Consider the following 264790-nt stretch of genomic DNA (forward strand, 5'->3'; position numbering starts at 1 on the left):
AGCCAAACGAGGAGCTGGTTTTTTGAAAAAATCAACAAAATTGACACCCCATTGGACCAACTAACTAAAAAAAGAAGAGAAAAGACCCAAATCAATAAAATCAGAGATGAAAAAAGAAACATAACAACAGACACCACAGAAATAAAAAGAATCATCAGAAATTACTACAAGGACTTGTATGCCAGCAAACAGGGAAACCTATCAGAAATGGATAGATTCCCGGACACATGCAACCTACCTAAATTGAACCAGGAAGACATTGAAAACCTAAACAGACCCATAACTGAGACAGAAATTGCAACAGTAATAAAGGCCCTCCCAACAAAGAAAAGCCCAGGACCAGATGGATTCACTGCTGAATTCTACCAGACATTTAAAGAAGAACTGACTCCAATTCTTCTCAAACTATTCAGAACAATTGAAAAAGAGGGAATCCTCCCAAATTCTTTCTATGAAGCCAGCATCACCTTAATTCCTAAGCCGGAAAAAGATGCAGCATAGAAAGAGAATTACAGACTGATATCCCTGATGAACATAGATGCAAAAATCCTCAATAAAATTTTGGCCAATAGAATGCAACAACACATCAGAAAGATCATCCACCCAGAACAAGTGGGATTTATCCCTGGCATGCAGGGATGGTTCAATGTGTGCAAAACAATCAATGTGATACACCACATTAACAGACTGCAGAAAAAAAGCCATATGATTATCTCAATAGACGTCGAGAAAGCATTTGATAAAATACAACACCCTTTCATGATGAAAACTCTAAGAAAACTGGGTATGGAAGGAACATTCCGCAATACAGTCAAAGCAATTTATGAAAAACCCACGGCCAACATCCTATTGAATGGGGAAAAGTTGGAAGCATTTCCACTGAGATCTGGTACCAGACAGGGATGCCCACTCTCACCACTGCTATTCAATATAGTTCTGGAAGTTTTAGCCAGAGCTATTAGGCAAGAAAAAGACATTAAAGGGATACAAATTGGGAAGGAAGAACTCAAACTATCCCTCTTTGCAGATGATATGATTCTTTACTTAGGAGACCCAAAGAACTCTACAAAGAGACTATTGGAACTCATAGAAGAGTTTGGCAAAGTAGCAGGGTATAAAATCAATGCACAAAAATCAACAGCCTTTGTATACACAGGCAATGCCACAGCTGAGAAAGAACTAAGATCAATCCCATTCACAATAGCTACAAAAACAATCAAATACCTTGGAATAAACTTAACCAAGGACGTTAAAGATCTCTACGATGAGAATTACAAAACCTTAAAGAAAGAAATAGAAGAAGATACCAAAAAATGGAAAAATCTTCCATGCTCATGGATTGGAAAATCCATATAATCAAAATGTCCATTCTCCAAAAAGCAATTTATACATTCAATGCAATACCAATCAAGATAGCGAAGACCTTCTTCTCAGATCTCATAAAAATGATGCTGAAATTCATATGGAGACACAGGAGACCTCAAATAGCTAAAGCAATCTTGTACAACAAAAACAAAGCCGGAGGCATCACAATACCAGATTTCAGGACATACTACAGGGCAGTTGTTATCAAAACAGCATGGTACTGGTACAGAAACAGATGGATAGATCAATGGAACAGAATAGAAACACCAGAAATCAATCCAAACATCTACAGCCAACTTACATTTGATCAAGGATCCAAAACCAATCCCTGGAGTAAGGACAGTCTATTCAATAAATGGTGCTGGGAAAATTGGATTTCCACGTGCAGAATCATGAAGCAAGACCCCTAACTTTCACCTTACACAAAAATTCACTCAACATGGATTAAAGACTTAAATCTACGCCCCGACACCATCATATTATGAGAGAGCATTGGAGAAACCCTGCAAGATATAGATACTGGCAAAGACTTCTTGTAAAAGACCCCAGAAGCACAGGCAGTCAAAGCCAAAATTAGCATTTGGGATTGCATCAAATTGAGAAGTTTCTGTACTTCAAAAGATACAGTCAGGAAAGTGAAGAGGCAACCGATAGAATGGGAAAAAATATTTGCAAGCTATGCAACAGATAAAGGGTTGGTAACCAGAATCTACAAAGAAATCAAGAAACTCCACAACATCAAAACAAACAACCCACTTAAGAGATGGGCCAAGGACCTCAATAGACATTTTTCAAAAGAGGAAATCCAAATGGCCAATAGACACATGAAACAATGTTCAAGATCACTAGCCATCAGGGAAATTCAAATCAAAACCACAATGAGGTTTCACCTCACCCCAGTTAGAATAGCTCACATTCAGAAATCTACCAACAATAGATGCTGGCGAGGATGTGGGGAAAAAGGGACACTAACCCACTGTTGGTGAGAATGCAAACTGGTCAAGACACTATGGAAGTCAGTCTGGAGATTCCTCAGAAACCTGAAGATAACCCTACCATACAATCCAGCCATCCCACTCCTTGGAATTTACCCAAAGGAAATTAAATTGGCAAATAAAAAAGCTGTCTGCACCTTAATGTTTATTGCAGCTCAATTCACAATAGCTAAGACCTGGAATCAACATAAATGCCCATCAACAGTAGACTGGATAAAGAAATTATGGGACATGTACTCTATAGAATACTATACAGCAGTCAAAAACAATGAAACCCGGTCATTTGCAAAAAGACGGAGAAATCTGGAAAACATCATGCTGAGTGAACTAAGCCAGTCCCAAAGGGACAAATATCATATGTTCTCCCTGATCAGCGACAACTAACTGAGCACCAAAGGGGAAACTTGTTGAAGTGAAATGGACACTATGAGAAACAGTGACTTGATCAGCCCTTGTCCTGACTGTTGATGTACAATGTAATACTTTATCCATGTTAGTATTTTTTTTTGTTCTAGTACCATTGGTTGAACTCTGTAATTAACACACAATTATTCTTAGGTGTTTAAATTTTAACTGAAAAGTGATCCCTGTTAGGAATTTGGAAAACATTATGCTGAGTGAAATAAGCCAATCCCAAAGGGACAAATATCATATGTTCTCCCTGATCAGTGACAACTAACCGAGCACCAAAAAGGAAACCTGTTAAAGTGAAATGAACACTATGAGAAACAGTGACTTGATCAGCCCTTGCCCTGACTGTTGATGAACAACTTAATATGTTATCCCTCTTAGTATTTTTTGTTTGTTTGTTCTACTTAATACTTTTGGTTGAATACTGTAATCAATACACAGTTATTCTTAAGTTTTGAAACTAACTGAAAAGTGATTGCTGTTAAATGTAAGAGTGGGAATAAGAGAGGGAAGAGATGTGCAATTCGGGACATGCTCAAGCTGACTTGCCTCAAATGGTAGAGTTAGAAACATACCAGGGGATTCCAATTCAATGCCATCAAGGTGGCATGTACCAATGCCATCTCACTAGTCCAAGTGATCAATTTCTGTTCATAATTGATCATAATGATAGGACTAAGAGCCAAAGGGATCACATAAACAAGACTAGTGTCTGCAAATACTAGCTGATAGAATCAAAAAGGGAGAGAATGATCCAACATGGGAAGCGACATACACAGCAGACTCATAGAATGGCAGATGTCCTAAATAGCACTCTGGCCTCAGAATCAGCCCTTAAGGCATTTGGATCCGGCTGAAAATCCCATAGAGTATTTTAGGCATGGAAAGCCAAGACACTCTGGCAAAAAAAAAAAAAAAAAAAAACTAAATGAATGATTTCCTGAGTGAGATCCCAGTGGAAAGAACAGGTCATCAAAGAAGGAGGTACCTTTCTCTGAAGGGAGGAGAGAACTTCCATTCTGACTACGACCTTGTCTAAATATGATCAGAGTCAGTGAACTCAAAAGGCTTCCACAGCCTTGGCAACTCATGACAAGAGCCTAGGGTGATTACTGATGCCATAAACAAGAGGGTCAATTTGTTAAGTCAACAACAGGAGTCACTGTGCACTTACTCCTCATGTAGGATCTCTGTCATTAATGTGCTGTACATTGTGATTTAATGCTATAACTAGTACTCAAACAGTATTTTTCACTGTGTTTCTATGTGGGTGCAAACTGTTGAAACCTTTACTTAATATATGCTAAACTGATCTTCTGTATATAAAGAGAACTGAAAATGAATCTTGATGTGAATGGAAGGGGGGAGGGAGCGGGAAAGGGGAGGGTTGCAGGTGGGAGGGAAGTTATGGGGGGGGTAGCCATTGTAAGCCATAGCTGAACTTTGGAAATTTATATTCATTATGGGAGACCAGGATAAGTACCTGGCTCCTGCCATTGGAAGTGCGGTACACCGGCCACAGCGTGCCAGCCACCGGGGGCCGCGGCGGTCATTGGAGGGTGAACCAACGGTAAAGGAAGGCCTTTCTCTCTCTCTCTCTTTCTCTCTTTCTCTCACTGTCCACTCTGCCTATCAAAAAAAAAAAAAAAGTTAAAAAAAAAATGTTAGCCGGCGCTGCGGCTCACTAGGATAATCCTCTGCCTTGCGCCGCCGGCACACTGGGTTCTAGTCCCGGTTGGGGCACCGGATTCTGTCCCGGTTGCCCCTCCTCCAGGCCAGCTCTCTGCTGTGGCCAGGGAGTGCAGTGGAGGATGGCCCAAGTGCTTGGGCCCTGCACCCCATGGGAGACCAGGATAAGTACCTGGCTCTTGCCATCGGATCAGTGCAGCACGCCGGCCACGGTGGCCATTGGAGGGTGAACCAACAGCAAAAGGAAGACCTTTATCTCTGTCTCTCTCTCTCTCTCTCTCTCACTATCCACTCTGCATGTCAAAAAAAAAAAAATCTTCTTCTAAAGCATCTTTGTAGGATAGATGGGAACAATTTAGAAAAAGAAAATGTTGACTGCCTACCTGTGTCTGTAACAGTTTTTGTTGTTGTTGCTTTTGTTTTCTTTTTTTTTTTTTACTCTTGTTGTTTGTCACAGATCACCTGCAACAATTCTAAAAAAATGCAGTTATCAGAAACCGTCCTCTGAGATTATCAATAGCTTAGTCGGGGGTGGAACCTTGGCATGAGTTTTTCTTTCCTCATGTGATTCTAATGCATAATCTTAGATGTGAACTGTTGTTTTATATTCAAATAAATTCCAAATAGATTCAAGAACTGATTGTTTAAATAAAATGGCCCTCATGAATTAGTAAAAAACATACATGATGAGATCATCTTGGCGTACTGGAGAACACCAGAGACAGCAAACCAAAGGGGTTCCATACATTTCATTCAGACTTTAAATTTCTGAATGTAAAAAAAAAAATTATATACGAAACAAGAAAGCAAATCCCAAAGTAGGAAAACTATTTCTTGTGTGGGCAAAGCTCCTAGAAAGTATAAACGAAAAGCCTAATTAATGGAAAAGGTCAAGCACAGGCAAATCACCCAGGAAACAAGTCACTTTATATACGGAGATGAAAAGCCTGTCCTTAGTAAATGAAAAATGAGACAATCCCGACTTCAGAAGGCTCCTCCCTTGCCCCCGCCCCTACTCTCATAACGCGGGATATTATGCAGTGTTTACTCTCCTGCCCTGAAGCCTCACCTCATTAAAACAAACCAAACTCAAAGGAAATCTATTAAAACTAAAGCCTGAATGCATAAAGGGGAAAGTCACAGTGACACATAAAGCGCTCATAAAATCAGACGCAAAGGGACCTCGCATCACTTTATTATAGCCCGAGTCCGGCTCTGCACAGGTTCAACTTGCAATAAAAGCAAGTCTTTTCAATCTACTGCAGTGACTTTACCCTCATCAGAATGCATACTCATTATTTTCTGATTACTCCTCTACATAAAACACACCGTTTCATACCTTGGTTCCCACACCCCTTGTACAGTATCCACATTTTATCTCTAAAGATGGTAATAAATCACTTCAAACACAATCACGCATTGAAGAACGGATTTCCTAGCAGAAAGCACACCTTCTGTGACGTGCTTGCAACCATCAGATGAACAGTTCCTTGTGCACGGATAGACCGTGGGAGTCAGCTCAGCCCACTGTGTACGGCCTCCTGCCGGAGGGCTCCCTTTGCAATGCTCTGTGTTATGAACCTGGTTCCTTTCTAGCTTTCATCAGAGCCAGTGCTGCAGACAACACATCCAAGACGTGGAGCGCCTCATCAAGAACCAGACACCCAGCAACACCGACGAACGGCAGAAGTGCTGAAAACACGAAGGCGACCGGCGGGAAGTGCGGCCTTGCAGACTTTCAGTGGCCGGAGCTCTGCGGGAAACATCAGGTTTGAACAAGCCGGAGTCTCCCAGGCCGGGGCAGGGCGTGCGGAGTGAGGCGCGCCGGCCCTGGGCGCTGGCTCCTGGAAGCTGAGCGCCGGCCCTGAACCGCTCTCTGGTGGGGAAGCGGTGCTGCAAGAGGCCAGAGACCCATCACCCTGGAAGCTAGGGAGGGGCCATGGTCCAGTTTTTGCCCTGTGTTTACAACTTGACTGTACTATGTCAGGAAAGCTTTCCTTCTTGGAATTGGCAGGTTAACTCCATAAACTCTACATGGTTTGCGGAACAATCAAAGATGGAATTTACAGGGGTTTAAAAGGATTGTTAGAGACATCACATTTGAACAACTATCAAATATCATTTATTTCCGAAAATCACAATGTCTTTAAGAAATGATGTGCATTGTGGTCTACTAGTTTGATAAGAGAAACATAAGTTATAGCAATTTGTGATGCACCCGGGATGAAGTTACTTTGTGCTTAAAAAAAAAAAAAATCCATCCTCCTCCGGCCCTGCACATAAACAAAACAATAAAAACCCTTTATAAACACCGAGTTCTGGGTAAGTCTTAAAAAGTAATCTCTGAAAGATCTACACGGTTCACAGGCTAGGACATTTAAAAGTTTGTTTTATGTGGGAGTAAGCTGGAATGCAGTGGTTTGTGAATTAGGGTCCTGGACGTCGTCCAGTAACACCTACTTTCTGTGCTAACCACATGTGTATGATTATTTAGAACAAACCTCTCATCTCGCGGACACTGAAATATTATCTCCGGGAACCGGTAGGCTGGGAGGTACCTCAGGTTCGCGGGAATTCTCACACCACCTTTGGGCCTTCCGGTGGCGAGGTGCACACTGAGGGGCGCATGTGCCGTGTGTGATCGCGCCAGAATCCCGAGCTGGGAGCCACAGACCCTCCGCTCAGAGAGCGCTGTTCCTCCCTCGCTCCTGGAAGGCCCCTTTTCTGTGCTGGACTCGCACTGCGCTGAATGAACCGGAGTTCAGATGAGAAAACCCTTGGAAAACGGAAGAGCCAGCATTTGGAATCAGGTCTATGCTGCCACAAAGTGCGTGCTCTTTCCAGTGTATCGTAACGCCTTCCACACAGGTCGCACCTAACCGGCCACGTTCTAGAGCATCTACGGGCCATAAATCCGAAATGTAACTGAGGTAGAAAGCAAAATTAAAAATAACACAGCTGATTTTAAATATCCTGCTTAGAAAAACACACGTGAGTCTTGTCCTCCCATGGATGATCGCCAGGCATGAGTGAATCTGAACATCCCATTCACCAAGCTGCTAACGTGCATTCCTTGTAAGCAGCCCACTTTCTTAATGTCATCAGTTTGGGATGAGAAAACTTTCAAAAATGCGTTGAATACCACATTGGACATCAAGAAATTTTTCAATATTTATAGAACAAAAGAGAAAAATCATATCCTCATATTTCATATTGGCAGCTGTTGAAAGGCAATTGATAACACCCAACATCCACTTTTTTTTAATTTTTTTTTTTTTGACAGGCAGAGTGGACAGTGAGAGAGAGAGAGACAGAGAGGAAGGTCTTCCTTTGCCGTTGGTTCACCCTCCAATGGCCGCCGCGGCCGGCACGCTGTGGCTGGCGCACCACGCTGATCCGATGGCAGGAGCCAGGTACTTATCCTGGTCTCCCATGGGGTGCAGGGCCCAAGGACTTGGGCCATCCTCCACTGCACTCCCTGGCCACAGCAGAGAGCTGGACTGGAAGAGGGGCAACCGGGACAGAATCCAGCGCCCCAACTGGGACTAGAACCCGGTGTGCCGGCGCCACAAGGTGGAGGATTAGCCTAGTGAGCCGTGGCGTCGGCCCAACATCCACTTTTAAAAGTTATTTTATGCTAAAAATTATGATAAACTGACTTTATTGTATCAAAGTAGGTTTATAACAAACGAGGTGATAACTAAATGTCCCATAAGCTGTGTGACAACAAATTGCATTGTGAACTGTGTGACAGCGATGTACATGGTATATGTCTTTTTTTAAAACTTTTATTTAATGAATATAAATTTCCAAAGTACAGCTTATGGATTACAATGGCTTCCCCCCCATAACGTCCCTCCCACCCGGAACCCTCCCCTTTCCCACTCCCTCTCCCCTTCCATTCACATCAAGATTCATTTTCAATTATCTTTATATACAGAAGATCAGTTTAGCATACATTAAGTAAAGATTTCAACAGTTTGCTCCCACACAGAAACATAAAGTGAAAAATAATAGATGATTTTTTAAATGATGATGAAATCCAATCAGACCTATTGTCATGTTTAATCCCAGTGAGAGTCAAGTTGGGAATTGATAATTTCTTTTCTTTTCTTTTCTTTTTTTTTTTTTACAGAAGATCAGTTTAGTATACATTAAGTAAAGATTTCAACAGTTTGCACCCACATAGAAACACAGTGAAAAATACTGTTTGAGTACTCGTTATAGCATTAAATCTCAATGTACAGCACACTAAGGACAGAGATCCTACATGAGGAGTAAGTGCACAGTGACTCCTGTTGTTGACTTAACAAATTGACACTCTTGTTTATGGCATCAGTAATCAACCTAGGCTCTTGTCATGAGCTGCAAAGGCTATGGAAGCCCCCTGAGTTCACTGACTCTGATCATATTTAGACAAGGCCATGGTCAAAGTGGAGGTTCTCTCCTCCCTTCAGAGAAAGGTACCTCCTTCTTTGATGACCCATTCTTTCCACTGGGATCTCACTCGTGGAGATCTTTCATTTAGGTTATTTTTTTTTTTTTTTTTTTTGCCAGAGTGTCTTGGCTTTCCATGCCTGAAATACTCTATGGGCATTTCAGCCGGATCCGCATGCCTTTAGGGCTGATTATGAGGCCAGAGTGCTATTTAGGACATTTGCCATTCTATGGGTCTGCTGTGTATCTCACTTCCCATGTTGGATCATTCTCTCCCTTTTTGATTCTATCAGCTAGTATTTGCAGACACTAGTCTTGTTTATGTGATCCATTTGGCTCTTAGTCCTATCATTACGATCAATTGTGAACAGAAATTGATCACTGGGACTAGTGAGATGGCATTGGTACATGCCACCTCGATGGGATTGAATTCGAATCCCCTGGTATGTTTCTAACTCTACCGTTTGAGGTAAGTCAGCTTGAGCATGTCCTGAATTGCACATCTCTTCCCTCTCTTATTCCCACTCTTATATTTAACAGCGATCATTTTTCAGTTAAGTTTCAACACTTAAGAATAACTGTGTATTGATTACAGTATTCAACCAAAAGTATTCAGTAGAACAAACAAAAAAAATACTAAGAGGGATAACATATTAAGCTGCTCATCAACAATCAGGGTGAGGGCTGATCAAGTCACCGTTTCTCATAGTGTCATTTCACTTTAACAGGTTTCCTTTTTGGTGCTCAGTTAGTTGTCACCTATCAAGGAGAACAAGTGGTATTTGTCCCTTTGGGATTGGCTTATTTCACTCAACATAATGTTTTCCAAATTCCTAACAGGGATCACTTTTCAGTTAAAATTTAAACACCTAAGAATAATTGTGTGTTAATTACAGAGTTCAACCAATGGTACTAGAACAAAAAAATACTAAAATGGATAAAGTATTACATTGTACATCAACCGTCAGGACAAGAGCTGATCAAGTCACTGTTTCTCATAGTGTCCATTTCACTGCAACAGGTTTCCCCTTTGGTGCTCAGTTAGTTGTTGCTGATCAGGGAGAACATATGTCACGTCTTTGAATTTTAACACATTTATTTAAAATTTTTAAAAATGTATTGGTTTTCATTTTATTTGAAAGGTAGAAGGACAGAAAAAGATCTTCCATCTGCTGGCTCACTCCCCAAATGCCTACAACATCCAGAGCTGCGCCAAGCTGAAGTTCAGAGCCCAGAACACTACTCTGTGTCTCCCAGGTAGGTGGCAGATACTCAGGTACTTCATCCAGCATTTTCCGCCTCCCAAACTGCACTAGTTGGAAGCTGGATCAGAAGCAGAGGAGCTAGGACTCAGACCCAGGAACTCTGCTATGGATTGCAGGCCTACCAAGCAGTGTGTAATGGCTGTGCTCAGAGGTAGAAAGACAGGGAGACAACACTCACCATAGTTTGAATTTGCATTTCCCTAAAGGCTAATTATGTTACCTTTTCATGTGCTAATTTGCTATCTGTACATACTCTTTGGTGAAATGCTTGTTCAAGACTTTGGCCCATTTTTTAATTGGGTTGTCTTTTTTTAAACTTTTATTTAATAAATATAAATTTCCAAAGTACAGTTTATGGATTACAATGTGGGTTGTCTTCTTGCTGTAGGGTTTTAAGAGTTTCTCATATACTTTTCATACAGTCATTTCTTGGATATGTGATTCACAAATATTTCCTCCCAAACTGTTGCTTATATCTATTCATTCTTTTAACAGTATCTTTTGGGGCCGGTGCCATGGCACAGTAGGTTAATCCTCCACCTGCGGCGCCGGCACCCCATATGGGATGATTCAGCTCTCTGCTATGGCCTGGGAAATCAGTGGAGGATGGCCCAAGTCCTTGGGCCCCTGCACCCATGTGGGAGACCGGGAAGAAGCTCCTGGCTTCTGGTTTTGAATTGGTGCAGCTCAGGCCGTTGCAGCCATTTAGGGAGTGAACCGATGGAGGGAGGACCTTTCTCTCTGTTTCTCTCACTGTTTGTAACTCTACTTATCAAATAAATAAATAAAATATTTTAAAAAACAGTATCTTTTGCAGAGCAAAAGTTACTTTTGATGAAGTCAACTTTATCAATTTTTCTTTTGTGGATTGTGATTTTCATGTCTAGGAATTTTTTAAAAAATAGTTATTTATTTATTTGAAAGGCAGAGTTGCAGAGAGGCAGAGGCAGAGAGAGAGGTCTTCCATCCACTGGTTCATTCCCCAAATGGCTGCAACAGCCAGGAGCCAGGAGTCAGGAGCTTCTGGGTCACCCATGTGGGTACAGGGTCCCAAGGACCTGGGCCACCTTCCACTGCTTTCCTAGGCCATAGCAGAGAGCTGGATCAGAAATGGAGCAGCCGGGACTCGGACTGGCACCCACATGGGATGCTGGCACTGCAGGTGGGGGCTTTACCTGCTATGCCACAGCACTGGCCCCTGAGAATTCTTTTTCTAACCTCAAGTCACAAAGACCTCATCCTATCTATTTATAGTTTTGTGTGTTACAGTTAGATCTATGATACATTTTTATGTGATCCCTGTTAAACATAAGAGTGGGAATAAGAGAGGGAAGAGATGTATAATTTGGGACATGCTCAAGCTGACTTGCCCCAAATGGTAGAGTTAGAAACATACCAGGGGATTCCAATTCAATCCCATCAAGGTGGCATGTACCAATGCCATCTCACTAGTCCAAGTGATCAATTTCAGTTCACAATTGATCATAATGAAAGGACTAAGAGTCAAAGGGAGCACATAAACAAGTCTAGTACCTGCTAACACTAACCGATAGAATAAATAAAGGGGAGAGTGATCCAACATGGGAAGTGAGATACTCAGCAGACTCATAGAATGGCAGATGTCCTAAATAGCACTCTGGCCTCAGAATCAGCCCTAAAGGCATTCGGATCTGGCTGAAAAGCCCATGAGAGTATTTCAGGCATGGAAAGCCAAGACACTCTGGCAAAAAGATCTCTGTGAGTGAGATCCCAGTGGAAAGAACAGGTCTTCAAAGAAGGAGGTACCTTTCTCTGAAGGGAGGAGAGAACCTCCACTTTGACTATGACCTTGTCTAAACAAGATAAGAGTCGGAAAACTCAGAGGGCTTCCATAGCCTTGGAAACTCATGACTGGAGCATAGGGAGATTACTGATGCCATAGACAGGAGTGTCAATTGGTAAAGTCAACAACAGGAGTCACTGTGCGCTTACTCTTCATGTAGGATCGTTGTCCTTAGTGTGCTGTACATTGAGATTTAATGCTATAACGAGTACTCAAACAGTATTTTTCACTTTGTGTTTCTATGGGGGTGCAAACTATTGAAATCTTTACTTAATGTATACTAAACTGATCTTCTGTAAAAAAAAAAAAAAAAGAAATTATCGATTCCCAACTTGACTCTCACTGGGATTAAACATGACAATAGGTCTGATCGGATTGCATCATCATTTAAAAAAAATCATCTATTATTTTTCACTTTATGTTTCTGTGTGGGAGCAAACTGTTGAAATCCTTACTTAATGTATACTAAGCTGATCTTCTGTATATTAAGATAATCGAAAATGAATCTTGATGTGAATGGAAGGGGAGAGGGAGTGGGAAAGGGGAGGGTTCCGGGTGGGAGGGACGTTATGGGGGGGAAGCCATTGTAATCCATAAGCTGTACTTTGGAAATTTATATTCATTAAATAAAAGTTAAAAAAAAAGATCTATGATACATTTTTAGTTCTTTGTAGAGTATGATGTGAGATTTAGGATGAAGTTTATTTGTTTTGCATATTAATATCCAATAACTAACACCATTTTTTAAAAGACATTCATTTCTTCACAGAATTGCCTTTGCATTTTTTTCTTCTCCTTCACTTCTTAAATAGATTGTTTAGAATGACTAGTATTTCTTCTTCATAAAAATTTGATAAAATTCACCAGTGAGGGCTGGCACCGTGGCTCGCTTGGTTAATCCTCTGCCTTGCAGCGCCAGCATCCCATATGGGCGCCGGGTTCTAGTCCCAGTTGCTCCTCTTCCAGTCCAGCTCTCTGCTGTGGCCCGGGAAGGCAGTGGAGGATGGCTCAAGTGTTTGGGCCCTGCACCCGCATGGGAGACCAGGAGGAAGCACCTGGCACCTGGCTTCGGATCGGAAAAGCATGCCGGCCATGATGGCCATTTGGGAGGTGAATCAACGGAAGGAAGACCTTTCTCTCTGTCTCTCTCTCTCTGATTATAACTCTACCTGTCAAATAAAAAAAAAAATTCACCAGTGAAATAACCTGGACTTGTAGATTTCTATTTCTGAAAGCTTTTAAGCAAGAATTCTAGGTGCCAGTGTTGTGGTGTAGCAGTTAAAGCTATTGCCTGGGATGTCAGCATCACGTATGGGCACTGGTTTGTGCCCTGGTGGCCCCACTTCCAACCCAGCTCCCTGCTAATGGCCTGGGAAAAGGAGCAGCAGATGACTCAAGTGCCACCCACATGGGATACCCGGATGAAACTTCTGGCTCCTGGCCAGCGCCGTGGCTCACTAGGATAATCCTCCGCCTTGCGGCGCCGGCACACCGGGTTCTAGTCCCAGTCGGGGTGCCAGATTCTGTCCTGGTTGCCCCTCTTCCAGGCCATCTCTCTGCTGTGGCCAGGGAGTGCAGTGGAGGATGGCCCAGGTGCTTGGGCCCTGCACCCCATGGGAGACCAGGAGAAGCACCTGGCTCCTGCCATCGGATCAGCGCGGCTGCAGCGCACCGGCCGCAGCGGCTATTGGAGGGTGAACCAACGGCAAAGGAAGACCTTTCTCTCTGTCTCTCTCTCTCTCTCTCTCTCACTGTCCACTCTGCCTGTCAAAAAATAAAATAAAATAAAAATAAAAAAGAAACTTCTGGCTCCTGGCCCAGCCCTAACCATTGAGGCCACATGAGTGAGCCAGAAGATGGGCGGTCTCTCTCTCTCTGTCTTTCTCTCTCTGTGTCTCCCCTTCCTGATCCCTTAACTCTTAAAACAAATAAATCTTTAAAAAGAAAATAGAACAAAATTCTCCTGAAAGGATAGATGTGCCCCCCACCCATAAACAAGAATTATATTTCCTTAATAACTATAGGACTGTTTTGGATATTTATTTCTTCTTGTGTGGGTTCTAAAAGTTGGTGATGTTGGAAGAGGCATTTCACCATGGGCTGTATGTATCCCTGCATGTTCTTGAAGGGTACATCAAAAAGTGCAAGGCCGCAACTGCTCTATCTCAAGGTTATGTACACAGTAAGAAGGATGAAATAATGTTGACAAAGAACCAGTTCTAAAGGAGGCAAGTTATAAAGAACTTTGCCAAGTTCAGTGTTCAATGGGTGCATTTGCGACACTGGTGTAGTCTTGCCTGTACTGCCCCCATGAACTTGGGATGTGACCTTGGACATATGCATAACCAATGCAAAGAAGCATGGAGCTCATGATGCTAGTTGTAACAGATTAACTAGTTAGCTTGTGAGTAGGAGAGGGTCTCAGCTCCATATTAATTGACATATAATTGTCAAGGAATTGGTTATTTCATCTAAATTGTCCTATTTATATTAGTAGAGATTTTTTTTGCAGTATTTCTTCATTGTTCTGTTAATGTCTGCAGAAGCTAGTATCCTGTTTTATTCTTGGTATCAACAATTTGTGTCTTCTTTTTTCCTTTGCCAGTTTTGTTAAAAGTACATAAATTTTATTGATTTTTTGAAAGAGCAAACTTTTGGTCTTATTGATTTTTCTGTAATCAACTTCATTGAAACTTGCTTTTACCTTTCTTTATTTTTTCCTTCTTTCTACTTGTTTTGGGGTTTTCAATTTTTGTTTCCATAAGTTGGATGATGCAATCTTTCTCTTTTTTCTATATAAGAATTTAAAGCTATAAGTTTTCTGCTAAGAAACACTCTATGTGCCCCTCACAAATTTTGATTTGCTGTATTTTCATTTTCAGTCAGTTCAAAATGTATTTGTCAAGCCATGGATAAGCTTTAAAAGTGTTTGATTTTTCAAATCTTTGTAGGCTTTCCAATTATCTTTCTGTTGCTGATTATGATCAGAGAACATGTTTTGTGTGATTTCAGTTCCTTTAGATGTGTGATGGTTTACAATCCAGGAAATAATCTTAGTGAATGGCTCATGTGCACCTGGAAAGAAAGTACAATCTGCTGCTGTCAGTCTGAATGATCCATAAATCTAAACCAGATGCAGCTGGTTGATAGTGCTGTCCGGTTGCTCAGTATTCCAGCTAATTTTATGTCTACCAGTTCTGTTACATCCTGAGAGAAGAGTGTTGACATCTCCAGCTACAATTAAGGATGTGTCTATTTCTCCTTTCAGTTCTGTCGATTTTTGCTGCGTGTAGGTTGAATGTCTGTTGTTTGGTGTGCACATTTATGGTGGTAATGCCTTCTGGGTAGATGGACCCTTTTAATGCTCCTCTATCCCTATTAATTTTGGTTACTTTAAGTCTACTTTTAAAGGAATACAGATATTAAAGTTTTTATGTAATTATTGTTAGCATGTTATAATCTGAATTTTGACGTCCCTGAAATTCATATGGTAGAACTTGGTACCCAGTGTGATAGTGTTGGAAGGTGGGACCTTGGAAGGGGTAAGTTATGAGGACTGAGCGCTCATGAACTGAGCCAAGGACCATATAGAAGAAGCTCAAGGGACTCCCCTGTGCTCCTTCTGCCTTGAGAAGACGCAGCAGGAAAGCACCATCTTTGCAGTACAGAACAAGCCTTCGCCAGACACCGAGTCTGCTGGCACCTCAATTTTATACTTCGCAACTTCCAGAACTATAAGCAGTACATTTCTGCTGTTTATAAATTGCTCAGTCTAAGGTATTTTATTATAGCAGCCTGAAGAAGCTAAGATATATCTTTTTCCTTCATTCTATTTTGTATATTTCTCTACCATTATACTTGAAGTGAGTTTCTTTCAGACAGGCTATGGTAAAATCATTAAAAAAAAAAAAAAAAACAAACAAACCACTATCCTGACAATCTCTTTTCATTGGTGGTGTGTTTGGAACATTTATATTTAATATAAGCATGCATTTTAATTTAGGCCTACCATTTTATCTGTTTTCTGCCTGCTTTCCTGTGTTTTTTTTTTTCAGTTTTGTTTGAGCTATTTGATCATTTTTTTATGATTCCAGCATAAGATTCCTATTGTATTTTTTAAAAATTATTTGAGAGTCAGAGGGAGGGAGAGAGAGAGAGAGAGAGAGAGAGAGAGAGAGAGAGAGACAGCAAGAGCGCACTACTAGCCACTAGTTCATTTTCCAAATGCCTGCAATGGCTACAGCTTGACCAGCCTAGAATACCAAAAACTCAATCCAGGTCTCCCATATGGGCGACAGGAAGCCAGTTACTTAAGCCATCACTACTGGCTCCTAGGGTCTGTTTTGGTAGGAAGCTGGAGTTAGCAGTCAGAGCTGGGACTCTTGGCATTCTTGGAGCCGGTGCTGTGGTACAGCGGGTAAAGCCACTGCCTGCAGCGCTGGCATCCCATATGGGCACCGGTTCGAGTCCCAGCTGCTCCATTTCCAATACAGCTCTCTGCTATGGTCTGGGAAAGCAGTGGAAGATGGCCCAAGTCTTTGAGCCCCTGCACCTGTGTGGGAGACCCAGAAGAAGCTCCTGGCTCCTGGCTTCGACTGGCACAGCTCCAGTCATTGCAGCCATCTGGTGAGTGAACCATCAGATGGAAGACCTTTCTTTCTCTCTGCCTCTGCCTCTGTAACTCTGCCTTTCAAATAAATTTAAAAAAAAAAGGCATACTGATGTGGAATGCAGGCTTCTTAACCACTAAGCTAAATGCTTGCTTTCTCCTATTGTGTTTTTGACCATAACTGTTTATATACCCTTTTTATGTTTTTAGGGATTACAAAATACATATTTAACTTTCAAAGTCTACTTGGAACCATTATGTGTAGAATGTAGAAATCTTATCAGCACATACATTTATCACACCTATTTAACAATGTTCTGGAGGTACCAGGATTAAGGAACAAAAGTGAGAAGTGTAAAATGGAAAGGAAAAGATAAAAATGATCATTATTTGTAGATAGCATGATTGTTTACCTATAAAACATAAGAGAACTAGTGAGAAATGTATTACAAATCCTAGAAAAATTCAGGTGAAGGGCAGGAAAATTAGGGTACAGAAATTAATAATCTCCATGCATAAAGCAATACCCAAATACAAGGTAAAATGAAAGAAACATGAAAATATCAGGAGCATCAAGAAATTTGTAGGATCTCTATAAAGAAGCCTTTAAAAGGTAACTGACAGAGACCTACATTGTGGCATAGCTGATTAAGCTGCTGCCTGTAACATTGGCATCTTATATGGGTGCCGGTTAGACTTAGCTGCTCCACTTCCGATCCAGCTCCCTGCTGATGCTTCTGGGAAAGCAGAGGAAGATGGCCCAAGTGCTTGGGCCCCTGCATCGGTGTGGGAAACCTGGAAGAAGCTCTGGGCTCCTGGTTTCAGCCTGGCACACCCCTTGCTGATGAGGCCATTTGGGGGAGTGAACCAACGAATGGAAGATTGATCTCTCTGTCTTAACCTCTCTCTCTGTAACTCTGCTTTTCAAATAAATAAAAATAAATCTAAAAAAAAGTGATTGACAAACATATTTACATTATAAAAATAGAAAGATATTTCATACCAGTTTCATATTAGAGGTCTTCAAACAGTTCATGGAAAAATACATATTATGAAAAACGTATGATGGTTTTAAAAATATTTTGCACCAAAATAAGCATCTTTTCATTTCATTTTCCCCACAGACTTTTTAAAGAACTCATGTACTTGGCTGAAGAATAAATGGGATGAAGTTACCCTCTCTGGGTTGAACACTCAACATGTTAAGAAAATCAAATCTCCCTAAGCTGATATGGAAATGTAATTCACCTTACAAAAATATTAAATAGGTTTTTTTTAATCAGAAAAAAACTGACTCTAAGATTCTCATGAAAATCTTAGCAAGAGTAATTGGAAAAATTACAAAAATGAAGAATACCAGCAGGAAATTATCCTTAGCAGAGAGTAAGGAACTTCTTAAAACTACAGTAATTACCGTGTGGTACTAGATTACAGTTCATTGATGCCCTTAAAAGTCTGGAAATTTATTATCAACAAATCAGTAAAGACAGATTATATAATATATGATATTGCAATAGCTGGGAAGCCATCTGAAAAAAATTAAGTTGGATTGCTAGTTCAAATTTAACAGCAAAACAAATTCTAGGTGGATAAAAAACTTAAACATAAAAAATACAGTTATAAAACTACCAGAAGAAAATATGGGGATTTAACTGTAGTTTTACAAGGTAAGGCTTTCCTACCTCTGAGACAGGTGGAACACAGAAGACAGAGAGGAAAAAAACCCGATAATTTTACCAGTATTAAAAGTCTGCAAGAAAAAAGTCAGTAACAAAAAAGAAAATTAGAAACTGAGTAACACATTTTAAACTCCTATCATAATGAATAATTTTTTAAAGGTTTATTATTTGAAAGGTAGAGTTAAAGAGAGAGAGGGAGAGGGAGAGCACTTCCGTTTGCTGGTTCACACCCCAAATGGTCGCAAAGCCAGGGCTGGGCCAGGCTGAAGTCAGGAGTCAAGAGCTTCATCCAGGTCTCCCACGGGGTTGCAGGGGTCCAATCACTGTGGCCATTTTACGGTGCTTTCCCAGGTGCATTAGCAGGCAGCTGGATCAGAAGTGGAGCAGCTGGGACTGGAATTGGCTCCCATTTTGGATGCCTGCATCACAGGTGGTAGCTTAACCTGCTAGGCCACAATGCTGGCCCCTGAACCATTTGTTTTATAAAGAGCTTCAACAAATCAATGAGAAAGACAACAAACCCAACAGAAAAGTAAGTAAAAGATATGGACAGATGATAGAACTGGAAAATGGTTTTCAAGCATGTAAATTAAGAACAATACAAATGCAAATTCAAACTCTTAATGGGATGAAAGTTATTATCAGAATGCACAAGGATATTTGTACACCAAGAGACCCCAATTACTTAGAGTTAAGTCAAGCTGCAGGTTGAGGACACGATCTTCAACACGACTGCCCTTACCTGGGACACCAGCAACAAATTTAACATTTCTAGGGCCATCCTCACTTCTGACCACTGGCTCCAAGTTCAGGGGTTCTCCCCAGTCCCTTCAGCTTGGTTAATTTGTGAGAACAATTTGCAGAATTCAGAAAAGTGCTATACGTAGTTAACAGTTTATTATAGCGAAGGATACAAATCAGAATAGCCAACAGGAAACATGCACAGGGTAAGGTCTAGAGTTTCCCAAACACAAAGTTTCTGTGTTGCCTTCCTGCAACACTGATGTATGACAACAGAGTACTGCCAGCTAGCTAAGCTCAAACTCAGCCTCATTGTCCAGATTTTTTATTGAGGTTTCATTACATAGGCATGATTGATTGGATCATGGTTCATAAGGTTGAACTCCATCTCCAGCCCTTCTCTGTTCCCCAGAGGTTGGGTTGATAAGATATTTTGTAAGTTGAAGTCCCAGTTGTCTAATCAGATGGTTGGTTGCTGTCTCTGGGGTGGTCATCCTCCATCCTGAGTCATCTTGACAACACAGCTATTAGGGCTTTTCACAAATAACAAAGACACTCCTATCACTTAGAAAACTCCAAGGATGTCCACCTGGGAACTGGGGTGGGGATGCAGGATCCTTGGAGGAATAATAAAGGCAAATTCTTGACTACGTAGCCTCAATTTCAGCTTTGTCTATGAAAGCAAAGACCAGAAACCAATGATGTCCAGTATCAGAACTGTTAAAAAATTTTTTAAACTACACCCATATAACAGAGTTATGTGCAATAGATGACAAGCACAAGGCAACTCTGTAGGCAGGGCTGCAGAATAAACTGTTGCCGGCGCCATGGCTCACTAGGCTAATCCTCTGCCTGCAGCGCCGGGATCCTGTGTTCTAGTCCCAGTTGGGGCACCGGATTCTGTCCCGGTTGCTCCTCTTCCAGTCCAGCTCTCTGCTGTGGCCCGGGAGTGCACTGGAGGATGGCCCAAGTGCTTAGGCCCTGCACCTGCATGGTAGACCAGGAGAAGCACCTGGCTCCTGGCTTCGGATCGGCGCAGCATGTTGGCCGAACACACTGGCCGTAGTGGCCACTTGGGGGTGAACCAATGGAAAAAGGAAAACCTCTCTCTCTCTCTCACTGTCTAACTCTGCCTGTCCAAAAAATAAATAAATAAATAAACTGTTCAGTGTACTACTAAACAATCTGCCTGGTATGCTGTAATTTGTTTCATACTTATGTAGAGATGGGCCCAAGGCCATCTCTAGAAAGACTAAACTCCTAAGAGGTTGGATGGAGGGAAGGGAAATGAGGGGTTGGGAGAGCATTTGCAATAGTGTCCAATCTTCTATGTTGTGAATAATGTGTGTCTATCATCCACTTACCAAGAATAAAATATGATGATGCATCTGTGCCTTTCTCTGAGGATGCTGAACACAATTTGTAACAATCTTTTCTTGATTGCAGGGCCAACTGTCGTGACTGATAGTGAACAATAAAGTTCTACGTTTACTGAGATACACAGGACTGTTTTCACTCACCCTACAGGACACCAGGCTACTTTGATCCAATCGTTTACGTTTTCAGTTTTCCTGCCTGTTCCCGGCTGCTTCTGTTGCTCACATTCGTTCCTCGAGTGGACTCCAAACTTCTCTTTGAGATCGGTGCTTCTAGCTGTGGTGGCCTAGGAACTATCAGGAAACCGCCTCTGTGGCGGGTCTCATCATGGGAAAGTTCAAGAGATCAGACTTTATGATGAGCACTTGACTACTTCCGATTTTTATGAGCTTCCAAGTTCCAAGTAATTGAACAAAAAATCGGTAAAACATTATTGAAGCTACTAGGGCGAGTTCTGTTATTTAAGTAATGCTGCCTTGCTGAGTATACACATGGTATTTTTTTTTTCAGAATTGCTTCCATTCATTCACTCAAAAATATTTTTGAGCATTTAGTGTGCATGAGGGAATGTTCTGAGTGCTGACAGGCATACAGCAATGAACAATACAGACATGACCACATTTTTTTAGAATTTGTATTCTAAGGAGAGAGACAACAAACAGGACAAGGCAGTTAAGTATAACACAGGAAGACGAGGCTAACTGACAGAGCAGTTAGGCTGGAAAGTAGCACTAGATAGCATGGTCTACCAGATGGTATCTGATCAAAAAAGGACCAGTGGGATGTAATTCACTTCCCACCCCCTAAACACCCCTTTGGTTTTTAGGATAAGAGACATTATGGGGATTATAGGAGACTGTTTCTCTTGTGTCTAGTCATTGGGAAGGGAAGATGGATGTGAAATTGGGGAAGCAAGGGATCTGCTAGGGTGCAAAGAACCCATAGAGACTGCGCAGCATTTACGAGGATGGGCTGGAACCCATGCAGGTCTGTTTCTTGCCTTTCTTTTTTTAATGTTTATTTTATTATTTGAAAGGCAGAGTTACAGAAAGACAGAGGCAGAGAGGTCTTCCATCTGCTGGTTCACTCCCCAGAGGGCCACAGCGGCCACAGGTGTTTCTAATGCTCCAACTCAAATGGCAGCATTGTCCGGCAGAAGCTGGCACCCTTTTTTGGAATAACACACACACTTGGCCCAGTAGTTTGAGCAAGTGGGGGAGGTGCTTCGGCAGGAGCTGCGGTTGCTGCATGCCGGTCTGTCCGTTGTCCACAGGCCAATATGAGCCAACAACACGGGGAAGTTGCAACAACACTGCCTCGTGCCTTGCTTGGGCCTTGAAATTAAAAAAGAATCTGGATCTGGCTGCTCCTTTCCTGCTGCCTTCTAAAGCTTGTACCAAACATTTCTTGTGGCCCACACTGTCCTGGAATTATGCAGGAAAGAGGATTCTGGGTAACAAATCACTAGCTTTACTGAACTGGCACCACGTAAGTCTGCCACAGATGGCCTCAGGCCTCTGAAAAACGTTTGAACTGAGAACCCGAAGGATGAAGACTTAGCCATGCAGCTGTGCCAAGGGAGAGAATATCCCAGGCAGAGGAAATGGCTCGTGCCAAGGCTCTAAGGCAGTGATAGGAGACAGGTAATGTTTGATCAAGAAAGGCTAATAGGCCCACTGTGTGGTAGGAAGAATGGTACAGTGGTATAAATGTTGCAGACCATGGCAGTGAGTGGAACTTCCTTTCTAAGTGCAATGGGAGGCAAATGGAGTTTTATCAGGGGAGTAGTTTGATCGTATTTATATTTTTAAACTTGTTTAATTTTTTTTTTTTTTTTGACAGGCAGAGTGGATAGTGAGAGAGAGAGAGACAGAGAGAAAGGTCTTCCTTTTGCCGTTGGTTCACCCTCCAATGGCCATCGCGGCCGGCGCGCTGCGGCTGGCGCACCACGCTGATCCGAAGCCAGGAGCCAAGTGCTTCTCCTGGTCTCCCATGGGGTGCAGGGCCCAAGGACTTGGGCCATCCTCCACTGCACTCCTGGGCCATAGCAGAGAGCTGGCCTGGAAGAGGGGGAACCGGGACAGAATCTGGCACCCTGACTGGGACTAGAACCTGGTGTGCCGGCGCCGCTAGGTGGAGGATTAGCCTATTGAGCCGTGGCGCAGAATTACAGAGAGGCAAAGGCAGAGAGAGAGAGGTTTTCTATCCGCTCATTCACTCCCCAGATGGCTGCAACAGCCGGAGGTGCGCCGATCCAAAGCCAGGAGCCAGGAACTTTCTCTGGGTCTCCCATGAGGGTGCAGGGGCCCAAGGGCCTGGGTCATCGTCTGCTGCTTTCCCAAGCCACAGCAGAGAGCTGATTTGGAAGTGGAGCAGCCAGGACTCAAACAGCGCCCATATGGGATGCTGGCAATGCAGGCAGTGGTTTTACCCACTACGCCACTGTGTTGGCCCCTAAACTTTTTATTTTGGAATAACTTCACCCTTGTAAAAAAAAAAAAAATTAAGCACAAAGAATTCCTGTGCACCCAGCATTCAGATGACTTATCTTAAGAGGCTGTCCTGGCTGCACAGTGGAGAACGGCTGGTGTAGGTACAACTGCTTCTTTCAACTTCTCCAGGGTTCGTGCTCTCCTGCGGCAGCGGGCACAATGCCCCCGATGCTGTGAGGACGGCTGCCCAAGTGTGGAAGCTGCAAGATTACGTACAGAGCTACTGCCAGAGCACAGGTGACACTGCTTCCCCACTGGCTTTCAGATCTTATACAAAAAATTAAACTATCTTCGTCTCAATTTACAAACTCACATTGGAAGAAAAAAAAACAGTATTGGCTCTTCTATGTTATCAATTCGCAAAAAAAAAAAAATCTCAATTATTTGATACCACAAAAGCTATTTAACATAATGTTTCACAAATAATGCGGATTTCCAAAGATCTTCCATAGAATGTGCAGTCATGTTCAAGGTGATGTACAAGTTCTAATCATATTGCTATACAGTTGACCTTAGATTTGTGTAACTTCTGTTTTCACTAGACTTGGCTTACTGAAAGACTGTGAAAATTCTCCCTAAAGCAAGCTCTTCTGCCTGGATTGACTCTCCCTGCTAAAAATACTGTTTGGCCAAAAGCCAGATTCAAATACTGAAGTGTGCTGAGGTCCTGATATTCAAGCTCATTTCTGATTTCAGCACAATTCCAGTTTTAATCTTCAAATCATCAGCTAACATTAAGCGCGGGCAGTTCTGTGGCTTGAATGCCTCCCAGAGGTCCAGGCGCTGGCTGAAGGCATGGTTCCCAGCAAACTGGTGGGGACTCTAATCGCTGAGGCCTGGTGAAAGAGGTAGGGCACCACTCTGCAGATGTAAATGCTGGGCTGGCAGAGTGGGTTGGTTCCTGTGAGTTGGTTGCTATAAAGTGAGGATACCCCAGGGGCTCGGCCCTTACTACACATATTTGTTCTCCTTTTTACTTCTCTATGCTGTGACCATAGCCAGAGGGGCCCTCAACAGAGGCCAAACACATGAGCCTGTCTGATCTTGCACTTTCACTCTCCAGAACTGTGAGCTAAATAGACATCTTTTCTTTATAAAATACCCAGCATCAGGCATTCCGTTGTTGCAACAGAAAGACTAATACAGATAGCCACTCAATCTCATTAATATACATACCTAATGTGTGCTCATTAAATCATGAGAGTAAAGTAGAAAAAACTCAACAGTTGGGTTGCCTGCAGAGGTGGGGAGCTTTTCTCTTGCCAAAGGCCTTTGAGGTATCTAAAAAATCATTTGCAGCCATATAAAATTATCAACTTAGAAATCAGCATGTTATAGATTTATTGGGCTGGACGTTTCCCACCCCTGCCCCAGAGGAATCATCAGTCCCTGCTATATGCGGTTCAATGGGAGTTTCTGTGTTTGCAGGAGGACTTAGTGATAAGAGGAAAGGCCAGATGCTTGGTAGGCATTCATGCTGACCAGTTTTCAGGCTTTTTAAGGAAAGGGGAAAAAAAAAAAAAAAACACTTGTAAAGAAAAACAAGTACTACACAGACCATTTATCTTAAGAAAAATTGCAAAAACAAATTTTTAAAAAGCATTATTTAACAGAGAAAGGAAAGTAGAAAATTTTAAAATCTTTAATTAGAGTTCGCAGCATACACGTGTCTCTGCAGTCTGCAGGGCTGAATCTCAGTGGAAACACAATGGATGTCGTGTCATGACTCGGGAACTGGAACTCATGTCCCTGATTGCCAGTCACAGACAGTGCACTACATTTATTAACAACTATTTTCCTTCACTTAACAATGGCTCTTGAGTAACAAAATAAATTATCAGCAATTTCAACCATAAATTAAAATATAATTAAAGTAAACAAAATACTGTTTTAAGCTTCGTAACTGCATGCATAGTATTAAATGTCATGTATGTTGATGACAGCGACTGTTCTCTGAGGAAAATAACAGAACGTTATTTCCTTCTCATTGCTGCAACTTCACAAATTATGAAAAGGCTTCATTTTTTTTTTTTTTTTTTTTTTTTTTTTGCTTTGTAGGTTAATTAATTGCCTCGGTTGAACACAACACACAAGAACTGGGGTACTGGTGAGCCAGGGTAAAGCTAATGGTTCTGACCACCTAGCAAACATGTAAGCTGAAGTCCATCTCAGACTTCCAAGTATTCATCTTTGGCTCTCGTTGACCAAATGATTTACAAAAAACTATTAGAGAGATGATTTAATGAGCAGGCTGAATGCCGTTGCTTTCCCATTTTGCTAGTCCTCTGCACATGTATTTTGCCTTTAAATTGAAGCAGAATGCTGTTCATTTCCTGTGAGTCAAAATGGAAGTGAAAAACAAAGACAAAGCCATAGATATTCTGAAATTGTACTACATTATTTTAAGTATTTAAAAGTATAATTACCAGATCAGAGTACTACTTCTTGCTTAAAAATGTAATAAATAGATAAAAAAAATTTTAAGTAAGCCAGAGGTAAAAATGAAAAGGCCTGAACGACTTGACAAACAGCAATGGAATGATTGCCAATCAGTGACTATATTAATGGGATATTCACACACAATAGGTATTGACACCCATTTGGCAAATTTTTATCAGGCACTTGATAAAGTACATTTTAGTGAGTATACTCATAGTGGGTAAGTAATGGAGCATTTCTCTTTCTCTCCCTCTCTCCCTTCTGGGGCATCTCTCTTTCTCTCTCACCCACACCCACCCACCCACCCACACACCAATATGGCTTTATTACAAAGGATTCAAGATGGCAACTACTTAAAATCCAGTGCCAACACGGATTATAGCAAATCCAGTGAGTATTTTGTTTTTCAATTATTCATAGGAAATTTAATCCTGATTAAGCATCCTTGGGCAGGAATTCATGGGTAGTTGAAGACTGAAACCAACATTTATGTGAAATGCTTCTGTTAACTTAATCTTGTATACGGCTTAATTATGATTGGGGATTCAATGTTAGAGAAACGAATTATATCGGGATTAAAATTTTAGTGCCATATCACACAGTACCTTTTCCTTCTTTCTTTTTAAACACAAAAACCTGCTTGCCCCTTCAGCCAAGTACTTAAATTTTAAAACTCCTTTTCTTTACCACCCATGTAATAAATCTCTAAGTTTTATTTTTCAGGAACTATTTGTCAAAAGAACTTTGCTAATCAAGCTAAAACCTGAACTAGAGCCCCAAAAGACAGAAAAATATACAAGAACAACCCATCCCATGAAAAACAAAAGCTCATCCATTTAACTGTGAACATATTTTATATTCATTCCCTGAAGTAATTTCACTTTCAGTTCTTTCAAATGCATTTTCCTTAAAGAAAAAAAGAAGCAGTTTTTAAAATCAGTCTATTACACTGATTTCCTAACTGAACCAGTTTAGATATATAAAAGCAAGTAATCATTTAACTGATTACTTTTTACAAGACTATCAAACCTGAGTTAGCTATGGATGTAGGATGAGGCATTGCAAGGGGTACCTTACCAAAATGTCATATAATTCTGTTTCACGTGTATTTCCATATGGAAATTGCTTCAATCACCTTATAACAACAGAATTTCCTGAAAGTTTATTGTTTACATGTATTTTAAAACATTTCAGTTATTACCTTTTTTCAGTTTTGGTACTGCTTAAATGCAGTTATACAGAAACATGCTCTGCTTTTGCTATTCGATTTTTCATACCAAATGTATGAAAAAAAAGTCACTGTATTTGGGTCCTTATTGCACTCTTTTAACCCCTTCACTTTTCTTTTCCACAGAAATCAAGTATCAGAAATGAGGGCGGCTTTTGTGTCCAGACGATACGGTCAGTGGTAGTGTTACTGAGGAAAGGGAAGAAACTTCCCAGTATAGACTGTGGGAGAGAAAGAGTCTGTAGAGGATAACCATGGCAACAGACTGGCCAAGGATAACACCTATTGTAATAACCTGAAAAGAGAAGAAAGGAAATGCTTTTACTGCACACAGAAACAGAGGAATTATATTCAATTTCTCAGGAGCCCGTATATACTTTTTACATAGGGCCAGGACTCCACCCTTCATTTCATGGGGGTATGGGCCATCAAAGGAGCCATCAGTAGGAAAACTGTAACTGCTCACGAGTTTATAGAAGCCAAAGGGAAATGCAAAAGAACAATCTGCTAAATCGTTCTTTCCTAAGAGTACATGCACCACAGTTTCAGTAATAAGAGAAACCAGGGTCTGGCTGACTCAGTCACAGGAATAAGGCATGCCCCTGCCCCCGGCTGTGCGGACCCTAAAAGCTCTTTCAGAAACTCTCAAGTCGCTTCTCTGCTTCTGTAGACAACCTTCTACCTTCCCGTTTGCCCTCTTGCCGCTCAGGCTCCATCAGCGTCTGTGCGCTCCAGCACAGACTGCCCTGCTCCTCAAGGGCTCCCGGCTGAGCTCCCCCTTCCGGGGATGGAGCCGACACTGAGAAGGGAGGGACGCAGGCAATCACAACGTGGCGGCCTCGTGTGCTCAGCCTGCAAAAGCAGCTCAACCGCTTTTTGTGACTGTCTTCATTTTTGATTATATGGCAAAATGATTGTAATTGCTTTTTCTTAGCAAAGCCGTGTTATAAATTACATAATTTGGCTGTAAAACAGTATTCTGCAATAGGCTAAAAATAAGAACAAAATCAATTCCAATCATTTTGCTTATACACAAAATGTTAAGTACTTTTTAAAATATTTTAAACTTCTAATTTATATTCTCTTCAGCTTAAGTTTTGTTTCAAAAATTCCAAAAACTTCCACAGACAGTCCCCCTCCTACTTTAATATTTTACCAATAAAGACTATGTTTTCCTAAAAAAAGTAATCACATATATTACTTACCTTATCTCTTTGGTAGTCATTAAAAATGACAGAAATGCATGCCAGACTTGGATGGCACAAAAACCATAAGATACAGCCCTGAAACGAATCAAGAATAAGCCAAATAAGTATAGCTGTGCCTTTATTTTCAGGATGTAGCAGAGAAAGACGTTATTAAGTGTATTACTAATAAATATAACCTCAAGTGGCCTTCAGAGTAGAGCTTGCAAAAAATGGAAAAATAAATTTGCTGTTGCTGAGACATTAATACTTTGTTTCTGACCAAATGAGGTTTTTTGGAGTATTCAGAAACTTTTATTTGTAAATCTGTTAGGAACACACATTTTGACATACTATAAAACATGAACACAAGTGACAGATTAATAACGTGAGAGGAGCAAGGTGCAAATACGTAATATAATTGTAAAAATAAAAAAGAATGCACACGCATATGTGCATGCACACACACAAAGAGATGCTACAAGAAAACACAAAATAATGGATTGACAGTGGCTACCTGTTTGAGGAGTAGCACAGAGGGAACTGAGTGGGCAAGAATGGGCACCAATTTACATGACACTTCTCAAATATCATTTTCAAGTTTTTCTTGAACCATGGGATGGTAACATACTCTGTTTTACGAAATTAAATTTGAGTAAACAAGTTAATGAAATAGTAGCTATTGAGGTGTCTGGTAAATAAGGAAGATTCTGAGGGAAAAAAGATGTAGAAAAATATGCTATGTTTCTATCTGTATAAAAATAAAAGCAAATATATAGGCATAATAAGAATTCTCTAGCAGGCTACAACAGAAACTCCCAGCAGTGATAAGAAATGAGTAGACAGATGGCAGAGAGATACTTTTTAAATACTTTTGGATGTTTGACCCTATTCAGAAAGTTAAAACATAAAAAACCACCTTTTCTTAAGCTCCAGAAAAAAGTTTGGTACTGTTTTAAACAAACCAAAACCGGAAAACCACCTCAAGCACACTAAGTTATCAAACAGTACGCACTCCCGTCCCTGTCCAAATTCAAAAGCAAAATGGCACTTTCTTGCCTGTTTGGGCCCGAGGCTCCTTCCTGGTGTCACAGCAGCAGCTTTGCGGAGCTCAGCTAGAGACAGAAGGAATCTGGCCCTCCTGCCCCGGCTGCCCAGAACGGCCCGGGACTCTGAGGGCAGGCTGGGAGACTGATCAGAACCCTGCTCCCAGGTGCCAAGGCGAAGCGACCTGGATTTTCTCAGAGTACCAGATGCACAGAACCTTCCCAGGAGGGAGGCTTCCATACTGTACTGCTCCTGCCCCCTCGTCTTTCTTTAGTTTAAGAATCTAACTAGCTCTGGGATCTCTCCAGTGTGAGGAAGACACAGAAAGGGGAGGTGAACCTGCTCCCACTCCCAGGGGACGGGGGGGCGGTGGCTGACGCACATACAATGCTGGCACTGCAGAAGAGCACCCACCTCTCACAGCAGCACTCCCTCACTCCCTGGGAATCAACAGCTGCAGACGCGGCAACCCGCACTCTGCTCTAGAACCAAATGATGATCGAGGCAAAACTGACCTGCCAAAGATTACATGGAAAACACCGCTCCATGGGTTCTGTGAAATGGGGCTAACAATGCCTACATCATGTAGCTGGTGAGGACTAGATTTGAGCACTTACAGGGCTCAGGGTGGTGCCTGGCGCACAAGAGAAGTTTAAGAAAGGCTAGCAGCAGTTGCTTATTAACTTCCCAACGCAATCAGCCTGAAGCTCATGTCCACCCTTCCACCCCATTTCCACTCCAACTCATACTTTGGCAAATGTGATGTAGAACTCCCTTTTGAGTGTGCTCCTCTCCACTGTGATGATCTGATAGAGTCCACAGCCTAATGACAATGCCAGGCAAATTCTTAAAACGATCAGAAGGATCCCTGCTAAGTTGTGGTGTGAATGGGAGCTATGATGACCGGTATCTTCAAACTGTTCCCAAAGCAGCAAAACACTCTGCAAAAAACAATATCACATTTAGAGAACAAAATCCGTATTCACTTACAATAAGAGTACTTTTAAAAAACTCTTTTGTGCACGTGCTCTTGAACATGACACACACATTCCTAAGAGGCTCTAAGACTTATCAGACTATGAACACCGTCAATTAAGAAGTGCAGGCACAGTCTTTTCCTTGCTCTGATACTCTAAGCTAGAGAAAAGGGAGTTTTATCAAGTGAGACCACACTCTGAAGATTTTAAAAACTGCTACTGCGCTAACAATTCAAATAAGACACCTCTAAGGATAAAGCTAAATTGAAAAGGTTAAGAGAACAACTAATACTTCTTCTAAATCCATCTGCTTTTCAGTTCCACACCATGGTTAGAAATCAAACTATTCTGCATTCAAGCCTACCATCTCAGGGTAACTTTCAAATATCTCAGATAGCTTTTGTAATCCAGAAACTAACAAGCCACAGTGGCTGACTTTAGACCTCACTCTTTTTTGTGGTAACCTCTCTAGGTAAAGGAGACAGTATTTTAAATATTCACCTTCTGGGGCCGGCATCTGTGGCACAGCAGACTGGACTGCTGCCTGTGATGCCAGCATCCCAGATGGGCTCCAGTTCAAATCCTGGCTGCTCTACTTCCAATCCAGCTCCCTGCTAATACGTCTAGGAAAGCAGCAGAAGATGGCCCAAGTGCTTGAGGCCCTGCACCCACTTGGGAGACCTGGATGGAGTTTTAGGCTCCTGGCTTGGCCAGGCCCAGCCGTGGCCCTGGCCTCTGTGGTCATTTGGGAAGTGAATCAGCAAATGGAAGACCTCTCTCTGTGTCTCTCCCTTTCTGTCAATTGTGCCTTTGAAATAAATATTAAAAAATAAATAAATAAATAAATATTCCCCCTAAGGGCCCAGGGCATTGTTACTCTTCCTTGTTTGTTGACCTTTTCTCCCACATTGCTTGGCAAGTTTTCATTAAGCTGTTCTGTTTACTGTTACTTAATAGATATCAGTGTCCATGTTTCCTCTGTCCTTACTGAATTACAGTCATGTTTTTACCATCAAACATGCAGAAATGTGTGTAGCCCTTTGGGCTTCCTTTGTCAACCCCACCCTCATCACAGTGACATCCAAAGCCTTCAGATCCAAAGTCAATGTCAAATCCAATTCTTAAACTTCATGGTGCTGGGCAGCAACTTCGCCTTTCTTCATTTTCACATCTTCTACCCAAATTTCTCTCCTCTTAGTGTGCTTAATAAGTAAACCCGTTTGTCATCCTGTACTCGTGAAGGATTCTTCTTGGGATCAATATTTGCTAAGACCGAAAACGCTACTCCTTCCTCTACCAAATTATTCCCATCAGACTCCTTCACCTGTGTTTCTAAATGTAACCTCCACAACAAAGAAGCACTCTTCTAGAACTACCATTTCCCATGATTCACATCCTTAAATATTTGAGCCTATTTTCATACACATGTTAGTGTATGTATATATATATATACACATATATATATGTATATATACACATATATATATGTATATATATATATTCATGTAGTCTTTGGTAGTTTTTCTCAAATGCCTTGACCTCGCTATGTCTAACGTATTCTTCCAAAAGTGCATAAGCTCTACTATAGTATATTGTCATAATCTCAATTTGTATTTATCTATGATAATGAATTAAAATTATAATGAAGTGATAATGAGAGCTGAATTTTTAAAGGAGCTGTGAATTGAGAAATGAGAGTTTAAAGTGATATTCACACTACTCTCAATTCCTCAGTCAAAACCATTAAGTTAGATTCTTGCTTATTTTAATCACTTCTGATTTCAATTCTTTTCATTAGCCCCTTTCCTGTACTTTTTTTTTTTCTAAATATCACTACCTGTGATATGGTCGTTTTCTCAAGTCAATTATGCAAATTCAAGTAGTCTAACTTCACTTAGCACCCATGGAACTAAACAAACACTAGAGGCATATAAACAAACAAAGCACTTGCCGCACCTTCATTAATATTTCTTTCATTACAGTGTCCTTCACAGAGCCCAGGTGCAATTGCAGCTACAGCTAATGCTGGTCACAAACTCTATATAAAGTTTTGTGGTTATAGCTTTCTTTCTTCTTTGTTTTCACAAAACCAGTGCACACAGGCATACGGATATCCTAGAATTATGTCAACACTACCACCATAAAGGAAGAGAAAAAAAGGCAGAGAGGACCTTTCTAAAAGACCAGATCTGTTTCTGTATTTGCTCTGAAAGCAAGATCCCATTCTTTTTTATTCCATATTTTGTCTTTTAATTACTCTCACATAATGATTCAAATTCTTTTATGTATAGACAATTCTAAAGATCCTTGCCAATGGACGAATCTCAAATTCACTGATTCCTGATTCAATGTTGAGTACCATATACCAGCAAATATGCAAGAAGACACTTGTTGAACAGAAAATGCCAATCAAACCCAACATTAACTATATTGGCCGGCGCCGTGGCTCACTAGGCTAATCCTGCACCTTGCGGTGCTGGCACACCGGGTTCTAGTCCCGGCACACCGGGTTCTAGTCCCGGTCGGGGCACCGGATTCTGTCCTGGTTGCCCCTCTTCCAGGCCAGCTCTCTGCTGTGGCCAGGGAGGGCAGTGGAGGATGGCCCAAGTACTTGGGCCCTGCACCCCATGGGAGACCAGGAGAAGCACCTGGCTCCTGCCTTCGGATCAGCGCGGTGCACCAGCTGCAGCGCTCCGGCCACAGTGGCCATTGGAGGGTGAACCAACAGCAAAGGAAGACCTTTCTCTCTGTCTCTCTCTCTCTCACTGTCCACTCTGCCTGTCCAAAAAAAAAAAAAAAAATTAACTATATTATACTTTAAAAAGTTGGTGGGCAGTATGTGCTTGGCACAGCGTGTGCGTGGCATAGCAGTGATGGTACTACTTGAGATGCTCACATCCCTAGTCAGAGTGCCTGGTTTCAAGTCCAGGCTCCAATTCTGATCCAGCTTCCTGTTAAGGCATATCCTGGGGTGGCAGGTGATGGCTCCAATATTTGAGTCACTGTCACCCATGTGAAAGACCTAGATTGAATTTCCAGTTTCTAGCTTCAGCTTTCTCCAGGCCCAGCTGGGTGTTTGGGGAGTGCAACCAGTAGAATCAGTAAATGGACAATCTCTCTGTCTCTCAGAAAAAAGGCTGCTAGAAAGCTCACATTCAGACAAATTACAATTAAATTCTGCAGTGTACATATATTAGCACACAGAGGATTTTTTTTAAAAGATTTTATTTATTTATTTGACAGGTAGTTACATACAGTGAGAGAGAGAGACAGAGAGAAAGGTCTTCCTTCCGTTGGTTCACTCCTCAAATGGCTGTAACAGCCGGCGCTGCGCCAATCTGAAGCCAGGAGCCAGGTGCTTCTTCCCGGTCTCCCATGTGAGTGTAGGGCCCAAGCACTTGGGCCTTCTTCTACTGCTTTCCCAGGCCACAGCAGAGAGCTGGATGGGAAGAGGAGCAACCGGGACTAGAACCAGTGCCCAAATGGGATGCCGGTGCCGCAGGCAGAGGATTAACCTAGTGCGCCACAGCGCCAGCCCCAGCACACAGAGGATTTACAAAGCTATTTACTCTATCACCATTTAAATTCCTACTTCAAAACGACCCAGATTCCTCATGTGTCCCCAGTATGTTCCAGTTTGCATTTCTGACTCTCACTAAGCAGAAACACTGGGTGATCAATGCTCACCTGTGTCAGGACAATAAACACAGCAATGCCAGTGGAGGCAGGGGTCGAATCCCACTGGAGAGGTCTGCTTTGAGACTTCTTCATCCTGACTATGGTCCAGCCCATGCACAGACTCAGAAGCAGGTATAACATCTGAATTTGGGAAGCGATGTCAAAAACTAAAGGGAATTAAAAACCAAAGTCAACCAAGTCTTTGCAATAAAAATAATTTGGTATTTTTTTGCATTGAGATGAGAATATCACTTTTTTTAGCCACAAAAAGATAGGCATTTCCAAAGAGAAGCTGAGGAAATCCAATGAGATGTTCAGGTACAATTTTATTTATTTTTCCCCAACTTATTTTTAATATTAATTAGTTTTTAACAGATTCAATGGAGTTTGTGGATATAATTCTTTTTTATAGAAAACTTTTATTTAATAATTATAAATTTCAAAAGTACAACTTTTGGATTATAGCAGTTCTTCCCCCCCATAACCACCCTCCCACCTGCAAACCATCCCTTCTCCTACTCTCTCTCCCATCCCATTCTTCATTAAGATTCATTTTTAATTATCTTTATATACAGAAGATCAACTCTATACTAAGTAAAGATTTCAACAGTTTGCACCCACACAAACACACAAAGTATGAAGTACTATTTGAAGACTAGTTTTACCGTTAATTTTCATAGTACAACACATTAAGGACAGAGGTTTTATATGGGGAGCAAGTGCACAGTGACTCCTGTTGTTGGTTTAACAATTGACACTCTTATTTATGACGTCAGTAATCACCCTAGGCCCTTGTCATGAGCTGCCAAGGCTATGGAAGCCTCTTGAGTTCATCAACTCCAATCTTATTTAGACAAGGCCATAGTCAAAGTGGAAGTTCTCTCCTCCCTTCAGAGAAAGGTACCTCCTTCTTTGATGGCACCTTCTTTCTGCTGGGATCTCACTCACAGAGATCTTTCATTTAGGTCATTTTTTGCCACAGTGTCTTGGCTTTCCATGTCTGAAATACTCTCATGGGCTTTTTAGCCAGATGTGGATATAATTCTAAGGATATAATGATATTTCCCCTTCCTCTCTCCCTTCCTCTCTCTCCTTCCTTCCTTCATTTTTGAGATAACATATTTAAAATTTTCATGTACAATTTTAAAGAATTAAAATTTTGCCATAAGACTTGTAAATGTTAATAAAAGCATTTAAATGGCAATTCTTCTATTTGAAAATATACAGACATGCCCATATCACATCTCTTTCAAGTCCAGCCTTAAATATCTTTGCTATTTTCCTTAGCTTTTCTAACTACATTATTTTATTTTCTGTAATTTACTGCTTATTGAAAGAAACAATTTTAAATATAATTTCGGCAACGCAAAGGATATTATCATTGTACTTTCTGGGTTGTATTCTGAAACTATGAATGAGAAACAAGACCAGAAAATGCACACCCACCCTAAAAACCAATAAAGTGGGCTTTAGTGCCAGACCCTGCGCACAGATGAGCCACTCCACTCCATGCATTAGTGTGATGTGCCACCAGGTGGCCGCCGCCCACACTGCAGAGCAGAGTAGCAGGCTTTAGAAAGGATGCACCAAAACTGCCCGTATACAGTTCACCATTTCCAGAACACCTATAAATGTTTCAAGTTCAATGGGTATTTTATTTTAAAGCTCCTATTTATCGATTTTTTTAAAAAGGGTTTTATCACTTTTTTTCCTATCATCTGTGTAGTTTGAGGTAGATTTTGGAATAAACTTGTGATCACAAATTAACAAAATAAAAACTTCCTTCAAAGTGCCACCCATAATTTTGATGTTTATAACTTTTACTTCTTTTACATAGGATATTCTTACAGAAACAGAAAATGATCTGTGGCACATAATTTTTATATTCAAAAATTGCAAACCAAAAACCTAATGCTATACCCTTTCAGAGATATGTTGACTCAAAACTCCCATTCTGTCTTGGATTTTAATCACTTAACTAACAAAACCTTTTGTTGTTGGAACCACCAAGAACTAGCAACAATGACTTATTGCAGTTGTTAAAAAAAATCTTTTTAATCTTCAGTGAAAATGCCCAATACTATAAAACAGTATTTCTATATGCAGCAGATATTCCCAAAAAGTCAACAATCTTTGATTATGGCTCTGAGTTCTATGCCTCTTTGGACCTGAATTTCCTTATCTAAGATGCATGACCTGAATGATTTTAAGGGCTCTGTTCAGCTTTGACATTCATATTCTATTAAACACCCACAAGTTGTCTGAAAGAAAAGAGGTGAGGCAGGGCTCCCAAAAATGGTTCAGAGAGGATAAGCTCCCCTGGTTCATGGCAAGGAATTGAACTGTACATTTCCTCTTCACAAGGAAAACAAAAGGTTCGTGAAGTTTCAGGCAGCAAGCCCCAGAGGAGTGGGCCCTAAGATGACCAACAATAGTACCACAAGACATCCTATTAGACAGTGAGGAGGCTAGAGGAGAAGTATCAAAATCTACAGAAAAGTAAATCCTGAATATTTTCATATTCAGAATCTGCTTTTTAGAACAAATATTAAATAGTTTTCCAGGATTCTGGCTGAAAAGCTCATTAGAGCATTTCAGGCATGGAAAGCCAAGACACTGTGGCAAACAATGTCTTACATGAAGGACCTTGGTGGAAAGAAATGGTCATCAAAGAAGGAGGTACTTTTCTCTCAAGGGAAGAGAGAACCTCCACTTTGCTTCTACTTCCTTGTCTAAATACTGACGGAGTTTGTGGATTCAAAAGGCCTCCATAGCCTAGGCAGCTTAAATCAAGAGCTGGATGATAACTGACGTCAAAAATAAGAGTGTTAATTGTTAAATTAACAACAAGATTCACTATGCACTAACTTCCCATGCAGGACCTCAGTCCTCAAAGAGTGTATTATAACTATGTCAAAATGTTCCCAAAAGATGTATCATTCTTGGGTGCTTCATTAAAGTTAATCTAGCTTCTAAAAAAAAGTGAAATTAACTTCAAGATGCAATGACTTTGAACAGCCCTTGTTTCGACTATTGAGGAACATTTTTTTTGTTGTTTGGGTTTTTTTTTTTGTTTTTGTGTTTTTTTTTGGTGCAAACTGTTGAACTCTACTTGGTATTAGGTTGGTCTTCTGTGTATGAAGTTAATCTAAATGGATCTTAGCAGATAGCAAGAGGAAATACCTAAATCCTCCTTGATGCCCACATGCCAGCTTCGAAGAAGTTACAGAAAACGGAACTCCATCCATAATCCCAAGGAAGAATTTTGAGTATTGCCTCTTGAGGGGGGAATGTTAGGTAGGAAGTTAGATATGAGCTTATGTGTGTATGACAGGCCTAAAGAGAAGACTTCTATGTCCAGCATATGCATCTGCATCTCAAAGTCATCCCGATAATGTTTCAGGGGCAGCCCGGCATTCGCATCCTGCCCTGCCCCCTTCTACCTGATAACCTGCCAGGTGGAGGTCCCCGCCCCTTCTGCCAGACAAATCTTCCACAATCTCCCAGATGCAGCCCAGTATCTGCATTTCAAATACCCTGCTCCAGATCCCCATTCTCTAGGGGGTCCTGCTCTCCCTTCCTCTGAACCCAGGATGGCGCCAGCTAGGCTTCCTCCTGTCTGATACCTTCAAGGGAAAACTCAGATAGGAGCTTCTTAATATTTACAGCCATAAAATCCTTTGTTTTAGGAGGAGATGTGTGAAGACAAAGACCCATCTCCTTAAAAACCCCCGGCCTCAACCGGACTGCCTATCTGCTGAGCCGCCGCCTGTCTGGCCAGGTGTAGTCTCTCTATTCAACCATGTAACCTTGTTTCCCCCTCCCCCCAGTCAGAGGTCCTGTCTGGAGAGGTGCCCATCCTGTTCTTGCAGATGTCCCTACCCTAATAAACTTTGCTACTCTTTTTACTTTCCAAAAAAAAAAAAAAAAGAAAGAAAAGAAAAAGAAAATGGATCTTAGTGGAGAATGGGACTGGGAATGGGAGAGGGAGAAGGAGCAGGAGTGGAAAGGCGGTATGGTGGGAAGAATTACTATATTCCTAAAGTTGTACTCATGAAATGCAAATAAATAAATAAATTTATTAAAAAATTAATTAGTTTTCCAGGTTTAAGAATGTCATACAACTTGATGTCTCTGAAGTTCACTTTGAAATGTCATGATTATAGGATGATTAGTGCTTATCGTATATAACTTAAAAATTACTCCATCAGAGTTCCTATTATCAACAGAAGAGTAAAAATCTGAGGTTAGCTCAATTATGAGTATATGCTATAGGTCTTGGTCAGAAACAGAGAAAAATTGTGTAATGGAAAATGCAATAAAATAGAGGAAAAAACTTCAGCTCTGGAGGCATAAATTTTGGGTCTGAGTCTGGTTCACCACCTCAGTGGATGACACTGGGAATGTGCTTCATGTCACTGAGCTCAGATTCTTTGTTTTTAGAGAGACAAAGAGAAAAAGAGGGAGAGCATCCATCTACCGGTTGGCTCCCCAAATGCCTGTAACAGCCAGGACTGGCCGGGCTGAAGCTGCAACCCAAGAATGCAATCCAGATCTCCCACATGAGTGATAGGGATCCAAATGTCACTCAAGCCATCACCTGCTGCCTCCCAGGGAGAGCGTTATCAGGAAACCAGAATTAGAAATGGAGACAGGACTCAAACCTAGGCATTGCAAGATGGGATGCAGGTGTCCTAACCACTAATCAACCACCTGCCCCAGGAGACCAGAGTTTTAATGCAAAGCAGGATGAAAAGACTTACTTTTCATTTTTTTTTTGAGGGATAAAATGAGAAAGTATATAAATATGCTCTAAAAAAGTAAGAGCCGCACACATTATCTATCAATAAAAAGAAACTAAATAGAACAGATGCAAACTAAACCTGTAATCCTATTTTGAGCTGAATTCTAACCAACTTTGTGCAGAAAAATTGTACTATGACAAAAATATAATTTAAGAAAAAAAGGAAACAAGCAAGAAGCATAGAGTAAGTTCATGTTTAAAACGTTTTGAGAGAGATACTCACATTCTGCCAAGCTTCCCATAAAAGGTACCCCGATTCCATCTTTGGAGTAACTGAGGAATTGACGAGGACAGTATTAGTGTAAATTACAAACACAGGGGGAAAATTGTTCACAATCAAAGCAAGCATAATTTGGGTGGACTAATTAGGATTAATTAGATGTAACGATGAACACAGTGGTAGTGGTTTTGCCTTACCTGGAGAAATGGATGTAATTAGCTACAGCTGAACCAGCTTGCAACAGCAGTGCAGTTGTCAGCACCTTTAGAATCATGTGCATGGGTCCTCCTTTCTTAAGAGCCTGCCACAATGACTGCGCATAAATGCAAGCAGTCACAAAGTACACTAGGACTAGGAGGAAAAAGAACTCATGTAACCCTGTGAAGAGAAGAGAGGGAGTTTGCTTCAGTAAAACACAGCCAGCTGTAGTGTTGGGTTGCTTTCACATCTTCCTGTCGATATATTTCTACTTGTTTTTCAACTGGAGTCCTAGAATTACTTTTGTAAACAACAGCAACAAAAAATTATTAAAACAGAAACAATTTTCATTTTGGAGCACAAATTTTAACTCTAAGAAGGCAGAGTAAACCAAACTAGTTAAAGTCAATCTTGTAGGCCAGCACCGTGGCTCACTAGGCTAATCCTCTGCCTTGCGGCGCCGGCACACCGGGTTCTAGTCCCGGTCCGGGCACCGGATTCTGTCCCTGTTGCCCCCCTTCCAGGCCAGCTCTCTGCTGTGGCCAGGGAGTACAGTGGAGGATGGCCCAAGTGCTTGGGCCCTGCACCCCATGGGAGACCAGGATAAGTACCTGGCTCCTGCCATCAGATCAGCGTGGTGTGCCAGCCGCAGCGGCCATTGGAGGGTGAACCAACGGCACAAGGAAGACCTTTCTGTCTCTCTCACTGTCCACTCTGCCTGTCAAAAAAAAAAAAAAAAAAAAAAAGACAAAAGAAAAAAGTCAATCTTGTGAAACAAACAAAAAAGCACAGTGATCAGGGAAGCCTAAGGACTCAACATAAAATCAGTTTTGTTTGAAAGCAGTAAATGAAAACCATGATGTGAATGTTCTGTCAGATACACACTTTACCCCCACAGTGGATTTCTTTTGTAAGAAGTTCCGTCAGTATCCCGACAATGTTTCTCCAAGTGCATCCCCAGGGCCACGGCATCACTAGGTGACTTGTAAATGCAAGTTCTTGGCCCTCCTCCATCAGATCTACTGAATCAGAAACTGTGAGTGGAGTCCAGCATCTCCACTTCGGTGAGCCTAAGGGTGACCCAGAGACAGCTCACGGGAGACAACTACTACTCTGGGATGTCCCTTTACCTTCAATTTCCATTTGGTCAGCTCTTCAAGACACCTACCACTGTCTGAGCTCCCTTCCATAGTTCTTGCCACAGAGGAAAGTCCACAGAAGCCACGTGATCCCACTCCACAGCTGGCTCATCCCTAACCAGACAGCTATGGATCCAAATGGTCAACACCACTTGCTACTCAGAGATAAGTTAGCCTAACCATGGTGGGAACTGAGACCACACAGCACGTAGAGGTGGCAGGGCAGGCCAGAAGAGGGAAACCAGACCATGATGGGATCAAGGTCTGTTGTTCGTGAACGGAAATTACAACTGAGCAAAGGGAGTAGGTTGGCAAAGATACGAACACTGTAAGAATGTACAGATCTGATGGTAAAAACAGCACCTGCCATTTTAGGGGCCTCCTGTTCCGATTAGTAGCTTTTCAGTGCAGTCTTCAGGTAATCTCAAGCAAAACACTTTTTCTGCTTTATCTGGAATCTTTTGACTGCATATTCATTGTCTAGAAATTTTTTTATAGTAAGCCAGAAAGCTAGCTTTGACTTTAAGGCTTAAATTTCCTTGGTTACATCTCAAGACAGTCCCTTATATTAGTGCTTCTAAGCTTTCTCTAACACTGGAGTGCAGAGGCAGTGGCTACGAATGAATGGTAACCTCCAATCCCTTCATTCCAGCAGTGAACACTGAACCGGCTCCAATTTCCCAGCTGTGGAGAACTCCAGTTAACACGCAGGGGAAGGACTACTGCCAAAATGTGGAAAATAGTTTTGGAAAAGCAATGCAGAAGATAAAAACTGTGGGAAAAGTAGTCAATAAATAGTTCTACCTCAACCACGTTTTTGGCATGGTTAAGGTTAAAAAAAAGCAGGAAGTGTTGCAGCCACTGGGTGTCTCCCTTGTTCTATGTATAGAAACATGGACCGCTCACTTTTCCTGTACTAGTTAAAAAAAAGCATTCAGATTTCAGGAAGAGATCAAATAATACTAGGGATATACTTTCTTTGTAAACTCCTTACATAGAAAACTATTCTAGCTGTAGGAATAATGGAACCATAATCCTGAGATAATTATAGCACTGGAACAAGATGGGAACACAGACACAAACACAAGCAAGCGTGGGTCAGTGCAACTCCTTGTGCTATTTTGTGTTTTGAATCTTAATTTTTATCTTTCCTTCTTAACATTAAGTAATCCTGGCGCTCATTTAAATTTTTTTAATAACAGTTTACAGAATATCTATTGCAAGATAAAGCTTCAACCTCCACCAGGTTACAAATCTACCATGGAAAGAAAACCTTCAGATGATTGACTAATGGGTCAGAAGGGTAAAGGAGGCAGGAACCCTGGAAAGACAGGTCCCACCAACAACAGTGTTTTAGGATTATTCAAAGCTAAATGTATCTTCCAAGGTAATTAAATATTATAACCAACACAGAAAATCATTATATTGAGATAACATATTAAAACATATTGAACTAGGACATTTGTCCTACCTTTTGTTCACTGAATTTTAGACTAAAGATTCTTACTTTAACTCTATCCACAAATACTTCAAAGATAAAATGGTGGTTCTGCTTCAGCTATCAATTTTACTTTTATTTTGCCACCAGCCTCATAAGAAGAAAGCAATACGTAGTTTGCTCACTTGGAAATTAAACTGTAATTTTTTTAAAAAGATTATTTGAGAGGCAGAGTTACAGAGAGAAGGAAATAGAGAAATGACTTCCATCTGCTGGTTCATTCCCATTATGGCCTCAACAGCCGAAGTCGGGCTGAACCAAAGCCAAGAGCCAGGAGCTTCTTCTGGGTCTCCCATGCTTCTTGGGCCATCCTCTACTGCTTTCCCAGACCATAGCAGAGAGCTGGATCGAAAGTGGAACAGCAGGGACTAGAACCGGCACCCACACAGGATGTCGGCGATGCAGGTGGTGGCTTTACCCGCTATGCCACAGCGCCGGCCCCTGAACTCTAATTTTAAAACAGGTAGACACTAAATGTTAAATCTTACTTCAAACTTAATATGCACTAAAGAAGAAAAACACTCTTAAATGTGTATGCAACAGTTGCTGACTACTTATGAAGAAGTGTATAGACTTCAAGGCAAGCTTACAGGAAGCAGCACTGGGAAAATTAAGTAGAAGAAAACTTGCAGGTCAGCTTTAATAAATTCAAACCCTGCTAAATGATGGCAGATGGGAGAAAAGAGGGCAGGAAAGGGGAAAGAGTCCTTGGGTCATGTGGGGCAACATTGGGGACAGTAGTGCCTGTCCACAATTCTTGTTATCTTAGGGCCCAGTAGCCGCCAGCCTTCCAGTGCCTCAACACAGCTGGATTGGTCTCCATCAATCAAACCTCAGTATCCTTGCCAGCAACTCTTTTGACAGAATTGGCTACCCTTGTCCTCTTTCTACCGCCTTTGGCTAACATTCTTCTTACAACGCTATACAAGTGTATGTGACCCAGTTCTGACCAGTGAATTTCTCAAGGAGCTTCTGGGAAACATTTCCTAACTCTTAAAAGATACTGAGTTTTGAAGTCACTTGAGACGTGATACCCACAACTACCCCCAGTGAGTTGCAAACTAAAGGGAGCTAAGCTAAGGACAAAGCTAATGGCAGAGGACAGCAGGGTGGAGAGATGCTAAACAAACTACCTTAGAAGAGCCCCAGAACATCTTGTGTAAAATAATTTTCTCATTATCTATATCTATCGCATTAGGGTTTCCTGTGACTTTAAGCCAAAAGCATCCCAGTGTGTTACCAGTAACATGTTTCCTGAGCTTTTAAATGGGAGAGCCAACTCATTATCTTGGGACATGCAGGAGAAAGAGACAACAGTGAGATGGAGGTGCGGTAGAGCCTATTATACTGTGCCAATGAAAACCAGCCTGAATGCCTTTAGGAAATAATGCTCACGGGATTCTGGGGACTTGTTTGGCTTCTGAGAAGAGCACAAATACAGTTAACAAGGATTCTAATCTTTTTTAAAGGCAGTTTCATTTTATCCTATCTTAATACATTATAATTCTATTCAGTACTCTCTCAAGTAACATCAAATTTGCCTTAGTTTTTTTTTCCATTGTTGTTATTGTCTTTTTTTTTTTTAATTTAGACCAACTCTAAAATAGAAGATTAACCAAAGTCTGGTGGAAATAAAATATATAATTGGCTTGAAAGAAAACAAATTATAAAATTTAACCAGAATAACATGTAACATTGTTGCAATTTATAGCACATTATTCTAATTCAAACCTCTTCAATATATGGCAACAGTCAATTCTCAGTAAGAAGCATAGCAAATCAATTTTCTCTACTCAGAGCAGATAATTAGACAAACTTGCAAAAATTTCTAAAGTGAACTAATTGGAGATTATTCCCTGGAAACAAATTCCATACCCAAGGCAACAGAGTAGAAGAATCCCTCCGAAGCCTCTTTAAAACTACCATGTTCCACAGCACACGGATTTTTTGACCAGTGTCTCTGCACTTCAGAATCAACTTCAGAGCTCTGATTGACTGCCGATGCTTGGCTCCCACTCGAAATCAAATCTACCTAAGTCACTGGGGGTGGACATCTGGACTTAAAAAAAAAAAAAACAAAAAAAAACTCCAGCTACATACGCAGTGATGGGTTGAGAACCACGGATTTAGACTTCAAGGCAAAATTACTCTCAAAGGTTTTCAGGTATCTTAACCAATACAATGATGTGATCTTTAAAAAGGATGAAGACTGGTTACTTCTGGCACAATCAATCCTCACAGAATTTCATGCCCAATGAAAATACATATTACAATGAGATTTTGTCCCTCATTTAAATATTGTTGGTGACGTTACCAATGTAACTCTTCCCATCTCAGTATTAGATAGCTTTTAGCTATCTAAATCAAATCAGTTATAATAGGCTGGCTTTGTGGCACAGAGGGTTAAGCCACCCCTTGCACATCAGCATCCCATTATCAGAGTGCAAGTTCTCATCCAGCTCCCTGCTAATACACATGGAAGGCAGCAGAGGACGGCCCAAGTGCTTATGGGAAACCAGTATGGAGGCTCTTGGCTCTTAGCTTCAGCCTGGCCCAGACTGGTTGTTGTGGCCATTTGGGGAGTAAATCAGCATATGGAAGATCTCTGTCTCCCTCTTTCCGTCGCAAAAAATTAGTCATAAAATCAGGAATGGGTCAGAAGGAGTCAGAACTAAGAATTAAATCAGAATAGCTGGCCTGAATCCTAAAAGAAGCTTGCCATAACTGAGATGTTGAGGAAAACACCAGAAGATATGGGCAAAAATATGATCGTTTAATACGGTCAAACTTTAGTTGCTCAACTAGGGATGAGCAAAGAGACAAAGAATGGAACCCTGGACAAGGAGGCAAGGAAAAGCAGATCAGAGCCTCATGGATCCACACAACAAATAAAATCTCTTGAGCCAAACGCCTATCCAGGAGGGCAGAGAGGAGAAAGCTGGTAGATGTCGCCTTGGCTAGGAGCAGCAGGGTGCAGTATAGAGTGACAGTGAGCTCTGACCTGTCCTAAAATTAGCCAAGTGTCACATGAAATAATGAAGTCTTATGGTTAAAGTGGATCTTGAAAGCAATTCAGTCCAACCATTCAAGCCAACTAATGCCATCAGTAGACCTGGTTTACTCCATGCCTTTTCTTTTTTTTTTTTTTTTTTGACAGGCAGAGTGGACAGTGAGAGAGAGAGACAGAGAGAAAGGTCTTCCTTTTTGCCGTTGGTTCACCCTCTAATGGCCGCCGCGGCCGGTGCGCTGCGGCCGGCGCACCGCGCTGATCCGATGGCAGGAGCCAGGAGCCAGGTGCTTTTCCTGGTCTCCCATGGGGTGCAGGGCCCAAGCACCTGGGCCATCCTCCACTGCACTCCCTGGCCACAGCAGAGGGCTGGCCTGGAAGAGGGGCAACCGGGACAGAATCCGGCGCCCCGACCGGGACTAGAACCCGGTGTGCCAGCGCCGCTAGGCGGAGGATTAGCCTAGTGAGCCGCGGCGCCGGCCTTACTCCATGCCTTTTCAAAATATGTGTGTGAGATAAAAATGTCAACATCTTTTTAAACAAAGATAAAAGATATGCCAGGACTAAATTAACTTCCAATAATGATCTACACTGACCCAAGGTTATCATTAGTGAAATTCAACTTTAAGTTCACCTGCATTCAAAAATATCTCAAGTAGCTTATGTTATGGTTCTGCAAACAGAAAGGACTTTTAAAATTAACTCATTAGGGGCTGTCTCTGTGGCGTAGCGGGTAAAGCTGCCACCTGCAGTGCTGGCATCCCATCTGGGCACCAGTTCAAGTCCTGGATGCTCCACTTCCAATCCAGCTCTCTGCTATGGCCTGGGAAGGCAGCAGAAGATGGCCCAACTCCTTGGGCTCCTGCACCTTCGTGGGAGAGCCAGAAAAATCTCCTGGCTCCTGGCTTCAGATCAGCGCAGCTCCGGCCATTGCGGCCATCTGGGAAGTACATCAGTGGGTGGAAGACCTCTCTCTTTTTTTGCCTCTGCTTCTCTGTAACTCTGCCTTTCAAATAAATAAATAAGCCATTAAAAAAAAAAAAAAAACTCTTTAAAAACTATTTAAGCTCTGTCACTTGTACAAACTTTTTGAACCCAAAGGATTTTTAAGTGCTTATCCCTTTATATAATAAATTAGTTAATTATTATTTTTACATTAAATTATCTATAACACATGCTTGTTGAATTGCTTTTCTAAGTGACAAATTTATACTTTGAACCTGACACTTGGTTTAATCTAAAGTGGCCTTCCTCCTGTTTCCCTTCCTTCAAGGCCAGTAAGGTGCAACAGAACTGAATTTGTTCTTGTCCGAAAGAACAGTGAAGTAATGAAGAGGTAAACCCCTAGGACTTTTTATTTCTTTTAAAGATTTATTTATTTACTTGAAAGTCAGAGTCACACAGAGAGAGAAGGAGAGGCAGAGAGAGAGAGAGAGAGAGAGAGCTCTTCTATCTGCCGGTTCACTCCCCAGTTGGCTGCAAGGGCCAGAGCTGTGCTGATCCGAAGCCAGGAGCCAGGAGCTTCTTCCAGGTTTCCCATGGGGCAGCAGGGGCCCAACGACTTGGACCATCTTCTATTGCTTTCCCAGGCCATAGCAGAGAGCTGGATTGGAAGTGGAGCAGCTGGGACTCGAACCAGCGCCCATATGGGATGCAGACACAGCAGGCGGCAGCTTTACCCGCTAAGCCACAGTGCTGGCCCCAGGACTTTTCTTTGATAGATGACCTACAATTCCTGTCCCCAGGCTAATTTAGAAATCTGTTACACTTTATAATAAGTTTATCATGATCACAAGAAGACATTTGTTTCTGTTGGGATTAGGAATATCACTTAGTGGGATAGGACACAGTCACCTAAAATCTTGATGAAACACTCTAAGGAAGTAAATCTGATTCTCAAAAGCATCATGGACTTTGATCATTCCTAACTGGCTGCAAGCTTCAATGATAGGAATTCCTGTCTTTGTTCAAAAAACCCAGTGACAGGACAGCCAGACAAGTAGTGCAGTTTCCAATCTCACATAACCATTCATTGGGGTACAAATTTAGACTGTTCAATTTATTAACATTTTCCTGTTGATGAAAATAATGCAGAGGTATTAGAAAAACAGCAAAAAGATTTACAATGTATAGAGGAAATGAAAAACCACACAATTACCATGAGGAATAAGAAACCTACTTTTGTGAATGTTTTTGTTCTTCTGTTGGACACTTGGCTACTTTTAATTCAGAATTCTAAAAATGTAACATGAAGATATTTGTACATAAATCTTTGTCTGGATTTAGGATATATTTAAATACTTCTTACCAGATTCTCCAGCACCAAAATGATCAAACGGATTTCCTTCAGCATCTGGGTTTAGTAACACCATTTCAAATGGGATATCTTCCACTTGCCAATTCTCCTCGTCAACTCGGCATGTATACTTGTCTGCATAAAACACGTGCCACGTTTGTGGAGATGGAATCTGGGACACTGTCATATTATGTTCACTCTGGTTCATGGTCACTTTAAAGAGAAAGAAAATGGCATCTTTCAAAGCAAAACCCTCAAAGGTGCTCATTGTTTCAGAGACAAAAATCAATCTGAGGATGGAATCCTTTGTTTAGTTCTTACTGCTTCAGAAATCCTACCATGACCAGGGCAGGTAAACTGTAAAGTAGAGAGAAATACTGCATCTTAACCAAAGGAACTATCATCAAAATATTATGAACCATTACAAATGAGTAGAACTGTTTTGCTGAAAATTTTGAGTTTTAATTTTAAATGTTTTCAAAGTAGGTTAGCAACATTAAATGTTTTTTTTTTCATTATGGTAAAATATGTGCAACACAAAAAATCATTGCTGCATCATTTGTAAGTGTACAGTCTGTGGCAGTAAGCATATTGACAATGCTGTACAACAATCACAGTGACATTTTTGAAAGTTATTTCAGTTAAATTTACAGTGGAACATTCGACTTAGAAAATCTTATCTAAAAACTATGAATGACAAATACGCTGAAAAGATTTTCCAAAATCTTTTCCTGTTTTTTTTTTTAAATATGTACCAAAAGTAGTAGAAATAGAGAAATTACAGGAATATAAAGGTTATTATACTAGATAAGGCCTATACACAAGGCAGTGTGACAGAGTAGTTGGGGAAGGGGACTCAAAAATGTTGGTATCATACAGATCTCTATCTGAATCCAGGCTTCAGTGGCTACCTGCTATGACCTTGGGCAAACTACAGAAGCAATACCATCTTCTTCATCTGTAAAATGCAAGTAGTATAGGAAAGAGCTAATGCATGGACTAAGCCACCTGCATGAGCCACCTTGCATGCTCTCAGTCATAGAGTACTTGCTAAATTATTGTGACTCTCCTTTTCCTTTCTCTAACACAGGGTGGTTAAACTAGTAAGTCCAGTCACTCCAATCCAGAGTGATCTCGCTCCCACCAGTGCACTTGAAAACATGTGGGAACAGTTTTGTTGTCACAATGGCTGTGAGCATACTTGGAGGGGAGCTGTGCTGAACTTCACATAATACCAGGTAAGTCTCAACAATAAAGCGCTTTCTTTCTAAAATGCCAACAGCACTCTCTTTTAAGAAATACTAAATGATACTTCAGATCTAAAATGGGATCCTGCTTAAGAGGCACTGACTAATGTGATGAAGCTGTGGGAATACAGTGTCTCAAACTCTAGGGAAAATGAAAAGAGCTGTAGAATTAGAACAAGTTTTAGCCTTGCAAATCAGCAAGTACACAACATCCTCTCTACATTTGTTTCTTCAATAGTAAAATGAAGACACTTGCCGTGCCTGGCTCAGAGTGGAGACAGTCTAATTCCATAAAAAAACCCAAGATGACAATTGGCCCAATTCCCAGTGCGAGCCTGCTCCCACAACATGCTGGCAAAGGGGGTGACCATTTGCTCAACTGTAGAAAAACACTGTTATATGAAAAAGACCCTTCTTGAGGTAATTGGAAATGTGCTTATGGAATAGACTTTAGAAGACATAATGAAAGTATAATACTACATATAATAATGGTATTGAGTTTATGGAAAAAAAATGTCCTTACTCTTAGAAGATGTATGACATACAGGGGCAAACTGTTCACAATACCGACAGATTATGTTTATAGGGTCCAATTCAAAACAAACTCATACAAACAGAAAATGTAACAAAGTATTAACAATGTTACCATCTTTTAACTCTTCTCTGTGTGTGAAAATTTTCCTAATATAAAATTGGAAGAATGTTATTTATAGGATCTTTATGAATGAGATACAAAGATATCCAATCTAGATTCAAATTTTGTGGACCTTGGTTTTACATTCAGGAATTTCACTCATTCATAGTTAAACTGGTGGCTGGCGTGGCTTAAGTGAAGTCGGGTTAAGGCCCTGCCTGAGATGCCACCATTCCATATGGGTGCCACTTTGAGTCGTGGCTGCTCCACTTCCAGTCCAGCTCCCTGCTAATGTATCTGGGAAAGCAGAAAGGATGGCCCAATTACTTGGGCCTCTGCTACCTACATGGGAGATCTGGATGGAGTTCCAGGTTCTTGGCTTTGTCCTGACCCTATCCCAGCTGTTGTAGCTATTTGAGGAACGAACCCACAGATAGAAAATCGATCTCTCTTTTTCTCTCCCCCCACTCTGTAATGCTTCCTTTCAAAAAAACAAAAAAGTTATACTGAACAAGATGATTAGAGTAGCACCAGCACAACATTGCTTTTATTGACTATTGTTAAGTTCACTGGCATTTAGATTATTATTATTATTTAATATACAGTTTCTGGGAAAGTATAGCAAAGACTATAGTTTCTGTTAACTATCTGAAGGTCTTAAAGATTTGATACATAATCAATAAACGGTTCAGAAATAAGACTGCTTAAAAGTACAATTTTCAATTACTGAACTGGGACTTCATTATCTGAAGTCTTTACTGTGTTGCTGTCTTATCATTTGTACTTTTTCTCTTAGAAAAATATTATAAAAGTCACCATTATATTTTCATCAATACACTTTCACATGTTGCACCTTAAATTATGTGTATTTACATAAAACATAAACAGAAGTGTGCTTCAGGAAGTGGTACTAGCCTTCAGTCTTTGTTTCACTGTCTTTTTCAACAACCCTCTTGACAAAACTGTGGATTCATTGTTTTTGAGACAAAAGACTACAGCACAGCACACATATTCTGTGCTGGTGTAATTAGTACCTCAAATAGTAACAAACTTGAGTTGCAGCAAATGCTGCTGAATTGCTAATTGCCCAATCACATTAAAGAAGCAAATGATTACTGCTAACCAACACACACAAAATAATACTATCACCCTTAAATGATTTATAAAATTTACCAAGTATACAAAAGAAATGATATATATATATATTGTAAAGCAAAAATATCAAAAAGTTTTCTATACACATTTAGCTCCCATAATCTGACAGCAAACCTCTCTGAATTTGCTTGTTATATATTTCTTAGATAGAAACAGATTATTTTTAGTGCTTTTAAATGTTTTCTTTGCTTGTTCTAAAAACCTATAGTTTTGGGGATGGCACTGTTAAAGCCATGGCCTGAAGCGCCAGCATCCCATATGGGCACCAGTTCAAGTCCTGGCTGCCCCTCTTCCGATCCAGCTCTCTGCTGTGACCTGGGAAAGCAGTAGAAGATGGCCAGAGTCCTTGGGCCCCTGCACCCGGGTGGGAGACCCGGAAAAGGCTTCTGGCTCCTGGCTTCGGATTGGCGCAGCTCGGGCTGTTGCAGCCATCTGGGGAGTGAACCAGTGGATGGAAGACCTCTCTCTCTGTCTCTACCTCTCTCTGTAACTCTGTCTTTCAAATAAATAAAATAAATCTTTAAAAAAAAAAAACTATAGTTTTTAGGGTTTTTCAAAAAATTGATGCTTTATGACATCAGAAACAAAGACTGAAAAGGAAATTCTCAAACATTAATTTGGGAGTCACACAACATTTGACACTAGGGACTTTACAAATCTGCTCATCTTTGCAGAGTGCACAGCAGCAGGAAGGCCATACATAGGAGCGGGGCACAGTTAATGGGTTCATTAACAAACAGGTCAAGGCCTATGAATTCTTAGTCTCATTAACAGCCAGGAAGTATACTTCTTACAAGGATTTGCATACTTGTGGCACTATGACAGCATCATTAATTTAGGAATATACTTTTTGTCTCAACGCATCCAAGCTACTAAATCGTAGCATAAGATAAATAAGACCACTAATGTATAAAGGAGACAGGAGATGTTCTTAATGTGGGGAGCAACTCGGACTAGACTAAGTTACTCGGATTAAGACTTATTCTATGCATCTGCTCTCCCACAATATGGCGCTGAGAAGGGAGAAACAGCTTCTACACAGCTGCCTCCAGTTCAACCAATAAACTGTAGGACCTGCTCCTGATTGGAGGAGAGCAGCGTACTCGGCGTGTGGGTAGCAGAGTTGGGATTGGTGGAAGAGGACTATAAAGGAGGAGAGAGACAACATGCACCAGGAACATCTAACGGGAACATCTATCTGAAGGAACACCTGTGCAGCCCCCGAGAGAGCCGGCCGGCGGTGTGCCACTCTCCTGCGGAAGTGGGGAAAGTGGCTAGGGGGAACCGCCCTTCCACGGAGGTGGAAGGGACAGTAGCCAACCTGGGAAGAACCAGCAGCAAACCCGGGGAGGGCCGAGCAGACAAAAGAACAGCGCAGGGTCCTGTGTCGCTCCTCCACAAAGATGGGGAGCGACATAATGGTGCCGTGACTCGGATATGAAGCCTAGGCAGGGTTTAGTGTCGTTCCCCCACGAAGATGGGGAGCGACACTTAACATTTGGAATTTGTTATTGGAAAAAGAATTGGTGAAATATATAGAAAACAGTGTATATTTATATATGTGTGTATATTTATATATGTATTTATTACTTGGTTTCAAGCTCCAAAACTCTTTATTTCACTGAAATTTCTGTTTATTGATATATTCTGTTCCCTAATTCAAAAGAATACCCTTGCAATCAACAGAATAGAAGAGAGGGAAAATAATAAAAGCAATGGCAGCAAGAAGTTTCATCAAGTTATACTCACATACCCATAAGTGACTGCATCCTAGAGAATTCTATTTAGAATCACAGCACTGTAGGACTATGAGGAAGCTGAAGAAACTTAGTACAACTTGCCTGTTGCACCAAGAAGAAAATTGAGGCTCCAAGACAACAAGCCCTTGTCAGGTCACTGGCACTGACTTACTTTAGTGGCCTTCCTATTGTACCATTCTGGCTCCCCACGCAGAACCTCTGGGAATGCAGGAATGTGACTGAAGCCAAAATGACATATTTGCAAGTGTAGACAGTATGTGGTAAAACACTGACCATGCGATACAAGACGGCAAACCAATATTACTACAACTCAAAGCTGCCCTGCAAGATTTTATTGGAAAAAGAAAACATCTTTGAGGTGCCAAACAAAAAACAAGCAACCTACCAACCAATAAACCCCTCAAGCACTGAGTTCTATGCTTATTCTTCCTAAAATGATCAGTAAATAACTAAGCACGAAAGTACCAAAAATCCTCATTCTACAGTGTCATCTATTTAGCACTCATCATACTTATCACAGTTGCAACTCCACATTTATTCTCACTGATCCGATACATTGCTGTCACCCGTAACCAGCCTTAAGGATACAGCTCACCAGTGCCTAGCATAGTACACAAAATAATGCAAGTACTCAATGAATGAATCAATGAACAGACTAAAAGAGCCTTACTGTAGCTCTACTTGATTGATTTTATAATAAATAAATATAATATAAAGTAGTAACTGTGATCAGGGCTTTGCAGGAAAGCCAGAAGCTATAAAGACTTAGGCGTTACCTTAATAGGATGCCAGAGAACATGTGCAATGGCCCATAAAATAAATAATAAATATGAAATAAGTAATAAATATGGAATAAATAAATAATAAAATGAAATGAGAGGGGGCAGTGCTGTGACATGACTGGGACAAGCGGCAGCCAGTCTGTGCTGGCTTGGTTGCTCAGGTCCAGGAGGCCTGCTGTATGCTAACAGGAGTGAGAAACCACTCAGAATTTTTTTTTTTTTTTTTGACAGGCAGAGTAGACAGTGAGAGAGACAGAGAGAAAGGTCTTCCTTTGCCATTGGTTCACCCTCCAATGGCCGCCGTGGCCTGTGCGCTGTGGCTGGTGCACCACGCTGATCCGATGGCAGGAGCCAGGTGCTTCTCCTGGTCTCCCATGAGGTGCAGGGCCCAAGGACTTGGGCCATCCTCCACTGCACTCCCGGGCCACAGCAGAGAGCTGACCTGGAAGAGGGACAACCTGGACAGAATCTGGTGCCCCGACCGGGACTAGAACCCGGTGTGCCGGCGCCGCAAGGCAGAGGATTAGCCTAGTGAGCCGCGGCGCTGGCTGAGAAACCACTCACATGTTTTAAGGGTGTGCTGTGTATAACATGTGATCATGCTGTTTCCAAAGGACATTCTCGTTACAGAAGGGAACTGGCATGACTATAGACTGGGCAGCTAGGAGGCTATTGTAACAGTACAAAGAGATGACAGCAGCTTGGGAAAATACAGGAGGCTAGAGAAAAAGAAAAATAGATGAATTCAAGAGACATTCACACATAAAATCTCACACCCACTGATAGACTGGAAGTAGGTAGAGAGGTCAAAGTGGGGAGTGTTAGAGGTCTCCTTTGGCTTCTTGCTTGTTAATTGGGTGGATGGAGGTGCCAGTTCCTGAAACAGGGAACAACGGAAGAGAACCAGGTTTGAATGCAAATGGCAGTGGGTTCAGTTTGGACATTATTAGAGCTGGGATCCAAAGGACCTGAGCTTTTATACATACGTAGAACACTTGGATGAGCAAATTGGTGTGGAAAGGACAAGATAACTGATAAATAGCATCTGCACAAACGTCCCAGAGTTCTGAAATTCAGGGTTGAAGTAAATAACTCTAGGTAATTGTCTCTCTGAGGTCACTCAGCATTCTGTGATACCATCTCACAAAGCTGGCGGAAGGGCCCCCACGATGGGCGGGTGGCAAGGATCCAGGCCCTCTACTTTCATTCCTGTTCTAACAGTCTTATGAAGGAAGCAAACAGCTGCTAAGAATAAGACTGAACATCTAGAAATATGAGTGTTTTCCTAAAAGTGGAGCCTTCCACGGCCTACGTGAGTCTCTGAACAATGGGGCAACAAGAGAAAGGAGTAACTCTCATATTATCTCACACATACTCCAAAATGCCAAGATTTCCTACAATCAACTAAACTTCCAAAGGGTAAGATGGTACGTGTTCTTTGCATTCACTCTGAATAGCTAAAACCCTAGTGCATGGAACACTGTTGACAAGAATGAGATCAAGGATTCAAGCCACTAGGTTATGGTATATGTAGGCAAACCCAGAGGTGCACAAATGATGTGGTCCTGGTTCAGCACTTTGTCTGTCTCATTTCACTGAGTCTCACGTCCCAGTGAAACAGCATCACTTGGGCTAAGTCACACAATTAACCGAGATGATATATGTTTAGCATTTAGCTCATTGCTAGAAGATGTTATGGCTACTGTACACCACCACTGGGTCAAATGTATCTGCATATTGGCATGAAAGATGCAAAGTGTAGAATCGTGAATGAAGGAAAGGACCCCTTCATAAACGATCTGGACTTTTTTTTTGTCCAAAAAATTTGAATAAAGGGGGGGAAAAGTATTCTTTTGAAACAGTGTACTTAAAATCCAGCATAGAACACACTAGACAAAGTATTATCAAAGTGTAATACATACTATTATGGAACAAACTGGAATGCACAAATGGACTACACTATACGTTGACATTAAAAATATATATATTTAATGGTCAAAGAAGAAAGGATATACTCACTTGTCAATTGGGCTTTGGATAATTTTTCATGACAGCTGTAATCATGACTGCTTTCCTGCAGCTTCAGCCATTCCTGGGCTTGGAACAGGTAAAGTTTAGCTTCTTTTCCTACAGCTACTGCTATGTTGTTGATTCTGACACACAGGAGAGCATGGTCACCTTGATATCAAAACAAAAAACATCAGCGAGTTTGATCTTGTATGGAGCTGAGATGGTAAGGCAATTCAACACCTTACTTATCAACACGGGAATTTAAATGGCAGATTTTGGGGTGGACATTTGACACAGTGAGTAAGATGCTGCTGGGGACACCTACATCCCAAATCATAGGACTCCCAGCTCCTCCGCTTCTGATCAAGCTTCCTGCTAGTGTGCATCCTGGGAGGCAGGAAATGATGGCTCAATTACTTGGGTCCCTGCCATGCCTATCGGAGACCTAGACTGAATTCTGGGCTCCTTGCTTAAGCTGGGTCCAGCCCTGGCTGCTGTGGGCATCTGGGAAGTGAACCAGTAGATCGAAGATCTCTCAGCCTTTCAAATAAAATGAAAATAAATACATTTTTAAGCACAATTTCTCTTAAAAATCCAAGTAAGTAAATCATGTTAGAATGACCATCACATTCAAGTGCAAACCATGTGATCAGTCAAATTAATGTGTATGTTTCTTTATAATTCAGCTGATGACAGTTAACAATTCTCTAACTATCATCTGGATGGTCACTAATAAAATTTCTGCTGCATTTTACAGAAACTACTCATGTCTTTTATGTTTATCAGAAATAATCTATAAACATTTCCTACCAAAGTTTGTTTTATAATGTAACATTGCCACTATTATACTTTTAATATAAAAAAAGTATAGGTAATAGCAAAAAAGTTTAAGTAAATGTGGTTTGGGGAAGACATTTTATACCTGAAACAAAATCTGATATCTGTGACTTTCACAAAAGGACTTTGAGAACAATGTACACTGTGAATAAACAGTACAGGCCTACTTGCACCCAACAGCTACGTTTAACGCCCAGATCAAAAGCAGCAAAGAGTAGTTGTCTCCAGGGAAAGGGATTCTGTTTTCAATTCTCTGTCTTCTGATTTGTTTTCTTTCATTACAATAATTACTTAAACATTTTAAATGAATTTAAAAGTCTATGACAAAGAAAGCCTAAGTCTCGTACACAAATCGATCACAATTATCAACAGCCTTAAAAGCAACTCTAAAACTCCGTTAACATCTTAAATTGAATATGAGTCAGAATTCATCATTTCAGTATTGTTTTAGTATTATTTTACTGAGTTGGAATTCACTGAAAGTTGGTAGTAACTAAATATATAGGTCTATATGTATGTTATATAAATGAGTATAATTCTATATATGAGGAAGAATTTACTTCTAACACCACATCCTCAATCTGTCTTGTGAAATCTGAATTTAGTATGTTTCTCCTCTGTACACAGAGTTTTATGAATTTTTACAGAGAGGCCTACTCTATGGCACAGTAGGTTAAGCCTCCACCTATGGTGCTGGCATCTCATATGGGTGCCAGTTGTGTCCTGGTTGTTTCTCTTCTGATCCAGCTCCCTGCTTATGGGCTGACAAAGCAGTGGAAGATGTCCCAAGGCCTTGGGCCCCTGCACCTGCATGAAAGACCCAGAATAAGGTCCCAGCTCCTGGCTTCAGATGGGTCCAGCTCCAGCATTGTGGCCATTTGGGGAGTGGACCAGCAGGTGGAAGATCTTTTTCTCTGTCTCTCCCTCTCTCTGTCTGTAACTCTACCTCTCAAATAAGTAAATAAAATATTAAGAAAAAAATTTGCACCAAAATATTTATTTTTTAAAGATTTATTTATTTATTTACTTGAAAGGCAGAACTACAGAGAGGCAGAGGTAGAGTGATTTTACATCAACTGGTTCACTCCCTAAATGGCCACAACAGCCAGAACTGGGGCTATCTGAAGCCAGGAGCTTCTTCCGGGTCTCCCACATGGGTGCAGGGGCCCAAAGACTTGGGTCATCTTCTACTACTTCCCCAGGCCACAGCAGAGAGCTGGATCGGAAATAGAGCAGCTGGGTTTCAAATTGGCTTCCACATGGGGCGCCAGCATTGCAGGTGATGGCTTTACCCGCTATGCCACAGCATAGGCCTCCCAAAAAACTTACTTAATTCTATTTCTCATAAACTTTTTTTTTTAAAAGATTCATTTATTTATTTGAAAGGCTGAGTGACAAAGAGAGGGGACAGAGAGCGCGAGACAGAGGAAGAGAATCTTCCACCTACTGGTTCACTCCCCAAACAACCACAACAGCCATGTAGGAGCCAGGCTGAAGCATCTTAGACTGCCTTCCCAGGAACATTAGCAGGAAGCTGGATCAGACGCAGAGTAGGTGGGACTTGAACCAGCACTCCGATATGGGATGCCAGTGTTGCATGCAGCAGCCTAACCCACTGTGCCACAATGCTAGTGCCTCGCATAAACTTTATGGAGTATCCTTAAATGTTTGGTAGTAATCACGAACTGCCAGGGGCCTCTAAGTCTCTCCGCTGGGCATTTCGAATAACCCATGTCATGGTTGCCATACACCCCGGACTTCCCAACACTGTCAGATTCCGTCACTTATTCCCGTGAGATTACTATCACTGCCTATACAGTATTGTGACAGTCAGTTGATTATGAAAGTGAAAACGCTGACAAAAAGTCAGAATAAAACTGTGTCTAGTGTTTCCTCTTCATTCACCCAAGGTATAGTCCACGTGGGATTCTGGAAAACTAAGTTGCATTCCTTTTCTATTTTAACAATTTCAGATTAAAAAGAAAAAAAAAACTGGTTTCCCTTCTTTTATTTATACTATCAATTCTGCAACTTCCAATACTTCAAATTCCCTTCCCACACCCCAGTCACTTCCGGTTTCTATTATCTTCTCCTATGAATTCTTTTCAGGCCAGCGTTCTTATCTTCTTGGCTGCATCTTTAAAAGACAATAAACCAGAGATCCTCGCTTCACCAAGGAAAATAATCCTTTGAAATAGAATATTAGTACCAAGAAAAACATTTAACTTTGCGGGATGTACCCTGATGAGGCAAAAAGTAAGAATGAACTCCAAATTCATTCATTCGAGATGTAACTACTGACTGTTGAGGGAGACCATAACGCTAGAGTCAAAGGCAGCTCTGGTTCCCTAAGGGCCAGAATCACGAAGCGGGTCACTCTCAACACGCATCTGTCAGCCGGATTCTAGGCCTCCTGGTGCGCCGTCCGTCAACAGCACCCTGTCCCGGTAGCCACTTTCCCGGCAGGAATGGAGGCCACACGCTCCGGTGTTCTGCTTGGGTTCTAGAACCCTGCTGCTGCCGTCTGGATGAGTCGGTCTTAGAAGCACACAGACCCCAGGAAATCGAAGTTCCCGGGCTTCTCCCTAAGGACAGCACGTCCGTGTTTGCAGTGTGGCCGAGCCAGGAGTGTGCCCACGACGGACCCTGGGGGCAGGCTCGCGGAGCAGACGTCTGTGCAGCCGTTTGCACGGAGGGGCTGGGGAGAGGGACACTGGGTCCAGCCTCATCGCCGCAGGGGCAGCCCGGGGCCTGGCCAGCGGCAGCGGTGCGCTCGGCTAAGAACGCGTCCCAGAGTCCGGGCGGCCGCGGCGGGGCAGGGCGGCGGCGCCGCCGGGAGCCCAGGTGAGGCGGCCGGGGCGCCGGCCCGGCCCTACGTGGCAGGGAGGGGCTGGGCGCCGCCGGGAGGCGGGGAGGGGCGGCCCGCGGGCCCCGCAGGCAGGACGGGCCCGCGCGCCTTCCTCCCTCTCCCCGCCCCCGGACCTACCGTGGAACTGGAAGTGGCCGATGCGCTGGCCCTGAGCGTCTCGGGCCGCGGCGCTGCTGAAGCTGCCCCTTAGGGTCTTGCTCTGGCTGCCCTGCGGCCACCAGCAGCAGGCGAGGGCTACTGCCAGCAGCCGCACCGGCCCCATCCCCACCTCCCGCTCCGCACCCACCCCGGCCCCTAACCGCCCGCGGCCGCCGGCCCCACGTCGGCAGCGGGGAGGAGACGGAGCCGGTGCGGCGGACCCCGCCTTAGGAGACTAAGAACCAATGACACGATCCCCTTGGCCAAGAGCTAAGGATATCCACCAATCAGGGTTCGGAGAGGGCGGGACTTGGAGATCCACGCGTCCCATCACTCCCCAGCCTTTAGGCTAGTTCCCGCCTTTTTTTAATGGAGAATCGGGAGGATGTTGCTTCAGGTTATGGCAAAGTGATCGCCCTGGTTGCTCCTGCGCGTCCTGTCATTGCGCATGCGCGGACGCCCTGGCCCCTGTGCGTGAGGCCTTTGAGCGCCGTGTGGGTGTCATAGATAACTGAGCAACTCTTGACAGGACCATTTCTGGTCCAGAGAGGGAAACTCCCTCAAAGGGAGAACCACGTTCTTGCTCACTTTCCTCCTTGGTGCCTCCCACTGGCTCGTCCACTTCAGCGACTCAGACACTTTCCATGCCCTAATGCGTTTTTCCTCCTAGGTTCCCTGTCTTCGTGACTCGCACCGCCCAGCAGATCAGACATCTGGGAATTCTGTAACCACCCCCTTACGCCTTCACAGCCTGTAGGTCCGATTACAAATGTTTTCACCCCTCCTCTGGTGATGGCAGAAAGTGGCAGCCACAGTCCGACTCACGCCGTCACCTACACGGCCTGTGACAACCAGCCCGGTCTAGTCTTATTTCTACCTGTCCACAGTCCATCTTTACCTCAGAGCCACGGAAAGATGCAGGAATCCAATTTGATGTCTCACTTCCCTTTGCCACTCTCTGTTGCCCGCAGTGCACAAATCCCCACCCGTACCACTGTCAGTTCGCTGAACACTCAAACTTCTCATCTAGCCCGGATCACTTGCAGAGCCTCCTGGCTGCAATACTTATGCTTATCCTACCACTCAGCCTCATGTCACCTCCCCTTTCTTTACTCCTCATTCCCAAGATAAAAGAAACCTTTTTCAAATCTTAAGTCCGGCCTGAGATTCCATTACTTCCCTAGCAGGGCAGGGCCCAGGAGGTACCGTAAATGCGAATTTTTGTGAATCCTCCACTGTGTTGTAAGCTCCAGTTGGTCAGAAACTATGCCCATCTTGAGGTAAGTAGGAGGTCAAAATTACTTCATGAATAAACAGATATAGATTATTTTCATTCAATGAGATTTTATAACATGTAAGTAAGTTCTCACAACAGACTTCACTGTTCAGAAAAGCACTCTTGAAGGAGTACCTCCTATCATATACTCGGCAGTTTCAGTATCTCGCTGACGAGGAATAATTAACCAAGCTGTGTCTGAAGGGCACTTCCTTTTTGGCTATTAATACTGCCTGCCAGGTTGTTGGTCGGAGCTCTGAACCTCTCCTGATTCTGAGTGCTGCCCAGGTCAGGAGTTGTTCTTTGCACAAGCAAACCCTGCTCACTTTATCTAAAGGTTTTCTTTGGACAGTGGTAATTGTAAACCAAGTGCTATTCAATTGGAGTCTTTTCACTTGAGGTATCACCAAGTGACCAGCCTGAAGCAAGAGTTCCTCAGAACAGAAAGCTTTATTTACTTTTGACAAATAAAAGAGAAAGTGGGAAGGACTAGTTCCCTAAAGAAATCTGCCCCCACAGTTGGCCAGGGCTTTTATACAAGGATTAGGGGAGTTCCCCGGATGTAGAAAAGGGAGAGCAAAGGGGCATTTGCTGCTCTAGCAAAGCACATCTTCATTCAGAAATCTGACTCAGACTGATCTCTTGCAAGCTTCCTTGCCAGTGGTGGTGGTGTGGGGTCCCGTCTGACTGCCATGTTGTAAGATAAGGCTTCCTGAAAGATCCTCTGAAAAACAAGCTCAAGTGAGTCAACCGGTTCATCCTCTGCACACGTTCTTGTGGCCTTCTCTAGCCTAAATCCTACACTCCTGATTGTGCAAAGATGGAATAAAATTGGTCCTGAAGGAAAACCTGAACACAGGCCTGGAACTCCATGAGACCCCTCCTCTCTCCTTCCTTGCCTCTCTCCCTTCCTTCCACAGAGAAAGAGAGAAACAGAGTTTCCATCCACAAGTTCACTTCCCAAGGTGGGAACTCAATCCAGGTTTCCCATATGGGTAGCAAGAAGCCAATACCTTGAGCCACTACCGCCCACCCCATAGCCTGCAATAGTGGGAAGCTGGAATCAGGAATCCCAGCTCAGATGTCAAACCTAAGCACTACCATATTTTATCCACTGGGCTCAATGCTCAACTTTAACCACTAGGTTAACCTATAGGCTAAATGGCCAGCTTAACCACCACGCTCAACATCTGGCTTCCACCCTCCCCTTGATTATTTTTGTTTCTCTCTTTTTTATTTTACTTGAAAGGCAGAGTTAACAGGGAGAGACAGAGAGAGAAAGAGAGACATACTGGTTCACTCCCCAAATGGCCCCAATGGCCGGGGCTGGGCAAGGCTGAAGCCAGGAGCCTGGAACTCCATCTGGGTCTCTCATGTGGGTGGCAGGGGCCCAAGCACCTGGGCCATCTTTCACGGCTTTCTCAGGCACATTAACAGGGAGCTGGGTTGGAAGTGGAGCATCTGAACCTTGAATCATCCCTTACAGGGGATGCCGGCATTGCAGACAGAGGCTCAACCATTGTGTCATGTTAGTTTTCCTCTCTTGAAGAGATGCTTTTTGGTTCCCTGGTTCATTTGCAAGAATATTGTCACCAACAATAGTCAAATTTGTAGGACCTCAGACTTCAAGAAGGGAAACTGGCCATACTAGAATCTTGGTCTAATTTAAAATCGCAATAAATGGCTTTCAAAAGCCCTAGGATAAATCAGGTGCCCATCCTGTGGCCTGCCTGGGAATCATGGGTCAACTTGGGGACGTGTCGAAGGCTGGGAGTCTGGTCAGAAAAAAGAGTAAGAACACACCACAATCTATTTTGGTCCTCATTTCATGTTGGTACATTCTTTTTAAAGGTCTATTATGTTTTAAAATTTAGAAAATATAATACACATTTAGATTGCCTGTTTTTCATTAGCAAGTAGTAATTTAACGACAAATAATTATCTACATTATACATTGTGGAATTTGTGGGTCATACAGTAAGTATGTATATTTAAGATTTCATACATATGACCACTTTGCCACCAAGAAGGGTTGTAACAGATGAGCGATCCATATAGACGTCATTCTAATTCTTTCTAGGCTTTACTGAAACACACATGTGGAAAAAAAAAGATATTTTGTTCTTCTATTCTACAATATTTATTGTTTGGTGTATACTGTGCCAGGCCTGGTCTTGGGGACTTGGGGTTACAGAAGGAAACAAAATGAAGACTTCATGGAGCTGTGGGAGCAATTACATCAAGGTATAGTTCAGAAGTGCTATGCGTAAAAGTAAAGAAGGCTAACACGGTCTGGCCCGGCTGGGTAGAGCTTTCTATTTGACTTGTGGTTGTGAAGGAACGAGTTTCTAGTAGGATGACATTCAAGCCGAGAACTGAAGAAGTGAGGGCAAGGGAGATCCAGACTCCGGGGGGCGGGGGATTAGTGTGCTTGGCCAGCTGACGGCGGAGCTAGGGGTGGGAGGCTAGGGCACCGTGAGCAATGAGGAAGTCACAGGACAGGCTATACTAGGTGGGCTCCAGGAAAGAGTCATGACTGCCAGCAGCCTGAGCTGACAGACCAACAGCACATTATGAAAGCTCATTTTGCAACGGCAACCTCCCATCTCCACACCCTGCAAAAAGAAAACTGCCCCAAGTACAAGAAGACGCTCATTCACAACTCTAGCCTTCTAGAGCCTTATTCATAGAGGCGACACTTGCCGGAAAAACTTTCCAGATTCAGAGCCCCAGTGACCCCACATGCTCTCCCCAGCCCGGACGGTCACGGAGCAGAGCTGCGCCTGCGCAGTGGCGCTGCGCGGCCCCGCCTAGCCCATCCGTGGGCGGGGATCGCTTCTCCGGAAGCCGCCTGTGACTTCCCCGTTGACGCGTCGGGAGGGAGGCCCGTCGCAAAAAGTCGTGGTGGACCTTCCCTTTCCGTGGTGGACCCAGCGCTTTACGGTGCTGAGCTTTGCCGAGCTGGGAGATGTCGGCGGCGGGCTGGGTGGAACCTTTGGGTCTGCCCTGCAGCTTTGCGAAACGGGTCCTGGTGACCGGGGGTGCTGGTTTCATGTAGGTAACGGCGCCACTGGCCGAGCAGTGGCTCCCTGGAACTCCCGACCTTTTCCTGAGCTCTGCTTGCCACTGGCAGTTTGGGTCCAGCTTTTGCGGGGGAGGGGTCTGACATGGGGTCCTGATGCACGAACGGGATCCTCCTCCCTCTCTCCTCTCCCTGGCCTGCGATGACGGGTTCTTTTGAAACTGCGACCTCTTGTAAACGCCTCCCTCCCAATGCAGAAGTGCTGTGCCACTGTCCCATTCTGGTTAGCCCCAGATCCTTGCCACCTGGCACCTCTCCGAGTGCGCACGCCAGACATAAGCTTCCCAGCCCGGAGCCCCCTACCATCACGAGGACGATTTGGGCACTGAGATGGGGCTTGTATTATTTATTTATCAAGCAGGCTTGATAACGAGTCCTCTGTCTTGGTGCTTGGACCTGTGCTAGACTTGCGATGTCCTTTTCTCTCTCACACTCATTTGGTCAGCACGAACTCTGTCCACTTCCAAAGCTGTCACTAAGGGGACTTCTCGGCCTCTCTTCCTCTTCCTCACCTGGATCACGGCCGTAGCTTCCGGCTTGACCATCCTGCTTGCACGCTTGGTCTTCCTCACACAGAGGCAGTGTTTCTGAACGAAATCAGATCTAGTTGCTGGGTGAAGTTTTGCTCCATCAGGCTTCCGTCCGAGGTAGAAGCTTCCCTGATGGAAAGACTCGAGCGCTCACGCCCTGCTTTCCCACTCGGATCCCTCGGTTTGCCACACCTGCCGCCCAAAAACTCTTGGAGTTCTTGGCACACACTAGGCTAGTTCTTGCTTTTGTCCGGAGGCCCTAGCCTTTGCTTCGCCTTTACTGCGGGTCGGTTTCCGCCCCTCAATTCATGTTTTTTTTTTTTTTTTTTTTTTTTTTTGTATGCAGAGTGGACAGTGAGAGAGAGAGAGAGAGAGAGAAGGGTCTTCCTTTGCCGTTGGTTCACCCTCCAATGGCCGCCGAGGCTGGCGCACTGTGGCCAGCGCACCCCGCTGATCTGATGGCAGAAGCCAGGTGCTTCTCCTGGTCTCCCGTGGGGTGCAGGGCCCAAGGACTTGGGCCATCCTCCACTGCACTCCCTGGCCATAGCAGAGAGCTGGCCTGGAAGGGGGCAACCGGGACAGAATCCGGTGCCCCGACTGGGACTAGAACCCGGTGTGCTGGCGCCGCAAGACGGAGGATTAGCCTAGTGATCCGTGGCGCTGGCCTCAATTCGTGTTTTTACTCACATATCACTGCCTTCAGAAGCCTTACCTAACCACTCTTTAAAATAGCCCCCTCCCAACTAACACACTGAGCCCCACTTGAAATTCTATGGCGGATTTGTGTTTGCTTGCTTACTGCCCGTGTTCCCACTCTAGATTGTAAACTCCCTAGAAGGCAGACTGGTGCGTACCCAGGAGTGGAAGAATGGCTGACCCGTTTTATGAAGGTCCTCAGTAATTGCTGAATGGAATGACTGTATGAGTGACTAATAAACAGGAAACCCCCCTGCCCTCAGGAAACTCTGTGTCTAGTGGAAGAAGAGTGAATTGGAGGTTCTTGCTCATTAGCACGTGAAATCACCCCTTGTAATCTGACAGTCACTTGGCCAAGGGTACCAGGCAGCCAAGTTTCACTTAACGAGGAGTGGAACACGGAAATGAAGTAGTGCTTGTGTGAGAGCTGTGGTCCAGCCAGGGTATGTCCCAGAAAATGATGTGAAAGGGCTTCCAAGTACAAACTGCATTCATAATTTGCTCAAGGTCTCCCCCTGTTCCTGGGGGACCGTTGTTTTACGTCTGTAGTGACAAAACTATGGTCAATGATCTCATGGAGTGAGGCCCTGCTAGGCTACTCCGAAGCCAGGAGCCACTAGGGCCAAATAACTTAGGGTGGTTTCCATCGTATTGGCCTGGGAAACCTAGGTTCAGTCGTTGGATTCTGTGTCCCCTCCTCCTCCCCACCAGGATTCTGGTTCATACAATCAAATTCTCCTACCAAGAGAAAGCAGTTGTAGAAATTACTTTATAAGCATAGACAAGTGACCATGTTCATACTCATCTAATTTTTGCTTAATTACATCTGCAATTCCTGAAAAGGCACATAGTTTCAGTATGGTTGTGCGGACTGGTACCCATTGTACTTACCATCCTGCTTGACTCTCACATGAGAGGCACATGTGAACAGCATCATTTGATTAAACAAATATTTCTCCTTATATCCAGAACAGTACATTCTCTGTTCTACATAGACTAAAGGGAGCATAAGACTTTGCTTATAAATATTGCGAAGTTTGGGGAAGGTATGTGTGTGTGTATATAGTGTAGTTATATTGTTTCTGGTATCTGAAAAATTTAGAGTTATCTTTGAATGATTTCCAAGTATTTGATAGTTTAGGAAAACACTGTAGAATTTAGGAAGATTGACATTTTCCACCAACATAATTTTCTTTTCTTTGTAGTGCATCACATGTGATTGTCTCTTTAGTAGAAGATTATCCAAATTATATGATAATAAATCTAGACAAGGTGAGTTTTACAAAAATGAGCTTCATGCACTGAAATTGCATTTTAATTCTGTTAAAATATTTAAAACTACTAGAATCCTGTTTATATTTTCGTTTTTACTTAGTGGTTTTAGTGACGTAGAGGTCTGTGTAACCATGTGCTCATGCTGCATTTGATCTTATATAAAGTCTTCTGAAACTTTCACTTATTATGCTACTCTATAAAGTAATAGTTATAAATGCTGTATTTTTACCAAAAGAAAACCTTCACCCATTCTGAATTCAGTAGTTAATATAGTGGGATAACTCACATTTTTTGGTCTTGGGCTACTTTATTTTGTAATGTTGCATTTGTTTTCAAACTAATTCCTTTTCTGTAAAAAAACCTTTCTAGTCTCTAGTGGCTGGAGGGAAAATTGGGCAGGTACTTTTTTTAGAGTAGAAGTTTATAAAAAGTTTCTTTGTGTATATTCTGACAAAGAAACAAAGTTACTTGTTTTTGGCTTTTAAGATGTCAGGATCTTAAAATTTTCAAGAGATGATATGTTCTTCTATGTAATTATTAACATCTATGATCTTTAAAATAAATTAGTATTTTATGGGAAGAGCTAATGTTATCACTTTTTGTGTTGTCCCACCTTCCTGCTCCCATACTCTCTTAAGCTGGATTACTGTGCAAGCTTGAAGAATCTTGAAACCATTTCCAACAAACAGAACTACAAATTTATACAGGTATGGAATTCATATATAGCATCTCTTTAGTCATGCAGAGTTTATAAGATCTTTCTCCTTTATAAACTTGTGTAATATGGCCTTGGAAGGCATATTTTCAAAGACCTTTTGAAAGATCAGGTAATTTTATTTTTAAAGATTTATTTACTTATTTGAAAGCCAGAGAGAGAGAGAGACAGAGAGAGAGAGAGAGAGAGAAATCTTCTGGTCTGCTAATTTACTACGTGGATGGCTGCAATATCCAGGGCTGAACCAGGCCGAAGCCAGGAACCAAGAGCTCCATCCTGGTTTCCCTCAGGGGTAGCAGCAGAAGCACTTGGGCCATCTTCTACTGCTTTTCCAGGCACAGCGGGGAGCTGGGTCAGGAGTGGACTAGCAGGACTCCATCTGGCACTCTGATTTGGAATGCCAGTATCAAGCATAGTGACTTAGCTCACTGTGCTATGGTACCTACCACTATAACTCTATTTGTATCCATAAAATTTAAAAGAACATATTAAGCAACCATTTCATAATTCTTTCTGTATAAGTATGTTCATTACTAAAGGATTGTTGAGAAGGTGTATTTGTAAAGCAATTAAATGCTTAAAAACATCAAAAGCACAAATATTTTACTTAATTGTGGAAAATACAGTTTCCTTTTTTTAAAAGATTTATTTATTTATTTGAAAGTCAGAGTTACACAGACAGAGAAGGAGAGGCAGAGAGGGAGAGAGAGAGAGAGGTCTTCCATCTGCTGGTTCACTCCCCAGTTGGCCGCAACAGCCGGAGCTTGGTCGATCTGAAGCCAGGAACTAGGAGCTTCTTCTGGGTCTCCCACATGGGTGCAGGGGCCCAAGCACTTGGGACATCTTCTGCTTCTTTCCCAGGCCATAGAAGAGAGCTGGATTGGAAGTGGAGCAGCCAGGTCTCGAACCGGCGCCCATATGGGATGCTGGCACTGCAGGCGGCAGCTATACCCCTTACACCACAGCGCCGGCCCCCAATACAGTTTCAAAATATCATTTCAGTTGTTACATTTACTTTAAATATATTTAAGTAATGGTTATTTCATAGGATTTTTCTAAAGCATTAAAACTTTCCCTATTAATATTCTGCTTGTAAGTTGGCAAGAATGTTATGAAAAAACTAGCACAGTTCTTAGTAGTAATTGGTACTCAGTAAAATACTGTTTCACATGTACTTGGGGAAATATTTTGAATTGAAATGCTGGAGAAACACACCATTACTATATGTTCTTGACCACCTGATTAAACTTTGAAGATATTTGCTATTAAACTGGGAGGTGGGAAGGGAGAGATGCTGTAGTAAAAGTGATTTTTGTGAATGAGAGCACTCAGTGACACTTAGTGTTTTCATGTCCGCTTTTTCCTACAGGGTGACATATGTGATTCTCACTTTGTGAAACGACTTTTTGAAACAGAGAAAATAGATATAGTACTACATTTTGCTGCACAAACACATGTAGGTAAGCATTGTTTTATGTTATAATTAGTAGATTTTCCGCCCGTGGTTACCTAGCGTAAATCTAAAGTCCAGTAATGGGGCTGAATGAGTAGATACTTAGTACAGATCCTTGAAAGAGGATATACCTTGATGAACCGGAAAGTCAGGCCCGTGGTCACCATGTCATTAATATACCTGGCATTTTTACATTGTTTTTGTTAATTAGGTTGAAATACGTCTTTGAATGTTATCATAATGCCTTGAATTTAAACAGATTCAGCTTAGTGACTACTTCTGAAGGAGAGCAATGGGCAGATGAGCTTTCAACTGGGTATTTTCTATTGTTTTTCTTAAGTTGGGTAATAGGATACATAGGTAAACATTGTATTTTTATTTATACCACCTTATACAGCTGAGATATTTTCTAATAATGAGTCTAATATTTTTGTGACATATGTATTGAGCAGAATTTAGAAACATGGTTAAATAAAAGGTGGTGATGTGAGTAACCATGTAGCCATCACCTGAACAATAGACTGAATGTCAGAGAATCCTCTTTAGTAGTCATGCTACTACTACTTATGGCCTTGTTTCAGGTTATAGTTCCTTTGCTTCTAAATTTTCCTATTTATATATTTATTCCTGAACAATGTGTTGGTTGTGACTGCTTTTAAATTTTATTAACATGTATGTATAAAATTACATGTACGGTTTTTTTGGTCTTAATTTTTCAAAACCCATGGATATTCATCCATGTGGTTGAGTGTATGTAGTTTGTTCGTTTTCAGTGCCATACAGTATTCCAGTCTAAGGGTGCACCACAGTTTACTTACATATTTTACTTTTGATGGACATTTGAGTTCTTTACACTTTTGGACAATTTTGAACAGTACTATCCTGAACATTGTTAATCATGTGTTATTGCACACATTGGTACACAGTACTCTTGAGTATATAACTAGGGTTATAAGATCTGCCTACTTCAACATTGAGATCATGGCAGACTGCTTCCCAAAGTAATTATATCAGTTGTACTTCTCCAGGAATATATGAATTCCTATAACTCTAGATCTCAGTTTTGTCCAATTTTTCCATTTTTGCCAATCTCAGCACCATGTAGTAATCTCTCATTGTGCCTGTCACTTGTATTTTCCTTGTTTATTAACAAGATTGGATACTTTTAATGTGTTTTGTAGTTAATTGAATTCCTTATTTTGTGAAATGCTGTTGAAATATTTTGTCCATTTTTAAATTGGTTTACTTTTTTCTCTTGAAAAGAGGAGTTTCAGTGAGAAAAATGAGTAATAGTTTTTTTTAAAGATTTATTTATTTATTTGAAAGGCAGTGTTACAGAGAGGCAGAGGCAGAGAGAAAGAGAGAGAGAAAGAGAGAGAGAGATCTTCCATCTGCTGGTTCACTCCCCAAGTAACCACAATGGCCAGAGCTGGGCATATCTGAAGCCAGGAGCCAGGAGCTTCTTTCAGGTCTCCCAGGTGGGTGCAGTAGGTGTAGTGGCCCAAATTTTCGACTGCTTTCACAGGCCATAGCAGAGAGCTGGATTGTAAGTGGAGGTGCTGGGTCTTGAACCGGCGCTCATATGGGGTGCCGGCACTACAGGCAGAGGCTTAGCCCACCATGACACAACTTCAGCCCCAGTTTTTATCTATCTATCTATCTATCTATCTATCTATCTATCTATCTATCTATCTCTGTCTGTCTGTCTGTCTATCTATCTATCTATCTATCAAGGCAGAGTTACAGAGAGAGGAAAAGACAGAGAGAGAAGTCTTCCATCTGCTAGTTCACTTCCCAAATGGCTACAACAGCTGAGCTGGGCTGATCCAAAGCAGGGTGTTGGATTGGAAGTGGAGCAGCCGGCACTCAAACTGGTGCCCACATGGGTTGCCGACACCATAGGCAGAGGCTCAACCTACTGTGCCACAGCCCCGGTCCCCATGACATTGTAGTTTTTATACATTGTGGACATGAGCTCTTTATTATGTGTATTACAAATGTCTTTTCACACTCTGACTTCTCATGTTTTTGGTAGTATGTTTTGATAAATGGATGTTCTTTATTTCTTTTTATTTAAAGAAAATTTATCTGAAAGGCAAGGAGAGAGAGAGAGAGAGAGAGATATCTTCTATATGCTGGTTCACTCCCAAGTGGCTACAACAGCTGAGGCTAGGCCAGGCTAAAACCAGAGCCAGGAACTCCATCTGGGTCTCTCACGTGGGTAGCAGGAACTCAGTTGCTTGCGCCATCATCTGGGGCCTAGGCACATAGCAGGGAACTGGATAGGAAACAGAATAGCTGGGACGTGAACTACTACTCCCATTTGGAATATGGACATCCCAGGCAGTGACTTGACCTGCTGCACCACAATGCCTGACCTGATGTTCTTAGTTTTAATGTAGCTGAATTTGTGTATGTCTTTTTCTTTACAGTCAATGCTTTTTAGTTTTAAGAAGTTCTTTCCTACCCCAAAGTCATGAAGGTACTTTGTCCTGTATTGGCTTCTAAAAGATTTATAATCTTGCCTTTTGCTTTTAGTTTAGTAACCCATCTGACATTTTTTTTAAGATTTATTTATTTATTTATTTGGAAGTTAGAGTTACACACAGAGAGAAGGAGAGGCAGAGAGTGAGAGAGAGAAAGAGAGAGAGAGAGAGGGAGAGATATAGGGAGAGAGTGAGAGGTCTTCCATCCGCTGGTTCACTCCCCAATTAGCCGCAACAGCTGGAGCTGTGCTGATCCAAAGCCAGGAGCCAGGAGCTTCTTCTGGGTCTCCCACATGGGTGCAGGAGCCCAAGTACTTGGGCCATTGTCTACTGCTGTCCCAGGCCATAGCAGAGAGCTGGATCGGAAGTGGACCAGCCGGGACTCGAACCAGTGCCCATGTGGGATGCTGGCACTGCAGGGAGCAACTTTACCCACTGTGCCACAGCGCCGGCCCCTGAAATTTATTTTTATATGTGTATGAGGTAGGGGGCTAATTCCATTTTATCCATTTGAATACCAAATATTCCTATTCTATTTATTGAAAAGTTCACTGGTTTTGTCACATGTCAAGCACTCTGATTCGTGTTTCTCTGTCTCTGTTCTTTTCATTTATCTGTTTGTCTATGTTGATTACACTCTATATGGATGAACATAGTTAATTCACATCTGGTAGAGTAAATTCTTTTATGTTTTCAATGATAAAGCACTTGGGCACTCCAGCCAGCGACTGATGAGATACTTGCCAACGCTTGTTGCCAATCTTCTGTGTTTTTTTTCCCCTTTTACTGCTGAGGTTGAAAACCTTTGCATTTTTTTATTGGGTTATCTTCCTCCTTTTCTTATTGGTACATCCTCTCTAAAAAGTTCCTGTTTAAGTTTCCTGTCCATTTTCTATTGAGTGTCAATTTTTTCCTTACAGATCTTTTTGAGTCTTTTAGCATTGATTCAAGCCTTTTGCAATTATCTTTTGGTTTGCAGTTTGTTTTTTTACTTTCTTAATGGTGTCTTGTGATAGGTGAATGTTCTTTATTTCAATGTAGTCTATATTTATTTATTTGAAAATCGGAGCTACAGAGAGAGGGAGAGATAGAGAGATCTTCCTTCTGCTGGTTCATTCCCCAGATGACTACAACTGCATGGGCTGGGTTAGGCCAAAGCCAGGAGCTAGGAGCTTCATCCTGGTCTCACACATGGGTGCAGAGACCCAGGCACTTAGGCCATTTTCCTCTGCTTTTCCAGGCTATTAGCAGGGAGTTGCATTGGAAGTAGAGCAGCTGAGACCTGAACTGGTACCCTTATGGAATGCCAGCACTACAAGCTGCAGCTTTAATTGCTACAGGACAACACTAGCCCCATCAATCTTTTCTTTTATGGGTAGTCTTCTTGATACGCTCTGTAGGATTTCTTTTCCTACTTCCAAAATCATGGAAATATTTTCATATTCTTTTCTTGAAAATTATTGTTTTACCTTTTGCAATTTGATTTTTTCCCCCATATCACTATCAGTTTGACTCAACATTGTTGAGTGTAAAAATTTGACCTTCCCCTATTGCCACTTCATCATAAATCATGTGTCCAGTGTGTTTAGCTCTATGTTTTGGGCTCTACTCTGTTCTATTGGCTTTTGTCTCTCCTTATGCGGGTATCACTCTGTCTTATTACTGTTACTTTATAATTCTTGATACCAGCAAAGCAAACCCACCTACATCTTACTCAAAAAAATTATCTTTGATATTGTTGATCTTTTCTAGTTATGTTTGTTTTCTATGTAATAAATTTCTGCTGTTACCTCTACTAATATTTCTACTTTGTTTGAATTTGTTTTTTTCTAACTCTTGTGATATATCTAGCCTACTAATTTTAAGGTTTTCTGTAATGTATATGTTTAGGCTGTGAATTTACTTCTAAGTACTGCTTTACCTGAACTTTACAAATTTTCTTATGCTATTTTCATTATCTTTTGTTTTTAGGATTCTGATTTCTTCTTTAGTCTGTGGATTACACAGACACGTACATCTTAATTTTCACATGTGTGAATTTTCTTTCTGTTATTGATTTCTAGCTTAATTGTATGTGGCTAGAAAAAATACTGTGTCATTCCAGTAATTTGTGCTACAGTCTGCTTTTTGGTACAGTATATGGTCACTTTCAATAAAATGTTATATGTATTGAAAGGAACGTTACTATGAAAACCTTGGGTTCACTGTTCCTTATACTTGCATTAGGTTAAGTTGGTTAATCATATTTTTTAAAACTCCTGTTTATTTCTGGTGGATTGAACCTCTTATTCATATAATCTTCTTCCTTGGTGATGTATACTATCTTGAAGTCCAATTTGACGTTAATATAGCTCTATCACTTTCCTTTTGATTCGTATTCTTACGATAGGTCTGTTTTCATCCTTTTATTTCCAGTCTTCATCTAGCTTTATGGTTTAGCTGCATGTCTTAGAAGCCACATGTGCTTGGATTTTGTTTTTTTTTTTTTTAATCTGTTCCAACCATCCTTGGTATTTGCCTTCACTCTTGAGCTTGTTGATTTATTTGGTTTTATTTCTACCAGTTCATCATGTGCTATTCTTACCTGTTCTGTTCTCTTGCTTGCTTTCTAAACTTTTTAAAAATTCTTCCTTGTAGCCGGCGCCGTGGCTCAATAGGCTAATCCTCCACCTTGCGGCGCCGGCACACCGGGTTCTAGACCCGGTTGGGGCGCTGGATTCTGTCCCAGTTGCCCCTCTTCCAGGCCAGCTCTCTGCTATGGCCAGGGAGTGCAGTGGAGGATGGCCCAGGTGCTTGGGCCCTGCACCCCATGGGAGACCAGGAAAAGCACCTGGCTCCTGGCTCCTGCCATCGGATCAGCGCGGTGCGCCGGCTGCAGCGGCGGCCATTGGAGGGTGAACCAACGGCAAAGGAAGACCTTTCTCTCTCTGTCTCTCTCTCTCACTGTCCACTCTGCCTGTCAAAAATAAAAAAAAAAAAAATAAATAAAAAAATAAAAAAATAAAAAAAAAAAAAAAATTCTTCCTTGTATTTTTGGTTCAATTCTTTTTTTATTTTTAGATTGATGCTTGCTTTATCAAAGACTCACATGAGCAATTTTTCTTACTCTCTTTTTCTTCTACTAATTTGGAACTTACATAACTTGTCGGTATTCTTTAAATGGTTACCCTACAAATTGCACTTGTGTCATTAGCTTAGCAAAGTGTAAAGTCCTTCAAAACCTTTGCCCTCCTCCTGTGTCATACACTTTAACTCTGTTTATTCATTCCCACATCTGTTTTTAATCTAGAATTCTATCTGGTTTTGTTTTCCAATCCTACTAGACATTATTACTTTATGTAGCTGGTATTCATGGTTATTAGGGATTTGCAATATTCTAATTATATCATTTATTTATTTTCCATTTATGTCTACAAAAAAGCTAGATTTAATTTTTTTAAAGAATTATTTTTATTTATTTTAAAGACAGAGTTACAGAGAGGTAGAGCCAGAGAGAGAGGTCTTCCATTCCGCTGGTTCACTCTCCAGTGACCACAACGGCCAGAGCTGAGCTGATCTGAAGCTAGGAGCCAGTCGCTTCTTCTGGGTCTCCCACACACATGCAGGGGCCCAAGGACTTGGACCATCTTCTACTGCTTTCCCAGTCCATAGCAAGGAGCTGGATAGGAAAAGGAGCAGCCAAGACACAAACCAGTGCCCATATGAGATGCCAGCGCTGCAGGCCGGAGCTTTAACCTGCTGTGCCACAGTGCTTTCCCCTAGGTTTAATTCTTGATTCATTTTATTTATTTACTAGATTCTATTGCAATGAATGAGTTTCATAGCATCTTCATTTTCTTTGTTTTTGGGGGGTATTATTGTGAATTCATGGATTCTTTAACACATTAGATTTTATTGTTTTAATCAATTACAGTTACTTTTCTTTTTTATATTCAAATTGGCCCACCTTTAGCCATTAAGAGCTTCTTGTTGCTTTCTGTGTCCTTGTTGATATCACATTAGTAGTCTTTGATGTTTACCCTCTGATTTTAGCTTGTTGATATGTTTGGATTTAATTCTGTGTACAGTAAGAACACAGGATGCTCCAGGCTCATCTTCAGTGTTTCTTCCCAAGATCTAAATCAACCCTTTGCCTGAGGATCCCTAATTCTTTTGAATGGGAAATGGTATTCGGAGGTCACAATCTGGACACTAAGACTGGTCGTTGCTGCTGGTTGGATATTTCTTCTAGGCTTTTTCAGTTGATAGAAATAGGGAATATTTATTTATTGGTCTGTTTGTTTAAGAGTAAATATATCCTGAGTTCATACTAGGATGTCTAATTGAAGTTCAGAGTTTTTATTTAACCTCATTGATCTTGCTTCTGTATCTTCTTTATCAGTTCTTGACAGCAACATTATCATTACTCATTTACTTTATTCCATAACACACAAAACAGTGCAACATTACCAGCATTATTTCTGACATTATGATAGCTGAAAATCCTTTTAAGAATCGTAAGAGTGATATTTGGCCTGGTGTTTCTTTCTTTCTTTTTTTTTTTTTTAAAGATTTATTTGAAAGTCAGAGTTACAGAGAGAGGGAGAGACAGAGAGAGCTCTTCCATCCGCTTGTTCACTCCTCAGATGGCTGCAATTGCTGGGGCTGGGCCATGCTGAAGCCAGGAGCTTCTTCCAGGTCTCCCACATGGGAACAGGGGCACAAGCACTTGGGACATCTTCCACTGCTTTCCCAGGCCATTAGCAGGGAACTAGATCAGAAGTGGAGCAGCCGGGACTTGGACCAGCGCCCCTGTGCAATACTGGCATTGCAGGCCACTTTAACCTCTGTGCCACAACGCTGGCCCCTGCTGTCCTGGTGTTTCTGATGCCTGCATCCCATATCTGGGGGCCTGGGTTTGAATCCTACTCCCAGTTCCACCTTCTTGCTAATGTACACCCTGACACAGCAGGTGATGGTTCAAGTCTTTGGGTCCCTGCCACCACGAGGAGATATGGATTAAGTTCTTGGTTCACAGCATTTGGGGAGTGAACCAGCAGATGGCAGCTCTCACTGTCTCTTTCTTTCTGTCTCTTTGCTTATTAAGTAAATAAAAATTTAAAAACAGAAAGTTTTGCATGAGGCGTTTGTCCTTTAATAGTTTCCTATTAGGTATGTGGTCAAATTATTTTGCTTTAAAGAAACTTGAAATAATTCCTTGTATAGTTATATAACCAAGTAAATATGTAGTTAGAGCCATTTGTCTGATTTTGCTTCTGATGTATAGCAACTGCTGCTTTTTCTTTTTGATTTAGTTCTGTTTTTCAATTATATAAGATATGTATACAGTTCCAAGATTAAATCTACCAAATAAGATTTATTTAGAGAAATCTAATTTTGAACCCTATTCTTTCTACTGTATTCGCTGCATTGTCCTGTAGATAACTTTCTATGCTTTAGTTTTGTGATCTATCCTTTTTTAAAACAAACAGTATCAACAATCCTACTGCCCTTCTTGGACAAGTGGTAGCCTATAATACACATTTTATCTTTTTTTTTTTAAGATTTATATATGTATGTGTGTATGTATGTGAAAGGCAGAGTGGAAAGAGAGAGAGAGAGAGCTTCCATCCTTTGGTGCACTCCCCAGATGGCTGCAACAGCCCCAGCTGGGCCAGGCTGAAGTCAGGAGATAGGAACTCTATCCGTGTCTCCCACACGGGTGGCAGGGGCTCAAGTACTTGGGAAATTTGCTGCTGCTTTCCCAGGCACATTAGCAGGGAGCTGGATTGGAGGTGGAATGGCTGGTGTTGGAACTGGCACTCATCTGGGTTGCCTGCAATAGCGTAACCCACTGCACTACAAAGCCAGCTCCCATATTGTTAAGTTTTTGAATTTTTGCCAGTGTGATAAGCAAGAAATTCTATCTCTGAATTTTTAATTCAAATTTTCTTTCTATAAGTGAAGTTGAACATCATTAGCTTAGGGACTGTTTGTATTTCTCTCTCTCTAAATGATTTATGTATCCTACTCAGTTTTCTTTTTTGGGGGGGTTATTCTTAATATTTTTTAGAAGTTATTTGTAGATTGAAGAGATTAACTGATAAAATTATCCCTGATAGTGAAAATATTTTTCCCAGTTTGTTGTATGTCTTTTTACTTTGTTATTTAACATTGTTTTCATTTGTGTTTAACCATGAAAGAATTTTTACATAGTCAGAATTTTCAAGTTAAGACAATTAAGAAAGGCTCCTACCCCCCTGCCCTTTCCTGGCTAGAGAGGTTATTTCAAAGTAAATTTATTTTTAAATGATTTATCCAGCACTTATTGATCTGAAAAGCCTAGCCCTCTAATATCAGAACCTAGTAATTTCAAACTTTTTAAAAATTTAACAACATTTTAAATTCAGGTGTATCTTATCTTATTTTCTTCTTTTCAGAATAAGAAAATATTTGCTGTACACTTAGCACTGATAATTTTTGAAGGCTCTAGGAATTTACGTACACTATGTGATTTAGATTTAAAGAAATGATAAATATGTTATTTTTGAAATTATTGCAATAAAGGAAATGAATAGCACTTTCCTTGTACCTGAGTCCCTCCTTTGTTATTTGTTTTGTCCCTTAGGTGGAATCATTCTAGCTTTGTTTCTCTTCCTTTGTAGATCTTTCATTTGTCCGTGCTTTTGAGTTTACATATGTTAATGTTTATGGGACTCACGTTCTAGTCAGTGCTGCTCATGAAGCTGGAGTGGAAAAATTTATTTATGTCAGCACAGATGAAGTGTATGGAGGTAGCCTTGACAAGGTAAGCGTAGAAAATGTGTGTGTCACCTCTTACCACGAACCATGAAACAGATCTGTCCTCTTACCTACACTGGCACTCTCCAAAATGTTATTCCATTGTCTCTTCTGTTCAAATCAAATGATGCTGCCCCAAATGGGAAATGACAGCCTAGTGTTGCACAGATTAAACATCACTGGACTGTTTGGCAGGAGAGCACCAGCTCTCCTACCTTTTTGTCTTAACAAACATGATGAATGTTATTCCCATGGATGAATGCATAAGTGAGTCAGATGGCAGTGTCCCTACCATCTGCTCACCTTCCTCTTCTCGTAAGGAAAACACTGGAATGTCGAAGAGAGAGTGTGCAGTTATTGTAGACATTGAAATTGTAGACATTATATTTTGTCCACAAAAATATGACTCTATTCTCCCGTCTCCATTTTTCATAGTCAGTATTTCAGTGACCTCATTTTGTTTTATTTATTTTATTTTTAAATAAATTTTTATTTTACTAAAGCACAAACATGCTGAAAAAAATCACATTGTTCAGAAAGACTTTACCGTGAGAAGTGAGAAGTGGAGACCCCAACTGTTTCTTCTCAATCCCTAGTCTTGCTTTTGAGAAGCAACCATTGTCATATCTCTGTAATTTTTTATCAGATAAATGACTTCCTTCCTGCACCCTTGTTACCGTCTACCAGATCTGACACAGAAGCCAGAATCATGGCATTACGCTCCTCAGGCCCTCTCTGTGTTTTTACCCTGGCTTCAAGCTTTGACAGATCCTGGCCTCCCACAGCCCTCTGGTCTCATCTCCCATCTGTTTTCCCTCACAGTCTCTTTTTGGGGTTCCTTTGGAGACCTTACAAGGCCTTGGCACTTGCTGTCTCCTGTGCTAGCCTTGTTGGGTTGTTGTGAGCACTGCATGCCGGCAGGGTTCAAGGAATGGCTTTTATAACACAGTGATTGACATTTCAAATTCGTAATAAGTTTTCTGAAGTTCCTACTTAGAAAGTGTGCATAATACTTTTCAACTATTTTTTTTTAATCAGGAATTTGATGAATCATCACCCAAACAACCTACAAATCCATACGCGTCATCCAAAGCGGCTGCTGAGTGTTTTGTGCAGTCTTACTGGGAGCGGTACCAGGTAAGAAGTGGTCTCAGTCACTCTTGATGCATTTTCCTTCGGACTTAGGTATCGAAACTCCCAAGTCGGCATCCATTTTTAGAGTAGAAGCACAACTTCAGACAAGGTATGTAGGAAGGAATTTGAACAACTGATGTACTGTATTGTGTGGACAAAATAAGACCTACCTGACTTGTAGAGTTCATAATTAAAAGCATAAATTGAATATACATTTTTTTTTCCTATTTCAGTAACTGGTTACAGCTACAGTGTTACAGCCATAGTGAAAACTCTGTTGGAATCCTATGAGATGGAGGTGGACAGATTCCCCTTCCTGCCACGTGCTTCCATCTGCATGATCAGTCCCTCGGCTCCTCACGGAGGGGAGGTCGACTTGCTTCTTTGGTGGCTCTGACAGCCTTACCCAATATTAGTCTTCAGTCCAGATCTCCTGCTTTGGCTTCCCACTGACTTGGGGCGTTATTAGGAACAGGGTCAGAAAGCCAAGCCAGGCCTGCGCCGCGGCTCCCTAGGCTAATCCTCCGCCTTGCGGCGCCGGCACACCGGGTTCTAGTCCCAGTCGGGGCACCAGATTCTTTCCCGGTTGCCCCTCTTCCAGGCCAGCTCTCTGCTGTGGCCAGGGAGGGCAGTGGAGGATGGCCCAGGTGCTTGGGCCCTGCACCCCATGGGAGACCAGGAAAAGCACCTGGCTCCTGGCTCCTGCCATCGGATCAGCGCGGTGTGCAGGCCGCAGCGTGCGGGCCGCAGCGGCCATTGGAGGGTGAACCAACGGCAAAGGAAGACCTTTTTCTCTGTCTCTCTCTCTCACTGTCCACTCTGCCTGTCCAAAAAAAAAAAAAAAAGCCAAGCCATGGAAATCCTTATGATATTCTTGCCTTTTGTAGCATTGGTCCTTTCCCCTTTCGTGGAAGCTCTTTATATTTTTAAGGGTTAGGACAATGTGGACAGTCCACTTTGAAGTTTTATAGCTAACGAAATGGACACTCTTAGAAGTGGTCTCTGAAGTAATCAAGTGGAAAGTCCTTAGTGGTCTGCTGTCAGACTCGCAAGCCCACCTCCACCTGCATTCATCCTCGCCTTGTCCAGACAAGGAGCTTCCTTACAGAATCTCTGCCATCCCTGAATGCCATCCTCCGCAGTACTTTTAGGAACCTTACATTAGAAAAAAAATCTCTTCACTCTCTGCTTGAAATGTGTGAAATTGTCTAGACAGAGGCGCTTGTATTTGAAAACTTGGTTATTTTTAAAATGATGATACCAGACTTTTCCATTACCTTAATGTTGAATACTCTTTAAGTTTCCAGTTGTCATCACAAGAAGCAGTAATGTTTATGGACCACATCAGTATCCAGAGAAGGTAAATTTTACTTCTGAATGCATAATGATGTTTTTATTGGCTATGACATATCCTTATTTAAAATAATCTCTCTTGAGTTTTTCTCTAAAATAATTTGTTATATTTATCCATAATGATAGATGTTGTAAAGGCCACATCCAAATCCCATTGACTTAGAGTTTGAGGACTTCACTTGAAGTCTCAACTTGACACCAACTGGTGTGACCTTAGGCCGTTTGATGATCATTACCTTTAAACAAGGGATAATGAAAATACTTAAAATTTTGGTGGATCCACTGAGACAATGTGTGTGAAAACGCCTTGTGTTTTCCAGGACCCTAAAGAGCCATAGAGGCCTCCCACCACTGCCAAGTGCAGTTAGAACTCTGAGTTTGCGGTCAGACTAATATATGTCAGCAGAGACAGCAAGTTAAAAGCCAGTCAGATAATGATGCATGAAGCTTGTACCATGTTTGACTTCTACCAGCTGTCTAACTATTCTCCAACTCATTTTTGTTACTGTAGGCTTGAATGGCTTCCAGAAAGTAATATAAGTAGTGCACAAGGGAATGTAATTAAAAGGTTAAAAATGCCTGCACAGTTGGTTTTGTATCATTAAGTGCAATTTTCGGTAACTGTTGCCTGCTCTGCCTACATTTGGAACCTGGTTTTCTCTCTTGCCAGTTGGTTATATTGATCTATTTGCCCAAGGAAAAGGGTAAATGGTAATAATAGCTACTTTGCTTAATTTTCAGAGTATTCTTAACAGGGTTATTATAAATTTAGTAATTTCTTTGATTCAAGGACAATGACTTTTTTTCATAACTCCACAAGCACTTAGTAAGTAGGTAGTTACATATAAAGCAATATTAAAGTATGATTCCTGGCCATATGAAATCCACCCAAAGGTGAGCTTTTTATGAGAACAAACTTTACATGAGGGCTTCTGAATTTTTCCATTATTAGTTTATCTTAGGGTAACCCATTTTTACAAAATATCAAACTGTCTGAGTTGTTTAAGTTCATTAAGTATTAGATTTTTTATAAACTCTTGGTGAAAGGAATTTAAATTTAGCCATATGTATATTTCTTAATAATTTAATTCTATGATGAGTTCTGATTCATTTTAATGAGTTAATTTGCCAAGTCTGAAATGGTATTTAAATATTCTTTTAGGTTATTCCAAAATTTATATCTTTGCTTCAACACAACAGAAAATGGTATGTTGTTATTTACCGTGATCCCTGGATGCTTTTCTGGTGTGTCTTTTGGTAGTATTTGGTGACAGTCTTTTCTTGAAAGTGAAAAAGTTTTAGAATTGGAGGCCATGGAATTACCTGTCCCATCAGATTTAAGAATTTTTTCTTCATACATTGTCATAGTTTTCAAAATAATTATGCTATGTAAGTCATTATAATTTACTTACTAAGATAATTTCAGTTCGCAAATGATCTAGCATAGAAATTGGAATTACAGCATTAGAATGTGTATCTTTATATAATTTTACTTTCTCAAAGGATTTATCTGATAGTAATGAATTCATGGATAAAGTTAATGAGTAGATATTTCTCAGGGATCATGTGTATTTGCCACTGTCTTACTGAGTACCCTCAGGAGGCTTGGGGATCAGGTACAGTTAGGAGAATTTGGATTTTCAGTCAGCAATTCCTGGAACCCTTGGGGAATTGGATTTTCTTGAGTTGAATGGGTCATTTCTTTACCGTGATGTGGGAGAGCTTACTCTTTTTTTTTCCCCCACATTTTGATTCTGCTTCATTTCATCTTTTTAGCTGCATTCATGGATCAGGGCTTCAAACAAGAAATTTTCTTTATGCTACTGATGTAGTAGAAGCATTTCTCACTGTCCTCAAAAAAGGAAAACCAGGAGAAATTTATAACATTGGAACCAATTTTGAAATGTCAGTTGTCCAGCTTGCCAAAGAACTAATACAACTGGTATGTATCTCTTGTGATACTCTCAGAATTGTCACTAATTTAGTCCATATCAAGAGTTTGTAGTTTACTCAATTTCAAAGCAAATGAGTAGAAAATGAAGTTCTGAAGTTGTATCCCTTATTTTTCTTCATTCACTGTATATATCTTAATTGTAAGAAATACCTTAATTTCAGAAATATAAAATTGTGTGTCCTAGAATCAAGGAACAATGCTGTTCCTGTATAAAATAATTATGGTTATGCGTGCATATCAGTGTTAGCAAACATTGGTTGTAAGTGTTATGGTTTGCTAGATGAGGGACCCAAATAGGTAACCAAAAGTTGAGAATATTCATTTTCTCCTGAAGTTTATGCAATGTGTATTCTTTCTGAGCTTCGGCTAGAACTTGGATTGCAGAGTGTGGCAGGCCTTAGGAAAGTGATGCTCATTTCCGCCGTCTCCCCCGCTTCGAGGCAGTTGTTCCTCTTGTCTTTTTAATCAGCTCTGAAGCACCATTGTTATTCTCGGCTCTCATTTTATAATTTGGCTTAAAAACCTCTTCCATTTTGACAGATCAAAGAGACCAATTCAGAGTCTGAAATGGAAAATTGGGTTGATTATGTTAACGATAGGTGAGTAACAAGTTAAAACGCTGGAGGAAGGTTGCGAAATCTTTAGTACTTATAAAACTATAAATTATAGAGACTTAACTGAAAATAGTTTATCTCGAATTTTTTGGTAACATATTGCTTTCCTAACTATGAACGCCTATGGATTAGGTGTAGCACTATTACTTACTAGCTATGTGACTTAAAGAAAGTTAGTGATCCTTTCCAAGTCTGAGGTTAATTATAAAGTATAAAAAGCATGGGACCCAGGTCTTGGCACTGAAGAGTTCTAATAAGGTTGTATGTATTCATGTCTTCATGTATCAGACATTTATGAAGGGACTTCTGGGTGCCAGCCACTGCACGCATACCTAGCTTATGACTGAAGGTAAGAACAGGATAAGGCACAGAGTGGGTTAGGTGTCAGGGATTGTAGATGACATTTTTTATTTAATTTGCAGATTTTTTGTGATAAGCGTGTCACCCGGGAGAGAATCACTTTACAAAAATAAATTGTATTATGGTGAAGATCTCTGAGTTATATCTCTTAGTACTTAAGTTTGTAAATATTTATCTACAATGTCATTTTAAATCTGTTCTGTTTTCCAAGACCAACCAATGACATGAGATATCCAATGAAGTCAGAAAAAATACATGGTTTAGGATGGAGACCTAAAGTGCCTTGGGAAGAAGGAATAAAAAAAACAAGTATGTTATAAATTGACCTTTTAGAGGGAGATTCAGAAAAACTTAAATGGAAAGAAGTTTATTTTTAGAACATCGTGTGAATTCAGTAGAATATTGTGATGAATCATTTGTAGTTTTCAAATTGTTACATTCACTATATTTCTAGTTATAGTACTGTGATTCCTAAACATTTTGAATTTCATAGGCTAACTTGTGATCAGTTTTCTTGTATCTTACTATCATTAGTCAGTTTCCTATTTCATTGATTCTGAGGTACACGTCTTTTCACTTTCCTCCCACCTCTGAAAGATGGGTGTTTTGTAATCCCTAATTTTTTGTAATTCCCATTGTACCTTTCCTCCTTAGTGGCATGTAAAATTACAGTCTGTCTTAAGATCAGTGCATCTTAGATCACTGAAATATAGATAATTGCAGGCTCTGAGCATGTTAAGTCATTTTGTATTGAAACAAACTGGTTGGCAACAAACTCAGTGTGCACCAATAAATCTATTAAAGTAAGTGCATATAAATTTGCACATTTATATATATATACATATGTTAAAGCTTTATTTATAAATATACTTATGAGGAAAGATATATCCAAATGCAGGAAAAAAAGTCTTGATTCAGAGCTTGAAGTATAAATACTTGTACTAAATATTTAAAAGCAAAATTAAAGATAATCTAAAACCATCAAGTTTCTTTTAACTAAAAAAGTGATATATTGATAGTATAGCAACATAAAATAATTTTATGTTAATGGAGAGAAATTCACATGTCACTATGCCTCTGATGCAGTAATATCATATTTATATGAATATATATTATACTTTTTTCTATAACCTTAAAAGCAATGCAAATGACTTATCTCTGCTTCTTTTAATTCCTTAAAATCAGAATGTCTTAAGTAGTGAAACCAACAAATTCAGCATTGAAGGGGATTTTAAGTTCAGAGAAGAAAAACAATAAGGTTGATTTTGAATTCTAAGTTTTTCAGGTGGGGAAATATCTTCTGATTAACTTCATTATAAGTTCAAAATCAAATTGCATATGTCATTGAATTACCCTCGCCTGCTGATTAACTGATGGACAAGACTTTTTGTACTTAGCAGGGACTCAGGAAATGTTAGTTAATTGATATTTAGTTTTTAATTTTTAATTTTTGTCTTTTATGTTTTTCTATTAGTTGAGTGGTACAGAGAGAATTTTCATAACTGGAAGAATGCGGAAAAGGCATTAGAACCCTTTCCAGTACAACCGCCATTTATATAACCAGGACAGTTTCCAGATAAAGAAGAAGATTATCCTACCTCAACAAATGATAGCAAATCAAGTGACCAAATGAAGTGTCCTCTCTTCATCTGGAATTAGATTCATGACTTTCTGTGTGAAAGTCTAGTGCAAAATGCTTCAGTCTTTGGAAGAGTTTCAGTGTTGGCACACGATTTCCTTATCAAAATTCTCTCAGAAATTTTTTTTCTCCTAGAAATTAAGAAGAAGTAGACAAAGAAAGACTGTCCCAAGGCATGGGCCAGAAGTAGTTATCTCCTGTTCTGAGAACAAAGACAGGATGTGGTGCTGGGAAGATGGCCATGAACTCAGTGGGCTTCCCAACCATTCCCAGGACCTGGGGAATCAAGTTGCCATTTGTAGGCAATATAGGATGAGTCTCACACCCTAATTTACTTTTTTTTTTTTTTTTAAATAACAAGCCTGAAGTTCTGCTATAATTGTTTTAAAAACAGAACAAAATGGAAGCATATCTAGCACTTTTTAACTTTTGATGATTCTAAAAAATAGATAAGTTAAATGCTTTTTAAAAGAAGGTTGTAAAGTTTTTATGTTTTCAAAATTAGGTGTTGATCTATATGTAACCTCTGTTGGAGAAACTTTATCATGTGGTAGCCATTTAAAATGATTTTATTTATGAAATTCTCAATATTGTAAGGTATTTAATGTAGAATGTGATCTTTTTTTAGTAATGTATTTTTATGTTGGTATAGAAAAATTAAAAGGAAAATTTGGAGGGAGGGTGTTGTGGCTCAATGGGTTAAGCCACTGCTTGGGACGCCTGCATCTGTTATCAGAGTGCCTGGGATTCAGACCCTTCTCTGCTTCTGATCCAACTTCCTACTAATGGGACTGGAAGGCAGCAGTTGATGGCCCAAGTACTTGGAAGACCCAGATGGAGTTCCTAGCTCCTGGCTTCAGCCTGGCCCAACCCAGGCCATTGAGGGCATTTGGAGAGTGAACCAGGAAATGAAAATATCACCCTCAATCTCGCCCTTGCTTTTGTCTCACTCCCCCTCTCCTTTTCCCCTGTGTCTCTTTGTCAGTCTGCCTTCCAAATAATAAATATTTTTTAAAAACCCTAATTTCTAAAAAATAAAAATAAATTATGTATTTGTAATCCTTCTTTGCCCTAAAGAATATTTTTTAAAACTTGAAAAAGTAACTGATTGGATTTTGGGTTGAGAAAGGGAAAGGAAGCTGGGTGGCCCTTTATTAAGAGTGTGGGTTTTCATATGGAGGCTTTGAAACTCTCCATTAAAATGTCTTCATTCACTTTTTAAATATGATTGGTACTAGACATGCACTGTCCTGACTGAGGGTAAGAAGGACAGTTACGTCAGCTGGGTCTTGCAGGAAGCAGATGCCTATACAGATGAGAAGGAGGAAGCAACACTGGGCAGTATAGAGTTGCTGGCACTGGCAAGGCAGGCAGAAAGGCCAACCAATATGGAAAAAGGTCTGTTGTGCAGATCAACTGCTGGCCCCTTCAGGATGGAAAGGGCCTGGTGACATCAGCTTATTACCAAGTAATTTGTTGTTTTCTTCAAGGAATAATTGCTAGAGTGGGGGCCAGGGTTTGTCTCTTGCCCACAAGTTGCCAGTAGCTAGTTTAATCATAGTGAGAATATATGCTGTCAGCCCCAAGAGCGGGTTTCTCTCTGCAGTTATGCATACTTCTTTCAGGGGTCCAGCATAGTTCTGGGGTGGGTGGTGATAAAGGCTGGCCAGCGTTAACCAACTAAATCATTTTCTCTGCTGGAATATTCAGCGCCTCTTCCACCATGGTTACTTTCCGGTGGGCGTTAACATGCAGGTGACCTAACTTGTGTCAACCGCTAGGTCAAACGCTTGTTATGGAGGATTCTGGCACATGCTGCAACATGGCTGACGTGAGGACATTCTGCTCAGTGAGTAAGCGAGACACAAAGGGCAAATAGGATGTGATTCCACTTAGGTGAGCTACCTAGAACAGGCTAATTCCTAGAGCCAGAGGACTTCCCAGAGGCTAGGGGCAGGAACAAAGCAGAGTTATTGTTTATCATGTTGAATTTCTATTTGGGGTGATTAAAAAGTTTGGAATGTGGATAATAGGAATAGTGTTACAACATTGTAAATATATCTAGTGTCTGAACTGTACACTTGAAAGTGGTCCAAATGGTACATTTTATGTCTATTTACCTCAATAATAATTTTGAAAAATGTGTTTCCAGGCCAACAGTGTCTGTATTACATGTGAACTGATAGAAATGCAAGTTTTTGAGCCCTGCCACTGGCTTACAGAATCAGAAACTCAGGTATGAGGTGTAGCAATTCTGTAATAAGAGCTGCTGCTCTACAATGGGAGATGGGAAGATGAGGCTGGAGAGGAAGGGGGTGGCCTGGCAAGGGAGGGAGGGCCTGGTCTGTTACTCTCTGATACATGGACTTTATCCTGCTAGCAAACAGCTAATTCAGGTCAGATGTCTAGAATTTATCTGTTAGCTGTTTCAAAAACAATACATGCTCATTGCAGAAAAGTTGGAAAACTAAACCAATCTTAAAAATTATCCATAATTGGGACTGGGGCTGTGGCATAGTGGGTTAAGCCTCTGTCTGCAGTGCTGGCATCCTATATGGGCACTGGTTCGAGTCCTGGCTGCTCCACTTCTGATCCAGCTCCCTGCTAATGTGCCTGGGAAAGCAGTGAAAGATGGCCCATGTTCTTGGGCCCCTGAACCTGCATGGAAGACCTTGAAGACACTCCTGGCCTCTGGCTTTGCCTGGCCCAGCCCTGGCTGTTGCAGCAATTTGGGGAGTGAACCAGCGATGGAAGACCTCTGTCTCTACGTCTCTCTCTACAGAACTCTTTCACATAAATAAAATAAATCTTTTTAAAAAAGCACTCTTGTCCTGTGCCAGCAGCAGTGTCAGTATCTGATCTCTCTCACCATTTTACCTTCTCTTTCTTACTGGCTTCGTGTTTCTCTGCCCATTCCTTTAGCTGGGAGTTCTCTGTCTTGGCACTGTTGACATTTGGGGCTGAGTGATTCTTGCTGTAGGAGGCTGTCCTATGCTATCTAAGATGTTTCGCAGCATCCCTAGCCACTACTAGCCATCCATCACACCTGTTGTGACAACTATAAATTCCTCCAGCTGCCGGTGCTGGTGGAAATCACTGCCCTAGGTGACAATGTCACCCAGCACTGCTTCCTTGGCCCCAACACTTACTTGGCTTTCTGGATGATTCCATTCATTCCTGAACCCTTACCTTCCATTCTGATGCTGACCAGGACGCCCACATCTCTTTTCTCTGGCACACGCCTTTTTTTTTTTTTTTTTTTTTTTTTTTTTTTAATGAGGTTCTAGGCACATAGTATCCATGGCCTGCTAGATCCCCTCATCTAGATTCCAAAAGATACCTCAACTTTTACGGATATGTAACAGAACTTACTGTCTTCCCCACAGCCCCAAATTGTTCTGTCTCCTGTGTCCTCAGCCTTGAATTGTGTAACCACTCATGCTTCCGGAAGCCAGCAGCTCTGATGCCGTCGTTCCCTGTTCTTTCTCTCACTGCTCAGGTCCAGTCATGAACCTGATAGAGCCTCCCTTAGCAACCCTGGCAATCTGGCCTCTCTTCTGTGGTTCTTGCTGCTGCCCGTTTTGCTACTTTCTGTACCACTCTCCCCACTGCTTTCTCTGCCTCCAAGACCCCCTCCCCTTGCAGGGTTAGGGTTACATTTCACATCTTCCCTTTATTTTTCCCCAGTCTCAAATTCTTGTAAATCTAACCACTCCTTGACATTAACAATATTTTTTGGTCCCCTGTTGCTCATGCTTCACACTCCGCAGGGCAACTCGCCCAGCTCCATACACGCCTTTCAGCTCCATGTACAGCCGTTCACGCGTGGCCACAGCAGCCTTAGGACGCCCAGGCCTGCCCAGGCCTTTGAGTTCTCAGTGCCTCTGGGTGGCTAAATCCATCTTTCCAGAAGTGCACCTTCTTCCTTGAAGAACTCCTGACCAATCTTCAAAACCCCACCTCAATGTCACCTGCTTACCAGAGCTGACCTTGCCTGCAGATGTGGAGGTTCTGCCTTCGCTTTACTTACAGGATTTATGTGTGTGTAGGTTTGTCCCCCCCCCACACACACTTGGACTCCTGGGAGTGGAATCACCTCTGTGTCTCCGGGCATCTTTGTAGGGTTTCAAAGGAGAAGGAGGTCGGGCCTGGGTTTGTCCTTGGCCTCTTGCTCCTGACTCCAGCTTGGAGTAGGCAGTGGTGATGGCTCCAGTGACTGAACCCCTGACACTCACGCAGAAGACCTGGACTGAGTTCCCAGCCTCCAGCCTGGCCTCAGCCCAGCTCTGGGCTTTGTGGGTATTTGTGGAATGAACCAGCAGATGGGAGCTCAATCTCTGTGTCTGTCTGCCTCTCAAATAAATAAGTACAAGTTTAAAATCCATGTAGAATGTGGTGGAGTGAGAAGGCCATGCCAAGGTGGCCACTGGCAAGCGAGCGTCAGTTACTCAGGAATGGCTTTGAAACCCGCCTGGCAATGGAAACTGCCTGGCAACAGGCTGTGATTGGATGGCTTTGGAAACTGCCCAGCAACAGGCTGTGATTGGTTGGGGCATAGACTGCCCCTTGACCAGATTGGCTGGTCTTGGCTATATAAGATGTTGTACCAACTGAAATAAACGAGTCTGCAGGCTGCTTGCCTCAAGCCCGCTTTCACCCGACTCCCAACTCCCGGGGTCTGTGTGGTGACTCTGCGCCTCTTGCCCCCACCATGCTCCTCCTCTCAGAAACAAATCCACTGCAACATTGTTGAGAAATCAACTGCAACAGTAGTTTTAAAGGAGCAGGTCTCTGTCGCTGTCCCTTTGTCTCTGAGCTTCTCTCCACCCTTCCTCTCTCTCCACACACACACACACACACACACACACACACACATCACCCCATCCATCTCCGTCGCCAGGCAGAACCCCTGCCTTTTTCACACTCCATTGTCTGACTACATGATGCCCATTTCCCCCCTGGAATTCCACCCTTTAAGAAAGAGGGCAACCAATCTTGCAAGTCTTGTGCTTGTTTCTGATGTTGTTCATGTTTTGTAGTTGTTATTGTTTAGAAAGGCAGATGTTTGATCCTCAAATGCCAGTCTTTAAGGGATTGTTTTTCGAATCGCTCATAGCTTTTTCACAGTATTTCTAATACAGCTGTGTTTATAGCTAAACTCTGTATATTCCAACTGACACACTTCGAGTATTACCCAGTGACAGAACACACTGTTTTTCTTTAGTTCCAATATAACTTGTTTATCCCTTAATTCAGAAAATGGCAACTCCCTTGCATCATCTTGATTTAATAAAGTCAATTTTGAGGAGAAAATGAAGCAATTGTAACTCTCACTCCTCTTATTCTCTCTCTAAGCTACTGGAAAGTCATCCAGCTAAAGGTCTCATAAGCTCTGTACTTGGCTTCATCCCTCCTCTGCTGACTTGGAATGAAAGCAGAAAATAGTTGTGAGTCAACTAGACGGGAACAGGGGAAGTGCACTCCCAGATTAAAAGGCTGAAATGCTAAATAAAGGAGGCCAAAAAAGCCCTTGAGAAACACCTTTCTATTTCTAGAAAAATTCTAAACTTTAATTAGTGGCCCTGGAGCTCTGGTCTTCCTTTGTTTGTTTTTGTTTGTTTGTTTTGTTTTGTTTTTGAAACAATAAACTTAGGTGAAAATATAAAGTAATTTTTCTTTGCCAGGAAAAAAAATCTCCACAGCAGAAGTCTTCATTTTAGTTAGTTGGATATTAGAAATCAAATGAAAATTCCAAGTGTTAATATTTAGAAAACGCATGTTTCTTTTAACCTTATCTACAGTTCAGAGTTTTAAACCCTTGCAACATTCCAAATAACAGCACTCCCTTTGCCTCCACAGATATTTCAGCTCTCATAAAAAAGAATAGTGTACCACACAGCTAGAATGAAATCCATTTAACATTCTCAGGAGTTGAAATTGTGGTTGCTTAAGTTAATGGACTAATCAGACCATAGTTTTAGATGATGTTACGGCAATATTCTAATTACCGCAATCTGATTTTCCTTAGTAATTGTGAAGGTCAAAACTGAAAGCCTGATTCAAAAGGGAAATTAAAAGTTAAGAATAAAAGACAAAGAGGACATTTTTATCCCTCAACATATGTCATGACGGATTATTAAGTTGACCTTGTAAAGTTAAAGATTGGACTGTAAATCTCATTGGAGTGGAATACAAGGTAGGGTAACTGTATTCCAAGTCTTTGAAACTGCAGAATTTAACTGTTCATTTTCAACAAAGGTGAGTGATTGTATACTATGTATTAAGCAAAATAAAAAGTCGTATTTACACGCTTGATTTTTATGCTTTTGTAAGACTGGCAGCTGAGTAGAAGCAGAAGCAAGAATAAGATGGCCACTGCACACAGGCCTCTCTCTCCTGGCCTTTTTTTTTAGCCACTGAGCACTGAACACCACCTTGTGCACCTCCACTGGGGTGAAGGAAAATAGGGGTTTATTTATGGTTTCTGAATTTTTTTATTGTCAAGGGGTTCAGGAGACTCCTGTATTAAATTTATTTCCTCCGATTTCTTTGGGTGAATAAGCAGGCATTATCCCTAATTGCTGGATACGGAAGGGGTGGGAAAATGGGAAAGGGGGACAAGGATAGAGTTTGGAGGCTGGCACAGTTCATCAAAAGACAGAGGGAAGCAATTAAGCTAAGAAGTATCTAAAGAGCACCCAAACCCCTGAAACTCATGTTCTGGGATCCAAGTTTTCTGGCCTTTAGGGCATTGTGCAAAATCCACATGGTTAGGTGTTTGCTTGATGGATGTGGGAGGATTGGATTAGAACATATAAAAAGCCTGGTAGGTTGTTCTTGAGTGTAATTTACTTAATTGTTTTTGGCCTGGTGAGTATACCCAAAGGCTTTATATTGATGTATGTGATTCAACAAAAACAAAAAACAATAAGGGCTTCATCGACTTGTGGTTTAATGGCCTTAAATAAATTAACTTCTTTTGGATCAATTCAGCACACTAGTGATATTTGCAATCTATTAGCTTTTTTTTTTTTTTTTTTACTTTTCCCTTAAGTCAAAACTTTATATATAACTTTGGAGAAATCATTTTATATCCACCAAGAAAAGGTATTATTTTCTACACACAGAAAACTTCAAAATGCAAAGACACACACACACACACAAAGTAATACAAGAAAAAGCTGGGCCCTACTGCCAACCCTCCCCCATTTCGGTTTTGACTTTAGATGACCTCATGCCAATTTTTTTAAAGATTTATTTATTTATTTGAAAGAGTTACACAGAGAGAGGAGAGGCAGAGAGAGAGAGGTCTTTCATCCACTGGCTCACTCCCTAAATGGCCAGAACTGCACCGATCTGAAGCAGGAGTTAGCAGCTTCTTCGGGGTGTCTCATGTGCGTGCAGGGGCTCAAAGACTTGGGCCATCTTCTACTGCTTTCCCAGGCCATAGCAGAGAGCTGGATCAGAAGTGGGGCAGTCTGGACTCTAACTGGCGCCCAAATGGGAGCCACTACACCACAGCGCCGACCCCTCTCATGCCAATTTTTAATTGAAATAGGATCTTTATTTTTTAAAAAGAATTAAGAGCATTTGATGACAGATAGAGAATATGTTTTATAGGTCAGCAGTGAGTTCTGTACCAAACTGTGTAACTGCCTTGGATCCAATTATTGTCCCTTACCCACACCCTTGAATTCATAGGTCGAAGCTCTAACCCTCAGTGTGACTGCGTTTAGAAATAGGGCTTTTGGAAGATAATTGAGATTAAAGAGGTCGTAATAGTCCTAACACAATAGGATTGATGGCCTTACTGAAGGAGGTCATTCTCTCTACCTCTCTGCGAGTGTGCACAGAGGAGAAGCCATTAGAGAGAAGGCAGCCCTTGCAAGCCTGGAAGGCAGATCCTGTACCTGGAACCCAATCAGCCAGCACCTTGATCAGACAGTTCGCGGTCTCCAAAGTGTGAGAAATCAATTTCTGTTGTTCTAGCCACACAGGCTCTGGGATTCTGTTATAGGCGCCAGAGCAGATGAATATGTGCACAGTAGACTTGAGCAAGTTACTTACCGTGTTTCTGGGCCTCAGTTTCCTGATAGGAAAACTTGTGGATTAGGTTCACAAAATTCCAAGTTCCCTTCTAACACCAGCATTGCTATGGTTCTAACTGAAGCTGGCTTAGCTCCAGAAGGTTGCCAAAAAAATTTTTTTAAAAATATGTTTCAAATTTTTAAAACAGCTACAGAATGGTACAAAGAAGTTATAAATAAGTTCCATTTCTCTTTTACTCAGATTCAAGAACTTTTAATGTTTTTCATTATTTACTTTTTTTATACTTTATATGTGTATATATGTATTCACATAGATAATATGCACATTATTATTTTTAGAATTGTTTGAGTGTAAATAAATCCCTTATCCCTTAATACTTTAATGTGTATTTCTTGAAAACAAGGATACTCTCTTACCCATGTTTGCCAACTTCACGAAACTTAACATTGTCATAACACTTTAATCTACAGCTATTTGACAATTTTATTCACTGTCCCAATAACATCTTTTTTTTTTTTTTTTTTTTTTTTTTTTGACAGGCAGAGTGGACAGTGAGAGAGAGAGAGAGAGAGAAAGGTCTTCCTTTGCCGTTGGTTCACCCTCCAATGGCCGCCGCGGCCTGCACGCTGCAGCTGGCGCACTGCGCTGATCCGATGGCAGGAGCCAGGAACTTATCCTGGTCTCCCATGGGATGCAGGACCCAAGCACCTGGGCCATCCTCCACTGCACTCCCTGGCCACAGCAGAGAGCTGGCCTGGAAGAGGGGCAACCGGGACAGAATCCGGCGCCCCCGAGCCCCGACCGGGACTAGAACCCGGTGTGCCGGCGCCACAAGGCGGAGGATTAGCCTAGTGAGCCGTGGCGCCGGCCCCCAATAACATCTTTTAAATCAGTTCCCCTGTCCAGAATAGGAACCATCCCAGGATGACACATGGTATTCAGTTTCCATTTTTATTTAGTCATTTTGCATCTGAAATTATTTCCCAACTTTTTCTTGATCTCATGAGTTTAAGAGTTTTGAAGACTACTGGCCAGTTGTTTATTAGAATGGCTCTTTATTTGGGATTTGTTTAATGTTGCCTCCTGAATAAATTCAGGTTATTCATCCCTGGCTGGAACACTATTCAGGTGTGTTGCAACCTGTTCAGGCTGTCATATGAGGTGGCACAGGATGTCTGAATGTCATTCCTTGGTAATGTCAATTTTGATGACCTGATGAAGGCATTTTCCAGGTTCTTTATTTTTTAAAATATTTATTTATTTATTTTAAAGTGCTACAGAGAGGCAAAGGCAGAGAGAAAGAGAAGAGAGGTGTTCCATCCACTGGTTTACTCCCCAGATGGCCACAACAGCTGGAGCTGAGCCATTCTGAAGTCAGGAACCAGGAACTTCTTTCTGGTCTCCCATGTGGGTGTAGGGGTCCATGGACTTGGGCCATCTTCTATTGCTTTCCCATGCCATAGCAGAGAGCTGGATGGGAAGTGGAGCAGCTGGGACTCAAATTGGCACCCACAAGGGATGCCAGCACTGCAGGTGGCAGTTTATTAACTTGCATAGCTGATATTTTCCTCATTGCAACTTGTAAGCAATCTGTGGAGAGGCATTTTAAGGACATGCACTGATGGCTTAACAGAAATTTTTGGGCTCATTGAATGTTCTCCTAGAATTAGCATCTGATAATTTTCCTCTCCCCTCCCCTCCTGTCCCCTCCCCTCTCCTCCCCTCCCCTCACCTCCCTTCTCCTTCTTTCTTCTTTCCTTTTTAAATATTTATTTATCTGTTTGAGAGGCAGAGGCAGAGAGACAGAGAGTGGTCTTCCATGGATATAGGTCTTCCACCCACTGGTTTACTTCCCAAATGGCCACAATGGCTGGCGCTGGGCCAATCCTAAGCCAGCAGTCAGGAGCTTCTTCCAGGTCTCCCAAGTGGGTGCAGGGTCCCAAGCACTTGAACCATCTTCTACTGCTCTCCCAGGCCATAGCAGAGAGCTGGATCAGATCAGTATTTCTCAAAAGTGTTAAAAAATAATAATGGGGCCAGAGTTGTGATGCAGCAGTTTAAGCCACAGCCTGTGAAACCACATCCCCTAAGAACCCTGGTTGGGGTCCTGGTTGCTCCACTTCAGATCTAGCTTTTCTATGATGCTTGGGCATTGGTGATTTCCAAGGCCACCATCCTTTCCATTCTTTATCAGTCAGCACAATTAATTCAACTATAAGCAAGAGTCCTCACTCCTCACTCTGACCTGACCACCATACCCAATTATTGCACTCACAGGGTTTTTATTATATTGCACCTGTTACTCTATGTGCATGCTCAGATTGCCCCAGTGTTGGCCAGTAAGAGCCCCTTCAAACACGCTCCTATGTCTTTTTGACGTAACCCTCACCATTTTTTTTTCAAAGATTTATTTATTTATTTTTATTTGAAAGGCAGATTACAGAGAGAGAGAGATTCTTCTATCCACTGGTTCATTCTCCAAATGGCTACAACATCCTGGAATGGGCCAAGTCAAGTCAAAAGTGTGGAACTCCTATTGGTCTCCCACATGGGTGGCAAGGGACCAAGCACTTGGGCTATCATCTACTTTTTTCCAGGTACATTAGCAGGAAGCTAGATCTGAAGTGGAGCAACCAGGACCCCAACCAGGGTTCTTAGGGGATGTGGTTTCACAGGCTGTGGCTTAAACTGCTGCATCACAACTCTGGCCCCATTATTATTTTTTAACACTTTTGAGAAATACTGATTAAAATCAGAGGCAAATACAAGAAAAATAATTGCTTGTTTGGTTTTGGTGCTGTGGGGTATTGGGAGTAAAGTTAAGGACAGAAATCAATTGACAGTGGTTTTGAAGTGTAAAAGGTACCCTAACTCCATAAAACAACCTCTTTAGTTTTATTATTTTTAGATCTGCTAGTTTTCATAATTAGTTTTCATAGTTATCATAGGTAATTAGGCTGGAGTTGGCCACAATCCCCAGGCTAATTTAGAAGACAGGACTGCAGCCCACGCAAGCTTTCTTTTTCCACATGGTGTCTTCCACATTGTTGTCCTCATTTTGCCAACTGCTTTGTCACTCGTTCCTTCCTCCGGCAACATGTTTGCACAGATTTGCACTTCACTGTAGCCGATGGTGCTTGGTCTCCACGGTGCTCTGACGGTTCGCGCCTCTGCAACCTTGCTGAGTAAAGCACAGTTTTCTCCCAAAGTCATTAACAATTTTCATTCACAAACTTTCTCAATTCACAACGTTACTAATGTCTCAGCCATTTTTTCCAGTGCCCACAGGCAACAAGAATTACTGAGCAGTTCCTTTTATTAAATACTCAGGCCCAAACAACTTAATAAGTACTTATGTCCAACAACTTTGTAGCCACTTGAAAAAAACTATACACACAAGTGGAAAGAGAAGTTGTATTTTCACTTTATTCTTGAACAACCACAATGACCAACAGGATGTGTGCTCCTTGGGCAGTGCACAATTTCTCCAACCTTGGAAGAAGACTGGACACCTCAGCCCTGATATCCTGTTCCTCATTGATTTTCACAGGCACTTGCTTTTTTTTTTTTTTTTTTTTTTATGACTGCTGTAAAAACCTAGCTTTGCAAAGAGAGGTTTCCCTGAAAAAAATTGCAGGGTGACCTACTAAAATAGGACAAATTTCCTTCAAAAATGTAAACTATTCTGTAGTGTCCTTGTGAATTTGCTGCAGCAAGCTGTGTAGTGCAGGAATCATGGTACGAAGGCCCAGAAACCTGCAGGTTTTCTGTAATACAGCAACAGCTAATATTGGGCTGGTGTTCAAAATCTTTACGCTAAAAGTGGGACAAGTGGCATTCAGCAAGGTTAGGCTCTTTTTCTCCAAGTGGATAAATTGGGTGACCATGTCGTTTCTCTTCCAGTCATTTCGAGACACTTCTCACTTTTAACAGGGAAAGGGGTGTTAACCATGGTGGATTCTGGGACAGCATTCATAAACGGCTGGCTTGAGCAAACTGGGGTGTGTGGCCACCCCACTTATCCAAGTCTCGTATTTTAAAATCGGTCATAGTCAACAAAGGATCTGTAGTGTAATGCAGTTTCAAGGATTTCACAATTTGCTGAGAAATCTTTTCACTTTAAGTTCTGAAATGTGCTGTCCTTTGGTTGCAGTCTTCTTTCCCTCCTCTCTTGCTCTCCCCACCTCCTTCATTTCCTCGTTGACCCAAGACCTTTTCTTTTTCCCCTTTCCCACCCCAAATTCCACCAAAACGTACCACTACCTCCCTAATCATCCAGGTTTTGATTTTCCAGGTGACAACACGTGGAGCCACTGGTTTTCACTTTGACTAGCAGGAAAGGTGACCATAATGCTCCAGACTCCCCATTCACCATGTCACCCGATCACATCTTACATAGCTTGGGAGAGGCCTCCTAGATTTTAACATGGGGACATTTGTACAATTTTAATTTTTTAAAAAATTTTATTTATTTATTTTTGACAGGCAGAGTGGACAGTGAGAGAGAGAGAGAGAGAGAAAGGTCTTTCTTTTGCTGTTGGTTCACCCTCCAATGGCCGCCGCGGCCGGCACACCGCGCCGATCAGATGGCAGGAGCCAGGTGCTTCTCCTGGTCTCCCATGGGGTGCAGGGCCCAAGCACTTGGGCCATCCTCCACTGCACTCCCGGGCCACAGCAGAGGGCTGGCCTGGAAGAGGGGCCACCAGGACAGAATCCGGCGCCCCGACCGGGACTAGAACCCGGTGTGCCGGCGCCGCAAGGCGGAGGATTAGCCTAGTGAGCCGCAGCGCCAGCAACATTTGTACAATTTAAGAAGTCGTGCTATCTTATGATTCAGCCCACTAAGAGTTACAGTACATCCAGCCTACTGGGCAGCCCAAGGAGTTATTGGCAGAAATTCAAGTTTCCCCTGCAGTGTTTTGAGGAGAAATATAGAAGGCAACTGTATTCACAACACACAAGAGAGCCTGTCGAAGTCCTCTTTTCCCATCTCTTTATGTATGACACTTAAGGGAGTGGCTGCCCCAAATTTCTCCTCCTGCCACTCCAAACCCCTGGAACTGTTCTCCGAATTCTGTCCAACCAAGAACTCTCTTCATCTCCCCTGCCTAGCCATCGACTTCTTTTAAACTACAAACACTTCATTTATTTGGATTCAGCACAACAAAGAACTCTTTTGAAAAAGAGATTTCCTTTGGAAGCCAGAAGCTTGCGTTATCAGTAGCTATGCGAACATTTCTAATTTTGTTTCACAGTTTCAGCCAGCCAGCCAGCCATCCGTCCATCTATCCTTCCTTCCATCCACTCACCCATCCATTCTTCCATCTATGCACCCACCCACCCACCCACCCATCCATCATCCATCCTTTCTTCTATTCATCCACCTGTCTACCCATCCACCCACCTGTCCATTCTGACTTCTATCCACTTCCTTCCTTCCTTCCATCCATCCAGAAGCTCTAATGAGTATTTTTTTAAAGATTTATTTACTTGAAAGAGTTACACAGAGAGAGAAAGAGAGGCAGAGAGAGAGAGAGAGAGAGAGAGGTCTTCTTTCCAATGGTTCACTTCCCAGATGGCCGCAACGGCCGGAGCTGTGCTGATCCGAAGCCAGGAGCCAGGAGCTTCTTCTGGGTCTCCCACGCAGGTGCAGGCGCCCAAGGACTTGGGCCATCTTCTACTGCTTTCTCAGGCCATAGCAGAGAGCGGGATCAGAAGTGGAGCAGCTGGGACTCGAACCGTCGTCCATATGGGATGCTTTACCCACCACGCCACAGCACGGGCCCCTAATGAGTGTTTTTAAAGGGCTAAGGATCCTCGACTTTAATTCTAACTTAATTGAAGGGAAAGACGAATCCACTAGAATGCTTGCGCACTGTGGATCGTACGCGGCTGGCTCGTCACAGACACTTGCCGGCGCAGGAAGCGGCAGGGACGGCGGGCCTTCGTGGGCTCCCCGAGTACCGGCCGGGCAGAGTCCCTGCGAGGCTGCCAACCGCGGCGGGCATTTGCAGGACCCAGGGGCGCAGCGAGGCTGCAGGCTGCGGGCTGCGGGGCAGGGAGCGGCCCGGCGACCCGGCGACCCGGCCCTGCCTCTGCTTCCCCGCTCGGCGGCACGGGCGCCGCGGCAGGCAGGCGGGGGCCGGCGGGTCGCAGCCTCGCCCCGCTGGGGCTCGGACCCCGCCGGCGGGGAGCCCGCGCGGCCGGTGACCAGCGACGCGGTGGCCGGCCGAGTGGGTGGCCCGGTGAGGGAGGTCCCCGGGCAACGGTCGTGGATGGAACCGGGCGTTCCCGCCTCCTAACACACAGACAAAAGCTCTGCAGCAAACCACCGCCGGAAAGTGACGGCGTTCAGGCGGGGAACCCTCAGTGATAACCTCTTAAAGAACGGCCAAGTTGCGAGCCGAAATAGCTCAGTTGGGAGAGCGTTAGACTGAAGATCTAAAGGTCCCTGGTTCGATCCCGGGTTTCGGCAGTACGTTTTAGTTTTACTCAGAAAAGACTCAAACTTCCTAAGACCCTCCGTCTATGTTACTCCTGGCTCACTCATTCCAGCCCAAGTAAAAGCTGGGCTTAGAAGAGCGAGCGACATGTCCAAAGGCGCGTCCCAGCCGCCCGCCGAAGAGCGGCGGATGCCCACCGCCACTTCCGGCGGCCCCGCCGCGCATGCGCCGTGAAATCCCGCCGCGCCGCCGCGTTGAGCGCGGGTGTGGGAAAGGCGGCTGCTGTGGAAAGTTCTGGAGTGTAGGGGATGAGGAAGACTACGTCTACCAAGTACCACTCGGGTTCCCCAGAGCGCCAGAGACTTAAAGGGAAGGCGACAGCTTGCTGGGTGGTCAGCTGAAGCCCACCCGGCCCCGCACGCGTGGGGGACCTGGTGTGTGGCGCTTGCGGACCGGCTCCGGGCTTGGTTCCGGCGCCATTAACCAGTTTGCCTTGAGCTCCCCTAACCTTGGAAACAGCTGTATTGGTTCTCAAAGTGTGGTCCCCGGGAGCTCGTCAGGAAGGCAGGTCCTCAGTGTGGAACTGCGGAAGGCCTATCCTGGGGCGCTTGAACAAACGCTGGGGGTGCGCCGGTGCAGCTCGGGGCCGAGCCCCCTGGTCCCCACGTGCTGGGTGTGCAAGAGCCCTGTCCCGAGACGGTTTCTGTGAGACCTGGGGTCTTCCCTGCAAGGGTGAACTCCGACTTCCACACATGCGCGAAACAGGCTTCCCTGAGCGCCTTTGCTTTCACGCCGAGTGTCTGTGTGTGAGAGAGGACACACGAGAGGATCCATTTCCCGAGCTACCCGTGGGAGCCCACCTGAGGCCAAACCGGGTGGTGCCGTAAAGAAAATGAAGGTGCATTTGGGGTATGTGTTGTCTAACTGGCCAGGGCCACAGCAAGCAGGGATGTAGGTTTGCAAGATGGGAAGAAGGAATGTCATCTACGGGACCCCTGGAGAATGGAGCAGGCAGTTTCTTGCGGTGGTAAGGTGCTGGCCGGTAGATGAGACGGTCATTAGTGGGCTTTCTGCCTTAGGTCTTGCTTATGTTCTCGCTTAGTGTTTTGAGAGAGAGAAGCAACTCATTTATTGACAGTGCTGTGTGTGCTCAGTTATTCATTCCTTTAGTAAGTGGACATTAAACACTGACCACCCACTAAGATCCAGGCATTATTCACTCTCCGTATCCACTGTATGAAGTACGTTGTCATCCTTCTCATGTTATGCCTAATAGCTCTTCTTGGTTTGCAAGAATAAAATGGAATGCATGGCCAGCATCTACCATCTGCGGCCTCCCACGTGTTACTATATGGGAATATTGTGGAGATGTGTCCTTAAGATGTCACACACATGAGGGCTGTTTTAGGAAGGAACTAAATGCTTTTGTCTGATTAATCAAGAGGCTCCGTGGGGGTAGGGGTGCTTGACTGGCTCCTTGCCAGAGGACAGTTTTGTGGATACAGACTTAACCTGGGTGGAGTGCAACTGGCTATGAGGTGTCTAAAGACCTGGGTGTTGATGGTAAGAGTGGCTGTTCATTTCAGACAGTCCTGGGGGTGCTCAGTAGACCAGGTGCAGGCCTCTGGGGGAGGGGTAGTAGAAGGCTGGAGACTCATGCCTGCTTGGAGTGAATGCTAAACAAAGCCAGACACTAGTTAAGAAGGTAAGGACAGTTTTCATTATTTTAATAATAATTGCATAAGTAATGATGCAGCAAGAAAGAGGGTCCGGCATGAACTGAACTCAACTCCGACTTGTCTGGAGGTAACTGGGCTTTTTCCAGGGAGACTGAGGGAGGAAGGAGAAGGACCAGCATGGAATTGAGCAGTTCGGGGAAGAGAAAAATTACAAAGGATTGGTCAGTATCGATGCTCATCTGTCCAAATCTGTTAGCCAGCAAATACGGAAGTTAGTATTCTTTTTCTCCCACAGAGCCTGGAAGTCAGAGGTCCTGTCCTCTGACTGCATTCAGCGACTCCATTTCAAGTGAATGGCTCTCAGGTTCTTGAGAAAAATGCTCATGAGTTGTTGGAATTACAATGCATCTCATAGAGACTGAGGAAGGATTTGCAATTTTAGGAGTGTGGTTTGGGACCTCAGATGTTGGATGGGAAATTTTCTGCAGCTTTGAGCTTTCTCAAGTAGGCTGCTAAGAGGGACTAGGCTTAGCCTAGGGATGCAGCCTTGAGCTATTAGAAACTAGTGTTTTCTTAAGTCTCTTAATGAGGAAGAGGTGGGTAGATGAAATCATGTGTGCTGAGAGTGGGTAGCATTTACAGGGCAGGGTTGAAGCCTAGTTGAGAAAAGAGCTTGGAGAAGCCTGGCTGGAGTTTGGTCAAGGACTGAACCTTTGTCCTGAAAAGTCTGGGGGTGGGGGTGTGTGTATGAGGGAATGGTTTAGGCCTTCACTGGAAGTGTAGTTGTGGAGGCCTTGTGGCATGCAGGGATGATCAGGACATAGGTAGGCGGAGGTAACCGCACACACACACATACATACACATGCACACACATGCACATAGGTGTGTGAAATAAGGGCCAGCCAAATGAGAGAATCAAAGGCTATTTATTCACAGCTTGCCACAGAAAGCCACCATCACTGTGTTTGGCAGAGACTCAAAGGCAGCAGAGGAGTGGGAACACTTTATAGAGGGGGAAAGGAGGGCTTCTGGTAGGCGTGGGGAAGCTGGAGACAGCTACCTAGGAGCAGCGTAGCCTGTGGATTGGTTGGGGTCATGTCTGACTTTCTCCCCTTGGCCCAAATTTGGAAAGGGGGACAAAAATTAGGGAAGTTGTTGATAATTAATCAAGCCTGGCAATTTGGAGCCATTGTTATAGAAGTGATTTTTTGGTTTTGGATTGTTATAAGAGACAGTCTGACTTTTTTTGCAAGTCTTAGGGCAGCCTGGCCTCCTGGACTTTGTGCTGCTGCTAAGGGGTTGGTTCCCTGGGCAGGCTATTATAGGCTGTGGGTCAAAGTTCCATTTATATGTGGTCCAGCCATTGTCCATTTGTATATTCAGTCTCTCAATATGTAGTTACCTTTACAATAAAGTCTAAAAATGCCACCTGGCCATTATGATTGTCTGCCTTTGAAGTGTGATGGGCTCTAAAAGATGTCAACACTGTGACTTCCCAGGAGTGGGGAACACTGCACATCAATCAGATTTCTCCTGACATCTCTTTCTAACTGAGGTGGCCATGAAGGGTGGGGAGTGGAGGTGAGGAGTCAGCCCTTACTTGACTAAAGAAATGTTCTAAATGGAAAGATCACATCATCGTAAAACATTATAACAGCTGGTGCTCAGGCCAGCTCTTTGTCAGCAGAAAGGCTGTGAATATTTCCTCTTGCTTTGGACAGTTTATTCAGGGTGGGTCGGGAAAGGCATTCTCTTAAATTCCTTTGAAATCAAGAAAACTTGGTCATCTGGCTAATCCGAAGAAATTTTAAGGTTAAAACACACAAACATATTGCTGAATAAAAATTTACAAAAATTTGTTTCTCAGTTGATCTGGATAGTATATTCATTTTAAACCAGAATTATGACTTCGCAAAGCTGTTGTAATTGTTATACACCATAAAATTAGATGAGCATTGACTAATTCATTGAGGCCCCTTATGTAATCAATGTGTACATACATGAATGCTCATTTTACTAGTCTTGGATCACATATCCATTCGTTTATATGTTTATAGTTTACTTTCATGTTATAGTATTTGTCATAGCTCTGATTTATTTGATAGGGAGATCTTGGCTGGAAATACAAATCCTGTTTGGATTTGCCTCTGGTTCCAGCAATATATGGATTATGTGCAGTCATTCTTTACATGTGGTGTTGGAGTGGATGAACCTAGCTGACTTATCAGACTGGTCATCTTGGAAGATTGTTTCAGACTCTGGCTGATGGCCTATGAAATAAGAGAGTCTGAATGAGAGCCAGGGTCTTCATTCCGAAACAAAAGTCACATACTAGTTATGTAATTTCTAATTTTCATATAGTGAGTTGTCATAAAGCAAGGGGTACAGATATTTTTACTATAGAGGATGTAAATATATTCACAATGCATTTTAAACAAACACTATTGCTTCACTGATTCTGAAGTCCATAGCATCAAGAATAACAGGGGCAGTGTTTGGTGTATTGGTTTAGCCACTGATTCGGATGTCTACATCTCAAATCAGAATGCCTAGGTTTGAGTTCAGCTTCCTGTTAATGCAGACTCTGGGAGGCAGCAGTGTTGGATCCCTGCCAATAGTGTAGGAGACCTGGATTGAGTTTCCAGTAGTGGGCTTCATCCCCAGTTGTGGACATTTGGGGAGCAAAGCAGATGATGGGAGCTCTCTCTTCTTCTTCAATGATGATGATGATGATGATATAAAATAATAATGATAGTCACCACTCATGGAATGCCTTCTGTATGCCAGACATTCTGATGAGCACTTTTCATACATAATCTCATTAAACTTGTCAATCACTTTTCAGTGTGGTAGGCATAGTTGAATATAAATAAATGAACAAACTACATTTTACACAGGAGTGCTGATATGAGAACCCAGAACAATTCTGAGATATATTGAAATAGACCATGAACCATAAAATGAAACAGTAGTTTTTCTTTCATACATTGCCTTAGTGAGACCCATTTTGTTTGGATTTGATTAACTCAAATTGAAAAGGTTAATCAATAATGGAAACAATTAATAAAGATTCATTTTTATTTCATCATTACATTTTAAAAATATTTGTTTATTTGAAAGGCAGAGAAATAGAGGGAGAACGAGAGACAGAGAGATATCTCCCTTCTGGTTTACTCCCCAAATGCCTGTGGGGCTGGACCAGGCCAAAGATAGGAACCAGGAACTCACTCTGGGTCTTCAACATGTGTAGAAGGGACTCAAGTACTTGAATCATCACCTGCTACCTTTTAGGGTGCGTATTAGCAGTAATTAGTGACATTAGAAACAGAGCTGCGACTCCAACCTAGGCACTCCAATATGGAATGTGAACATTTCAAATGGTGTCTTAATGGTTGTACCAAATGCCTGCCCCCTCGAGATTAATTTTTTAAAAAACAATAAAGGGGTATGAAGTAGATTGGCTTGGAGATAAGAAGGGCAGACTGATTATTGTTTTCAAATTATAATTTCCAAGGAAATGCTATGAGAAGAAATGGGCTTTAGGGATCAGGAATAACTGGCCCACAAAATGGTTTGGACTGGCCCTGCCAAGGTAACCGCAGATGGGACTTAAAATTTGATAAATCTATAGCAGGTTAATTTTTAACATAATTTTGTATGGCCTGCCAATGACATTATAAATATCCAATTGGCCCTTGGCAGAACAAGTGTTCCCCATCCCGAATAGATTAAAGTAGGAGAGATTTTTGACAAAGCCAGGAACTATGTGGCAGGGGTGAAATATTTGGCTGAGTTTTGTGATAAAAAGAAATGTGTTTACCTAAGATTGGGTCATCTAGATAATTGCTGCTAGGTTTCAGATAATTGCTGTCTTGTTTCAGAAGGTCACCTGTCAAAATTCTCTGAGTTATAGTTTATTTGTGGTTGTTACTGCTGATGGTTCTGGGAGGAAACAGATGGGGGCAGAGATGGCAAAAAAAAAAAAAAAAAAAGTGGTGGCTTCACTGGAAAAAATCCTATTACCCCATTGTCTCTGCACACTAAATACAGTCATGTGCCACATAATGAGATTTTGGTCAATTGCAGACCACACATACAACAGTGGTCTAACAGAAAACTCCCATAGGATCATCTTGTGTGGTTAGGGTTTCCGTAATAAATGAAGCTACAAGCCCTTTCCTGATTGATTCTGTATAAAAACACTTTATCCATGACTAGTTCAGTGTTGATGTGTAAAGATGAGTGACAGCCATATAGATCAAATAATCTGACAAAATGGCTGTTTTTCCTACCATGAGTAGACTCTCAATGCAGTGACATTGTTCATCTTGTGCATAGATGTGGATGTGTTTTGTGTGGGGAGCAACTCGGACTAGACTAAGTTACTGGAATTAAGACTTATTCTATGCATCTGCTCTCCCACAATATGGCGCTGGGAGAGGAGGAAACAGCTTCTACGCAGCTGCCTCTTGCCAACTTGAGTGATGACCTCCAGGAGCTGATCCTGCTCCTGATTGGAAGAGAGCAGCGTACTCGGCGTGTGGGCAGCCGAGTTGGGATTGGTGGAAGAGGACTATAAAGGAGGAGAGAGACAACATGCACGAGGAACATCTATCTGAAGGAACACCTGTGCAGCCCCCGAGAGAGCCGGCCGGCGGTGTGCCGCTCCCCCGCGGAAGTGGGGAAAGTGGCCAGGGGGAACCGCCCTTCCACGGAGGTGGAAGGGACGGTAGCCAACCCGGGAAGAACCAGCAGCAAACCCGGGGAGGGCCGAGCAGACAGAAGAACAACGCAGGGTCCTGTGTCGTTCCTCCACGAAGACGGGGAGCGACATAATGGTGCCGTGACTCGGATACGAAGCCTAGGCAGGGTTTAGTGTTGTTCCTCCACGAAGAGGGGGAGCGACATTTTGATTTTTATTTTTTTCAGGGGTTCCTGGTTTTTGTCTTTTTGTTTTGTGTTAAACTGGTTTTTCAAAAAGCTTTGGATTCCCTTCTGTTTTATTTTTTATTTCATTTAAAAATTATTTATACAAGTTTTATGTATTTCATATACACAGATTTAGAAACATTGTGATAATTCCCCTCGTCCCCCCTCCTGCCCATGCTCCAACCCTTCCTCCTCCTCTTCCCTCTCACATTCCCACTCTTAATTTTTTTTTTTTTTTTGACAGGCAGAGTGGACAGTGAGAGAGAGAGAGACAGAGAGAAAGGTCTTTCTTTGCCGTTGGTTCACCCTCCAATGGCCGCCACGGCCTGCACGCTGAGGCCAGCACACTGCGGCCAGCACACTGCGCCAATCCGATGGCAGGAGCCAGGTACCTATCCTGGTCTCCCATGGGGTGCAGGGCCCAAGTACTCGGGCCATCCTCCACTGTACTCCCTGGCCACAGCAGAGAGCTGGCCTGGAAGAGGGGCAACCGGGGACAGAATCTGGCACCCCGACTGGGACTAGAACCTGGTGTGCCGGCACCGCAAGGCGGAGGATTAGCCTAGTGAGCCGCGGCGCTGGCCCCGACTCTTAATTTTTAAAAAGCTCTATTTTTGGCCGACACCGCGGCTCACCAGGCTAATCCTCTGCCTGCAGCGTCAGTACTCTGGGTTCTAGTCCTGGTCGGGGCGCCGGTTCTGTCCCGGTTGCTCCTCTTCCAGTTCAGCTCTCTGCTGTGGCCCGGGAAGGCAGTGGAGGATGGCCCAAGTGCTTGCCCTGCACCCGCATGGGAGACTGGGAGGAAGCATCTGGCTCCTGGCTTCAGATTGGTGCAGCACACCGGCCATGGCGGCCATTTGTGGGGTTAACCAACGGAAGGAAGACCTTTCTCTCTGTCTCTCTCTCTCACTAACTCTGCCTGTCAAAAAAAAAAAAAAAAGCTTTATTTTCAGTTTATTTAATGATTTTTTAGTTAACCCTATATAAGTAAAAGAATTCAACAAGTAGTATGAAGAGGAAATAAAAAACCCTACTGTTCCTTAATGGAAGAGAATCTCAAAATGTCTATTTTACTCCAATACATTACATTTCAGGTACTCTATTAGTTACCTCAGATCAGGAAAAACATATGATAATTGTCTTTTTGGGTCTGGTTTATTTCACTAAGTGTAATGGCTTCCTGTTGTGTCTGTCTTGTTGCAAAATACAGGATTTCATTTCTTTTTTGTAGCTAGTGTGTATATACCAGAATTTCTTTATCCAGTCAATGGTTGATGGATATCTGGGTTGATTCTATATCCTAGCTATTGTGAATTGTGCTGCAGTGAACATGGGGGTAGCGATAACTCTTTCATATACTGATTTCTTCTGGTTTGGGCAAATTCCCAGGAGTGGGATGGCTGGATCATATGGTAGGTCTATATTCAGATTTCTGAGGTATCTCCATACTGTCTTCCACAGTGGCTGCACCAGTTTACATTCCCATCAACAGTGGACCAGGGTATCTTTCCCCCCACATCCCTGCCAGCATTTGTCGTTTGCTGATTTCTATTGGAGAGCCGTTCTAACCGGCTCATTCTAACTGGAGTAAGATGAAACCTTGCAATGGTTTTGATTTGCATTTCCCTGTTGGCTAGTGATCCTGAGCATTTCTCAAGTGTTTGTTGGCCATTTAAATTTCCTCTTTTGAAAAATGCCTGTTCAAGGTCTTCAAAGAGGGAGGTGCCTTTCTCTGAAGGGAGGAGAGAACCTCCACTTTGACTATGACTGTGTCTAAACAAGATAAGAGTCGGAGAACTCAAGGGGCTTCCATAGCCTTGGAAACTCATGGCTGGTGCATAGGGAGATTACTGATGCCATAAACAGGAGTGTCAATTTGTAAAGTCAACAACAGGAGTCACTGTGCACTTACTCCTCATGTAGGATCTCTGTCCTTAATGTGCTGTACACTGAGGCTTAATGCCATAACGAGTACTCAAACAGTATATTTCACTTTGTGTTTCTATGGGGGTGCAAACGATTGAAATCTTTACTTAATGTACACTAAACTGAGCTTCTGTAAAAAAAAAAAAAAAAAAAGAAATTATCAATTCCCAACTTGACTCTCACTGGGATTAAACATGACAATAGGTCTGATCTGATTTCATCATCATTTAAAAAAAATCATCTATTTTTCACTTTATGTTTCTGTGTGGGAGCAAACTGTTGAAATCCTTACTTAAGGTATACTAAGCTGATCTTCTGTATATTAAGATAATTGAAAATGAATCTTGATGTGAATGGAAGGGGAGAGGGAGTGGGAAAGGGGAGGGTTGTGGGTGGGAGGGACGGTATGGGGGGGGAAGCCATTGTAACCCATGAGTCGTACTTTGGAAATTTATATTCATTAAATAAAAGATAAAAAAAAAATAAAGACAAAACAACCTCTTGTTATCCCTGATAGGTGACAACTAACTGAGCACCAAAAAGGAAACCTGTTAAAGTGAAATGAATACTAGGAGAAACGGTGACTTGATCAGCCCTCACCCTGACTGTTGATGAGCAACTTAATATGTTATCCCTCTTAGTATTTTTTTTGGTTTGTTCTACTTAATACTTTTGGTTGAATACTGTAATCATTACACAATTATTCTTAAGTGCTGAAACCTAACTGAAATGTGATCGCTGTTAAATATAAGAGTGGGAATAAGAGAGGGAAGAGATGTGCAATTTGGGACATGCTCAAGCTGACTTACCTCAAATGGTAGAGTTAGAAACATGCCAGGGGATTCCAATTCAATCTCATCAAGGTGCCATGTACCAATACCATCTCACTAGTCCCAGTGATCAATTTCTGTTCACAATTGATCATAATGATAGGACTAAGAACCAAAGGGAACACATAAACAAGAATAGTGTCTGCAAATACTAGCTGATAGAATCAAAAGGGAGAGAACGATCCAACATGGGAAGTGAGATACACAGCAGACCCATAGAATGGCAAATGTCCTAACAGCACTCTGGCCTCAGAATCAGCCCTTAAGGCTGATTATGCTCTAGACACTCTGGGGAGAAAAAAAACCTAAATGAAAGATCTCCGCAAATGAGATCCCAGTGGAAAGAACGGGTCATCAAAGATTGAGGTACCTTTCTCTGAAGGGAGGAGAGAACTTCCACTTTGACCATGGCCTTGTCTAAATATGATCAGAGTCATGAACTCAGGGGGCTTCCATAGCCTTGGCAGCTCATGACAAGAGCCTAGGGTGATTACTGATGCCATAAACAAGAGTGTCAATTTGTTAAGTCAACAACAGGAGTCACTGTGCACTTACTCCTCATGTAGGATCTTTGTCCTTAGTGTGCTGTACATTGAGATTTAATGCTATAACTAGTACTCAAACAGTATTTTTCAGTTTATGTTTCTGTGTGGGAGCAAACTGTTGAAATCTTTACTTAATGTATGCTAAACTGATCTTCTGTAGATAAGGAGAATCGAAAATGAATCATGATGTGAATGGAAGGGGAGAGGGAGTGGGAAAGGGGAGGGTTGCGGGTGGGAGGGACGTTATGGGGGGGAAGCCATTGTAATCCATAAGCTGTACTTTGGAAATTTATATTCATTAAATAAAAGTTAAAAAAAAAAAAAAGAAAAATGCCTGTTCAAGTTCTTTGCCTGTTTCTTAACTGTATTGTTTTGTTATTGAATTTCTTGAGCTCTTTATAGATTCTGGATTTTAACCCTTTATCAATTGCATAGTATGCAAATATTTTCTCCCATTATATCAGTTGCCTCTTCACTTTGCTGAGTGTTTCTTTTGTAGTACAGAATCTTCTCAGCTTGATGTAATCCCATTTGTCAACTTTGGCTTTGATTGCCTATGCTTCTGGGGTCTTTTTCAAGAAGTCTTTGCCTATGCCAATGTCTTGCAGAGTTTCCCTAATGTTCTCTAGTAATTTGATGGTATTGGGTCATCCTCAGTGTGTATGTATTGAATGGAAAATACTATACTTTCTCCTTTTTCATCCTCACCATGGAGGTCCACCACCAGTTTGTGGCCTCTGGATTTCCTAACAAAAGAATTAACTCGTAGGATGATCTAAACCTGGGTTCCTGTTCCTTTTCTGTCTCACCTCACCGGGCACTGTGCCAGGAACACTTTAGGTGTTCAAGAATTGCTTCTTGATACCTATTGCTTTGACAATAAGCAACTCTTCAAACAGATTACAAAGGTTGTGTGATTAATTTAAAGTTATGGATAATTTTCAGTGCTTTCTTTTTGTTTATCTGTATTTTAATTTTTTTCTGGCTTTCATAATTTTAAAAAGGAGTGGAGAAAAACAGCTGCACTTCTGCTTCAACATAGAATAGGAGAGCAGGAGACTGGAACTTCTGGTTAGTTCTCTAGAAGATCCTGAGTGGTCTTAGCCTAACTTAGACAAGATGCAGCATTTTGGAGGCCAGGGTTTTCCAGGGCACTAACACAAATTAATTTAGGTCATAAACCCACGAATCAGGATCATAGTCCTTACATGGTTGACATTCAATAAAAATCCTAACAACAACAATAACAGAATTCTCACCATCTTTCAAGTTACTTAAGATGCTCTGACTGATTTTTTTTATTATTTTATTTATTTGAAAGACTGAGTTACAGAGAGGTAGAGACAAAGATGTCTTCCATCCGCTGGTTCACTCCCCAGATGACCGCAATAGCCGGAGCTGTGCTGATTAGAAGCCAGGAGCCAGGAGCTTCTTCCGGGTCTCCCACATGGGTGCAGGGGTCCATGGACTTGGGCCATCTTCTACTGCTTTCTCAGACCATAGCAGAGAGCTGGATTGGAAGAGGAGCAGCTGGGGACTAGAACTGGCACCCATGTGGGATGCTGGCGCTTTAGGCCAGGGCTTTAACCCGCTGCGCCACAGCACTGGCCCCTCTGATTTTTTTAATGTAAAGTTTAAAGAGTTTTCTAGATGAAAACAGATTATGGGAAACCTATAACTCATAACTGAGACATTAAGAACTAAATGAAGGATTTTTGTTCTTGTTGGTTAGAAAAATCCAAAGAAACTAGGCAGTCCAACACAAAGAGGAATATGCCGTAATCGAGACACTTTACTTAATCTGCCAAGTATCAGTTCAGTTATTGTGTAAAGTTAGCACAGACGTGTTGGTCTTCAGCAATTGCGATTGGTAGGTCTCCTTTGAAGAGCACCTGCTGGATGTCACAGGCCCTGGCAGCTAGCTTGAATGATTCTGTCTGGTGTTAGTGCTAACTCATTAGGACTTGGATCTGTTGATCCTGGATCCCAGACTATATTTGCCATTGGCCCCCTGGTTGCTGCCACATTGCTGAGCATATCCTTTGTTACACTGAGTCTTAGATAAAAAGTTCAATTTCTCTAGATCTGGGAGGATTAAATGTCATTTACCAGCTTCTGAGCTGGCTCTTAAGACCATTTTGGAAGCATAGCCAAACTTCCATGGAGTTGGAGGTTAAGTTATTTCTAGATAACACTCTATTAAGATGCCTCCCATTTTTGCAGTAAAGCTCAACTGGAGGTTTAAATATAGAGTGAACTGAGTTTTTTCCCTTTTAGGCTAGGGACAAAAAGGTCTCTGATCAAAATGGTGCTGCTTAGAAATGCTGAAGTTACAATACCTCAGATAGAGATTTAACCAGGGGAACGTTTAACAAAGGCATTGCTGTTTTGCTTCTCTAATCAGTGAGTCATCCCCAGTAGAAACTGTAATACACTTGCTTTGAGGTTGGAGAGCTCAGGGTCTCATTCCATGGATTACATAGTCTCTAGTGGCTGCATTTTGGGAACAAGTGGACAAACTTGTGTCTTAACACTGTGGATTTTCATATGCTAATCACTGTGTGGACAGGTTGATGCTCCCTTCAACTGAATTGTATCAGGACAATCACAGACTCAATGAGACCCAGCTCTGCCATGACAATGTCACTTTTGCCTAGACTCCTAACTTCTCTTGGTTCATCTACAAAGTGAAAAACAACACCTGTCATTCAGAATTGTTTAGAGCTGCAAATAAAATCACTCATATTTGGATGAAATGACATATGTCAATACACCTTTCTGGCTAGAAAGCAGCTCCACAGAGATACAAGTTAGAGCTGTGTGTTGTTTTTCTTTTAGTATTTAACACTGAATTTACAATTACTCTATCAGAAAAGAATAGCAATGGATAAGCAAAATGTAGCATGTTCGTAAAATAGACTGTAATTCAGTCATAAAAAGGAATGAAATCCTGATATGTGCCACAGTTTGGATGAACCTTGAAAATTTGTTAAGCGAAACAAGCAAGTCACAAAAGATCACATCTTATATGGTCCTATTTATATGAAATGCTCAGAATGGGTTAATCTACAGAGACAGAAAGTAAAATAGTGATTATTTTTATGGCCAGGAGGGAAGGAGTGCTTGAGAAAGAATAACTAATGGGTATGAGGTTTCTTTTTGCTGCAATGAAAATGTTCTAAAATTAATTGTGGTAATGATTGTACAGTTCTGTGAATATACTAAATATTCATTTGCACCTTTTAAATTTTTTTAAAATTTATTTTTATTTGTTTGAAAGGCAGAGAGACAGAGACAGAGACAGAGAACTTTGATCTGTTGATTCACTCTCAAAATGCCCACAACAGCTGGAGCTAGGCCATGCCAAAGGCAAGAGGAGCCTAGAATTCCACCTTGTTCTCCACATGGATGACATGCACCCAAATACGTGAGTTATCATCTGCTGCCTTCTGGGATATGCATTAGTAACGATGCTGGAATCAACACCACATCCAAACTGTAGTGTGAGCAATCAGTTTCATCCTTTAACACAGAGGTGCATAGCAGAAGGTCAGATATTAAACAACACATCTTAGATCACCTAGCCAGGGAATTACCAACCATAGGACTCCACAGCCTTCACTGTAACCATTATTCAGGTCTGCCCCATGTTCTCTTTTCTTTCTTTCTTTTTTTTTAAGATTTATTTATTTATTTGAAAGAGTTACACAAAGAGAGAAGGAGAGGGAGAGGGAGAGGGAGAGAGAGAGAGAGAGAGAGAGATCTTCCATCTTCCATCTGCTGATTTGCTTCCCAATTGGCTGCAACAGCCGGAGCTCCACCTATCAGGGGCCAGCAGCTTTTTCCTGGTCTCTCGTGCAGGTGCAGGGGCCCAAGGACTTGGGACATACTCCACTGCTTTCCCAGGCCATAGCAGAGAGCTGGATTGGAATAGGCGCAGCCGGGACTCGAACCAGTGCCTGTATGGGATGCTGGCACTGCAGGCAGAGGCTTAGCCCACTACGCCACAGTGCCAGCCCCTGCTCCTGCCCATGTTTTTATAGGGAGCGTATGTTGAAATACTTTTGGCTTCCAAGGACTGAACTCTATTCTGTCCCATGAGATTTCAGCTAAGTTTAAAAGGATATGGCTAATTCTGTTTAACTGTTTATCTTTAGGAAAAACAGAAAACACAATCTAGCTTTTTATTTAGGGAATGATTTTTTAGAAAAAGGCATAAAGTTGGTGCCAGTAACTCTGACTTTCCTGCTGGGCACCTGTTCGATCTACAAGTCATGCCAGGAAGCTGTGGATATCCCAGCCTTTCCTTTCTCCACCCACCTTTCTGGAAAGCCAGAGCTTCTGACACTATTTAATGCCCATGCATATAGCTGATCTCAGAGGGAAAAGAAAGGCAGTGAGGTTGATTAATTCTGGGGAGCCATTTAACTTTTTTGTAAGATAATTGGGAGCCAATATTTGTGATACAACTTGCTGTGAATTCGAAAAGCCCAACTAACCCGCAGATTCCTGACATGCTGGAGATTGCTTTCCCCTTTGATGCGAGGTCGAACGCTGTTTTCTAGCCCTATGGCAGGCCTTGCCACCAGAATAGATTAATTCTGTCATTACCCTTTCTCAATTTCTGCCTTTGACCAGAAAAAAGAGGTTAATTGTGTGCCATTTCTCAGGAGAATGAAGTATCAGCATTTTAATTCCTGATATTTTATGAATTGCGGGCAGCTAATTAAAACTTAAAGATTAGAGGAACTATTTTGGCTAAGAGGCCATTTGCAGGGTTGTGAAATGAAGAGAACAAAGGGTTGCCTTTTCTTTTTATTCCTGCAGCTTAAATGAAACTTCATGCTGAAATAGAGCCTGGAATTGTTTTGCATACTGAGTGTTCGTGGTATTGATTCTAATTTTAATTTTGTAGTATCTGAAAGCAGTTGAAGGGTTAATATTGGGAATGTTGAATAGCAAGATTTGTGTTTTAAGGCTCTGTTTGAACCTTCTTGACCTCTGGGAGACATCTTCTAGTAAGATAGGAACCACTTAAAGAAAGATTTTATTAGATGTCCTTAATTGTCATCTCAGAACTCACACATATTCAGATCATCCCTCTGTTCTTCCTCACAGTTAACTGTTTCAGTTACTCCATCATAGATTACTGTACCTGGCTCAAGCTGTGGGCTTTTCCTTGGTTCTTCTTCTACCTTGTTGGCTTTCCAGCTATTGCATTTCTTTGAACACTACCAAAATCAATAACTCATGTCTCTGGGATGTGAATCAGGGCAACCACTAGCCCCTACTATACCCTTGTACAAGTTAGTAAAAGGATACATTTTCAGTTACCAGCGTTCCCACAGGCATGTAGCTGGGAAAGCTGTGCATGGTTGGAATTTAGCCTCCACTCACCTCCTGACAATATTTCGTTCTGCTGCATAAAGCCACAATAGTGGCCATGGCTCAATCAACCCTTTCCACATTAAATTGCCTAGGCACTCATCTCAATGTACTTCTTAATATCAAGTCATTTCTTATTTCTGAGATTGAATTAGGTGAAATGAGATTTGAACAAGTCCAAATGTAGTCTCCTAAAGCATAAAATTAGCCTTCGCACATCTTTTATAATCTCTAAGCTCTTGGTTATTTCCTTTTACCTAAAATTGAATGGGCACCTACTAGGGACCGTGAACCATTCTGGATGCTGGAATTTTACCCATAATGCTCCAGGCATTATAGAAACTACAAGCTAGTGGAGTGAGATACACTAAACAAATAACCACACAAGCAATTAATTTCATCTGTGTGTGTGTCATGACAGTGAAGTACAGGGGGTTTGAGGAATATGCAACTATCAGATCTGACTTACACAGACAGGTCATCAGAGATTTCTTTGAGAAGATGACATTTGCACTAGCACGTAAAAGATGAATAAGACATAAACAGGCTGAGGGGAGAAGTGAGGGAAAGAACATCCCATCAAACTGGAGGAGTGTGAACAAAGACCCTGATGCTGGAAAGAAATGTGGTGCATTATAAGAATGGGAATAAGGCCAGCAAGAATGAAACTTATAAGGATTAAGAAGAAGCATGAATCAAGATGATACTGAAAGTAGAGGAAAGAGGTCAAATCCAAAATCCAGGGGTCTTATTGTCCATGCTAAGGATTTGGGACTTTTATCTTATGAAGAACTACAATCTGTTAAGATATTTGTTTGTTTGTTTGTTTGTTTGTTTGTTTTTAATGATTTTATTTGAAAGCATAGGGAGGGGAGAGAGAGAGAGAAAGAAATCGATCTTCCATCTGGTGGTTTACTCCTTAGCCAGGGCTGGACCAGAACATGGCCAGGAGCTAGGAATTCCATAGGGGTCTCCCACGTGGGTAGCAGGGCCCAAATACTTGGACCGTCTTCACCACTTTCCCAGACAGATTAGTAGGGAGCTAGATGGGAAGTGAGCAACCAGGACTTGAATTGGCACTTCCCTACTTATGCCTCTGCTGAATTGCAATCCCTCTCTCTTTATCTCTTTCATAAGGAAACGTATGTTTTCATGTAGTACCCACCTGATAATCCAGGATAATATCCCCATATCAAAATACTTAACATTATGAAATTTAAAAAGTCTTTGATAAATATATTAGCAGGTTCCAGAGTTTAGGACCTGGTCCCTTGGGGATCATTATTCAGCTTATTATATAGAGTCTTTGTGCAAGGAAGCTGGAACGGTGGGAGGAAGTGGTCAGAGTTGGGTATTTACGTGTTCATGCAAGTTAACCTTTAGAATTACAAATTTTACAAAGTTGACATCTTTGAAAATGACAGAGTGTAAGGTAATGATAAGCAAGAATGGGGCCCTAAGAATGGTAACCAAGATAAAGAAAAGGGGGCATTCACTGGACATTGAGACCACAGGATATTGGATGGATGTACATGTGGACCTTGAAGTCACTCTGGAAAATGGCAGAAATTGCAGTCAGTGGACAATCATCAATATGCAGAAAATGAGGAAACAAACAGAAGAATAAAAACCATATGATTATCTCAACAGATGAAGAAAAGGCATTTGATAAAATACAAATCCTTTCTTGATGAAACCTTAAGAAAACTGGATATAGAAAGAATATTCCTCAACACAATCAAGGTAATTTATGACAAACCCACAGCCAGCATCTTATTGAATGGGTAATGTGTTACTTAAGTTTTTATTTAATGAATGCATTTTTCATAGATACAACTTTAGGAATATAGTGGTTCTTTCCCCCATACCCCCCCTCCCACCCGGACTTCCATCCCACCTCCCTCTTCCTCTCCCATCCCCTTCTTCATTATGGTTCTTTTTTAGTTTGATCTTATATACAAAGGACCAATTCCATGTTAAGCACAGATATTAACAGTTGCATGCACACCCCCCCCCCCCCCCCGATACACACCATATAGAGTAAAGTTTAAGAACAAGATTTGGAGTTAATTCTCTGGCCGGCGCTGTGGCTCACTAGGCTAATTCTCCACCTGTGGTGCTGGTACTCTGCGTTCTAATCCTGGTAGGGGCGCCGGTTCTGTTCCGGTTGCTCCTCTTCCAGTCCAGCTCTCTGCTGTGGCCCAGGAAGGCAGTGGAGGATGGCCCAAGTGCTTGGGCCCTGCACCCTCATGGGAGAACAGGAGGAAGCACCTGGCTCCTGGCTTCGGATTGGTGCAGCGCGCCGGCCGTAGCGGCCATTTAGGGGGTGAACCAACGGAAGGAAGACCTTTCTCTCTGTCTGTCTGTCTCACTGTCTAACTCTGCCTGTCAAAAAAAAATTTTTTAGTTAATTCTCATAGTACAACTCATTAAGGACAGAGATCTTACATGGAGAGTAAGTGCACAGGACTTCTCTAGTTTCTTTAACAATTAACACTCTTGTTTATGAAGTCAGTGATCATTCTAGGCTCCTGCCATGGGCTGCCAAGGCTATTGAAGCCTTTTGTGACCATAGACTCATTCAGTATTTGGACATAGCCATAAGCAAAGTGGATGTTCTCTCCTCCCTTCAGAGAAAAGTACATCCTTCTTTGATGGCCCTTTCCACTGAGGTCTCACAGAGATCCTTCATGTAGAATATTTTTTGCCACAGAGTCTTGGCAGGGAAAGCATTTCTACTAAGATCTGGAACCAGACAGGGATGCCCACTTTCACCATTGCTATTCAATATAGTCCTGGAAGTTTTAGCCAGAGGCATGAGGCAAGAAATAGAAGTTAACAGGATACAAATTAAAAAGGAGGAAGTCAAATCATCCCTTTTTGCAGATGACATGATTTTATATATAGAGGGACCAAAGGACTGCACTAAGAGACTATTGAACTCATAAAAGAGTTTGGTAAAGTGGCAAGATATAAAATCGACACACAAAAATCAATAGCCTTTGTATGTACAGACAATGCCTTAGCTGAGAATGAACCTCTAAGGTCAATCACATTCACAATTGCTATGGAAAAATTAAATACCTTGGAATACATTTAACAAGGAGGTGAAAGACCTCTATGATAAAAATTTAAAACATTAAGGAAATAGAAGGCACAAAAAATGGAACAATCTTCCATTTTCAAGGATTGGAAGAATTAATATTATCTAAATGTCCATACTACCAAAAGCAATTTACAGATTCGTTGTAATCCCAATCAAAATAACAACAACATTCTTCTCAGATCTTGAAAAAAATAGTAAAATTCATATGAAATCACAAGAGACCACGGATAGCTAAAACAACCTTGTACAACAACACAAAAAGCCAGAGGCATCACACTACCAGATTTCAAGGCATACTACAGGACAGTTATAATCAAAACAGCTTGGTACTAGCAGAAAAATAGATATGTATATCATTGGAAAAGAATAGAAACTACAGAAATCAATCCACATATCCACAACCAACTAATCTTTGACAAAAGAGCTAAAGTCAATTACTGGAATTAGGACAGTGTTTTTCCACAAATGGTATTGGAAAAATTGAATTTCCACATGTGGAAGTATGAAATAAGACCCTTCTTTATACCTTATACAAATATCAACTCAGAATGGATCAAAGATCTAAGTCTATGACCAGATACCATCAAATTACTCAAGGGGAACATTGGGAAAACTCCACAAGAGGTTGGCATAGGCAAAGACTTCTTGAAAAAGACCCCAGAAGCATCTGCAATCAAAGCCAAAATTGACATGTGTCCCACATCAATCTGAGAAGCTTCTGCACTGCAAAAGAAACACTCAGCAACGTGAAGAGGCAACTGATAGAATGGGAGAAAATATTTACAAAGTATGCAGTTAATAAAAGGTTAAAATCAACAGTCTATAAAGAGCTCAAGAAATCTAGTAACAGCAAAGCAATTTAGTTAAGGCATAGGCAAAGGACTTGAACAGGCATTTTTCAAAAGAGGAAATTCAAAAGGCCAACAGACACTTGAGAAATTGCTCAGGATCACTAGCCATCAGGGAAATGCAAGTCAAAACCACAGTGAGGTTTCACCTCATCCCAGTTAGAATGGCTCTTATAGAGAAATCAGCAGATGACAAATGTTAGTGAGAATGAGGGGAAAAAAGTTACCTTAATCCACTGGTTATGAGAATGTAAATTGGTGCAGCCATTGTGGAAGACAATATGGAAATACTTTAGAAATAATATAGACCTACCAGATGACCCAGTCTACACATTCCTGGGAATTTATCCAAGGGAAACAAAATCTGCACATGAAAGAGTTATCTGTACCCCCATGTTTATTGTAGCTCAATTCACAATAGGTAAAATGTAGAATCCACCCAGATGCTCATCAACTGATGACTCAATAAAAGAAATTATAGTATATATACACTATGAAATACTACTCATTTGTAGAAAAGAATGAAATTTGGCCAGCGCTGCAGCCCACTAGGCTAATCCTCCTCTTGTGGTGCTGGTACTCAGGGTTGTAGTCCTGGTTGGGGCACCGGTTCTGTCCCGGTTGCTCCTCTTCCAGTCCAGCTCTGTGCTGTGGCCTGGGAAGGCAGTGGAGGATGGCCCAAGTGCTTGCCCTGCACCGGCATGGGAGACCAGGAGGAAGCATCTGGCTCCTGGCTTCAGATTGGGGCAGCGCACCGGCCATGGTGGCCATTTGCGGGGTGAACCAACGGAAGGAAGACCTTTCTCTCTCTCTCTCTCTTCTCTCACTGTCTAACTGTCAAAAAAAAAAAAAGCGCTCTATTTTCAGTTTATTTAATGATTTTTTAGTTAACCCTATGTAAGTAAAAGAGTTCAACAAGTAGTATGAAGAGGAAATAAAAAAAAAAGACTATCATAGACTTGGTGCCTTAAAAACTACAGACCTTTATTTCTCACGGTTGTAGAGGCTGGAAGTCTGAGACCAGGATGCCAGCACAGTCAGGTTCTTGTGAGTGTTGTTTTTTTTTTTGAAGGTTTTTATTTAATGAATACAAATTTCATATGTACAGCTTTTAGGGATATAGTGTTTCTTCCCTCATTCCCTCCCTCCCACCCCCACTCCCATCCCACTTCCACTCCCTCTCCCATTCCATTTTCCATTAAGATTCATTTTTAATTGACTTTATGTACCACCGCCAGCCAGGTGCACCTGCTCCTGAGACGCCGGCCCCGGCCCCGAGCAGCGAGGGCAGGGCGGCTGCGTGCACGGCGAGCGTGCCGGTTTCCAGACACTGAAACTTTTTACCTCAACTTAAAGAAGATTTAAGAGAAAAAAAGAAAAAAGACTTTTTTTTGTAAGGCTCAGCAATTTTCTACACAAGTCCAGCCCCGTTGTGTCCCCAGCTGGGTAGCTCGCTGCCGCCGCCGGAGCCGCGTCCCCAGTTCTATGTATATATAAATACTTTATTTATTAACATCATTGGTCATTTTTAAAAAAGAGAAAAATTAAAAAAAAGAAAAAAAAGAAATGCACGCGCCAGGAAGGCGTGGGGGCCGCGGGCCTGGCGGGGTGGCGGGGGCTGGCGGGGGCCGGCGGGGCCCCCCCCCCCAGGTGCTAGTGCCTGCTCCGGCCCGCTGGGCTCTGCCTCGCGGAGTGGGTGGGCCTGGGCAGTGCGGAGCTACAGCACATTCTGTTTTTTTATTTTTTGTCTGTTTTGTATTCCCTCCTGGTCTCCCCGGGTCTGTTTTTCAAGGAAATCAGTTTAGGGCACCCCCTCCTTCCCCCACCCCCCAGTTATATAAACTTTGTAATCTGAGATAGAAAATGTATAGTAAAGCTGTCTCGATTTGTAACTTGCAATTGTAAAGATAATAATAATAATATACAGAGTTTAACGGAAAAAAAAAAAAAACCTCTATACTAAGTAGAGATTTCAACTTTTTTTTCCCTACATAGACACACAAAGTATAATGTACAGTTTGAAGACAAGTTTTACCATTGATACTCTTAGTACACCTCATTAAGGACAGAGGTCCAACATGGGGAGCAAGTGCAAGTGACTCCTGCTGTTGATTTAAGAACTGACACTCTTATTTATGATGTCAATGATCACCTGAGGCTCTTGACATGAGCTGCCAAGGCTGTGGAAGCCTTTTGAGTCCACAGACTCTGTTGGTATTTAGATGGGGCCACATGCAAAGTGGAAGTTCTCTCTTCCCTTCAGAGAAAGTTCATCCTTCTTTGATGGCCCCTTCTTTCGACTGGGGTCTGTGAGTCCTCTTTTGGGGTTGTAGATAGCTGTCTTCTTGCTGTATCCTCACATAGTGGAAAGAGGGTTAGAGAACTCTCTGGAATCCCTTTTATAAGGGCATTAGTCTCGTTCCTAATTATCTTCAAAGGCCTTGCCTCCCAATACCATCACATTGGAGTTTAGGATTTTAAGATATGAATGTGGGTGCAGTGTGAGTGCATATTCTGTCCATAACAAGTTATCTTCCCTCCACTGTCACCAGATTAATCTTTATGAATATTTACACATAGCCTACAATTCCATAAGCTCCTCACTGTCTTCCGTATAACTTCCACACGTTGTCTGCCATAGGGGGCCATCCATGTTCCTAGGTCTCCTTCTTTGTCTCTGCCTTCCTCCCTCACACCCTGTACTTCAAGTACTGTGGTACTGAGGATACATCTCTGGCCTTTCTGCACACTCAACTCTGTACCTCTGCGCTCCTAGCTCTGCCTGGTCAATTCTTACTTTCTTTTCCAAGTAAGCACAGACTCTTCAATGCTGTCCTGAAGCCTGGATCCTGGGCTCATCCTGTTCCCAGCTAGTGCCTGAACATACAGAAACTTCCAGCGCCCTAATCCGGCAAAGGTGTCCCAAAAAGCAGCTTCTAGGGAAACAGCTGTTACCTTTGCTTTCTCCCCTTTGACTCTGCAAGTGTAGCAAAAACTATGGTCTATTACAGTTTTATTGGCATCTGTGGGATAATGTTGAGTTTAGAGTAAGTTTTGGTACACCAAGCAGTTTGTATAACAATCTGCAATCACTGATTCAGGAATAATATACAAAATGATGGGTAGTACTTGTTAGGACCTTACTACAGGACAAGAAGGGAAACAGGGGATATGGTTTAGAAAGTGGGCTTGAATTCAAAATATACTGAGATCCTACGTCCCCCTTCTGTTCTGGGAGTCCAGTCTGAGCATCAGAGGTTTGTCTCAAAATTCATGTTTTTGCTACCTCCTCTTTTTCTGCCAGGAAATTCTCAGACTGTTGCTATGATATCTGCCTTTTTCCAGATTTCATCAGGGTGATCAGGGTAGAAATGGTCAAAGCGCCTGGCGCAGTGGGCAGTTACAGTTTGCCCTTGCTCTGGTTTGAATGTGTCCCCCAGAAGTTCATGTGTTGGAAATGTAATCTCCAAATTCATATATGTGAATGGGAGGTAATTAGGATTAGAAGAGGTCATGAGGATGGGGCCTCTGTGATGGCATTGGTGGCTTTACAAGAAGAGGAAGAGAAACCCGAGCTAGTCTGCTTGCTGCCTCTCTGCGTAATGTCCTGGGCTATGTGATGACACCCTTCACCAGGTGGCACGGTCTTGAACTTAGCCTCCAGAACCACAAGCCAAATGTATTTCTCTTCTTCATAAACTACCTGGTCTCAGGTATTTTGTTATGGCACTTGGACTAAGACAGCCCATTAAGCTTGTACTCAAGGTAAGTGTTGGTGGCTTTTACTTTGCACCTCTAGACCAATCAGCCCACCCTGTGATCCCAGTCCCAGTACGCTGGCTGCCCTGTTGTGGGAGGCAGGGCCCGTCTCCCACAACATGGCGCCGAGAGGAACGCGCGCTCAGCGCCTGGAATGAAGAACACCTGATTGGTGTGATGACTGCAGGAACGCCAGCAAGGTACGGATGGATTGGTGGGAGAGAACTATAAAGAGGGGACAGAGACAGCACGGTTCGTCCGCTCCTTTTTTCTTATTGTAATAAAAACCCTGTTGAAGGGGGATCAACAGCGTCCGGTGTCGATCATCCGCGGGCAGAGGAGCAACACCTGTCTCCTATCCTAGACTGTTAAAATCTAGGTCACAAGAGAGATAGTTATAACTCAGGGAGATCTTGTTCTGTCCTCCAGCCTGGCTACCTGGGAGCTGGATGAAGTCTTTAAGGTCTGTCTAGTCTTAGTTGGTCGGTATAGAACCAGGCCTTGCCCATGCCCTGCTGGGTTGGTCTCTGTATTATAGGACATCCTCCAGCATTCTCAGAGGCGTAGTAAATTCCTAACAAGTGCTACCCATCATTTCATGTGTTATCTCTGAATCAGTGATTGGAGATTGTTATAGAAACTGCTTGGTGTGCTAAAATTTACTGTAAGCCCAGGATTATCCCACAGATGCCAATAAAACTGTAATAGACCATGGTTACCTCTACACTTGATAAATTCTGGCACTCAACGATGCACTGTGAATGGAAACAGTAATTTCTATGCCCAGGAGGAGCAAGTACGCAAACTCCCTAACCAGCTGGAGAGCGCAGTGTAAGTGGGAAGTAACCTGTTAGGATCTCAAAGGAGATAAAGTAGGATACATGCATTGTTTCCATCCCTGACAGTGCTGTGGCTTTCGGAGTGACTGGCAGTCATCAGAAAGGCATGTTCTTTCACTGGCATCACAGTGACACAATAGCACAGACAAGAATCAGGAGGAATAAGAAAATCAGCTCTCTGTGGATTTTAAAGATGGGTAGCATTGGACCTAAAAGAAGAGTATGTTCTCTGAACATGCTTGTGACCTTTCCCAAGTGTTCATTCATGCTGTTCTCCTTGCCCTTCTTTTCATCCTCTGTATAATATTCAGTCCCCCATAGTCCCCTCTGCAAATCTTATTACCTACATGAAGGCTCCCCTGGTTGCAATGAACCATAGGAATGTCTTCCCTATTCTAAAGGTCTAATGCACTTGCATGTTCAGTTTGGCTTTGTTGTCTTAAATGTTTCCTGTGTTTCATATCTGGCTCTTGCTTATTTTCATGAACATACACATACAGATGTGTGTGTGTAGTGTGTGTATATGTATAGGTATATATGTAAGGAAATATCACATTCAATATCGTATTTGTTGTCATGCCTTATTTGAATTAGTACATAGATTTGTGATTTGATAAACTAACCGATTATTTAAGATTGGGTAGAAATATCATAAGCTTAGTAAATGTTTTGGTTGACAGTGACGTATTATTTGTAAGGTTTTTATTTCTTTTTAAATTATTTAATGTTGAGGGAGGTAAGCTGGGAGGAGCAGAGAGAAAGAGAAAGAAAGAGAGAGAGAAACAAATGCCAGTCTGATTTACTCCTCAAATGCACACAGTGACCCAGGTTGGGTCAGGCGCCAAAGCCAGGAACCAGGAACTTAATTCAGCATGTGGCTCGAAGGAATCCAATCGCTTGAGCTATACCACTGCCTCCTAGCATCTGTACTGGCAGGAAGCTGCTGTCAGGAGTCAAAGCTGGAAACAAACCAAGGCATTCCTTGTGATGTGGGATGTGGGCATCTTTTTTTAATTTTTAAATTTTGTATTGTTTCAACCAATTTTTATTTACAGAATAGAAATCTCTTCAAAAAGATACATTCCTTCATTTAATCAATGGTAAAAAGCCTTATTAAACAGAAACAAAGCCTAAACATCATCATTTATATTTAAACAGAAATACAGATCGTTAAAAGTGTATGAACATAGAATACAAAATGTAGTTTTTACTTAAGCAGTTACATGAATGAGGCTGTTTTTAAGTTTCTTCACTGACAACCCCATTTTAACCATTGAACAAATTGCATTTAAATTAGCAGTAGTAAAAATGTAAAAATTCAAATTTAACCATGAAAATATGGAACAACAACAACAACAACAAAATAACAGGGAGTATATTACTGAACAGATTAACACATTTGCAGACACTCAGATACTTTCTGAGGCATATTAAAACACCTACATCAAAGGTTGCATTCATTTGAGAGATATCAATACCTGTTCAGTGCTGAGACTATTTGTAGCACTTATGGTAGATTCAGAGCAGCATTAGGCTACTGTGGTTCACATTTGAGAAACACAGATTTAAGCTCTGTGCTACAACTTGCCAGTTTAACATTATAGCTAACACAGTAACAATTACTCATATTTTTTTCTTCTAAAACTCAATAAGCAAGTTAACATTCAAGTGCATGGAATAATGCCATGTCTTCTCCCTTATAATAGTAAATTTTAAAATCCAAGTAGTTTGCATCATGAACACTTTACCTAGCTGTACAAAGGCTCCTAAATACAGGATAGTTATAAAGTTCCTTCTTTGTAGATTTCATTAATTTATAGTTATCTTTGTACAAATAAATGCAGAACACTACTCCAGATTATTGAGCAATAAAAATGTCAGTGTGTCACTACCTGTATTTAAGTACAAACGCACTACAACCACAACCATGGCAAGTAAATACCCTCACATGGCCTCCACTGCTTCTGGGGTTCCTTTCCACATCACAGGAGCTAGTTTAATGGATACCATTGGGTCTCAACCTATCTCTGAAAGTTCCTTTATTAAAACTTTTGAAATTTAAGTTATGGAACATCTACAGTCTCAATAAGCTAGTTTTTTTTCTTACACTTTACTAACTGTTCAAATACAATATGTAACATTTAAAATTTTTAAAGATAACTTATTAAAATGATTAAAGGTCTCTAAAATACCATTAGTGGGTAAAATATTAAAAAAAGACACTAAGAGTGTTTTTGAACTATTTTTTTTTACTAACTAGAAAAGCTATGGGATTCAGAATGTGGGCATCTTAACCTGCCTGTTAACTGGTAGGCTAAGTACTTGCCCCTAAGATTTTGATTTCATCAAGTAGTTTGTATCCTCTTTTTAATTCTTGTTTCTCAACTCTTCATAAAGGTTAAAACCACATGATATATTTTTATATTTTGATGCCAGCAATAGCTAACTCTTTAATAAATCAGAAGCCATTTGAAAGATGTCTTTTTTTGGGAGGTATTTCTATTTGTATGAATCATGCACTATAATTGTTAACTGATAATATTTCCAATTATTTTTATTTATTTTATTTTCACTGCACACGAAAGGTACTAACAAAGAGAGTCACAGAGAGATCTTCCATCTGCTGATTTACTTCCCAAATGCCTGCATCAGCCAGGGCTGGGCCAGGCCAAAGCCAGGAACATCAGACTCAATCAGGATCTCCCACATGGGTGACAGGGAACCAAGTACTTGAGCCATCACCTTCTGCTTCCCAAGGGTACACATCAGCAGGCAGCTGGATGAGAAAAGGAGTAGCCAGCACTCCAACCAGTATCTCTGATAAGAGATGTGAATGTATTTAACTGCTATGTCAGCTCTTTAGGTTGAAGAACATACATACTTCTTAGTGCTTCTTGGGATGTTTCTCACATACACAAAAGAGGCAATACATGTAGGGCAGAAAGCATAGTGGTTGTTATTAAGGTTGCTATTATTATTTTTATTGCTGTGATAACTATTATCATGTACCTGGCACTGGGGGAGGGACTGAGGATAAAAAGACAAATCAGGATACAAAGTCCTGTCAGGATACAGGAATGGCTACTGCCTGCATGCTGTTCATGGGATATGGTAACCATGTAGGAAATGGGAATAGATAAAAGCTAGAAAAACATTATTAGGTGTTTAGATTTTAATCTCAAGGCCATGAAAATATTTTTAAGCAGAAGGGGAGTTTGTAGTTTGAAAGAACCATCTGTTGATAGATGCCTATAATAGATTAGAGGGGACACAGGGAGACCATCTGAAGAGGGCAAGGGCAGTAGTGGTGGAAATGGAGAATAATGGAGGAGTTTTGAGAGACATTTACGAAGAAGCATGCACAGGAGTCAGTCCATCTGGTTTGAGCGAGATGTGGAGGAAAGGAGGGAATTGAAAGGCATTTATTTGTTGAACAAGCAGATGCTGATGCTACACAGGCAGCAGCAAGAGTACGAAGAAGCACTGTTGTGTTTGATTTGGACACAGGAGCCTGGAGCTCAAAAAAAGAAGTTGGCATTCCCACGGGTCATAACTTTCAGGTGGGGAAAGCAGGAGAAAGTGTGCTGTCCATCAGTGGGAGTGTCTGGAGCAGCTCTGTCCAGTAGGAATACATCAGTCTCAGATGGAATTTAACATATTACAACAATTGCACAAAAATTTTAGCATGCAGAAACAGGTAAAATTAACTTTAATGCTGTGCCATTTCAACATGTGCCCAATATAAAAATTGTAAGTGAATTAGTTCACATGTTTTTCTTCATATTAATCTTTTAAATCTGTATTTTACACTTATAGTACATCTCTATTGGGGCTTGTCACAGTGCAAATGCTGAATGGCCACTTGTCACAGTGGTCATTGTGATGGACAGTGCAGTAGTTCTCCACTTTGGCTACACATGAGGATCATTTGGGGGAGATTTTAAATATCACAGTATCTAGGATGTACCCTAATTTAGATATAACCAGATTCCTGGGGAAGCAGGTTCATTGATGGCCTATCCCAAGAGAGGAGAAGAGCAAAGATTATCACTTTGCCAGCCATCAGAACAAGAGTCCATAAACTCATCCCTGCTGTATCCTGGCCTCCTGTCTAGGTCCACCACACACCAATACCTGAGTCTAAGTCTGGTGAAACAGAATACATGCACATCAAGTTACACAAAGTGGATTTACTGATTAAAGAGAAGCAGCAAGATACAGAAGACTCAGAGACATTGTATACCAGTCCTCAAGGCTGAAGAAAGCTGCCCAGGGCAAAATCTTGACTGCACATGCCCCAGTTGGCTCCACAGCTGACGGACCATGAAGGATATTTCATCCTGGTTATATCCCTCGGGGGCATCATGAGTCACTGGACAAAGCTTTGAAGGACATCTTGTTTCTAGGGAATGGAGAAACAAAGCTCAGGCTGTCCTAGGGAGTTCCTTTCTAACCCAAGATGTTTCATTCCTTTGGCAGGACAGGAGCAAGTCCCAGGCTCTCCCAGACAGTCCCAGTTTATCTCAGTATATTGTATTCCCAGCACATTCTATAGTTTTTCTTAAGAATGATAAGCAAAAAAGTGGAGAGAATGCAATTGGTTCAAGGCCAGCTGGGGAACTGTCTTGCAGGACCCAGTGATTCTGATGTGAAGAGGACCAAAGACATAACACTGGAAAATGCTCTTGGTCATATGGGAGTAGAAAGAGGAACCGTAGAAAGGATCAAGGAGAGGCCATAGAACTAGGAGGAAGCCAGTCAAGAGTGGCGTCTTACTTGAATGCAGTTTCAAGAAGGAAGCTGCTACAAGTAAGCTTACAACTGAATATTGTTCACTGGGTTAGAACCAAAGTGGGAGGCATCATTGACATTCCTGTCAAGAACAACTTAATTTACTTTTTCAACCAATTGTTATTGGCTGTCTTCTGTGTGCAAGACACATGATTCTTGACCCAGTAGTGCTTCTGGTGCAGTGATGATGGTAGACAATACCTTTGAGCACTTACTTATAAGCCAGGCATTGTTAAGTACTTTGTATGCATGAACTTTCACTTGATTCTCACAGCATTGTAGGAGATGGGTGCTGTTATCATTCCATTCTATGGGTGAGAAAGCTGATATTTAGGCACATTAGATAACTAGCAAGAGGCCTGTGGATCAGTCAGGGCAGGCTAAGTAGAGCTGACAGAACACCTCCTACTCGAAGAGGCTTGAAATGAAGATTTCTTTCTCACTTTTATTGCACATCCACCAAGCTTGGCCAGTGCTCTACTCTGTCCTGGCTTGTGTGTGTGTATTTAAGGGGATGTGTAAACCTGATATGGAAGAGAAATGATCCAGAAAGTCTTGGGTGAATAGTACCACCGACTGCCACAACCAGGAAATGAAAGTTTGTGCCCAGGCAGGCTAACTCCAGAGTAACATCTTCACTCCAGATCCTGCCTGGCTTCCTACTTTATTGGGTAACAGCTGACCAGGATAATCAGGGAGAATAGTCCAAGAAGGTCAGAGTCTTCCAAATTTTAGATCTCACACAAGTCTCTCTGAAAGATTCAACCCACTGGTCATCTGAATCAGCCTCTTAACCCTGTACCCCCCATCTCTGTACCCAACATAGGAAGAGCCTAGAGCTAGGACCCCAGGGTGCAGGGAGCTGCACACTGCCACTTCTCAGATGGATATGATCCCATAGAGAAGCAGAAGCTCAGAATCCCTCACAGAGCTTCCTGGACATTCAAGGTCATCCCGTTTAAGCACTAGTCCTAACCTTTGTCCTCGTTCTTCTTCTTTATCTCTGGCCTCCTCTGCAGCATGCCTGAGACCAGCAGCTCACCAAACTCTCTAGCAACCTCTTTGTAACTGGACTATCTGCTCAGCAGTGTTTCTTGATAATGAGCTAAATGTGTCTCTGTCAGCTTCTACACAGTAGCCCTATTTTTTCTTGCCAGTATACATGCAATTCTAATCCCCTTTTCCCCTAACAGCCCCTTAACATTTTTAGAAATGTCTTTCATAGTCCTCCTGGGTCTTTCTCTCCAACTTGTAACTTCTCTAATTTAACACAAAACAAACTGAAAGTTCTTTTGTGTGTGACAACATTGAAATTCTTCAAGTAATTTGACATGTTTCTTTCCCTCCTTCTTTTCTATTTCCCCCATGCTAACAGAGTAAACTGATTTAAAAGACACAGGCAGGGGCAGTATTTAGCTTAGTGGTTAAGTTACCAGTTAAGATGTCCATATCATGTCAAAGTACATCAGTTTGATCCCTGGTTCTGGCTCCTGACTCCAGCTTTCTGATGATGTAGACCCTGAGAGGCAATGGTGATAGCTCAAGTAATTGGGTTCCTGACACCAACATGAAAGAACTGGATTGAGTTCCTGGTCTGTGGCTTCATCCCAACCTGGTGTAGCCATTGTGGGGATCCGGGGGCATTTGGAGAATGAACTGGGAGTTGGGAGTACTCTGTTTTTCTTTCTCTCTCACACAAATACATGATAGCATCTCTGATGCTTACTATATGTATCAACACATTAATTTATTTTAAAAAATGTAAAAGAAGGGAATTGATCAATAGTTGACATTGCTGTGGTAACTCAGTCACTGCTCCAGCACAGATCCTGCCTAGGGCTCAGTGTAACCAACCCAGCTCTTTCTCTGAAGCCAGGCATAACTGGTGAATGTACATTTGCCAACTCATCTGTGCTTAACTCAGGGCAAATGAAGGAGTAAAGGAAATAATCCATAAAGTGGTCTGCTCAGTGCCTGAGACATAGCAGGAATAAAATTCAAATTATTACAACAAATAATCAGGACAGTTTCTGCCAGCAACATCCGTTATAATTACAGACATCACCTTTTCCTGATATCATCATAAAGTACAGAATGCTGTGCATGTTCTAGACACATGATGGGTCTTGAAAATGTTCAAGGAAAATGAATATTGAAAGAACTTTGCAGATATATCAACATTTCTACACCAAAATAAACTTACATTTTCTACAAAATTTGTGAATTACTCTTGTATTGGCAGATAACTGAGCTTTGACTGTGTAAGTCATGCGAAAACATGTCAAAACATGACTAAAAAAGGACTGTGTAAGGGCCCTTGATGTGTATATTTTTTTTTGCTAATGATTCAGGTGAGCAATTCCTTCCAGCATTAATGATGTAAAGGATAGAGTAAAACCTGTAGACTCTTGACTCTATAAAGTGAAAAGGGATTAATTAAAACTGAGCTAATGTCTTATAGGAGTTTAAATAAAAATAGTCAATACAGCAGAACTGCCAACTCCAGCTGTTGTTCAAAAGCAGGGCATCCTTTGATATGAGTTGATAGATATCTACTAAGAAGAGACTCTTGCGTAGTGTACATCAAAGGTCTTGCCCGAGTAATGCTCAGTGTGAGACTGAAAGGCCATCAGGACTGTAGCCAGATGCTCTTTGTTTTTAAGCTCTTCATTTTGAGTTAGCTTCGGATTTGCAGAAAAGTTACAAAACAGAGTAGAGAGCTCTCACCCTAAGCTTTCTCTTATGTTAATAGTTTACATAACCATAATCTAATTCTCCAGGCTAGGAAATTCACAATGACACAATGATGTTAACTAATCTAGGGCTGAGTTTTACTGGTTTCCCTGTGACTGTCCCATTTCTGATCTAGTGGCACCTTGTCATCCTGTCCCCACAGTCTGCTCTTCTCTGCACAGTCCTCAGTTTTCATTGTTCATGACTTTGACACTTTTGAAGAAGAATAATGGGCACTCCAACTTTCTCACTTTTTGGGTAAAGAAACCAAGGCCCAGAGAGCACCATACAGTGAGATAAAAGTGAAACTTTTGGTGTACTTTTTTCTGATTTTTTTCTTTCACAAATAGGTGGAAGTTAAGCATTTTTGGCAAAAATTCTACCAAAGTGCTTTGCATCAGTGGGTACATGATGTTGGTATGTTATGGCTTATCATTGGTTATGTTAAATTTGATTACTTGGTTAAGGTAGTATCATAGATTTATCTATTTTTTTTTAAATGTTTTTATCTTCATAATTAATAAATGCATGAAGGCATTTTGAGACTATGCATACATATTGTCTTTCAACATGCAACAAAAATGTCTACAACGGACATTTAATAGTTGTTTGCTATTTGCATCATCCCTCCTGGGTTTATTAATTAAATACTGCTGTCTGTTCTTCCATGCCTACTTATCAATTTGGTTATTTATTACAACAGTATGGATTCAATTATTATTTTGTGGTTTGTAATACATTACTATCATTATTTATTTTCTTACTTAAATTTTTCCAGATTTGGCCATTGGTTCCTCTCTCTTGTGTCCTTTTCACTTGCCCCATCATTTTGGGGGGCACTTTCCTACTTTCTGGAATTGCAAAATATTTCAGGCTTTGCTTCTAGTTCCCCAAGAGTCCTAGTTTGTTTCAAAGGAGAATGGTTCTTAGAAACAAAGAGCTGGGTCGTAGTTGAACAGAGTTTTAAGCAATAAACCCCAGAGGGAAGAACAAAAGATAATCAGTGATATTTTTTCTCTGTGGTGGCAGATAGCAAATTTTATGTGAGTTCTTGCTATATTAGGTAACTACTGCTATGCAACAAATCACCACCAAATTTAGCAGCTCAACCCCAACACACTTATTATTATTATTTTTTTTTGACAGGCAGAGTGGACAGTGTGTGTGTGTGAGAGAGAGAGAGAGAGAGAGAGAGAGAGAAAGGTCTTCCTTTGCCATTGGTTCACCCTCCAATGGCCGCTGCGGCCGGCGCGCTGCAGCTGGCGCGCTGCAGCTGGTGCACCGCGCTGATCCGATGGCAGAAGCCAGGTACTTATCCTGGTCTCCCATGTGGTGCATGGCCCAAGTACTTGGGCCATCCTCCACTGCACTCCCTGGCCACAGCAGAGAGCTGGCCTGGAAGAGGGGCAACCAGGACAGAATCCGGTGCCCCGACTGGGACTAGAACCCTGTGTGCTGGCGCCGCACCAACACACTTATTATGTCACAGTTTACGTGATCAAAATTCCAGGCATGGCTTAACTAGATCTTCTGTTTCAGAATCTCTAACAGGCTGTATTGAATCTGACTGGGCTTTAGTTATCTGAATGCTGAACAAGGGGAGGATTCATTTTCAAGCTCACCCGGTCGTTGGCAAGATTTGGTTCCTTGTGGGTTGCAGGACTGAGGACCTCAGTTCTTCATGGGCTGTTGGTCAAAAAGGGCTCTTAACTTCTTGCCACATGGGTCTCCTCAGCAAGGCAGCTTGGTTTATCAAATTGTTTAAGCTGAGAAGACAGTTGAGAGAGTCTGCAAGCAAGACATAAGTCATGTTTTTGGTAACAACATCACCAAGTGGTGGCCCATCATTGTTGTTGTACTCTCATCTCTCCATTTTGACACTAAAGTCATTCTCCTTCAGCTCTGAATACAACCCTTTCTTTTTCAAGGGCTGACAAGAAGAATCCACTGCCATGGAGACAAAAAAGTCATGTGGTTTATCCTTGTGAGTTAGACATAATCACGTTCTGTGATGTAGCTTCCACAAATGGATGTTTGACCAAATCTAGGGTCTCATCTTGAATAACATTGTGATTACTGTTAGGGATTAGGAGAGAATTTGGAAATCATTTACACCTGGCTATGCTATCTAGTTTTGTTGTATTAGAATCTTTATTTTGCAAAAAAAGTAGAATGTTTGAAGCTAAATGAAACCAAGCCCTAATATTCCTTATTTTGTAGATAAAGAAGGCAAGGTCTAATAAGACAAATGATGGAGCCCGTGTGTCAAGTGTCCAGGCCAGGATACCACATCCTATGTAGAGCTCACAGGATAATAAAGAGTATTTATATAACAAAAGGTATTGTTATTTCTTTTTTTTTTTTTTAAAAAAAAGATTAATTTGAAAGAGTTACACAGACAGAGAAGGAGAGGCAGAGAGAGAGGTCTTCCATCCGATGGTTCATTTCCCCAACTGGCTGCAATGGCCAGAGCTGCGCTGATCTGAAGCCAGGAGCCAGGAGCTTCTTCTGGGTCTCCCACGTGAGTGCAGGGGCCCAAGGCCTTGGGCCATCTTCTACTGCTTTCCCAGGCCATATCAGGGAGCTGGATTGGAAGTGGAGCAGCCGGGTCTCAAACTGGCACCCATATGGGATGCTGGCTCTGCAGGCAGCGGCTTTACCTGCTACGCCACAGCGCCAGCCGCAGGATTGTTATTTCTTACAAACATTTTCTGATCTATTTGATAATTCTTTCACACATCAAACCTAATTAACCACTAACCCTGTTTCCAGCACTGTGCTGGGGATATGGAGATGCATTAAGTAGCATCTCTGGTCCGAGGCAGCATAGAGCCTACAGGAAGGTGGGCAGTGAACGCTCACAGTCAGTGAGATAAAGGTGTAATGGAATTATGCCCAAAGTGCCTTAGATAGTGTGGGAGGCATGTGGTGCAGCAGGTTAAGCCCTCACTTGGGACACTTGTGTCCCATATGGGAGCACCACTTCAAGTCCTGATCGCTTCCAACCCAGCTTCCTGCCAATAGGGCCAGTAGGCAGCAGGTGATGGCACCTGCCACCCATGTAGGAGACCAAGATGGAGTTTTAGGATCCTCATTTTGGACTGTCCCAGCCCTGGCTGTTCTACCTGTATGAGGAGTGAACAAGTGGATGGAAGATTCATTCATTCTTTCACTGTCACTCTGCTTTCAAGTTGATGGAAATAAATAAACATTTAAAAAAGTGCCTCAGATACAGATAGAAGTCACTTCTGATTTTTTTTTTCTACTTCTGATAAATTTTCACACACCTGATGACACATGGCATCACAACAGCAGGTCACATCGTTACTGGAAATGCTTAACAGTATTTTTCACGTTGGTGGTTATGAGTATTTTATAGAGGACAGTTTGGTACCTGCTCATTGCATGCCTGCAGCAAATAGCACGTGGGGTCAAGACCAAATGCTCCAGCACTTGGATGCCAAGGTTGTGCAGTGTATTGGTGGAGAAGCTCTGCCTAGGCTAACAGCCAGCAAGAATCTGTCTGTGGTCAAGCTGCTGAGTTCACCCTGAGAAACAAATAGAAACAGAATGCTGCTTTCCAGACACTTTAAAGCCTTGAAAATATAGTGTAAATTTGGAACAGATAAAGATTAATTACATTAGCCAAACATGAACATCACATCCTATAAAAATAGCAAGGATTGTGCCATTTTACAGCAGCATCTTATTAATTCCTCGTCTCACAGATTTGACTTTGAATTAGGATGGACCCATGTTTATTTTTGCCTTGACTTTGATAAATGAGTTCACTAAGCCATGGCATAAACAAGAGAGAGAGATAAAATGTCTTCCTCACTTAGAACAACCAACACCATTCGTTTTATAGGTAAAAAACAAACATGTAGTTCATCAAGGACTCTAATAGTTAGGAAAGCCAAGAAACCACTTGATAATTATATGAGCAATTTTTAAAAACAGAGTAATGGCTATGAACCTGTATTCATTTCCCAGGGCTATTGTAGCAAATTTCCGTTAAATTGGGTGGCTTAAAACAATAAAATCATTGTCTCTCACGGTTGTGGAGGCTGGGAGTCTGAGATCAAGGTGTAGGTAGGGCTGCACTGCCTCCAGAGGCTCTAAGAGAGAGTCCCCCTACCCCGTTTTCTCACAGATTTTTGTGGCTCTAGACATCCTTTGGCTTATGGCAGTATACCCAAACCTGTGCTGTCTTCAGTGGTCTCCTTTTCTCTCTGCTTTCCTGTGTCCTTTCTCATATAGGGACAACAACCATCAGGTTTAGACCCACCCTAGTCCTGGATTATGTTCCCTTGAAATCCTTAACTACATTTGCTAAGACCGTATTTCCAAACAACGTAATGTTCACAGATAGTAAGGGTTCATGACTCAGGCACTTTTTTGGGCACATCCACTATGGTCTTCTTTAAAAGCAGTTTATAAATCTGCCTCTTCAGTAATTAAACTGGACTTTCTTTGCAGTGGTCTGATTTTTGGAAGCATCGTGAACCACTAGTGAGGAGGGAACTTGGGGGAACTGACCTTTTGGGAAGTCAAGGATTTGTCTGCAAGAGGAGACAAGGGCTGCATATGCTCACACAGATTTAGGGGAAAGCACAGTGAGAAGAGGAGTGGACACAAATATACAAATATATAGAGGAAAGAACACACATGTATGGAAGGGCTGGGAGATGGGGATGAGCTATGACTGATGGGGGCTGGTACTGTGGTGTGGCAGGTAAAGTCACTGCCTGCAGTGCTAGCATCCCGTATGGGTGATGGTTTGAGTCCCAGCTGCTCCACTTCTGATTCAGCTCTCTGCTATGGCCTGCGAAAGCAGTGGAATATGCCCCAAGTCCTTGGGCCCCTGCACCCACTTGGGAGACCTTGGCTTGGGATCAGCGCAACTCCAGCTGTTGTGTCCATCTGGGAAGTGAGCCAGCGGATGGAAGGCCCCCGCCTCTAACTCTGCCTTTCAAATAAATAAGATAAATCTTGAAAGGAAGGAAGGAAGGAAGGAAGGAAGGAAGGAAGGAAGGAAGGAAGAAACCAAGAAGGAAGGCAAGATGGAGACAAGTGTGGAGAGTAGGGAAGAAAGTTTGCTTTCTTTGTATTGTCCACTAACTTGTTGAATCTTCCCGACAACCTGATCAGACAGGTATTAACAACACTATCTTCACGTTATAAAGAGTGAAAATAGAGATTTAGAGAAATGAATATGTCCAAACTCCTTTAAAACATTTATGGAACAGTTACTTAGAAAGTAAGAAACTAAAAATGCCTGTGTGAGTTTGCAGTGGTAGAAAAGTCTGCAAAGCTAATGAGTGTTGTGGTACAGCGGTTAAGCTGCTGCCTGCGACATCCATAACCCATTTCAGAGTGCTGGTTCAAGTCCCAACTGCTTTGCTTCCATCCCAGCTTCTTTTCTATGCATTTTCTAAGGCAGCAGAAGTATTTGGGCTCCTGCCACCCATGTGGGAGACCCAGATGGGGTTCTGGGCTTCCTGGGTTTGACTGATCCAGCTCTGGCTCTTGTAGGCATTTGGAAGTGAAACCATGGTGGAAAATAATTTCTCTCCCCCACCTTCTTCTCTCTCTCCCTCCCTATTCCTGCCTCTCCGTCTCTGTTGCTCTGCCTTTCAAGCAGATGAAAAATAAATATTAAAAATTACAGGTGAGGAATGGGCATTTGGTACAGTGGTTAAAATGCTGTTTCAGACACCTGCATATGATATTGGAGTCCTGGACTCACTTCCAATTCTGTATTCCTGCTTATACATACTTGAGAGGAAGCAGGTGATTGCTCAAGTACTTGACTCTCTGCCACCCACATGGGCATCTTAGATTGAATTCTGGGCTCCTGGCTGTGGCCTAACCTAAGTTCAGCCACTGTGGTTCATTGGGAGAGTGAACCAGAAAAATGGAACAACACTGTCTTTCTCTCTCTCTCTCCCTTTCAAATAAATAAAAATTTTAAAAGATGCTAATGGGGTTATCTCTATGTAGTATATTGTGATATTCAATTTTCTTTTTGTTTATCCGAATGGTTTTTTAAAAATGAAAATGCACTTTTTAAAAGTGAAGTCGCATGTTCATCACAGCATTGTTCTCAATAGTCAAGACATAGAAACCTTCTAAATGTCCATTAATGGCCTGGCCAGAGTTGTAAAGTGGGGTCCATTTCATCTTCTCCATGTCTTGAGTCTGAAGCTAAATTCAGCAGTCAAGTGATGTGAGCTTCACTTTTTCTTTCTAGTGTAAAACTGGAAGGGTGTTTAGACCACTGATGGTACATTTTGTTATTTGTCCAGGAAGAATCTGGTGATATTTTCTATTGTTAAGGTTAGGCCATCTAGTTCATGTGGCCAGATTCTCCCTCAAATATTTTCAGGAAAACGAGATACTCTCTTTTACAGTGCCATTAGCAGATGTATTGGTGGGTACATCAGAGGGAAAAACATCATCTCTCAATACTCTTACAGCTTCTGGAGTAGGGGTAAATACCTCTGTGCTTTGAGTTTTCTTTATGCTGAGTTTCTTTTAGGAGGGCAATGTGTAACCCCTGTGTTACTTCAAATGCTGTAACTAATTGCTCTAGACTGCACGGCTTGAACCACAGACATTGATTTACCTCTTCCGCTTCTGTCTGGAGGTTAAGAGGATGAGACCAGAGTGCCAGCAGGGTCAGGCTCCTGGTAGGACGCTTTTCTTTCTGTGTCCACACATGGTAGAAACCAAGTTACCTCCTGGGACTCTTCTCAAAAGGGCACTAACCCCATTCAGGTGGGCTCCAGCCTATAATCTCATTACCTTCCAAAGTCTTTACCTCTTATAGCATCTCAGTGTTTTTAGGGTTTCAACATATGAATTAGGTGGGATGTGACACAAACCCTCAGGCCATTGCAGCTCCCAAAGTTTCTCTGCTTAGTTCTGATTTATTAGTTCATGTTTCTTTGACAACTTTGTGTATTTAAACAATAAATCTACACCATTTTTTTCCATTGTGCTTAGTCTTCTTACTTTCCCTCACTGATGAATTTAGCAGTGTCTTAGTTCTATGATGTCTTAGTTCTATGATGATAAAAAGGTACCCGCACCTGGGTAATTACAAAGAGACTTGTTTAACCCAAAGTTCTGAAAACCCAAGAGAACAGTATCAGCACTTGTTGGTCTTCTGGTGAGGGTCTTTGGCTGAGGGATCAGGTGGAGAGAGAGTAAGCAAGAGAAAAGTGCAGGAGCCACCTGAATCCCTTCATGAGGGTAGATGCCTCTTTTTTTTTTTTTAATTTTTTTTTTTTTTTGACAGGCAGAGTGGACAGTGAGAGAGAGAGAGACAGAGAGAAAGGTCTTCCTTTTGCCATTGGTTCACCCTCCAATGGCCGCCGTGGCGGGGCACCGCGCTGATCCGATGGCAGGAGCCAGGTGCTTCTCCTGGTCTCCCATGGGGTGCAGGGCCCAAGCACTTGGGCCATCCTCCACTGCACTCCCTGGCCACAGCAGAGAGCTGGCCTGGAAGAGGGGCAACCGGGACAGAATCCAGCGCCCCAACCGGGACTAGAACCCGGTGTGCCAGTGCTGCAAGGCGGAGGATTAGCCTAGTGAGCCGCGGCGCCAGCCATGAGGGCAAATGCCTCTTGATCAAAAGGCCTCCTAAAGTCCCCACCAACTCTCAATGCTGTTACGTTGGAGACCAGGCCTCAACATGAGTTTTAGTCATAACAAACCACATCCAACCCCGTGGCAGGCAGGGTACTTAATGTCTCGTGGGATTCCTCATATGTTTTGTCTCATCCAGCCCTTGACAGATCCATCTTTGGGGTCTCCAAGATGACTCCCTGCCTGGGAGAAAGAAGGCTTAAAATTCTGTCTTATGTGTGTCCTCAGTCTTGGTTTGCTTCTTTCTGAGGATAGCAGTTCTTTACTCCCCAATGAGTAAGCTTGTTTCTGTTTTGTTTTTGTTTATTATTTTAGATCATTCTCCCCGAAAAGTGCACAGCAGGTGTGTTAGTTATCATTCTCCAGAGAAAGAGCCAGAAGGATATATATCTATGTGTATGTGTAATTTTTTCATATACATGCAAGCATCTATAAGTATGTATGTATATATCTATCTAGAGGTTTGTTTTAAGGAATTTGCTCACGTGATTATGGAGCCTAGCAAACCCAAGTCTGCAGCTGCAGACTGGAGACCCAGAGCAGAGTTCATGCAGCACTTGAGGTCTGAAGGCCTTGTCTCAGGGAAGGCCCGACTTTGCTCTACACGGGCCTTCAACTGATTGGACAAGAAGCTCCGACATTGTGGAGGGCAGTCGGCTTTCTTCAAGAGCTACTCTTTTAACCATTAATCCCATCCACAAAACACCCTCAGAGAAACATCCAGCATAATGTTTAACCAAATGTTTTGGTTCACAGTCCAGTTGACACACAAAATTAATCATGACAGTAGGTTTCCCGGACACCAGACTAAAAATCATTATGCTCAAGTTGGTTCCATTTTCAGCATGTTCCTTGTGGATCTCGAAGGAGATCCAGGACCTGGGTGGCGACAGCAAGGGGTGCTGAGGTATGAACCTCTTTGGTTGCTAGTTCAGGTATATAGGAGTGTGTTGCATCCTGCGGGTCTGGATTTCTTGTGGTGAAGATACATGCTAGGCCGCCATGGTGACCTACCTCTTGCACAGTATACAAATTGTTTTTTGAGGCATACAGGGATTCTTAGAATGGGAGTTGGCCTTAAAAAATGTGGATACTAATATCTGAGGGCATTTGCATTTGGCTTCAAAGTGCTCCAGGAGAGCTATGGTGAAATCTCACCAAAGTGAAAGAAGCAAAGATGTAGAAGGTGACCCTCAGTTTTAGGAGTTAAATATTTTGCTAGGTTACTCTAACAATGCTCATTTTATGGGGGAAAGAAGAATAACCAATCTCATTAATTAAACTCAAAGACTAACTGTGCCACCCCAACTTGCTCCTGGAAACCAATCTATTTGTGCAACAGAATGACTAATACTCATAAATGTGGGAGAAAGCGTATCCCAAGAAACAGTAGTACAATGTTTATCAATGACTTTGGGAACTTGATTCTTCAGAAGACTGGGATAAAAGCCATACAGTACATTATCTGATGGTTTTAGAAATACACTACAAGACGTGCATTAAAACTACTAAGTCCTTCATCTTTTGCAGAACACCTGGTACTTCATGTGGCCATAGCTCTAAGCATTCAGTTGACTGAGAAAGGATAGGCAAATATCTTTGTAAGTGGTGTTTTAATTCTAAATTTATGTACATTTAGCTTAAGATATCTGCTTGAAATGAGGGAAAATTAGCATTTTAACCTGATTTTATATTCCATTTTGATGGACTATTTCAAACTAAACAAATATGCCAGTAAATAGGAGATGCAGATTGATGGGGAGATTAGCAAAACCCAGGAAGGGGGGCTGGCACCGTGGTGTAGTGGGAAGTAGCTCCACTTCTGATCCAGTTCTCTGCTATGGCCTAGGAAAACAGTAGAAGATGGCCCAGGCACTTGAGCCCCTGCGCCCGCATGGGAGACCCGGAAGAAGCTCCTGGTTCCTGGCGTCAGATCAGTGCAGCTCTGACCATTTCCGCCATTTGGGGAATGAACCAGTGGATGTAAGACTTTTTTTTTCTCTCTCTGCCTCTCTCTAACCCTGCCTTTCAAATAAAAATAAAAAAATTTTTTTTAAAACCTAGAAAGGTATATGTCTCCTTCTATGGGCTTCCACAGAGCTTCCAATTTCCCCTGCTTCACAAACTTGCCACCTCTCTTTTGTGTTGTCTGTGTTTTACTCTGTCATCAGACCTAATATATCATTGGGCACATAGCAGATTCTATATGTGTGTAAGTTGAGTGAATAAGTGAGTGAATAACTAGAAAGGGAGCAGAGTTGACCAAGATAAGGACAAAACTCTGGTGAACACTGAGAAGGTAAGGGAAAGAGAGTCCTCACCTTTCCTCTGACTTAGCAGTAGAGGTTGTCTTGGTGGCTTGTGGCAGATTGCAGTTGAATTTAGTTTTAGTTATTTTGGGGGTCTCATGTTTATCTTTAAACATTACCAAGGGAGAAGATAGATATTTAGGGGAGAAAAGTGTTCAGGGAGCATGTTGTTAGAAGAGGATTCATAGCTAATTAAGGATAACAAAAGAAAGATGCAGGAGATGGGAAAGCCCAGCTGACTTTACTCTTGAGACTATCAAATTGATCTTGACTGATTCTGATTTCTGGCCTGGCTCAGGTCTTTTTCAAGGGAAACTTTGAGCATGTCTGCAAGTTTGAATCCTTTCCATGAGGCTTGGGACTTTATTGATAAAACTTGTCTTCAAGCTTGAACTGGAATCTGGAGGGTTCACCCCACATTTTGGCAAACAGCCACCCAACATTGGACATGGGAGTCTGTTTTGAAGCCTGAATGACATTGCTAGTGTCCTTGGGTAATGATGATCCAGGATTTATGGAAAACATCCTGGGATGGTTTGGTCCCCCAACCATCAATGCACTGCATTGGTGACCTTTGGAAATCTTTGAGCAACAGTAGTTAGCGGGGCCGGCGCTGTGGCAGGTAAAGTAGCATGCTGCAGTGCCGGCATCCCATATGGATGCCAGTTGAAGTCCAGGCTGCTGCTCTTCTGATCCAGCTCTCTGCTATGGCCTGGGAAAGCAGTGGAGGATGGCCTGGATGCTTGGGCCCCTGCACTCACATTAGGGACCTGGAAGAGGCTCCTGGCTCCTGGCTTTGGATTGGCCCTGTTCTGGTCACTGTAGCCATTTGGGGAGTGAACCAGCAGATGGAAGACCTCTCTCTCTCTCTCTCTTTATCTGCCTCTGCCTCTCTGTAACTCCACCTTTCAAATAAGTAAATAAATCTTTTTTTTTTTTAAAGTAGGTATCAGCAGGACTTTGGTTCTATAGCGCAACTGAATGTCTATCAGGTTTTATAATTGTTATAATTTTAGTACTTTCGCAATTAAAAAATGGGCACTCAAAATATTAGTTCTAAAATATATCATATACATGTGAGATCTTCCTAAAGTTCATGGAAATGGTGTAATATGAAAAAAGTAAGGACTTATACAATTTTTGCATCAAAATAAACTTATCTATTAATTCCATTTTTTTTTGACAGGCAGAGTGGACAGTGAGAGAGACAGAGAGAAAGGTCTTCCTTTTTCATTGGTTCACCCCCCAGTGGCTGCTACAGCCGGTGCACAAGCCAGGAGCCAGGTGCCTCTCCTGGTCTCCCATGTGGGTGCAGGGCCCAAGGACTTGGGCCATCCTCCACTGCACTCCCAGGCCACAGCAGAGAGCTGGACTGGAAGAGGAGCAACTGGGACAGAATCCAGCGCCCCAACTGGGATTAGAACCCAGTGTGCTGGCACCGCAGGTGGAGGATTAGCCTATTGAGCCGTGGCGCCGGTCTATTAATTCTATTTTCTACAAACTTTAAAAAAATTTATTTGTGAGGCAGAGAGATGGAGAGAGGGAAGGAAAGAGAGAGTGTGGGAGATAGGGAGGGGGCGGGGAACAGAGAGAGAGAGAGAGAGAGAAAGGGAGGGGGAGAGCACATGAGCTTTCATCTGCTAGTTCATTCCCTAAATGCTTGCAGATCCCTGGTTGAACCTAGGAGCTCGGTACTTGACCCATGTCTCCCACCTGGGTGTCAGGGACACAAGTCCTTGAGCCATCACTTGCTGCCTCCCAAGGTGCACATTATCAGGAAGCTGGAATCCAGAATGGAGCTAGGACTCTAACTTGGATGTCTGACGTGGGTGTCCCAAGTGACATCTTAACCACTAGGCTAAACACCTGTCCCTCCAACACTGTTTTGGAAGTTCCCCCAAATGTCTTCTTTTACCCTCTGATGTTTCTAAGCCTGAGCACATTCAAATTATATCTTTTACCAGCAGCCCATACTTGAAACAGGTCAACAAGATCACTTTATTTTATTTTATTTTTTTGGACTGGAAATAACTGTCGAATCTACACACAAAATAAAGAATGAGAATAAGTACAACAAAGTCACAGATCAATATACAAAGATAAATATACAAAACTCCATTATACTAAATACACATGATAAATTCCAAAAGAAAATTAAGAATATCTTTCATAATAGCATCAAAAAGAGCAAGATACCTAGAAATAAATTTGAGAAGAAAGTTCCAGACTTGTACACTGAAAATTAGAAAACACTGCTGAGAAAAAAATCTGAATGAATGGAGAGAAATTCCATGTCCATGGTTTGGAATAGTCAGTATTGTTAAGATGCATTTATGCTCAAAATGTTCCATGGAATAGATGCAATTCACTTCACATTTCCATCAGGCTTTGTGATTTTTGTTTGTTTTGGAAATCAGCAAGCTGAAAAATGAAAACATGTACACACAAAGACTTGGACATTTTTTTAATACTTTAAGAAGTTTATGTGTTTTTATTTAAGGCATACAAATTTCATGTATTTCATGTATCTTTATACATTTATATACATTATTTAGGAACATAGAGGCAATTCCCATTCTAGCCTCCCTCCAGCCCATGCTCCCACCTTTCCTCCTCTTTCCTCTCCTATTCCTTCTCAATTTTTACAGTGATCTGCTTTCAGTTTACTTTATACTCATAAGATTAACACTATACTAAGTAAAGAGTTCAACAAATAGTAAGAAGGAAAAAAACCACACTGTTCCTCAACAGTAGAGACAAGGGCTATAAACAATCATTGAAGCTCAAAATGTAAATTCCAATCCCAAATATTACATTTTTGGTACCCTATTAGTTACCACAGATCAAGGAAAACATGGTATTTGTCTTTTTTGGACAGGCTTATTTCACTAAGCATAATTTCCAGTTGCATCCATTTTGTTGCAAAAGACAGGATTTCATTCTTTTTTATGGCTGAATAATATACCATAGTGTGTGTGTGTGTATATGTATGTATATATATATATACATACATAATTTCTTTATTCAGTCTTCAGCTGATGGGCATTAGGGTTGATTCCACATCTTAGCTATTGTGACTTTGTGGGGAGCAACTGAGACTAGACTAAATCACTGGAACTGCTAGGACTAATTCCATGCATCTGCTCTCCCACAATATGTCACTGAGACAGCAAATAACTTCTACACAGCTTCCTCACCAGTTTGACTGATAAGCTGCAGGAGCTGATCCTGCTCCTGATTGGAGGAGAGCAGCGTGCTCGGTGTGTGGGTAGCAGAGTTGAGATTGTGGAAGAGGACTATAAAGGAGGAGAGAGACAACATGCACCAGGAACATCTGAGGAACATCAGAGCAACCCCTGAGAGAGCCGGCTGGCGGTGTGCCGCTCCTCCGCTGAAGCAGGGAAAGTGGCGGGGGGGGGGGGGGGCGGCAGCAAACCCGGGAAGGGCCGGGCAAAGAGAACAGCGCAGGGTCCGGTGTCGTTCCTCCGCGAATGGGGGAGCGACAGAATTGAGCTGCAACAAACATGGGGGTTCAGGTAACTCATATGCTGTTTCATTTTGTTTGAGTAAATTCCAAGGAGTGGGATTATTGGGTCATATGGTAGATCTGTTTTTAGCTTTCTGGGGTATCTCCATTACTGTGTTCCATAATGGCTATACAAGTTTACAGTTTAGGGTACCTTCTTCCCCACATCCTTTCCAACATTTATTGTTTGTTGATTTCTGTATGAGAGCCCTTCTAAGTGGGGCGAGGTGAAACCTCATTGTGGTTTTGATTTGCATTTCCCTGGTGGCTAGTGATTCTGAGCAAGTTTTCATGTGTCTGTTGGCCCTTTGGATTTCCTGTTTTGAAAAATGCCTGTTTAAGTCCTTTGCCCATTTCTTATCTGGATTGTTTGTTTTGTTGTTGTTGAGTTTCTTGAGCTCTTTATGGATTCTGGGTATTGATCCTTCATCAGTTTCCTAGTTTGCAAATATTTTCTTCCATTCTGTTGGTTGCCTCTTTGCTTTGCTGAGTGTTTCTTTTGCAGTGCAGAAGCTTCTCAGCTTGATGTCATCCTATTTGTCCGTTTTGGCTTTGATTGTGCTTCTGGGGTCTTTTCCAAGAACTCTTTGCCTATGCCAATGTCTTGCAGAGTTTCTCCAATGTTCTTATCTAGTAATTTGATGGTATCAGGTTGTAGATTCAGATCCTTGATCCATTTTGTGTTGATTTTTGTATAAGGTGTAAGGTAGGCTTCTTGTTTCATACTTCTGCACGTGGAGATCCAATTTTCCCAGCAGCATTTGTTGAAGAGACTGTTCTTCCCCAGGGATTGATTTCAGCTCCTTTGTCAAAGATTAGTTGGTTGTAGATGCATGGACTGATTTCTGGAGTTTTATTTGGTTTCATTTTTGTGCCAGTACCAGGCTGTTTTGATTACAACTCTCCTGTAGTATGTCTTGGTATTGTGATGCCTCTGCCTTTGTTTTTGTTGTATAAAATTGCTTTAGGTATTTGGTTTCCTGTGTTTCCATATGAATTTTAGCATCATTTTTCCTAGATCTGAGAATGAAAAAGCTCTGTATCTAAGAGTTTGGGTGACAGAAATGAATGTAGCTATCAAAACTCACAGAATAGTGCACTTCAGGTTTGTACATTGTGCTGCACGTTAATGTATTTGGAAATGGAACAAAAATACTTGTTGTTATTATTAGAGCTGTAAACTAATAGAAACCATAGAGATAGTGTAGGCCCAATCTCCAGTTTTTATAGATGAAGAGATTTAATAGGATTTAATAGGAAGATTTAATAGGAAAAAAAAGGGGGGGGGAAGTAAATCACTGACATGGTCATTTTCTACAATAAATGTCTCTTGAGAATTGTGGTTGAAGATAGCAAACAACCATGTATGTGATCCAGCTGTCAGTTAGGGTCACCCTGTCACAGAAATTTTATTGAAATTGGCACAAGTCCATTATCCACCTCTTATGGAAAGGCCAATGTCCCCTCCACGCCTAAAGAGTCCCCGAAGCTTATTCTCAGGGTCACTTCTAGCTCTCGAGTTCCTGCTTCGTGAGCACTTAGGGTCCCTCCATCTCACCTCCCACACATCTTTTCTCTCCTCTCCTGACACTTAATGTAGGAATCCATCCCTTTTCTGACTTTTCCAAAGGCTTGGAGTAGCTGAGGGGCTTTTAAGTAAGGGATGCAGGGAAAAAAACTTCAGTTAGAATTCTCTGCTCTTAAAAGTCCTTCAGTTGGGGCATTGTGGCAAAGTGGTTGAAACTGCTCCCTGAAAGCCAGCATCCCATAAAGGCACTGGTTCATTTCCCAACTGCTCCACTTGCCATCCAGCTCCCGCTAATGGCCTGGGAAATGCAGCTCAAGTTAGCCCACATGCCTGGGCCCCTGCCCCCATGTGGGAGACCCAGATGAAGCTCCTGGCTCAGCCTTGGCCATTGTGGCCACCTGAGGAGTGAACCTTCAGATGGAAGACCTCTCTGTCTCTCCCTCTTGCTCTGTGGGGAAGAGAGAGAGAGAGAGGGAAAGAGAGAGAGGGAGAGAGAGAGTGAGAGAGTGCTTCCATTGGCTGGTTCACCCCCTAGATGGATGCAGCAGCCACAGCTGGGCCACACTGAATCCAGTTATGCAGGAGCTTCATTGAGGTCTCACACACAGGTGGCAAGGGCTCAAACACTCCAGCTATCTTCTGCTGCATTCCCAGGCCACCAGCAGGGAGCTGGACCAGAAGTGGAGCAGCCAAGACTCAAACTGGCACATACATGGGATGCTGTCGATGCAGCCACGTCTTTGCCTGCTATGCCACAGTGCTCGTCTCCAACAAGATCACTTTAACAAAGATCTGTACATGCTCTGTCTTTTGGACTGTAACCCATGGAGATGATCAGACATGAAGGCAGTGATTAATTGACAAGGATGTTTTTGCAGAATTGTAAGCCATTCCCCAAAGACAGATACCATATGTTTTCCCTGATCTGTGAAAATATTAATAGAGTACCTGAAATGTAATGTATTAGGGTGAAATTGACATTTTGAGATTGGATGATTGCTTATAACCCTTGTCTCTACTGTTGAGGAACAGTGTTTCTTTTTTCATACTATTTGTTGAACTCTTAGTGTAGAGTTAATGTTTTGAGTATAAAATAAACTGAAAATAGATCTTTATAAAAATTAAGAGTGGGAATATGGGAGGGAGGAAGAAGATGCATGGGAGCATGGGTGGGAGGGAATGTAGAGTGGGCAGTATCACTATGTTCCTAAATCTGTATATATGAAATAGATGGGGGCTGGCACTGTGGCATAGTGGGTAAGGCCACTGCCTGCAGTGCCAGCATTCCATATGGGCACTGGTTCGAGTCCAAGCTCCTCCATTTCCAATCCAGCTCTCTGCTTATGGTCCAGGAAAGCAGTGAAAGATGACCCAAGTTCTTGGGCCCCTGCACCGGTGTGGGTGACCAAGAAGAATCTCCAGTTTCCTGGCTTTGGATCAGCACAGCTCTGGCTGTTGCAGCCATCTGGGAAGTGAACCAGCAGATGGAAGACCTTTCTCTCTCTCTGCCTCTGCTTCTCTCTAACTCTGCCTGTCAAATAAAAGCACTTGAGCCACTTTCCACTGCTTTCCCAGGCACATTAGCAGAGAGCTGGATTGGAAGCAGAGCAACTGAGACTTGAACTGGTGCTCCGATATGGGATGCCACCATTTCAAAGAGCTTAACCTGCTGAACCAGAACACTAGCTCACATTTTTTTGATGACTTTCGATGACTTTTGATGCCTTTTCACATAAGTTTGCACACAATGAAACCATCACCACAATCCAGAAAAAGAATGGGAGATCCAAGATGCCTGAATAGGATATAGCAACACTAACTTAACCTGCTCTGGGATATGAGAAGAAAAGGAAGGATTACGTTTTCAGAGGTCTTAATGATGGAAATTTTCAGCAAAGAAGTGGAAAAAAAAAACCAACAAACACTCCATGGGAAAAAAGGAGAGAAGACAGAGACACTGCTGTAGCTGGCTGCCAGCTGTGAGGTGCCATCTTGCCACGCCAGTGTAGGAAAAAAAAATCACTGTGTACCCTACCACCTGCAATTTTAGCTGAGAGTAAAAACCACTCACTGACTCTTGCTTTACCCTGGAGAGCTGACTGGGATCTGAACAACTGCCAGGCTTGGAGCAGAGATGCTACCTTGATTCCCTCTCTGCCCCCACTCACATAGAACACCATACTTGGCAGTGAAAAGTCATGCAACATGCCTTCTATTCTCCTACCAGCATCAGAGTCAGGACAATGTGTAGGTTAAAGGACAGATCCCCTGCTTCCTGTAGTTGTGGGAGTTTTTGGACATTAGCCCCAGAGCTATGCTCATCAATCCACTTGAGCAAGGAGGATTCACTGTGACTTCTGAGAGCTAACACCAGAAGCAGCCCATAAAACATCTGTTCCCACCCTGGGAGATTCGGGTAATGACCCCACTATAACTTGCAACACCAGAACTTTGACAATTTGTTCTTTATTTTTTTAGTGCCACTAGAATCTACCTGCTGAACATAGGAAAGAATCTCTCTGGTTTCATACCCTCCAGAATAAAATCTCCTGTAAACTTTGAAGTCACCCTATAGGACTAGAATAGAGTCCAGTTCACATCTCCTAGTCCTAAGGCTAGGTCTGCTGGTATTGTAAGCCAGTGCACCACCTGGATTCTCCCAGCAGGACCTGAGGAAAGATCCATCTGTATCACACAGTCCTAGAGCCATAGCAATTGGTGCTACAAGTCCCAGCATGACTCAGCCTTGCTAGTAGGAAATAGGGACAGCTACCCCTGTTTCTCCCAGCATCAAGTACAAGGCCCTGGCTATCACATTCACCAGGGAAACTGATAATGAATTCTCTGTGGACCAAAGATACACATGCATGGAAACCCTTAGTCATCTCAAAGCCACACATCTATCTCTATGAACTGCAGCAGACTAGTCCACACTGTCACTTATAGACAGCCGATACTGATTAAGACTAAGGAAATCACTCAAAGATTATACCCCTGGGCTCACCTAGAACCAAAGCCAAAGCAACAAGCCAAGTAATAACCCACATACCAGCTAAACTGTGAACTTTTTTTACAATAAAGCCCACTGCATAAAGAAGAAGGGATAAATACACCAGATGGGCAAATGTCAACATACAGACACAGGAGACAAGAAGAAGTAAGGTAGAATGACACCACAGAGAGAACACAATACTCCTCCGGAATTAGATCCTGAACTGAAGGACATCTATGAAATGACAGAGTTCAAAATAATGATTGTAAGGAAACTCAATGAGATACAAAAGAATACAAATAGATAAATGAGGAAATCAATGGGTGACATGAATGAAAGTATTTCTAAGCAGATAGAACTCATTAAGAAGAACCAAATAGATATTTTGGAAATGAAATATTCAATCAGTGAAAAAATGTGATTGAGAGCTTTAATAGCAGAATAGACCAATGGAGGAAAGAATTTCAGACCTTGAGGACAAGAATTTTGAAATAACCCAATAAGACAAAAATTTTAAAAAGTGTAGAAAGTCTACACAAAATATGGAATACAATTAAACAATAAAATATTGATATTACAGGTGTTCCTGAAGGAGAAAAAAAGGAAAAAGGCATTGAGAAACTGCTGAATGAAATAATAGTTGAAAATTTCCCAGGTCTTGAATGAGACATGGATATCTAGATATAAGAAGCTCAAAGAACCCCAAGCAGACTCAACCAAAAAAGATCTTTTCCAAGGCATATTATCATCAAATTGTCAAAAATTAAGGGCAAGGAGAGAATACTAAAGCCAGTAAGACAAAAGTGTCAAGTTACACAGGAAGGAAAAGCTGTTAGGTTAATGTCAGAGTTGTCAGCGGAAACCCTACAGGCCAGAAGACAGTGGGATGATATATTCAAGTTCTTAAAAGAAAAAAAAATACCAACCAAAAATAGTGTATCCAGCAATGCTCACCTTTAAAAGTGAAGGTGAAATGAAGTATTTTCCAGATAAGCAAAAGCAGAGAGTTCACAACCACCAGACCAGACTCACAAGAAATTATGAAGGGTATCCTGCATTAGCAGTAAACATTATGAAAACATATGACAGCATCACATTCACTAACGGAGCAGGTAGAATCATTATCCAGTCAACAGAATGACAGGTTTGGTTCTTATTTTTTTAAACTTTTATTTAGTGAATATAAATTTCCAAAGTACAGTTTATGGATTACAATGGCTCACCCCCCTCATTACTTCCCTCTCACCCACAACCCTCTCATCTCCTGCTCCCTCTCCCATTCCATTCACATCAAGATTCATTTTCAATTATCTTTATATACAGAAGATCGATTTAGTATATATTAAGTAAAGATTTCATCAGTTTGCACCCACACAGAACATAAAGTGTAAAATACTATTTCAGTACTAGTTATAGCATTAATTCACATTGAACAACATTAAGGACAGAGATCCTACATGAGGAGTAAGTACACAGTGACTCCTGTTGTTGACTTAACAAATCAACACTCTTCTTTATGGCGTCAGTAATCTCCCTAGGCTCTAGTCATGAGTTGCCAAGGCTATGGAAGCCTTTTGAGTTAGCCGACTTCAATCTTATTCCGACAGGGTCATAGTCAAAGTGGAAGTTCTCTCCTCCCTTCAGAGAAAGGTATCTCCTTCTTTGATGGCCTGCTCTTTCTTCTGGGATCTCACTCACAGAGATCTTTCATTTAGGTTTTTTTTTGCCAGAGTGTCTTGACTTTCCATGCCTAAAATACTCTCATGGGGTCTTCAGCCAGATCCGAATGCCTTAAGGGATGATTCTGAGGCTAGAGTGCTGTTTAGGACATCTGTCATTCTACGAGTCTGCTGTGTATCCCACTTCCCATGTTGGATTGTTCTCTCCCTTTTTGATTCTATCAGTTAGTATTTGCAGACACTAGTCTTGTTTGTGTGATCCCTTTGACTCTTAGACCTATCAGTGTGATCAATTGTGAACTGAAATTGATCACTTGGACTAGTGAGATGGCATTGGTACATGCCACCTTGATGGGATTGTATTGGAATCCCCTGGCACATTTCTAACTCCACCATTTGGGGCAAGTCTGATTGAGCATGTCCCAAATTGTACATCTCCTCCCTCTCTTATTCCCACTCTTATAATTAACAGGGATCACTTTTCAGTTAAATTTAAACACCTAAGAATAAATGTGTGTTAATTACAGAGTTCAACCAATAGTATTAACTAGAACAAAAAAAATACTAAAAGGGATAAAGTATTACATTGTACATCAACATTCAGAACATGGGTTTATCAAGTCACTGTTTCTCATAGTGTCCATTTCACTTCAACAGGTTTCCCCTTTGGTACTCAGTTAGTTGTCACTGATCAGGGAGAACATATGATATTTGTCCCTTTTGGACTGGCTTAATTCACTCAGCATGATGTTTTCCAGATTCTTATTTATCAATACTAACTTTGAATATAAATGGAATAAATTCACCAACCAAAAGGCCTAAGTTGGCTGAGTGGATGAAAAACTACAACCCCATGATATGCTGACTACAAGAAACTCACTTCACAAACAAAGATACACACAGACTAAGAGTGTAAAATTGGAAAAAGATACACCTGGCAAATGGAAACCAAAAGTGAGAAGATGTAGCTATTCTGATATCAGATAAAACAGACTTTACCTCAAAAACTGTAAAACGAGATAAAGAAGGACATTACATTTTGATAAAAAGTTAAATTCAGCAAGAAGGCATAACAATCATAAATATATGTGCAACCAAAACTTTACCGGCCAGATATATACAAAAAATACTGTTAGATGTAAAGGGAGAAATAGACTCTAATACATAATAGTGGGTGACTTCAACACCCCAGTTTCATCAATGGACAGTTCATCCAGACTACAAAATCAATAAAGACACATCAGAATTGAAACGTAGTATTGAGCAAATGACCCTAACAAACATATACAGGACATTTCACCCAACAGCTACAGAACACACATTCTTCTCATCAGCACATGGAAAATGTTATAGAATAGACCACATATTAGGCCACAAATCAAGTCTCAGCAAATTTAAAAAGATTGAAATCATACTATGTATCTTCTCAGACCATAAAGGAATAAATTTAGAAATCAAGAATTGCACACTGATAAATACTTGGAGATTAAACAACATGCTACTGAAAGATCAAAAAGTCATTGAAGGGCCGGTGCCATGGCTCACTGGGCTAATCCTTTGTCTGCGGCCCCGGCACACCAACCGGGACTAGAACCAGGGTGCCGGAATCTGTCCCAGTGTGCTCTTCTTCCAGTCCAGCTCTCTGCTGTGGCCAGGGAGTGCAGTGGAGGATGGCCCAAGTGCTTGGGCCCTGTACCCACATGGGAGACCAGGAGAAGCACCTGGCTCCTGGCTTCAGATCGGCTCAGTGCACTGGCTGTAGCGGCCATTTTGGGGGTGAACCAATGGAAGGAAGACCTTTCTCTCTGTCTCTCTCTCATTGTCTAACTCTGCCTGTCAAATAAATAAATAAATAAATAAGTCATTGAAAACATTGAAAAGGAAATAATAAACTTTATTGAAATAAATAATGGAAGTACAACATATTAAAACCTATGGGATATAGGAAAGCAGTATTAAAAATGAAGTTTATACATTAAATGCTTACATTAGAAATAGAGAAAGGTCTCAAATTAAAGAATGGTGCCCCTTGAAAACTTAGGAAAACAAAAAGAAACCAAACCCCAAATCCTCATGAGGCAATAAATAATAAAGATCAGTGAAGAAATAAATGAAATTGAAACTAAAAAAAGGGAAACAGATTGACAAAACAGAAAGTTGGTTTTTTGAGAAGTTAAACAAAACAGATAAACCTCTAGCCAGACTAACAAAAAAAAAGAGAAAAAAACTCAGTTACATAAAATTAGAGATGGAAAAGGAGACATTACTACTGACACCACTGGAATACGTAACATAGGTTATAAGAAACTACCATGAAGAACCGTATGCTAACAAACTAGAAAATCTTGAAGAAATGGATAAATTCTTGGATTCATATAATCTACCAAGAGCAAATCAAGAAGATACATAAAATCTAAATAGACCCTTAACAAGAAATGAGATTGAGGCTGTAATAAGTCATCCATCAGGGGCTGGCACTGTGGCATGGCAGATAAACATGCTGTCTGCAGCACCAGCAGCCCAAATGGGTGCTGGTTCATGTCCCGGCTGCTCCTCTTCCAATCCAGCTCTCTATTTATGGCCTGGGAAAGCAGCAGAAGATGGCCCAAGTGCTGGGCTCCTACCAGCCATGTGGGAGACCTGGAAGAAGCTCCTGGCTCCTGGCTTTATTCTGGCCTAGCTTAGAACATTGCAGCCATTTGGGGAGTGAATCAGTGGATGGAAGATCTCTCGCTCTCTCTCAGCCTCTCCCTCTTTCTAACTCTACCTTTCAACTAAATAAGTTTTTAAAGAATTATTTATTTATTTGAGAGTTAGAGTTAGAGACAGGGAGAGGGAGAGACAGAAAGTAAGGTCTTCTATCCATTGGTTCACTCCCCAAATGGCCACAACTACTGGAGCTTAGCCTATCTGAAGCCAGGAGCTAGGAGCTTCTTCTGGGTCCCCCACACAGGTACAGGGATTACAATGGCTCCCCCCCCGCCCATAACTTAGAAAATTGACACTCTTGTTTATGGCGTCAGTAATCTCCCTAGGCTCTAGTCATGGGTTGCCAAGGCTATGGAAGCCTTTTGAGTTCGCTGACTCCGATCTTATTTAAATGAGGTCATAGTCAAAGTGGAAGTTCTCTCCTCCCTTCAGAGAATGGCCCGTTCTTTCCACTGGGATCTCACTCACAGAGATCTTTCATTTAGTTTGTGTTTTTTTTTTTTTTTTTTTTTTTGCCAGAGTGTCTTGACTTTCCATGCCTAAAATACTCTCATGGGGTCTTCAGCCAGATTCGAATGCCTTAAGGGCTGATTCTGAGGCCAGAGTTCTGTTTAGGGCATCTGCCATTCTATGATAAGAGGTAGAGTTACAGACAGAGAGAGAGGGAGAGACAGAGAGAAAGGTCTTCCATCCACGTGTTCACTCCCTGGCTAGCCACAACAGCTGTGGCTTATCCGATCCAAAGCCAGGAACCAGGAAATTCTTCCAGTTCTCTGACATGGGTGCAAGGGCCCAAGGACCTGGGCCATCTTCTACTGCTTCCCCAGGCCATAGCAGATAGTTGGATTGGAAGTGTAGCAGCTGGGACATGAACCAGTGCCCATATGGGATTCCAGCACCAAAGGCAGAGTATTAGCTGACTATATCACAGAGCTGGCCCTGCATAATTTTTTTCTATATCTGAGAAGAATGTCCTTGGTATTTTGATTGATATTGCATTGAATCTAAATTGCTCTTGGTAGCATGGACATTTTTATGATATTGATTCTTCCAATCCATAAACATAAGAGATTTTTCATTTTTTTGTGTCTTCTATTTCCTTCTTTAATGTTTTATATAAATCTCATAGTAGGGATCTTTGATGTCCTTGGTTAAATTTATTCCAAAGTATTTAATTTTTTTGCAGCTATTGTGAATGGGATTGATCTTAGAAATTCTTTCTCCACAATTACAATTTCTGTGTATAAAAAGGCTATTGATTTTTGTGTGTTGATTTTATATCCTGCCACTTTACCAAACTCTTTTATGAGTTCCAATAGCCTCTTAGTGGAGTCTTTTTGGTGCCCTGTGTATAGAATCATGACATCTGAAAATAGGGATAGTTTGACTTCTTCATTCCCAATTTGTATCCTTTTGATTTTTTCCTTCCTTCCTTCCTTCCTTCCTTCCTTCCTTCCTTCCTTCCTTCCTTCCTTCCTTCCTTCCTTCCTTCCTTCCTTCCTTTCTCTTTCTTTCTTCCTTTCTTTTTTTTCTTTCTTCCTTTCTTCCTTTCCTTTCCTTTCTCCTTCCTTCCTTCCTTCCTTCCTTCCTTCCTTCCTTCCTTCCTTCCTTCCTTCCTTCCTTCCTTCCTTCCTTCCTTCCTTTTTTTGACTAATGGCTCTGACTAACACTTTTAGGACTATATTGAATAGCAATGCCGAGAGTGGTTATCCTTGTCTTGTTCCAGATTTACTGGGACTGTTTCCACCTTTTACCCATTAAGTGGGATTTGGCTGTGGGATTGTCATAAATTGCCCTGATTGTGTTGAGGAATATTCCTTCTATATCTAATTTCCTTAAAGTTTTAATCAGGAAAATATTTTGTATTTTATCAAATGCTTTCCCTGCATCTACTGAGATAATCATATGGTTTTTGTTCTTTAGTTTGTTAGTGTGATGTATCACATTGATTTTTTCTGAGTGTTGAACCTCCCTTCATACCAGGGATAAATGAGTTGTGCCCATCTGAAGCCAGGAACCAGGAGCTTCTTCCAGGTATCGCACGTAGGCACAGGGGCCTAAGGACTTGGGCCATCCTCCACTGCTTTCCCAGGCCATAGCAGAGAGCTGGAGCAGAAGTGGAGCAGCAGGAACTCGAACCATTAGGGTTAAGTCTTATTTGTGGTCCCCGGGGTACGGGATAAACAGATACTCGGACGCTGCTTCTCGGCCTTCAGTAGGCTTTATTTAAACAGGATAGAAAGAGAAACCCTTGAGCAAGGGGAGCTCTGAAAGAAAGGGGAAGCTCCCGTTACTATTTCACGAACGGCTTATATAGTATATATCATTGCAGAAGCATGTAATGCAAGCTTAGTCCATGCTACAGTCCATGCGGCGGCACTCCAATCGGGTGCCTGATCACGCACGGTCCATGCACCCCTTGTCCAACCATAAAGGTGATCACGTGTCTTCATCCAATCAAGCTCCTGGTCACGTAGCAGGCAGCTCGGACACCAGCAGAAAGCTTATTGTTGCTCCACCTGGTGTTTTCTCAACTCTTGGTCAGTGGGAAAAAAAGTATGGGAAGTCCCAAGGCCATAGTTGTAGACTCAACCCTGGGGTTATTGAAGGTCCCGATATCGCAGCTCAACAGAAACCATAAACATCCACACAGCAGTAACTATTGCAAACGGTCAGCAAGCTAAGCCTTAGCATGTGGGCCCATGGCCGGCTCATGGGTTCCCACACTGATTGAGCAATTCTTTTAAATAGCCAAGTGACCCATAATTAGGTGCATTTACGTTTATAATAGTCACATCTTCCTTTTGAATTGATCCCTTAATCATTACATAGTATCCTTCTTTGTCTCTTTTACCAGTTTTTGTGTTAAAGTCTATTTTGTCTGATATTAGGATGGCTATGTCAGCTCTTTTTTTGGTTTCTGTTAGCATAGAATTTTTCTTTCTTTCACTTTCAGTCTGCATGTATCTTTGTTGGTGAGATGTGCTTCTTTTAGGCAGAAAAATCAATGTGTCTTGTTTTTTAATCCATTCAGCAGTCTGTATCTTTTAGCTGGGGAATTGAGTTTACATTCAAGGTGACAATTGATAAGTAATGACTTGGCCCTGCCATTTTCCCATAAATATCCTTTTTTTTACTTTGGATTTCATTTGTGCTTTTACTGGAAGATTTTCTGCCTTTACCTTCTTTCATAGTGATGAGCATATTTCTCTGTTTCTGTGTGTAGCATGTTCTTAAGCATCTTTTGTAAGACTGGGACTGATGGTGACAAATTCTTTCATTTTCTATTTGTTATGGAAGGTCTTTATTTCACCTTCATTCATAAATGAGAACTTTGCATGGTACAGTATTTTGGGTTGCTAATTTGCCTGGGAAAGCAGCCAAGGACAGCCCAAGTGCTTGGGCTCTTGCACTGGTGTGGGAGACTTGGATGAAGCTCCTGGCTTTGGCCTGGTGCAACCCAGTTGTGGCCATTTGGGGAGTGAACCAGTGTATGGAAGATGTTTCTCTGTCTCTGTCTCTCCCTCTCTTTCTCTAACTCTGCCTTCCAGATAAAATAAAACATACATTTACAAAAGAGATAAGAAAAATAGATATCCCCTTCCCTTGGAAAGATTCTTCTACACCCATCAGTTATTCAAGTCAGGTTATTGATTTGAAGGCGTCAGTAAAGGGAGCCTTTTTGTTTCAACTAGGAAGTAGGATTTGAAAGGACTGAAGAACTCACTCCAGTGTCAGGTGCCTTTCTCCCTGATTGTGTTGGTGCTTCTCTTGTGAGCCACAAGAACAAGGAGGGTTCCTAAACTGCTTTAGTATAATGGCAACAGTTCTGCCAATGTGCTTACTGACCATCTTGAGAGTTCCTGAAGTTCACTTTGTGATCATTGTGGATTCATATGCATCTGTAAAAAATAGTACAGCAACAGCCTGTATGCCGTTTACAGAGTTTCCTCTAATGGTGAGGTCTTCCAAAACTATGGTACAATACCATGTTTTCTAGATTTTTGTATCTAAGAAAATTAAGTAAAGAAAGCTTTGATTCCTCTCTACCCTCTGTATGTAGCAAACACCTTTCCCTTTCTTGGCAGGATTCTGCTACACTTAACTCTTTCATACTTTATTTTTTATTTTTAAAAGATAGATTTATTTATTTATTTGAAAGTCAGAGTTACACAGAGAGAGAAGGAGAGGCAGAGGTTTTCTATATGCTGGTTCACTCCCCAATTGGCTGCAATAGCCGGAGTTTTGCCAATCTGAAGCCAGGAGCCAAGAAATTCTTCTGGGTCTCCTACATGGGTGCAGGGGCACTAGGACTTGGGCCATCTTCTACTGCTTTCCCAGGCCATAGCAAAAAGCCAGGTTGGAAGTGGAGCAGTTGAGACTTGAACCGGTGCCCATATGGGATGCCGGCACGGCAGGTGGCAGCTTTACCCTCTACTCCACAGCACCAGACCCTTTTTCATACTTTGAATAAAGGACTTCCTCAAAATAAATTTTCTTTTGATTCTATAATAGTTAAATGTTGACTTAAAGGATTATGTGTCAATCAACTTAACTCAGAATTATTTTCTCAAATGCAGTTAATATGTAAATATGAAGGAAGAGTTCCTAACCATCAGGTTGGAGGCACACTGAATAAAAAAAAAGTAACCTATGACCACTGAGGCTTGTTTTTATGAGTGGGAAGAAGACTGATGGAAGGAATGTTCCTGAAGGCAATCATTCAGCAATGTGGTTGCAAAGGGGCTTTGACAAAGGCAATAGGAAGTAAATGTAGCTCCCAGCCACAACTAGCCATGTTGCCATGGAAGGCAAGGAGGGTCCCTTGCCTCCTGCAAGAAGAGAAGCTGAAATACCAGGAGAACCTATTAAGTTCAGTTGATGGGGAAAATCTGTGAGAGGAAGGGAGGGGATGTTTTGCTAGAAAGAGCAAACCCACCTCCAATTGAAAAGAAAGTAAAGATGCTTGGCTCCCTGGACCTTTCTGAAGAGATCGAGGAGCAAGCAGGTCAGGAGACCACTTGGCTGTTTTAGTTGAAAAGCTTATCTTGGAAGTTAAACATAAGCCTACCTATTCTCATCAATAGGTCCATTTAATAAACATTATTATGCACTTCTTATCTGTGTGTCCCTTATGGTTGAACTGGTATAAAGATGAGTTAAGTGTGACTTTTGCACAAGCATTGCTTGAAGCAAAGGTTGGAGAAAAAAGTGTCCATCTCAGGGCAGAGATATCTCAAGTTTTACTCATCCCTGGTTGCCTTGAGTTGGGGGAGAGTACTGCACTATGAATCCGGAGACTGAGCTTTGTGGTCTTGACTCTGGGTAGGACTTGGTTTTCTTGACTGAGAGTGTTTGATCTAAATGATCTTTAATTTTTCATCATTTCTGAGATGACATGGCTTAAAAAGACCATGTGTGGCACTAACTGTCAAACACTACTAAGAGCTTCTGGTTGTGATTGACACATACCAACCTTTCCAGAGAGAGGCTCTCCCATGTGCCATTTGGAATTTCACTGTGATTACCTAGAATTCTTTGAGTCACTAGAAAGTAGCTAAGACTTAGGATGGTGATTCCTCTACTTATTTTAGTTTATCTTGCTCACCAGCAAGACCCACACCAACTCTTCTTCCAAATCCAGAGGTTTGAATGTGTGTTGAGGGTGACCTGGTTGTGAAACAAGAATGAGTTTATGAACTTTGCTGTCCAGTTTCACCATTTATTATCTGCTAGTGGTTCAATTGTGTCCCCCTCAAATTTGTTTGTTGATGTCCAAATCTCAGTACCTTAGAAGGTAACCTTTTTTTTTTAATTTGTTTATTTTTTGAAAGGCAGAGAGAGAGAGAGAGAGAGAGAGAGAATCTTCCATTTGCTGTTCACTCCCCAATTAGCTGCAACATTGTTGATTGGGCCAGGCTGAAGCAGGAATATGGAACTGAAGGTCTCTCAAGTGGGTGTCCAGGGCCCAAGTACCTGTACCATCTTCCATTGCCCTGACAGGCATATTAGCAGGGAGCTGGATGGGAAGCATAGCAGCAAAGGTAAACCAACGTCTCTAAGAAATTTTCTTGGTTAATACTATGTCTTGGTCTGTTTTGCTTATTATACTAGAATAATTTTTAGAAATGAAAATTTCCTAGCTTCAAAATTCAGGCAGCTTTCTGTCATTAATTGTAAGAACATATTTCTCTTCTATAGCTTATACAATGAATTGGAAGTTTAGAGTTGGTTTTTTTTGGAGGGAATGTATGCATACTAGATGCATTAAAAGTATCTGAATTAGTACAGATGGGATTAAATAGGAAGGAGACATTTTCAAAGAATGTCAGACATACAGCGTGGTGCCTTTTAGCAGCAGTTATAAAATAATGAGGTTGGTAAATGCACCAGATTCAGGTCAATAATTTTTTGAAGATATTTTCCTTATTTTAAATGATGGAATTCATTTTTATTAGCCCTTGAAATTAATGAGTGCTTTCATTTTTGGTTTAGCTATGGTATCTGGCTTATTTAAGCTTTGTCTTCATATCTTCATATGTGTGGATTTCAAAACTTTTTGCTTCAAAATAAACTTATGTCTTAATTTTATTTTCCATGAACTTTTTGAAGTATCATCGTATATTTGTTGCTTTTTTTAATATTTTATTTTATTATTATTATTTTTTTTATTTTTTTGACAGGCAGAGTGGACAGCGAGAGAGAGAGAGACAGAGAGAAAGGGCTTCCTTTGCTGTTGGTTCACCCTCCAATGGCCGCCGCGGCTGGTGTGCTGCGGCCGGCGCACCGCGCTGATCCGATGGCAGGAGCCAGGTACTTATCCTGGTCTCCCATGGGGTGCAGGGCCCAAGCACCTGGGCCATCCTCCACTGCACTCCCTGGCCACAGCAGAGAGCTGGCCTGGAAGAGGGGCAACGGGGACAGAATCCGGCGCCCCGACCGGGACTAGAACCCGGTGTGCCGGCACCGCAAGGCGGAGGATTAGCCCAGTGAGCCGCGGCGCCAGCCAAGATTTTATTTTATTATTTGAGAGGTAGAGTACAGACAGTGAGAGGAAGAGACAAAGATAAAGATCTTCCTTCCATTTGTTCACTCCCCAAATAGCCTCAATGGCCAGAGTTGTGCCGATCCAAAGCCAGGAGCCAGGAGCCTGGAGCCTCTTCCCGGTCTCCCATGTGGGTGCGGGGGCCCACGGACTTGGGCCATCCTCCACTGCTTTCACAGGCCATAGCAGAGAGCTGGATTGGAAGAGGAGCAGCCAGGACCAGAACCGGTGCCCATATGGGATGCTGGTGCAGGATTAACCTACCGTGCCATGGCGCCGGCCCCCATATATTTGTTATAATTAATTATAGAGATTCCTAAGTTGCAAGCCTAACAGAATAACACATCTTTAATCATGAGATTTTTAAAAAGATTTTATTTATTTATTTGAGAGGTAGAGTTGCTTGAGAGGCAGAGTTATATATAGAGAGAGGGACAGAGAGAAAGGTCTTCCATCCACTGGTTCAGTCCCCAAATGGCTGCAATAGCTGGAACTGGGCTGACCTGAAGCCAGGAGCCAGGAGCTTCTTCAGGGTCTCACATGTGGGTGCAGGGGCCCAAGCACTTAGACCATCTTCTACTGCTTTCCCAGGCCATAGCAGAGAGCTGGATCAAAAGAGGAGCAGCCAGGATATGACCTGGCACCCATATGGGATGCCAGCTCTGCAGGTGGAGGCTTAGCCCACTACACTACAGCGCTGGCCCCATAACATGATTTGATGAATTCAGCAGAATCTATAAAAAGAATAGTTACTTTCATTTCTGGGTAGTAATTTTGCATTACAAAAAGAATATTTTCCATATAAAGAGCTGAAAATACTGATTCAGTTTCCAGAAGGAAAAATATTTTAAAACGTAATTAGGTTCTGGAACTCTATGCATATTTGTATATAGGTATGACTATCTGTATGAATTGATAATTTCTAGAGTCAAAATTTTCTTGGGGAAGATTTTTCATTATTCTAGAGGAATTTTTCTCACTTCTTCATTGTCCATTGAAATAGAAGCAATGCAGACTGTTGATTAAGATGACAATGGATTTTCAAACAAATCAACCATGACATAATGGGTCAGACCCACAATTTGCCAATGTAGAAATTTGAGATTGACAATGGATTTAATGGATAATTATATGAAAATAATAATAATTATAGTCAGTTTTTGCTGGGGACTATGTGCCAAGTTTTTCTGGGCAACTTACATGTTGTGCCATATTCAATCTTTACAATTAAATTTCATAAACATTATCTTTTTTTTTTTTTTTTTTTTTTTGGACAGGCAGAGTGGACAGTGAGAGAGAGAGAGAGAGAGAGAGAGAGAGACAGAGAGAAAGGTCTTCCTTTGCCGTTGGTTCACCCTCCAATGGCCGCCGCGGCTGGCGCGCTGCGGCCAGCGCACCGCGCTGATCCGATGGCAGGAGCCAGGAGCCAGGTGCTTTTCCTGGTCTCCCATGGGGTGCAGGGCCCAAGCACTTGGGCCATCCTCCACTGCACTCCCTGGCCACAGCAGAGGGCTGGCCTGGAAGAGGGGCAACCGGGACAGAATCCGGCGCCCCGACCGGGACTAGAACCCGGTGTGCCGGCGCCGCTAGGCGGAGGATTAGCCTAGTGAGCCGCGGCGCCGGCCATAAACATTATCTTCTAGAGTCTACGGATGAGGAATTTGAGGCTGAGATAGGATAGTCACCTTTTCCAAGATCATTGAGCTTTTGAATCAGTTTCTCCTTATCTACAAAGTAGCCTGAAGGTAATTTGACTGGTGTATACTCTTTTTACTACTTATGAGAAGTTTCTGTGTTTATAGAATTTCATCCTCACAAGTATCCATCATTCTATTTTTTAAAAATTTTATTTATTTATTTGAGAGGCAGAGTTACAGAGAGAGGGAAAGATGGAGATAAAGGTCTTCCATCTGTTGGTTCACTCCCCAAATGGTTGCATTAGCCAAAGCTGGGAGCCAGAAACTTCTGGGTCTCTGATGTAGGTGCAGGGGCCCAAGGACTTGGGCCATCTTCTACTGCTCTCCCAGGCCATAGCAGAGAGCTGGCTCAGAAACCTTGGTCACAAACCAAGGCCCACATGCGTTGGTGGCACCACAGGCAGAGACTTAGCCCACTATACCATGGCCAGCTCCCATCCTTTTTAACTTCTAAATTTTTACTGAAAAAATTTTGAAGTAAGTAAATGCATGGTTGAAAATTGAAAATGTAAAAAGCTATAGGATGTAAATAAGCTCCTTTCCTGTCTTGTTCTTCAGACCTTTAGATTAGACCTCTTTACCAGACAGCTGCTCAACTAGTTTCTTGGTGTTTTTTTTTTTTTTTTTCAAAGAGCTCTATTGAGGTGTTATTTGCATACCATAGTATCCATCCATTTTAATGGCACAAGAAAATATTTTCCAAAAAATGTAGGCTGAATGTAGAGATCACTTCTTAATTTTTTAAAATTTCTTTTCATTGTATTTGATGGGAAGAGAGAGAGAGAGAAATTTTCTATCTGCTAGTTTACTCTCCAGATGCCCACAGCCAAGGCTGTTCTAAGACAAAGCCAGAGCCTGAACTCCAGCCAGCCCTCCAACATGGATGACAGTAACCCAACTCCTTGAGCTGTTACCTGTTGCCTCACAATGTGTGCATTAGTAGGAAGCTGGATTTAAGTGGAGATTAAGCAGTGACTTAACCACTGTGCCAAATACCTGTTCCCCAACCCAAATTTTCCCTTTTTAAAAAATGTTAAGAAGAAATTTTTGTTGGAGCTCACCTCTTCTGCATTCCTTCTCTTAGGTAATGTAGCCCTCAAGTTGCCAGCAAATTTCTTCTGCCTTATCTGTACATTTATACACATAAGACAAGCAGATAGACGCCACATGAGTGTTAGAATGGGCATAGTAAATTCGTAGATATGTACCTTATGCCATTTCCTTGATGATGTGTTTGGTGATAAACAGAGGTTTTAAATACACATTTATAAGTGCTGGTAAATCTGTTCTTAGCAACGGTGTCTAGAAAAAGTGTCCCTTCTTTTGCAGATGTTCAGGTGGTATCTGCTGATTTGATCAGAAGCGGGTTGAAAGGGAGTCATTCCCTTCCTCCCACTGATCCATATTGTGAAGGAGGAGTAGCTCTATTAACCTATCAAAGTCATTCACTAAATTACAGGGATACACACTTTATTTATTTAGTTAAGAGATATGATTACAGACGGTGAGAGGGAGAGCAGAGAGAAAGGGTTTCCATCCACTGGTTCACTTCCCAAGTGGCTGCTACATCTGGAGCTGGGAGCCAGGAGATTCTTCCAGGTCTCCCATGTGGCTGCAGGGGCCCAAGTGCCTGGGCCATCTTCTACTGCTTTTCCAGGCCATAGCAGAGAGCTGGATCAGAAGAGCAGCTGGGACTAGAACCAGCGCCCATTTGGGATGCTGGTGCTGCAAGCAGACGCTTAACCTACTGCACCACAGCACTGGCCCCTGGGATACACATTTTAGAAAGCTAAATTGAACAGTTTGTACCAGGATGAAGGATTGAAATCAAAAATGAAAAAATGTGGGCACACGTGCATAACAAATTGAGAGGAATATAAATGTATGATATAAAATCTGAACTAAAAATATGGTTGATGTAGAAACACTGCCTAAAGGATATAATATTTAAAAATGCATGCAGGAGGGGGAAAATGCACTCGCCTGACATAAGAGAAACTGCACAGGCCATTCCTAATCCCTAATTCCTCTGAAGAACAATTGGTACCATCAAGAAAAGAAAGGCTCTTAGATAGAGAAAGCAAAATCCTTATCAGAACAGATGCCCAGCATTTGGGAAACCATTTGGACATGGGGAGAAAAAAATAATCTTTTTTTCCCATGATGTGGCAGCAGAGAATCGATCAAAAAGCATGAGACAGAGGAGTCCAGCAGGGGGCTAAAAGATGAGGAAGATTTTCGCCTTCAGAGGCATGGGAGGGAAAACAGGCTAGTCACCGACAAGCAGAAGAAAGATGTGTATGCTTTCTCTGTATTAATGTTAGTAATGGCTCTAAAATACTTATCATCCCATTCAATAGCTCACCGGGCTTCAGACCATTTTCCACTCCTTTGGATGTAGGGAAGTCCTGCATGCCTGTGCCACATTCCACTCACAAATTCTCTAAACTGTCCAACTTGATTCCATCGCATCAGCAAGCATTGTGTCCTTATGCTATGCTTGGTGCCCAAATGCAAAATAAAAAATATGCAGAACAGCTCTGTTCATTTCGTCTTGGCTGCACTATAAAAGGAGAGGGTAGAATGAATTGCTTTCTAATAGAACTCTGTTCTACTCTCAGATATTTAGCTCTGTGATATACAGCTTCCTCTTTTACTGGATTTCAGAACATTCCCTGTGATAGTCCTTGGTTTTATGGCTTTTGTTGGCAACAGAATTTCTCCATATATGCCATGAGACATCTCCTGGATTCTGCTATTCAGTTTCCGACAAAGATTTTCCCTTTGGCAAATAAGGCAATGTTTAATTACTGTTGGGCCTATGATCTCGGATCTTATTGGTTTATATAATTAGCTCTCTGATCACCTGGAACAACATCTCAGGGATTCTTCTGGAAATCTTCTTGAAGCCCCATGTTTTTTTACGAAAAAGCAGCTTGGCTGCATGATTATTGCCTCTGGATTTACACAGAAATATAGGTGCATGAATATGTCTCTTTGTCACAGTTTTCTCAAAGGATTTGAGACAGGCTGGAGAAATACATAAATTTGCAAAAGGATAAAATGAGAATCCCAAGCTTCAGGAACAAAAAGTAAGGAAAATAGCAAGCTGGATACTGCACCAGTCAGTTACTAGAAGTGGGGCTGCAGATTTGGTTGTAAGCTTCATAACTGGACAAGGCAAAGAAAGAAACACTACTCTGTTATTCACAAAGACAAAACGTTCAGGACAAGCTGACTGCTATGAGGAAGTGAAGCTTCTATGGAGACAGAGCCTGAGAAGAATCCCTTCACTGTAAGGTGTAACAGATAACTTAGAAGTTGCACATGGCACTTTCCCTGTTACATGCCTCGATGTCGGCTGATGACTTTATACCCAAAGGTAATTCGGTTAATGGGAGATTAGGAGGAACCCAACTCTTATTCTCTGTTCCAATCAGGCTCCTCTCTCAGAATGAGGATTCCTAATTTTATTCTGACCTGCTTATGGCTTCCACTTAGGGTAGCAATATTCAAACAACTCTTTTAAATTAGAAGCATTTAAATTTCAAACAGCAACTCCTTGGGATTTCAGTGAGATAATGAGATAACATAAATCACACTTAGCACAGTTCAGGAATAGAGCAAGCATTAAGGAAATATAAGTTTTCATCAGTTTCTCATTTTGAGACACTGTGATGACTTCCCCAGAGAAGGTAATAACTTTGTCTATGCAGCATAGTGAAAAGAATTTGTGTCAGGACAACACAGCTCCGTCATAGGTCTCACTAACTAAGGTCTCACAAGCCTCTGTGTCTTCTGTACAACTGAAATAATAGCTAACAAGTAACCAGAAACATTACATACCACTCCCTAGCCTGGAACATAGCAAGGATGTAATTCATTAGGCTGCTTTCTTACTCTTGACATCATGGGATCAAGCAATTCATAGGAACTACAAAGGACCGCGGTCAAGTGACACTGAGTGAATCACACTGTATATGTAAGCAGCAGCCCTATCCTTCCAAATTCAAAGTAAATCTCATCATCATTTTGAACATTTTTAATTATCCCTTAGCAACTCTACCTTGGTCAAATAGTCCATGCTCTTTAACCTTTTCTCACCTACCCAGCAGTGATGGGATCATTCCCCGGCCCATTTTGTTTCTTCTGCTCCCTCTCTCTTATTTTAATTTGAGAAGAAGAGAGCATGAGAAAGAGAAAGAGAGAGAGACAATGAGTGCATGTGAAAGAGCTCCCATCCACTGGTTCACTCTCCAAATGTTTGCAAAAGTCAGGAGCCAGGAACTTAATTCAGGTTTCCCACATGGGTGGCAGGAAATCAACTACCTGGGCCGTCACTGGTGCTTTTCAGGATCCACATTAGCAGGAAGTTGGCATCAGGAGATGGAGGTGGGAATTGAACCCAGGCATTGCAGTGGGATATGGGCATCCTATCTGGTGTCTTGACCACTAGACCACTACTACTCCTCTCTGCTCTCTTTCATTGGGTAGGACCTCCAGACTTGGGATTTCCATGAGATAAAGGGTGACCTGTTTTATTAAGAATGAATATGCGTTTGAAGAGGACAGCACTGATGGATAAACAAATATGTTTAAAGTGCTTACTATGTGGCAGACACTGTATTTCTGCAAGGCTGCTTGGTTGCAAGCTCATTTAAACCTCTCCTTTAAACCTTTAAGCCTCTTCTATGCCCGGGTCAGTACAGGAAAGCTCTGGGGCCCTGCTGCTCTAGTAGAAGGTCAGTAAACTCAAGTTCCTTACTTGGGCAAGCAAGCTGGTGGTTTATGATCACTGTAACGTTTGGAAGCAGCTGGGTGAACTCTTGAGACCTCATCTGCACTTGAGTCTAATGGTCTTGGATCTTTCTGGAGAGTTAACAAAGTCTATGAATCTTCACAGAAAAAAAAAGCCATGCATACAAGGACATTCAAGGACTCACCCTGAAGTCCGTCTTAGACCTCCCAGAGTTAGGAATCTGTTTGAGTGGCATGCCCCAGGGTCTAGCCGTGGGCCTTAACTTGGTTATTTTCATCAATGAACCAGATTTTAAAGACAATGACAACAGCCAACCAAATGTGTGGTGAAGACAAGGCAGGAACAAGTGAAGTCACATTGTTTGGCAATTATGACAACTTTAATACAGGCAAAAGTAAACTCTTGCATTTGTAGACCCTGTTATGAGCTGAACTGTGTTCTCCCCAACTCACATGTTAAAGCCCTAAACCCAGTACCTTGGAATATGACTGTGTGAAGAGGCAGGCCCATTAAAGACATCACTGAGTTAAAAGGAGGCTTTTGGGGCAGGCAATAATGCAGTCTGACTGGTGTGGTAAGAAGAAAACATTTGGTAACATGAGATACCAGGGGTGCACAGAGGAAAGATCATGTGAAGAAGCAGCAAGAGGGTAGCTATCTGCAGGTCAAAGGAAGAGGCCTCAGAAAAAAATCAACTCTGGGGGTGGGCGCTGTGGTGTCGTGGGTAAGGCCGCCACCTGCAATGCCAGCATCTCATATGGGTTCTAGTTGGAGTCCCAGCTGCTCCATTTCTGATCTAGCTCTCTGCTATGGCCTGGGAAGGCAGTGGAGGATGGCCCAAGTACGTGGGCCCCTGCACCCATGTGGGAAACCCGAATAGGCTCCTGGATCCTGGTTTCAGATCAGCACAGCTCCAGCCATTGTGGTCATTTGGGGAATGAACCAGCACGTGGAAGATCTCTCTCCCTCACTCTGCCTCTGCCTCTCTGTAACTCTACCTTTCAAGTAAATAACTTTTTTTTTAAATCAACTCTGCCCACACCTTGATCTTGAACTTCTAGCCTCAAAATTGTGAGAAAATAAAGTTGTTTTGTTGAAGTCATCCAGTTAGTGGTATTTTGTTATGGTAGTCCAAGCAAACTAATTCAGATCCCAAAGGGCAACTCCATAGGAATAGAAGAGGGAATGAGGCTAGGAGAAGTATCTGACATTGAAGTAGCTCTGTGAAAGTCATATGTTAAAAAGAGATTTAAAGTTTATTTTAAATGAGTTCAGTTGATTTATTTTTTCCAATTTCTTTTATTTATATAAGATGAACAAATTCCATGTATTTCATATACACAGATTTAGGTGCATAGTGATACTTTCCACCCTACCCTCTTCCTGGCCATGCTCCCACCCTCTCTCCTTCTTCCTTTCTTATTCTTTCTTTTAATTTTTACAATGACATGATTTGTTTATTTTATAAGCTTAGCCCTCCACTAAGTAGAGAATTCAGCAAATAGCAAGAAGAAGAAAAAACTGTTTCTCAACTGTAGAGATAGGGCTGTAAATAATAATAAAATCCCAAAATGTCAATTTTGCTCATATATATTACATTCTTTTATACTCTATTAGTTACCATAGATCAGGGAAAACATGATATTTGTCTTTTGGGAACTAGTTTATTTCATTAAATTGTTTTCAGTTGCATCCATTTGGTTGCAAAAGACAGGATTTCATATTTTATGGCTGAGTAGTATTCCATAGCATATATATATATATATATATATATATATATATATCATATAAACACACCATGTTTACTTTAGTCATTGGTTGATAGACATCTGGGTTGATTTCATATTGTAGCTATTGTGATTTGAACTGCAATAAATATAGGGGTACAAATGACTCTTTCATATTCTTATTTCACATAATTTGCATCAATTTCCCAGGAGTGAGATGGCTGGATTGTATGGTAGATGTATTTTCAGATTTCTGAGGAATCTCCATACTGTCTTCCACAGTGGCTATACTAGTTTATATTCCCATCAACAGTGTATTAAGGTACCTTTCCCCCCATTATCACCAGCATTTATTGTTTTTTGATTTCTGTATGATAGCCATTCTGACTGGGATGAGGTGAAACCTTATTGTGGTTTTGACTTGCATTTCCCAGATGGCTAGTGATAGTGTGAATTTTTGCATGTGTCTGTTGGCCACTTGAATTTCCTCTTTTGAAAAATGCCTATTTGATGTGGCTCTCTTTCTCTCCATCCCCTGATCTCTTTCTCTCTCCTGTCTCCCTCTCTATTTATGTCTCTTGATATCTCTCTCTCTTTCTCTCGATCTCTCTCTTACACTCTCCTCCCTATTTTCCTTCTTCGCCCCTTCCCTCTGGTCTGTCAGGTTCTCCCCAATAAACCTTTTCCCTTAAAAATGCCTGTTCAAGTCCTTTGCCTATTTATTAACTGTTTTTTTGTTTTATTATTGTTGAGATTCTTGAACTCTTTATAAATTCTGAGTATTAATCCTTTGTTAGTTGCATAGTTTGCAAATATTTTCTCCATTTCTGTCAGTTGCCTCTTCACTTTGCTGAGTGTTTCCTTTGCAGTGCAGAAGCTTCTCAGCTTGATCTAGCTCCATTTGTCTTTTTTTTTTTTTTTTTTTTTTTGCTTTGATTGTCTGTGCTACTGGGATCTTTTCCAAGAAATCTTTTCCTATGCCTATGTCTTGCAGAGTTTCCCCAGTATTGTTCTCTAGTAATCTGATAGTATCAGGTTATACATTTAGGTCCTTGATCCATTTTGAGTGGATTTTTGCATAAGGTATAAGGTAGGAGTCTTGCTGCATACTTCTGCAAGTGGAGATCCAATGAATTTTAAAAATGTATTTTGTTTAAAAAGACCTCCCCCTTTGAGAGTCATGTATCTTAGCCCAATGTATGTTCTATAATTGAATACCTGTGACTGGATAGTTTATTAATAAAAGAAGTTTATTTAGCTCACAGTTTTGGAGGAACAAGAATATGGTGGAGCATCCTGGCAAGGACCTTATGGTTGTGGCACAATGTGGTAGAGGAATGGAAAGGACACTAGTCATGTGCAGTGAAAGCCAAACCAAGGTGATCTCACTTTATAACAACCTGGTCTTGCAACACTAATCTGGTTCTATGAGAACTAGAATTTCTGTGAGAAAGTATTAATCTGTCCATGAAGTTGGTTCCCACATGACCTAAATACCTTCCATGAGGTCCCATTCTTAAAGGTCCTACCACCTTCCAGCATTGCCGCACCAGAAACCAAACATCCAGCACATGATCCTCTAGGGCATACATTCAGTCCATCTCCAGAAGATGACATCTTGGACTTGTTTCAGCTAATGAGTGTGATTACATGTGAACAGAAGAGAGTGAGGTGAACCCTGGCCAGGGAGTGGCCCATCACTCCCTTCTTCCTCACTACCTGTGAAGGGTGTCAGGAAAGGAATTAAAGGACACCCCTTTAATTTGAACCTTGGGACGCACACAAGGTAGAGCATGGTGACAATTGGCACAGGGTATATGTTAGCAAAAACATTCCTCCCATGAGCCAATGAGCTCTTGAAATCTTGATTGCAGCTTGAGTTAGACTGAGCAGATGAATACACAATGGATGGGGTGAAGTGACAGCCAAGCAAAACTCAGGCGGTCAGCTCTGCTTTGATCACATTAGGAATATTGTATTAAGCTGCAGGAAACATGTATAGAGGAGTCAAAGAGCAGACTGTACTGGCCAGAAAAGGAGAGACTAAGCTGATGGGGAAACTGTCTCATGGAAAGGAAAATGGGGGAGGGGTTGAGGATGTTTGGTTTAAGAAGGAGAAGAGGGAAAAGCTTATGGGAAATTGAGTAAGCCCATTCAAGGAGGTTTGAAGGCGTTATGAAGGGCTTTTGATGGGAACATTGGTGAAAGAACTTTTTATTAAATATTAATATTTACATTTAAATCATATTTAATATTAAATACTTATTAAAAAGGAAGGATTTCCTAACATTTATAACTGCTCCCAAAAGTTTGTGAGAACCTCCTCACTAGACGTTTTTAGCCAGACCCTGGTGATAATTTGTCAGAAATATTGAGGGCAGTGGTAGAGCCCTGGAGTGGCCAGTGGATTCCACACATTTGCAGCAGTTTAAAAAATCCTACCTGGAACCCCTACATAATAGCATTTAATTTGTATAAATATGGTCATTATAGTAATGAGTCTCTTGATGAACATAAAAAATTGAGTTGGGGCTATTTATACATCAACTATTTATTAAGTATCCTCTGTTTGCCAAGCAGGGTTCCAAGTGTTGGAAAAACACAACGTGGTTGAGATTATCCCCCTTTTGAGACCTATGTTCTAGTAGAGAAGACAGACTTCCAGTCACTAAACTAAAAAGAAGAAAAATTTTTGATAGTGATAGTGCTGTGAAGCAAATGAAATTACGCGACATGATAGAGAGTGGGTGACTTAGTGTAGGTATGTTAAAGTGAGCAGTCAGGAATGGTGTCTTTAGGATCTGAAACCTGAATGACAAGATTCTGAGCAGGAATATCTCAGGCAGAGGGAAGCAGGACAACAGGAAAGGTGGAAATGAATGGAACACATGTGAGTAGTGGAGAGATTGTAGGACTCTGCCCCTCCAGAACAAGAAAGAGGAGGGAGAGTGACAGATCATAAAGCTTCTCTAAGCTAATTCTGAAAGTATCCCCAGTAAAGAATCTTCCAAGACAAGATGTTTCCAACACAGACCAGCATGCAATTCAAATATACATGACTGACTGACAGGTTGTGCCATAGGCCTTCTCCTTACAAGTCTGACAACCCCCAGTAAGACTCTCTCCTCTTTAAGGACATGACTAGTCATGTGCTTGAATGTATGGCAGCATCAAATCACCGTGAAAGATTCCAAATGCTGACTGACTCAACTTCTGTCTTTATTGTTCTTATCTTGATACAGGTTATTCATAGATCTGTGGACCACATTTGGAGTACTGCATAAACAGAACCTTGAATTTTGCTCTAAGTGCCTTGGAAAGCATACCTGGGGAGGCAGGACAAAGGAGAATCAATGATGACTTACAGGAATGTGATGGTGTTCCTTATCAAGGTGGAGCAGACCCATGGAGAACAACTACAATTGAAGGAGAGGGCAAAAGTTCTGCTTTGAACATATTAAATGAGAGATGTCTAGACCTCCCGGGGGAGAGGTCAAGAAGGGACTTAGATATATGGGTCTGGGGCTTGCCACAGAGGTCAGAGCCAGAGTTCTGGTGGAGTCATGACAACCTGAATTTAAAGTTGTAGACCAACCAAGTTATCTAGCAAATGTCATAATGAAAGAAAAGCAAACTCCAGACCTAGATGTGTGACAATTCTGATGTGAGAGCAGACTCCAACATTCTCAGTATCCAGGAATTTTGAATCTAACATTTATGGAGCCTCAAGGCTTCATGAAACATAGAATGAAATCCCCCAAAGTAGTAATCTGTAAATATGTATGAAATGCATAGGTGAGCTCCAAAACACCCTTCCAACTCTGAGATTTTGTGATTCCAACATGATGCGAACTTCATTACTCAGAAGTGTTGGATGTGATCTTGTTGGGAAAAAGGGTATTCTTTGTAGATGTCATTGAATTAAGGATCCTGAGTGGTCCCTAAATCTGATCACAAGTGTCCTCGGAAGAGACAGAACAGAGGAGAGACAGAAAGAGAAGAGAAGAAGGCCAGGTGACCACAGCAGAGATTGGAGGGTTGCAGCCTTAAACCAAGGAAGCCAAGGCTTGCATGCCGCTACCAGAAGCTGCAAGTGGCAAGAAGGATTCTCACTGAAAGACTCCAGAGCGAGTGCAGCCCTATTTGACATGCCAGCCCTGCCAACAACACCTTGACTTCAGACTTCTGACCTCCAGTACCCTGAGAAAATGGATTTCTCTTGTTTTAAGCCATTCAGTTTGTGGTGATTTGTTATAGCATCCCCCAGGAAACTAATGTGCAGGATGTCTTTTATATCTTTTAGTTGATGCTATTGCAGCCTTTGCTCTGGATCCAAGCTTTGTCCTGACCCAGTGCCCCTGATCTCTGGCTACACAGTTGGGTCGCCTAGAGAATTCATAAAGCGTGCTTTTGTCTGGGGCACACACTCAGAGATTCTGCTCCTGTCTGGCACTGGTGTAGAGCCAGAGGTAAGAACTGCCACTTAATTAGTCACAACAATTTGTCAAGGGATGGCACAGAGGTCCTTGAGCTGGGGAATTTGCCAGTCAGTGCTTTTATGAGGAGTTACAGACCCCATAGCACAGAGACAGTTCTGCTCCACCATGTGGGGATGAAGGGATGCTCCAACAGGTGCTTACGACTGCTGATCTGTGCGTTCCCTGTGCTGTTCCCAGAAGCTCCCAGGAGGCACCTCTTTCTCCCCAGCAGTTTGATAAGGTCTCACTGTAATGCAAATCCAGACATTCACTTGTGAGTCCCCACTCCAGATTGTCCTTGTCTCCTGTACAGATAATGACAACTGGGATCTTCCAGTGGCCTGCTAATTTGGGCAAATTCTGAAAATCTGCATCATAGATGTGCTGAATAGGATAAGAGTAAGTTGTTGTTTAGAGGGAAGCAGATTCCTAATTGTGAACAAAGCCCTCCCTTGTACACCAGCTCTAAATAAATGTTTCTTTATGTTTGCAGTTGCGTGACCTCCTGGAGTGGTCTTCCTCGTGCGTCAGCGCGCAGTCAGGAGTGCAATGCCGTTCCCAATGTGCGCTCATCTGTGAGGGGCTTTGACAAAGACTCACTGCATCCATTGACTCCCCGGGAAGTCTGAGGTCACAAGCTTGGCTGGTGCACATGAGCCCAATAAAGAAGATGGTTTTGCCCTCCTGAAACAAAGCCAGAAACTTGATCTCTTCATTGTGCACTTTGGACCATGTGCTAACGATGAGGATTTTTCTAATACTAATCCGCCTAATGACGGCTTCTCCCAGCCCTTACACAAACCCCACAAGGCCCCGTGGCTTGGCAAGCCAGACAGAATAAAGGCAGCACGGCATTTGGCTTTTGAACTGAGTTCAAGGCAATTAAAGTCAAGGGCTAAGGAGGGAAGGAGGGGGTATAGAAATGCCAGCATAATAAGCAGTGTGACTGGAGCACTCTGCAAATTAACTCAATTAGACAAAGCCCGATTTAACGGGGGAAGATGGTGAGAAGCACTGCCCTCATTAAATTTGGCTGTTAGAGGCGCTCCTAATGAAATTAAATTTGTGTTAGTCGTTTGAGTCACATAAAATAGTGTGTACATGTGCCTGTACACACATGCACACGTGAAGGGTTTGTGATTTGGGTAGGTATTTTTTTTAGGGGGAGAGGGATAGAATGCAAAAAACTATATACTAAAAAGAGAAAAAGACAGCGAATGCTCAAGAGCTCAAGAGTGGAAGACTAGGAGAAAGGGAAGACATAAAGAAGGACTGGGAAGGGAGAGCCAGTTATCACCCAGCCATGAGCCTGCTTCAGCTGGGACTCCTGTTCCTGTGCCTGGACTGTGGAATCCTGCCTGGGGCTTGGGCTCAGTTCCCTCGGGTGTGCATGACCTTCGATAGCCTGGTGAACAAGGAATGCTGCCCGCCCCTGGGTGCAGAGCCCTCCAACATCTGTGGTTCTCAGGATGGCCGGGGGCAGTGTGCAGAGGTACAAACTGACACCAGGCCCTGGAGTGGCCCTTATGTCCTGCGAAACCAGGATGACCGTGAGCAGTGGCCAAGGAAGTTCTTCAACCGGACCTGCAAGTGCACAGGTGAGGTGTCTGTGGACAGACCTGGCCCACACTACTGGCTTTGTGGGGAGGGCTCTGGCTGAGAAAGGAGCCCCTTCTAAGGAGGAGAGGAGACTATTGACAGAGGCTATTGGATGAGACTTTGAAAAATGAACCAATTATATTTTAGTGAGAAGCAGTAGTAGGACTGATGATGTCTTGGTTCACATCCTCTGGTACATCCAGTTATGAAAACTAAATAAATATTACCCGGGCCAAGCCCAGTTATATGAACACATGCCAACATACCATTGACTTGTTTATTGGAAAGGGAGGCTAAAGAGCTCACGAGTCAGCTTTGAAAGTCAGAACAAGTCCTTTCAAGATGGATTCGGTGCCCTCTCCTGAAATGGGTCCGTATTTGCGGAGGAGGGGATGGGTGAGGCTTGGTATTTACACACAGGAGTTGGAGGCAGGTGTTCTGCTGTCCTGGCCACAGTGCTTCTCATGATTTGAATGGATCTCAAGCAGGGTACATCTTTCTCATTAAAGCTGTGGCTGGGTTGTAGCTTTGTCAGTGTTGGACAGACGCAGCAAGAAAGAGCTTTCTCAGTGACCTGCAAAGAGAGGGTTGTTACCCAAAAGCAGTGGCTTTGGTTCACTCTTGTCTGGATTTGAACGCGGTGTCACAAAAGGAACTCAGGGTCCTTCCTGTAGGCTCTGGTCTCTCTTATGACCTACTTCTTTGAAATCTCTGTGCATTTCTTCTTTCTTTGGCCCTCCGGGCCTTCCCAGGTCCTCTTCAGTCATTGCTTTCCTCTGGTTTCCAGCAGCCATGACCAGTGATGATTAGCACTCAAAGGCTGGCAGGGCATTCAAAACACAAAAGACTTAATTTGCAATTTCTGCAGTCCTTCTTACTTTTCTATGGGTGCTGAATGTGTCAGACTTTGCTTTCTTTAAATACTTATTTCTGTTCTTGTATGATTCCAGGATGTAGGATAATTGAGCCATGTAAGGGCATGAAGAAGTATTACTAAAAGAATATCCAAAGGGATGTTATATTGATATAGGGATGATGTTGGATTTTTTTAAGTTTAGAAGTCCTGGCTTTAAAATCATTTTGTAATCTTATTTTTAATTCTTTAATGCAAAGGAATTTTTGGGTCCTGGTTTTGTCCTGGGTATTGAGACAATGTTTTCAGTGGCATATTGAATATATATTATCCATCTTTTTCTAAGCTGTGTAAGTACATGCTTCCTTTGACATTGTCTCTTGGGTTTTCATTGTTTTTCAGTCTAATGAGGAACAACTGTTTTCATATTACCTATGTGATTGAAAACCATACTAACATAGTGACTTTTTGGTTCCAAACTCAAAAATATCCCTAGAGCAATTATTTCCATGTCAAACGTTTTAAAATGTTTTAAAATGTTTCAATTTTTCAGAAGTTGGGAATCTCCATTTTATAGAATTCCAGGGCAGACTACTTTATGAAATCATATATAATTATTGACTCTTTTTATCTCAATCCCCTTTATGTTTTTGACTGGCTAACATTATTATTATTATTTTAAAGGATAGGGATGTGAAAAATAGAGAATGACAGAGGAGAGAGGAATACTTACTATTTTCCTTTGCTGAGAGAATTTTTATAAATTCTCCTTAGGAGCGACAGGAACTCGAGGTCACAGTGACCTACTTTCAAAATATAGAAGGGGATTCTCTGTTCTAAGAAGGCAGCTGACCAGAAATAGGGCCTGTCCATACCGTGAGAACATCACATGTCCCAAAGCAAGACTCTGTCATGGTGTATGGTCTCCATTTCCAGTCACGGTGAAGGACATGTATGCTGCTTTGACTCCCACTACCAGGCTGTGGTTCACCTCCTCCCTATAACCAGCTGAGCCTGACTCTGGACAGTAACTCTTGATATCAACTGTCTCTCGTGCGTGTGTGTGTGTGTGTGTGTGTAAGAGAGAGAGAGAGAGAGAGTTTCTAAGGTATTTTAAGACTTACTGAATCTACGAATTTTGTTTGCTATATGTTTTGTTTTCTCCAGTTTTAGTGAGTTTGGCTATACATGTATACTCTTGGTACCATCACCACAGTCAAGGGAATAAACATCACCTCCAAACATTTCCCTGTGTCTCTGTTTTTGTGTTTGCTTGTTATTGTTTATTTGGCAAAATCACAACTTGAGATCTGTTCTCTTAACACATTCTTAAGTGCAGGATACCTTATTGTTAGATACTGGCACAATGTTGTAAGCAGATCTCTGGGACTTACTCATCTTGTGTCATTGTGACTTTAATACCCACTGAACAACTCCCTCCATCCCATGGTAGCTACCATTCCATTGTCAATGTCATATATTTGGATATTATTTTATTTTTGTTTTATTTGAGAGGGAGAGAGAATATCTTCCATCCACTGGTTCACTCCCCGAATATCTACAACAGCCAGGGCTGGGTCAGGCTGAAACCAGCATATAGGAACTCCGCCCAGCTCTCTGTGGAGGGCAGGGATCTGAGTATTTGAACCATCACCTGCTGCCTTCCAGGGTGTGCATGATTAGGAAGCTGGATGGGAATCAGAGGTTGGACTTGATCCCAGGCAATCTGATGTGGAATGTAGGTGTCCCAAGCACTGGATACAGTTGAACACACTGCACAATAACACCCAATCCTTAAAAGCTTAAAAAAGTTTTTTATTTGAAAGGTAGGGAGAGAGGGAGAGAAGGTGAAAGGGAAAGAGGGAGGGATAGAGAGAGAAACACAGATATTTGGTTATTTTAGATATCTTTTAAGAGGAATCCTGCATTATTTGTCCCTCTATAACTGTCTTATTTCAACCAGCACAATGTCTTCCAGTTCTCTTCACGTGGTCACACAAGTTAGAATCATCTGCTTTTTCATTTTATTTTTTATGATTTATTTGTTTATTTGAAAGGCAGAGTTACAGAGAGAGAGAGAAAGAGAGGGAGACAGAGATAAAAACCTTCCATCCATGGTTTACTCCTCTCATGTCTACAGTGGTCAGGGCTGGGCCAGGCTAAAACCGTGAACCAGGAGCTTCATCCAAGTCTCTCACATAGGTGCAGGAGCCCAAGAACTTGGGCCATCTTCTGCTGCTTTCCCAGGTGTATTAGCAGGGAGCTGGGTTGGACGTGGAGCAACCAGGACATGAACCAGCACCTATATGGGATGCCACTGTGGGAGGCAGTGGCTTAACCCACTATGCCACAATGCCAGCCCTAGAATTTTCTTTGTTTTAAAGACTGAATAGTATTCCATTACACTTTCATACTGATTTTGGGTGGATTCACGCTTGTTGAGTAGGTGGTCTAGCTCTTGAAGTTTCAGGGCACCAGACCAAGTCTTAGTGGCCGAGGTGCAAAGTTTCTTCGTGTATGTGGTAATTACCATTCTGTGATGTGCCACACATCCCAACACAAGATGGGAGTTCTCCAGTTTATTCTACCTCCAGAGAGATTTGTTTACTGTCTCAGGGTTGTTTTCTCGTGGTTTGCAAAAACAGTCTTTAGAATTTAAACCAAAGACCTTCTCTTCTGGTAGCTTCATGATTCTTTTCCAAATAGAATCCCTGCACAATCTCAGGTTTCTTAAGGAAGGCCGGTGCCGTGGCTCATAGTCCCGGTTGCTCCTCTTCCAGTCCAACTCTCTGCTGTGGCCCAGGAGGGCAGTGGAGGATGGCTCAAGTGCTTGGGTCCCTGCACCCACATGGGATACCAGGAAGAAGTACCCGGCTCCTGGCTTTGGATTGGTGCAGCGCCAGCTGTAGCGGCCATTAGGGGAGTGAACCAACAGCAAAAGGAAGACCTTTCTCTCTGTCTCTCTCTCACTGTCTATAACTCTCTCTTTCTCACTGTCTAACTCTGCCTGGCAAAAAAAAAAAAAAAAAAAAAAAAAAAAAAATTCTTAAGGAAAAAATGTCATCTGGCAACCAGACTATTGATGACCATGAATTTTGTTAATTCACTGGAAAAATAAATGTGCTGTAGAATCCAAATCATGCAGCTGATGAAAAAAATTTTAAGCTCTATGCTCAAATTCTGACCTTTTCTTTTCCATGTAGGGATGAATTGAAACAAGGAAAAAGTTAGTGGTCAGGGGGAGCTTAACTTCAGGAGACCTTGGCATGAGCCATTCAGCTCATAAGGCTTACCTACCAGTTGGCCTTTACGAGAATATACCAGTTGCAATTGTGTCTTTGGGCTTTTGAAAAAATGTGTGCACCAAATCGTTTTTGAACAGTTGGCTGAGAACGTCTTGTTTGTACAAATGACTAAGTGCCTCCATTTTCCAATCTCTGAAATGGGGATAATGATGAAACCACACTTGTAAAATCCTTTTGAGCTCTCTAGATGAAAGGATCTATGTGAGTATAAAGTATTGTTATTAAAATAATAGAATCTCTAATTAAAAGGAATAGGCTATTTAGAGTTCCTTGTAAAGTCACTAATCGGTGGTCTTTAAGCTTATTTAGTCTAATGGCTTTTTGAGGTTGAGCTGATGCAGTTCGTGTAGGAACGTGTAGTGTTTGGATGTTTTCATTCCCTTCCATTTTTATCCCACTCCTCAGTAGATAAAGAACTTTGACTGTCTCAATTTAATTTTTGCTCAAGGACATTCTCCATGGTGGATAGGTTGGCATCATCTAGGGATCTTTTTGTTTTCTCTCTCCATTTCGCAGGAAGCTAACACAACCATTTCTGAAAGACCCTCTTTTTACATGTGTTACTATTTGTAGATAGGGGATGGGGATTAACTCATTTTAAATTGATGTAAAATCTTCTAAAAATCGAAATTAAAGTAATAAACATTCTATGTGCTCCGCTTTCATTTTCTTAAACTTTTAAGTTGTCTTCAGCATTACAACAAATTCTTTAGGCTAGGTTTACAGGCTCAAAACTGAAAGGGGTCTGGCTGAAGGGTCTTAGTGTATTTTCTGTGACATGTACTGGAAAAGAATTTTTTAATTAAATAAACTTCCAGGTCATTAGGGGAACTCAAATTCAGACAAATGCTCTTTTGTTAGTATGTATACGTTACTTTGTGTAGGCAACTTTGTTGCATTGAAGTTCTTTGTTCATCAGGTGGTGAAGCATCTCTGATCTGAGTCAAGGGTCGTCATTTTCACCTTTTCCATGAAAAGGCTTGTGTTATGTGCACACGCCTTTTACTTCCTCCAAGCTAAGGTATTATATCTTATTTATGTGAAGGCACTTCAAAAAGTTCATGGAAAATGGAATGAAAAGATAAGCTTATTTTGGTGTAAAAAATTTTTGAAATCCATACATTTGAGGAGTTTTCCAAATTTTTGGAAAAATACATCTAATGAAAAAATGATGCAAGAATTTCAATTTTTTTGCACTAAAATAAATTATTTTAATTCTATTTCCATGAACTTTTTGAAGTCCCCTCATGTTTGTATACCCTATTAGCTAATGCCTTTTATTCAGCTTTCCAATGGTTCTTTCATCACTCACCTGGCCAACATTTATTTAGGACCAATTAAATTAAGTAATTTATGGACAGGGAGGGAAGAAAATGTCATAATTTTTGAAGCGTCTACAGGGTAGGTATAAAACAGACATGAAAACAAATTGTTGCTGTACTATTTGATATGTGGTATATAATAAAACTAATAATAGCACCTAATATAGAATTTGATGTATACCAGACACTGTTTTAAGTGCTCCATATTAATGTGCTTGCTTTTTGTAAGAACTCTATGAAATATTACCTTGATACAATAGGCTCTGCAAGGTTAGGTCCAGAGTTACCAGAAGGTTCAAAAGCTATGGGAGTACATATGAAGGCATGTTGAGTGCTTTTTAAAAAACAGAACTCGGTTTTTGGAGAAGTTTTAGGATCACAGCAAAATTGAGTCAAAAGCACAGAGATTTCCCACATACCTCTCCTACATACAGCCTCTGCACTGTCATGATAGCTTCAGTTTTGACTGCCCTTTAAGCAGTAGGTTTTCAGTAAATTATGTAGGCTACATAAATGGGAGAGGCAATTAGTTACTGATAATTTTGTTTCTACCAACCAAAAAGAATGTTGATAAACAAAGTAGAGTAGTCTTAGAATTCATGGCGTAAGTTATGAGTTACTCAATAATGAGATCCTCAAATCCAAAAACAAGTTCTATATCTTTAAATGTAGGAATACATTGAATTTACTATTACAAAATTTAGGTGTGTTATTTCTTAATATTTTAAAAAATTAGTAAACTTTATTTTTAGAGCAGTTTTGGATTGCTAGCAAACTTAAACATAAAATACCTAACCAGTTCCCCTGCACGTGCCCCCTCCCCTTCACCGTCAACATACTGCCCCAGAAGCCCCATTTGTGACAATCAGTGGCCTTCCTTGATACATGATTTTTACCCAAATGTCTTAGCATTTTTGAAGCAAGAAGTGAAGAGATGTGATTGCACTGTCATCCCCAGCCATCTGACCTAACTTTAGGTAGCCAGCTGAAAGTTTGACTGAATTTTTATTTGGGTAGTTCTTATTCTTCTCAGCATTTTGTTCAATCCTTTCACAAAAAAATACTATATTCCTGGAAAAGCTATCAGAGTAGGTAATGCATTTTAGTAAAGGTTGTCTCTAAAGTAGATAATCTGAAATTCCAGGGGTAATGAAGCCTGAAGCATCTTGAAAGTACGGTAGCTGCCCAATAAGTACCTGTTGAATAAATCTTGTATATTTGGTGACTTGGCTCCTGCAATCAACATCAGTATTAATGTTTAACTCAAACTATTCAGATACACTTGGGAATAGTAGAATTTTTCCTTTTTGAGTATTTTTACTTCTATTCTCAAAGAGTGCTGAAATGTAGGAAATACAGATAATTGAGCTATGTGAGGATAGGTAGGATATTTTGTATGTTGCAAAGAACACAGAACTCAAGCAACCAATTACCATTTTTCTTTCTACCTACTTACTACATTTCTGATGAAATTTTCCTTAGCTATCAAAAAATTCATTGGTGAGTAGAAAAGAAGCTGTGCCTTTTCTTTACAGAGCACAAATACTAATCATTTTGTTTTTTATGCTATTGGACAATTTTCTTTTCCTTTAGAGATACAAATGACCTTTTTTCTCTTATGGTCATAGTACCTTTTATTTACCTCTATTTTTGTACCTGTAGTTTTCCAAAATTATTTACAGAAACAGCTTTTCCTGCTAATCCAAAAGGACAGGGAGAGAAAATTTATGTTTATTGCATTACCTATTAAATGTTATACTTGTATATTTCTTTCCTTCATTCAACAAACATTAATTATTCATAAGACCAAGCACAGGCCTACATAGTGAGTTCACTGATTTCCAGTTGTCTGGAGCTGAAAATAATATTATCAACCCTGTATATCCATGGGCCCACATCTGTAGGACCCTCCATCCCTGGATTCAGCCAATTTGAGGATAGAAAATATTCAGAAAAAATGCATCTGTCCTGAACATGTATGGATTTTTTTGTCTTTATTCCTTAACACACAGTGTAACAGCTATTTATACAACATTTACATTATGATAGATATAGTAAGTGAACAGGGAATAATTTAAATATACCAGAGGAAGTTCATGGGATACATGGAAATGCTATGCCCCTTTATATAAGGAACTTGGGCACCCCCCAATTTGGAGTATCCAAGGAGGAGTCCTGGAATTAATCTCCCACACATACTAAGGGACAAGGGCATAAAGACATCATGGAAAAGGGAATGAAAGGGATTCTGAGGTGCTGTGGGAGCACAGTCATGTAGGAGTGTCTGAACCTGATGTGTGGAGTCAAGAATGTGCTTATAGGGCCGGCGCCATGGCTCACTTGGTTAATCCTCCACCTGCAGCACCAGCATCCCATATGGGCACTGGGTTCTAGTCCCAGTTGCTCCTCTTCCAGTCCAGCTCTCTGCTCTGGCCAGGGAGGGCAGTGGAGGATGGTCCAAGTGCTTGGGCCCCTGCACCTGCATGGGAGAGCAGGAAGAAGCACCTGGCTCCTGGCTTTGGATCGGTGCAGCGCCAGCCATGGCAGCCATTTGGGGAGTGAACCAACGGAAGGAAGACCTCTCTCTCTCTCTCTCTCACTGTCTATGACGCTAACTGTCAAAAAAAAAAAAAAAAAAAAAAAAAAAAAAAAAAAAAGAATGTGCTTATAGAGAGCCCACTGTGAAGTTTAGAGGAGGGCTAGGTAAGCTGGACAAAGAATTTAGGGAAGCAGGGATGAAAAAATGTTTCAGGCAGAAGGAAGAACAGTAAGTCTTGGGGCAAGAGGAGGAGGAAGAGGAAGAGGAAGAGAGAAGGAGATGTCTTGGTCACCCATGCTACTGTCTTTCCATCAACCCTCAGTCTCCTGGGAGACAGGCATTCTTATCCTCGTTTGTTTCCTTCATTCCAGGAATACTTTCGCTCTTCAACCTATCACCACAAACTGAGGGACTGGTTAGACTCCCAGCAGTAGTCCAAAAGGCTAAGAGAGGAAAGGAAGCCAAGGGCAAGCTGACACCATTTCCACCTGAGATGCTGATCAGAGAGATGCTCAGAGCTTGATGTTCCTAGTGTTCACTCCCTGGGCGTGCAGAGAGAGAGAAAGAGAGCATATGTGTGCAGCTGATGGGAAACCCTCAGTGATTTGTGCTCCCTGACATCATGGCAACTAATTCACCTTTACAACCTGTCAGCCTCCATTGATTTTGTCTTAACACTGTCTCCTTTGTGAAATAAACCAGCATTTTTGGTGTTAGATTCCACCTAAACTCCTGGAAGTGAGCTTATTTATTTATTTTGATTCCACGTTTAGCTTGGTATATGTTCCCTTCCCTCTCTAAATCAATGAGCTGTCTGCTCTAGGCCTTTGGTATGAGCCACACAGGTAGCAGGAGTCAGCAAGGACATGCTGAGGCTGCGGCTCAGCCCCAGGTTGGAACATGGAGAAGACATGGCAGGGGACGCTCCTGTGTCCTACAAGAGGGAGGAGAGTACCTGTATGAGTTAGCCCGGGCTGCCACCACCAGATCACCAGCTTACACAGTAGACTTTCTTTCTCAATTCTAGAGCTGGAAGCTGAGATCCTGGTGTTGGGTGAAGGGGCTGGTTTCTTCTGTGGCCTCTCTCTTTTGCTTGTACATGGCCACATTCTCTCTTAATTTTCTTTTCTCATGTTTTTTTCTCTGTGTGAGACTCTTCTTACAAGGACATTGGTGGTGTTGGATTAGGACCTGCCCTAATGACAGCATGTGACTTTTTTTTTTATCTCATTAAAAACTCTACCTTCAAGCAATGTCCAACTGACTTGAGCACATGCATTGGGGGGGGGGCGATTCATCCATGATATCATGTACTGCATTTCATTGCCTGCCTCTTTGTTGGGAATATTTCTAGGCCTCTCTAGTGCTCAGCCCACTTGGATCTCAAGAGGAGCCTAAGGGAAGGAATTGGACTTTCTTTGCCTTCTTGTAACCACTTTTGTCTCTTCTATTCTATGCCAGAGATCCAATTCAGAAATGTCTTCCAAGCTGCCTAAACTCACTTCCTCTCCCATCTTCCCCTTTTCTAAACCAGGAAACTTTGCTGGTTACCGCTGTGGAGACTGCAAGTTTGGCTGGACTGGCCCCAACTGTGATCAGAGGAAACCGGCAGTTGTTCGGCGGAACATCCATTCCCTGTCTGCTCAGGAGAGGGAGCAGTTCTTGGGTGCCTTAGACCTGGCAAAGAAGAGCCCACACCCCGACTACGTGATTGCCACGCAGCACTGGCTGGGCCTTCTTGGGCCCAATAGGACCCAGCCTCAGATCGCCAATTGCAGCATATATGACTTTTTTGTGTGGCTCCATTATTATTCTGTTAGAGATACATTATTAGGTGAGTTTTTTTCCTTGGCTTAAGGTATGTTATATATAGGTTTATGACTGGGTGAGGGGACATGGATGGGAAGTCATTTCACTGAAGTTAATTGACAAGAGAGTAACCTCAAGGCTATGTTAGGTCTATGAAAGTTGTAGAATTATCGAATACTGCCTGAAATTAAAAGGGAATGGTTTCTTTCCGGTTGGAAAGATATATTGGTTGTAAACACTTTCAATATCTGTCCTTTAGTTTATGTTCTTAATTCAAAATCTAAACTGTTCTCTATGAAGCTATTAATCCTCAAACGCATGGGTTGGCGAAGTGGAGGCAAATTCCTTTGGATTCCAGCAGAAAACATGTGTAAGTCTGTCTGGGGAAGCCCTTTCTGACCTTTTCCTCAAATTAGAGGAATTAACTGAACATATGTCAAAGCATATGATGCTTCTTTGTGCAGAATTAGACAGTGTGTGTTGAAAGTGGGTTTCTCATTAAACTCACGTGTCTTCAGTCATTTGTATCATGCTCTGCTGGGAATGCCCAGATCTTTTGTCAAGGGAAAGTGTAAGCTGAACCACAGTAACACAGAGTTAGCTTTTCCTGCTTAATCCTTTGAACCATACTTAACTTGTTTGTTAGATGCTTATAAAGTGGTGCCCAGGGGCTGCTGTTGTGGCACAATGGGTTAAGCCACTACCTGCAACACCACATTCCATGTCCAAGCCAGTCTGAGTCCTGGTTTCTCTGATTTGGATCTAGCTTCCTGCTAATGCATCTGGGAAAGCAGTAGTACTTGGAGAGACCCTGATGGAGTTCTTGGCTCCTGGCTTCAGCTGGCTCCGTAGTAGTTGGGGTCTAGATAGCGCTTAAGATGGGAGGAGAGGTTGTCCTCATAGGTTCAGATTTGACCTGAATTATTTTTCTTTGTGGGGAGAGATATAGACACCAGTTTTTTTGCAAGAGGGCTTGAATTCATTCCAGAGTCTTCTCATGGCAGTTCAGTGTGCTTGGCTAACCCTCAAGCTTTGGGGTTCCTCATTGGAGTTAGGGCAAATGAAGACATCTTACCCACTTGGAATAGTGAGACTTTCATCTGGAATCTCCCATCCCTGTCTTTATCACTTGGTGTCCCCTCATCATTTTGTCATGAGGACTTGAACCTTCAATCTGGATGGAAACATTTTTAAAAAGACTATGAGTCCAAAGAGTGAGAACAGTTCTTTTCTGTGTGGGTTTTTCAAAAACTTGCCTCGCAGGTAAGCATCTGTCTTTCTTTATCGATAGATATGGAGGCTCTCTGGCTGTAAACCTTTATAGTCTCTGCTGTCATCACTCTGAGGGATGTTTGCTTTATGAGAGGGGAATCTCTCAAGAGGAAGAGAAAACTATATTTTCTGGTCATATCCAGGAATTAAATTTATATTCATGTCTGTTCAGTTCTTTGAAGTTATTATAGGTACTTGGAAAAAGAACTAAAGTTAGCTAAAGTTTCTACATAACCATCAAAAACTGTTATGAAATGGGAAGAAGGATAGAACAGGCAGTAAGGAGGGCGTTAAATTGCCCAAAGCTTTTCACTAAAATTGGCAGTTCCAGTGGCCAGCCAAATTGGTTTGAATGTATTTTTCTCTCTTCTGGTATCAGTGACCATGCTTGTCAGCTAGTGGTTGTAACTGATTGATGGCTGAGGCACAACCCATGGAAACTCTTTTTGGTTGTATAAACATAGCATTAGGACTATGTGTGCTTAAAGCTGATATACTTTTAATTTACCTACTTCCTTACGGATTTGTGCATTTGTAAGGAATAAGTTAGAAAATGTCTTTAAAATATATTTTATTTATGTCTAATGATGTATTCTTTTGGATACTCCAGTTCACCTTATTGTTGCTCAAAAATTAATATGCAAAAAAGGCTGTTAATGCTGAACATGACTTGAATTTCCCAAATCGCTGCTGCAATACCAAATTTTTGAAAGATGAAGGAGCGTTTATCCTAAAAGTGCTTATTGCTTCTGAAATTCTTTTTTTTTTTATTGCTTGTAACACATCTTAAGTAAGGCTTGACATTTTAAATATTCTCTTTTGTGATCTGTAATATGTTTCCTAATTGTTTTAGGACCAGGGCGCCCCTATAAGGCCATAGATTTTTCACACCAAGGGCCTGCCTTTGTTACCTGGCACCGGTACCACTTGATGTGGCTGGAAAGAGATCTCCAGGTTGGTCAAAACTATGCATTTCATATTTTTTATTTCTAAAAAATATTATATGTACTTGAGAACTGCTACATGATGTTTTGCTGTACATAATACACATCTACAGAGTGAAGTGATTAGTGCAGTTAACAAATTCACATACCCATTATTTCATATAGTTCTGTCTCTTCTTTCCTTCCTTCCTTCCCTCCCTCTTTGCTTCCCTCTCTCTTTCCCTTTCTCTCTGTCTACCTTTCTCTCTCTCCCTCCTTTCCCACCCCCCCCCCCACATTAAGAATACCCAGAATCTAATGTCCTGAACAATTCCTAGTACTTAATAAAATATTACTAGCTATAGTACCCAAGTTAAACAATGAAACTCCAGGCTAACTCATGCTGAACCTTTGATCTATACTTTCTTACTCCCACCCCTGCCCCTGGTAACCACTCTTTGCTCTCTGTTTCTAAATGTTCTATTTTATTATTTTTGAATTCCACATATAAGTGAGATCCTATGTCTGGTTTATTTCACTTAGCTTCATGTCCTTTAGGTTCTCCTTTTCACAAATGATAGAATCTCCTTTTTAAAGGCTGAATGACAAGTGCATTGCATGTGTGAGTATATGCATATAAATAGTCCCTTAGTATCTGTAGGATATTGCATCCAGGACCACTCCCTCCCATAGAATACCAACATCTGCAGATTCCCAATTCCCTTATATAAAATAGCACAGTATTCACATATAACCTATGCACATCCACCATATATATATGAGTATGCACGGATTTCAAAATTTTTTGTGCCAAAATAATTTTATTTTGTGATTAGTTATCCATTCACCTGGTATTTTTCATCTTGCTTATACATTTGGTCAAGACCCTTAGCAGTCTTCACCATATAAGCTTTCTTGCTGTATCTGATGGCAGAAATTAAATGACTAGACCTGCCCTTTGCTTTTAGCGACTTACAGGCAATGAGTCCTTTGCTTTGCCGTACTGGAACTTTGCCACCGGGAGGAATGAATGTGATGTGTGCACAGACCAGCTGCTTGGGGCAGCAAGACAAGAGGATCCAACTCTGATCAGTCAGAACTCACGGTTCTCCAACTGGGAGATTGTCTGTAACAGGTAAAAACCCATCATGTACTACACTATGGATGCCGGGACCATATTTTCTTCTGTCTGAGAGATGAAGGGGCCACTTTGTGTCTCTGTTTCTAATGCATGTGGGGTTCTGTTTACACATTTCTGAAAACAATTTCCCAGGAGAGCTGACATTTTAAAACTGTTATGCTCTTTAATAAGAATTTCTCTGTGAATTGAAAATGCACAAACATCATATTGACATCAACTGTTTTAGAATTAGGAAGAATTTCTGTATGTGGCCAACATTTGCTAAGCAGCAGTCATATTCCTGGTAAGGGAACCCTGCTGGGAATGCAAATACTGAGAAAATATAGCCTTCTCCATGACCATAAATTTGTGTTTACAAAGGTAGACCTCTTGTCAATGAATTATAACTAAATATGAGAAGGACTATAATAGATGGACAAGCTGACCCCAATCAAGGCAAGTCCTCAAGAAGAGGAGATGCAGGTTCTGAAAACTGAAGGAGACAGCAGTCTTTGCCAGGTGCAGGGGAGGATGAGGAGAGTGTTAAGAGGGAGGTAGTTGTTTCCTAGGTGGAGAGAACATCATGGATGAAGTCTCTGGAAGCAGCTTGCTGCGGCCAGGCCGCAGGGTGAGGGTGAGCTGAGAGGCTCAGAGGAGGAACTCCTCCCAATCACTGAAGACTACCCAGGTAGGTGAGCAGCCTGAGGAACAGGAAGGATACTATCTTCCAAGTCTCCTTGAATTTATTTCTCTTTCCTGTCACATGCAGTGGCCCCTCTGATCTACAACGTGTTTATTCCAAGGCCCTCTTTGGGTGCCTGAAACTGCAGAGTACTGAGCCTTTGAATATGTGCTATGTTTTATCCTACATGTAGAATACATCAAAAAGTTCATGGAAAAATGGAATTAAAAGATAAATTTTTTAAAATCGATGAGTAATTTCTTTTCACAGTATTTTCTATAAACTTTTGAAGGCTCATCATATGCCTGGATTTTAATTTTTTTGCACCAAAATAAATGTGTTTTTTTTTTTTTTTTGACAGGCAGAGTGGTCAGTGAGAGAGAGAGACAGAGAGAAAGGTCTTCCTTTGCCGTTGGTTCACCCTCCAATGGCTGCCACGGCCGGCGCACCGCGGCCGGCACACCGCGATGATCCGAAGCCAAAAGCCAGGTGCTTCTCTTGGTCTCCCATGCGGGTGCAGGGCCCAAGCACTTGGGCCATCCTCCACTGCCTTCCCAGGCCACAGCAGAGAGCTGGCCTGGAAGAGGGCAACCAGGACAGAATCTGGCGCCCCAACAGGGACTAGAACCCGGTGTGCCAGTGCTGCAGGTGGAGGATTAGCCTATTGAGCCGCGGTGCCACCCAATAAATGTGGTTTTTTAAGAAAGCTTTGATTTAGAGTACAAATTTCATAGGTACAGCTTTAGGAATATAGTGGTTCTTCCCCCATACCTGCCCTACCTCTTCCACTCCCATCCCATTCTTCATTAAGATTCATATTTAATTAACTTTACATACAGAAGACCAGCTCTATACTAAGTAAAGCTTTCAACAATTTGCATCCCCCCACAAAGTATAAAGTATTGTTTGAGAAGAAGTTTTACAGTTAATTCTCATAGTATAGCTCATTAAGGACATAGGTCCTACATGGGGAGTAAATGCACAGTGACTCCTGTTGATTTAACAATTAGCACTCTTATTTATTATGTCAGTGATCATAAATAATGATCACTTGAAATGAGCTGCCCAGGCTATGGAAGCCTTTTGAGTCCACAAACTCTGTCAGTATTTAGACAGGGTCATAAATAAAGTAGAAGTTCTCTCCTCCCTTCAGAGAAAGGTACCTTCTTCATTGGTGGCCCCTTCTTTCCACTAGGGTCTCACTCACAGAGATCCTTCATATATGACATTTTTTGCTACAGTGTCTTGGCTTTCCATGCTTGAAATGCTCTCATGGGTTTTTCAGCCAGATCCGCATGCCTTCAGGGCTGATTCTGAGGTTAGAGTGTTGTTGAGGGCATTTGTGATGCTATGGGTCTGCTTTGTGGACTGCTTTCCATGTTGGAACATTCTCTCCTTTTTAATTCTATCTTATTGTTATTACCAGACACTTGGTCTTATTTATGTGATCCCTTTGACACTTAATCCTATCTATATGGTCAATTAATCACTGAATATGATCACTTTAACAGGTAAGATGGCATTAGTACCACCCAGCTTAATGGGATTTGGAGTTCCATGGCAAGTTTTTAGCTTTACCCTCAGGGGTAAGTCAGTGAGAATGTGTGCTGAACTGTACAGCTCCTCTCTCTCTCTTTCTTTCTCTCTCTATTTAAATATTTATTATTTGAAAAATCAGAGTTACACTGAGAGAGAAGCAGAGGCAGAGAGAGGGAGGGAGAGAGAGAGAGAGAGATAGAGAGAGAGGTATTCCATCTGCTAGTTCACTCCTGAATTGGCTGCAACGGCTGGAGCTACACTGATCTGAGCCAGGAGCCAGGAGCTTCCCCTGGGTCTCACACATGGGTCCAGGGGCCCAAGGACTTTGGCCATCTTCTACTGCTTTCCCAGGCTGTAGCAGAGAGCTGGATAGGAAGTAGAGCAGCCCAGACTCGAACTGGCGCCCATATGGGATGCTGGCACTGCAGGTGGCAGCTTTACCTGTTATGGCCCCTCTTCCCTCTCTTATTCCCACTCTTATTTTTTACTGCGATCTATTTTCAATTGACTTTATACACCTATGATTAATTCTATGTTAAGTAAATAGTTCAACCAATGGTATTAAGTCAAAAAAGGTTTTTGACTTCTCTTTTGATTTCTTCTATGATCTGTTCATTCAGGAACATATTGTTCATTGTCCATGTGTTTGCATATGATGTAGATTCTTGAGTTGTTGATTTCCAGCTTCACTCCATTGTGATCTGAGAAGATATATGGCATGATTTCAGTTTTTTTGAACTTGCTGATACTCACTTTATGGCCTAGTATGTGGTCAATCCTAGAGAAAATTCCATGTACTGGCTAGAAAAATGTGTATTCTGTGGCTGTGGCTGTAGGGTAGAAGGCTCTTTAGATATCTGCTAGGTCTATTTGGTCTATAGTGTCGATTAACTCTGTTGTTTCCTTGTTGATTTTCTGTCTGTTTGATCTGTCCATTGCTGAAAGTGGGGAACTGAAATCCTCCATTACTATTTAAATATCTTTTTTTAAACTTCTTTTATTTCCTTTTTCATGAAATACCCTTGTACATACCTTTAATTTCTAAATTAGGCACAGTAAGAGACTAACAACAATAGCTAATAATGTAGAATAATTTTAACAATACACTATGTAAATGTTTTGTGAATGTGATCTCTCTTTCCTCATAATATCTTCATTCCTCTGCAGTACAGTCATATTTTTTGATCAATGTCGACTGCAGTCGGCGCCGCGGCTCACTAGGCTAATCCTCCGCCTTGCGGCGCCGGCACACCGGGTTCTAGTCCCGGTCGGGGCGCCGGATTCTGTCCCGGTTGTCCCTCTTCCAAGCCAGCCCTCTGCTGTGGCCCGGGAGTGCAGTGGAGGATGGCCCAGGTGCTTGGGCCCTGTACCCCATGGGAGACCAGGAAAAGCACCTGGCTCCTGGCTCCTGCCATCGGATCAGCGCGGTGCGCCGGCCGCAGCGCGCCGGCCGCGGCGGCCATTGGAGGGTGAACCAACGGCAAAGGAAGACCTTTCTCTCTGTCTCTCTCTCTCACTGTCCACTCTGCCTGTCAAAAAAAAAAAAAATGTCAACTGCAGAGAATTGAAACCATGGAAAACAAAACCATAGAGGAGTCAAGGACTATTCCCTCTTGGGAAAAGATTCCCCAAGAGGCTCCTCTGCTTCTTTTATTTGTTATTTCCCCCACAATCTCCACATTTTAAACACCATTCCTCAGCTTTCCACTCCTGTGTACCAAGCCCCAGCTCGGCTTCCAGCCTCCCTCCTGACACCCTACTCTGGGCAGTTATGTGTGTTGAGGTGCCTGGATCCTACTAGCTAAGGTCCCATCATCTACATCCTGTATATTTGTTACTGCCCTTGGCACAGTACTCCATTTTTGAGGACTTCTTTTCCCATGACTGTGCCTAATTTCATGAGGAGCCATTTTCCCATGATGCCTTGCTTGAGATATTAATATGTAGTATTAAAAGGAAGTGTCTGTGATTAAAACTTTTAAAAGTATATTGTTATTTTTAAAGATTTATTTATTTATTTGAAAGAGTTAGAGAGAGAGAGAGACAGAGTCAGAGATTCTCTAAGTGGCTGCAACAGCCAAGGCTGAGCCAGGCTGAAGCCAGGAGCCAGGAGCTTCATCCAGGTCTCCCACATGGTTGAGGGGGCCCAAACATTGGTGCCATCTTCTACTGTTTTCCTTAGGCCATTAGATTGGGAGTGGAGCAGCTGGGATACAAACAAGCACTAGTATGAGATGCTTTTCCCTCTACACCACAATGTGGGCCCCAAATTATTTTTTGAGGGACAGGCAGAAAGAGGAGAAAGAGAACTCTCCCATCTTCTGGTTTATTCCTTCACTGCCTGCAACAGCCTGGGCTGGGCCATCTTGAAGTCAGAAGCTCAATCTGAGTTTCCTATGCGGATGGTAGGGACTCTAGTACTTGAACATTCACTGCTGTTTCCCAGGGTATGCATTAGCAGGAAGCTGGATTTGGGAGCAGAGCCAGGACTTGAATCCAGGCATTCTGATATGGGATGCAGGTGGCCCAAGTGGCAGCTTAACCTCTAGGCCAAATACCTGCCCCCAAATAACTTTTGAGAAGGCTGAGTGTTAATGATTTTATGAAATTTTAGAATGTCTTCAAGCCTTTCCTAGAGAAACGTATTCTTCAAGAGCCTACATGTATATGACTCTGGAACTCTTATTTCACAGAACATCTCCCCAGAACACACCTTGGGCAATGCTGCCCTTGGAGGCCTTTTTTTGTCTGGTGTTTAGGTCCTGGCCTCTTTCATACCCATGTGTGTGCTGATTGTGTTTTCACACCTGGGTGCTAGCCTTTTACCCTTTAAATTCACACAGTGACACTTGTCAAATTCCTCACTTACCAAATGAGGCTCTGTTTAGAATTTTAGGTCACCCCTGGTATGTGGGATATGATGTTGTATGGGTATGGGGCCCCTACACATCCCCATGTTTACCTGAAGCCTTGGGACAATTCCCAACCATTTTCTTGGTGTTCTCTCTGTAGTTTTACTGGTTTTTACTTTGACCTCCTCTGTTTGCCTTGACTTTGCCTAAAGTACTTTCCTAGGTTTACAGAACCACTTTTGTCAAAGCTGTCTTAGCTCTGCCATGTACAGACCATTCTATTCTCTCTTCGGTTACTCAAGATTCTTATGCACAAAATAGGAGTCACCATCCTACCTTTTAAACAAACACCCTCACTTTTTCCAATGCAGTAGTAATTATCATTCATTTTTGTGCCTATCTCCATATTTTGTCCCTTTGACTTTTTGAAACTTCTCAATTCACAATTGCTTTCAGGGTAGTTCTATAGCCACATAGTTTTGACCCTTCTAAGAGAGCTGTAATAATATTTTACCTTGACTATAACCCTGATATTTACCTGGGCTCAAGTTTATGATATTATCGGTGAGTTAAGATGTGTTATTTTTAATCCTCTTATAAATCTTAGTTTGGATGACTACAACCGCCGGGTCACGCTGTGTAATGGCACCTATGAAGGTTTGCTGAGAAGAAATCAAGTGGGAAGAAATAGTGAGAAGCTGCCAACCTTAAGAAACATACAAGACTGTCTGTCTCTGCAGAAGTTTGACAATCCTCCTTTCTTCCAGAACTCTACCTTCAGCTTCAGGTTGGTGCTTTGAGCTCAGCCGACTGGCACTTACCATACTCATAGGTGTTCATGCCTGGGCATGTAATGGACTAGAATAAAATCCAGGTGTAGGAAGATATCTACAAAATAAGCACTGGGGAGGTTAGGAAGGGGTTGGTGTTAAGAAAGTCAGAATGCACCTTCTGTAACTGTTTCTCATATCTTCTGATTTAGTTTCTCAGTACCACTTTTTTTTTTTTTGTATTTCTAATTTCTGTGCCTAAATAGATACAGTCTTTAGAATCAGAGTACCCTATTAAATATGTATTTTGTTTTTTTTTAATTTATTTTAATTGAAAGGGTGAATGACAAAGAAGGAAATATAAATAAAGAAAGAAAGATCTTCCATCCATTGTCTCACTCCCCCAAATGCCCGGAAGAGCCAGAGCTAATCCAGGTCAAAACTGGGAGCCAGGAACTTCATCCAGGTCTGCTGTGTGGGTAGCAGTAACCCAAGTACTTGGGCCATGATAAGTTGCTTTCCAGGCGAATGAGTAGGAAGCTGGATCAGAAGCAGAAGATAGCTGGGACTCAAACTGGACTCTGGGATGTGGGTGTCCCAAGCAGTAGCTAAAGGTGCTGTGCTACAACACCTGCCCGAGACATCGTGTTTTTAAAATGCTCATGCTCTTTTTCTTTGCTTTCTTCTTTCTGTAATGTTGACATTAGAAGCTTATTGGCCACAAACCTTAATCTTGTGGTCTGAGCTCTCAGAGGAGTACCATAGGCAAAATTCAACTCAAATTGAATGCAGCAGTATTTAGTACTTGAAATTTGAAGGCCAACTATTAATTTTCTTATACCAAAAAAAGACTAAGAATTATTATGGAGCCAGCATTGTGGTGTAGCACCTGCACTGCTGGCATCCCATATAGGCACTGGTTCAAGTCCCAAGCTCCAAGCTACTCCACTTTTTTTTTCTTTTTATTTATTTGACAGGTAGAGTTATAGACAGTGAGAGAGAGAGAGACAGAGAAAAAGGTCTTCCTTCTGTTGGTTCACCCCCCAGATGGCCGCTACAGTCGGCGAGCTGAGCCGATCTGAAGCCAGGAGCCAGGTGCTTCCCCCTGGTCTCCCATGCAGGTGTAGGGCCATCCTCCACTGCACTCCCAGACCACAGCAGAGAGCTGGACTGGAAGAGGAGCAACCGGGACAGAATCCGGTGCCCCAACCGGGACTAGAACCCGGGGTGCCAGTGCCGCAAGTGGAGGATTAGCCTAGTGAGCCACGGTGCCTGCTGCTACTCCACTTCTGACCTAGCTCCCTGCTGATGGCCTGGGAAAGCTGCAAAAGATGGCTCAAATGCTTGGGCCCCTGTTACCCATGTGGGAAACCCGTAAGAATCTCCTGGCTCCTTGCTTCAGCCAGGCCTAGCCCTCACTGTTGAGGCCATTTGGGGAGTGAACTATCAGGTGGAAGACCTTTCTCTCTGTCTTGCTTTCTCTCTGTCTGTAACTCTGCCTTCTATATAAAAAAACTAAGTTTTTAAAAAAGAATTACTAGATACATATACAGAAATAAAAGATGGATGGTGCTTCCAAGAAGGGGTGCTGAATAGATTCATGGTCTTCGCTAAAACTGAATTCTCTCTCTCTTAACTGTCAGAGGCAGGGTAGGTTGAACCTAAGCATCAAGGCTGTGCTAAGGGGAGCAGGGCTCATGATTTATGCTAGGGTAGAACAGAGCCCACAGATGGTATCAAACAAAGGTAAAGAGTTTTGTTAAAAGTGCTATCAAAATAGGTCTGTCCCTACAGAATCGAGTTAGGGCAGTAGTTCTCAAAATGTGGTGCCTAGGCCACCCTAATTGGCATCATCTGGGAGTTGATTGACATATACATTGTTAGGATCCACCCTTTGTCTCCTGACTCAGAATTCTTAGTCTGGAGCCTGAAGTCTGTGCTTTTCTCCAGTGAGTCCAAGGTGTGCTTAGGTGTGAGCATCACAGACATAGGGTGTGGACATTTAGAATTTCTTGAATAGGGATTTGAGGAACAAGAGAGAAAGGTGAAGGGAATCTTTGGATATGCTTAGAATGTTGTATGGATTACAGTCAAGCTAAAGTTCTATTTGGTTTAGAAATATGAATGTAAGATTATATGTTAATTCAATATTGATTACAGTGTGCTGGGCAGGATTCTGAGCCCTGGCAGTAAAAATTATCCAGAAAATGTAGACTATGTGTTTTAAGGGCATGAGAGAAAGATTTTAAGGTAAATTTGTTTCCTCCAGAACACAAAAGAGAGATGGTTCAACTGAGCAGGTGGAAAAATAGCATTCATATGCATCCCCTCCCCTTATAGAGGATTATCTTTGAAGATTGGGGCTAATTCTTAGTCAATTAGCTATGACAGAGCTTCTCATATCCCTACCATTCCTATTAGAAGATTGTGATCAAGTCTGGCAACAATAAAGAGATTTTTATCAGCTTTTGCCCGTTGTCACTGACATGCTGGTTTCTCCTAGGAATGCCCTGGAAGGGTTTGATAAAGCGGATGGGACCCTGGACTCTCAAGTGAGGAGTCTTCATAACTTGGTACACTCTTTCCTGAATGGAACAAGCGCTTTGCCACATTCTGCTGCCAATGACCCTGTTTTTGTGGTACGTTCAATGGCTCAGAATAGTGAAAATTTTTTCTAGATAATACATCGAGTTTATTTGTATTACCATAAGTGGTGTTTATTTTTGGTGTGAATAATGTGATCTATGAACCTATAAATTAATTGTAATTGCTACCATAGAGATGCGTTTATACCTCGCCACCTCTCTTCATCAAAAACCCGTACTTTTTAGGGATGGTCTGCTTTTTAATGACCTTAAATAGGAGTTTACAGTCCAGAATTCATAAATTAGAATAATGCTATCATTATTTTGTAAAATTTATATCATGAATTTGCATAAATGATACATGATTTTTCACTGGTGAGATGAAGGCAGCTTTAGTGAATTCCCTGCATGAAAGAAAGGTTTTGGTAGCCAGAAGAGGGGAGGAAAATGGAGAAGGGTCTGGAATGACGAAGATGACAAATGCCTTCAACAACTTTAATATAAAAACCCACATTAGTGTCACTTCACTTCATTTGTTGATAGGTTTCATGCCTCTGAGATATAAGACAGTAAAGAGGAGATGCATGGTTCTTGAAAATTCAAAGTGAGATGAACTCCCTTGATATAGTTGAATCTGATTTGGGTTTCACCTAAAAACAGAAGGACAAACTTGACAATGGGATTATGTTTCAGTATCGCAAGTTTTACTAGTTTTTGAGATATGTTCACCAAGGACTAGTCCTGAGAGAAACAGAAATGGTGTAGGGGTATGATAGTCAAGGTCTCATTATCCAGCTACGCTTAGCCAATGCCCTGCATCCAAAGACTTCTAGAAGTACATCTGCGCAGCAGCCCCTTATCTATGATTTTGCTCTGGTCTCAGTTACCCAGAGTTAACCCTGGTCCAAAAATATCACCATGGATCAATGAGGAATTAAGATGCTTTGAACGAGAGACAGACCACTTTCACAAAACATTTATCCCAGTGATTATTGTAATTGTTCTACTTTATTAACCATTTTTGTTCAGCTCTCACTGTGCCTAATTTATACAGTGAACCTCATCATAGGTGTGTGTGAGAAAAGACAACAGCTATGAGGTTCGGTACCACCAGGGAACTACTGAGAGTCATGGCACATGTATCCTGCACATAGGAGGGGATGCTGTGGTTGAACGTGGGGGCTTTATTCCTGCTTGTGTGGAGCTGCAGGAGGAGCTGGAGAGCCGCAGTGGGTGTCATAGAAGCCTGGCAGGATATAGGCTCATACTAGGTTGTTTGGGGCAGGGCTTAAGGCGTTTTGCTCTGGACAGAATGCTGTGAAGAAGCAGTGTGATTTTATGGTGGGGTGTGCCACTATTATGTACGTGGAGGGAAGGTTAGGCTGGGGTGGAAGCTCTAACTGCTAAAGCTGCAGCAGTCTTTGAGGTTATCCAGGAGAGGGCTGTTGGGTATGTTCACAGTGTTCACGCTTTGCCTGTGCTTGGACATGGCTGTGGGCTCGTCTTGTTTTCATCAGAGTGGCCTTGTCTGACATTGACGTTCTATGGGGGCTTGGAGCCTACCTGAGAACACCAGACTGCTCCTGGCTGTCAGAAGCTGCCTTTTCCTTCTCAAGTACAGCTCACTCAGTTGACTTAGTGTTCAGACAATGTACACATTCGAATTTCAGCCGCTGAGCCCCAACAGTGTTTCTGCTTGACACAAGCTTACCTCACCATAATTCAACGCCATCTGTTTTCAGAGGTTTATGTCTTGGATAGATGGATAAAGGAGCAATTACAAGAGAAATTTCACCTCTTGTTCTTCTTTATTTTGCCATCTTTTGGAGTTTATATTATGCAATTTAGATTTTACTGTGGTAAAAAACCCACAAAACTATTTTTTTCTAATTTTTTCTCCCTTGAATGTGAATCTTAGCAACATACCTCAGACCACGCTGACATGACAAAATGCCACAGACAAGTTTATAGTTCATGGTTCAAGTCTGTGATCAAAGCACATCTGACTTGACTTCTGGTAAAGGATCGCTCCCAGACCTTCTAGCTATGTCCTTATGTCGTGGCAGGAGGGAGAACAAGATTTCTGGTGTCTCTTCTTCTAATGACACTACTGTCACATGACAGCCTGACTTTTATGATCTCATTAAACACTAGTATCTCCCTGTAAGGCCCCTCTCCAAATGTAGGCACACTGAGGATTAAGACGTCAATGTATGGGGCCAATGCTGTGACATAGTAGGGAAAGCCTCTGCCTGTAGTGCTGGCATCCCATATGGGTGCTGGTTTGTGTCCTGGCTGTTCCTCTTCTGATCCAGCTCTCTACTTATGGCATGGGAAAGCAGTTGAAGATGGCCCAAGTGCTTGGGCTTCTGCATCCACATAGGAGACCTGGAAGAAGCCTTGGGCTCTTGGCTTCAGATCAACCCAGCTCCAGCTGTTGTGGCCATTTGGGGAGTGAACCAGCAGATGGAAGACCTTTCTGTCTCCCTCTCTCTGTCTATAAATCTACCACTCAAATAAATAAATAAAATATTAAAAATTAAAATGAAAAAAGGATTTCAACATATTAATTTGGGTGGACTATTCAGTCTGCCATACAGTGAGTCCCCAAACATCAGTTTGTAGCATTTTGTTTTGCTGAACTCCAAGGAGTCTGTGTCGCATAGCAGAAGGGACAACGGATTACAAGACCAGTCAGTTTAATTCAGTACTTACTTGTTCGATCTTGGAAATGTCAGTGAACAATATGGAGCTTCTATTCCCACTCGCTTCAAAGTGTGAGTCACATGACTCAATCTCCTGGTGGGAAAAAGTGTTGTTCTCATTAAGTGATTCTTAGTAGACTCAGATAATATGAAGATGCTTTAGAACCGTCAAGGGCAATAAAATGTTATCATAAAAATGATAATCTGTTTTATGGTAGCTGGTGGCAAAGAATTAGAGAAGTATGTGTTGGATTTCAATTTTCAATCTTTTAAGTTTCCTTATCTTGTTCTCCATAATGGCATAGCTGTGCCCCAAGGCAAGTTAATAACAAGGACAAAGTCAGAGGTATTTCAAGGGTGATTTATTATTTTATTCAACAATAAAAGGTGACAAGAGGAGAGAGAATAAAGGTGTAGCTTCCAGTGACTCCAAGCTTGCCCAATGGCGTGAGGGGTGGGACTCCCAGGTCTAAGTAACTTTTTGGCTCTTCAGATAGCTTTAAGCACAGCAGAAGTGAGCTTCAAGAATCCTGAGACGGAAGCAGTCAGTAGAGCTGTTCCTTTGAAAAAAATACTTTTCTCTAATACTTGTGCAGAGCGTTAATTGGAGGGGCCGTCAGGAGTGCAGAACGTTGGTCCCAGCCTCTAACCAGGTGGGGCTGATTTGTGAGGGCCACAGCCATCTCTGCTGTTTTCAAGAGCGCCCGTCCCATTGTTCAGTGGATCTGAACTGACATTCCAGATCCCGGCTCTGGCTGTCATCTCAGCTGGCAGCTTATGCCAAGCACTTCTGGTATCTGCTTCCTCTGCTGTTTACCCATATGATTTGTCTCTAAATAAATATTCATCAAAATATATTTTTCAGCTATACAATTTGTACACATAATCCATATTTATTAAAAAATGTCATAATACTTCTTATCCAGAACTGCAAAATATTATAAGAACAGAGACATCATCTGGCAAATTGAAAATTACATTCCTAACATTGCTCCTCTACTAAAGGAAATAATGTTGATGCTATTATTCCGATTTGCAGCATCGTAAGTTTCCAGGACTGTTGAACCATATCTCTTTTTGAGGAAACCCACCAGGTGCACAGGGTTTAGTACTGTTTTTCTGTAAATGACCAGATGGCAGATATTGTAGGCTTTCCAGGCCAGATGATCTACATTGCAGCCACGCAACTCTACCCTTGCAGCATGAAAGCAGCTGAAGACAAAACATAAACAAGTGAGCACTGTGTTCCAATTAAACTGTATTTACAAAAACACTTGGTAGGACCTATTTGGTGCTCAGGCTTTAGCTTGCCACCCCTGCTGTAAGGAACCAATGTTCCTTATTTGCAGTAGGGTTATTTCTATGGTCATATTTCTCTCTTTGCTGTAGATGGAAGCCCCATTATAACTTCCTGGTTGAGGAATTCTATAACTTACATGTAGTTCAAAGATGCTAGCTGTTTAGTCATCCTTGTCTTCTTTTCTTTGATAATATGTTATCATATATATATATATAAATATATAGAAAACCACTGCTTTCTTTGTGATAGTTTTAGAACTCACAATTACTTTGTTATTTATGAAGAGTTTTATGTTGAAGCCAATTCAGCCTTAAATGATTTGTGTGTGTGTGTGTGTATGTTTTGAGATCTAGGCGTAAGCATTTCAGTTAACAGAGTTATAGCTTCGGGAATTTCAAATCACAAGGCCATTCATGCAAACACATTGCACATGACATTTATTAGAATTACTTTGTGAAATCTCTTCAAGCAAGAGAGATACAAAGTTGTGTAGGATCACAATAATGAGTGAAAGAAGGCAGAATGTTAAGATATAGGAAAAACTCTGAACCAGTTGATGAGAGTCTTATAATTCCTAAGGTAATTGAAGCAAAGCCACACATTTATCATGGAAAATAAGATTAGGCCACAGGAATGCTAGGTAGTGCTGTCTTCAATATTAAATTTAGATAAAATACAAAAAAGAAGACGACCAATGAACTGTAAAGTTAAATAGCTAACTGCCAAAAAAGAAACTGTGCAATAGAACAGTGATATTCTTCCCAATTTGTAAAGACACTGTAATTAAAAGTGTATATGGGGATGGACATTTAGCCTAGCAGTGAAGACCTGCACCCTACATTGGAGTACCTGGGTTTGATTCCTCATTGCCGCTCATGACACCAGCTTCCTGCCAGTGGAGCCTCTGGCAGGCAGCAGTGATGGCTTGAATAGTTGGACTTCTCCCACTCGCATAGGAGACCTGGATTGAGTTCCTGGCTCCTGGCTTTGACTGAGTTATTCCTGGCCATTGAAAGCATTTAGGAAGTGAATTAGCAGACAGCAGCTCTCTTTTCTGTGTGTCCCTCTATTTCTCTTTCTCTCAAATATTTTTTTTAAAAGCATAATTTGTTGATTCCATATGTTGGCCTCTGTGAATAGTGTTGCAGTAAAAAAAGGATTATAAATGTCCTTTTGATAAACTGAGTTCATTGTTTTTGGATTTATACCCAATAGGAGAATTGCTGAATCATGGTAGTTCTATTTTTAATTTTTTGAGGGGCCTTCATACTTGTTTCCATCCCACCAACAATATGTAAGGGGTCCCTTTTCTCCACATTCTTACTAATACTATTATCTTCTGTCTTAGTGAATGAGACGGTATCTCACTGTGATTTTGGTATCTCCTTTCAGAAAGTGCCTTTCCTTTGGTGAGTTCTACACCCTTCCATTCCCTCAATGGCTGAGGGGTCCACAGGTTGCATGGATGAAAGTCGCTGAACAGTTCACATTTCTTTTTCACCTTGCACACAAATTCTAGGAGGACTAAGACACATACACATTTTTCTTACCACTTACATTTCTTAACAAGGACAGTAATTTGAGAGTACTTCAAAATATTTGTGGAAAAAATGGAATTAAAAGATAGTTTATTTTGGAGCAAAAAATTTTGAAATCCATACTTTTTTAATTTTAATTTTTAGAAAGACTTATCCTATTTATTTATTAGAAAGGTAGAATTACAGGGCAGGGCAGGGGAGAGATAAGATATAGGGAGGAAGACAGAGAGAACTTCTATCCGCTAATCCCCTACCTTCTAAAACGGTCATAACAGCTGGAGCTGGGGCAGTATGAGGCCAGGAGCCACAAGCCTTTGCCAGGTCTTTCACGTGGGCGCAGGGGTCCAAGCACCCTGGCCGTCCTTTGCCGTTTTCCGGGGGCTTCAGCAGGAAATTGCACTAGAAGTGGAACAGCCAGGAACTGAACTGGAGTCAACATGGGCTGCCAGTGTCTGCAGGTGGCAACTTCACCCACCATACCACAATGCCCACCCCATACTTGGTTTTTATAATGTGTATTTTGGTGAATATTTTGATGATCCTTCATGCTAAATACTTCTGAGTTGGTATGACTTTTATTGAAAATTTTAAAAGAAACCATGTGAAATTGCTTTTATTCCACAAAAATGAAACACTTAAAAATTGATCCATTTTATTTTTCTTTAGGGAAAAGCACATTTTTAGAAATGCATATATTTTTAGAAATTAAAAAATTTATATCAATTTTTATATTTAATGGTTTATTTATTTTTATATTATATATATTTGCAGTAATATTAGTGGAAAATGTTTCAAAATGCCCATAATTCTATCTCAATTTTTAGTTTCTTTTCATATCTTTTATACAGTTATAATTATCAATTATCATTATTCCTTATCATTTTTCTCTACTATTCCAGATGTATTTTACAAATAAACATATAAACATGTTTTATATGTTTATCCAAATGGGAACATATGCCATAGACACTTCTGTGCCTTTATTTTCTCTTCCATTTTTACTTGTTTTTACTATGTATCAGTTCATAAAAGGCTTTCTGATTCCTTTTTTTTGGCAGTAAGATATTCAGTTATATGGATTTTTCCTGAAATATTAACCAGTCTCCTATTTATGGATATGGCCTTAGTCTGTTTTGTGTTGTTATAACAAAATACCTGAGGCTGAGAACAAAGGGAAAAAGTCTTATTTAGCTCAAACCTCTGGAAGTTCAAGAGCAGGACGTGGGCATCACTGGCAGATGCATGTGAATGAAGCGCGTGTGACAGAAAGGAGGCAAGAGAGAGCTCAGACAGCCAAACTCACGTTTATAAGAACCCACTCCCACTGTAAACATCCAGTTCTGCTAGAGCGAGAGTTCACACTCCACCTCGAGAAAGGCATGGGTCCGTTTATGAGGGCAGATCCCTCGCAACCTACTTGCCTCTCGGTAGTCACAACAGCCTCTCAACACAGCTGGGAATTAAATGTCATCCTGAGATTTAGTGGGGACAGACCACATCTAAACCATAGCAGGTGTTTAGGTAGTTTCTGATCTTCTGCTTGACAACCATGCTGCAGTAGGTAACCCTGAACATTAAGTAGATGGACTTGACTCACTGAATTAAAGGGTAAACAAGTACATTTGAAATGCCATAGATATTGCCAGATGTCTCCAGAATGAGGACACATATTCCCTCCTCACATGCATGTGTCAGAGTGACAGCAACACTCCCCCATTATGCTCTTTGTCCCTGTGTTATCAAACTTTTTCATCTTTGTCAAACTAATAGATACAGAATTTCAATGAGTTTTAGTTTGCATTCCTGTCCATATAAGCGAAGTTCAAGATCTTTTCATGCATTTAAAAATTTGTTTGCATTTCCTTTTCTGTAATCTGTTTATGTAGGATTGTGATTTCAGGAAACAGAAGAGAATAGTAAAGATTCAAAAGAGTCAGAATTAGTGAAAGTAATTTGTTCTTTATATAAGTAAGTAAAAACTACAATGTCTTCTTTAGATATTTTTTCTGTAAAACAATAATCTAGTCAAATAAAGGTATATTTTCTAGGTTTCATTGTGGGAAGCTAATGTGATCCCTGACGCCCTGTCTAACCTAGAGAAAAGTGGCCAACGTTCCATAGAAGTTTGAAGAACTTTCGTTAGGAGACTGTTCATGACTGAGCCTTTGTTCTGTGACAGCCCCTGTGCTGGATATTGTTGTAATATTATTCACTTATCTCCACAAAACTATGGATAGAAAACTACTTTCCTTTTTAAATATAGAGAAATAAAGGTCAAAAAGGTTGAGAAATGTGTTTAAGGTCATACCCACCAGTAAGTGACTGCAGAGAGATTATGAAAACAATTATTTTACTCAAAAATTTCCCTGTGTCTGGTCTTCTAATTACAATCTTGCATTTTGTCAGTTTAAACAATTCTTAACTTGATCCTTTCACTGTTGCATTCATTATGGCTGTGGTAATTCACTCCTGTTAGATCATGTTAATAGGATTTAACACTAATGGGTGAAATGCAGGCCTGAAGAATTTTGCTTTGCTTTTGAAAAGATGACTATTAGTTTTATTTTCAGTATGTATTTGGTTTTTAAAATTCCACATTTCTTTATTTACTATATAGTTTAAAATACTATCTTTAAAATTTATTTTTCATTTTATTTGGAAGGAATAGGAGGAAGTAGAAGGGGGAATGGAGAAAGAGAGGGGGAGAGATAGAGAGGGAGACAGAAAGAGAGAAAGAGAGAGAAATCTTCCATCCACTAGTTCACTCTCAAAATGCACACAATAGTCTCCCATATGAGTGGCAGGAACCCAAGTACATGATCCATCACCTGCTGCCTCCTAGGGTGAAAATTAGCAGGAAGCTGGAATTGGAAGTGGAGTAGGGACTCAAACCAGGCTCTCCTTTAGGGAATATGGGCATCCCAAGCAGCGTCATAGCTGCTGTGTTAAACATCTGCCCCAACATATAATAACTGATGTACAGTAACTTCCTCCTAAGTAACATACCACGATGAGTTTTATAAGAGCTGGGGTGTAAGACATGGTGACTGATGGCCTGTTTGGGAAGTGTGGGAGGACTGGCATGGCTCAGTATGGGAGACTGCTTTTTTAATTCGGCAGTTGCTAAGTGCCACCTAAAGGAGTTCTTTTCAACTCTAGGCTCTGTAAGGATAACATAGACTCTGTTGAGAAGAACCAAACCTCTATAAGGTATGAATTATATATACTTCATTATTGATCAAACAAAGTATGAATAGAATGACAGCCATAATTTACATACCAATTTAAGCTGATTCTGGTTGAATTTCCCTCTCCTCGACTTTTGATGATTCCATAGCCAAGAATGACCTGGGGTCATTTAGTCTGTACCTGGAGTTCCTTTAGCATCACCTTGGTTCTCTCTCTTCAATATGTGTCGCTCCCCCTCTTCGTGGAGGAACGACACAGGACCCTGCGCTGTTCTTTCGTCTGCTCGGCCCTCCCCGGGTTTGCTGCTGGTTCTTCCCGGGTTGGCTACTGTCCCTTCCACCTCCGTGGAAGGGCGGTTCCCCCTGGCCGCTTTCCCCACTTCCGCAGGGGAGCGGCACACTGCCGGCCGGCTCTCTCGGGGGCTGCACAGATGTTCCCCTTAGATGTTCCCCTTAGATGTTCCTGGTGCAGGCCGTCTCTCTCCTCCTTTATAGTCCTCCTCCGCCAATCCCAACTCGGCTGCCCACACGCCGAGTACGCTGCTCTCCAATCAGGAGCAAGTCCTACAGTTTATTGGTTGAACTGGAGGCAGCTGTGTAAAAGCTGTTTTCTTCTCTCCCAGCACCATATTGTGGGAGAGCAGATGCATAGAATAAGTCTTAATTCCAGTAACTTAGTCTAGTCCGAATTGCTCCCCACAAATATGTATTGTTTCCTTCTGATGCATATTGATCTGGCCGCTTAAAGTTGACAAACAACAGCAGAACTCTGTTGTAACCCTCTATTTTCATCTGTTAGAAGTTTGATCTTTAGTGTTGTCGCCCCCCCTCTTCATGGAGGAACGACACAGGACCCTGCGTTGTTCTTTCGTCTGCTCGGCCCTCCCCGGGTTTGCTGCTGGTTCTTCCCGGGTTGGCTACTGTCCCTTCCACCTCCGTGGAAGGGCGGTTCCCCCTGGCCACTTTCCCCACTTCCGCAGGGGAGTGGCACACCGCCGGCCGGCTCTCTCGGGGGCTGCACAGGTGTTCCCTCAGATGTTCCCCTTAGATGTTCCCGGTGCATGTTGTCTCTCTCCTCCTTTATAGTCCTCTTCCACCAATCCCAACTCTGCTACCCACACGCCGAGTACGCTGCTCTCCTCCAATCAGGAGCAGGATCAGCTCCTGGAGGTCAGCACTCAAGTTGGCAAGAGGCAGCTGCGTAGAAGCTGTTTTCTCCTCTCCCAGCGCCATATTGTGGGAGAGCAGATGCACAGAATAAGTCCTAATTCCAGTAACTTAGTCTAGTCCGAGTTGCTCCCCACAGATCCCCCTTTCTTTTTATTTTTGGCGTTGATACGCGCCTGTCTTCGGTGCCCCGCGGCACACACTCTGCTCTGCTTGCTAGAGTTGCCCACAGGTGCTTACAAGTCCTATCAATCAGGCAAACCGAATCCGGGTCCTCTCTTCGCCATGTTGTGAGGAGGTTTTTAGGCGCTGATGCGTGCCTGTGTTCGGTGCCCTGCAGCGCATGCTCTGCTCTGCCTGCAGGTGCTTACAAGCCCTAGCAATCAGGCAAACCGAATCCAAGCCTTCTCATTGCCGTATTGTGGGGAGACTTATTGGTGTTGATTCGTGCCTGTCTTCGGTGACCTGCGGCGCATAAGCTGCTAGCCGCCCGCAGGTGCTCATCGCCTCACTAATCAGGCAGACCGAATCCAAGCTCTCTCATTGCCATGTTGTGGGGAGGCCTTTCTATTTCTCTATTTCTCTATCTCCGGGCATTCCTATTTCTCCCATTTTACTTCTATCTTCCAGCATTCCTATTTCTCTCATTTTACTTTTAAACTTCTGTTTCTCTTATCCCTGCGGCTTCCCGGCGCCCGCCCCGAGGCTGCTTCTCGGCACCTCGCCCCGCGGCAGCTTCACGGCTCTGCGCGGCTTCCCGGCGCCTCGCCCCGCCGGCGGGCTCCCGGCTCTGCGCGGCTTGGCTTCGCGCGCACACTCCGCGGTCTCCACACCCCTTTGCGTCCGCACCACGGCCTCGCGCCAGCCCTGCGTTCCCTATTTATTCACGCCCCGTGCTCTCTCTGCACGCGGCGGCTTCCGCGAGTCACACAGCGTAGCTTACGTCTCCGCCACTAGCATTCAATCCAAGTTCCCTGGACTAACCTGGCGAATTCCAACCTGGCGGCCCACATCTCTGCCTCTGGTTCCAGATCTTCGCCTCTTGCTCCCCGGGCTGACTTGAAGAATTCCAAGATGGCTTACGTCTCCGCCTCGGCCTGCACTTGCGGCTTCATCCTCCCTAACATTTTTCTCTACCTGGTATGTTTCCCTAAGTTTTCTTCCAACAATATTCCTCCCTCATTTCTCCTGGCTTCTCCCCACAGTCCGTATCCAAGTCTAAGTTTCTTATAGGTTTCACTTTCACTTTCAACCTGCAGTCCGTATCTGAGTCTAAGTTTCTTCTTGCTTTCACTTTAAATCCTAACTTCTTTCCCACAGTCCATATCCGAGTCTATGCCTAGGCTTTCGATAGCTTCTTCCGGCACCTTCTCTGTCCGGCTTTTCCCTAGGCTCTTTGCTAGTCTCTCTCTCCGGTATTTTCCACTTCTTCCCGTTTCTTCCCTCCTAAGTTTCCTATCCGAGTCACGGCACCATTATGTCGCTCCCCCTCTTCGTGGAGGAATGACACAGGACCCTGCGTTGTTCTTTCGTCTGCTCGGCCCTCCCCGGGTTTGCTGCTGGTTCTTCCCGGGTTGGCTACTGTCCCTTCCACCTCCGTGGAAGGGCGGTTCCCCCTGGCCACTTTCCCCACTTCCGCAGGGGAGTGGCACACCGCCGGCCGGCTCTCTCGGGGGCTGCACAGGTGTTCCCTCAGATGTTCCCCTTAGATGTTCCCGGTGCATGTTGTCTCTCTCCTCCTTTATAGTCCTCTTCCACCAATCCCAACTCTGCTACCCACACGCCGAGTACACTGCTCTCCTCCAATCAGGAGCAGGATCAGCTCCTGGAGGTCAGCACTCAAGTTGGCAAGAGGCAGCTGCGTAGAAGCTGTTTTCTCCTCTCCCAGCGCCATATTGTGGGAGAGCAGATGCACAGAATAAGTCCTAATTCCAGTAACTTAGTCTAGTCTGAGTTGCTCCCCACAAGTGTAAGCCTTATTTCTCAAGGGTTTGGTAATTAAATTTCTAATCTCTTAATATTTTTCATGTACATGCTATTATATATTATGAACAATGTACAGAGATCTCAAAAAGTTCATGGAAAATGTGCATTACGAAAGAACTGTGCAATAATTTCAAAATTGTTTTGTAACAAACTAAGCTTATCTCTTAATTCCATTTCCCACAAACTTTTTGAAGTCCCTCATAAATTGCATGCATTTCATCTCTGTGTGTGTGCCTATTTTGTATACAATCCTATTATACAAAGGTTTGCAGGAGGGTGTGTTCCCCTTGTAACTCCTCTGAAATGCCTGAGAAATACTTTCTATTCTGTCTGCTCAGGGGGCAATGAGAGGGTAGATATGGAAAGGTGGGGAGAGACAAATATACCAACGTGGGAAACACATGCCACCCTTGCTGAGCACTGCCTAGAAGAGACGATTATTGTTCAAAGTGCCCCTGTGCCTTTTTTTAAATCTATGATTATGTTTTAGTATGTTCAAGGTGCTTTAACAAAAATACCCTAGGTTGTTGGTTTCAACAACAAACATATGTTTCTGAGCATTCCAGACATTAGGAAGTCCAAGACTGAGGTACCAGCAGATTTGGTGTGTGGTAGACTCTTCCTGGTTCTTAGAAGACCATTTCCTAGTTGTGTCCTCACGTGACTGAAAGGGAGAAGGCACTCTCTGGGGTCTCTTTTATGAGTACACTAATTCCATGTGTGAGGGATTTACTCTTATAGCTTAATCACTTCCCACAGACCCTACCTCCTAACACTATCACATTAAGAGTTTCTGACAGAGGATTCTAACAGATGAAGTTGGGAGAGGGACGCACACATTCAGTCTATAGGAGATCATTTCTTGTTCCCCTGAATGGACTACCTGTGCAGAGCTTAACCAACTAGTAGAAGCTTGGGTGTTGCTTAACTGTTTCATGCTTACTGTATATGGCTTATTTAGGGACATGAGAAGCCAACATTCTGACTGTTTCAAATCCTTGATAGAAGAGGCAAGAATAAATAAATACTTCCCCCAAGTAACAAGCACAGTTAAATGTATCTTTTGGGAATTACCATTTGGAATTCTATTGCTCAGAAATTCTGACTTAACTTTTTTATCCATGTCTTCCACCTTAAGTTCTATATTGGCGTTCCCATATGCATCTGTGTTCGTGTCTATCACATGACTTTTACACACTCATGTCTGAATTCTCAGGTCTGATTCTCAGAGAATCAGCGAAGTATCATGATACCACAGCATGATTCGCTCTGATTACAAATGATGTCTTCTGGGTAGTAACACATGAACTCAAGTGGAAAAAGGCAAAGTGTACTTGCCTTTGGTAATGGACACACATCTATGCAGCCGCAGATTTTTCATGGCTGCTTTTCTCCAGGCACAGAAACCCTTCTTTTCACCAGTGTGATAGGAATCTGAATTTACAGCTACCTAAGTTAAAACCCTTTCATAGTAAGTTTACCCTCCAGTGATCTTCAAAAAGAGATGCACACATTCTTAGATTTTATTTTCTTTATGCCTGCAAGGATAGTATTTGTTGATTGATTGCTTTCTTCTGCAACAGTATGTTAAATTTTTTTTTACCTTGAAAGCCCACATAATCATGTTTTCTTCAATATTGCCTCCAAGTTGACATTTAGTGTTTTTTCTTTCATGCACCTATTATTATTTTTTGGAACAAGATAGAACAGATTCATATAACAAAATTTGGAGCCCCATTTTTGAATCATTCAGTTTCTAACATCAAAATGCAGTTATGTATCTCCATAGCAGATAAAATGCAACAACAATATATTTTTACTTATCTTTTACTTCTTATCCTCAAATGACCTTTGGCCTTTATACAAATACTGACTGAGTTCATTTTCAATTTGTGTCTAACAAATATACTGTTTGCTCCTCAAGAGCCATTCAAGGTCTCTTGTTGAGAAACAATGTCTGCAACTTTAACAAAAATACCTAGTCTATAAATTACACTACTTCTCTTTCCAGCCTTGGATACATTATTGCTTGTTATTATTGTTTATTGTATTCTTTGCATATTCTTAGTATTTCTTAATTACAAAAGAAATATACTAACCTTTCCTAAATTACATTCTATAAATTGTTGAATCTCTATATAGTTCCTTCTAGAACATTTATTGTATAATGTTCTAAGCCCCTCTGTGACTTATCATCTCCCATTGTTTTAACATGTTCTTTTACTCTACAGACTGAACTACTTTAGAGTCTTGTTCCTCCCTAATTATTTAGACTTTACATCGGGTGAATTATGGTACTTTACTATAGTTATTGTCCTGCGGCATCACTGAATCTACTTCTTCCTTATATCATGCAAGACTCTTCTTTTTCTCATAACATTCTGGCTTGAACTTAGAGCATTTCTAAAAGCTCATGATTGGTCAAAGGTCAAACTGTATACCTTCTCCCCATTGTTAAGACTTGAGCCTGTTCTTTAGACTTGATTTCTCTGATTATAGTTTGTCCTGAGAATTATAGTATTTCATTATAAGGTGGTGGGGTAGATGAAACAGAATATGGGGATTAAGAATTCTGAATTTAGAAACAGACTTCCTGAGTTCAGATTCAAATATTATCTGTGTAATCTTAGACAAATCACTTAACATTTCTGTGTCTTTTATTCTTCATGTACAAAGTAGGATAATAATGTGATGGACTGAATTATGTCCTCCTCCAACCCTCAAATTCACATTTTGAAGCCCTAATACCTAGTGCCTCAGAATATAACTTTGTTTGGAAATAGATTGGTTACAGATGCAGTAAGTTAAGATGAGATCATACTGGAATAGGTTAGGTCTCTAACAGGAATCATGCCTTAGTCCATTGTTTGCTGCTATAGCAGAATAACATAGACTGGGTATGTTATAACCAATACAAGTTTATGTGCCTTATGGTTCTGGAGGCTTAAAAGTCCAAGAGCATTGCACTGGCTCTGGCGAGGGCCTTTCTGCTACGTTGTAACATGGTGAAAGGGCAAGTGAGTGTGCAAGACAGAGATAAATCGGAAAAAAATTATCCTTTTTATCAGGAAGCTACTCTCACAATAACTAACCTACTTATGTAATAATGGTCTTACTGCATTCCTGAGGGCAGAGTCCTCATGACCTAATTATTTCTTAAAGGTCCCCTTTCTTAATACTATTAGGATGACAATGGAGTGTCATTGAAATCATCACCAATCATGCCTTATTAAAAGGGGAAATTGGGGCTAGACACCTGCACGCCTGCACACAAGGAGAGCCCTGTGTGAAGGAGAAGACAGAGATCTGCAAGCCACAGAATGCCTGAGTACCAGGAAGCCACCTGAATCTAGGACAGAGGCATGCAGCAGGTTCCGCCTCCCAGGACGGAGAAGGAGCCGATTCTGGTGACACCTTATCGTTGGACTTCTAGACTCCAATACAGAGAAATCCCAGGTGTCTGCTGCTGAAGCCATCTGGTCTGTGTGCTTTGCTACAACACCCTGGGAAAACTAACAAGAGATAACACCTATCAAATCAGCTTTGTTGAGGAATCGAGATATTATTTTGTGCAAAGTATTATTTTGTGCATAGTATTAGACTCAGAGCAAGCACTAATGAATAAAACTTAATCAATTTGTTAAGTGCTAGAGACAGCTTCACATTGGGCTGTATGTATAGAGAATGTGATTTCAAAGTCTCTATATGGGTGCAAAATGCAAATTTCTTCATTCTTCCACAGATCCTTGTCCCAAATTAAAATAATAATAGTACTAATGATGGAATCTTCATGAGACATAACCAATTAATAAACATTTCCTACTTGAGAGGCTCCATGCTAGGTGTTTGGATATATTATCTTCTCTATTTTACCAACTGCCATGGGCTGGTGTCTACTGCTGATGTTTAGTCTGCTGTCATGCCCCAACATCAGGTCTGTGGGCTGTGTCCTTCCCATCTCAAGCTTTATCCCTGTCCCCCTTTCAGCACCTCTTCCCTTTCCTTGGGGACTAGGACCTGCTTTGTTTATACATGCTGGGGTAAGCATGAGCCTGTGATGATCATACTCAGACCTTTTTTTTTTTCCTTCTGAGCATTCATTGCTGCATGACAGATCATTCCAACACTCGAAGGCTTAAAACAATAATAATAATTCTTCCAATTTCTGGGGGTCAGGAATTTGAGAAGGGCTTGACTGAGCATTTGTAGTTCAGGGTCACTCAATGAAGCTGCAGTCAGATGGTGACATTGTTGAAGCAGCTGTGGGCTGGCCAAGATCCTCTCTCTGTCTTTTCCTGAAATCTCAGAACTTCTCTATGTGGTCCCTCTGTGTGGCTTGACTTGGGCTTTCTCATAGAATGGCTACTTGAGATAGTTGCTTTTATGTGATTGTTTAGAGCTCAGGCATAAGACAGGCAAGCAATATATTTTATGATGTAACCTCAAAAATCAGACAGTGTCACTTCTGTATTTTATTGGTTGTAAAAAAATAAAAAAATGAACTGAATTTCAAGGTGAGGGCAGATGAACTCCAAGTCCTGATGAGGGTGTATATAAGATTCTAGAAAAGAATGTGAGTCAGGAGATATTATGGACCCTATTTGGAAAGTGCAACTGCATGCACTTTTAGACATTTTCTCAGTGTCTCACTTAGAATTTAGTTTAGTTTCTTAGAACAGAAAATTCAAATTACAGAAGTGTAACCAAACGAGATTTACTTTTCTATTATGTAAAATAGCTCTACTAGCAGGAAGTTCAGGCTGCTGCAGCATCTCCATGATTATCATGAATATCTTCTGTCTTTTTGCTCTGCCATTCTCAATGAGTGCTTCCTTTCTTAATGTTTTGTTGGCGTAAGGTGACTGAAAAGCTCCAGCCATCACATCTATGTTCTAGGAAGTTGCAAGTAGAAATGGAAAGGCAAAAAAAGACACACTTTTCAATTGAATGTCCACCTTTATTCATAGGCATCCCATCCAATGACTTTCAGCTAAATTTCATGGATAGCTTGGCACCTTACTTCAGTTGAAATGCAAAAAGAGTTGCTGAGGATAGATGCTGGCTAAGTAACAAGTAGCATTTGTCCACTTGGGCATTCTACCTCTATTGCTTGAACTCCATGTTTGAAGCAAGACTTCTCTTTGATGCCTGCAGGCTCTTCTGGCTATGCTGGGAACATGAAGCACAGCTCCCTTTTCTTCCCCCCTTTCCCTCAGCACCAGTCCTGTCTGGAGTCTCACAGGCCCAGAACATGAGGTGCCTGTTTCGGGTACCTCTACCAACCACTATCACTTATCTCCTTTTCCAGAAATGGTGCCTCTCCTCAAAGATGTCCTTTCTGAGCTCTGCTTGTGGGAAACATGCCTGGTTTCTGTGGTCACACATTCTTCCCAAGCTGCTGCTGATGCAGGAAACTGTGCCTCTCCTCCTTCGAGCCTTAATGTTTGCTACTCAAAGCCTAGATTATAGAATTCAAAAAATCTTTTCTCTCTTGCAAAGCCAGATTTTATAATTTGATGCTTTTGCTTTTGAGATTATTATCTCTGCCATGAACTTTAAAAATCCGTTCAGGAAAGAAATCCCTTCAGTAAATCACTTGATTCCTTTCTCTATCCTGATGTAACCCCTGGAGGCCATACAGGTGGAGAGCTCTCTCTGCTGCTTGGAGTAGGGGGAGCAAAGTAAAAATAAGGGGGAAGGAGCCAGGGGTAAAGCTTGAAAACACTGTCTGCTAAAATGAATACGATTAACATAGCTGAAAGGGTGGTGTAACAAAATCCATTGAGAAGTGCAAAGGGTAAAGAATTCGGACTGGGGGCAATGAGGGTGATGTGGGGTAGGATAGTGGTAGTGATGTCATAGTGCAGGGACAGAGACTCTGATGCTGGAAAACCGAAAGAAAAGCATTGCAGATTGAGGAAAGAGCTTCAGCCGGTCAGGGGTCCCTCAGGTTGAATCATGGGGAAGAAAAAAAGAAGCTTGAGGGTTTTTCTACTGTTTTATTAGGAAAGGATTTTTCATTCTTGTTTTTAGAAGAACTGAATGATGAGAAGTGCACAGGAATGGGGGCCAACATTTATTTAAATAAAACCACTTTGCTTGACACTGTCTTCAGCCAACAAATACTTAGTAACTGTTGGCTCTATCTTGGCTGAAAGCTAAGCCTGAGACTTCAAAGGTGAAAAGACTTTCTCTTTGACCTTAAGGAGTTAGAGATCTTGTTTTCTCTTTTTTTGGGGGGGTTGGGGGGTAGATAAATAACAAGCTATAGCATGATTTGGTTAGTGTTACAGATGAGATGAAGGTGACGAGAACAATGCATTCAATGAACACCTGTTTATTGAAATAGCAACCTCTCTACCTCCATATGACAGGCCCCAACATGACCTGGAAATCGAGGCAGGAGGAAGGAGTCAAGCACTGTCCCTGAGCTCCTTAAACTTGCAGTGTAGGAATACAAGAGGAACTCATACTGCCAGACATGGAGGCTGCACTTAACTCTCACATTTATACCCTGTTGCAAAATCAAGGCTATAATCTGGAAATTTTGCTATTAATATTTTAAAGCATAGTAATTGCTGTATTTGAAAAGGGCTTTAACAGCTTTCTTGAGAAAATAAAATGAGCACTGTGTGCATTACATTTTTAGACTTCCTTTTACAGGCATAACACCAAGCATTTGAATGAGAGGGTTATAAAAGGAATAAATAGAAAGGTGTTCCTGATAAGAAAGATTTGAAAAACAATTTTGGAGATTTTCCTTCCTTTTTCTTTTATTACAGTCCATTTATATTGTAATACCAGTAAATACAACATCTTCTTCCTCTCCTGCTAAACCAAAGCATCTGAATATTGACCAGAATATATAGCTTATCATACTTTTTATGAAATTAATAATCAACACACACTTGTTGAAGACCTCAAACATTCCCAACCAAGGTTGAATCTCTAACATGAACTTTCATTTGTTCATTGACATAGGAATTTTGAATCCTTTTTGGAGAGAGATGTCCATCCAGCCTTGAAAACTTGACTGAGAATGCTAGTGTGTCTGTCATTATGGTTACATGGAGTCCAGAGAAGCTCCTGTTGTCCGAAGAACTCCATTCTACTTTAGAGAATGCTCCAATTGGATTGGTCTGGTTGGAATAGACCCATCACCACTAAACATTGTGTCCACTCTTCTCACAGGTCCTTCATTCCTTTACTGATGCCATCTTTGATGAGTGGATGAAAAGATATGACCCTCCCATAGATGCCTGGCCTCAGGAGCTGGCACCCATTGGTCACAATCGCAGGTATAACATGGTGCCGTTCTTCCCTCCGGTGACAAATGAGGAACTGTTTGTAACCACAGAGCAACTTGGCTATACCTATGCCATTGATCTGCCAGGTAACTAATAATACAACTCTACATGGGTGATTCATCCTTCTAACAAAGGAGCTTGCTTTCTTTTCAACATTAACCAAGACCTTTAATTGAAGCACTCAAGTCTAGTTAAGTTTATTGGCCATTTTCTAGAATATATGTTTTTAACAAAATGAGTCATTAAACTTCCAGTGAAACATCAGAAATGGATTAGTTGGCTGATTCTTGGTTTAGAAAACTGTAGGCTATTAAGAGATCTTATTTCACAGAGGAATTATCTACTCCTACTCCTGGTATGATGAGTCTATGTGAATTAATAGGATTAATTAAAAAAAATCCCAAAGTTTGTTTGAAATTTCTAACCAATAAATTCACATTGGACAGGACTTAGGGATCATTACATGAAGGCAGGGCCAGGATTAGGAAGGCAAGTACATGTTTTACTTTGAGTACAAAATTCAAGCAGAGGCCCGAAAAACTCAGTAACTGAGGCAAGTGATAATATAATGCAGTGTTTAAACAATTGATGTCAACAACCCAGATGAATAACAATTTTCAATAAGAACATATTTTTATTGTTTGTTTATATACAGCTGCATTATTTTGTAACTGGATCAGTTTGTTTCCAAAAAATCTATACCATGCACACTGGGTAGGTTTATGAGCGTTGACATCGACTTGTCAACAGATTGGGCTACATGGAACTTTATATATGTATTTTTAAATTGACTTTTTAAGGCACATTTTAAGATTACAGAGCTTTCATTAAGTTTTCTCCCTGGTTTCAAAACACGGAAGGATATTTTGAGATGTGAATATAGGGGCACACATAATTATTCTCTGTTCATGCCCCAGTAAAGCTCCACATGTTCTTTAAAGGATTTAAGGGCAGGTTAGGAAAGGACAAGGAAAACAATAAAAAAAATCTTAATTTGTCAATAAGTTGAAAAATACGCAGCCAATCTACTGGTGGCTTTTCCCCATGTGTGTCTGTTTTGTCTTCCCTACATCTCAGCTGACAAAGTAATCAAGATGATTTCTGAACCCAGTCTTTCTCTCCGAACTCAGTCTTTCAGGCCTTGGACCCTGTCTTCTTTTTCCATCTAGCTCTTCATTACTACTTCCTGTTCTCTAAACAAATTTTAAGTTTCCTTTCTTGGGGCAGCTGAGGACATTTCTTTTAAACGTATTTCCTTTTTTAAAACGTAATATTATAATAATGTGTATCCTGACCTACCTCCATTTCCTCTGAGAATAATCAATTAACAGGAACAGACTGAGTCCCAGATATACCCAGAATGGGTTGACTCATCAGAATATTCAGGTTCGTGTTCATTTATTGATTGATGTTGAAACTTAACAATCCTCTTTGGGGAGATAGGACTATGAACAGAAGGGCAGGGGATGCATTTTTCCACAACTTTCTTGGGGTAATTGGCACCCTACAAATGCTATTGACAAAAGAAAGATTAACAACAGAAATGCCATCCACATTTTATCTGCTGTTGAGTTTTACATGACACGAAGTCCTTCCTAGAAAGAAGTGAAGACAGAAAGAGGCAGACAGGCCTAGGAGCTTATTACCATTTGAAACAAAGAACAAGAAATTGTGGAGATGTGACAAGATGAAAGCAAAGGGTTTGGACTTTCAAAGATGGGCAACTCTGGGAAGGTAAACATATAGTGGATACTAGCGGAAGATAGGGGCTATCTCAGTAAGTTCAGTCTGCTTCGGTGCTCTTTTCTTCATGGCCTTAAACCTCCACGGGAGAGAGTGTTTATAGACAGGCGAGACTAGAAAGAGAATCTTACATTTAGATGACTGGAGGGTGCAGAACAAACAGTTGGCCAAGGAAAAAATGATTTTAAGAAGAAATAACAAATAGGTATATATTTACTAAAAATGGAATTCACTAATTTTGTGGAAGAGTGCTTTTAAAATATATTTGAGTAGAGGATTGGATTTATCCTGTGGAAGATTCAGATTTTATTCACAACTATCTGAATGGGTACAAATACCATCTGCTTCTGCTATAGAATGTAGCTGGTTATAAAAGCCAATCTGAAGCTCTCCTACATTTATCACCCCATAAAACAGGTAGAGAAAATAGCAGGCTTTCTCCACCTGAGGGTTGTATATTGTGCAGTTCCCCAGGTACCATTTTAGCATGCACTTTTACAAATGAGTTTCTAACTCACAAAAGTAGTTATATTCTTCCTTGGAGGGTTTATTCTGCATAAGCATTTATTGTAATGAATTTTAAAAATGCAATAAGCTCTACTTAAATAATGGGATGCCATTTCTAACTTCTTCAAGAAAAACAATTGTGGATATGATAAATAGTTGGTGAGGAAGGAGGAGATAAATTTTATTCTAGCAACAGTAGTTTTGCTTTATCAACAAAAAAATGCATGTGTAAAGCAAATTTTATTTTTTCCTTTTCTGAAAGCATTCAACTGATGAAACTCCTGATTGTAGACCCTTGTCTTCTGCTTTAATTTCAGTTGAAGAAACTCCAGGTTGGACCACAACCTTCTCAGTGGTTTTGGGAACACTGGTGGCTTTCGTTGGTGTTTTGGCACTGCTTGTTTTCCTTCAATATAGAAGGATTCGGAGAGGATACACACCCCTGATAGAGACACATTTAAGCAACAAAAGATACACAGAAGAAGCCTAGGGAGTTCATGACTTGCTTAAGAGACCACCAACCTGCAGGTCTGACCCCGACGGAAATCAAGCCAATCCTCACTGACTGTGATAATAATCACATTGTTCCCGATGTTCTTCACAGGTGTTGCCGATGACCCCAGATGGCGAAGATGCTTGTAGTTTGCTTGTTGCTAAAGAGTAATCCAAGTTAGGATAGAGCTGACAAATTGAGATATCTGATAAGAATTGTCCATATCGATTAAGCCACTTCTTGTTCAGAAAGCACTAAATAACAAAAAAATTGACCAAATTTAAATTGTAGGTCAGTGTCACTTGAGACCTGGATAAAATCATGATTCAATCTGTTTGGCTCACCTGTCTTCAGTTATAGCGATGTGAAGGAGGAGAGGGGTGGGGGGAGCAGATGAATCTCCAAGATTCATCCTACCTATAAACACCTGTGCTCTAGGTATACTTCTTTTATCTCAATTTAAGAGGGAGAAGGGGAGAAGGAGAGAGAGGTATTTCATACACTGGTTCATTTCCTAAATGTCACAATGGCCAAGACTGGGCTGGGCTGAAAGCAAGAGCCAGGAACTCAGTCTAGGTCTCCCATACAGTGGTAGGGATCCAAGTACTCGAGCCATCACTTGCTGCATCCAAGGGTGTGCGTTAGCAGGAAGTTAGAATTGGTAGCAAAGTCAGAATTTGAACCCAGGAAATCCAATATTGAATGCAGAAATCCCAAGTGGCATCTTAACCCCTATGGCCAACTCCTGCCCTCTTGGTGCCCTTCTGTTAATCTTCCTTGGGCTTCTTTTTTCTTTCTAGCCTTGAAGATGAAAATATACTCAGTTTCCACATAGGATGGGGAATAAATGAATGAAAGATCAATTCAATATTCTTTTGTAAGTTAGACTTTCCACAATTTATTAAAAATCTGCAGTTCTGAACCAAAGACTTGTTAGAAGATTCAGTGGTTGGATTTACATTGCTCCTGTAGTGATAAACAGAAAAGGGAATAAAAATACACAGTTTTCTAATTAATCTACTGTTCCAAACCCATTCACAAGTATTGACTCACTCTTTCCACAGAAGACTGACTGGAGAAAGCTACTGAAGCTCTAAGCTTGCACATGAGTCAATTTGATTAGAGTCCCATTACTTTTAGGTCTCATTTGCTGATCCTAAGTCTTTTCAAAGCTTTACTAGGTAGCCTCAGAGGAAAAACTCAAACATAATGCATCTGGCTTACTTTAAAGAGTTGGCATTAGATTCACTAATGCTGCACTGTATTGGTAGTTAGTGATGAGTGCTAATCAGTTAAGTCATTATTTGAAAGTAAATAATCTGTACAAAATATGACAATTCAGAACTAAATTGTTATTTTCTGCTAAATACTCACCAGTTCTTGAGGAATAAGAATGAGTCAATATTCACTACAACGTTCAGACTTATCATGATTTCCCTTCCTTCTGAGAAGCTAATGGCTAGTGAGATTTCAAGGCAAATTTCACCTGCACATATCTGGTGTCAGTACACATATCTGGTGACCCATCTGTAGGCTTGTTATGGTCCCTCTACTGGAATGGATGTGTGTAAAATAGATGGCTGTTAAGAAAGTCCTGGAGCTTCCTTATATACTTGGGGCTTATGGAGTGCAAGATTCATCAAGAACCAATGTTATATCCTGGAATGGTACTGTACTAGCCAGAAATGGACAACACCCAGCTGGAATTGAATTTGAGAGTTAGTCTTAAGAAGTTGCAATACATTTGAGGATAGGCTCAGTGGTGACAATTAAGAGGGGGTAGAAGCCCCATTTTGGCTTTTCAGCTGCTGCCACATGCATAGATTTCAATTCCTGCCATTAACAGTATTGGTGAAAAATGTAACAACCTGTCATTATAGTGATCCTAGCTGTAAAGTTTATGTTCTGAGCTCAGGGTTATTGGGGAACACATTTTTGCATTCTATTTTTAAATTGAAAGAGAAATATACTAAAATGAAGATATAATTGTGCATAGGAGATATGTTCCTAAAAAATTATGTGTAAATCAATATGTTAAAAGCACCAGGGGAAATTACTTTTTTAAGATGAACTGTTATGAATAATTCTGTAAAGCAAATAACCACTTCTATCTTATCATTCAGGAATAGCAAAATTTTCATTCATAATCTCATAAGATTTGGTTAGAGCAAGATCTATCTGAGCTAGCTAAATAGTAACAAATATTAATCATTATGCTTAGCTACTTTTATCCATGACATGCGCATGGATATCTTTATACATAGTATGTTTTATAATGTCTTTCTAAGAGAGATAGTTTCATAATTTTGTAGTTCATAAGAGAGGGATGCAATTTTCTAGCATCTTCTAACCTTACCATAAATCAATTATGAATACCTTTTAACGAATCTAAAGGTAGGATAAGCTTGCTGAACAAGAAGCTGGTATTTATTTACATTGCTTATTATGCAAGTAAACTCAGAAAATGTCACAAGCATTGCAAATTCAACTTTGAGGAAAATGAGCTGATTAGTTTATATGCTTATATTAGGAAAATTGTATGTATATGAATAATAATTTCAATAGAAATGCTTTTCTAACACTAACATTCAGATGTGAAATGAAATACAATAACTCCTCTGTAAAATCTCTTTTTAATTCTAAAATTCTTTCACATTCATTTGTATCTTGCTTAGGATTTAACATTGTTAATTATAATATTTCCAATGGGTAATTTTAATCTCACTAACCAGAAGTATAACTCTCATTAAAAAGGAAAATAAAAAAATACATGTTGTTTTGCATATTATTATTTATAACTTAGAGGTTATTGGTTTTTAATATGGGCATATCAGTTCCCATCTTTAGGACAGTCAACAAATATATATTGATAAATACACAAATTATATATTTATATTTATATAAGTATAAAAATAAGATACTTAATAACTACTTCATTTCTGAAAATAAGTTCTTAAACTGATAGTCTCCTTTCTGTGTAAGTTTCAAAGCAATCGCTACTTCCTGAGTGTCTGCTGTACAGGGAGGAAAAGGAGCCGGCAGCCTTTCTCCAGGTAAGGCATCACTTTTGAGCCTGGTAGTCCGAGGAATGGTCCCGGGGTAGGGTTATGGTGGCCACTTCAAGTCACTGAGGGAGGAGGGATCCTGAAGCAGCTGACTTGAGGACTTCCAGGTAAGCCTTCAAGGTCGGTCAGTGTGCTGGCGACTCTCACAAGAAGGGTGAAAGCCCCAGTGAGGTAACGGTTATCGGATGTTTGCTTTCACAGCTAAACTTGAAGTTAGAGGTTGGTTAACTCATGTAGATGCATAAAAGAGTCAGTTTTCCCCTAACAGGAGGTAATTACTTTACACAATACAATGACAAAATCCAAGGTTGAACTCTTCCCACTTCCACAGTGCCTTCTCAGCGTGGATACTCTATAAATATTTTCTGAATGAATAAATGAATGATAAACTAATGACGAGTAGAACTTTCCTTCGGGACCTCTGGCCTTCTTTTAATCTGTGTTGGAGAGAGCATAAGGACAGAATCTTGCATCCTTGCCATGAAATCAACAACCTAGCTTTCAGATGAAGTACATTTGCTAGGTGGAGTGTAGCTCCACACGACCTGACACAATGGGACACTCTTCAGCCATAATTTATTTCTAAATGCATCTTTCCCCCTACCATTATGTCTACCATTGTGAGTGAGTAGGATAGAAAGTTGAGATTTCTACCTACCTCTCCCTTCAGTCCTCATGAATATAATCGGGGGCTCTATTATCTGATATTCTAAAAGCTTTGTTTCAGTGGAGGAGTTAGTGGTTAAAATTATGTAGTCGGGCAAACCACTGCCTGTTTCACACCGATGGACTCCAGTAGCATCACTCTGGAAACGCTTCAAAGACAACCCAGTTCAGTCATCCTCCAGAATCAGGGATGTAGGGGATTCGTCCCTGCACCCCTCCTCTGACGCCAGTATTACAGATGCTCCTGTCCTTTATGTAAAATGCATATAACCTGGGAACACCCTACACACCTTAAATCATCCCTGGATTCCTTGTAATACCTGACACAATGTAAATGCTATGCAAATACCTGCTATCCTGCCTGTATTGTTTAGGGAATAATGATAAAGAAAAAGGTCGGAGCCGGTGCCGCGGCTCATCCTAGGCTAATCCTCTGCCTTGCGGCACCGGCACACCGGGTTCTAGTCCCGGTCGGGGCGCCGGATTCTGTCCCGGTTGCCCCTCTTCCAGGCCAGCTCTCTGCTGTGGCCAGGGAGTGCAGTGGAGGATGGCACAAGTCCTTGGGCCCTGCACCCCATGGGAGACCAGGAGAAGCACCTGGCTCCTGCCTTCGGATCAGCGTGGTGCGCCAGCTGCAGCGCGCTGGCCGTGGCGGCCATTAGAAGGTGAACCAATGTTAAAGGAAGACCTTTCTCTCTGTCTCTCTCTCACTGTCCACTCTGCCTGTCAAAAAAAAAAAAAAAAAAAAAAGTCTGCATGTCAGTACAGAAGCCATTTTTTTTTTCCTGAATATTTTTGGTCTGTATTTGGTTGAGGCTGCTAATGTGTGTAACACGAGGATAGCAAGTACTGACTGTACCTTAGCTGTAGCAGCAGTTCAAGTTGAAATTAGCCCTTTTAAATTTACTTTGGCTTTGGAAGCTAGTTTTGTTTTTTTTTTGTTTTGTTTTGTTTTGTTTTGTTTTTTTTTGACAGGCAGAGTGGACAGTGAGAGAGAGAGAGAGACAGAGAGAAAGGTCTTCTTTGCCGTTGGTTCACCCTCCAATGGCCGCCGCGGCCGCTGTGCTGCGGCCGGCGCACTGCGCTGATCCGAAGCCAGGAGCCAGGTGCTTCTCCTGGTCTCCCATGGGGTGCAGGGCCCAAGGACTTGGGCCATCCTCCACTGCACTCCAGGGCCACAGCAGAGAGCTGGCCTGGAAGCTAGTTTAATGAAATCATGAAAAAACAGAAAAGGAAACTGAACTATACTTTAAGTTACAGTTTTCTAAAACAAAGCAAACCAAAGGTAAGATTCCTATTCAAGACCTATATGTTCTCTAGATTTTCACCAAGACTCCATCTGTTTGGGAGAAACGATTAACTTGCCTGTGTCAAGTCAGGCTTCTTGGCTATAATGTGACTGAATTTTGTCTCTTTCTCTTTTAATCATTCTCTGCTCCGTTGGTGGTTGATAGATATGAGCTAAAATTATCGGAGTGTCTCCCAAGAGTAATTTCTCTCTGTTGTAAACAATGCTAAGTAGAAAGACTTGAGCTTGTCTTTCATTATTAAAATAATAGAGGTTTCACTGCCAAAGATGCACACCCTGCTTACTCACTCATATTGTATATTTTGAGTGTTTCTGAATTTGCAATTAGAGCAATGACCACCTTGATTACTAGTGGAGTGGTATTAAGCTTACAATAAAGCAAAACCTGCCCTCTTGTGTTTTATTAGAAAATTGCACAAAGTTGTAAAGTTACATCCACTTTCTTCTACTGTGGTTAACTGCCTGGCCAGAATGGGGAAAATGCTAGAAAAATATTTGATATGAATTCAGAAATCAGAACAGATTATAGAGTATGGAGAACGAAACAATACCCTATGCAGGTTCTCAGAATTTCCTTTTAAATATATTTTGGAAGATTAAATACTTATAAGTGTTTAGAGGCACAATACTGGTTCCTGGGCAAAAACTCTTTTATTCTTGGCAGAAAACAGGGTACGTCAAAAGTTTGTTGAAAAACAGAAGTAAAGGTAAGTTTATCTTGGTATAAAAATGTTTGAAATCCATGGATATATTTTTCATAATATGCATTTTCTATGAACTCTTTGAAGACCTCACATATACTCAGGGTATAATTTAGTTAAATATTAGTTATGTGCATACCAGGGGACTCCAATTCAATCCCATCAAGGTGGCATTTACCAATGCCATCTCACTAGTCCAAGTGATCAATTTCAGTTCACAATTGATCATAATGAAAGGACTAAGAGTCAAAGGGAGCACATAAACAAGTCTAGTACCTGCTAATACTAACCGATAGAATAAATAAAGGGGAGAGTGATCCAACATGGGAAGCGAGATACTCAGCAGATTCACAGAATGGCAGATGTCCTAAACAGCACTCTAGCCTCAGAATCAGCCCTAAAGGCATTCGGATCTGGCTGAAAAGCCCATGAGAGTATTTCAGGCATGGAAAGCCAAGACACTCTGGCAAAAAGAAAAAAAAAAAGACCTAAATTAAAGATCTCTGTGAGTGAGATCCCAGTGGAAAGAACAGGTCTTCAAAGAAGGAGGTACCTTTCTCTGAAGGGAGGAGAGAACCTCCACTTTGACTATGACCTTGTCTAAACAAGATAAGAGTCGGAGAACTCAAAAGGCTTCCATAGCCTTGGAAACTCATGACTGGAGCATAGGGAGATTATTCATGCCATAAACAGGAGTGTCAATTTGTAAAGTCAACAACAGGAGTCACTGTGCACTTACTCCTCATGTAGGATCTCTGTCCTTAATGTGCTGTACATTGAGATTTAATGCTATAACGAGTACTCAAACAGTATATTTCACTTTGTGTTTCTGTGGGGGTGCAAACTGTTGAAATCTTTACTTAATGTATACTAAACTGATCTTCTGTAAAAAAAAAAAAGAAATTATCAATTCCCAACTTGACTCTCACTGGGATTAAACATGACAATAGGTCTGATCTGATTTCATCATCATTTAAAAAATCATCTATTATTTTTCACTTTATGTTTCTGTGTGGGAGCAAACTGTTGAAATCTTTACTTAATGTATGCTAAACTGATCTTCTGTATATAAAGAGAATTGAAAATGAATCTTGATGTGAATGGAAGGGGAGAGGGAGTGGGAAAGGGGAGGGTAGCTGGTGGGAGGGACGTTATCGGGGGGAAGCCATTGTAATCCATAAGCTGTACTTTGGAAATCTGTATTCATTAAATAAAAGTTAAAAAAATATTAGTTATGTGATAATACTTCAGTTGGAGATGGAAAAAACTTTTCTATTAAAAATTTTTATTAAGAAAAATTTTTGGAGAAGTTTTTAGCATGAGATTGAATCTGTGGACAGAAACTCGATATAAATATCTGAATTTGGGTGTGGGTCTGAGCAGGGTCAGCAAACGTCCTTTGTAAGGTGAGCAATATGGTGCAGCAGGCTAAGCTGCCACTTAAGGTGGCCCATCACGTTGTCAGAGGACCTATTCAAGTCCTGGCTACTAGGCTTCCAGTCCGGTTTCCTGCTGATACTCCTGGGAGGCAGCAGATGACGGCTACAGCACTCGGGTCACTGCCACTCACACTGGAGACCCAGATTGAGTTTCTGGCCCATGGTTTAGGCTTAGTCCAGTTCTGGTTGTTGTGGGCATTTGGGGGTGAACCTGCAGGTGGACGATCTCCCACTCTGTCTCTCTGCCTTTCAAATAAATATATAGATATTTAGCAAAAAAGAAAATGTTCTTCACTGTGGAAAATTCACTTTTCAAAACTGGACTCTTGACGGTGACAAAGGTAAATGTTTTCTATAATGGTTTTATATTAGATGGTGAGAAAGGGACTCAAATGATAAAGTCTTATAAAGCTTTCCCTTCTAGTACACAGGTAAAAATGAAAAGGGAAACCCACATTCAAACTTCCTGCTAATACAGACCCTGGGAGGCAATGGTGATGGCTCATGGAGTTGGGTCCCTACCACCGGCTTGGGAGACCTGAATTGAGTTCCTGACCCCAGGCTTTGACCTTGGCTCAGCCTTAACTGTTGCAGGCATTTGGGGAGTAAGCCAGAGAAAATTTAAAGGGGAAATTAAGGGATAGGTCAATTATTTACTTATGCAAGGAAGTATTGTTTATGTGAGAAAGTTGGGGCTCCTTTAGTTTGGCTCTGCCTACCTGCTGTTCTCCTTTTCTGATGATTTTTGTGGATTCATATTCCCGATTGGAGATCGTAGCTGTGTTTACAGACATTAACGAATAAGGGGAAAAAGTGAAGAAAATGGGGAATCGGATTCAAACACTTCAAATGCTTTTTTTTTTTTTTGACAGGCAGAGTGGACAGTGAGAGAGAGAGAGACAGAGAGAAAGGTCTTCCTTTGCTGTTGGTTCACCCTCCAATGGCCGCCGTGGCCGGCGCACCACACTGATCCGATGGCAGGAGCCAGGTGCTTCTCCTGGTCTCCCATGGGGTGCAGGGCCCAAGCACTTGGGCCATCCTCCACTGCACTCCCGGGCCACAGCAGAGGGCTGGCCTGGAAGAGGGGCAACCGGGACAGAATCCGGTGCCCCGACTGGGACTCAAACCCGGTGTGCCGGCGCCGCAAGGCAGAGGATTAGCTTAGTGAGCCATGGCGCCGGCACTTTGTTTCTTTAAGTCATTCAATCTATTAATATTCATGTGTGTTGACTGCAGATTATTTTTTGCACCAAAATAAACTTATCTTTTGATTCTCCTTTCCACAAACTTTTTCAAGTTCCCTTGTATGAGCAAACTATCAGCCTTGCAAACAGAACTGTAATTTCAGTTATGATGCATGTAATTAGCTACCGGTGCAGTTAGTTACTCTTTGCTCTTCTCCATCTGTGGCAAGCACACAGCTTCCAGCCCACCCCAGCTCAGCAACTTGCGCCTGAACCGCACTTGTTTATTTCTTTCAATTTTTCAGGGATTTTATAGTTCTGAGGCGTCGCCCTGTATGGACTCAAGGTCATTTATTTTCTTTCTGTGCATTTCTCTTCCTGCTGTCCTCTTATCAAGATGCAGGCTTCTTTGCATTTTTAACCGTTTTACTTGAGATAGTTCCAACTCTTTGATCCTGGGTCGATTCCCATGCGTTGCTGTCAGCAGCACGCAGTGGAGATACGGTATGTTTTGGGGGCGGCTCAGTCTGCCAGGCTCTTGACAGCATTATCAGGCCTCTCCAACAATCAAAGGGCTCTTACAACTCAGTAACATGCAGATTTGTTCCTTTCCTTCCTGTCTGTCACAGCCCACATTTTCCAGCTCGGCCGCACAAAAGCGGGCATGATAAAAATCATTCTGAAGTCCACGCTGGGTGTAATGGATGTACATTCATTGTTTTTGAACAACAGCTTCTCGGAACATCAAATTACCGTGAACCCACCTTGCAGCTAGACGGCTGCCTTGGCCTTGGCTGACTCTTTACTGGAGAGGAGTGGCTTTACTGCAGCGGAGTGGCTTTTGTCCCGAAGCAGGCTGGTCACTGGCACTGTTGGAAGGCAACCCCCCTGGTGCTCTCTGGGTTTGCTGAGGGGTCAGGACTGTATTCCTGACCATACACAGTTCCTGTTTCTACCTCTCAGCACTGCCCCCTCACCCCAAAACTAATTCCCTTCCTCTGCACACTAGAAATGCCACTGGAAAATATCAGTTAAGGGGCTGGCACTGTGGTGCAGCGGGTTAACACCCTGGCCTGAAGTGCCAGCATCCCATATGTATGCCAGTTCTAGTCCCAGCTGCTCCTCTTCCAATCCAGCTCTACTGCTACGGCCTGGGAAAGCAGTGGAAGATGGCCCAAGTCCTTGGGCCCCTGCACCTGCCTGGGAGACCTGGAGGAGGCTCGTGGCTCCTGGCTTCAGATCGGCGCAGTTCTGGACGTTGTGGCCATGTGGAGAGTGAACCAGCGGATGGAGGACCTCTTTCTCTGTCTCTACCACTCTCTTTCAAATAAATAAAATAAATCTTTAAAAAACATCAGTTAAGGAATTTGCTGTCCCCCCCCCCCCATTCAAACCACCAATATGACCTTAATTACCTCCCTCTACACAATCTCCGGAAGTCTGAGATAGGGGTTTCTGGCTGCCATGAATAGCACTGTATTTGCTGAGCCCCATCCCATGTTCACGTGCAACGGCGTCTGAGCATAACTCTCCCTGCTGGCATTGGCCTGGCTGCTTCCCAGCCCTGCTGGCCCTGACTCAGGCCCAGCGGCTTGGGAGGGCTCCCAAGGGCTATTTTCGATGGCAAAAGGGCACTTGGAAGTGAAATATGAACAGGCCGCAGCTGCGTAGAAGTGAAATGCGTTGATTTTTTTCTTTTACTTAATTATTTTTCATAATAAAACATAAAATTTGGCATTAGAACCACTGTAAGTGTCCAAACACATAGCATTAAGTACATGTATGACCTTTTTCATCATGCAGATATGGTGAAACTAGCCAGACAGTGAAAGCTTAGGTGAGCTGGAAGTGCACTGCCGCAAAACGATGCTGTCTCTCTAACCGTCGGTTTGATGCGCCCACCTTCCCAGGGTGCACCTGCTGCATCCAGAGCAAGGCGCATGCTCAGACCTCGCCCACTTTATAAAAGGAGCCGGCATGCAGGTGAGGGTGGACCCAGGTAGCTGGAGGCGTCGCCCACTCTCGGACGGACGAGGCTCCCACCTGTTCCCTTGGATGTACCGTTTCCGGTTTTTTGTTTCTTTCTTGTTAAGGGGCCACCCTTTGGCTCACCCACGGATGGGTGCTAGCGTGGCGACCCACACTTGTGCGTGAACGTGTGTTTATCTCCTCGCTGCTAAATACTGTTCCTACATGCGCACAGTACTGGTCTTCTGTTAGTGTTTTTACATCTGCGGGAGACATTGCCTCGGTCCTAAGGAGAAACACTGTAGGCATTAACCGGAACGCCCCAGTCTTCCTCCCCTCGTTTCCTGCTAACTTAGAAGGACAAGACCGGACGATTCTTGCTCCTGCATCCCAAGAACCCTTAACTTCGAGGTTTGGGTGGAAGCCTCTTTTTTGTACCTCGGGTTTCAGTCATAAATGTAAGACACTCGATCCTTGCTTAGGGAAACCAAGCCAAAAGACGTGGTCTTTCCCGGGTCCTGCAGTGTGAAGATGTGGGGTCTGGAATCACAGCAGCCATTTTGCCAGCTTGAGAGAGGCTTTGAAGCCCCGGGGTGGAGGGGTTGGCACCTATCCTTTGTTTTATTGAATTTAGGCCAGTTTGAATTGAGGTTTGCTTTACAGCGTGAAGAATACTAATAAACGCTTCTTCAGGGAATTTGAAAAGACAGTGAGGGAACAGAGGCACCAACTTGCTTATTTGTTTTGTTTCCAGAGATTCCTTAATCTGAGTAGAAAGAAATATTTCTTTGTTTTAGGGTTGCAAGAGAAGCAGAGTAACATACCGATGCCTGGTGGAGGATTCCTCTAGGTAGAGAGATGGAGTCTGAAGTGGTGGTTCGGCATGAGGCCTCCAGGGGCAGCCCGAGGACAGACATTGAAGTTCTAGTGCAAGCTCTTGTCCACCATGTTTTTATTTTATTATTTTTTAATTTTAATTGTTGTTTGCTCTGGGATTTAGTTTCCTGGTCTGCCAAAGGATATTAGCTTATTTTGTCACACACACACGAGATTGTTCTGAGAATGAGTACTAGACATAATTTCAGAATAGTGCCTGCCTGTGCATTGGACTGGTTGGTTTGAACAACAGAAATGTGATGTCTTACTGCATGGATGCTGGGAATCCGAGCACAAGGTGCCAGCAGAGTTCCTTTCTCCTGGGGCCCCTTTTCAGCTTGCGGGTGGTCACTCTTCCTTTTTTCACAGTGTCTCCTCTGCACATGTGCATGACTGTGGTGTCTCTGTGTGTGTCCAAATTTCCTCTCATAGACATGTGTCGGGGTGGATTAGGGCCTGCCCTAAGGGCTCCATTTTAAGTTAGTAACCTCTCAAAAAGCCATATCTCCACATATATTTTTAAGTGTTGAGGGTTGGTATACTTCAACATATAGATCCGGGGGAATGCAACTCAGTGTATAACAGCCTGGAACAGAGAAGTAATCAAAAATGTAGATATGTGGAGTCTTCAAAAAGTTAATGGAAAATGCATAATATGAAGAATTATGCATTTCAGTTTTTTTACCAAGATATTTTTATCAATTTAATTTCCCAATACTTTTTTGGAGTTCCCTTCAGTTTATAAAATTTTTTTTGGAATACCAGGTTTGTGAAACCCATGCTACAGGTTAAATTTCATTGATCAAGACAGGAGACCTTGGCTCCCAAACTCCAAAGTCAGCTCTGCCGAATGGAGATACCTGAGACGCTATGCAGGGCACTGTTATGGGACCATTGCTCTCTTGTTCATGATGGGTGGAGCTCTGTGATTGCTTGGTGCTCAGGTGGCTCACTGAGTCAGAGTTGCAGTTGGTGTCAAGACCCTTCATTGCTGAGTGAGGTAAAAAAGCAAAGGAAGAGGGGCAACTGGGACAGAATCCGGCACCCCGACTGGAACTAGAACCTGGTGTGCCTGGCCGTAGCGGCCATCGGAGGGTGAACCAATGGAAAAGGAAGACCTTTCTCTCTGTCTCTCTCTCTCTCACTGTCCACTCTGCCTGTCAAAAAAAATATAAATAAATAAAAATAAAAAGCAAAGGAAGAGAGCAATGGGGGAAAGAGAGAGAGAGAGGGAGAGAGAGGGAGAGAGAGACTTCAAGGAAAGCCAACCATCCCACTAAGTCCTAAAGGGCACAAACTGTTTTTCACTTGGTAGAGAGTGAACTGGAATGTAAATGGTGTGTGAAATGTTAAATGTGAGTGAACTTTAAGCAGTTGACATTATTCTTCTGTTTCATTACCAATTCCATTTTTTTTTCTGCTAGTGAAGCCAGAGAAAATGTGCCCAGTTTCTAATTCTTTCTGAGATGAAAAACTCTAGTGGTTAGCTCCTGCTGGGTTTCTCTTAGCTCTTACTGGATAATCAGGGTCTGTCTTTTCCTTGGTTTACCTCTCAGTTTGGTTTTGGGGTGGGGGGAGAAGAGGGGAGGCTTGGGTAATCGGGAGGGAAAAAGCTGACCGATCCCCACCTCACTCAGTGTGCAGCTGGAGCTCTAGACTGCCTGTGATCATCGTTAGGGAAAATTACCTGAGACAGGCTACGTCTCAAGAGAGATTTAGTTCGCTCATGTTTTGAGGCTGAAAGTCCAAACAGCATAGGTGCAGCTCTGGCAAGAGTTTATGGCGGATGATGGAGTGTCGGGGGAGGAGGTATCACATCTGGAAACAGACCTCAGTCTCTACCGAGGACAAAACTGACCTCAGCACCTCTCGCTGGTCTCTGATTGTCGTGAAGAGTCTCCTCCCTGCTTAGCCACACGTCCCAGCAGCTTAAGGCTTTGATTTCTATTTTAACCTTCCCGCGGTGGTTTATTTGTCTTTGTGTATTTTGTTTGATGTCTATCACACATTTGTGGTAATGGAACACAGGCTTCCAGAGAGTGCGCCTTGAAACACAAATTGCACACCACACTGCATAGATCATTGGTCCGCAGCTCCTAGCCCAGTCTTGATAGAAACCTTAGGCTTTGTTCTACCACAGTGTTTGTTGCACATACACAAATATTTAATTTCTGTTTGCCATTTGATGTTTTATAAAAATGAATAAAAAATTAAGCAAAAAAAAAAAAGAAGAGTTAATACTAATCATAAGTTTCACAAACAGTGGATTTGGGAGAAAGATGAAAATCAAGTGGGATATATTTAGCCTAACTGGATTGGAAGGTGATCAACCATGGATTTAACTGTGAAGGAAGTTAATAGAAAGTGATTTATAAAATCTTGAAAACATATCATCAGAAATTATGTAAAATGGTGAAGTATACCAGTAATTAGGAGTTTTAGATTTTTTTTAAGTCTCTTTGGGCTATTTAGTTATGATTGGGCTTTATTTTTACCTTCAATTTGGATCTTTACTATCAGTGGAATTAGAATTTGCTGCAAATAGTCACATGGCCTTGGGCTCAAACTAATTTTAATCTACAACCCCAGTCTAAACTATTTTTTCTATTAGGGCATAAAGCATCAAAATAATGTCTATTTAAACTGTAAACCTGAGCGAAGGAAACTGCCCTTTTTCTCTCTGGAGATGATATACTTACCAAACAAACTAAAAATAGTTTTTTGAGAGGCAGTGAGAGAGCAGATAGACACAGAGTTCCCCTCTGCTAGTTTACAGTCCAAATGCCTGTAATGGCCCTCAGACTGGATCAGAACTGGAAGCTGGAAACTCCATTTATGTCCCGTGCACAGAGGGCAAGAATCCAGCTACTTGAGATATTACCGCTGCCGCCTGTGATCTGTGTCACCAGGAAGCTGGAGTTGCGGCCAGAGTCAGGTATCAAACCCAGGCTTTCTGATGGTGGGATGTGGGCGTCTCAACCGAGGTCTTAACCACTAGGCCAGACACCCAGCTCAGCAACCAAAATGTAAAGAGACAAAGGCAGTTATAACTTGTTCTTTTGTCTGTCATCACTGTTGCCAGTTTAGCACTTAACAAGTGGAAATCGTGGGCAGGAAGTTGGCGCAGTAGCTAAGATACCACTTAAGATGTTTGCATTTCATATCTGGATTGGGTACATTCGAGTCCCAGTTTTGCTCTCAGTTCCAGCTTCTTGCTAATGCGCACCCAGGGAGATAGAGGGTGGTGGCTCAAGTACCTGGGTCCCTCCTACCCACATGGGAGACCATGCACCACGTTCCTGGCTCCTGGCTATGGCCCTGGCCCAGCCCCAGCTGTTGCAGGCATTTGGGGAGTGTGTCAATTGATGGGATATCTCTGTATCTTTAAATAAATAAATAAAAATTTTAAGAAAACCCAAAAAGAGTACAAATCATATTTCTAACCCTAATTTCAAAGCCTGTTTCCAAAACCAACAGGCATGACTGAAGTTGCAGCATTAGGATCCGTATAGAATGGCATCTCCTTTTTCCTAATTAGTTCCATATACCTGCTTGTGTTTTAGTGAGAAATATAGAGATTCTTTCTTTGCTTTCCTCTTCTTAAAACTACCTAGGGTTTCTGTGGTCCTCAGCCTGACTTCCACCTCTGGGAACAAAGTGCTGATAACATATCACCCCTTGCTGTGACTTCGCAGGTTCCCACGGCATGGATGTTGACAACTGGTTGTAGATAGTTCACCTGTAGTAAACTGGTTGCCATGGCCCCTCTGCTGTGGGGTGATCTGTGCATAGCTGCCCACCCTTTGAGGGGTACATCCCTCCCTGTTGGCACAGAGGTGGCCTCAGGGCAGCCCCTTCATGGCCTCATGCGGGCACCTCCCCAGGCACCAGTTACCCTGGGAACATGCGTTGTGATGTCTCTTGTTCCTGAACTCATTGTCCCTTTTCCTATGACAGGAGAGAGATGTTTCCTGTTTCCTCTAGGTATGGCATCTTTAGCTTCAGAAACTAAAACTCAAAATGCCCAATTAGGCTGCTTTTCTGGGTTGGTAGCCTTACATGTTCTTTTCAAGAGAAGCCAAACAAGGCCCCTTCTTCTCCCAAAGAGACTCGCACTCAGTGACACACCTTCCTGAGGACACCCCAGAGGTGGTGTTCAGGCACTGTTCGCTTTGGAACAATGAAAAATAAATCAACTGGACACCACAAAATAAGTGTGGTCTCTTAGGGAGCATCAAGTTGCATAATTCAACTCATATTGAAGATTCTGAATCTCTTCAAGGATTGTCATATTGTTTTGAACTCTGCAAATACTGGTTATTGAATTTATAGACAAATTTCTTTGCGTCAACTTTCTTTCCTGTTGTGATGTTTACATCATTTTTCCCATCTGCTATTTTCAACTAAATTGGAAGTGTTTCACAGGGAGGGAGGGTGGAGGTGTTCCTAAACTTCTTGCTTGCTTAAATAATTTGAGAAGTCAAATGACATACAGAGAGAAAGACAGAGACCGATGGAGACAGACACAGAGAGCTCCCATTTGCTCAATCACCTCCTGAAATGCTAATACCAATTCTGTGCCGGCCAGGGAGGTTGAAGGTGGGAGCTTGGAACTCAATCCAGGTCTCCCATAACTGGGGACAGGAACCCAATTACTTGAACCATCATCTCTACTTCCCGGGATATGCATGCGTAGAAAACTGAAACAGGAAACTAGAACAGGAGAGGGAATCCTAGAACTCCAGTGCCGGACACTGGAGCTTATCACGTGCAGCAGAAGCAGAGAGCGCCTTGGTCACCTAAGTTCATCCCTATTCTGTAGTGAAATTCTGTGACTCTTTCTGTTCCTTTCTGTCCCTTTTCTTTCAGTTTTTTAATCAGAAGAGAGCAATTGCTGATTATGACAAGTAGGACATAACTGTTATTCACTGTGGTAGTAGGTAATTTAGTTAGCAATCTCTAGTGAACTATTTTATATGCTCCATGGACAGATGCCTCTGCTATGGGCATAGATGTCATGGAAAAGTAGGTAGAAGAAGTGGTTTTTATTAACAGCTTATATTTATGTCAGAGGAAGAATGAAATCTCAGGAGGTTTTAAGTTTTAGAAAATCTGATTATATAATAAATAGAGAATAGATAAATGGGTAGCCATTTGGAAAATTATAAACCTGGCCTTCTAACTTTATTCCTTTCATCATAATAAATAGCACATGGATTAAAGTTTATATTTAAGAAATGAAATTATGGGAATAGAAGAACATATAAGTTAATTTCTTTATAATGTAATGCTAGGACAGGCATTTCTAAGTACCCCACCAAATGTAGCAATTGCAGAAGAGAATAGAACAGATTCGACAATGTTTGAGTGCTAAATATTTATTTTCTGAGCATTGATTGTGTGTCAGGCAGTACTTCAAAATCTTGAGATACAATGAACGAAACAAAAAAGTCTGTTTCCTTATACTTTGACTCCCCTGGGCTCAGGAGGAGACAGACAGGCAGGTAACCAACAAATAAGCCAGATATGCAGGATTCAACATGCGGAGAAATTCTTTGGAGAAAAGACTGAGGAGGTGCTAAGGAGTGCCACGTCACTCAGCTCCCCATTCTCCTTCCTCTCTGGGAGGTCGGGTGAGCAGCCTATTCCTAAAATGTCCAGAACTGGGCTCTTGGTAGGCTGCCCTCATTTCTGCCCCTCTCCTACGTGTGCTTTCTCAGTGAATGGCTACTGTGTCCTGCCACTGACTGAGCTGCAGTCCTGGGAGTTGTCCCTGACTGCCGCCTTTTTCTTGGACGTCATGTGCAGACCCTGAGCAAGCCTAGTCAGTTCTACCTTTAGGACAGCCTCGCGGGGCGTTCTCATTGCCTCTGAGCACTTCCAGGCCCCCTCCTCTCTCGTCTGAACAGCTGGAATCACCTGATAGGCAGATCCGTGCAGGTGCTGCGCCCCTTCAGCTGGAGTTCACACAACGCAGCGCAGCCTGTTAACCCCAGTGCAGGCCTCCAGGCGTGCCCGTTCTTACTCATGTGGAAGCCCAGACCGTCCATGGCTTAAAGGGCTCACGTGGTCTGCTTCTTTCCTTCCCTCTCTGAATTGGCTTCCGGCAACTCTCCTGCCTTACTCACTCTGTACTGTGACATCAATTTCCAAGTCGTTCCACCTCGTGATCTCTAGTTCTGCCCCAGAGCCTTCACACTGGCTGTCCCCCTCTCTGGAATCCATTCCTCTCTGACACATGCATAGATTGCCCTCTGCTGTCATGCTCTTACCCAAGTGTCACCACCTTGGTGGAACTTCCCAATCTACCTGTACATAACTTCACCCTCCTGCCTTTGTGTGTTATCTCTGTCTCTGATTTCTTCTCTTTAACAATTAGCATACCTAACATCTTAGAGCATACTCATTTTATTTATTGTCTCTAACACTAGAAATTAATCATCATGAAAACAGGGATATTTTCCAGTGCCTGGAACAATGGCTGGAACATAGAAATCACTTAGTAGACATTGGCTGAATAATTGAATGAATAAATAATAATGGTTTTGATTCTTTTCATGAATGACCTTTAGGAGTTAAAGATGAAAATTGGCACTTGAGAGGAAGCTTGGAGCTGGAAGTACTAGTTTGGGAGCTCATTAGCAGGAAGTGATTACCAAAGCGTTAAAGTAAAGGTGATGAGGTTGGCCCTGAGCCCCAGAGGTCAAGAGGAGGAGAAGGATTGGATGGCAAGGGGGTGGTAAAGAAGAAAAGTGGGGGGGGGGCAAGATTGTCCTCTCTGCTATGAGAGACTGGGTGCACCTAATGCCGAGTCTTCCACTTGCTACAGAGTGATCTTGGGTAACTAGATTGACCTCTGTGAGCTCCATTTTGTCCATCTGTAAAATTGGGAAATTTGGGAGTCTGTGGTCTTTGAGACCCCATCAAGGTCAAGAGGAGAAAGTGCATGCTGCAACAGAAAGAGCTCCGAAGGAAGACAAAAGCTAAGGCTAAGTTCATTTCCTAGCATTTGCTAGTTCTTGGCCTTGGACAAATTATATATGTTCTCTTAACCTCTGGCTTTTTTTTTTATTGCAAGGTTGTAAGGATTGAGTTGGCCAATATGTATGAAGACGCTAAAATGATGCCAGCACACTGAAGTGTTTAGAATCTGAACTAATGGTCGTGCATCTGAAGTTCATGTGTGTGATCATAAACAGAACTGGAGGACCATTTTATTTCCTTGGGATCTTATCTTTAGAAGCACTGGCAGAAAGAGATAAGCAAAATGTAAAACAGAAGACAATTATAAAGATATCAAGAGGACAAAAATGAAGCAGGAGAAACAGAGGAGTTGATAGGATCTTGTTTGTAACAGTTTAATTACACAGTTGGACCCTGGATCTAGCTCTGAGTTTATCAGCAGCTAAGTGAAACCTATGACTACATTGAGGTTTTTTTCTTGATAGGCAGAGTTAGACAGTGAGAGACAGAGAGAAAGGTCTTCCTTTTTTCGTTGGTTCACCCTCAAGTGGCTGCTATGGCCTGTGCGTTGCGGCCGGCGTGCTGTGCCAATCTGAAGCCAGGACCCAGGTGCTTCTCCTGGTCTCCCATGTGGGTGCAGGGCCCAAGGACCTGGGCCAACCTCCACTGCCTCCCCGGGCACAGCAGAGAGCTGGACTGGAAGAGGAGCAACCAGGACAGAATCCAGAGCCCCAACTGGGACTAGAACCCGGGGTGCTGGCGCCGCAGGAGGAGGATTAGCCTAGTGAGCCGCAGCACTGGCTACATTGAATTTTATGATTAGCAGCAGAGTCTCCATGTGGGCACTTATACTCATTCACAGAGAGGCTTTTTACTGTGTGACATGTAGTTAATGTTGCCATACTATGTCATTACAGAGGGGGCACCGATAACCTTGGGTGGGGTCTCGACTCCATGGTTTGGTAATTTATTGTGAACCAGCATATCACAAAGGAGGAGGGAAGCTTTTTATTTGTTTGCTCGTTTTTAATTCAGAGGGTAGGGGAATAAGAGTGGTTTCTAGAAGGAATAATAATAAATCAGTCTATTAGGCTATGAAAAATATGGAGAAAAGAACGGAATCGCAGGTGGTCTCCTTAGCCCTCCCTAGCTTTCTGTGACCTTCGTACTACTTTGGAACGAAGTGTAGTGTCTACTGTGTAGCATCCCATTTGTTTTTCAACAAACCAACTAAATTTTCCCTGTTTATTTGCAATTATGAGGATTTTATTGGTCCTCCTGTGTAAACTATTTACTACATAAGTTGAATGCTTTCTATCAGAAGTAACTCATCCTCTCCATTTTTGTCCCTGAAATAATGTGACACAGCTTGTCCCTTCTCTCCCCCCCTCCAAGTATCACATAGTTTTCAAAAAGTTTGAAAGTACTAATTACGTTTCAAACACTAAGAAAAGCTATTATGGTGGGTCCTTACTACACTGTTGGCTTAAGGACTTAGTTGCCTCTGCAGGGAAAAGAAAGCAGAGTCTGACGAAAATTAGGAGGAAAATTAAATGACCCCAAAGTCAACTGTAACTTTTTGAAGTTCTGTACACATGCTTAGTTATCTATATTGCAAAAACAAATGAGCACACAGAGGCTTAAAGCAGCACACATTCATTATCTCCAAGTTTTTGTGGGTCTAGAGTCCAGGTGCATTACGGCTGGGTCTCTTTCTCTGGGTCTCATAAAGCTTGGTTTTATCGGATGCTGGACTAGCAAAGGTTCTGCTTCCCAGCTCCCATGCTCCTTGGTAGTCTCCCTATGGCCTGTCCAGCTGAGGTCTCTGTTCCTTGCGGCCTGGCTCACCACCATGCTTGTTTCCTTTCTTAGTGCCAGCAAGGGAGAGGAACCTTCAGCAAGGCAGGCTTTGCTGTGCTAAAGTACCTCATTTCATATGTGCAGTCCACTTCCTGCTGCTGTTTTCTGTTGGTTAGAAGCAAGTCACAGGTGCCACCTGCACTCGAGTGGAGGGCAGCACCCAGAGGCATGAAACCAAAAGGAGGAGACCATAGGGACCACTTTCTAGGCTGTGGGCCACAATGCAGTTCATATAAGAGATATAAAAAATGATTTGGGGATGACAAATCTGCAAAACCGAACATCAATTAATAACCATCTCGGGCCTCTGCCTTCTCTCTTTTCCTTCCATCCACCCTTCAGAGCCTTCTGCCAAAATGATCTTCCCTTCTGCTGTTCTCTGTCTGCCTGGATTCAGCTTCTGGCAGTGGCTTCCTTGCATGCTCTCAAGTTTGTCTTTCTCACCTGCAGAGTTCAAATAACCTCACTTGACATTTTCCATCCTCTCATTCTCAGAGATGCTTCACAGAGGCTTTGGAAGCAAGCTCTTTCCCATCCCTGTTCCTCTTCTGCTTGTCCTGTGTATACCCTGCCCCTGCTGCAATCTTCCTGCTTTGAACAGTTTCCCACCTTGTACATCTGAGACCCTTTCTTTCCTTCAACTTGTTCCCTGTGGGTCCTATGGATTTTGAAACACCTGCTGATGATCATCTATTCCTAAAGGAGGACATATTTTCCAGGGCTAAGTTGATCTGTGTAGCATCTCAGGTACAAATTTTAGGCTTTAAAAAAGAAATTGCATTTTATTTGAAAGGCAGAGATCTTCCAACCACTGGTTTACTGTCCAAATGCTTGCCAATAGCCAAAACCAGGAGCCTGGAACTGAATCCAAGTTTCCCTCATGGGTGGCAGTAATCCAAATGTTTCAGCCATTTCCTACTGCCTCCCAGGGTATGGATTAGCACAAAGCTGGATCAGGGTGCAGAGGAGCCTAAACTTGAAAGAGGCACTCCTATATGGGGTGAGACATCCCCAAAGGCAGTAACTTAACCACTGTGCCAAATACCTCTCCCTGACTTTTATTTTATACACAAGATCATCTCAGTGCCTTTCAGAAAACTCCCTGTGATTTGTTCAACCAGCTCTAAGTTAAAATCCAAAGGTTCCTTTCTTCCCCAAGGAAACCTTTTATTTAAGGAATGCAAACTTCATGCATTTCATGAATACAACTTTAGGAATATAGTGATTCTTCCCACCATACCCACCCTCCCACCCACGCTCCCAGCACTCTTCCTCCTCCCTCTTCTATTCCCAGTCTTATGTTTTACTAAGATCTATTTTGAATTAACTTTATAAGTAGAAGATTAATTCAAATTATATGAAAAACAAACCAGTTCCTCAACAGTTGGGACAAGGGCATTTCAAAGTCACTGCATCTCAAAGTTAATTTCACTTCTTTTATTTTTAAAGCATTCTTTTTTCCCCAGAACTTAATTAACTTTAAGAACCCAAGAATGATGCATCTTTTGTAAGCACTTAGACATAACTGTAACTTATGAGACATAAGAATATCCTCCACTTAATACACTAAAATGAAGTATATCTTTGAGAACAAGTTTTACTATTAACTCTCATAACTCTTTGAGGACAGAGGTCCTGTATGGGAAGTTAGTGCACAGTGACTCCTTTTGTTAATTTAACAATTAACACTCTTATGTATGACTTCAGTGATCACCCAAGGCTCTTGACATGAGCTGCCTAAGCTTTGGAAGCCTTTTGAATCCACAAACTCTTTCAGTATTTAGACAAGGCTATAAGCAAAGTGGAAGTTCTCTCCTCCCTTCAGAGAAAAGAACAAACTTCTTTGATGACAACTTCTTTCCACTGGAGTCTTACCTTCCAAGATCCTTCTTGTAGGACACTTTTTGCCACAGTGTCTTGGCTTTCCATGCCTGAAATGCTTTCATGGGCTTTTTAGCCATGCCAGAATGCCTTAAGGGCTGATTCTGAGGTCAGAGTACTACTTAAAGCGATTGTCCTTCTATGGTTCTGCTGTATGGACTGCTTCCCTTGTTGGAGCATTCACTTCTTTTTAATTCAATCTATCATTATTACCAAACACTTAATCCTATTTATATGATCCTTTTTAACACTTTTTCCTTTCTATATGATCACGTTAACATTTAATCTTATCCACATGATCATTTTAACACTTAAAATGCTATTTTTACCACCCAGCTTAAGGGGGTTTAGGGTACCATGGCAAGATGTTAAACTATACCACTAGAAGAAAGTCCATAGGAATGTATACAGAACTATATGGCTTTACAGTTACAAACATCATACACTTCATAATTACAACTTTAGGAACATGGTGATTCTTCCTTCTGTGCCTGCCCTCCCACCCACACTCCCAGCCCCCTTCTTTCTCCCTCTCTTATTCCCACTCTTATTTTAACTAAGATTTCTTTTCAATTAAGTTTATATACATATGATTTAACTCTATGTTAAGTAAAGAGTTCAACAAATAGTATGAAAAAAATTCCTCAACAGTCCAGGTCAGGGAGAACATAGAATTTGTCCATTTGGGCCTGACTTATTTCACTAAGTATGCTGTTTTCCAGTTTTGTTCATTTTGTTGCAAATAACTGAATTTTGTTATTTAACTGCTGTGTAGTATTCCATGGTATTCATATCCCATAATTTCTGTAGTCTTCAGTTGATGTGTATTTGGATTGATTCCATGGCTTAGATATTGTAAATTGAGCTGTAATAAATATGGGGGTGCAGATAACTCTTTCATATGCCTACTTCATTTCCCTTGGGTAAATTCCCAGGAGTGGGATGGCTGGGATATATGGTAGGTCTATATTCAGATTTCTGGGGTATCTCCATACTGTCTTCCACAGTGGCTATATCAGTTTATGTTTCCACTAACAGTGGATTAGGGTACCTTTTTCCCCACATTCTTGCCATCATTTGTTTGTTGATTTCTGTATGAAAGCCATTTTAACTGGGGTGAGGTGAAACCTCATTGTGATTTGATTTGCATTTCCCTGACAGCTAGTGATCCTGAACATTTTTTCATATGTCTGTTGGCTACTTGGATTTCCTCTTTTGAAAAATGTCTGTTTAAGTCCTTTGCCCATTTCTTGACTGGGTTTTGTTGTTGAGTTTCTTAATCTCTTTATTTATTATGGTTATTAATCCTTTATCAGTTGCATGGTTTGCTAATAATTTCTTCCATTCTGTTGGGTTCCTCTTTGCTGATTTTTTTTTTTTCAGTACAGAAGCTTCTCAATTTGATGTAATCTTCTTTGTCAATTTTGGCTTTGATTGCCTGCACCTCTAGGGTCTTTTCCAAGAACTCTTTGCCTGTGCCAGTGTCTTGAAATCTGGTAATGTGATGCCTCCAGCTTTGTTTCTGTTGTACAAGATTGCTTTAGCTGTTTGGGGTCTCCTGTGTTTCCATATGAATTTCGCATCATTTGTTCTATATCTGAGAAGAATGTCCTTGGTATTTTGGTATTGCATTGAATCTGTAAATTGCTTTTGGAAGAATGAACATTTTGATGATATTGATTCTTCCAATACATGAATATGGAAGATTTTTCCATTTTTTATATCTTCTTATTTTTCATTCTTTATTTGTAATTCCCATTGTAGATATCTATGACATCCTTGGTTAAATATATTCCAAGGTATTTGATTTTTTTTGGTAGCTATTCTAAATTAGATTGATCTTACAAGTTCTTTCTCAGCTGTGGCATTGTCTTTGTTTACAAATGCTGTTGCTTTTGTGTGTTGATTTTATATCCTGCAAGTTTACCAAACTCTTCTATGAGTTCCAGTAGTCTCTTAGTGGAGTCTTTTGGAAAGTATATAGGATCAGTATATAGGATCATGTTATCTGCCAATAGGGATAGTTTGAGTTACTCCTTCCTAATTTATATCCCTTTGATTTCTTTTTCTTGCCTAATGGCTCTGGCTAAAACTTCAGGACTATATTGAATAGCAGTGATGAGAGTGGGCATCCCTGTCTGGTACTGGATCTCAGAGGGAATGCTTCCAACTTTACTTCATTCAATATGATGCTGGCTGTGGGTTTGTCATAAATTGCCTTGATTGTGTTGAGGAATATTCCTTCTAAACCCAATTTGCTTAGAGTTTTCAACATGAAAGGGTGTTGTGGGGCCAGTGCTGTAGCTTAGCGGGTAAAACCGCCGTCTGCAGTGCTGGTATCCCATATGGGCGTGTTTGAGAACCGGCTGCTCCACTTACAATCCAGCTCTCTGCTCTAGCATGGGAAAGCAATACAAGATGGCCCAAGTCCTTGGGCCCCTACACCCATGTGGGAGACCCAGAGGAAGCTCCTGGTTCCTGGCTTCAGATCGGTGCAGCTCTGGCCATTGCAGCCAATTGGGGAATGAACCAGCAGATGGGAGACCTCTCTCTCTTTCTCTGCCTCTCCTTCTCTCTCTGTGTAACTGACTTTCAAATAAATAAAATAAATCTTTTAAAAAAAGAAAGGATGTTGTATTTTGTCAAATGCTTTCTCTGCATCTATTGAGATAATCATATGGTTTTTGTTCATCAGTTCCTTAATGTGATGTGTGGAATTGATTTATTTGTGAATGTTGAACCATGCCTGTATACCAGGGATAAATCTCACTTGGTCCAGGTAAAATGATCTTTCTGATGTATTGTTGGATTCGATTGGTTAGAATTTTGTTGAGGATTTTTTCATCTGTATTCATCAGGGAAATTGGTCTGTAGTTCTCTTTCTCTGTTATATCTTTTACAGGTTTGGGAATTAAGGTGATGCTGGCTTCATAGAAAGAATTTCGGAAGATTCCCTCCATTTCAGTTGTTTTGAATAGCTGAGAAGAATTGGAGTTAATTCTTCTTTAAATGTCTGGTAGAATTCAGCAGTGAAGTCCTGGACTTGTCTGTGTTGGGAGGGTCTTTATTACTGATTCAATTTCTGCCTTGATTATGGGCCTGTTTAGGTTTTCTGTGTCTTCATGGCTCAATTCAGGTAGGTTGTATGTGTCTAGGAGTCTATCCATTTTTTCTGCATTTCCTGGTTTGTTGGCATACAGTTATCTATAGTAATTTCTGATGCTTTTTATTTTTGTGGTGTCTGCTGTTACATTTCCTTTTTCATCTCTTTTAATTTGTGTCTTTTCCTTTTTTTTGGGTAGTTAGGCCAGTGGTTTGTCAATTTTATTTATTTTTTCAAAAAACAAGCTCATTTTTTTGCTGATGTTTTTTAGAAAATTTTATTTAATAAATATAAATTTTGAAAGTACAACTTTTGGATTATAGCAGTTTTTTCCCCCATAACCACCACATCTTTCCCCCCCAAAACCAATCACATCTTCCTGTTGAATTGATCCTTTAATCATTACATAGTGTCCGTCCTTGTCTCTTTTAATAGTTTTTGTGTTAAAGTCTATCTTGTCATATTAGGATGGCTACACAGCTCTTTTTGGTTTCTGTTAGCATGGAATATCTTTTTCCATAGTTTCACTTTCAGCCTGCGGGTATCTTTCTAGGTGAGATGTGTTTCTTGTATGCAGCAAATAGATGGGTTTTGTTTTTAATCCATTCTGCCAGTCTGTGTCTTAAATGGAGAGTTGAAGTCTTTTAGATTCAAGGTGACTATTGATAAGTAATGACTTTTCCCTGCCATTTTCCCATAAATATTCCTATTTTTTTTTATTTATTTGAGAGACAGAGTTACAGAGAGGGAGAGAGAAGGGTCTTCTATCTGCTGGTTCACTCCCCAAATGGCTATAATGGCAGAGCTGGGCTGATCTGAAGCCATGAATCAGAAGCTTCCTCCCATGTCTCCCACATGGGTGCAGGGGACCAAGATACTGGACCATCTCCACTGTTTCCCAGGATGTCACCAGGGAGCTGGGTTGGAAGTGGAGTGAATCAGCGTCCATATGGGATGTAAGCACTGCAGGCAGATGCTTAACATTGTTTCCTGGGAATTGGGTTCTTATTTCAGAACTGCCCATCTAGGTTACAGAAAGCATTCCATAAGTAACTCTAGAAGCCATACATAGGATCCAGATGTATGGCCCAGGCCAGGCTGGATGCCAGGGCCATCCATCTTCAAGGGTATGTAATTTGTGCGGTCACTAAGGGCTCCGTATTCAGGAGATTCCTGAACTTGTCTTAATGCTTTGTTGCCATTGTGTTGAAATTGTTGATAATTTCATCTTTGAACTGGTGCTTTGTAAAGTCTGACACTACAAGGCAGCACACGTGTAAGTCGTGATGTATGTATCAGGTGCATGCCTATTGTTCCTTGTTGTGGTTTCATACATAGAATTTGTATGCATCATGAACAATTGAGTTCTGGGAACTTAATCGTGGGTGGCTGTTCTGGGCAACTCCAAGTGTGGACCAGTGAGCACGTCACACCTGTGCTGTGGTTTGTCCCCTCGGAAGTTCAAGTTAGACTTTCATGTCCAGTGTGAGGTATGAAAGGGGCAGAAGCATAACCGACTCTGGTGTTCAGAGATGGGGCCTTTGGGAGGTGATTAGGCTTAGATAAGGTCAAACACGTGGAGCCCTGTGCTAGAATCCTGGTGACTTTTCAAGAAAGAGTGTGTGCAGGAGAGACATGAGCATGTTCCCTGACTTCCACCACATGGTGCTCTGTACTGCTCCGTGATTCTGCCAGTAAGGACACCGTCGCCAACCACAAACTAAAATAAGTCTCATCTCTTTGTAACTTTCCCATCTGCGATCTTGTGTTATTAGTAACAGAAAATGGACCTGTCCAAGTCATGACCAAGTGGCAGTCATGACACAACTGACGGGCCATGCGTCCATCTGAATGAGAGCTCGCCTTGCAGAAAGAAGGGAAAAGTGTCCCAGTTAGGACGAATGGCCAAGGAACCTTACCCTGGGAAGTGGGTTCCTGTTTTCAGGACTGCCCTGTCTAGGTTAGGGAGCCTTCCATAAGTAACTCTAGAAGCCACATAGGGGATCCAGATATACGGCCCAGACCAGGCTGGATGCCAGGGCCATCTTCGTGGGTATGTAATCTGTGCGGTCACTAAGGGCTAGCGACCACTGCTTACTCCAAAAATGGGGACATAGAAGGAAAGGTAAAACTGAGCAGTTCACAGGGCCTTTTCCTTCCAGGTTTTCCTTCCTCACGAGTAAGCCGAAGATAGAGGATATTGATGGACGATGTGAGTTTCAGCGAGCGAAGACCATTGAGTTGGTTTCCTATAGCATTTTTACTGTTCTGATAAAGAAACAAAATCTATGAACAAACTGTGAAAGATTGTGTCAATTCAATGATTTCTACTTATGAGTTAAATGCTCCAACACTTTGATTTATAACTGCAGTATATAATGTATAAAGATGAAATCATAGAACTTAGGCTAACATTTTAATATACTATAAAATATTTATCTGAAAGGCATAGAGAGGGAGAGAGGGAGAAAGATCTCTTCCCTCTGTTAGTTTACTCCCAAAATGGCCACGGCTGTGTCAGGCCAAACCCATTTTTTTTTTCACTTAGAATAACATTAAAGAGCACCCTCCCCTCCCCCAAAAATGATGAGTTGAGAAAGGTCATGGAAAAAAGAAAAAAGTCTCTATTTTCCTACCTATAACTGTACTTGTCCTGCACAAGGCACCCCACATTTTCACTTTTAGTCATCCTGGGAAGTTATTTTGTTCTGTTGGGCAGCATTGACTACGACTGGTACAGGAGTAGAATTCTTTCCATGCTACAAAGGCATTTCTGACATTCATGGAGTCCCCAGGCTAACAAAAGTCTACAATACTCCCAAGTATTTCTTAGGAAAGACCACTTCACTCCCTCTTAATCCTTAGAGCAGATTGATAGGCAGGCCAAGATACTGATTTTTCTCAGCCCTCGGGGTTTGGGTAGGACCAAAGCTGTCAGCACCCACAGGCTAAGCTCCTGTGTGCTCAAGCAGCCTCATCTGTTGATACCAGAAGGCCACAGATATGGAGGGGAAGGTCACTGTAGAGAGTCTAGTTCTGGCTGAGATCAAAAGGCTTTCTGAAAAAAGTCTGCAGCCTAAGATGAGAAGTAGGAGAGTGGAGAAGGCAGCTCCTTTACAATGAATGCAATTAATTTCAAGAGCACTGTAGGTCCAGCACTGCGGCTCACTAGGCTAATCCTCTGCCTGCGGCGCCGGCACCCTGGATTATAGTCCCGTTTGGGGCGCTAGATTCTGTCCCCGTTGCTCCTCATCCAGTCCAGCTCTCGCTGTGTCCCGGGAGTGCAGTGGAGGATGGCCCAGGTCCTTGGGCGTGCACCCACTTGGGAGACCAGGAGGAAGCACCTGGCTCCTGGCTTTGGATCAGCGCTGTGCGCTGGCCGTAGCAGCCACTTGGGGGGGTGAACCAACGGAAAAAGGAAGACCTTTCTCTCTGTCTCTCTCTCTCTAACTCTGCTTGTCAAAGAAAAAAAAAGAGCACTGCAAATGCTGCTGGTTTTGGTTTATAATCTGAGTAGAGGAGAACACGAAGCAAACCATTTTGATGATAGAGTTGATTCTCATTATTCGTGACAGCTATGATCTATAAAGTCACAGTCAACATTGAATTAGCAAATACTGAATCATCATGCCCACGGCAAGTACAGAGCTAGGTTCCCACGCACGTCTGGTCGTAATGCAATAATAATACAAAGGAGGCAACCGCCAGGGCTGGGCCAGGCAGAAGCCAGGAACCAGGGGCTCCATCTGTGTCTCCCACATGGATGGCAGGGACTCAAGTATTGGGCCATGACCCACTGTGCACTAGCAGGAATCTGGGTCAGAAGCAAAGGCAGGGCTCAATCCCAGGCACTACAACATGGGAGGCGTGCATCCCAAGCATCAGCTTAACCTGCATCACAATTTCTGCCCTGAGGACATGATATTTTTATCAACCAAATGTTTGTTTGGTTTAATGTTTCTATTTAGAGGCGTTGCATATATTGACTCATTAATATTGACTTCACCGCCAAGAACTTATAAAATGCATGAGCGAAGTTTATCTAGCCTGTGTCGTCTTCTCTGTTAAACACAGCACAGACTCCTTCAGTTTAGCAACACTAGGACGGTCCCTCAGCAGTACTCCTGGGAGGGGTTATCTTAAACAGTAACATCAAGAACAACAAAAAGCATGAAAATGTGAAATAGACTAAATAGACCATGAAAAGTCCACTTGTTTAGGATAAGCATGGCAATGAGGAGGCAGAGTACCACCTTGCTGACCTTCCACTGGACAGTGAGCCTAAAGTGATTCAAATTCAGTGCCCTCTGCAGACACACATCTGTAAGTGACGTTGAAAGCACTGTGTGCATTGATGTGGAGGTTACAAGTAAGTCTTAGCAAATAGGTGACTTTGAAAATATGGAATCTGAGAATAACGAGCAACAGAATAGCGAAAAGGCAAAAAAAAAGTTACATACCTTTTTTTTTTTAAAGAAAGATGTACTTATTTACTTGAAAGAGTTACAGAAAGAGAGCCAGAGAGAAATATTCCATCTGCTGATTTTGCTTCCCAAAGCTGCAAAGGCCAGGCTGAGTCAGGCTGAAGCCAGGAACCAGGAACTGCATCTGTGTCTTCCATACAGGTTGCAGGGGCCCAAGGACTTGGGCCATCTTCCACTGCTCTCCCAGGTGCATTAGCAGGGAGCTGAATGGGAAGTGGAGCAACTAGTATTCAAATGGCTCTCATATGGGATGCCTATGTTGCAAGCCTCAGGTAAACCAGAGGCACTGCCCCAGTTATTAATTTTTTACAGATTTATTTATTTATTTGAAAGGCAGAGGGAAAGATCTTCTCTCCACTGGTGCACTCCCCAATGGTCGCAAGGGCTGGAGCCAGGCCAATCCGAAGTCAGGAGCCAGGCGCTTCATCCCATGTGGGTCCAGGGGCCCAAGCACTTGAGTCATCTTTTGCTTTCCCAGGTGCATTTGCAGGGAGCTGGTTCGGAAGTGGGGCAGCCCCTAGAATCTTCTCTTTATCTGTTACTTTTGAACATTTTACTTTTAAACATTTAACTACAGTGTGTCGTGGTGAAGATCTTTTCTGGTCATGTCTGTAAGGAGTTCTGTGTTCCTTGGGTACTTGGACATCTCTTTCTCTCAATTAAGGAAGTTTTCTGCTATTATTTCACCAAATAGGTCTTCTAACATAATCTCTGTTTCCACTCCTTCAGAAACAAGACACGTATGTTTGGTTGTTTGATAGTATGCCTTCTGGTTTTTCTAAGTTTTTCTTTTTCTTTTTTTTTTTTTCAGAGATGTTTCCAAGGATTTGTCTTCTAGCTCGGATATTCTTTCCTCTGCCACCAAGACTGTTATTAAGGCTTTTTACTGTTCTGTTTGACATATTGAAGTCTTCATTTCTAATATTTCAGTTTGATTTCTCTTCACCGTCTCTGTCCCCTGACAGCATTTCTCGTCCCGGTCACATATGGATGTATTTAACTCATGTGTTTGCTTCTCTGTGTTTTTGAGTGATCTTACGGTCATTCTTTTGAAATTCTTTTCAGGCATTTCATCAACCCCTTTGTTTTCACATTCTTATTGAAGTGGGTTGTGTTCCTTTTGGGAAGTCATGTTGTTCATTTTTCTTGTATTTCAATATTTTTAGACACTTGTGGAAACACTTTTTTTTTTCTTCTGAGGGCTTTTATCTTTGAAATATACTTCTGTGGCTTAGTGGAGTGTGTGCTCCTTTGGTGGATATGCAGACATGTGTGCTGGGTGGGGCCAAGGAACTCCGGCCAGAGCTCTAGTGTGGGACAAGAGTCTGGAGTGACACCCGAGTTGGGCGTGGTAGATCTCTGTTGTCAGCAGGGGGAAGGTATCATTGCACAGGCTGGCATGATCACAGCCTCACCCCCTCTCTGCCAAGGGCACCAGTTGCTCCTGGTGAGCTCACGGTGGCTACACATCTCATCCATGCAGGCACAGGATCTGCCCAAAGGATGTGTACAGTCCTCAGTGTGAGCATGGAACCTACCGTGATGACCCATCCCGGGCACTCAGGGAACCTTGAGCCTGTGAACCCAGAGACAGTGATTGCCTGAAGACCTGGCTACACCATACCCCCTATCGCACAAAGAATTCCCACAGCTGTAGTGCGCAAGGCAGCTCCCATAGTCACAGGGAGCAGGAGATCCACTCAGAGCTCCACAGGCCTCCCCGTCCCCCTTATAGAAGCTGATCAATGCTTTGCCTTGTCCAATCGAGTCCAGAAGCTTGAATAGAGTCGGGGGTGGAGAGTGCTTCACAGACCTAAGTGGGCACGCCCCACCTCACTGCCCTGCCAACCCTCCAGGCCAGACTCAGTCAGTGAGGGGACCACGAATTTATCCCTCTGATAAAATCTCCCCGTGGTGCAGCTGCAGCAGCCTCTGCTTGCCTTATTAAGATGGTGCTTCCTCCCTGCTGGCTGCCAGGCTCCCTTTTCGGGGGATGGGAAGAAAGCAAGGTGCTCTCGCTTCATGGGATTTGGGGAGCACCCTCGTTCCCTCTCCGCCGACTAGCTCTACAGGCCAGACTCCAAGTCAGTGGGATCTGTGAGGTCCTCAGGCAGGCAGTGTCGTCAGTGACATGGCTGCTGCAGCTTTGACCTCATTCCAAGACGACGGCCTCCCCTCCAGCCTCTGGCTGTGGTTGTGTCTGTGCTACTCAGTGCTATGGTGCCCCCTCACTGCTGAGTGACTGCACCATCTCCACCACTCCACAGTGGCTTCTTCCGGTAGACTTTCCCACTGCAAACTTCTCTCCAGCTGCCCCTGGGAATGCAGCTCCTCCCATGGTCAAAGTCAGCATGTCTTTTCCCTGTTCAGCCATCTTGGGGCACTCTAATACTGGTATGTAATAATATATACTGGCATATAAATTAATTTTGGCATTTAATGTAGTGTTTCAAACCACCAGAAATGAAAAGATAAACGTAGTTTAGTGTGCTTATTCTATACAATTCTTACAAGAATGTGTAAGGGAGGAAAATACTTTTCTTCTACCCTCTTGATTTCTGTGACTGGGGCCTACCAATTAAGCTGACAAAAGACAGGTTAACAGGAAAATGGAATAGTGCATTTACACCTGCCATGTGCATACGTGTGGAAAAAGTCAATGATGAGGAAGTCAAAGGAGTGGATAGAATTTGGAGCTTTTATAGCATCCTAAAAAGGAGATAAAGTTTGGAGAAGCGACTAGATAAAGAAAGGTGGGACTGAGCTCCCAGGAGTGGAAAACTGTGGGAAGGTACTGGAAAATGTGTGTCGAGGAGGCTGGTTTAACAAGATTGTTAGAAAAAGCATTTCCCTCCTTCTGGAGGGGCGACGCCTTCACAAATGGAAACATGTGTGATCTTTATAATGGGAAATTTATGTCCTGTTTTGAGAAAGGGGGGAGGGCATCGATTTTTGGTTCTGCTGTTGCTCAGTTGTCATTGGCTCAAAATAATCCTCATATCAAAGTGGCATATTTTGGGGTCATATATTCTGATCTCCTTCAGATGACATTGGCAATGACAGAGAAGATAAGTTTCTTGTTGTTGCCGTTGTACCTATTGTTGACAAGCCATTTGATAAAGTTAGGTCATGAGTGCATTTTTCACAGAAGTGAGAAGCACAGTATAAAAGACTGCTAGGGAAAAAATGCCATTGTTGCTGTCAGGTTTGAGAATACAACAGGAAAACTCCTGGGACGATTGCTTGAATGGATGGCATGTTTTAGTGAGATGCTTGTCTGCTATGCTCCCACGATTTACTAGTAAAGTGTTTGTAGGGACTCTAAGTCCGGCTTTGAAAATGAAAACTAGGTCATGGGTTAGGGATTGAGGTGCTCACTTTTACAGTTGTTTTTTATAAGAGGGTTGCAGTGTGGCTTGGAGGAAGGGATTTCTGCTCTCGGACCATTTCGCTACCAGCTGTGTGCTGAACAAGTACTTTGGAATTCTATGGGAACTCCTTGAGGTGGAGCCAGCTCATGCTCCTTAGTCCTAGCTGGCACCTTCTCCGCGAACTTAGACCTGCAACACCTGCTTGGTCAAGGAGGTAGCTCAGCAGGCCACCCCAGGGCAGAAGCAAGAGCCTCCTTTACTTGGGACAGTCCATGCCTCAGTCCTTTATCGCCTTTCCAGACCAAAAGGGGGGAACCTGCTTTTTACTTATTTTTTCCTTTTTTCTGTATTACTCATCACCGTGACTGTCCCTTGAACTGAGGCTTCTTCACATTCGGATCTTCTCATTTTGAAATAAGAAAATGCTTTTCAGTAATAGCCGTAAGTCACATGGAGAAGGAATCGGATGGCTGAGGTTTTGGGGTACTTAACGCTTTTCCTTTGTTCATGCGTTGCAACTGTGATTAAATCAGCGTGGACCACCAGTCACCATTTCTTATTGCTTAATTAAGAAACAGCTCTGCATTTTCTCCCTATTAGTTTTAGGCAGATTAGAAGGAGAAAATATTTTGACAGCTGCTAAAGAGTCTTTCCACGGACTAGAAGATTGTGAGAATGCCTTTTATAGAGCTCTCCAGTGTCCCCTGGCTGCTTCAGCTGGCGCTGAAAAGAATTTAGTGGCTGACGACTTAATGAAAAGCCAAGATGCTCTGACAAAGAATTGCTGGGCAACTATTACTCTGCTCCAAAGAGTTATTGCAAATTAAATTTTATTCTTGTCCTTTATGATCTATATCAGGCAGTAGGTGTAACAGCATGACTGAAATATTCTTATGCTGTTAATAATAGCACCCATATATGGATGTGTACCAGCAGGAAGAATGAAATGGTGAACTCCAGTTGAAAAGCCAGATACTGTGTTGTCAACTTTGTAGGCAAAAGGCAGGGTAAATATAATCTGAGTTTGGGGAGAGGGTAATTACTGTCTCCATCTGGTAGTGTGTTCTTTATCTGAACTCAAGCCTCTTTGTTCTGAGTGCTTCTGGGGCATCTCACTAGGCAACCTAACAAAGAATTACTTTTAAATGTTACCTTGAAAGCTTTTCAAGACTGCCTTTGTCTGCTAACACAATATCACATATGGTATGTCTGCGGTCGCTGTAAAGCAAAATCTTTTAATAGTATTTATTAAGTATTTTCCAAAGGTGCATAATCACCCGACATGAGTTGGTGTTAATAGAGAGTCATTAGTCAGCTCAGTCTTCAATATCTGTGGAAAAGCCAGGCTCAGCAAGAAACGCTAATGAATGTAAAGCAAGTCCGATGCACAAAATCCCTCTGGTCCGTCTCCCTCCCCTGATGGATGGGAATAGCACCTTGCGCAGTCTAGCTTGGTGATTTCTGAACTCTGTCTCTAATAACATATTTGACATGAAACATGATGAGCTAAACAAGCATGAGAAACACAGCAGCTAAAGGGAGACTTATGGGGAGAAATGGTATTTACTTTAATGACCAGGGCTTGGGAAATTGCCATACTCCATACTGTGTTAATAAAGGCTTCAGGCAGAGTGGAGGGCGAATGGGACGTGGTGCCAGTTGACAGTGCAGCGGAAATGTCAAGCACCTCCTTCTAGCTCTTACGGAGGCATCAGACCCCCTTAACCCACTGCCTCTTCCCTGAGCCTGAGTCCAGATCAGGCTAAGTAGGAAAGGAATTGTGATGAGGATAATTCAGGAGCTGGGAATGTGTTTGCTGGCAGCGCTCTGGATAATGGAGTGCCGCACACAGAGAAACGAATAGAGAGAGTATGATTATGAAGCTGTAATTCAGTCAGGGATTAGATGATCTCATAAACAGTCAGCACAAGGCCGCTGTGGTTTGTCTGGGTGTCATCAGGGCCTTCGGCTCGAACGAGAACTTTGCTAGTCAATATTTTGCCCTGTTTGTTTCTTTGGCACAGGGGGTGGTGCAGGTCTCCAATGATTCTAAACCATATATATTTATGTACATCCACATATGGCTTTATGTATATCCTCCTAGAGCTTTGAATTCTCTCCAGACCCCAGGGCACATCAGGAAACACAGTTTTTAAAATCTTGGTAGAGGAGAGCGTACATGGAAATGAGATGATCACTGGCTATTTTTCATGCACTTTGCTTGCCGTGGAGCCTACACTAGGTTATTATTTGCAGAAGGGAGCCTCTCTGCTCCCTTTATGCTGCCGCAGAGCAGGGCATGTGCCTGGCCTTCATTCATCGAGAGCAGTCTCCCTCTCCCGGAAGCCGTGCTGTTTTTCCAGCTCTGGTGGCTTCGACATTTTCCCACCTGCTGATCCCAGCTCTGTGGGACCTTGGGTGAGTCACTTAACTCTTCTGTGCTTCAGTTCCTTAAGCCTGTCCATTTTGGACACTAACAGCACCTTCTATTTTTTTTTTAATGTTTTAAGAATGAGATGAATTAATAAAGAACCTAGAACAGGTCTTAAGTATTGTTATTATTATTGTTTTTCTCATTATTTTCAGTAGTATTGCTATTTTTGACGTAAGAAGGGATATGTCTTGATTAGCTACATATTTTCCCAAAACAAATTGTTAGGCAAGACACTGAGCAATAAACAAAGAGTAGAATTTAGATTACTTACTAGGTTTTACAACTTATGTAATCTTTTAGATTCCAGTGGAAACCTGCGTCTCTATCGTTTATACAATGCAAGTGCACATATTTTTGCCCAGCCAATCCTTAAAAATATCTTTAGGATCTGATAATATAACAAAAGCAATCTTGAAGTACCCTATACAGGGCTGAGTGATTTAATAAGAGAGTAATTTCCTTTCTGGCATTGGCCATCAATTTAAGAATATCTTTTTATAACTTGATTATCAACAGGTGGCACTTTTTATGTTATACTTTCTTTGGAACATGTCCTCCCAGATGTTAAGTGGAACATCACAGGGGTTTTATGAATTTAATGTAGGAATACATTGGAACAGTATTACGAGTAGTTCATCAAAAGTAGTAACTGAATGGGTAAAATTGGTGAATGGCTTTTGATAAGTTGGAATGGATTCATCATTAACTCTGTGACAAGTTCATACCATTAATTCCTTGCATTCTGGTCTGCTCATTTGAATGAAACAGAAAGGGTAGGGTTATAGTCAGCGCCTAGGTAGTTAATTGGTAGCCCTTGATGTTCACATCCTGAGTCCTGTGTGCCAGGTAAGGCAGAACACACGAGACCTCTCATATACAAAGGCCACCCCCCCAACCTGGGGTCAAAACAGTAATCACACACGTGACTCAAAAAATGAAAGAACATACTTATAGCTCTTCCGGGACTGCTAAGATTGGCAAATGGAGAAAACAAGCCTCAAATGACATCTCTGCAGCAACAGCAAATGGAACCAAAGTGCAACTTACGGGGCAGCCCCGACTGTCAGTGATTTCGTTCACTGATGTACCAGCAAAATTGCTGAGCAGCTGCAGGGGTCAGTCACCTGGGGTCAGGGTCCAAGTGTGGTTCATTCTGAGATGAAATCAGGTGGGTGTTCAGAGCTGGGGGTTTGTGAGCTGGGATTGTTAGAGAAGCTTGACACCATCAGCGTTATTTTGAGATTCTTGATTCTGATGACTATGTCTCCCAATAGAACAAGTAGGGTAGATTTAAATAGGAAAGTTAGTGGTGAAAATCATTACCTAGGACTTCCTTAGCTCAATAGCTATTTTGAAAAATCATAAAGTGTCTGCCATTTACATTTGACTGTAAATTGATGCTGTAAATAGCCATTATTTATAACTACAGTGATCATATAATTTATCATTCAAGCTGCAGATGCTATGGATGTGAAAGTTTTGGTGTTAATAGTTATCCTGGGAAACAGGACAATTTGGGACTTCTTGTTTGTACTTAGTGAATAGAGAAGTATGTTCATAAATTGTACCACTATTTCTTTGTAATTTACTTATTTTTGAAAATTTATTTGTTTATTTGAAAGGTAGAGTTACAGAGAAGCAGAGGCAAAGGGGGAGAGAGGTCTTCTATCCGCTGGTTCACTCCCCAGATGGCTGCAGTGGCAGGAGCTGAGCAGATCCGGAGCCAGGAGCCAGGAGCTTCTTCTGGGTCTTCCACGTGGGCTTAGGGGCCCAAGCACTAGGACCATCTTCTACTGCTTTCCCAGTCCATAGCAGAGAGCTGGATTGGAAGTGGAGCAGTCAGGACTTGAACTGGCATCCGTATAGGATGTCAGCACTGCAGGCTGTGGCTTTACCCACTGTGCCACAGCGCTGGTCCTGTAATTTATTTTTTTTTAAGTATTTATTTGAGAGTTGGGGGTAGGGGGTGAGAAGACTCTCATTCTCTGGTTTACTTGCCAAATTCCTGCAGCCAAGAGCTGGAGCCCAGTCCAGGTCTGCCATGTGGGTGGTAGGGACCCGGCTAACTATATGACTCATCACCTGCCTCCTCCCAGGCAGTGAACCAGCAGGAGCTGGAATTGGGCACAGAGTGGGTACTTGAACATAGGCACTCTGATATAGGATGTGGGTGTCCCAAACAGTGGCTCTAACAATAGGCCACATAGCCACCTTTATTTTTAATTTTTCATAAAGTGACATTACATTATATTATCCATAGAGATCTTCCCTTTGAGAGGAGCCTGTCACATTGGAGGTTTAGAAATGGATGATGAGGGCCGGCGCCGCGGCTCACTAGGCTAATCCTCCGCCTAGCGGCGCTGGCACACCGGGTTCTAGTCCCGGTCGGGGCGCCAGATTCTGTCCCGGTTGCCCCTCTTCCAGGCCAGCCCTCTGCTGTGGCCAGGGAGTGCAGTGGAGGATGGCCCAGGTGCTTGGGCCCTGCACCCCATGGGAGACCAGGAAAAGCACCTGGCTCCTGGCTCCTGCCATCGGATCAGCGCGGTGTGCCGGCCGCAGCGCGCCAGCCGCGGCGGCCACTGGAGGGTGAACCAACGGCAAAGGAAGACCTTTCTCTCTGTCTCTCTCTCTCTCACTGTCCACTCTGCCTGTCAAAAAAAAAAAAAAAAAAAAGAAATGGATGATGAGTGTAGGAAATGTATTATGTGTTTCTATGGCTCAGGATTTCCATTCTTTTCTCCTTCTTCAGCTCATATCCTCCTGTGCAGTCCCATAGCACTTCCATCTTTGTGAGACACAAAGAGGGGAGGATCATAGATTTCTCCAGAGGAAGAAGGTTTTCAGATAAAGGGGAAGTAATTTTTTACTCTTAGCGAGAAAACCATTTTGCTTGCCATTTGGCGTGACATGCACTCTCTTTCTGACAAAGTACTACTCAATGTGAAGCGTTCTCTTTGCATTAAAAAATACCCTTGCACTCAAAAACAAATACCCACCTAGAACCCAGGCTTATTTTTGGTTGCATCAAAACAGTCTTCACGGGCAAGTTCACATGCCATGCTTCAGATAAGCAAAAATCAATATAGTCATTCATGTGTCAGTAACACTCATTGTTCAAGCATAGGCACTTAGAATATGATCATTCAGGATAAATGAATTAGCTCTGGAGATGACTCAGGAGTTTGTTGGGATTTCGTTCTATCTATAGGACTGGTTACTGGGTTCCTGCAGCTGAACTGCCCAGCTGCTTCCATAAGTTAGTTGATAACACACCAGAGTGACTTATATTCAAGTCCTTTGGATTTGGGCAGGTCAGGGATATGGAGAGAAAAAGAATGGGAGAGAAAAAACAAAATCAAGCTGAGAAGATGGTGGTTCCTCTGAGAAACTTCTGTGACCTAAACAATAGGCACAGTGAATCTTGCCTGCCTTCTGGAGGTGTGGTGAACATGATGAGAGCAAATGAAATTGAAAGCTTTCTGTGGGTTAAAATTCATTTTACAAATGTAATGTCGGAAATATCCAGAAAAATAGTATTTTGAGTTTTGTAGGCAAACCTTTCTACAACTAGATACTCACCTTTCTGAAATGTCTCTAAAGGGACCACCTTTTGACAGAAACACCTGCCATCAACAACTTGATTCTCTCATGGCAGGAAGGTACGGCCCATGCCTTCTAGGTACACCGAAGGCAGAAAACAGTGAAAGGACCCTAAAAAATATTGTTGGGAATCTACAGGATACTATTAAAAAAACCAACATTCGAGTTCTAGGAGTTCCTGAAGGCATGGAGAGAGAGAAAGGATTGGAAGGCCTTTTTAGTGAGATACTAGCAGAGAACTTTCCAGGCTTGGAGAAGGACAGAGACATCCTAGTACAGGAAGCTCATAGAACCCCCAATAAACATGACCAAAAGAGATCCTCACCACGACACGTGGTAATTAAACTTACCACAGTGAAACATAAAGAAAAGATCCTAAAATGTGCAAAAGAGAAACGTCAGATTACTCTCAGAGGATCTCCAATCAGACTCACAGCAGACTTCTCATCAGAAACACTACAGGCTAGGAGGGAATGGCGAGACATAGCACAGGTGCTAAGAGAGAAAAATTGCCAGCCCAGAATATTATATCCTGCCAAGCTCTCATTTGTGAATGAAGGTGAAATAAAGACCTTTCATAGCAAACAGAAATTGAAAGACTTTGTGGCCACTCGTCCGGCCCTGCAAAAGATACTTAAAGATGTGCTACACTCAGAAACACAGAAACACGGCCATCAATATGAAAGAAGGGAAAGGAAGAACACCTACCAGTAAAAGAGCATGGGAAGCTCAAAGCATATACTAGAAAATGGCAGGGCAAAGTCACTACGTATCAATAGTCACATTGAACATTAATGGTCTGAATTCTTCAGTTAAAAGACACCGTTTGGCTGACTGGCTCAAAGAACACAACCCAACTATTTGTTGCCTACAAGAAACACATCTCTCTAACAAAGAGGCAGGCAGACTGAAAGTGAAAGGTTGGAAAAAGATATTCCATGCCAACAGAAACCAAAAAAAAGCAGGTGTAGCCATATTAATATCAGACAAAATAAACTTTAATACAAAAACTGTTAAGAGAGACAAAGAGGGACACTATATAATGATTAAGGGTTCAATTCAACAGGAAGATGTAACTATTATAAATGTATATGCACCTAATTACAGGGCACCGGTCTATTTAAAAGATATGTTAAGGGACTTAAAGGGAGATTTAGATTCCAATACAATAGTACTGGGGGACTTCAATACTCCACTCTCAGAAATAGACAGATCATCCAGACAGAAGATCAACAAGGAAACAGCAGATTTAATTGACACTATTGCCCAAATGGATCTAACAGATATCTACAGAACTTTCAACCCTACATCTACAGACTTCACATTCTTCTCAGCAGTGCATGGAACCTTCTCTAGGATTGATCACATACTAGGCCATAAAGCAAGTCTCAGCAAATTTAAAAGAATTAGAATCATACCATGCAGCTTCTCAGATGACAGCGGAATGAAGCTGGAAATTAGCAACTCAGGAAACCCCAGAAAGTATGCAAACACATGGAGACTGAACAACATGCTCCTGAATGAACACTGGGTCATTCAAGAAATCAAAAGAGAAATCAAAAACTTTCTGGAAGTAAATGAAGACAACAACACAACATATCAAAACTTATGGGATGCAGCAAAAGCAGTATTGAGAGGCAAATTTATAGCAATAGGTGCCTATATCAAGAAATTGGAAAGGTACCAAATAAATGAGCTTTCAGCGCACCTCAAGGACCTAGAAAAACTGCAGCAAATCAAACCCAAATCTAGTAGGAGAAGAGAAATAATTAAAACCAGAGAAGAAATTAACAGGATTGAATCCAAAAAAAAAAAAAAAAAAAAAAAAAAAAAAAACTACAAAAAATCAGCCAAGCGAGAAGCTGGTTTTTTGAAAAAATAAACAAAATTGACACCCCATTGGCCCAACTAACTAAAAAAAGAAGAGAAAAGACCCAAATCAATAAAATCAGAGATGAAAAAGGAAACGTAACAACAGACACCACAGAAATAAAAAGAATCATCAGAAATTACTACAAGGACCTGTATGCCAGCAAACAGGAAAACCTATCAGAAATGGATAGATTCCTGGACACATGCAATCTACCAAAATTGAACCAGGAAGACATCGAAAACCTAAATAGACCCATAACTGAGACAGAAATTGAAACAGTAATAAAGGCCCTCCCAACAAAGAAAAGCCCAGGACCAGATGGATTCACTGCTGAATTCTACCAGACATTTAAAGAAGAACTAATCCCATTTCTTCTCAAACTATTCAATCAAAACTATTCAATCAAAAAAGAGGCAATCCTCCCAAATTCTTTCTATGAAGCCAGCATCACCTTAATCCCTAAGCCAGAGAAAGATGCAGCACTGAAAGAAAATTACAGACCAATATCCCTGATGAACATAGACACAAAAATCCTCAATAAAATTCTGGCCAATAGAGTACAACAACACATCAGGAAAATCATCCACCCTGACCAAGTGGGATTCATCCCTGGTATGCAGGGATGGTTCAACATTCGCAAATCAATCAATGTGATTCACCACATTAACAGACTGCAAAAGAAAAACCATATGATTATCTCAATTGATGCAGAGAAAGCATTTAATAAAATTCAACACCCTTTCATGATGAAAACTCTAAGCAAATTGGGTATAGAAGGAACATTCCTCAATATAATCAAAGCAATTTATAAAAAACCCACAGCCAGCATCCTATTGAATGGGGAAAAGTTGGAAGCATTTCCACTGAAATCTGGCACCAGGCAGGGATGCCACTCTCACCACTGCTATTTAACATAGTTCTGGAAGTTTTAGCCAGAGCCATCAGACAAGAAAAAGAAATCAAAGGAATACAAATCAAGAAGGAAGAAGTCAAACTATCCCTCTTTGCAGACGATATGATTCTGTACTTAGAGGATCCAAAGAACTCTACTAAGAGACTATTGGAACTCATAGAGGAGTTTCGCAAAGTGGCAGGATATAAAATCAACGCACAAAAATCAACAGCCTTTGTATACACAAGCAATGCCATGACTGAGAAAGAACTGCTAAGATCAATCCCATTCACAATAGCTACAAAAACAATCAAATACCTTGGAATAAACTTAACCAAGGACGTTAAAGATCTCTACAATGAGAATTACAAAACCTTAAAGAAAGAAATAGAAGAGGATACCAAGAAATGGAAAAATCTTCCATGCTCATGGATTGGAAGAATCAATATCATCAAAATGTCCATTCTCCCAAAAGCAATTTATACATTCAATGCAATACCAATCAAGATACCGAAGACCTTCTTCTCAGATCTGGAAAAAATGATGCTGAAATTCATATGGAGGCACAAGAGACCTCGAATAGCTAAAGCAATCTTGTACAACAAAAACAAAGCTGGAGGCATCACAATACCAGATTTCAGGACATACTACAGGGCAGTTGTAATCAAAACAGCATGGTACTGGTACAGAAACAGATGGATAGACCAATGGAACAGAATTGAAACACCAGAAATCAATCCAAACATCTACAGCCAACTTATATTTGATCAAGGATCTAAAACTAATTCCTGGAGCAAGGACAGTCTATTCAATAAATGGTGCTGGGAAAACTGGATTTCCATGTGCAGAAGCATGAAGCAAGACCCCTACCTTACACCTTACACAAAAATCCACTCTACGTGGATTAAAGACCTAAATCTACGTCCTGACACCATTAAGTTATTAGAGAACATTGGAGAAACCCTTCAAGATATTGGCACAGGCAAAGAATTTCTGGAAAAGACCCGGGAGGCACAGGCAGTCAAAGCCAAAATCAACTATTGGGATTGCATCAAATTGAGAAGTTTCTGTACTGCAAAAGAAACAGTCAGGAGAGTGAAGAGACAACCGACAGAATGGGAAAAAATATTTGCAAACTATGCAACAGATAAAGGGTTAATAACCAGAATCTACAAAGAGATCAAGAAACTCCACAAAAACAAAACCAACAACCCACTTAAGAGATGGGCCAAGGACTTCAATAGACATTTTTCAAAAGAGGAAATCCAAATGGCCAACAGGCACATGAAAAAATGTTCAAGGTCACTAGCAATCAGGGAAATGCAAATCAAAAGCACAATGAGGTTTCACCTCACCCCGGTTAGAATGGCTCACATACAGAAATCTACCAACAACAGATGCTGGCGAGGATGTGGGGAAAAAGGGACACTAACCCACTGTTGGTGGGAATGCAAACTGGTCAAGCCACTATGGAAATCAGTCTGGAGATTCCTCAGAAACCTGAATATAACCCTACCGTTGGACCCAGCCATCCACTCCTTGGAATTTACCCAAAGGAGTTTAAATTGACAAACAAAAAAGTGGTCTGCAGCCTAATGTTTATCGCAGCACAATTCACAATAGCCAAGACCTGGAACCAACCTAAATGCCCATCAACGGTAGTCTGGATAAAGAAATTATGGGATATGTACTCTTTAGAATACTATACCGCAGTAAGAAACAAGGAAATCCAGTCATTTGCAACAAAATGGAGGAATCTGGAACACATCATGCTGAGTGAAGTAAGCCAGTCCCAAAGGGACAAATACCATATGTTCTCCCTGATCAGTGACAACTGACTGAACACCAAAAAGGAAACCTCCTGAAGTGAAATGGACACTATGAGAAATGGTGACTTGATCAGCATAGCCCTGACTGTTAATGGACAACTTAATATATTATCCCTCTTAGTATTTTTTTTGTCTGTTTTACTTAATATGACTGGTTTAATTCTGTAATTATCACACAGTTATTCTTAAGTGTTGAAAATTAACTGAAATGTGATCCCTGTTAAACATAAGAGTGGGAATAAGAGAGGGAAGAGATGTATAATTTGGGGCATGCTCGGGCTGACTTGCCCCAATTGGTAGAGTTGGAAACATACCAGGGGACTCCAATTTAATCCCATCAAGGTGGCATGTACCAATGCCATCTCACTAGTCCAAGTGATCAATTTCAGTTCACAATTGATCATAATGAAAGGACTAAGAGTCAAAGGGAGCACATAAACAAGTCTAGTACCTGCTAACACTAACCAATAGAATAAATAAAGGGGAGAGTGATCCAACATGGGAAGTGAGATACTCAGCAGACTCATAGAATGGCGGATGTCCTAAATAGCACTCTGGCCTCAGAATCAGCCCTAAAGGCACTCGGATCTGGCTGAAAAGCCCATGAGAGTATTTCAGGCATGGAAAGCCAAGACACTCTGGCAAAAAGATCTCTGTGAGTGAGATCCCAGTGGAAAGAACAGGTCTTCAAAGAGGGAGGTGCCTTTCTCTGAAGGGAGGAGAGAACCTCCACTTTGACTATGACCGTGTCTAAACAAGATAAGAGTCGGAGAACTCAGAGGGCTTCCATAGCCTTGGAAACTCATGACTGGTGCATAGGGAGATTACTGATGCCATAAACAGGAGTGTCAATTTGTAAAGTCAACAACAGGAGTCACTGTGCACTTACTCCTCATGTAGGATCTCTGTCCTTAATGTGCTGTACACTGAGGCTTAATGCTATAATGAGTACTCAAACAGTATATTTCACTTTGTGTTTCTATGGGGGTGCAAACGGTTGAAATCTTTACTTAATGTACACTAAACTGATCTTCTGTAAAAAAAAAAAAAAAAAAGAAATTATCAATTCCCAACTTGACTCTCACTGGGATTAAACATGACAATAGGTCTGATCTGATTTCATCATCATTTAAAAAAAATCATCTATTATTTTTCACTTTATGTTTCTGTGTGGGAGCAAACTGTTGAAATCCTTACTTAAGGTATACTAAGCTGATCTTCTGTATATTAAGATAATCGAAAATGAATCTTGATGTGAATGGAAGGGGAGAGGGAGTGGGAAAGGGGAGGGTTGTGGGTGGGAGGGACGGTATGGGGGGGAAGCCATTGTATTCCATGAGTCGTACTTTGGAAATTTATATTCATTAAATAAAAGATAAAAAAAAAAACCAGTGAAAGGACCTTTAACTATGAAGAAGAAAGGCAAAGAAGCCTTTGAGAAATCCGTCACCAGGTCTTTGATTGGGTCGGATCTTCAAGTCAAAATTCTTCACACAATTTTTACAAAAGTTTCTTTCAGAGGCAAAGGTAGACAGACATGCACACAGAGCAAAAGAGAGGCAGAGTAACAGAGAGAGAATTTCCCTCTGTTGGTTCACTCCCCAAATACCCACAGCAGCCAGGACTGGGCTAGGGATGAAACCAGGATCCTGGAATTCAAACTCAATCAAGGTCTCCTACACGGGTATCAGGGGCCAAATTACTTGAGCTCTGTCTTTGGAGGTTTGAATCAGTGGAAAGTTGGAGTCAGGAGTGGGAACTATGTCTCGAACCCTTGCACTTTGATATGGGACACAGGCATCTCAACCGCCAGGCTGAATGTCCAGTACACAAGATGTTTCCATACATTTGTCAGCAAAACAGCCAAACTAGTTGTGCATTTGAATTGAATGATTGTTGGATTATTTTGATTTCTATTTTGGGTCCCTTCAACCATCAGAGTGGATAAATTATAGGCAAGGCTAATGTCTGGAAAGAGTCATGGGGAGTTGTGCTATGCATTGCGATTAAGCAGCTTTCTGTGAATGTAATGTCCAGGCCACCTTGATAAGAAGAAAGATTCTACATGTATTCTTGTTCGGGTATCATGTTTTGACTCACAGTTCCCAATTCAGTGCTTATAAAAGAACCCAGAACCAGTTGTTTATTTTGTTAGGATTTTAACTGTGAAAAATTTTAAGATAGACAACAACTAAATGGCAGTTCCTCTGGGAGTAAATATTTTTTATTTCTTTATTTTTTATTTTTATTTTTTTGACAGGCAGAGTGGACAGTGAGAGAGACAGAGAGAAAGGTCTTCCTTTGCCGTTGGTTCACCAACTAAATGGCAGTTCCTCTGGGAGCAAATATTTTTTATTTCTTTATTTTTTATTTTTATTTTTTTGACAGGCAGAGTGGACAGTGAGAGAGACAGAGAGAAAGGTCTTCCTTTGCCGTTGGTTCACCCTCCAATGGCCACTGCGGCCAACGCGCTGCGGCCGGCACACCGTGCTGATCCCAAGCCAGGAGCCAGGTACTTCTCCTGGTCTCCCATGGGGTGCAGGGCCCAAGCACTTGGGCCGTCCTCCAGTGCACTCCCTGGCCACAGCAGAGAGCTGGCCTGGAAGAGGGGCAACCAGGACAGAATCCAGCGCCCTGACCGGGACTAGAACCCGGTGTGCCGGCGCCGCTAGGCGGAGGATTAGCCTAGTGAGCCGCGGCACCGGACTGGGAGTAAATATTTAATACATGCCCTCTGTGCAAATAAAACCTGTGAATTTCTATGCTCATACTTGTTGCCAATTCTCAGAGAAGTCCTGTATAATTCAGACAAGTTTGTGATAAAACACAAACTAAAATCATTCTCATATGCATTCAGTTTTCTGTCTTGTTCCAGTAGAACCATCACGGCCTCCTTTGTGTGACTGGGCAAGTTAATTAATCTCACTGTGTCTCATTTTATTCACTATGAAAGGGACATTATTATTCCTATATCATAGAGAGCCTAGAAGTACGTAAAGATAATAAAGTTCCTCATTAGCTCATGCTTTATGGTGCTTGTAAATACTGACAACATGGCTGCTAGGAGAGGCTGCATCGCATTAGGGTTCTGGCTTCAGGTGGTAATGACTTTCTTTTTGGTCAGTAAGCTTGGCATGGCTGTCCCGTTTACTTATTCAGCCGTCTCGAACCACTCCACTCACACTAGCTTGCAGGCACCCGAGGTTCAGAGATCATTCCTGGTGTGAGATCTTTGCATTTGCTTTTTCTCTGCCTGGAAATCTGTATCTCCAGGTCTGTTCATGGCTCTCTGTCCTTTCCTGCCATCAGGTCATGGTTCACTTGTCACGGAAGAAGGCTCTCCTGGACCAGAAATCTAACGGACAGTCTTCTCTAGTCACTGTTCCCCCTTCTTGTTTCATTTCCTTCACGGCACCTGCAGATTTCTGAGTCATCTTGCTCTCTCATATGTTGTCTGTTTGAGAACAGAAATCTTGGTGTCTTGCCTTTGCATACATAACTGTCTGGCATGAGATAATTGCTCATATGTATCTTTTGAAAGAATTGGGTAATTGTGTAACTCAGTCATTATTTTTTATTTTAAAAAATCCCTAGTTCTTGTTCTTAAAGAGAAGGTGACTTTATTCAAAGTAGATGTTCTTCCTCTTGAGTCCAGTTTGTCTTGAATCTGATCTCCTTTTTGTTTCTTCACAAACTTGACCCCTCATGGGATAAAATTTCTCTTTTCTTGCTCTGCTTTGCACTTCAAGGTATATAAGAGCATGAACTTCATAAGGAGGCTACAAAAGTAGGCAGCTAATTCCTCCTGGTTACTGTGTGTCCCATTCATAAGCAAACAAAATGTATTTGGCCACATGTTTATACCAGCAAATAAATATGTCGATGGCATGGAAATCTGACTTCACTAAACCAATTGTGAATGTCTGTTCTTAGACTTAAACTTGTGACTTCATCTTTCTTGCTTTCAAGATGCAAAATATCAGTTCATCTTCAATCACTACTGTTATAAAAAGTATCTTTTAATACATGTATTTGTATTAACTAGAAGAACAAATTCAGATAAATACTGCTGTTACCTGATAAAAGTGTCTTTGGGTTCATTTAGTTTTCCAAAACATTTGGATGTTTTTCTTTCCCAATAAATTGGCTTCCCTTTACTTCCAAATAAAATTTGTTTTGATTTTGTGGATAGAATTATCCTGAAGTTCTTTGTTTTGTAGAAATCACTTTTCTTAAAAAAAATCACTTTTCTTAATAAAAATCAAAACAATCATAACAGGCTAAATTATAGTATGTTTTACATTTATATTCTGTACTCTTAGAAAAATTATCTGTTTGAGAGACAGAGAAGAGAGAGAGAGAGAATCCCCATCCAGTGGTTCACTTCCCAAATGTATCCAACTGGCCCGGGCTGAATCTGGGAGCCAGTAACTCCATTCAGGTCTCTTGTGTGAGTGGTAGGAACCCAACTTCTTGAGCCATCACCAGCATCTACATTAGCTGGAAGCTGGATTTGGGAGAGGAACATGGACTTGAATACAGGTACTCCTTTTTAGGATGTGGGCATCACAACTGGCAGCTTATCCGTTATGGCAGACACCTGTTCCTGAATGCTGTATTCTCGATCCCTTTATATGGGTTGTTTTATTTAGAAGTGTATTCTTAGAATAAATGATGTATGGGTATGTACAGTAATTATGATCAGCTGCATTAAAGAATGAATCATTTTCAACTGCTGGATTTTGACAGTCAGTGACAGTATCTAGTGTAGGATGAACACAGAGGAAGAATTTGATAAATATTTGTTAAGTGAATCTGTAGCAGGATATGCAACATTTAGCATGCTTG

General features: G+C 41.9%; 3 protein-coding genes and 1 non-coding gene across 6 annotated transcripts; 3 read left to right on the plus strand and 1 right to left on the minus strand.

Moving 5' to 3' along the window:
- Nucleotides 1-26156: 26156 nt before the first annotated feature.
- On the minus strand, nucleotides 26157-58238 carry GPR180 (G protein-coupled receptor 180). Its single transcript, XM_051850543.2, has 9 exons — nucleotides 58009-58238; nucleotides 54195-54353; nucleotides 46610-46810; nucleotides 38657-38837; nucleotides 38463-38512; nucleotides 33445-33602; nucleotides 29530-29721; nucleotides 27755-27832; nucleotides 26157-26844 (listed from the first exon to the last, which is right to left on the minus strand). The coding sequence occupies exons 1-9, from the start codon at nucleotides 58151-58153 to the stop codon at nucleotides 26686-26688; spliced, it is 1323 nt and encodes a 440-aa protein (XP_051706503.1). The 5' UTR covers nucleotides 58154-58238; the 3' UTR covers nucleotides 26157-26685.
- Nucleotides 58239-62143: 3905 nt separating this feature from the next.
- On the plus strand, nucleotides 62144-84435 carry TGDS (TDP-glucose 4,6-dehydratase). 2 transcript variants are annotated; one of them, XM_002713002.5, is made up of 12 exons: nucleotides 62144-62359; nucleotides 64819-64885; nucleotides 65527-65595; nucleotides 66973-67063; nucleotides 76187-76329; nucleotides 77361-77459; nucleotides 78757-78816; nucleotides 79972-80015; nucleotides 80586-80751; nucleotides 81304-81362; nucleotides 81949-82046; nucleotides 83212-84435. In XM_002713002.5, the coding sequence occupies exons 1-12, from the start codon at nucleotides 62274-62276 to the stop codon at nucleotides 83295-83297; spliced, it is 1068 nt and encodes a 355-aa protein (XP_002713048.1). In that variant the 5' UTR covers nucleotides 62144-62273; the 3' UTR covers nucleotides 83298-84435. The 2 variants fall into 2 exon arrangements, with proteins under 2 accessions (XP_002713048.1, XP_008258321.1); XM_008260099.4 differs by having other exon boundaries at nucleotides 62146-62363.
- Nucleotides 84436-97827: 13392 nt separating this feature from the next.
- On the plus strand, nucleotides 97828-97900 carry TRNAF-GAA (transfer RNA phenylalanine (anticodon GAA)). The gene has a single exon. It is a non-coding gene; the product is annotated as a tRNA-Phe (tRNA).
- Nucleotides 97901-98098: 198 nt separating this feature from the next.
- On the plus strand, nucleotides 98099-219213 carry DCT (dopachrome tautomerase). Of its 2 annotated transcripts, XM_051849930.2 has the most exons (10): nucleotides 98099-98302; nucleotides 170105-171331; nucleotides 171834-172938; nucleotides 182493-182792; nucleotides 184893-184993; nucleotides 185931-186097; nucleotides 191763-191942; nucleotides 194429-194564; nucleotides 213586-213787; nucleotides 216269-219213. In XM_051849930.2, the coding sequence occupies exons 3-10, from the start codon at nucleotides 172644-172646 to the stop codon at nucleotides 216439-216441; spliced, it is 1554 nt and encodes a 517-aa protein (XP_051705890.1). In that variant the 5' UTR covers nucleotides 98099-98302; nucleotides 170105-171331; nucleotides 171834-172643; the 3' UTR covers nucleotides 216442-219213.
- The last annotated feature ends 45577 nt before the right edge of the window (nucleotides 219214-264790 follow it).

Source organism: Oryctolagus cuniculus, chromosome 9, assembly GCF_964237555.1.
Source record: "Oryctolagus cuniculus chromosome 9, mOryCun1.1, whole genome shotgun sequence".
Classification (NCBI taxonomy): Eukaryota; Metazoa; Chordata; class Mammalia; order Lagomorpha; family Leporidae; genus Oryctolagus; species Oryctolagus cuniculus.

Excerpts from the sequence above, each read along its gene's own strand:
- GPR180 (XM_051850543.2), bottom strand. The coding sequence starts at position 58,153 with ATGGGGCCGGTGCGGCTGCTGGCAGTAGCCCTCGCCTGCTGCTGGTGG. Across the intron at positions 54,354-58,008 it reads CGGCCACTTCCAGTTCCACG|GTGACCATGCTCTCCTGTGT; the intron begins GTAGGTCCGGGG and ends TTTGATATCAAG. Across the intron at positions 27,833-29,529 it reads TCTACATCACATTTGCCAAA|GGCTGTATCTTATGGTTTTT; the intron begins GTATGAGTTGGA and ends GATTCGTTTCAG.
- TGDS (XM_002713002.5), top strand. The coding sequence starts at position 62,274 with ATGTCGGCGGCGGGCTGGGTGGAACCTTTGGGTCTGCCCTGCAGCTTT. Across the intron at positions 81,363-81,948 it reads GTTGATTATGTTAACGATAG|ACCAACCAATGACATGAGAT; the intron begins GTGAGTAACAAG and ends CTGTTTTCCAAG. Across the intron at positions 82,047-83,211 it reads AGAAGGAATAAAAAAAACAA|TTGAGTGGTACAGAGAGAAT; the intron begins GTATGTTATAAA and ends TTTTTCTATTAG.
- DCT (XM_051849930.2), top strand. The coding sequence starts at position 172,644 with ATGAGCCTGCTTCAGCTGGGACTCCTGTTCCTGTGCCTGGACTGTGGA. Across the intron at positions 182,793-184,892 it reads TGTTAGAGATACATTATTAG|GACCAGGGCGCCCCTATAAG; the intron begins GTGAGTTTTTTT and ends TAATTGTTTTAG. Across the intron at positions 184,994-185,930 it reads GGCTGGAAAGAGATCTCCAG|CGACTTACAGGCAATGAGTC; the intron begins GTTGGTCAAAAC and ends CTTTGCTTTTAG.